This window comes from Hippopotamus amphibius, chromosome 6, assembly GCF_030028045.1.
Source record: "Hippopotamus amphibius kiboko isolate mHipAmp2 chromosome 6, mHipAmp2.hap2, whole genome shotgun sequence".
In the NCBI taxonomy this organism is placed as follows: Eukaryota; Metazoa; Chordata; class Mammalia; order Artiodactyla; family Hippopotamidae; genus Hippopotamus; species Hippopotamus amphibius.
In genome coordinates, this window is record NC_080191.1 from 29,350,576 (window position 1) to 29,638,933 (window position 288,358).

At 35.2% G+C, this 288,358-nt stretch overlaps 2 protein-coding genes across 5 annotated transcripts in view; one reads left to right on the forward strand and one right to left on the reverse strand.

Moving 5' to 3' along the window:
- Window positions 1-16,225: 16,225 nt before the first annotated feature.
- Window positions 16,226-224,908, reverse strand: TBC1D32 (TBC1 domain family member 32). Of its 4 annotated transcripts, none has more exons than XM_057738443.1 (34): window positions 224,748-224,908; window positions 224,414-224,571; window positions 213,836-213,997; window positions 205,445-205,622; window positions 195,328-195,396; window positions 193,339-193,464; window positions 190,568-190,646; window positions 190,335-190,438; window positions 190,178-190,239; window positions 189,469-189,613; window positions 187,091-187,150; window positions 178,515-178,605; window positions 175,200-175,340; window positions 172,645-172,737; window positions 170,397-170,539; window positions 168,537-168,664; window positions 152,035-152,236; window positions 151,401-151,483; window positions 144,125-144,263; window positions 141,484-141,571; window positions 139,108-139,226; window positions 133,382-133,498; window positions 120,793-120,881; window positions 97,334-97,456; window positions 95,687-95,795; window positions 94,848-94,944; window positions 73,785-73,910; window positions 64,093-64,176; window positions 53,883-53,952; window positions 51,635-51,750; window positions 50,679-50,833; window positions 44,463-44,603; window positions 33,434-33,622; window positions 16,226-22,263 (listed from the first exon to the last, which is right to left on the reverse strand). In XM_057738443.1, exons 2-34 carry the CDS (start codon window positions 224,566-224,568, stop codon window positions 22,144-22,146), a joined length of 3,903 nt encoding a protein of 1,300 aa, XP_057594426.1. In that variant the 5' UTR covers window positions 224,569-224,571; window positions 224,748-224,908; the 3' UTR covers window positions 16,226-22,143. The 4 variants fall into 4 exon arrangements, 3 of the variants coding, with proteins under 3 accessions (XP_057594426.1, XP_057594427.1, XP_057594428.1); XM_057738444.1 differs by lacking the exon at window positions 224,748-224,908 and adding an exon at window positions 27,438-27,477 and having other exon boundaries at window positions 224,414-224,592; XM_057738445.1 differs by lacking the exons at window positions 33,434-33,622; window positions 224,748-224,908 and having other exon boundaries at window positions 224,414-224,592.
- A 61,368-nt stretch (window positions 224,909-286,276) lies between these two features.
- The window catches only part of GJA1 (gap junction protein alpha 1), a 12,939-nt gene continuing 10,857 nt past the window's right edge, over window positions 286,277-288,358 (forward strand). Inside the window, exon 1 of the mRNA XM_057739394.1 lies at window positions 286,277-286,479. The gene's annotated coding sequence lies outside the window, so the exon portion shown is untranslated. The remainder of the gene's footprint in view (window positions 286,480-288,358) is intronic.

A 288,358-nucleotide genomic window follows, 5' to 3' on the forward strand; every position in this document is an offset into this window, starting at 1 on the left:
ATATAGAGGATCTATTTTCCTTTTCTCCAGGGTGTATTTTTACTTATGAAGTTAGTATTATGTTCCCCTTAAATTATGGAGTGCGTGCCAAATATAAATGCAAGGCTTTTAGTTCTTGCCAAAATTTAGAAAAGGAGCACTGGGTGCTGGAGCCTTCTGTAAAATCAACCATAGAGAAACCATAAAGGGAAAAAGGGTATCTAGAAATAGGGGATGGGGGGAGATCCATGAAGAACCTTTTGAGAGGAAGGTGGATTGAACTGCTGAGTGTCAGAGTAACCTGGAGTTCGGCTCATGGCACATTGAGAAAATGTCTTTTAAGCTTTATTTTGACCTCTGCCTGCTATTAGTTTGGAATCATGCTTACATTCTTGCTACAGAAATTAAGGAAAATGATCATATATTGATGAAACTGTCCATTAGAATAATATGAAGGCTGTGCAAAAATTCTACTTGGGGAGCTGGCCATTAAAACAACAATTAGAATTGACAATCTGTGTACTCTCTCTTCTGCCCCTCCATCTGTAAACTCCGAGGCTCTTAGATTACAAACTGGAAAGTCAACCTCCTCCAGTTGTCATTTATTCCAAAGAAGAGCTCTCGCCTAAGGAGAGGCTTATTAGAAAGATAAATGGCAAAGATTACCCATTGTCTAGGGGAACTTAGTGCTTGTGTCTTAAGGCTTCTCACCTTTATTCTCAGTTTAACTAAAGGGGAAGCACATTAGGGTCTAGCCTTTGCACTTCCCCAATACATTTCACCATATAAAGAAGCCAGTATCTCCAGGTGATACAGTGCACAGGCCAGAACTGTACTGAGCACAATTATCTCAAATTTTACAATATGAAAAATATACACTATCTGAAATAGAACTAGTAGAAGAGATGGACTCAGTGTCTTAAATCAACTTCCTCAGAAGCAGAACCTGAGATAAAGAGTCTTGTGCAAATGATTCTCAGAAAAAAAAACTGATAAAAGAGTTGGGGAAGTAATAAGGGTGTGGTATTAGGCGAAGCACTATAGACTGTAGCCTCAGTCTGATCCTTTGAAAGTTAGCACACCTCAGAGTCCTCCTGACTCAAGGCAAGGCAGAAGGACCTTTTGTGTTTACATCGTTTATGGGGAAGGAGAGAGAGGGAAAAGGCAATTTGCATCTGTTCTGGCTCTCTATAGGCAATGGACTCCAGTATCTAATAACAGTCCTCTGAAAAACAACTGTGGGTGCTGCCTATTAGAAAAGAAAACTCACCAAATACTAGGGGATCTGAGTGGAGCACTAACGTTATCTGCTTAAATCCTCCTCTTGTACCAGTCAGATACCCTTGCATCTCACATTATGTTTACTCCATCCTGTCATGGATTGAATTATTTTTTTTTAATTTTTATTTTATATTGGAAGATAGTTAACAATGTTTTGTTAGTTTCAGGTGTACAACAAAGTGATTCAGTTATACATAGACGTATATCTGTTCTTTTTCAAGTTCTTTTCCCATTTAGGTTGTTACAGAATACTGAGCAGAGTTCCTTCCTCAGTTCTCCCCAAATTGATCTATCCGTTCATTGCAATGCCAAACACAACCTTATCAGATTTTCATGTTGGGGCTAGGATGGAATTGATAAGCTAATTCTGAAATTTGTATGTAAATGCAAAGAATTAGAAATATCCAAGAAACCCTTGAAGAACAAAGTCAGATACAATTACTTGCTCTACTCCATATCAAACTTATTAAAGTATAATAAGTCAATGTGGTATTGGTGCAAAAATGGGCAAATATGCAAGAAGAAGCAAATAGGGAGCCCAGGAACAGACTTTAAACATACAGAGCACTTGATAATTTATGAAAATGTCACTTTAGAGAAAAATAATTTCTGTAAATCAACAATAAGAAGATAGGCAACCCACTTATAAACCAAAAAAGGGCAAGAGGCTTTAACATACAATTTACAAACAAAAATATACAAACAGCCAGTAAATATGTGAAAAGTTTTCCAACCTCAATAGTAAACAGAGAAATGCAAATTAAAACCATAACATACAAGTCCAGTTTGCGGGTTAAATAAAATAAGCACACTCCACACTGTCTCCCTCAGTGAATACAGCTATGAAACATTGACAGACTGTGTGGAACAGCAAGACCTGCAGAAGAAGATCAAAATTAAAAGTGCTACTGAGTTGTCAGTGAGTTTCACGTTTTGTTCTTCCAATATTCCCTGACCTGAACTCAAAGCACCTATGACCCGAAAAATGGACACCTGTCAGAGAATCCCTTTGGTTCTGGCTCAAGAAGCTGGGAAGAGAACTCCTAATGCTCAGAGAGAGAGGGCACAGCATTGTATTTTTTTTCTCTTTTATCTCAACCATTGTCTGGCATTCCAGCCCCCAGGCATTTCCATGGTGACAGTGTTGGTGGCAGTGACTGGTAAAGAGAATTCACAGGAAACAAAATTTGATAATAGGTAACTTCCTGTCCAGTTGGTGAAGCTAGGGTTCCAAGAAGATGGAGCCAACCCCCATTGTTTTTTTGTCTCCCTCTGTTCTCCCTCCCGTCCATCACTTGGCCCTAGATGTGAACATAGTTGTGAAATTACACAGTGGAGGGGGATTGTTAGCTAAACCCCAGACTTCTAGCCAGAAGACCAAAAACAGTACTTGACTACCAATAGCAAAGTAGTAGCAATGTGGTAAAATGTGTGGCAACATTGCAAGAAGGATGGGAGGAATTGGGAATATATGGCCATAAAATTCATATACCATATGTGAAGAACTACAATATTATTAGAAGGTAGGTTGTGATTAAAGGTAAAAGATACATATAACTACTGTCACATTATATACAGTTACATATAATATAGATATATATACTAATATATATAATAATGTGACTAATAACTAATAATATGTAAATATAATATATACTATAATATGATATATATAACTAATAATATAACTAATATATAACTAATAGTTATATATAACTAATAAAATATATAACTAATATATTTATCTACTGCTATGTAAATAATAATATGAAAATAGTAGAGATAAAATGAAACGTGAAAAATATCAATTAACCAAAAATAGGCAGAAAAATAAGTTAAAACAAAAAACTGAAGTAAGAAATAGAAAAAACTAGCAAGATGGTAGGTTTCCATCTAATTATATCAATAATTACATTAAACATAAAAGATCTGACCACCAACTGAAAGAAAGATTGCCTTGAAAGCAAGACACCTACATGCTGTCTACAAAAAACTCACATTAAATACAAGGACATAGATAGGTTAAAAGTAAAAAAGAGAGAATAAGCTATACCATGCAAAACCAATCAAAAAGGAAGTGGTATTTCTATATTAGTAAAAGACAAGGCAGACTTGAGAACAAAGAATGCTATCAAGGATAAAGTGGGATATTTCATACACATAATGAGGCTAGTTCATCAAAAAGACATTAAAATCCTAAATGTGTATGCATCTAACAACAGAGCTTCAAAAGGCATGAAGCCAGAACTGATAGAATTAAAAGCAGAAATAGGCAATGTACAAGTATAGCTGTAGATTTTATCATTCTAGCTCAGTAATTCATAAAACAAGTAGACAGAAAATCAGTATATAAAGATTTAAACAAGACTATGAACCAACTTGACCTAACTAATATTTATATGGTACTTCATCCAGCAGCATCAGAGTATACAATCTTAAAAATTGTACATGAATTTGCTTCAGTATACAAATAGAGTTTATATTATTCTTACAAACGCTGAAGATTTATATTAAACCATTCAACATCAAGGAATGTCTGTTACTAGCTAAGAGCTTAAACATCTCTGATTTGAGATAGGTCAGGGGTAAACAGGGAAAGGTTAAAGAAAGGAAAGAAAAAGAACAAGTTTAAAAGGAAGGAATTTAATAGAGTATAGAGGATATTAACAACAAACACAGTAACAACAACACACGAGCCAGAAAGCATGTATTGATTCATAGCTTAGTCAAATTATAATTAATTTGCTCTTGTTTGCAATAAGATGCTAAAATAAATATTAGAAGGCCAGGTTTCTATTCCAGTTTTCTTGTTCACTGGCTATGTTATTTTTTAACACATCAGACACATACTTTTAGGTATTGTCTCTTCAGTAGTAAATACTAAGGTTGAAACAAGTAATTTCCAAAGTTAAAGAGTGGTATTAACTATGATAAAGTTTTTGTCTACCTGTGACAAAATTAGAAAAGCAATATACTTTATTTTCAATAAAATTAAATATGTTAAATTTAAGAAGTTGTCTCCAATTATGAAATGCTATCTTCCATATTATATTGAGGTTTATATAATTTAGGAATAGATTGGGCTGCATGTTGTTTGAGATATTTATGAAATATGTAAGTGGAGCTGTCAGTGTGCAGAAGGACACAGGGCTTAGTCATAAATCACATAGCTTTAAATTTCTTGCTCCTATTCAGTCTTCTTTATCCAACCAATGCTCTGAAATGGGCCCATCCCACTGGCTCTTAGACTGCTAAAAAAAATTTTTTTTAAAAATGTACATGAAACAGTCACCAAATAGTCCATATTCTAGGCCTTTAAAAAGGCTTAACAGATTTTAAATGATTAATATAATATAAAAGATGTTCTCTGATCATAATGGAATTAAACGAGACACTAGTAACTAAAATATCTGGAAAATCCCCAAATAATTGGAAACTAAATAGCACAGTTCTAATTAACTCAAGGGTCAAAGAGGAAGACAAATTGAAATTAGATATACTATTTCTTGAGCTGGGTTGTGGTTACATGGAGTTTCACTTTATGAAAACTCATAAGCTGTACATTTTGTTTTGTGCACTTTTCTGTATGTATGTTATATTTCTCAACGAAATGAAATAAAAAATGGGCAAATTCCTAGAAAAATATATTTTAGCAAAACAGAGTCAAGAAGAAATAAAAAGGAAGTTGGAGCAAGACTGCAAGCTGTAGTGGGCAACTTGGTTGGGTAAATTCTAAAGTCCCTGCAGAATCCAAGTAAATAAAATAGCAAAGAAAAAAAATCCACAGACAAAAGGTACGACAAAGTAAATGACTTGTTGTCACCACGGACTCCAAAATCAGGTAGGTGCAGCCAGTCAGTTACAGCAACAAGACAAGTGTGATATTAGTGAAATGCCCAACAAAAAACAAAGGTAAAGGAGAAAGACTTCTAAGAATCCCAGAAACTATAAATTGTCAGCATGTATTCACTTCTAAAACAGAGTCCCAGTAGTGGGATTACTGGATCATATGGTAGTTCTATTTTTAGTTTTTTAAGGAACCTCCAAACTGTTTTCCATAGTGGCTGTACCAACTTACATTCCCACCAACAGTGCAGGAGAGTTCCCTTTTCTCCACACCCTCTCCAACATTTGTTGTTTCTAGATTTTTTGATGATGGCCATTCTGACCAGTATGAGGTGGTACCTCATTGTGGCTTTGACCTGCATTTCTCTGATGATTAGTGATGTTGAGCATCTTTTCATGTGTTTGTTGGCCATGTGTATGTCTTCTTTGGAGAAATGTCTATTTACTACTGGGCATATACCCAGAGAATACCATAATCCAAAAAGAAACATGTACCATAATGTTTATTGCAGCACTGTTTACAACAGCCAGGACATGGAAGCAACCTAAATGCCCATCAACAAATGAATGGATAAAGAAGTTGTGGCGTATATATACAATAGAATATTACTCAGCTATAAAAAGGAATGAAATGGAGCTATATATAATGAGGTGGATAGACCTAGAGTCTGTCATACAGAGTGAAGTAAGCCAGAAAGAGAAAAACAAATATAGTACGCTAACTCATATATATGGAACCAAAAAAAAAAAGGTACTGATGAACCCAGTGACAGGACAAGAATAAGGATGCAGATGCAGAGAATGGACTGGGGGACATGAGGTTGGGGTGGCGGGGGGCAAAGGGGAAGCTGGGACGAAGTGAGAGAGTAGCATAGACATATATATACTACCAACTGTAAAATAGATAGCCAGTGGGAAGTTGCTGTATAACAAAGGGAGATCAACTCGATGATGGATGATGCCATAGAGGGCCGGGACGGGGAGGGTGGGGGGCAGTCGCGGGAGGGAGGGGATATGGGGATATATGTATAAATACAGCTGATTGACTTTCGCCTACCTCAAAAACTGGTACAAGAGTGTAAAGCAATTTTATTCTAATAAAGAGCTTTAAAAAAATAAAAAATAAAACAGAGTCCCTACACCACATGGAAAGCTCAGCTGACCAATCTGAGAGGAGCAGGTAAATCTGCAACAGAGCTCATGGGTAAGAGCCAGGGGAACACAAAATTAAATGCAGATGGTGGAGGGGGTGGTGATATGGCTCACAGGAACTTTTGAAATTAGCCAAGTGAAGCTCTCTTCTAGGAAAAAGCCCTACAAAGAGGAGGGTTTACTTGGAGAATCTAAATTAGCAAGAGAGACAAAATGGCTAAGAAAAAGGATGTTACAGATAAAAACGGGGAAAGAAAGGTCATACTTTTGAACACATCAGAATAACCACAGGAGAGGAAGTCGGAGAGTCGTGAAGGTAGTAGTGTCTCCTTGCCCACACTTCCCTGCTGAGTTCAGGAAAACTGTCTTGCTTGTACTTGAGCAACAGAAAAAGATGACAGGCAAATCCTGAACAGAGCTATGTAACAAAGTTATGTAAAAGTCTCCCTTTTAAGAAGACTAGAAAATTATCAAACCAATGCCTTTATTAAGTGGTAACAATTTGTTATAAGATCCTATGACGTATGAGAGAAAGATGTGTTGTGTGGAGCTTATTAGCATCCGCTGTTCTCAAGTTTTGGCAAAACATAACTACCATAATATACATAAAACTTAGGGAGGTGGAATTTTTGCTTGGTGGTTTCTCATAGTTAACATGCATCACTGGGTCAGTAAAATATCCTAAAACTTTTCATGATAGTAGAGAAGATAGAAGATGTTTGCACAGTGATGGATGACAACATAAACCTAGATCTATTAAATTCAGGAGCTTGCATCATTAATGTCAGTAATTATTTCAAGCAGTGACTGCCCAGAGGAAAAGTGGTCTGAGCCACTGCAGAAAACAACATAGCAATAGCTTTTGGCCATTGTACAGATTTACGATGCTACACACACTCATTAGTTTGGATGTTTCTGTTCTTTCTTCAAACACCTATGGTGAGTATAACAAAATTGGACTAAACAGCCAAAAGAAATAGGCACACACTTGTAGTGGCTGTTATAGGTAGAGTTCAGGTTTTGATTGAATATGAAGCCTTTGAGTATGTTTCCAGCTCAGTCCTAACTGAAATTCCATTTTTCCAGGCTCAGCTTCTGAAATTTTCAGCTTACTTTTTGCTTTCCTCTTAAATTTTATTGGTTGGTGCATCATTATTGAAAAAAAAAGGTATTTCTTTTTGTTAATTGCACGAATATGAGTCTGTCTGGCATGACTGCAGCATTTATGTAACTGCCAAAGACAATCTTGTCAAAATAGATGTTTGAGATAATTATATAAACTCAGATATCAAAAATAAACTTATAATATTTAATATACTAATAAAAGCATAGCATCAGCAGTAACATTTTCAACTGAGGAGGACAGATGATACCGTTTAAAAAATGATAAATCCAATGATAAAAATTCTGAAGTAATGACTCACTGTTAAGGTTTTGGTAAGGTATTAAGTTATTCTTTGTAACTTTTTTTTACTATTTTACTTTTTCCAATTCCAATTTTCCTTTGACATGTTAAAATAAGAACTTCTTATTTCAAATAAAAAACAGAGAAGCAAAATCTTTTGGCTTGGACTGCTAAAGTAGCCTGTTTAATCTCCTCACCTCCACTTCTGCCTCTGCTCCACACTTGACCACTGTCTGTTCCATTACCAGTATAAGATATCTCCCTGTTGTATTTATCATCCCTCCTTCCAAAATCCTATCAAAATAGTAGCAAATGGGTAAAAAAATATTTAGTCTGTAACAGTTTTGTAAACTGGATTTAGGAATATCTGAAAACCAAAGGATCAAGATGATTTCTGCAAGATGGAAAGAAGGGACTATTGGGAGATAAGCCAGGGTTGGAGGTAAATTTTGAATAAATACCGAGAAAGATGGATCCATGGAGAAAGCTCTTCCTGATACAGTCATCAGGTATGGAGGGCAGGTTAGGCAACTGTGGCAGAAGTCAAAGTTGAGTACTTTCTGGGAACATGGAACATTATTCTCAGGAAGAGCTAGGGCTCCTGGGTCAGGGGCCAGGAGTTAATGCATAGTCAGTCTACCTGCTTGGCTCATAGTTTCACAATCCTGGAAGCACTCAGCTCCAGACCCACAGTTAGGGAAATTTCAACCCCACCCATTCCTCAGATGAGACTGGAAAAATCAGAAGGAGAAAATCCTCATCAACAGCCTTTTGCAAGAGTTCACACTACCTCAACCCCCCAAGATCAATTCACTATTGCTCCTAACCTACTCCCCAGCCTCAGCCGTAACTGCAATAGTGGTTTATAACTCCTCTCCAGTTGCTTCTAATTGTTCATTTCTGTAGGCGCTACCATCCTCCAACTCATCCCCTGGGCACCATAGCTCCTTCCACCCCAACAGAGAAATTTCTGTGTGACATTGATTTCAGTCACCTTACAAAATTGGATTTCTAAGTGATGAAACTCTTGTTTCACCCCAAGTAGCTATATTCTTTTAGGAAGTTATGTCACATGCCTCAAGAACCAGGCTTGAGTTGTGTAGAGTACTCTGCCCTGGTCTTGGCCAAACTTTATTACCCAAGACCCTTAATCCTGATATTTGCACACAGGATCTTCAGTTTTAGTCTTTACTGTCTCTTCAGACTGCCTAGTGAATCTAATGCACAGAGACTTCCAGTGGCCTGTTAAGATGGCTCAGATTTCCTGAAATAAATGGTCCCCCTAAGGTAAATTAAATAGTCATCATTACCATTGTCTACTTAAGATGTTTGGAAGTTTTCCATTTGAGTAGCATGCTAACTATATTATTTTCTTAATGACTAGAACTGTTTTATTATCTGATGATAGAAGAAATTTTCACATATTGAGGTATAGGGAAGTTATTCTAGCTTATACATGATTTAACGTAAAATTTATGCTTATTAGAACAGCCTATTTTGTTGCCTATTAAACATGCATTGTATATCTGCTTTACCCATTAAATAAAACAATGCATTTAAAAATCAAAATGGAGTAACTGTGGTTCAGCCATTCAAAATGGATCTGGGTGGCCATTGTGGTTTCAGACACATTCCTGCATCACTGAGAATTTGAATTTTCTGAACTATATCATCTCAAGGACACCACCCGCTGTTCTCAAAACAATATCTGCTAGTAGCTGCCAGCTGTAACCTTATGGCCTCAAGTTCTCCCCTAGTAACTACACAACAATTTCAGACCCTGACCAACTCTTGCTTAACATTCACCCTTAATTCTTGCCAGAACCAGTCTTAATTCTTGACACACAATTTATGTAATTTTGTGATTTTTGCCTTTATAAGCCTCCCCCATTTTGTAATCTGGTGGGACACAATTCAAGTGCTTCTTGAATCTGTGTCTCGAGGGTTATAGTCCTCGGTTTGGCTCAAATAAAACTCTTTTCTGTTCCTATTACAGATTGGTTTATTGATTACTTTCATTGACTTATCAATCACTTTGTTACTCTTGAAAAGCAATTATAGGGCTTCCCTGGTGGCGCAGTGGTTAAGAATCCTCCTATCAATGCAGGGGACATGGGTTTGCTCCCTGGTCCTGGAGGATCCCACATGCTGCAGAGCAACTAAGCCTGTGCACCACAACTACTGAGCCTGTGCTCTAGAGCCCTTGAGCCACAACTACTAAGCCTATGTGCCGCAGCTACTGAAGCCTGCGCGCCTAGAGCCTGTGCTCTGCAACGAGAAGCCACCGCAATGAGAATCCCGTGAACCACAACGAAGAGTAGCCCCCACTCGCCTCAACTAGAGAAAGCCCAGGAACAGCAACAAAGACCCAGTGCAGCCAATAAATAGAAAGAAAGAAAGGAAGGAAGGAAGGAAGGAAGAGAGGAAGAGAAAAAGAAAGAGAAAAAGAAAGAAATAAAGGAAAGCAATTATATGTTATGAATGTAAAATTATTAGTCTGGCTTATTCACTTAAAGATACTGGTTCGCTTTCTTTTTAGTCATATCATGTTATTTTGACCTCAGAAATCTCATTGCCTTCCTTTATCTCACTTATCTTTTTGACTATGTTCCAAAGGTTAAGATTTGTCAAACCAAACTGATTGTGGCTGATAATTCTCAGTGGTTTAACATTGGTCAGTCAAAACAGGAAATTTTATTATAACTTAAAAAGTTGCAAGAATATCTGTGAGAGAAATTTGAGCCGAAAAATGAGTTGATGCTGTGAATTTTTTTTTTATTTTTTTACTCCACTGCTAGAGCCTTTTTTTTTTGCCATTTTTTGTTGTTGTTTTTTTTTCCCTCCCATGCATATCAGAATCCCTTCACCCTCTACCACATTGATGCTAACTACCTAGTTTGTATTTTTCCATATTTTTCTTTGTGCTCATATAACAATTTACACACACACACAGACACGCATACAGGTTTTGTTTAAAAACAGAATAGGCTCATACATATATTTTTGTGTATCTTGTTTTTTGCATTCAAGAATACTTCATGAGAATCCTTTAGGTTAGCTGATAGAGCTCTAAGTCATTCATTTTAATGGTGCAGTGTGTGGATGCACTGTGATTTAGTTAGCCCTTCTCTTGGTGGCATCCACTTTGTTTACAGTTCTTCATCATTAGAAACAATGCTGCCATAAAAATCCTTGCACCAGTGTCTTTCACATGGGTGCCTTCATTTCTGTGAGGATTCCTATGAGAGGAATTGCTGGGTCTATAGGTATATGTATTTCTAATTTTAATAGATGTTGCCAACTATACATAAAAATTATTGCTCGAGATTTTCCTTCTTTCAAAGTATAAAATTTTAAGTTTCTATCACAAACTTAAAATATTCATTTTTTAAAGGATGAATTATTATTGATAATATTGCTTTTCATTAAACAGTTCAATATAAGTTTTATGAATCCAAGCACTATAGTTTCTCAATTTTCCAACCTATCTGCACTGGCAATTTTGCCATCAAATTTAGAAAAACAAAGAAGACTAAACAGATGTTCTTTCCTACTATATTCCTGGGCACTCAGTATCCTTAAAACTCAATTTACTGCTAAAGTTACTCTAATGGTTTAAAATCTTGCCTTGCCGGATTCAAGTAAAGAATTAGCTCCCCTCCCTACCTCTGTGCTAAAAATGACTTTCCTATTGATTAGGGATTTTGTTTAAACTGAAATTAAGGAGAATGGGAATAAGATGAGGCCACAAAATAAAATCTCAGTCATAATGTATTCTCAATATAAGGGATTCTAAAGGCAGAAGTATTTCACTGTTGTCTGTACCCAAGTGCAAACTGTTTTAAGACAGTCTTTTTTGCTTATACTTGGGTATTATTTTTTATATACATCTTTATTGCTTTACAATGTTGTGTTTCTGTTGTACAACATAGTGGATCAGCTATATACATATATCCCATATCCCCTCCTTTTTGAGCCTTCCTCCCAGCCTCCCCATCCCACCCCTCTAGTTCATCACAATGGGTATCATTTTTGAAGTGGCAAATGCACCTTAAGTACTGGTTAATTATGATTATAGACCAGATTCAAAAAGAATTCAGATTTGTTTCACTGATATATCTGTAGAAAAAGAGTAGCTGAGGACCATCGTATTCTCACAAATTATCTTAAAATAATGTTTTATCTAAACTAAAAAAATGTGTATTTATATAATAGGTCACGTTTCCACGACTGACTGCATAAAAAAGATATCCTCTCCATCAGTATATTCTACATTACTTATGACTCTCATCGAATTTGTTTTTGAACGAGAAACAACAAAGGAAATTCATATTTTAGTACCACAACCCTTGCTGTTTTATAATCTCATTTAGTAAGTTTTTTTTTTTTTAAATACCAGTGGAATCTGGGAATGAGATTACTTGAAACTGATCAGCAATCTGTGCCTCACTATGAATTAAGCTTCAGTAACATGGCACAGAATATTACAACCAAAAGTTAGACTAGGATGACCCCAAAAGTCATGTACCCTTGTTCTATACCAGAAGAAAAGAGGTCCACAAACATTCAGGTACTGAGATGACCTGGTTAGTTGTTCATGGTACCAAGACTAGAATACATGCTTACTGACATTCTGTCGTAGTGTTCTTCACTGCACAATGTAATGTGATTAAATATGAAGAGATTAAAGTTAGGTAAAGCTCTGCACTGTGAAATACAGAACAGAGCTGACTTAGAAGGAGAACTGATAGGATCAAATTAGTTGGTTCCCTTAGGAAAATTAATGGCAAATAAAGAGGTGGGAGGGTGATGGATAAGAGGTATTGATAACAAATTTCCTAAGTGACAGCTCTGTCCAGGGCCGATGCTGCAGCATTTTTTTTTTTTTTTTTTTTTGCTGCAGCATTTTAAATCAGCATTAAACCTATTGTCGAGACCCTCACAAAGTAAAAATAGTATGGCTCGTGGCCTTTCAGGATTACATCCTTTCATCTACTCTCTATGGCTGTTTTACAGCAGTCAAGAGGATTCTGTACAGTGCTTTATTTTAGCTTTGCTCTCATTAAGGACTCATAAACTTAATTACTTAATATACCTTAAGAAACACAGCTTGAAATAATTACCTCATTAGAAAAATTTAGCAGTGTTCATTTGGACTCTCGTGAATAGATTTTTGTTCTAGTGTTGTTGAAGCTTTTATTTATCCTTTTGTTCCGAATGCAAACTTCCTAAACTTCACATCGCTTGTAGAATTGCATTTCAAATACCATTTAAGGAGAAATTTTTTAATACCTGCATGAAGTCATTTTGAAGGATGTTTCTTATTAGCATAAACCACAGCTTAAAAAGTTTTAGAGATGTGAACTATTAGTAACTACTTACTATGAGGTATATGGTAAAAGAATAAAGAAAAAAATTGGTTTTAAATAAATATTAAGCATAGCATTTCATTCATAATGGATCACTCTTTAATAAAATTTGTTGAATAAATAAAATACTACATCATGTTACTCTACTGCTGAAAAATCTTCAGTATTACTTACAACCTACAGGAAAAAAATCTGAATTATTTGGCCAATCAAGCTTATCTTCCAGTATTTTTCTGTAAACAAAACCTCCACTGTAGCCAGAGGGCTCTACTGAAACTCCATTGCTCCTTGTAGTCTCACTCAGCTCAGGCCTTTCTCAGTATGCCCTCTGCAGCTCCCCCCTGTAGGCACCCTGCTGTTTTGCTTTATTCATATCTCTTCCAGATGAAAATCCTGCCCCTCCCATGATCAGCTCAAGGTATTGCCTCATCCCTCTGAGTTTTCCTATCACCAGTTGCTCTTGATATTGCTCAGGATTTAAAAAAATAGGAACGTGTACACTTGTCTTTTCTGTTGTATGAGTTTTATCACTCTCAGTCATAAACATGTTGAAGGTAGAGATTAACTGTCTTATATTTGATGTCTGAGAGTAGACTCTCAAATACTCATTAGTTTGAAATTTATTTCATTATCAAACAATCCTATAATATGGAAGTAAATAATTTCCATGTATAGCATGTGTGAGCTTAAATATTGATCATTGCTTATACTGTACTGTTAATAAACAAGGAATTTTAAATGATCTGCACAATATGATCACAATTTTGTCCATATAAAGATTACATTTCACTTTATGAGAAATATTGGAGAGAGAGATGTATATATTACGTTAAGAGAGATTATATTTGGGTGGTGGAGTTGTAAAGGTGAAATATGCATATAGATACATTGAGAACAATAAATCACTATACAAAATTACAGAGTATTTTTGACACTTTTCCTTGGAGGTATTCTGTCTTTTCAGTGATATTAGGTGTATTCTGTATACTCTTCTAGACTTGTCACTTCTATTTCCTCTGGTTTTTTTTTTTTGCATTTAGCTCTCCGGGGAGAAATGGGCTTTCTGAAATCCTGGTGAGCCTACGGCTGGGATGCTGTTCAAGTATGCCTGAGCCTTGATTCAGCTTTTTTCCCAAGGATGGGAATGTAGCCTGGATATGGAGTTTGGGTCAAGGACCAGCAGAAGCAAAGGTTGTAAACATTTCTTTAACCAGAAGAACATGAATAGTTTGAGCAAGCTCTTTCTAAATAATGATACGAGCTCCTAGAATAAAATAATGGTAATGAAAGAAATTGAGCTTTTTGGAATCTTAGACCACATTTTGCAGATTTGCTGGCATATAAGCGTCCCTTGCTATTGACTTGGGGGCCAAAAAAGTAGAATTAGGTTATATATGCTAAAAAAATTACCATATAGAATAATATTCAAAATACCTAACTTCCGGTCACATTTGAGTTCACTGATGAGATTGATACCCTAAATGGCTCTTTAGATGTCCCAGCCTTCATCTATACAAACAAGGCTTCCTTGATAGTACACATATCTGCTAGTCAAATGGTATTTACTATGTCTGCAAAACTGTTTGCTAATTGCTAAAAATATCAATGAAGGGTATGATGAAATGTTTTGAATTGCGTTTGTGCTAGACAATACACATCATTTTCAGTATGAAATCCCATAAAATACTATAAAATTAAGAACATGGCTATCTAGGATCATCAAAAATTATTCCAAAAGGGGAGTAGAAATGGAGAAACTCAAAGAAGCTCTGACAGGGTATTAATGCTAGATAGAATTTTTTTTAAAAAAGTGATTTCAGTCACTTAACGCAAGGTTGACTTTTTCCTCGGGTCACAGTCCAATGTGGGTTGATAGGGAGGTTTTGTTTTTCACAAATTTAAGCATCCACACTCTAGGGGCACCAGGAAAGAGAAAAGAAAGCTCATACAGAAGGCACACCAGCTCTTTATACTTTGGTCAGTCTGCTTAACATTGGTTAAGGTGATTAAATGACCTGTAATTAATTAACCTAGGAAGAGGAAACTGATTGGTGAACACTAACTAGTTTCTGCTGTACCCATCATCCACTCTAATGAATACTTTTTTCAAGTCAATATAATTTGATAGTAAAATGATAGTAAGCAAAATATTAATTTGAAAGATTTTCTCTAAGGAATATAAGAAGAAAATGTAGGCAATTATGGAGATAATTTGGGTTTGGAGCATTTTGGTTTCCATTATCTGATCATTTCCAGTGAAACTGTAGTTAATTATATTTGATGTTGTAAGAGGAATGATTACAGTTTAGAGATGCTCTGAAAAAGATGAGCTTTAGCATTTTAGGAAAAGGCTAAATGTAAAAGTCACTCAATAAAGAACAGCTGACATATATTATGATGATAGCAGATAAATGCTTAAATCCTAGATTAGATGACCAAACCTTAACAGCCAACATTTTAATAACTGTCTCCTCCAATGTATCTCAAAAGCACTCTATTAGCAAACATGACAGTCCAATTATTTCCATGGTGCTTAGTATTTCATGGTGGCCTATTGCCAATGACAGAATATGGGGTGGGAAACGTGCCAAAGAAGTTAACTGTTTTAAAAGCTAAAATACTGCTAGTGCTGAAAATTCAGGGTTTATGTGAGGCTAACTGCCCTGACCCTGTTTAAATTCATCAGATAAGTAAATACATCAGCACCTACTCTCTTTTAATATTCTGCTGAAAAAAACCATAATTCAAAAAGACAGATGCACTCCAACATTCATTGCAGCACTATTTACAATAGCCAGGTCATGGAAGCAACCTAAATGTCCATCAACAGAGGAATAGATAAAGAAGATGTGGTATATGTATACAATGGAATATTACTCAGCCATAAAAAAGGAATCAAATTGGGACATTTGTAGAGACACGGATGGACCAAGAGACTGTCATACAGAGTGAAGTAAGTCAGAAAGAGAAAAATAAATATATTAACGCATATATGCAAAATCTAGAAAAATGGTACAGATCAACCAGTTAGAAAGGCAGAAATAGAGACACAGATGTAGAGAACAAACATATGGACATCAAGGGGGGAAAGCAGGAGGGGGGGTTGGGGTGGGATGAATGGGAGATTGGGATTGCCATATATACATTACCAATAAAAAATATCAAATTGTACACTTTAAATATATGCAGTTTATTGTAATAAATCAATTCAAACAGTCTGCCTTCTGAACTTTCATTTTACCCACTGCATTATATCTCCCTTCTATATGATTTTGGGACTTCCTCGTCACTTTGTGAGTCATAGCTTCATCATTCATGAAGCCAAAAAGGTTATCCTGTCTAAAGTGGTTTTGGAATTAAATGTGTACCTTAGGACTCTAAACCAGAGGTGGCAGAAGTTCCCTGTAAAGGGTTAGTTAATAATAAATATTTTAGGCTTAACAGCCATACAGTCTCTGTCACAACTCTTCAACTCTGCCACTGTAGCACAAAAGCAATAGACAATACATAAACAAATGAGCACTGTGTCCCAACAAAACTTTATTTACAAAAAGAATGCTGTAGTTAGTCTCATGTCTAAAGCATCATATGTAATAAAAGAATAGGAAGGCGAGGTTTAGTAAGAACCTAGCATTGCGCTAGGAGAGATCTTGACATCTCAGATGTTTAAGTCTTCTGCCTTTAGAACTATGCCATTTAGGACATATAACTGTCTGATGGTTTCTAGGAAGAGACTGTACAGATTCAAATACGAAATTCATCTGTCAGTTTTTGTAAATCCAAGATAAGAACACATTTGCACGCATGATGTATTTCAAAAAGGTGTAGTCTGGTTTCCAAATCATGGCTAGATTCTCAGGCTAGGTCTCACAAGCTTATCAGATGCATGTTATAGTCAAGACAATACCCATATGTAATAATAGCCTCACTCACATGCACACACACACAGAAGGAAAACTCTTACACATAATGCATTTTAGTTACAACCTTTGCTAAACAGAATTTAGTGAACTATTATTTCTATTAAATAGAATATTAAATAGAATATTTAAATATTAAATATTTAACTATTAAAAACACATTCCACAGTAAACAGAAAACTTATTTGTACCAAGAACATTGTATGTTATTTCCTCCCTGCCGTACTAATTCAAGGATCTGTGGGGGAAATTTGGTTTAATATCTCTAACTCTGTTCTTTCTGTATCAATGTGATAATTCAAAATAACTTTTATATGTCATTCAGCAAGTAGTCTGATACTCTGCTCTGTGCCTAGCACTAGGTTAGAATTTCTGGGAGACAGGAATTAATCAACTTTGCCTCTGTCTTTAAGAAGCTTATATACTAGATACATGCACCCCTATGTTCACAGCAGCACTATTTACAATAGCCATTTGAAAATGTGGATAAGTCATCATATTAACAAACCAAAAAAAAAAAAGGAAAACTCATATGATTGTTTGATATAAAGTATCTGAGAAAAATCATTTTCCAACAATTTCTATTCCTGAAACTCTCACCAAAATAGTAATAGAATCTTCACCAGCCTGATTAAGAAATCCACAAATAACCTACAGATAACATAATTGGTAATGTTGAAACTCTTCCATTGTGATGGATTTGTCAGTTTCTTATTGTAATATTTATCCTTGCTTGATAAAGTCAGCTTTATTGAGATGAAATTTACATACAATAAAATTCACCCATTTTTATTTCAAAGTATTTTAAAAAATATGGTCACATAGCCATCACTACAATCATGATAGACATCCCCTCTGCCTCTATGTAGAAAATCCCGTCTACACTTCCACCACCAGCTCCAGTCCCTGGAAACCACTCATAGTCACTGTTGATTTTCCTTTTCTAGAATTTCATATATATGGAATTCTACAACACATATTTTGTGCCTGGCTTATTTTACTTAGTATAATGCTTTTCACATTCATCCAAAATTTTGTGTACATCTATGGGTAGCTATTTTTTAATGCTGAGCTGTATTCCACTTTATGGGTGAGTCACATTTGTTTATCCATTCACCAGCTGAGGTTTGGGTTGTTTTCAGTTTGGAGCTATTATGAATAAAGCTGTAATCAGTATTTGTATAAATCTTTGTATGGACATATATTTTATTTAAGGGAAATACCTAGAAAGGGGTATTGCTAAGTCACAAAGTTTGTGTGTTAAACTTAAAAAAAAAAAGTCAAATTTCCAAAAGGACTGTTGCACTTTTATTCGTAAAGAAATGAGGAATAAAGTACAAGTCCCAGTTATTATACCTCCTAGCCAACCCTTATATTTTATTATCTGCTGAGATTTTAATCTGCTTTTTCTAATAACTAATGATGAGCATCTTTTGTGCCTGTCATCTGTATATCTTCTTTAGTGAAGTGTTTGTTAAAATATTTTGCCTGTTACGTTATGTGTTCTCTTACTGAGTGATTACAGATTTTTATAATGTGAACACAGCTCTTGTACTAGATATATATTTTGTAAATCTATTCTCCTAGTGTGTAGCTTATCTTTTCATTTATTTGAGAGTACTTCTAAAGAGCTTTTTTTTCTTTTTTCCTTTTTAAATTTTGAAGAAAATTATCTACAAAATTTATCAATTTTTTCTTTTATGGTTTGTGGTTTTTGTGTAAGAAATGTTTATCTAACCAAAGTTTTCAAAAAATTAGATATTGTTTTATTTACAAATTAGATATATTAAAATAACAATGGTTGTGTACCGTTGTCTTTGATTTCTATTTGATTTTGCCTCTCAGATTTCCACTTATCATTTCTTTTTTTCTAGACTAATCCTTGAGAATTTTAACTTTTGGGTCATTTTCAAGCTATCCAAAACAATTCCTTGTGAAAATGTTGGTAACTTCAACATCCAAAAAGATATTTCTTCCAATACTTTGGAATCTCAGCTCCTGATTCCCTTTCCTTCAGTGATCTCATCCTCCACTCTCTGTTAGCTATCATGGTCATCTTCTTCCAAAATCTCAATTTTAAGCATTTTACTTAACTGCTAATTGTAATGGTCTCACCTTCCTCTCCAGAGAAACTAAAATCAATCGATCTTATCAACTTTTCTCTGTATCTATCATATCCCTCTCCTGTCTCCATTTTCTTTTGATCTAGCTTAATTGCCATGGTCACAATATTATAACAATTCACTTGCATATATCAACTCCCTCGTGCCTCCTTTGCTTTGTCATCATTCTCTTGGCTAAACCAAATCCCTGGTTAAAACCAATTCACAACCTACTGCCTGCCCCTTCACAGTGAAATGTGGCTAGAGAAAAACATACAGCTTTGCTAACTCATCTCATGACCACTGTCACAATTAAGTTTTCCTAGTCTATTTACTCTCCCACTATCCTAAACAACTATTTCACTTACTCTTAATCTCCTAAAACCTATCAGGTTTTACCATCCTCATAGCTGATGACCTTGTTTTCTCAGTGAAATAGGGAACAATAACTTCCAGCAATGTCCACCCTGTGTCTGTGCACATTTAAACTCTCCTCTTCTGTTACTTTGAATGAAGGGTCCATGTTCCAGGCAAAGGCTAATTCCAAAACTTATTAACTAGATACCATTCCCCTACCTTTTATCATGACAGTCACGCCAGCATTTCTCTTTTCAGCATCATCAGTTTTTCCTTCCTTACTGCATCATTTCTGCCCACATATAAACGTTTCCATTTCCCATTTTTAAAAAGTCTGTTGATCCCATGCCTACTCTAGCTACCACATGCATTCTCTTTCCCTGTGACAACAATACTCCTAGAAAGAGCAGTTTCCAAAATCTTTCCTTTCAGCATCATTTAAACCAGCTCCAAACAAACTTTTGCTCTCACTACTCCATCAAAACTACTCTTATCAAGATCAACAAATTCAGAGGTCAGTTCTCATTTATCTTTATAACTGTATTTTCAGTTTTAAAACTATTCACCTTCCCACAAAGACAGTGAACTTTCTGGAGGCGCTGTGTTTCATTTATCCTATCTTGAATATTAAAAATATTTCATTTTACTCACAATATGTCTGTATAATGAATGACCAAAAATATTTCCTTAACATCTTGGAACTGGAAAATCAAACTAGCATACACCATAATTTAATAATCATAAATTTAGGTAGAATCCTGTTAGCAAGTTTAGATGAATTTCTGAGACTTAATTTACTTTCACAGATTCTTTAGATGCCTAAACATGAAGAGGCAAAACTACAAAGATGATATTTTGAAAATAGATATTTGAAGATGTATATATGAACACAAATTTTTCACAAATTTGTTTACATTGTATAAAATATAATTATAAAAAATCCTGTAAAATGTATAAAGTCTCCTTCACAAATTAGAAAGAAGTCCTAATAACTTATACTTTAAATAATTAAAAATAAAACTGAGAGGCAAGAGAGGGCTGTATTTCTACTCTAAACAGTATTCTTAAAATAAAAATAGGTACAAAATAATTCATAATGGTAGCTACAAAACCTACCATACTTGATGTTTCATTTCACCAAATAGCTAAGTCATTGTTCATAAGATATTTAACAAATGAAAACGAAAGCCTTCTGGCTCCAGCTGAAGTCGCTTTTCCAAAATGTAACTATTATCTAAATCTTACTTCAGTTTCCAATCAAAATCACCAATGAATATCATAAAATTAAATTACAGTTCCTTCTCCAGTTGCATTTCCAATTACCATGTAAGAGCTTTTAAAAAGAAATAAAGCTTCAAGTTTCTGAGGACCAATAATAATATCTCAGGAACAGAATGAGAAGAAAGAGAAACATGTATTACAGGTTCTCTGGAACAGCTTTTCAAAATTAAGTTTGAAAGTAGACAAAACTTGGTGTTTTGAGTAACCTGGGGCTTTCTTACTAGCTCATATCCGCCAGAGCTAAAGTGAGCAATATGTCAAATTAACTTGCTCAATTTTCTTTTCTCAACTTTTTCAATGCCCTTTAGGAGCACCATTAATGAGAAGCTTTTGTTGGCATTTACAGCACAAAACCTGATTTTGGAAGGTTGATACTGCAATCTCCTAAATATCACAAAACTGAAAATTGTATGGTACCAGTTATTTCATCATACTAAAAGGAAAAATAGAGTCTGTAGATAAGCCATTTTTGGTTGAAAAGAAAAAAGCCTTCAGAATGGTTTTAATGGTTGATTTATATTTAAATATAAACACTGAATACAAAACAACCTCTACCTATAATTTTAAAAGCTTGTTGAAATTGCTGACTGAAAAATTAATAATATTATTGTGTCTTATCTTTCATATATTAAATGTGACGGTTATAAGAAAATAGACCCTAGCATATTGCATTAATCTCAATGGAGCAGAGCCTTCTATTTAAATAAAACATTGTGTTGGTCATTTAAAATAATTTACAAATCTATTCTCTTTAATGTTTTCAATTTCGGTACAAATCAAATCTATCACTGAGGAAACCACATAACAAATAAGAGTTAAATGCGTATCAGTATGAAATAATCAATCTATCTTTTAAATGAACCATGTAGAGACATTTCACATGAAAAATTATAAATTGATATAGGTATCAAGAGCAATTCCTAGAAAAACAATTATGTCTGATGACCATAATTTTCCTACCACTTGCCATGATAAATATCATTTGTTCCTCCATACGTAAAATAAGCAGTTATGGTTTTGCCTATTTTCCTTTATACGTACAGACATAAAAATGAAGAAAACAATTGTCTTCCTTGTTTCTATGGACCCTCTCTGGCTGGTCAATTATTTACAATATTGCTACTACTTTCCAAACTCACTGGAAAAAATATTTTAATCATCCTGGGAAGAAGGCCATGTAGGTTAAGACTAACTCTTAAACATAAAGAACGTAAGTAAGCTAGGTTTCATTCTAAAACAACCTTAAACAACAACAAACTTACAAAAACGAATTCACTTCAATTGAGCTGATACCTACTTGAATGTATTATTATATTCAAAAAGTCTCACTAGTGATTTACAATATTGTGTATTCATAAAGTGTGTGTTGTTATGGACACAGAAAACAATCAAGTCCCTCTATCTCCTTTAAAAATAAATAAAACATAAAATTAAATTGTGTGTTCCAAGATCTATGTGCTTTGCACTCTAATGTTCCGCATGTCTCTCAGTAGCACTGGTCTGTAGTTTTGCTCCAAAATTTCCATGTATTCAAAGTAATCACTCACTCGAAACCCATGCAGTGCTTCTTCCTGTCAAAAAATACAAACAGACGTTCATTCACTTGAGTAGACACACAATTCTAAGTTAATGAGTTTTAAACACTTGATGTATCATTTATTTTTCAGCTATAGATGGGGGTTTTATGTTCCTAGTAAATGTGTAACTGCTTTTTATTTAGTAGGCTATATATACATAATAACAAAAAATAATGTCCCTATGAAACAAGGTTGTATGTTTCCAAAACCAAAAATGCTTTACAGCTAACAAAAAACATAATGAAATTGTCTTAATATTTTAGATATAAGATTCAACTATAGAATGATTATTCACACCTGTAATTAGTAAATACTCTAAAGCTCATCAAAGGATATTTATCATACTGCAAGAAATATCTGTTCTACAGCTACTGTTCATAAAATCTCCAACAGTCTGCAACTCATAATGTTGGTATGATGCATGTCTGTACTAATTTGGAATTTAATGGTTAGTGTCCCAAATGAAGCATTCAAGAATGAAAAATAGTAGGAGCATCCATTTAGAATCTTAGACACTTGTAAAAAATTTTATGACTATTTCTTTTAGTATCTCCAAATACTAGCTATGCGATGCCTATCCTTCAAAGTAACAACAAAATTCTGCAAAAGAAACATGATCCCTTAAGAAAGAAAGAAAGAAAGAAAGAGAGAGAGAAAGAGAGAAAGAAAGAAAAGAAAAAAGAAACAAACATACATGATCTTTGATTCAATGTAATGTATTATGTCAGAAGTTTTGGAGGTTATAAAACATTCTGGGCAATTCATGCCTTTCTGGAGATAATAGCTTAAAGGCAAAAACTACTAACAATAAACAACAATTCAAAAGAATAAAAGATAATATCACACACCAATTATTGTGTTAGAGACAATCAGTTTGTAGATGAGAGACATCAATGTAGGGTAGTTAGGAAAACATCACAAATTCTCAATAAGAATGGATGTTTTTAAAAAGCCTCAGATGTCACTAGTAACTACTAGATTAGTAACAGTTCACAGCTTGCAAATAACTTGGGAGAAGAGTACCCTTACTTGCCACATATCACCTAAAATCTGGTTAATTTAGGGGAAAAGTAAACTGGTACTTTTAAAAAAAGTTATTACTGATCTACAAGACTGATGTTATAACCAAGAAAACTAAATGATGTTAAGTTATATGCATAAGATTACAGCTTTAAGTCTAGAGCTAATACCTTCAAACATAAAAATTTGAACTCTACTCAATTTTAAAATGCTTCTGATGTTATCCATTTCTTCATATCTTCATTCATTAACCTCATTCATTCCCTTATTATACGTAAGGTTCTTGGTTATAGAGTGAAGACCCAAAGATGAATGAGACAGGTCTCCATCCTAAAACATTAACAGCTGAGGTACATATCATATCTCCAGTTTTATGTATAAGCAACTGAATCAAAAGGAAGATGTTCATCTTATGAATAGCAGAAATACTATGTCTTCATAAATTTCTCTCCTATGAAACATATTTCACTTTGTTCTTTAGGAAAAAAATAGGATTGAAGTAAGACCAATCTTACTATTCAAGAATTCACTTTACCTGAGAACCCAGAGACATGTCAAGAATAAAGATGCAGGTGTAGAGAATGGACTTGAGGACACGGGGTGGGGGGCGAAGGGGAAGCTGGGATGAAGTGAGAGTAGCACTGACATATATACACTACCAAATGTAAAATAGGTAGCTGGTGGGAAGCTGCTGCATAACACAGGGAGATCAACTCCATGATGTGTGATGACTTAGAGGGCTGGGATAGGGAAGGTGGGAAGGAGTCACGGGAGGGAGGAGATATGGGGATATATGTATAAACACAGCTGATTCACTTGTTATACAGCAGAAACTAGCACAACAGTGTAAGGCAATTAAACTCCAATAAAGAGCTGTAAAAAAAAAAAAAGAATTCACTTTAAACGGTTATTGTTGTGGTCATGGAGCTATTTATGAAGTTATCCATTCTCTTCATTCAAATTACGTGTAATTTGACATTAATCACTCCTTCACTAAAGCTATACCTAAGTTGGAAAAGAATTATAGTAATGTGTTATTCTAACCTGAAGGAAAAAAGCCTAATGCCAGAAAAATTGTCTTAGTACATATTCATGATTTTTAAAAGAATGCTTATTGTTTATTAAATGTGAATTACAATAGGAGATGACAGCATTTAAACAATAATTTTTTCTGGGCAAAAATAAGCAAAACCTATTTTAACATCTCTTAATTATTGCTCCACTTTAATTTAAAAATAAAAACTACCTATAGAGAGCCATAGCTATTACTTGGTTTAAAAATACTTTTTCCTTAAAAAATGTTTTTTGAATTATGGCTTCTACTTGGGACATTAATTTTTTTTTAATTTATGTATTTCTTTGTTGGCTGCGTTGAGTCTTCATTGCTGCTGCTCGGGCTTTCTCTAGTTGCGGTGCACAGCCTGCTCATTGTTGTGGCTTCTCTTGTTGCAGAGAATGGGCTCTAGGTGCGTGGGCTTCCGTAGTTGTGGAACATGGGCTCGATAGTTGTGGCTCATGGGCTCTAGAGCACGGGCTCAGTAGTTGTGGTGCACAGGCTTAGCTTCTCTGTGGAATGTGGGATCTTCCCAGACCAGGGATTAAACCCATGTCCCCTGCATTGGCAGGCAGATTCTTAACCACTGCGCCACCAAGGAAGCCCTGGACATTAATTTTAAAATAAAGAGAAAATACTCTGATAACTATACTGAAAAGACACCCATAAAAATGGCAAATAAGGCTATAAAGGTCTTATTTCATAAGAGAAAAATTAAATATTAATTTTAAAAAGAATGTTTTTAAATTAAAATTCACAGGCAATTTTAACTCAATAAAATTTCAGAATCTCTGAATTCAACTTTGTCTTCAAAGTGGGATATTTTTCATTTTATCCTAAATGTTCCCTAATAGCCTTTTGAGTGAATTACTTTTCTTTGTAATTATGACCATTTAGACTGCCAGCTTATCATTCAAGTTATAAAGGACCATTTCCTTGGATGACTGCTGTATTATCATTTCATTTATAGACCTAAGTATATTGGACTCTGTATAAAAATATGAATTCCCTTATTCTTAAATAGGCAGACATATGTAATTATATAAGGTAACATTATCCCATTTTATATAAATACGGCACTATTCAAGTTTTTTTTTTTTTTTTTTTTTAATAAGTCACTTCTGGAGTGGTTTATGTCTTGGTTGGGAAGGTCATTTTGAGTAAATTGCACCTTCTTTTTCTACCTAGTGGCTTTTCAACCAGTGTGCCTTCAATGACTTGCTCTTTTCATTAATGTTGGGTTTCAAATGTTGATTGAAAAAGCATTAAAAATTACCATCTAAAACCACAATGTTGTGTGTATAGTCAATCTTAGACAATATAATATATATACAGCTTCCTCTCCCCTTTGTACATAGAATCTAGTTTCAAGTCTGTATCCAGATTTTCTTTTACTATTGAGAGCATTTAATTAGAAGTTCTATTGAATTTAAGATTTTTTTTAAAGTAAACAGACTAGTCAATGACATACTAGAAAGAGCACAGAATTTGGATTCAGACCAAAAAAGGGTTCAAACTCACCTGTGTTAATTACTAGATGGATGAACCTGGGAAAATTTACAGAGTCTCTAAGCCTTGATTTTAGAGAGGCTAAATAAAGCATAAACTGTGTTGTCTTAACTCCTCACCATGAACTATAAAATAAAGCCTTATGTGATATGATTACTGTCTCACCTCTGACCATTCTTACTCCCTTGCCTCGTGTTGGACACAATGGTCATCTTGACACCTTCTAAGTGGGCCAAGCTCATTCCTACCTCTGAGCCTTTGCACTTGTCTTTCTTCTCATTTAGAAGTCTTTGCATTGCTTTTTTCCTTTGCTTCATTCAGGTCTCTGATTAATTCCTCAGAGTGGCCTTCACTGGACTCTTTATCTAAATAGCACCTAAGAATCTCACTCTCTGACTCCCTTACCATTTTTGATTTCTTTATAATAAGATCTATCAATACCCAAAATATTATATATTTATCCACATTTTATGTTAAGTCAATGGCAGGGCCATGCATGGCCTATCTTGTGACTACAACAATGCCTGGAACACAGATGCTGCACAGTGGTCAATGAATGAATGAGTAATAACTGTTAATCCCTTTGCCCAGTGCCTGGCATTCAATAAGCACTCAGAGTGTTAATGGTGGTCATAATAACACTTTTATTAACCTACTTTCTCTGAAATGGTTGAGCTAGATTTTCTTCATTGCACTGCCAATTCGTAATGTTAAGCATGGATAGGCCCGCTAAGGATTACTGACTCCAGTCTCTGCTCTTCAATCCCTTACCAAAAATTTAAGAGAACAATTCACTTAAAATATTAAGCTATTACTATCCTTTCTTGCAACTTCTCAACAATCTGCCTATTATAGAAAGCAAGCTATACCTATAATTTCAATCATTATTTTCATCGAAGTTTTCAAAAATAGTTTCCAGCAGAAGTGTTTTTAGAGCTACTCCAAGCCCTGTAAATTTGGAATGTAAACTGAAGATAAGGCCTTTCAGGGTGGTAAATAGATAACAAAGCACGAAAAGATGAAGTGTGCTACCATGACATGCCTTAGTTTTAACTATGCAGAACGGTATGGAGGTTCCTTAAACAACTCAAAATAGAACTACCATGTGACCTAACAATCCCACTACTGGGCATATACCCAGAGAAAACCATAATTCAAAAAGACACATGCACTCCAGTGTTCATTGCAGCACTTTACAATAGCAAGGACATGGAAGCAACCTAAATGTCCATCAACAGAGGAATGGATAAAGAAGATATGGTACATATATGCAATGGAATATTACTCAGCCATGAAAAGGAATGAAATTAGTTCATTTGTAGAGACATGAATGGATTTAGAGACTCATGCAAAATGAAGTCAGAAACAGAAAAAACAAATATTGTATATTAACACCTATATGTGGAATCTGAAAAAACTGGTACAGATGATCTTATTTGCAAAGCAGAAATAGAGACACACACATAGAGAACAAATGTATGGATACCAAGGGGGAAGAAGGGGGCTGGGTTGAATTGGGAGATTGGGATTGACATATATACACTATTGACACTATGTATAAAATAGATAACTAATGAGAACTTACTGTATAGCACAGGAAACTCTACTGGATGCTCTGTGGTGTCCTAAGTGAGAGGAAATCCAAAAAAGAGGGGATATATGTATACGTATAGCTGGTTCACTTTGCTGTACAGAAAATCTAACACAACATTGTAAAGCAACTATACTCTAATTAAAAAAAAAGATTTCAGGACTCAGTTTAGGAATTTTTTCATATACCCTTTCCCAATATATAATTATTAATGCATTCAAAATGTGATTTTTTAAAAAGATCAAAGTTCTTTATAGAGTATGGTCGAAAAAATGTGAGATACATCACTCTAGATTAAATTGGAAAAGAGTCAATTCTTATTAATAATCACCAGGAGGCATATAAAGTAAGTTTGCCACAAAAGGTATAGCATTTACTATACACTGAGGTAACTTAACAAAGGATTTGCATTAATGTCATCTCTCACATAGGAAGCACCAAATTATATAGTTATGAGTTATATGAGAGAAGCAGTTTTGTGAACTTAGCTCCGCACTTTACCCTTGCTAGGGATGACCTTTTGTGTGTTATTTCTGAACTGTCATTATGAAAAAGGACCTTCTTTCCTGGTCAAAGTGGTAGAAACACAAACAACCTGTAAGTCATGTTTCATCTAGTTATTTCCCTCCTAGGGTGTTTTGTATAATTAGAAATTCCTGGACTCAATATCTCCCAAACTTCTGAATCCCTCATGTTCAAGATCCAAAGGTAACAATTTTACATATTCTAAAGGTTGCAAGGTACTTGAGATTTTATACTAAAATCTGGCAACGTAAGCCTCTGTCATGAAAATTCTGTTTTAGTAGGTCTGGGGAGGAATCTAGGTATATCAATTTTAATAAGGACCCTAGTCATCTTTAAGATAAGGAAAGTTTAGATAGAAAGTGTGGTTCTGGAGAGAACATGACATGCTTAAGTATTAAGGACACAGTATGCATTCTTAAAGATTTTAACTCAGCTGAGGGGTACATGGCATATGTGCTGACTAAAGAGATGATTCAGTTTTAGCTGGGTAAATGAGGGAATGGGCCTTGATCAGATACAATGTAAGAGAATGTTTCTGACACAGATCTGCAGTACATACCAGGTATTACTATATCATAAAGTACTAAGATGTCTCAGGAGGTGGAGAAGAAAATGGGAGCAAAAGTATACAGTCTAGCAATGGACTCAGGAGAAAATCCTGTTTCCTTTGCTGTGCTGTCTGCACATTTTTTCCTTAAGAAAATAAAAAATAAAAACCAAGGACTTCCTAGGTGGTGCAGTGGTTGGGAATCCACTGCCAATGCAGGGGACATGGGTTCGAGCCCTGCTCTGGGAAGATTCCACATGCCATGGAGCAATTAAGCCCATCTGCCACAACTATTGAGCCTGTGCTCTAGAGCCCATGAGCCACAACTATTGAGGCCATGTGCTGCAACTATTGAAGCCCACGCACCTAGGACCCATGCTCCACAATAAGAGAAGCCACTACAGTGAAGAGCCTGTGCACCACAATGAAGAGTAGCCCCTGCTCGCAGCAACTAGAGAAAGCCCGTGTGCAGCAACGAAGACCCAACGCAGCCAATAAATAAAATAAATAAATTTATAAAAAACAAACAAACAACAACAAAAAAAAAACAAGAGAAGGATGAACAGGGATGTAGAAACTCAAATAAGTGCTTTTTTTTTGAAGCACTTGCAATGTGTCAGATAACATTCTACAAGTATTTTACAGATATCATCTCATTTAATTCCTCAACAACTTGATGTGATAGGTATTACTTCATGCCCAATTAAACAGATGCACAGAGAAAACTGTGGTACAGAGAGGTAAGCAACATGCCCAAGCTTACCCAGGGTGGCAGAATTTAACTTGAGGTGGACTCAAGTGATATAAGGTAAATGCAGAAAACATAACTGAAAACCAGTTGAATAATACTGAGCATGTTGTGTCTGTTCCTTTGGATGGTGAATTATTTTTAATACTGTAAACACTTTTGTCTTTTAAGAACTTAGTATACAATTAGTTTTTTTGTTTTTGCTTTTCAGTCTAATCTCCATTTCTTACCCTGTCAACATGCTTGGATAACCACAGTTGCAATAGTAACAACAAAAAAACCCTCTTGACAATTTACTGATGGACTGAAATTAATCTGATTTTTACATAATTATAAATTGATTTTGCCATAAGATGCAGGATTTAGTTGAAGCATTTTAATTAAGTATTTTGAGTCTTCACAGCCTGATTTTCACTGGAAGGCAGTCTTTTCCTAGCCTGGCATTTCAGTGATGTTTGTCCCCAGGTTGAATTCATAAACTAAAACCAAGATCACTGACAGCCTATTGTCATGCTGAGAGGGATGAAATACAGCCAGTTGGCTAAAGCAGTGGGTCTTCTGACTTACTATTAAAGTAACTGTCCCTAAACTTGTTGCTTGTGTGTGTGGGGGGGGGGGGGGGCGCGAAAGAGAGAGAGAGCAAGAGAGGGAGAGAGAGTGATCTGTTTAAAACAAACCAACCAACCCAACTTTAGACTTTCAAGTCTGAGATATTTGAGAATATTTATTTTGTTGGATGATGTTTTTGTTTCTGGAAGTTTCATGCCTACAGATTTTCTGAACCATCATCTGTCACAGGAAAATGTTAGGTCCAAGGACTAAGCTCTTCAGCACACCTTTAGAAGTTGCCTTCTAGCTCAGCACTAATCTATCAATCACCACAGTGTGGGAATAATGCACTTAGCTGCTCTATTATCCAAACCAAATTTTTTTGTGTCTAAAACAGTACTGTGAAAACCTCAGACAATATCTTGCTGATAAACTTATATCCATGGCATTCATCTAATAATTTAGCGGTTTAGTCAAATGAGGAAACAAGTTTTTTTGCTTGCTTTTTTTTTTTTCCCCAGTAAACCTGGGTTAAGAAATTCTAAGTCATCTTTTCTAATATACTGATCTTGAAGAATTGTTCAGTGGGCTACCAGAAATGCAAGCACTGAATCTAGACTCAATTACCTGATTTAAAATCTTCAGCCTAAACCAAAATGAATACGGAACGGGTTGGTATTTTCTCTATACTACATGCTTCAGACAGATTTTTATTCCTAAAGTAATGCTTCCATCATGCCCCTTTCTGTCAATACATGAAAAACCAGAAAAAGAATTGCATATTTTCAATATTTTGGAATCATCTCATTATCTCAAGTTTCTCATGCTAACTGATAATTCTAGTTAAAAACATGTTTGTGGTTTTTCAGTATTTTGGAAACTAATTCAATTGGGCCTGATTATTTGAACTTATTTACCACAGTCAGATAGATGCTCCTGTCCATTTTTATATAGACTAATATCTTCCTTTTAAAAAGTAGTTTTATTACAAAAGAAGTATGGGCCCATTCTTCAAAAATTAAAAAAAAAAAGAAAAAAGAAAAAAGAAAGAAAAGCAAAGCCCACATAAATATATACAATAAAAAGTAAAAGTCCCCTATTCTACTCTACCTCCTCTTTCCTCTCAGAAGCAGTCATTATTAAATACATAGATTCAGGACATAACATGTAATCTATGTAAGAATATTATTATGGCTGTGGTATGTAGTTATGTGGAGAATTATTGATATTTTTTTTCCTTTTGTACAAGTCTGAGATTTTAGATCAGAAAGTATAAAACAATTTCCAAGGTTTAATCTCCATAACTATAGTTTAATGAGAACTTTTAAAATCATGTATCTTTCTGACTTGGGGATCTTTTGAGGGAAGAAAGAATAAAAATCATTTCCTTAATCAAAATTTCATTATTGGTTAATATGTGAATAAGTGAAAAATACTATATATATGTTTACATACTTCGCAAAGAAGAGATTATAACAGGACTTAATGGAGTAAAGGGGTATGTAAATGCATATTTAAAAATAAACTATATTGGAAATTATCTCACAAGAAAAATAACTGCCCACCAAAAGAGATCAGTGACTGTGAGATCTACCAGCTGAAAATAAAAAAAAAAGTGAAGTCACGGTATTCGAAGGACATTTTTCCTCATACCTCACATGAATGCAAACAGCAGGAGTAAGAAGTAAGGTTAGTTACAGGACAATTGCTAAAATTAATTCTTTGCCAACATGTTCTTAGTTTGGATTTAAACCAATTCAATTAAAATTTTAGTAATTTAAATAGGATTTAGACAGTAAAGATAAGCTTTTACCCTCACTTTAAAATTCTTTACTTCTAAATTGACAGCCTTATGCCCAGAGCACAGCCGAGTTTTGGAAATATTTAAAGAGGTCACTGTTTGTAAACTCTATTATAATTTTTCCTGGCAGTAATCAAGAAAGAGATGAAACTGCAAGAGTCACCAACATCAATCAGATTAAAAGATGATGAGATATAAGGATATTCTTCTGGTGGAAAGGAAGATGTAAGTAATGTTTGTTATCCAATGTGAATAAAACTTAAGTTCATTCATCTCTCCCTTTATATTTACTGGGTTGGCCAAAAAAGTTCGTTCAGGTTTTTCCATAAGGTGTCATGGAAAAACCCGAGCGAACCTTTTGGCTAACCCAATATTTACATTCTTTGTTTACTCTATCAACAAGTATTTACTGAGTACCTGCTATGTGCCAGGTGCTGTTCAAAGCACTGAAAAATACAACAGTAAACTAGACAGACAAAATCACAATCCTTGTGGAGCTTAAACAATATACTGAGGAAGACTGGCAAAAACATATCTAAAATAATTTCAGCCAGTGACAAACACTATAAGAGAAACTAAAGTAGGATAAGAGGTTAGAGAATTATAGGTTAGGAGATAGTCAAATATAAGAATTTGGGGAAATTTCAGACTCTGAAATCCCTATAACCGACCACTGCAATTAATGAAAATGTCCGTTACCAAAAAGAAACCCATATTTCGTCCTCAACATAATTCTCATTTACTTAATCATCCCTGTTCTCCAAATTACCTCTTACAGATAACTTTTTTCTTTTTCTACCTAACTTTTCCTTCTACATGTACAGCCATTGTCTTGTTACACTTTATCTCATTAAGAATGTTTCTAAGATCATAATTCTACTGATATATGTGGGAAGTTTGAGACCTTTTGAATTCAGTATTTATGAAGGAAAAATGCTTGATAGTTTGGCAATCTTAAATGATCAATGACATTTACTTACAAAAAATCATTAAATGAAAAATAACTGACAAGTACCTAATGGTAAAGAATAAAGATAAAATTAATTCACATAGAAATTATTTGCCCCCCAAGAAAAAACCTAGCACATGACAAATGTTGGTTTTGGTGTATGTGTGCACACGCATGCATATGTGAGTCTGAGGGTCGCAGGGGGAGGGACACATACTTTAAATTCAAGGAAAGATTTTTAACTTAAAACACAGAAAGCTGGATTTCTAGCAAGAATCGCACAGAGGGATGTATTTATATATCTCGTAATTTCTAAAGTCCAGAGCTTCAAAATTCATATTATGAGAAAGCAACTATATCTTGTTTTGAAATATTAACTTATATATAGTAGTTACTTTTTAAAAAGTGTTATGATAGAATCTTTCATGGAAACCTTTTGTAAAAATATTTGAAAGTTCAGAAAAATAGAATATGAAGGTATAGGAAATTACATTAAATGTTTTTAAAAAGTATCAAAGCACTGCATTAACACACAGTAACTTGTGACTAAATAAGATATAGGAATAAAAAAAAAAAAACCCTTTTGGCATAGCATACTGGTTAAAAGCAAAATTTGTAGCCAGGCAGCTTAGCTTCATATCCAAGCCCAACCACTCGCTAGCACCACTCACCAGCTGCAAAATCTTGGGCAATTTACTTAACTCGGTGCCTTGGTTTCCTCATCTCTAAAATAAAGCTAATAATACCTACCTTTCAAGGTTATTTTTGGGATAGCATGAGTGCATAGAAAAATATCTGGCATTAGACACCCCTTCAAAGTTGACTATTAACTTTCAGCCAAAAATTTTCCTCTAGAAATAAAGTTACTCACTTTTAGGAAAACCTGCAGATCTTGAGTCTGAGTGTGCTGTAGAATGTCTTGTTGTAGATGTTTGAATATAGCTATACAGATATACACTTGATAATCAGGACCAAGGAAAACACAAGTAGCAATATAATGGCAGATTTCTATCCAATCTAAGTAATTCCAAAAACACTGAGTTATCCATTGCAGGCAAATCTAGGGAAAAAAAACAAAGCTAGTTCATTAGAAAGCTTATAAAGCCATTATTTGACTTCTAAAAAAGTAGTACCCAGTAACTCACACAAAACCAATGAAGAGCTCAGCACTTAATCAAAATAGAAAGACATTCTGCATACAAGAAGCCTAAAAAGGATGCTTTATCTATTTGCCTAATGTGTGAGAAACTTTCATGGCCTTGGGACTCAGAACTTAGGGGTAACTGATGGTGTTCACACTGTTCACATGCTATTGCTAAATGTCTTCTTTAGTCATATTGTCCTCCTTACCTTTGACATCCATCTGCTCTCTGCAGGTAACAAATGCTGAGACTATTTTAATTCAGACATGGGAGCTTTTTCTATCCTACCTATAATCATAGATGTATAATTACACAGATGACAGATTGTTAAATGTTACATTGATACAAATGGACTCTTGCTGAATCAGAAAACAATTAAAACCAACTAGAATCAGGTAACACAAAAACAGAGCTAATGAACAGAATTCAAAAAAGGGACTTTTTACAAAAATCATTTATTTTCTGAATAATATTTTATAGATTATAAAAGCAATACATGCCCATTACAAAAAAAAATAGGAAACTTAAAAAAATATAGTGATTAACATTGCTAATATTTTGGTACATTAATGTTTTGGGTGAAGTTGTATCCCCCCACCAAATATGTCAAAGTCCTAACCTCCAGGACCTATGAATGTGACATTATTTGAAAACAAGGTCTTTACAGAGCTAATTAAGTTAAAATGAGGTCCTTGGGGTTAGCCCTATTCCAATATGACTGGTATCAAGGAAAATGAACAACTTGAACACACACAGAGGGAAAACATTGAAAAGATACACATGGAGAATGTCATGTGAAGACAGAAGATTGGAGTGATGCATCTATAAGCCAAGAAATATCTAGGGCCACCAGAAGCTAGGAGAGAGGCATCAAACAGTTCTTTCCCTAGTGCCTTCAAAGGGAACACAGCCCTGCCAATACTGTTATCCTCCAAAACTGTAAGATGATAAATTTCTGTTGTTTTAAGCTACTCAATTTGTAGTACTTCGATACTTCAGTCCTGGGAAACTAAGACAATTACTTTCCAATATTTTTAAATTTTCATACTTGATTTATAATTTACCATTGAGGAAAGATTTCTTTTATTGAACTTCTCTCTTCCCTACAGTTTTGTTTTTTAGGGGTGGGAAGGAAGGAATGGTAACAGATATGGTGGCTTATCTCAATTTGTCATAGATAAAGACAGACATATACAAATTTGCCTTTTTTGTTCTATTGCTGTGACCTTTAAAAAATATATTCTTGAATAGTTTCTAAAATTTGCTTTTATATCCCTGATTCAATTTGGAGGGGATGCTGATTCTGCTTTTAACTGCCGTTAACATGGTGTATTAGTTTGCTAAGGTTGTTGTAACAAGGTAACCAACTAGGTGACAAACAACAGAAATTTATTTTCTCACAATTCTGGAGAAGTCCAGGATTAAGATATTAGCAGGGTTGGTTTCTCCTGAGTCCACTCTCCTTGGCTTGTAAATGGTGGTCTTCTCCCAAAGTTTTCACATAGTCTTCCCTCTGTACATGTCTGGTGTCCAAATTTCTTCTTAGAAGGACACTGATAATATTGGATTCAGACCCACCGCAGTGACCTCATTTTAACTTAATTACCCCTTTAAAGATTCTCTCTCCAAATACAGTCTCATTCTGAGGTACTGCGGGTTAGGACTTCAACATACGAATTTTGGGGGCAGATACAAATCAGCCCATACCAGAAGATAGCATTAAATTTTTGTTTTCCATACATCATTATTTATGTCAACCATTAACCTTTTAATTTCAGGTATTATATGCATATCTTTTCATCTCATTTTCTGGTCACATTTCTTATTACTGATAATGCCAACTATACATGACCAAATATTTTCTTTTTTTTCTTTAACTGTAATTCAGTTCTCAGGTATCAGATTTTCCTTTACAAGTATTATATTCCCTCCTATTATGCTCCAAAATCTTTTCATAGAGCCTATGGGTTAACCCAATATTGAATTAGAATATATCTGTGAACAACCAGTGTTTGACAACAGGCAGGATATATTTAATTTCCTTTGATCCAAACTTTACTTTTCATTTGGCAGCAACAGGATTCTTCTCCTAGGTCTTAACCTTGAGGGTAGGTTGGCATGCAAAGTTCATTACCAAACTTCCACTGCCCAATCAAGTATCCACACAGTATTGCTCTGCTGCACTGGGGAGGAAATATCTCCTGCTCCTACTTGATTAAGTGGATTGAAAGAGCCAGTGGTTCTTTAACTAGAAGCAAAACTTTTAATTCCCTGATGCACTGCTGCCAGGGTTCTGTCTGTTCTTTGCTATAGATGTTAATACCAATCAACTTAGGGCCATGCTTTGTTAATGAAAATGAGAGACTCTGGATGAATGAGGAAGGAGAAACAATTGAAGAATGAAAATTAATACAAATGATCTGGGTAGCCAGAGAAAGCAGTTCCCATTCAGCTGTCAGCTTCTAGGTGACTAGCAAGTCTACAATGATGAAGCATAATAGTTTCTATCTTCTTTCTAGTTGGCCTATTCTACAGGTTGAATGGTGTGAAACTGTTGATCATCAACTCATTTTCACCTTTAAATCTAGTAATTTTATATGACTCAAACAAAGATATCTGAAGTCAAAATACTTACTTATCCTTAAAGCTTTATCCATATTGGTTAAAAGAAAGTTGCCCCCAAATGTGCAATTACTTATTTATTATACATATTTTCTAACGCAATTGCAATTTTCTGGCATTTACATAACATTCAAACACTGTTTTTAATACACTGTCTATTTTTTTCCATTAAGTGGAGAATACTGGCCTTTTCTACACATGGGAAATTTAGGAGAGGGAAAATGAGAGATTATAACTGAAAGCTCTTTTGAAAGTATATCAAGAGCTATGTAAATGTTACTCTATAACAAAGGTACAGATGTTTATTATTCATTTAACAAATATTTATATACCTAATCTACAAGTATTATAATTCTTAAGTGAACAAAAGACGTTTAGTCCCTGTTCTCATGGAATTTACATGGAGACACACACTTTTTATATTACATGACCTTCACTTGGCAGGAACTGTATCTCCTGTTGCTATTATATGTGCAAGATACTCTAGAATTATTAAATTGTAATAGAATTCTAAAACATTATTTCCCTGGAACAATGTTGAACTGTGAGTTACAGTTTTTAATCCTTAGGCAAGTAATTTCTCTATTTTTATAAAATGAAATGGTCTGTAAATCAGCTGACAGTCTAAGGACTCCAACAGGACAAAAGAAATAGATATTATGCTTGACACAATAATAGATATTATTACACAATATAATAGATATTATAGTGGACACAATAATAAATATGTGTCCAAATAGACATGATGAACTTTTTCCTTTAACATTTTTATTATGGAATTATTCCAAATATACATAAAAGGAAGAAAGCAGTACATGAACCAAAACCATTAAAGCTTCGAAATTTTGACTGGTTGATGTGTCTCGGAAGTCCATTTTCCTGTTTAGGTCTCTCTCTTCAAAAATTTTAAGATAAAACACATCATAAGTTGCTACATTTTATATATGTGCTTGCTTTAAAACAAAATGAACATCTGACTTACCAATGGCATCAAGTTTTTGTTTCATTTACCACACCAGACAAAAATAACAATCCAGAATAATAATACCAAAACGACAACGAGTATTATGATTACTTAAAACAGTAGTGTTTTTGCTGTTTTCTTTGTCATTTAGACAACATATCACTTGGCATGTACAGTCAAATTACTGTGCCTTTTATGGTGTGGAGATAAAGAAACCCTCCTATACAGTTGGTGGGAAAGTAAATTGGTACAGACACTATGGAGAACAGTATGGTTCCGTAAAAACTAAAAATAGAGTTATCACACGATCCAGCAATCCTACTCCTGGGCATATATATATGGAGAAAACTCTAACTTGAAAAGATGAATGCACCTCAATGTTCACTGCAGCACTATTTACAAACGCCAAGACACGGAAGCAACCTAAGTGTCCATCGACAGATGAATGGATAACGAAGATGTGTCATATATACACAATGGAATAGTACTCAGCCATAAATAAGAATGAAATAATGCCATTTGCAGCAACATAGATGGACCTAGAGATTATCATACTAAGTGAAGTCAGTAAGAGAAAGACAACTATCATAAGATATCACTTATATGTGGAATCTAAAAAAATGATATAAATGAACTTATTTACAAAACAGAGACTCACAGACACAGAAAACAAACTTATGGTTACCAGAGGGGAGAGCAGCGGATGCAGGAGATAATTAGGAGTTTGGGATTAACATATACATACTAATATATATAAAATAAAAAACAGAACTACTGTAGAGCACAGGGAACTATATTCAATGTCTTGTAATAACCTGTAATGGAAAAGATTCTGGAGATAACATATATACATACACATATAAGTATGTATAACTGAATCACTTTGTTGTACATCTGAAACTAACACAACATTGTAAAGTAACTGTACTTTAAAAATGGTTTAAAAAAAGTGCCTCTTATAAGGTTATACCATCAAGTGGGTACTGTTAGATTCATTTAATTATATGTATTTATATTATTATATGAACTATTTAAATGACTCCAAATTAAAAAGACAAAGTAAGGTATATTCCCTGAATCTTCAGCTCATTCCTTCCCTATCCCTATAAGCAACCATTTAACAAAAGATGATACATTCTTTCATGTTTTTAATATAGGCACATTTGTACATGTACTTATATCCTCACCCTTTCTCATATAAATAGTAACATACTAAACATTCTTTTTTTTTTTTTTTTTTTGTCTCCACCTTTTTCTCACTTAACAAAAGATCCTGCATATCACTCCATGGCAATATACAGAGGTACTTCTCATTCATTTTTCTAACTGCATAGTGCTACCCTGTGGATAAACCGTAACTTAATCAACAATCCCCTATTTATGGACACTTGCATTATTTCTAGTCTTTTGATACTACATGCTATTTTATATGCTATAAAAACATACTTGTACACATGCTTCTTCAAAATTTTTGTCCGTGTATCTCTGGGATAGATATCTATAAATGAGATTGCTGGATGAAAGGGTAAATGCACATGTGTTTTTGCTAGAAACTGCCAAATCTCCTCTTATAATAAGTCTCAAAAATATACTATATTTTCAAAACCGAGCATCTGAGGCCTCACAGTCATTAAAAAAATATTACTAGTAGTTTATGGAGTAGGTTACAAAGAAAGTGAAACAAACTAATTATGTTTTTATAGTAAACCAATGTGCTTACACTTAATTATAATTTGAAACATTTGAATGTCTTTAGGATAAAAAGGGAGGAACATCACATATAATATGCATTAAAACGTACCATAGCCTTCCTAGAAAAGTTTGCTCCTTAATCATACTTAAGCTTATGCCAAAGGATATTAAGATGCAACACTGAGATAAACATATTATTTTATTTGAGGTAAATTATTCTCACTTTTATCTGGATATAAAAAACAATTTTCAAAAAAATTACTTAATTCTTAAGTAAAAACATTGATTATGGTTAGAACAATTAATTATGGATAGCTGATTAAGTCAAAATAGGTATGCTCTAAAGGATCAATATTACTCAGCCATAAAAAGGAATGAAATGGAGCTATATGTAATGAGGTGGATAGACCTAGAGACAGTCATACAGAACAAAGTAAGCCAGAAAAGAAAAACAAATACTGTATGCTAACTCATATATATGGAATCTAAAAAAAAATGGTACTGATGAACCCAGTAACAGGGCAAGAAAAAGATCCAGATGTAGAGAATGGACTTGAGGACACGGGGTTGGGGCGAGGGTGAAGGGGAAGCTGGGACGAAGTGAGAGAGTAGCATAGATATATATACACTACCAACTGTAAAATAGATAGCTAGTGGGAAGTTGCTGTATAACAAAGGGAGATCAGCTCGATGATGGGTGATGCCTTAGAGGGCCAGGACAGGGAGGGTGGGAGGGAGTCGCAGGAGGGAGGGGATATGGGGATATATGTATAAATACAGCTGACTCACTTTGGTGTACCTCAAAAACTGGTACAAGAGTGTAAAGCAATTAGATTCCAATAAAGAGCTTAAAAAAAAGTTTTATGATACAAAGACACTATTTTTAACAACTCTTCTGGCATTACTTTATTTGTTCATCACAGAAAGAATATTACTAAAGTAAGATGTGGTTTCAAGTGAAGTCTTTGTTGTCAAAGTGATATCAGTAAGTCAATTCAATCACTTCACTGATTCTGAATTTCTCCATCTGTCATATGAAGTTAAAATTTTAAATGAAATAAGATCTGGAAACACTTTTTATACTGCAAAGAATTGTTAATAAATAAAAATATAGTATTTTTGTTGCACTTCTAGACAATCACTGTGTCAGATACTTAAAGGACTTGAAGATAGGTCAGGCATACAACTAGTAAGAAAGAGGTAAACACAAAAATAATGATTCCACAAAGCAAAATATACATTTCTACTAGAAGACTAACATAGAAACTGCATACAAATTCAAAGCAGAAGCATCTACTTGTAGGTGATCCAAGAAGTTTCCATTTGGACAGACATCAAGGATAAATATCTGACAAGTAATGATGGGGCACAAGGAGGGAGAAGGTATCATTTCAAGTAGCAACATCAACAATGTGAGGAAAGGGAAAGCCTGGAGACATGCACATTTATGAATGTGACTCTGAACAAGGGGCATTCCTAGTCTTGAAATTTTGCTCTACATTTGTATAATTTCACATTTTCAAAAAGCATGATGTCACAAAATATGAAATAATAAAAGTTTTCTTTAATTCTGCTTTTATGGCGGGGGAGAAAACAGCAATGAGAAGAACCAAGAGATTTTTCTGGAGTATATTGAGAGGATTATCTATGTTAGCCCACTTGCTGGCAGAGTACAGTGTAATAATCAATGATATGCAGAAGGAATTACAAAAGATACGTCATTAAAGATACTGGGTAATTCTTAAGCCAGGAAAATTACTAAAATAAACTTTTTTTTAACCAAAGAATAAAACTGGTCAAAAAGTTAATTAGACCATATGATTTTCTGTTCATTTAAAAAGAAAGAATATATATTTGAATTTTGATTTTCCTTCCAGTCTCAGTTACTCAAACTGTAATCAACAAACATACATTTCTAACTACAATTAATTTTTTGTATTCGTGTTGAGCTTATTATTTTTACTCTAGAGATCTGTATATTTTATTTAGCAACCTGCTCACAAATTCTTTCATTAATCAACCAATCCCTCAGTGTCTATAAATACGCAGCTTCAAAAAGCACCACTCCTAATTAGATCAGAATGAATAAGCTTTGAAATAACAAAATTTGTATTCAAATAATTACTTAACCACATATACCTCGTTAGTTAAAAGTTGTTTTCATATTTCATAATTAGCAATAAAATGGCAAATAATATCAATAAAGCAATGATACATACTTCTTAAGGCACAAAATGATTAGCTCACATAACAAGCCATTAAAAAGGCATTTTTACATTAGATAATTTAAGAAACATAATAACATTACTACTCAGAAATAATGCAGTAGTTTTTATTAGATAAATTTGCTACATGTACGCAGTTTCAAATTGATAAATATTTATGAAATTGTTAAAGAAATGCCAAAATGATAAAGACGTACCAGATTGATATAGTGGGGACTTAGGTACTGCAAGCTTGTCCCACATTTTTGGTAGTCTATTCTTACAGGTTATATGCTAGCAATTTAACAAATGATTGGAGATATTAGACAACATAAGTCATATTAATCAAGACTAGAATGACACAAGGAACTCTTAGGAACATATTGCTCCCTGGCTTGAATTATTAAAAAAAAAGGAGAATGGATTGTCAGGACTTCCCTGGTGGCAGAGTGGTTAAGAATCCGCCTGCCAATGCAGGGGACATGGGTTCAATCCCTGCTCCACGAGGATCCCACATGCCATGGAGCAACTAAACCTGTGCGCCGCCTGCGCTCTACAGCCCTCGAGCCACAACTGCTGAGTCTGTGTGCCACAACTACTGAAGCTCGAGCATCTAGAGCCTGTGCTCCACCAACAAGAGAAGCCACCACAATGAGAAGTCTGCACACCAAAACAAAGAGTAGTCTCTGCTTGCCGCAACTAGAGAAAGCCCATCTGCAGCAAAAAAGACCCAACACGGCCAATAAATAAATCAATAAATTTATTTTTTAAAAAAAGAATGAATTGTTGAGCTTATAGTAAATATTTAAGTAATTATTTCCAAGCAGAATTAAACATTTTGTAATTCAAAATTCTCAGAGGTGTTTTAGGTACATACACAATAAGAGCTAAAATTGGCCGAGAAAGAATTAGCTTTTCCACTACATGCAATTCGTTATATTTAGACTTCTTATTAAACTTCAGGAAATTTAAAATTCAACAGGCAGAGTAACCTGATGCAAATAAATGTAATAAATGACATTAGGTCTCTTCAAAATAACTATAAAAGCACATATCATAATGTCAACAACTATACTGTCTAGTTAAAAGAAAAAGATCTCCAGTAGGACAAATCCAAAAGGAATGAAAGGATAGTTTACTATTAAAAAATCTATCAACATATCCTATAAACAGGTCAAATAAGTTCCAAGATCAAGATAATCTTAACTATAAAGGAACTTGACAAAATTCAACATTCTCACTTGATTAAAAGAAAGAAAACAAAATTCAATACCTTACACAGACTAGAAAGATTCTTCCATAGCATGACATGGAAAAATTCTCTCCAATAAGAGTTACTTAATAGTGAAATGCTGGATGATCTCCAAAAAATTATTCAAGTCTAAAATAAGTAAGCGCTATTATTTAGAATTATACTGGAAAGTTTTTCAAAAATTTTTGTTGAAGTATAGTTGACTTACAATATTACATAACAGTAATTTGATATTTCTATAGATTATACTCCATATAAAGTTATTCTACAATATTGACTATAGTCCATATGCTGTATATTACATCCTTGTAACTTATTTATTTCATACTTAGTCATGTGCACTTCTTAATCCCCTTCACCTATTTTGCCCCTCCCCTTACCCCCTCCCCTCTGGTAACTACTAGTGTTCTCTGTATCTGTGAGTCTGTTTTTGATTCATTATATGTGCACCCCAATGATCATATTCAGTGCTATATACGATAGCCAAGATATGGAAGCAAAATAAGTGTCCATCAACAGATAAATTGATGTGGTACATATATATACAATGGCATATTATTCAGCCACAAAAAAGAATAAAATTTTGCCATTTGGGACAATATGGATGGACTTGGAGGGTATTATGCTTAATGAAAAATGACATAATTAAACAAGAATGAAGCAGAGATAAAGTACATTAGAAAGTTGGAGGGGAAAATTAACAAAAATCTAGAAAAAAATATAACCAAATTAATATAGAAGAGCTAATGACTTTACTAATTATTAATAATAACCAAAGAGAAAATAAAATTGAAAAAGATTTCAAGTTAAACTAATTAGAACTATCTGTAATGAGAAATGTACTACACCTATTTGGAAAAAGCTAACAATTTTTAGTAAAATATAAAGAAAAACAAGTGGCAAAACTTAGCATGTTCCTAGATATGAAGCTTGAGTACAGTAAGGACATAATTTTTTTTCAAAATAATCTGTAGTTTAACATAATAGCAATCTAAATTTCAAACTCAAATGCCCACTTTGAACTGGGAAAAATCACTTTAAAGTGCACAAGAATTGAAGAGATTTGGATAGTGGGGGTTACTTTTAAAGAATATTTACAAGTCAACAGAAAGCATACTAAGACAGGTGGGCAATTAATAAAAAGATACAACTAGTTAACAAAGCTACAGAATTATAATCTACATTATTAATGTTCAAAAAGCCCCAAAACCACCAAATTTTAAAAATTTAGCAATTCATTTTGAAAAAGCCAAGTACCCAGTCCTGAAGAACAGACAATCTCTTCATTTCTGTTAGAAGAATAAAAATCAAAGCAATTTAATAATAGGCATCAAGAGCCTTAAAAGTGTTCATATCTTTTTGATTAAGTATTTCTACCTTCTGGGACTCTGAACTAAAGATTTAATTCTAAAAACAGAAAAAAAGGTTTAAGTTCTAAAATATTACACTTTAGCTTGATAACACAGTGAAGAAACAATCCACACTCCACCAATGAAGGACTAACTACGCACAGGAGGGAGACATCTGTGGCTACTGCATATGATCACAGGCCCAATTCTAGACCCTCAAAAAATCATTAAATCTTCCCAAACCCCAAAAGCAGAAACAGAGAGCTTACTGTTAGATAAGATACAGTATCCCACACACCAGATACTCAGTGATGATAAGAATTCTTGCCCTCAGTTACCCTACTTAATCCTTACAGAAGCCTTATGAAGAAGATATTATCATCTCCATTAAAAAACCTACATGTCATCGACTTTCAGAATGTATATGTCTTGAATAGTTGAAACAGAACTCAAAATCTGTGAATGTCAGGGATCTACTATAAAGCAAACTTATGTATTATAAAAGACCTTGGGGAAAAAAGCCAGCTCAAAGATTTAAACACATACAGATGTATGACTACTTACAAAAAATGATGTAATTAATTTCAATGTATTTCCTATACTTGATGAGAAGGTAATTTTCTTTAAAGACACTGAGATGTGGGAGTTGAAGAAATACTATTTCCTATGGATTACCTGTGATGGTGCAAAACCACACATGTGAAAAGCTGAAAATACAAGTGGCACCTCCGCTTTCAGTAGCATTTCAATATAGTGAGTGCTGCAAAAATATACAGGATGAATGCCAGATTCTATAGTGTCAATAGGTAGATACCTCTGCATAAAAGAGAAAAATTGAGAAGTAATGAATATGCAGCTAATTTAAAAACAATCAAACTCATCTAAATCTTTTGCTTTAAATTTCTACTTCAAAATTAACATGGTGGCATAACAAGCTACTGCAAATTTTATGTAAGTTAAAAAGTTAGAATGTTAAACACTGTAGAAAGATTAAATCTCAATAAAGGCAGTATGATACACCTTCCTTCACAAGATAAAGGAATAAAACTAACACTTCATAATTTTGACAAAGTCAATCCCTTATGGAATAATGGAGATGAGTACTGCATGAAAGAATAAATATATGAAAGAGTACATGAGTAATAAATGCTTTACATTTATTATTAAGTATATTTCAATATGCTTATAGTATCTTTGGCTTTAGTCAATGATTCTGAAACATCACAAATGTTTAGTTGTCAGCTCTTGGTATTTGCCTAATCCGCTTTTTCTAAGTTAATGTTAAATAACCCAAATCTAAATGTGAGTTACTAATAACTGAAATTGGGAAATCCATAAGAAATTCATATCTAAAACTGTGATGCATTCCCATCAAAGTACTCAGCCTATCTATCTACATATATATAATTTATTTCATATATTTTTATATTTGTTTATATGTCTAGGTATACATTATATATATTATGCACGTACAGATACATATACACATATATTTACAAACTTGTATTACATTTTTCAGCAAGTTCTTCATAAAGTCAGTTATTTTTTCAAATTAGTTCTTGGGTACACTTTATCATCATGAATGCTCTATATTTTAATGAGTGTTACTGTAAACCCAACATCTAACCACAATAAATTTTTTAAACAAATAAACTTGAAGATGTAATTTTGTGTCAAGAAAAACTATTAGATTAGCAATTATATCCTAGAGGCTTATAATAAAAATTGATACTCTCTAGATATGACTTCTAGAGAGCCATTTTACATTTTTACCTTTATAGGGCAACTCTTAAACTTTTTTAATAAAAGAAAGTTAATACTTTAAACTCAAATCAAAGTCATAAAATTACATAAGAGTTAAAATAAGGAGGATTTCTTTCAAGCTTTATTGCTAAACTGTTTTCAAGGATTTAGGTTTGAGTAATATATGAAAATTTCTGAAATCAGTGATTTGATTTATCGGTAGTTTTTGTGTTTTATCATTCATTATGATAAATGATGATTTACTATTTCACATTGTAGAAATATATAGTTCTGGGAACATATAGGTACAAATATATATTTTACAGTAGGTTCTTAGGGAGATATCTCATAGTACACAAAAAATTAATATTAAATATTGACAACTGAAGACATACATAGTACATTCAATGAACATCTTGTAGTCAAAACTTCAGATGGCTGTCCAAAGAAAATTACCTTTTTATTAAGTAGTTAAGAATAATAATATGAACTGAAAGAGAATTAGTATCCTTTTATTTTTCTTTTGTTGAATACACAATGTGTTTCACTAATTACTATTTGTAGAGTAGAATTAATGAATCTAATAAATAAATATATGCAAAAGAAAAAAATCAACTTATGCATGTATAATACTTTAATTTGCAATGCAAACTTGGGTAATAATTTTCTGAATATATATATATAACAGTAGTATAAGAATTGGAAATATTTCTTACACAGTGTTCTCTAATTTGCATTAAAACCAACATATTTAGAATACGTTTGCATAGAGATGGAGACAACAGACTAATTACATTCTCAAAGAAAATAAAACATAATGGATTCCCAAAGATAAGGCAAGAATTCTTCTACTCTTATGAATTACACTCTACTGGAAGAAATTATGCCATAAATTTTGGTAACCAACATAGCTCTGCCCAGAGTAGCTACTCAACAAACTGACTGAATGACAAGATACTAATGACTGCACACTGTAGTCACAGTAAACTCTATATTAAAAGTTTTGTTAATTGGTCTATTTTCACTCCATAACTCTAATTTATGGTAAATGGTATTCACAAAACCAAATCAATAATGACAGCTCTGAGCCACATGAATATAACAAAGAATCTTCTAAATCATCAAATTATAAATTATGTTTGTCATACTTTCAGTGTTTTGATATATTTTGGTTAATCACAACTCTTGGAAAGGATGGTAACTCAATAAAAGGTTATAAGATTATAACCTAATAAAAGAATATAGAATTAAGCAGAACACATGATAGGATCATAGCATTTAATAGATCATCTAAGTAACATATACACTAGGCTAATATGGAAAAAATGATCAGTAAAACCTTCTGGCTTAGGATATACTAGAAGTGGCATAACATGAACCAAAATGTTGAAGTTATGCCACTTCTTAGAGTATTTGACTTGATGATGGGAGATGCCTTAGAGGGCCAGGATAGGGAGGGTGGGAAGGAGTCGCAGGAGGGAGGGGATATGGGGATATGTGTATAAATACAGGTGATTCACTTTGGTGTACCTCAAAAACTGGTACAAGAGTGTGAAGCAATTATATTCCAATAAAGAGCTTAAAAAAAAAAGATATGTGCTTAAAGAAATGAAACACAGTAAGCAGTTTTATTAGACCTTCTTCTTCCACTATAGATAGTTCTGATGAGTCATTTTATTCCTGACACTAAGAAAAATCTATGGAAATTAAATAGAAAGACCCTATGAGAAAGGCAAACTCTCCAAACCAATCCAAACTGATCCAATCCACTCCAGTCTGGTCCTCCACTCTAGGGATCTGTGGGCAGAGGACAGGCCACGTTTTACTGGCAATGCTGCAGTGACTCTATGCAGCATGTGCACCATGCGTATCGTGCAGAGGGGTGAACAGAAAACTTTGGAGGTATCTTTTTAACCTTTGCTTTGATAATTCTAAAAAAACAAATCTTTCTCCTCTCGGAGAAAAAAAAAACACATAGGAAAATGGTATCTTCAAATATGAATAAGATTTAAAGTGACATATGAGAAAGGGAAGGGGTTTTGACACCTGTCCTCTTTCCAGCAAGTGACTACATGACTTACTATTGCTAATGCCCTGCAAATGGGTTACAAGTGTGCCATGACATACTGATGGTTGTAAAATTTAAATCTAAATGAATATTTCAATGCTTTTAGAATTTTTAACTCTAAACTTCCAGTGTTAGCTAATTATTACTTTATTTTATTTTAGGAGGGGGAAGATACAGATATTCACACACACTCTTATTTCATCTATATAAAATAAAATGTATATAAGGTAACTGTTGAACTACACTAGTTCATTTGAATGCCACTTTAGCCTGATTTATCATGCATGGAGTTTTGTTTGTATGTGAATTAAAATACTTCAGTTTTTATTTCAATTTAATTTGTTCTCCTTTTTCATATGATTTTACTAACAGAGAAGGCATACTCGATTGTTACTTTTATTATAATTACTATTTGAGATTTAGGCATTCCTCCATGGAAATAACTAATTTCTTGATTTTTCTTAATCTATATTTATTAACAGCTTTGATGTTAACAATTAGTCAAACTGATTCTTGAGGAGATTCCATAAAGAATGATTATTTTATCATTCAGAAAGGATTTTCTTGAGGACAAATAAAATTGGAAGATAATTTAATTAAGTCAGTACATTAAAGGGTTCTGGTCTAAACAGCTTAAGGACACATTTTTTCAAATTATTTTTATCTCACAATAATAGCAATACTTTATAAAATTTTGAGAACTTCAAATTAATGTTTCATTATTTCCTCTACTGTTTATCCTAGACCAAATTTTTAAATCTTTTTGATGCAGTTTGCTTACAATACTTTTAAGAATGTAGAGGAGCTCTCTTAAATACATTTTCTAAAGTAATAAAAATCTACTGTCCTTTACATATTTCTATTTAAATATTAATTCATACATTCAGCACATTTACTGAATAATTATGATCGGACATAGTTTGGGACATGTCAGCAAACAAAACGCTGCCCTCAGAGAGCTTACATTTAATATATAAATAATAAATAAACACATAAATTTAGGAACATGTTGGGAATTGATGTAGGCTATGGAGCAAAAGGAAAACAGAACAGGGGAATGAGGTAGGGGAATGAGGGACTGAGAGAATAGGTGGAAGCTTTTTTGAGGTTGATTACAAGACTGTAGTATTGTGCTAATATTAATGGCCAAAGCTAAAGTGTCTTTAATATGTCTTGAGGCAACTGCAGATTTGCTTATTTTGTCAGCCTGCATAGAAAATGTCAGTGTAATGTCTGAGACAGATGGAACAAACATAACAGAAAAGAACCACTTTTTAAGTAATATATTAAGTCTACTACTGTATGCACTAACAAGTAAAGTGGCATAGCAAAAACACCAATCCAAAAGACTATTACATCAAGAACATTTAAACTATGGAGTACTTACTATACAGACATTAGTTACTGCACTTAGATAACAGTTCTAGATAGAATCCCTGAAGAGGAATGTTAGCAGAATGTTATTTGTTTTACAAAGAAACAGTAAAACAAACTATGGTAATAAAATATTCAACTTGGTATACTCGTACTTGGAAAGAAAAAAAATGATACTGTAGAAGGCACTGCATGAGTCATCACTGATTATATAGCTTCACCAACAAAAAGGTGTCAAGGCTTTACAACGAGTTCATTCTAAAACCCCTGAGTAATATGTCACTCCATTCCATTCACAGATCTATATTCCATATTAAATGATGCAATCAAAATGGTAAATCTAATAAACTCAAAGCTGCTAGAGTCCTGCCTGATTTCAGTTTTACAGGAAGAAATGCTAGTAGAGCACATCACTCTTAAAGTGTTAAAAACAAAATAATGTGTTAGAAAAAGGTTTATAGAGTCAAAGCAAAACTGCAACTTTATAAAATTATGGTTAAAAACAGTTCTTTGGTGATGGCTGATAGTGTCATAATCTGAATACTAAAGTAGAATACTTAAGACTAGTGGCATGTAGGTACCATTTTAAAATACTTGACATGAACATGTGTGACAGACTTAAAATCCATACTTATTATCAAAAAAGAAATTTTAACATTATTTTTGTAAATGAAAGAGTGAAAAAATCTTTAAGATATTTTAAATCTTCACGTACAATTTAAAGAATTGTTCAAACTCTGGTTAACAGAAGGAAAATAGTTCCACTGATTAGAGAAAAGCTAGTACATACTCGTTTGCCTTTTACTTCCTCCTGTTCACATGAGCAAATTTCTCAAGGTGAAGTATGAGAGGTGGAAAGTCTTATTCAGGAATTGCATATAGCTATTTCAAGCATAAAATTATAAAATTTCAATATTTAATGCATTCCTTGGTGCTTTGTTTTTATTTTCTTTATCACAAATACATATTGCAAAAGCATGTCATAAATGCTTTCATTTACCTTGACATAGATACTGTCTAGTCCCCTTAAGAACTTATCCTTGGGTGCTGTGTGATTCTGTTGTCCAAGTGCAACATGTCACGGAAAAGGTTTGGGAAGCATTAGCATGGCTTATAATAATGGACAATCTCCCCCAGTTGGAGGTCTTAAATACAGTAAGTAAATAAGAAAACAAAATACAGAAACATTAATAAGTTGAGGGATGCACTTACCTCTAAACTTGGAACTAGTAAAATCTTTAAAAATACTCTAAAATACTTTAAACAAAACTCATCACAGATTTCCAAAATGTATATAAAACTAGTGTGCTTTTCCTCTATACAACATGGATACAATTTCAACTTATTATTTTCTTATACTGTAATTTAACCAGAGTCTTTCTAACAAAGCAATAATAAAACTTTCCATTCAATAGTTTTCTTTTTACATATGGAATTTTATAATTTACTGAACAAGTTTAAAATTTAATAATGCACCTATTATCATTAATCTTTCATTCAGTTACCATTAGGTAAGACAGCAAGTATTTTGAGAAAACGCCAAATCTATATCTTCAAAAGGAATCACTCAAAATTACATTCAGATAGAAAATGAATATAGAGTATATAAAGCACTCTACAAACAAGATAATAAATCCCAATGAATTTAAATAGGATTTTCCTCAAGATTTAAAATACTCCTTTAAAAAGAGACTAAAAAGTCTTACAGAAATATGTAGTCTTGGCAACCAAAGGAAAGCAGAAGTCAGAAGCCTGGAGAACTGCTGAAGAAATCGCAATGTTTTGTCTTTGTCCCCCAACATTATTATGAACAAAGAAGATACAAACCAGTCATGGCCAGTGTAACTTCCCTGCAAGCAGATTGAAAAGCACAGTTAAGGAACTTTTATAATATTTTATCTTACAGAGTGAAATATAAGAACTCCATAAATATTCATCTCTAGAATCTCTATTAGGAAAGAGATATTAATGATATTTAGTCCTCATTTTATCTTCAACCAATTTATAAGCTATTGATAAAAAATTAAACTTTATTTATTAAAAAAATTACTTGCGTGGTAACTATTTTAATGTACTATATGCTGACACTCCCAGTGGAGGTCAATAGCAGCAGCGCGACTGGAGGAAAAACTATCTGTTTTGTGGAAACACACTGTTCAAGTCATTAACATGATAGTACCATTCTTTCTCTAGTTTAGGTTATCTGCCAAATTATTAGCATAACGAAGTATTAAAAAAAATCCACACATTTTTAGAATTCACGAATGCTAATGATCTGTACACATTTTTTCTTGTAGTCAAACCCTATTTCTGAAAGATAACCAAATAAAATAAATGCATGTTTTATTCTTATTCTAGATTTACTAAATCTAGAGTATTATTCTGATTTACTAAACCTATTTTTAAAACTTCCTTATATATACCTGAAAATATATTCTAATAACTTTATTCAAGTTTCAACTAATAAAATTGAATTTAATAATTACTACTCAATCTAATAAAGTACATATTTAAAATATAGAATAAAACATTATAAAGATGTCATATCACTAATGTAGGTTAAAATATTATTTTCCTATAAATGTGTTTAAGTTCCCCATCAACGAATTCTGAAAAACATATGAAGAAAGTTTCAGTACTGTCAGTTATTCAAAAAGGATATGAAGAGAAGATTTTACAGAAGTTTGCTGCTGTTTCAGGAATCTCTCACAATGCTTTAAAACCAAGGTAAGATCATTTTCTGCACCATCTTTTAACAGGTTGAGGAACTTGCCATACCTACATTAACAGCCCAGAAAAGATACAAAATGAAAAATGTCAGGCCCTGCATTGTAAATTCATTTTTTAAAATTCATCAAAGTGTAGTTCTCTTGAGGTCTCATGGTTTCAAGTTTTCAGATTTTAACATAACTATATTATGCAGAGCACTTAAGAAAGAATAACACTCAATATATGTACCTGATAATTATGATATATTGGAATTAGCAGTATTCATCTAGTAAATACAATAACTTTAAAGGAAAATGAAATAGAACATGGATACTATAGATGAGTAGCAGAATATAAGCACTATTTCCTGAACTTAATCTAAAGCATGGAATGTTGATAGGCTAGACTGACAGAATGTTAAGTCTAGAAGCAATTTTAGAGCTCATATAGTCCAATGGTTTCCTATGAGGGTGGCACTTCTCCCAGGGGCTACTTTGGAAATTTATGGGACTGTTTTTGATTGTCATAGTGACTGGGGGACTACTGATACTTGCTGAGTAAGAGCCAGGAGGTTAGACATGGGACTGTCAGTCCTGCACAGTAACAACTCGTAAATGTCCCGCCTGCTGTTTGCATAGATGAAAAATCTATTTATAATTATCTGAAACTAATTCTATTTCATATAAAATCATAAAATACTAGTCATATTTTTTATTATACACTGAATGAAACCATGTGTAAGTTAGGGAAAGATAGTTCTTTTGCTTTGCTTGAAGACGTACTAAGACTTGTTCACTGTTTTGCAGTCACTTTGCCAGTGGCAACCCTCTTGTAATATTTGAAGCACCAAAATAAAATCAGTCTCTATTTGTAGCTACCACAACTAAAATGATTCTAAACGGGTGCCAGCTATGTCTCATACTATAGTTGTACACAAACATTTCATTATAAATCACTTTCCATTTATTTCTTAACAATAAGATATGTTGAATTAAAAAAATTGTGACTAGCCTGCTCATATTATCTATGGTTTCCATTTCAGAATGGGAATAGGTCATTACAATATAAAACGCAGGTAGAGGGTCACAAAACATAATCAATGGATTATACATCCTATGTGATATAGGTGGGTGAGCTAGAATTACTGTCATAGTTTTAATTATAATGCTATGGATTTACATAGTCTTTTTTAAAAGCTTTCACATGCATCTTTTTTATACTTGATTCTGAAGAGGACCCAAAGAAGTAGAGAGAATGGGACTATCAAGATTCCCATTTAATAACCAAGAAAAAAGGGAGTTCAAGGACTCAGACCTTAACTCCCAGTCTGTTCAGCTTGTCCATTTCTTTTGAAAATTATAATTTGAGTAAAAAAAAATCAAACTACTATAATTGGTTTATTCATTTTAACTTCTGCATCTATCGTTAAGGTACTTTTGTACACATAACTATAGCCTGACAATAAAAACTAATCATATTTTAGAAAATGATATGATTGTGCTACCAATGTGCTGATTTTTAAAATGTTATTTTTGGAAAAAACCTGATAGTCATAGAGACTTAAATATGTTGTAATTAGCCTCTGAAATAATAATGAACCGTAACTGATTTACCTTCTGGGGTAATTTAATCGTGCCAATATTGTCAAAACAAAGTTGTTATTTTCTGAATGATAAACTCTGCATTTAAAGTATACAAAATAGTTGGCTGTTAAATTAAATACTATTAAGCACATTTTATCTAGGTAAAACAAATTCTAGAAATGCACAAGAGACAACAGATGAATGGATAAAAAAGATGTGGTACATATATACAATGGAATATTACTCAGCTGTAAAAAGCAATGAAACTGGGACATTTGTAGAGACATGGATGGACCTAGAGACTGTCATACAGAGTGAAGTGAGTCAGGAAGAGAAAAACAAATATCGTATACTAACACATACATGCGGAATATAGAAAAATGGTACAAATCCACCAGTTTGCAAGGCAGAAATAGAGACATAGATGTAGAGAACAAACATATGGACACCAAGTGGGGAAAGCGTGGAGGGTTAGGGGGAAATGAATTGGGAGATAGGGATACCAAATTGTACACTCTAAATATATGCAGTTTATTGTCTGTTAACTGTATCTCAATAAACGTTCATAAAAAAAAGAAAAAGAAAAAAAGAGAAATGCACAAGGGAGATATAATATACCTGACAGTCATTTTAATGCCAAGCTGTTGCACAGATGAAAGATTTTCATTCTTCACATTTACATCAGTAGCTAAAAACAATAGAACACAGGGTTATAAAAATGTATAAAAGTCTGCATAATAATCAGATTTTAATTGAAAATTGATGAAAGCAATATTTTTACATATTTTTATGTGCATTTTGAAAACACACTGATGAATCCTATTCTTCTAAGATCTGTCAGTTATATTTTTCAAAGTAACAGGAAACTTTACAAAATAACTTTTCTCCTATAAAAAGCATTTAAAAGTAATATTAAGTACAAAACAAATAATCACAGTTTTAAAGCAATCTACTTTTACTTGGTTCTCTGGACACAAAAGCTGTTAACACAAAAATGGTCTAGAACATTGTACTTTCATCAAGCAATGCATATATAAGATTTTGATAAGTATAATATAGGTAAGTATGTCTGTTTACTTCTTAAGGATTTAAACATGAGTGTTAGGAAGGAATAACTGGTATTAATCTACTTATAATGTACAGCAGTGTACGAGGGTGGACTGAACAAGTTTCTTCCTGCAGGCAGATTTCCTTTGTGAAGTACAAATTGTGATCATCTACCAAAAGCGAAGAATGGATTGTACAGTACAGAGGACTACAGAAGAGGTTGAAAGTTTGGATTAGTTTTGACAACACTGGATGACTAAATTAAGAGTGAACGCTCAAAAGCATCATTAGATAACAAGGAGGGTCTAGCTGAAACTTTCAATTTTGGGCTTTAGAAAGTAGCGTGTGCACATGTATGCGTGTGCACATACCACCCCCCACCCCCACACACACAAATGAGGAAACTGTCCAAAATCACATAGTTACTGAGCGATAGAGAGGGCCATAAGCTAGGTTTTCTGAATTCCGTATCAGCAGTTTTTTTCCTGTTACACACTGGTACATCTCATTAACAATATACCTACTTAACTCATGAATTTATTCATTACTTGTAATAAATCCCTTCTTATAAAGTAAGTGTGGAGCACCATGCTAGAATCTATGAGGGATAAAAGATAAATCATACATCATGCCCTAAAAGATCTTTCATGTATTGTCAGAGATAAAATTGGTATATAGATAACTCTGATAAAGATGTTTTAAAGCACAAAGTGGAACAAGAATGGTACAGCTAAAGAATTACATGAATTCGTAAGAGAAGGAGTGGTATTTAAACTGAACCTTAAAATATGGGGTAGACTTATCTGCAGAGATAAAGAAGAACAAATTAAACATCACTATTATGAAACCTCTACTCTTTGAAGCAGTAATAATTCATCTTCCAGCACTCTTGGTAAAGGTAACCTACTTCTCCTAGTTTGCCTAGGACTTGCATGGTTTCAGCACTTAAAGTCTCATGTCCTAGGAACCCCTCACAGTTCCAGGCAAACCAGAGTGGTTGATCACCTACCTAACCTAGAGGGGTAATTTCTTTAAGAAAAATAATAAAAAATTTAAAAGATAAGTGTCAGTTAATTTCTTGATAAGCTACAAGTGAGTTTTACTTATTTAGGTCAGAATACAATCTTAGCAATATTGCTAAATTTCATTCATAATGATAGCAATTAAGCTATAGTTGATATAGCGTAGAATTCCTTGCTATTTATAACTCTTCCTGTGTTAACAGATATACCTTCTGTCCCTGCAGAAGGATACCAATTCTGCCCCTCTCCTCACAAAAGGCTGAGCAAGGAAGACTGCTCAATGTCTTTTCCAGATTTTTCCAAACTGAAGTGAAGATAGTATTCCCCCACAGTGCCCTCACCATTAATTATAGGGCTATGAGGTACTCTATGTCTCCAGTAGAGAGAAATGAATCCAATAAATTGAGCACAAGGAGAGGGAGAGACGTAGAAAGGAAACAAATTGCTAAGGACAGCTTTACCCTATTATTGAATAATATGAGCCAGTGATTCTGCCTCTTTCTCTGCTTAGACAGAAAAAAAAAAAGGGTCTGATTTGGGTTCTCATCACTTGGTACTAAAAACATATACCACAAATTATAATTGTTCTCACTCACAAAATAATGGTAAATATTTAAACTATTAATCATCAGTCATATGCTCACCATGATTTCAAGTTCTTAGTCTTACCAACAGCATTTTTTTTTTAACCCAGCCATAATTTAAACATGGCTTTTCCAGTGTCCACTACAACACAATCAGATTAAATTCATTTGGGTACTGACCAGGGAGTTCTTTTTGTTTCAGCACCTGAATCTGCTCCTGGTGATTCTACATTTTATGATTTAATTACATTTTAGTTTCCTAAGTTTAAATAATGTAAAACTTTAGTGCTGTAATGTTGGTGACATTGGCTGATTTTGCAAAATTTAAATAGTTTCAATAAAATAACATTGACTTTATATATTCTTATAGCAATGGAACAGACCTATCGACTATCATAATGTGATATAATGACGTGATTTACATAAACTACTACCAGAACAATTTTAAGTTAGATTAGATAACACTCAGATTTCTACTACACATAAAATTAGATTATTAAGCATAAGAAATATCTTCCTTACTATGTAGATTTGTGTGCTTATAATAATATTTATGTTTCCCTTCTGGAAAGTATAATAGAGCCAGATATCTTAACAACAGAGTAGAAGCATGCAGTGAACTAAGACTGCTAAGAATGGGCATTCCCAATGTCACGAATTCTACAGATCAGGGTACCTTCTACCAGAAGACGCTAACCTCCATTACAGTGAAGAATGTAATAAAGTTAAGAATCAAGATGAGAGAATTTGCCCCAAAAGACTGTGACACTGAATATTATATGAAGTTTAGATTCTTAGTTCTTCGGAAAGGAAGAACAGAATCTTTCCAGAGTGGCCTAGCTATCTTTTGGCCCTAGATGACAGATAAATTTCCTGACGTTGTAGGAATAATTTCCCAAGTCTATTTCCTCTAAAAGCTTATGATTCTGTATCTTCAGAGTAAAAACTTAACTCTGCACATTTCAACAGAAAATGGTTTCCAATTACCGCAGTATATCAAAATCCTCTGAGGAGCATCTTAAAAATAAAAATGAATACTTTACTCCAGACTACTGAATGAGATTGCTGAAGGTGACTATCCAGTCATTTGTCTTTTAAAGACCTCTACAGCTTACTTCTTGTGCACTGATGTTGAGATCCACACTTAAAGGAATAAAACTGAACATTAGAGACAGTTACAATTGGACAGTGATACCATGCTACACAAATTTTACTTTAAAGAAGGTACTAGTTAAATCTCCAAAAAGACTTTTAAAGGAGAATATATGAGGTATTAAGTATACCAAAACAAATATCAAATATTCGCTCAAAAAATCACTAATATGATACAGATGTAGGTGACTTTAGAGTGAATAAAATTCCAGTAGAAAAAGAAGAAATGAAAAGTTTCTTGAAGCAGGAATGAAGCCAGAAAATGATTTACAGGTGATATATTAAAAAAGAGGCTTCAGTTTTAAATGTGTATTTGACATACAATATGACAACCTGACAAGTAGAAATGGATTCTGAACTACAAAAGTTCAGTGAAATAAGCTTTGTTACATTTAACCTGGACTAAATACAATTTATGAAACAGGAATTAAAGTCTTCAGAAATAAAATTGATAGAGTAAAATGATTAAGTAATATTCAGTGATAAAGCTGGATGTTTTCAGGGGACTCTGATGCATCACTGGTAATCAGTGATTTACTGAAATGTGCGCAGTAGTGTGTGGGATACATAATAAGTCTTTAAGAAACAATGAGTGAATGAATGAGTAGATGAATGAATATATGAATAAACAAATGTCCAATGAACAACAAAAACTGTGCTTTACATATCAAACTGGAAGCAAGGTAGAGATGGAAATAGATATGAACTTAAAATTTTTTCTGTATATTGAAATCAAGAAACAAAAGGACAATCTATTTCCCATTCCCCAGAGCCACTTTGAAGCATAACAAAATATGTTATGGAATAAAAGTCAACCAAACAATGACACCTATAGCATCAGACTTACCCTACTTACTCAACGATGCCTAATTCAATCTCAGCATTAACTACTTGCAATAACCAATCATTTTAATTATAAATATAATAATCCCAGAACAAAATGAGTTGAAAAAATTCTCTTAATATTGACTGAAATCACTCACTGTAGTAATACATTCTGTTCTATTTTTAATTTGGAAGGCTAGCACATAGAGCAGTGGTAGAAGAAATTAAATTTATTCTGCCTGGCACTTGGCTAATAGTGCGAAACTAAATAACTTTTTTGGAAGAGTAAAGCATATCTTGACTGGAGGACAAATCCAGTATTGGAGAAGCAGTTATAGCTTGGCTGTTTACTGACTCTTCTGAAGACCTGCTATATTGGTGATAAAGTCAGAGAACGCTCACCACACAAAGAAACAAACCAGTCAGTCCATTTAGTCCTACCTTCTTCCTTCCCTGAAGTAAGCCTGAGGGTTCTGTTGCTTCTTTTTTTCAACATATTGTTGTTATCTATCCATTTTATTCAATTTTTACTGCCAAAAAATGTAGTTCCTTATGACCAGTAAACTAGTGTAAGAGTCTCAGCATCCTAACTGATACAGTCAACATTATTTGGAAAACAGCATTATTCTTTTCCACGTCTTTGATTATACAATTGCCCTTGCCTGCAAGACTCTTCCCCTCTCCTATTTCTTTCAGCTGTAATAGCCCAGGAGACAGCATGAGAGCCACTCCTCCTGCTCTATCACTGCTTCCTCCTCTAATTGTCCCTAATGGCCTTAGTCAACACTGATCACTTTTTCCACTGAACACCTGTGGTATGTACCACGACCCCTCATTTGACAAAACCTCAATTCAAACCGCATAAAGGCTCTAATCTAGCACATTGCCTGAAACAAAGTAGCCAGCTGAAAAACATCAGTTTTTCATTTCTTTATTTCCTATTTTACCATACGCTGCAAATTATTTAAGACATCATTTTAGGTATATGCCCTATTTCCCCTCCTTGAGGACAGGGTCATTCATATTATATACCTCCTTGCAATTATTGAGCATACTCACAAACATGCTCCATAAATGTAAAACGGAAAAGAGCATATTTGCTGAATACCCAAAAAAAGTATAATGGATATTTAACTGTATATATTCAGTTTAAAAATATTTTAATAATCAAAAGGTGAAACAATGCAAATTTTTCTGATTTTTTTCCAAACTTTTGATTAACAACATGAAGAGAAAAAGGATAAAATTAAAATATTTACCACTCAAAAGGACTACTTAATTTATCATTTCAAAGAAGCAATTACAGACGGAAAAAGTTTCCAACTCGTTCCAGGGAAAATGAGCTGACAAATGGTTAACGTCTGTAAGGATTTGGAAAGATACCTGTATGGAGTTACAAACTGCAAGTGTGCAGTGCCTGTTCTCCTCTTTCTTTAAGAGGATAAACAGTCAAACTAATTTGATTTTTCCAGATTTGCAAATTTTGTAATGGATTGAAATCCTGAGGGAGCTAACAACAGATGGATGACTGTGTTATTCTAATTTCAGCAACCTTAGGGTTTAGCAAGCTGTCATTTTTAAAAAGCCAATCAATTTCTCATTTCAAGAAACATGAAAAAACATTGAATATATCCATTCAGAGTCTACTTTGAAACATCTTTTATATCAGAACATGGTTTTTGTTTATTCAAAGTAAATAGAGTGAAATTTTATATTAGCAAACCATTGTTCCACCAGCCAAAAAATAAATGATAAAAGATGAGGATAGCTAAAGCCATGGGAAGAAAACAATACTAGCAACAAGCTTACCATATCATAACAATAAATATTAAACAATCAATCAACAGGAGGCCACTTTATTTTCACCTGTACTCTAAAATGCCAGTGGATAGTTGATCAGCTGGCCTTTAAAGAATTTAAATTCACATTCAGGAACAGATAATACATTCAACAAAGCCAACATCTGAGATCTCCCTCAGCATAATTTAGAAATATAACAGAGGGTAGCAAATACATGCACACTGGGCAATCAGCCTTGTTGAGTATTTAGATAACATATACAACATAATGTTAATTTTAGATTATCTACAGAAAACATGACCCAGTGGAACAGTGTGCCAAAGAGAGCTGCAGAATTTGAAAATTATCACACTGAAGACGAAAGATACCCACTCTGGCAATGCAAATCTCCATGATTACCAATTCTTACTTATTTCCTCTTTTACTCACAGATTTGATCATTAATCCCTGTATATTTTCACATACTTTTTCAGGTTTGTTCATAAAGTTGTACTTTTCTTCACAGATGCTTTCTTCGAAATTCTCTTCACAATTTCTGTTTTCTTCCCTCTGAACCTCAGTTTCCTGATTTTAAATGTGATGATTATGCCTACTTCAGAGAGTACAGCTGACCCTTGAACAATGCAAGGGTTGGGGCGCCAACCCTGTGCAGGCCAAAATCCGAGTATAACTTTACAGTTGGCCCTCTGTATCTTCAGTTCTGCATTCATGGATTCAACAAACCACAGGCTGGTAGTACTGTAGTATGTGTTTATTGAAAAAAACCTGCAGGTGAGTGGACTTACACAGTTCAAATCCATGTTGTTCAAGGGTCAACTGTAATCACAAGGTTGAACAACATAGTGTATATCAGGTGCCTCAGCACACTCATTAATTCACAAGCAGTGGTCAATAGTTATCAATTCCCTTCACCTCCCTTAATTTATAATTCTACCTTGTATTTTCCTCTCATTTCTTTGTTTCATTTTCTTATAATCACTTTTATCCCTTTCCCAAATCCGCATTAGATGTCACTATGATTTAATTAGGTATTTGTTCCTATGTATGTTTGTAAATCCCAACAGATTTAGAATTCTTATACGAATGTATTGTATGAATATAGATGCTATGTAACAGTATGTATATTTAATCCAATAAAAAAATGCAAATGCTATATTAAAGATACAAAGGCATTTGAGACCTCATGAAACAATTTAAATTATCCATATACAATATAATATCAAAATGGTAGTTTAGTGAATGCAACAGGAGCACAGAGGAGGGACTTCTGATTGGGAGTAAGGGAAAGTGACATTCTAGCTGCAACTTTACAGTGGAGTTGGACATTTATCATATGTGTGTCATGGGGAGGAAAAATTTTATCCAGAAGGAACAGTAGGAGCAAAGGTTCAATGATATGAATGCACAGGATGTGTTTGGGCAGTGATGAATAATAGAGCTAAAAACACAGGCTGAGGGACTTCTCTGGTGACACAGTGGTTAAGAATCCACCTGCCAGTGCAGGGGACATGGGTTCAAGCCCTGGGCCGGGAAGATCCCACATGCCGCAGAGCAATTAAGCCCGTGAGCCACAATTACTGAGACCACACCACAACTACTGAAGCCCACAAGCCTAGAGCCCATGCTCTGCAACAAGAGAAGCCACCACAATGAGAAGCCTGTGCGCTGCAATGAAGAGTAGCCCCCGCTCTCCGTAACTAGAGAAAATTCCTGTGCAGCAACGAAGACCCAACGCAGCCAAAATTAAATAAATAAATTAATTAATTAATTAAAAAAACAGGCTGAGCCAGACTGAAAATGTATGTTTAAAAATTTTTTCTTTCCATGGAGATTGACACATTGTGTCTAACTTGAAAAAATAACACATATTTGAAGCATGGTTTCTTCAGCAAACAGAAAAGTCACATTACCCTTATGAGGAAGAAGGGCAACATCCCATGATGATCTATTATCATGAGGCTATGCTACCTCTCTGCTTTCTTTGTTTACTGAGCCCCAGGCGCTGGATATTCACCTTTGGGAAATTTTAGTTCCTCACTCTACTTCATCCTTTACACAGTTACTAAATTAATCCTCCTAAGGAACACATGAATCAAGTAAAGCTTCTGCTCAGAAATCTTAAAAGTTTTCACTATAATAGGCACTGGAGTAAACCAACTGGTTGACAAAGTACACAAAGCTCTTATCCTTCGATCCATTTTTTCTCTTATTTGTCAAACACGATTGACATTGTTAGTCTAGGTGCAGAGGTGAGACATGGAAACTACCCTACAGGAGTGTGCTGTCATGTGAAAAATTAGACATTAAGTCAGAATATGAGAAAAACATGACAAAGACATGTGTATTGGCTTTATACACTAAGTTGATGATTCAGTAATTTGTATTTTCCGCCCATACCTTCTCCCTAAATTCCAAATTCAAACAGCAAACATATACAGAGCATGTATACTTAAATGTGACATAAGTACTCATAACATAAAAATAAGCTCCTAATCTCTCTGAAGCCTATTCTTTGCCCATTCTTTATCTCAGTGTTTGATAATCTCATCCTTTCAGTGGCTCAGATCAATAACTTGGGTCTTTGACTCCTCTCTCTCTCACCCCATACTGAATCTGTTACCCAGTTCTGTTGGTCCTATTTTCAAAATATACCTAGAGTCCAAGTACTTCTGACCAACTCCACTGACATCCTCATCCAAGCCATTGCCATTTTTCATCTGTATGTTTTCAACAGCCTCCTAATTTGTCTCCTTGCTTTAGCCCTTTGTTCTTCAGTCTTCTCCTGATACAGCAGCCATAGGGATCTTTTAAAACTGTAAATCAGAATATGTTATTCCTGTGTTCAAGACCCTGCCATGACTTTAAAAACCCTGTCCAGTGGTTAAGATCCATAATTTCATTGCTGAGGGCATGAGTTCGATCCCTGGCCAGGGAACTAAGATCCCACAAGCCACATGGTGTGGCCAAAAAAACAAAAACAAAAACAGAAAAACAAACAAACAAAAATCCCACAAACACACCCTATATAATCCTCTCCTCTCTAACACCAATCCCAACAATTCTTCCCCCTTACTCCTTTTGAGCTATACTAATCTCCTTCCTAGTCACTCGCTGGAATTCTCTCCCTCTGGAAACATCCATGTATCTTATTCCCAACTTCTGCTAGTCTGAACACTATTTAACATTGGAAGCCCCACCCCCAAACTAGCATTCCCTAGACCCCATACCTGCTGTGTATTTCTCACTTACTACCATACCACTTGACACACTGAATCTTTTACTTATTTACTGTCTGTCTTCCAATCAGAAGGTAAACTCCACAAGGCAAGAAATTTCGGCTCTTTGTTCACTCATGTGTCCAAGTGCTTAGAGCAGTTCTATTATATAGTAGAGAAAAATATCCATTTATTGAATAAATGAATGTGTATCTGGAGAAGAGATGGTGAGGTTGGCAATACTGCTAATAGTTTAGTGTCCCTGAGAAACAAATATGAGGCATGAAGAGAAAGAGATGATGCTAGAGAAGAAAGGAGAAGAGTAACATAAGGCCTTGGGTATCATAAGAAGCTTAAACTTATGCAGTGGTCAATGGTAAGCTTCTAGGAGGTAGAGGAATGAGTGGGTCAGATTTACACTTCATAGGTCACTCTGAAAGCAGCGTAAAGAATACCACTGAAAAGAAATGAGACTCCAATTAGAGACATCAGGTAAAGAGAATGTTGTAATAACCTAGGCAAAAAGTAATGGTTGCCTAAACTAATATAAAGAAGAGTAGAGATAGATATAAGTAGATAAATTTGAGATATATTAAGAACACAGAATACGGTTTGGTGACTGGGAGGGAATCTGGCTTAGGTAGACAGATGACTGCACTGCCCACAAAAACAGACAGTGTAGGAGGAGGATGTATCTCAATGAGGTGTGATGAGGTGAGGTCCCTGTTAGGCATTTTGAGCTTGAGGGTTTTTTAACACAACCAGGTGATGTTTACCTATTAAGCATCTGGAAATTTGAGAATGAAGCTTATTGATCTTTGAGTAGAAGAAGTAAATTTAGAAGTCATCAATATATAAGGTGGGTAAAACAGTACAAGCAGATGAGATCACTAGGAGATAGTGGATAAAAACAGAAGAGTGAAAGACACTGCCTTAGGGAAAAACAATTTTTAATGGGTAAACAGAAAAGAAAAAAAAAAAAGCTAGAAAGTTACAAGAAAACCCAGATACTTGCACAGAAGAAACTGAAAGATTTCTGGAATGTGTATGGCACAAAGGGAGAGATTTTTTTAGGATGAAAAGCCTTGTGCATATTTGTATCTAATTGCACTTCTCTATGAAATATTATCTATTTGCGTTGCACATTGAGCACTTTCCAAAATTCAAAACTTTTAAACTGTACCTGTATATTCCACTGAGGGAAAGCAGCATTCAGATGGGCTTTCAGAGAGATGAAGCACAAATTTTTCAAGTAATTCTACTAAAGCTGTAATAAACAAGAGAATAATTAGGATATTAAAGGTCAAGAGTAATATGTGATACTGTATCTCTAAATCACAGACTAGTAGATAAAAGTCATCAGAATTTCACAGTTATGCTCTTAAGGGGGGGGGCTAATGCAAAACATATCAATTTAATATTCATAGCAATGTTTCCAATGTAAATTAAATTTTAATAGCTTCACTGAGAACCTATTGAATGTAAAACTGAAAAAGAATCATCTGTTATCTTTAGATCCTCTAAGGATTACTTCAGAATTTGCTAAATGATTTCAATTCAGAAAAAAAAAATTATCACAAATTACACTATAATATCTTACCATCATTATGCACACATGCGGAAAAAAAATTATGTGAACTCCAAGACCAGAATCAATGCATAGCTCATATCCCTTTCAAAAGCAGCACATATTAAGTGTTTTATATACTTTGCAACAGACAGTACCTGTTCAAGGCAACCAGATCAAAAGTAAGTTTGTCAGGGGTTGGGGAGAGGGAAGGATGAATAGGCAGAGCACAGAATTTTTAGGGCAGTGAAACTCTTTTGTAAGATACTGCAATGGTGGGTATATGGTCTAACAAGCTCCATCTCATGATATAGCTTGAGCTATATCTCAAGATAAAAATGAAATTTTTTATTCATGGAACTCTATTCATATTCTGATTTCAAGCTGAAGTAAATATTTAAAAGTATGAAATGCAACAGTCAAGGATCAGAAGGGACACCAGTATTGTAAATTATTTAAACTTACAGTTGTTTAGATTGGTTCTATCTTCACATACACAGGCATAAATTCTCCCACTCTTAGAGAAATCTTTCAAGTGTTTTCTTTCCCCCCATGAATCTATACGTAAGTAATAGCCCTTAGGTGAGAGCTTTCAATTTCCACGTGTTTGCTTATAAATCACCTAATGCTCTCTCTTGAGATTATAATTTTTCACAAAGAATGTATCAATGAATTTTAGATACAATCATTCCTAATTAAGGTGCGAGATACACATCAGTAACAAAGATTATATAAAAATTTAAATGGAAATGTCCATTTAAAACTCAACTATAATCATTCTCCCTTTAGTACAACTGTATGTTTGCTACATGCTGTGTATTTAAGCGAAGTGGCTGAATTAGTGGGAAGAGTCACAGCACACTGCTAAACAATTAATTGAATCCAATGCCTGAAATCAGGTTTAGCCATCAGACAGACAGTTAAACATATGTCAGTGAAGATAAAACACACATCTTTGAAGGTGCTAAAATACAAAATGATTTGAAACAAGAGTCACTAGACTAACTGCAGACTTTGCAAAGCATACTACTTTCTAGCAAGTACTGATCTTGAAATATGAAATTATGTTATTATATCAATATATTGGAGGCTTATAAAGTAATTCTATGCATCCTATATAAAGAAGACATCACTGAACTACCTAGAGAAGGTTCTGAATTTCTGCTGATTCCAATATATTTGCTTTGCCCAGCAACCCATATGAATAGCACTATGCACTTCCAAATCTTTTGAGGGATAAGCTACAGTCATGCAACAATTTTAAAAACTAATCCATATATATGGCAGTTGAACCCATGGCTACAATTTATTGGGACCACCTCTAATTAACCAAACATAAGTGTAGCTAAACTGCATAATTACTAGAATGGCTATCTCAGTATGACTCAGTATCTCCCTGTCAATTCACTAAAAATTTCATCATATGTGACTCAAGGAAATTAATTCACATAAAACATTTCTTAACTTTAAGAGTAAATTAAGTCTGGGATATTACTGTCCAGAAGGTAAACTACAGAATATTGTTTTAAGTAGATTTTTATTTCAAATGACAGACCTGGAATTTCGATAAAAAATTTTAAATTAGGAGCTGTCTGCTTTTAATTCTTTTTATTCCCTAGGGTTGGACTATGACATTAGTAGACTATAAAGCCAAAGTTTATAATATTTATATAATAAAAGAGGACATGGATTTTACTGCTAAGGAAAAACTGAACGCAGATTGTTCAGGGATGCTTGGATATTGACTCTGTTTTCTCCCTTGGCATTGCCTTCACAACAGCAGCTGGTTCCAAAAAAACCCAATGTTTGTAAACATGAAATATTTCTCCAGCATTCACTCTTTAATTCTTCCATCTTTTATCACTGCTGGCACATCATCAGATCACAAGAAAATTACACTATGCATTCAATTTTTTCCCAATCATCATCCTGCATGTAACCACCAGATGGTTGTTCCTTGAACACTTCCTTATTCAGAACTTACCACAATTCTCATCGCTCTACACTCCAAGAAGTCAGAACTCTAACTAATGCATTTCAAGCACTTTACAATCTCACCACATCCAACTATGTTCACTTTTTATACAAATTATAAGCACAGACTATTTTTCTCAATGTTCTCAAGTAGTTTATATTCATTCCTCTTTTTTAAAAGAAAGTTTGTACAATTATAGATTGACAGGAAGTTGCAGGCATAGGACAGAGGTAAAGAAATTCCTTTTTCCTTCATTTAGGGTACGTCTACTGGTGACAAGTTTTTCATCTGAGAATGTCTTGATTTCCTCAATATTCCTGAAAGCTACTTTCAATAAACACAGAGTTCAGGTTGACAGTTCTTTGCCTTTAGCACTTGAATAATGTCATGCCACTTCCTCTGTCCTCTGTCTTTTCCAGGGAGAAGTCTGCTGTCACTTGCACTGATTTTCCCTTGTAGGTAAGGTCTTGTTTCTCCCTCCCTGCTTTCAAGATTTGTCTTAAATTTTCAGAAGTTTGACTATACAGTTGACCTTTGAACAACCTGGGGGTTGGGATGCCCACCCACTCCTGCACAAAAAATCATGCATAATTTACAGTCCGTTCTCCTTATTCACATTCACAGATTCAACCAACCTCAGATCATCTAGTACTGTATTTACTACTGAAAAAAATTCTGTGTATAAGTAGACTTACACAGTTCAACTCTGTTTTTTAAGGGTTAACTGCATTGTGTCTTGGTGTGGATTTCTTTGAGTTTACCCTTTTTGAGGTTCTTGAATCCACAGGCTTTTTTAGGTCTTTTGCCAAATTTGGGAAGTTTGCAGCCATCATTTTTTCAAATACATTTGTAGTTTCAATCTCTTTCCATGGCTCCAATGATGTACATGTTAGATCCTCTGTTATGGTTCCACAGGTCGTTGGGACTCAATCTTTTTAAAAAATTTTCAGTCTGCTTCCTCTCCTGATATCTTCAAGTTCACTAATTCTTTCCTCTGTCCCCTCTATTTTATCGTTGAGCTCATCCACTGAGGTTTCTTTTCTTTTTAATTAATTAATTTATTTATTTATTGGATTTTCTTTTAATTGCCTCATTGGGTCTTCGTTGCCGCACACGGACTTTCTCTAGTTGTGGCAAGCACGGGCTACTCTACATTGTGGTGTGTGGGCTTCTCATTGTGGTGGCTTCTCTTGTTGCGGAGCACAGGCTCCAGGCACGTGGGCTTCAATAGTTGTGGCACATGGGCTCAACAGCTGTGGCTCACGGGCTCCAGAGCGCAGGTTCAACAGTTGTGGCACACAGGCTTAGTTGCTCCGCGGCATGTGGTATCTTCCTGGGACAGAGCTCAAACCCGTGTCTCCTGCATTGGCAGGCGGATTCTTAACCACTGCACCACCTAGGAAGTCCCCATTGAGCTTTCTATTTTGGGTATGGTATTTTTCAGTTCCAAAATTTCCTTTCGGATTCTCTTCATATATTTCTTTACTGACACTCTGTATTTTTAAATTTGTTTCATATGTGAAACAAATACATGTGTGGAGGGGAAGGAGAGATTGTGGCCTCATTACCACTGGATGATGGTGAAAGTCCTAACTCTCTACCTAGGACTCCTCTGATACTATCCTATCAGGGAGAGGCAGGGATGCCTCATTACTGACAAGTGAGAACAGAAGTCCAGGCTGCACCCCAAGTCTTGTCGGCAAGATCTTCTAAAGTGGTGTTTGTCTGTATTAAAGTGGTCACTTTCTACAAATTTTTTCTTGGTAGACTTTTTCCTGATCCTTTTGTTAGAGAGAGCAGGCTTTTATTGCCCAGCCCTCATTTTTCTTCCTGCATCTGTTGACATTCTTAATCACTCAGCCTAGGATATATGAGGCAAAAAGAAAACCCAAAGAATGTCGCCTCTGAGTTGTTCCTTGAGTACCAAGGTCCCTAGCCAGTCTGCCTTCTCTCCATCTTCCACAGTCGCATGTAAAACATAAGATGGGGCTTCCCTGGTGGTGCAGTGGTTAAGAATCCACCTGCCAGTGCAGGGGACACAGGTTCGATCCCTGCCCCAGGAAGATACCACATGCCGCAAAGCAACTAAGCTCATGTCCCATAACTACTGAGCCTGTGCTCTAGAGCCCACAAGCCACAACTATTGAGCCCACGTGCCATACTACTTGAAGCCTGCGCACCTAGAGCCTGTGCTCCGCAACAAGAGAAGCCACCACAAAGAGAAGCCCGAGCAACGCAATGAAGAGTAGACCCGCTCACCACAATTAGAGAAAGCCTGCGCATAGCAATAAAGACCCAACACAGACAATAAATAAATAAATTTAAAAAACAGACAAAAAGACATAAGATGATGTCCAGAAATCTTAGCTGTACATAGGAGAAGAGAAAAGGGAAACATCATCTACTCCATCTTTCAAAAGTAGAAATCATCTCTGTACTTTTTTTCATTATGAATATTTATACTCAATAAAGGCTGGATGTAAGTTCCATCATGTAAATTAGACAACACATACAAACTTTTTTATTCTTAGCCTATTTGAAATCATTCTTTATTCTTATATTATTCACCATGTGATTAATACTGAGTCAGAGAATTATCTGATTGTATCAAGTACAATTGTTTTTATAGCCATAAGTAGATAGAAGACAGGCCAATTTAAAGACCATGGGTACACAACAACTTTGAGTATGTTGGTATAGCTGAAGCACAGAAGGATTCAGAAGGTGATGGATTAGAAATTGTGCTGAATTCCTCTTTCCCTTGGTTAATCACGCTAAGAAAAGGGTCTATGAAAACAGGAGCTTTGGTAACAGAACCACACGGTGGGCTGATACCATTGGAAGAATGCCACGAATGCGAGACCAATAATGATATATGATGGTGCTCACAAGGTTAAAGTGAGTGGAAAAACAAAGGAATTGTGCTTTTGCTCCTTTAGCATCAGCCATTAAGGATCCTCATTTCAGGGTTCAGGCTTTTGTCATCATAGCACCTATTATGCTTTCTTTCATAAGCCTAAATTTCTCTGTTTCTCTTATACCAATCTGTACTTGATGTTTCGCTTTTTTAAAGTGATTTACTAATGGTTTGATATTATCAGATAATCTAAATTGTTAAAGATTTTGGTCTCCTTAATGTATATTTGAAATAACTGGATAGGATCCCAGCGGGCTCAACTGAGATAAAGGACAGTGTTATAGGAATCAGATCCATAGATAAATGAGTAGACTTTAAAATCACTTCGTATAAGTACATTCACTGATATGGAAAATTCTATACAATACTGTATTGAGTGAAATAGCAAAAAAAAAAATAGTATGATAGATATTAACTCTTTTTGGCTAAAAAATAACTTAGTAATAATCTTATCCTTTAGAGATTATAGGTAAATTTCAGTTTCTTCATTTTGTTTATAATTTCTAGTTTTCCTAAAATGATCATATATTTCACACAATAATTCAGTCACTAAATGGATAATACTTGAAATAAAGTAGTAGCAGAGGACATGAGTGAGAAAGAAAGATAAAAAGTTTTAAGAATAAACTCTAAGACATGGTAACCAAGTACATGAGAGTCAGAGGATAAAGGAAAGAGAAGTCAAGGAGAACTAGGTTGTTCCTTTCAATTACTGTACTAGGTACACGCTAGTGACAGCAATCAGAAAAGAGAATGCAAGAAGAACATACTTTAATACTTTCCATGCCATCTCATACAGATAAAATCTAAATGGTAGGACAAAATGAGAAAACTAGATTAAATGCTCAAAGGAAAATTAAAAACATATATATAGCCAGAAGTAAATCTGAAACAACCAAAAAATGCAGCCCCTCTCCCACTTTTTAAAAAGACTTGCCTCATGTCATCTTATTATCCTAAGTGATTATGTGGAAGCATCTAACGCACATTGTTGCTCAAATTTTGCCCCTAATGCTATTCTCCCCACTAAAAAGAACCAGAATCCCTTGAATTACGTCTAGGAGCTGGAAAAGTGAGTCCCACCAGGGGTCCCCAACCCCGAGACTCATACAGGTCCCTGGTCTGTATCAGGCCACACAGCAGGAGGAGAGTGGCGGGGGAGCAAACAAAGCTTCATCTATATTTACAGCTGCTCCCAATTGGCTCACATTATCGCCTGAGCTCATGCTCCTGTCTGATCAGTGGCTGCATTAGATTCTCATAGAAGCACGAACCCTACTGTGAACTCTTCCTGTGAGGGATCTAGGTTGAGTGCTCCTTATGAGAATCTAATGCCTGATGAGCTGAGGTGGAGCTGAGGTGGTGATGCTAGTGCTGGGGAGTGGCTGCAAATACAGATTATCATTAGCAGAGAGGTTTGATTGCCCAGAGACCCATCCAGTTGCAGGAAAACAAGCTCAGGGCTCTCATTGATTCTACATTATGGTGAGTTGTATAACTATTTCACCACATATTACAATGTAATAATAATAGAAATAAAGTACACAATAAATGTAATGCACTTAAATCATCCCCAAACCATCTCCCAACCCCCCCTCCCCAGTCCGTGGAAAAATTTTCTTCCATAAAACCAGTCCCTGGTGCCAAAAAGGCTGGGGACCACTGGTCTAGATGACTTCATTGCTGTTACCATGCCAGGATTCTTTCAGAGGAAAACAGAAAAAAATAAAATAAAAATTAAAGGACAAAGAGGCCAGCTTAAACAAAAACTCTGAGTCCAAGTTGTGATAACTTGGGCATTTGAAAAATACAGTTATACAAAACATAGTTATAAAGCATACCAGTTTCCAGTACTCTCTATCAGACATGTTGTACACGTTATCTAGTGCCCAACTCAAATTATATGAATCCTACACTAGAATTCTAACTATATTACCAATACTAGAGAACAGAAATAGGAAGAACATACTTGGATCATATTTAAAATTGCATATTTAATTATTAAGTCTCAAATAAAAGATTAGTGGGAAATGAGTAGAAGATAATGTGAAAAATAGATGCTTCTTTTTACAGGGAGACAACTCTAGAAACACAGATATAAGAGTAGAAAAAACTAAACATGCAATTGATGATGGAATCCAATGTTTAGAATGGACAGACAACAAGAGGCTAGGTTAGTACTCGTAAATTCAAGGGAAACTAGAAGTCATTCAGACCTACAGGAACCTTCCTGACAAGAAGAAGAAAAAAAAACTATACAATGATTTGTATTTTAACGAATAAAAAGAGGTAGCCCATGAATACATTTGAAATTCAACTTAATGGAGTAGAGTGTCTAACTATGTTCTCTCCTGAAGCTGAATGAAATAAACACATGAAAAAGAAGCAAATTTATAGAGGTTCAGGGAACATGTCCTAGTTAGTTCTATGTTAGGAAAAAGGTCTCGGATATAGTTGGGGATGGAGTGGAAGATACACACAGACCAAAAACAAGGTCATGAAAAGGAAAAACTGACTTATGTTTTAAAAAAATAACTTGAGCCTGTGAGCTCTAGGTTATATAATTATTGCTTCTCCCAGTGACTCACTACAAGTCAGTGCAGGAATGTCATGCAATTACACATCTACATTGTTTCCCTTGTTCTTCTAGGTGAAAGCCTGGAAGGAAAACTCTGGAAACAGCAGGAGCCCAAGTCAGAGAAAGTTGGACAGTCTCTCTCCTGACAGCTGTTTAGATGGCCTGGGTTCAAACCAATTTGGGAAGCCTACTGATGAACTGTTCTCCCCCTCCTTCCCATAAAGGACAGTAGCTGCCCATGGTGGGGAGCTGAACAGGGAGTCAACAAGTAGGTTCCCAATAAGTTTCTTGTTAAGTGAATTTCCTTTGTCCACCTCCTTTTGGATTCAGACCACTTACTTTATAGAGAAATTAAGACTAATTCATTCACTTATTATAATATGAAAAAAATACTAATGAAGGTACATGGTATTTATTGTGCATGCAGAGCCATGTAGAGATTTTGGGGAGAAACTGCAGCATAGGTAATGATAATTTTAAAATCTTTGGTTCTTGATTACTGTAGATTGCTTATATTTAAAACCCAAGTTGACCCAGATTATAGAGCCAGACTGTACATGTGCATGCATACAGACAAATAAATAAGCATGCATGCCTTACAAAAGTATGTATTTGTTTAGTATTTCTGCATTGAGCATACCCCCAAATTAGTTCATCATAGCTTACAGACAGAAAACAAGCATGCTATGAGACTGCAGATATTAAAAATTTTTATCATCGTCTATTTCAGTCAGTATTATGCTCACCGGGGTTTACTTAATAAATGCTGTTTGCCTCCCACGTGCAAAACATTAGGTGCTAAAGAGAAGGGGCAAAGAGGTAGTACTGCAAACTGATACTGAACATGGGTTTCGGATTCAGATTGCTTGGGTTCACTTCTTGGCTTTGCTACTGTGAACTGAGCTAGTTACCTAAAATTTCCAGGCTTTTGTTTCCTTATCCATAAAATGTAGACTATCTTATAAAGTTTCTGTGAAAAGTAACTGAGTTTTGTAAGATACTAGACCTTGCTGGGCAGAGAGGTCAAGATCTGTTTCTGAAAGTATCTCACAATCTAATTGTGGACACAGTATCAGAGTAATGTATAACTAAGGTCAAGACTTGTGGGAAGTGCCCCAAGATTCCAAATAGGACACGGTTTTAATGGCAATGTTCTACTTGTTTATCTTGTTTCAGTGTCATGGATAGGACTGAACAGGTGATTTCTCTTTTGTCTTACCACCATCCCTGTATGAGAGAAACTCAGAGCATGGCTGATAAAAGAGGACAATTATTTTTAAATTATAGCTTTCAAGAAATCTAGCTTATATTGACATTAGAACTTTTTTCTTAGACTATCTTTATTCAAGATAATGTTAATTAAAACGATGATTTTAGGAAACAAGCACACACATAAATATCTGATCATAAAACAACTTGCTTGATGGGTTAGACAACATAGCTATCCCCCTGCCCCGACTCAAATTTCCTTACAAGTCACTAAATTTATTTGGCTGGATGTGGCAGAATTTCAATATATGTCAAAACATTCAATAAAGTTCCAAAAACTTGGCAGTATGGTATAGCCAGGTGAAAGCTGGTGAAATCAAGCAAGCTGTTACTTAGGCAAAGGTAGATTTAGCTTACCAAGGCCTCTGAAACAGTACAAAAAACAAAGCTGAGTCGTTTTTCCAATTTTAATTTTTGTTCTTCAGGATCACAAATTTCTCAGAAGTCAATGGACTTCTGGAATTAACATTATGTATTTAGATATGCCAATACTAATCTTCAGGAAAACACAGCTTCTGTTTATATACTTTTCAAGCCAAAAAAACCCACAAAAATTAAAACATACTCACCACCTCCACTGATTATATCAGGTTTAGCCTTCATTATTTTGCAAAATTGTCTTTGGCAGTTTTCTAACCACTCAGTTTGTTTATCAGCCATTTTGAAGTGCAATAAAAGTTTGCCAATATCACCATCTAATAAGAAAGATGACATGTTATTTTAGCAAAACATGCTAGATACACTGAAAAATAAGTATTAATGTTAATTATGTAAAACGTTACAAGTTCCAGAAAAAGTACTTTATATGGGTTTCAAAAGAAAACAAACATTTTTCTGTAATTATATCTTATACCATCAAACTGCTACTACCATATTTATTAAAAGCTCATAAAAATAGATTTATTAAAAGCTCATAATATACATTGATTTATAACCATAACTATCTTACACAAACATGACTCATTACTGAGTATCAGACTTAATACACAGTGTGGACCTTAAGATTTCACTACAAAGACTGACAAACATTATACTCATTCTTCATGTACATTCAGGTGCAATTTTATTCATTTTTTTAAAAGCAAAAAAAAAGCATATTATTTATTTCCTCTAGTCAATTATTTATTTCCTCTTCTTGGGGGGAAAAAACTAGGCTGAAAATGAATCATGCTAAAGGAGTATCTATGGCTAAAATATAACTTGTCTTCTTTCTTAATAATTTCATGAATACATGGCAATTTTAATTGTATCTTTTCATTTTCATTTTAATCTTACTCCCATGAGTTTTCCATCTTCCATTTTAATTATATTCCCATCAGATTTTGCATTGATGGGAATATATGGAAGATTTAGGTGTCATTAAAAAAAGATATATAACTATGTGTACCTACAAACATATACACTATTTTCTCACACATATAGGTAAAAATTCAAAGGGAAGAAAAAGAAGCGGATATTCTCTTGTCGTCTAGAAGAGCATGGGGGGAACAGATAATCACACGAACTCATATATTTTACCACTTTCTTTGAAGGAGATTTTGGGGAAAAAGGAACAAGAACTTTTTCAAAGTATAGATTCAAAGGCCTGATTGCTTCTGCCCAAAGATGTGGTTTGGAACACTATAAAATACAGCCACCTAAGCTCTACTTTGAGCTGATGAATTCCACCAGGAAGATATCAGTAGTTAACCTAATACTAGAGAGGGTTTCAACCAACTCTTTATCCTTTAAAATGAATACAAATATAATAAAGCAAGTCCTTATTCTTACAAATTTAAAAAAATTAAACTTTATCATACTGAACTATTTTATTTTTCCATATAATCTTTGTAAAAATACATTCAATCAACATGTATGGAGTTCCTATGTGGCTATAATGGTCTAGACAGACAAGGTCACTTGCCCTCATGAAATGTACATGTCATAAAGCATATGTGTGTATGTATATATATGCATATATAATATATACAAAGATAGGAGTATAATTGAGTATAATCAAGATATACATATTGTTCCTATGATCTAAATTGGTTTCATTTAGCCCTAAAAAACCAGCTACATATCCTCACACAGTTCTCATGGTCATGATATGTAAAGTTAAATGATTAAGTATATAAATCATAATTTATGTAATTATTTCCATATTTGAGTTAGGTCACCAAAAAACCCTTCTCATGGCTGCCAGTGCCCCCGTCTCCTCGGCAAGCCACAGCTGCCCCCCAGCTCTGCAGGCCACCCTCCAACACCAGCAGCCATTGCTGCTTCAACCTGTCTGCACCTGCTTTGACCGTCTTTGCGCAAGCATAACCTGAAAAAACCTCTCTTGGACCTACACAGTGTACCTATCACTTTTCACCCCAGAGCTTCTCCAACACAGTGATGTGGGATCCCTGGAGATTCACCTGGCAGCATGTGGGATCTTAGTTCCCCCACCAGGAATCAAACCCATGCTTCTTACAGTGGAAGCGCAGAGTCCTAACCACTGGATCACCAGGGAATTCCCCAGTTTTCACTTCTTTTAATCATGGGGGGGCTTCCTAGGTGGCACAGTGGTTGAGAATCCGCCTGCCAATGCAGGGGACATGGGTTCGAGTCCTGCCCCAGGAAGATCCCACATGCCATGGAGCAACTAAGCCCGTGCGCCACAACAATTCAGCCTGCGCTTTAGAGCCCGTGAGCCACAACTATTGAGCCCATGTGCTGCAACTACTAAAGCCCATGCACCTAGAGCCTGTGCTCCACAACAAGAGAAGCCACGGCAATGAGCAGCCTGCGCACCACAACGAAGAGTAGCCCCCGCTCACCGCAACTAAAGAAAGCCCGCGCAGAGCCAATAAAATAAATAAATAAAATAAATTAAAAAACAAACAAAAAAAACCCTTCTCATATCAAATCTACATATTCTTTAGTACAAACATCATGAGTATACACATATACCAAACATATGCACACTCATAAATATACACATAAACTAGAAAGAACTGTTTTGTTGGAAGAATATATAATTCTGATATTTAGTACTAATCTGATATATTCTCTTTAAATATCAAGACCAGAATGATTTGGTAATATTCTATAAATGGCCTCAATCAGAAGCAGTATCTAGAGAAAAATGAAACTGATTTAGTCAAAGGAGAAAATTATTATTTTTATAAAGACTCTCAAAACCTTTAAACAAGAAATATCAAAGCTGATACTTTTGCTTAAAATTATATTATTAACAGCAGAGAATTAATGTTAAATGCATCTTGATATAAGTTAGGTCAAAGACAATTGAACAGCATTAAAATGGAATTTTTATAGTTTCCACTTAGAATATCTACATTATTTCCCAAGAACAAATTATCTAGAACTTATTAAGAATCACTAATGGTTTGTACCTCTTAATCCCCTTCGCTGATCTTGCCCCACACCCCACAGGTGTAAAGTAAGGTACAAGGTACAAGGATATAGGTACAGCACAAAGAATGTAGCCAATAAAAACTTTATATAGAGCATAATCTGTAAAAATACAGAATCACTATATTGTACACCTGAAACTAATATAATACTGTAAGAGTCAGTTATACTTCTATAAAAAATCACTAGCAGCACATGACTGGAAAGACAAATGCAGTTTGTTTTTCATCTTTGTTTCCTTCTGCATCATTCTTTCTATCCATGTACAACTCTTTTATAACCACCACCGTCTCCTTCAAATAGAGAATGTCCACACAGCTCTTTTGTAAATTACCTGCTATTTAAAAAATTCTATTATCTTTTCCCTCTTTCCTTCTGCTCTACACCCTCTCCTTGCTCTCCTGTCTCTCTCCTTTCACATTTGTTGTTCTATTTTGCTTCTTCATCTTATTCTAAGGAACAGAGCACTGACACTAGACTGTAAACAGTTCTGAAGCAGCAAATGTGGTATGCATCTAAATGTACCAATTGGTAGAAAGGCTGAAGGGCCCAATTTAGTACCTGGAAATTTGATTTCAGGCAATAAACAAATGCTGAGCTGGAGACAGAATGTCTGCAAGGCTCCTAGAAAGACAACTTCATATCCTCATAACCTCTGGTGATGGTTTCCCCCAGCTCTCATTGGAAGTGTGAGTTCTTCAATATGCATACTTCGCAGTTAAAAATATTTAGTGATTTGATATGTTTACTGAAAATTTGTATCTCTCATGTTACCGAGTTTGAGGGAAACAATTCCTTTATTTCCCCCCTCCAAATCTGGAACCAAAGGAAAAGTAGGCAGGAGTAGATTAACAGAGTTCAAAGTATCAGTGCTAGTATCAAAACATCTAAATTAGGCACCATAACTTAGATCTCCTGCCACATGCACTTACAAATGTCTCCCCTGCACTGAACAAATATATTCAATCACAGACAACCAAAGACCCCTCTTGACTGTCCTTCCTAGGAAAGGTATGAGATTAATCTAAAGATAGGATAACTTAAAAAAATTTTTTAAATAAAAAAATAAAAAGATAGGCTAACTTGGAAATACAGCCTTTAAGTTGGCTAATCTAAGATTTTCCATTCCTTCTCCAAAATTCATCTACCAAACATTTTTTCTTCCTAACTTTGAACAGATTAAGTGAGGAAGTCCAGAGAGAGGCCAGTAATCTCTTTTGCCAAGAGGCAGAAGCCCTTGGGCATGGAGAATGAAGCAAGGGGAAATGGAATCACAGGAATGGTACCATAGGAATACAGTAACTCTAAATCGGTGACTTTGGGAGTAGAACAAACATGACCAATACATAGAATTTAATGTTTACCAAAATTTCTCTGTTTTTAATCACACAAAAAATTAAAAACCAGAGTTTTGCTTCTGGTCATGATGGAGGAATCGGAAACAGACTTGCCTTCCTGCCATAGACAACTGGAAAAATGGGTAAAGTATATCAAAACACTGTTTTCAGACATTGGCCAATAGGCAGTACAGGACTGTCAAGTCTGAGGAAAGGGAAACTAATGAGGTAAGCTTTACAACTGGGCCCTGTTTTTTTCTTGAATCTCTTTCAAGATCACCGTGCAGGAAGGGGAATGCCATGGAGGTCTCACCGAGTTAGAGACAGAAGTCAAATTGCAGAGAGACTGAGAAGACTAAAATCTGTGGATCAGAGTACTGAAGAGGAAGAGCAAAGAAAGAACTCCAGAAATCTGTATAAGACTTTGTCAAGCTGGCTGCAAAGAATCAGCTGTGCAGTTGAAGAGTGAAGCTCCACAAGACTGGGCAAAGAACAGCTGAGAGCTGTAAAATGAACAATTCCTGGAGTATACATAGAGCTAGGAGATGTCCAAGTTCCAAACAGAGTGTGAAGAGTCCTCTTTACCTACCAGAGTGCTCCACAGACCAGAAAAGTCACATCTTAGTAACAGAGTTAAATTAGCCGTAAAGACAATTTTGCACCCACCCTAACAAAAAAATGAAAGCCCTGAATGATCAAACTGATCCATGAGTTTTGACTGCATGACCCCAAACTGTCCACTAGTCTTTAAAGACAACAAAATACAGGACTCAACTATGTAAACTTAATAATATTGAATATTCAACTAAAAATTACTAACATGAGAAAAGGGAAAAAAGGACTCAAAACCAGTAGTTAAATCAATATAAAGTTTCAGAAAGGACAGAGGTGATACAATTAGCAGACATAAACTTTAAAGCAGCTGTTTTTAATTAAGGATTTTAAGAAAATACAAACAGAAAGTGATGTTTAACCAAATTGTAGTTTATCTATACTGGAATCCTACTGAGTAAAATGATACAAACAAGTGGTACAAGTAACAAACTAGATGAATCACAATGGCATTATGCTTGAAGAAACCAAGCACAAAGTACCTTATGTGATTCTATTTGAATGAAGTGCTAGAATGGAGAAACGAATCTATAGCTATAGTTTTCAAATGGACTAAGTTTTGTTCCCCAAATTTCAGTAATGTCTACAGATAATTCTGATTGTCACAACTGGGAGAGGTGGTTGAAGAGAGAAAGTTCTATGGGGCATCTAGTGATCGGAGACCAGGAATGCTGCTAAAAATCCTACAATGCACAGAACAGCTCCCTCTGGCAACAAGCAATTACCCAATCCACTTACTTACTACCACTGAGAAGAAATGGAAAAAAGAAAACATCAAGTTTCAGGTTTACAAAATTCAATTACAGCCGATATTTCACATCTAAACTCTGAAACTCTTTGTTATGGTAAGCACTATAATCTTTTCATACTTGATGATATTGTATAATTTGTTTCTCAAAAGATTATTATATAGAAGGAAAGATTATACTTATTATAGATACTGTAAAAAGAAAAAAAATTTCAAGGGGGAGAAAATGTAAGCTTAGTATAAATGCAAAGAAAATCTATACAGAAACTTTTAGTACTTCTTTCCAAGAATATCAGACATTTTGAATGCCCATTTTATACAGAAAATCATAAACAGCTGCTACAAAAGAAACAAAATAAATGGAAGATTTCATAAACTAACTAAAAATAGATTCCTAGGCTTAATTTGGAAAATCACCCTTCTATTAGACTGAAGCTTATTTGTGAAATATTTGCTTCCATTTTGTATTTCTGCTTATCTTTTCTTTTTCCATGTAGGGTAATACAGCTATGCCAATTTACTCTTAATACAATAAATAAGAAGACTCTGGAGTGGTCTCCAAGAAGCAACTGGAAAGATGCTTAAATTCTCTATATTAGTTCTCCCTACATTTCTAAATTGTGAAAGTATCTAAATTCTTACATCTCTATTTTGTTTGAACTGTGAGTTCTTAAACACCTGACATCTATATTTTATATAGATTACTCCTCACTTTGGAATCATCATATCACTTTTCTTTTTAATATGTGATAATCAAGCATGTACTATAGGAGAAATCAGTGAAGAGTTGTTGTTTTTTTTTAATGAGTTATTACTCTTCCCTTATCACCTGTACCTAAATTATCAGGCGATCTATTTCTGCTGGTTGCCATTAATGTTTGTTTCAAACATGAAAGAAGTACATAAAGAGTTTTACCATTTAAAAGAAAACTCCTATTCTGATTTTTAAAGTAACTATCTCGACAGCTGTAGCTTAAGATTTACTACACTGGTAAGAAACCATAATCTTATATTCCTATTCTCAATTAGCAGAATGATGCCAAATAAAAGCCATTTACCTTTATCTGCAGAAAAAAAATTTTAATTTCAAGGTTAGAAACAATACAGAAAGAAAAAAGAATGAGAAAGTGTCTGCCTTGACATAAAGGCCTAATCTAAATATTTGATAAAAGGAAGAATTCATCACCAAAAATATTTATAGATTGACTATATGTGTAAGACACAATACAAAAAGGTTTTTAAAATCAGACAAACAACAATACCAATCATCATACTGCATTACATTTTCTGTAGTGCCATACATATATTATTTTTCAGAGCACTTTTGGTTTTTCCCATGGGATTCTATTTTTAGTTGATTGGAGGAAAAGTGATAATCCAAAATCTTACATAATTTATCAGACTAGAAATAAAAGCAATCCAGTCTACTCATTTGTTAATTTGGCAATTTCATTCTTTTATTTAAATATAGTTGCCATTGTAGGTCATCTTATTCTCCCTTTTCTCCTCTTCACTACATTTCTACTTACTATACAGATAATATTCCAATTTTAAACCTATACAATTTGGATTATGTGATGATTGTCATCCCATCTGCAAATTAAAAAGACATGAAGATAATTCATAAGGATATGGGTATGGACTTAATGTCTGAAAAGACAGAAATTACCAGTGTCAGCAAGAAGCAGCATCAGTGAATAAAAAATTAAACCCACTATACAATGTTGTACAGCAGATTGCTAGCATTTATTCACCTTGGTTAACTGAAACTTTATGCCTGTTGATTAATAACTGCCCAGTTCTATCTCTCCCCAGCCCCTGGAAACTACCATTCCACTCTTTGATTCTATGAATTTGACTGTTTTAGATCCTTCATGTAAGTGGAATCATGCAGTATTTGCCCAAGACATGTTATAGAACTCTGCACGTTGTACAACGTCCCTCCTTCTGAAGGTTGAATAATATTCTATTGTATGCATATGCTACATTTTCTTTATCCATTCACCCACTAGTTGATAGTTAGGTTGCTTCCACATCTTGGCTGTTGTGAATAGTGCTGTAATGAACATTAGAGTGATAATGTCTCTTCAAGATTCTGATTTCAGTTCTTTTGGGTAAATAAATTTTTTCATTTAAAAAAAAAATTAAACCCACTAAAAGACATAAAAATTTGGTAAAAAAAAATCAATATACACAAATGAAAACTGTCTTTTTAAAATAAGGATATTATTCTTTTTCTTTAATACTTATGTATTTATTTGGCTGTGTTGGGTCTTAGTTGCAGCAAGCGGGCTTCTCTAGTTGTGGCATGTGTGCTCCAGAAAGCACGGGCTCAGTAGTTGCAGCATGCGGGCTTAGTTGCAAGCGGCATGTGGAATCTTAATTCCCTGACCAGGGATCAAATCCATGTCCCCTGCATTGGAAGGCGGATTCTTAACCACTGGACCACCAGGGAAGTCCCAATAAGGATATTATTCTAATGGCAAAATAACAGTACTCAAAGTTGAGAAGGCTAAATTACAACATCTTTTAATGCAAACAATTTAAAATAACAGCATGTCTTGAGAGCTAGAATATGGTGGCATCCTAAGACTGTAACTACAAAATCTGTGAACTTTTATTGCTCATTCACTCAACACTGAGTAACCCTGGAGACACAGAATATGGTATTCTTGTTCTACAGCTCCATCTCTAATTTAGAAACTTTATCTATATATGTTTTCTTGTTTTTTTTTAAAATACTTTTATTGAGATACAGTTAACAGACAATAAACAGCATATATTTAGAGTGAACAATTTGGTATCCCAATCTCCCAATTCATTCCTGCCCAACCCTCCCTGCTTTCCCCACTTGGTGTCCATGTGTTTGTTCTCTATATCTGTGTCTCTATTTCTGCCTTGCATTTCCTCTTTCATAGTTGTTAGCATTTGCCTTATGTACTGAGGTGCTCCCATATTGGGTGCATATATATTTATAATTGTTATCTCCTCTTCTTGGATGGATCTCTTGATTTTTATGTAATGTCCTTTCTTGTCTCTTATAACATTTTTTATTTTAAAGTCTATTTTATCTGATATGACTATTGCTACTCTACCTTTCTTTTGATTTTCATTTGCTTGGAATATCTTTTTCCATCCTCTCACTTTCAGTCTGTGCGTGTCCCTAGGTCTGAAGGGGGTCTCTTTTAGACAACATATATATGGATCTTGTTTTTGTATCCATTCAGCCAGTCTGTGTCTTTTGGTTGGTGCATTTAGTCCATTTACATTCAAGGTAATTATCGATATGCATGTTCCTATTACAATTTTCTTAATTGTTTTGTTTTTGTTTCTGTAGGTCCTTTTCTTCTCTTATGTTTCCCACTTAGAGAAGTTCCTTTAACATTTGTTGTAGGGCTGGTTTGGTGGTGCTGAATTCTCTTAGCTGTTGCTTGTCTGGAAAGCTTTTGATTTCTCCATTGAATCTGAATGAGATCCTTGCTGGGTACAGTATTCTTGGTTGTAGGTTCTTCCCTTTCATCACTTGAAATATATCATGCCACTCCCTTCTGGCTTGCAGAGTTTCTGCTGAGAAATCAGCTGTTAACCTGATGGGGGTTCCCTTGTATGTTATTTGTCATTTTTCCTTCGTGCTTTTAATAACTTTTCTCTGTCTTTAAATTTTGTCAGTTTGACTACTATGTGTCTTGGCATGTTTCTCCTTGAGTTTATCCTGTCTGGGTCTCTGTGTGCTTCCTGGACTTGGGCAGCTATTTCCTTTCCCATGTTAGGGAAGTTTTCGACTATAATCTCTTCCAAGATTTTCTCAGGTCCTTTCTCTCTCTCTTCTCCTTCTGGGACCCCTATAATGCGAATGTTGGTGTGTTTAACATTGTCCCAGAGGTTTCTTAGGCTGTCTTCAGTTCTTCTCATTCTTTTTTCTTTATTCTTTTCCACCTCAGTGATTATCACCATTCTGTCTTCCAGGTCACTTATTTGCCTTTCTGCCTCAGTTAATCTGTTATTGGTTCCTTCTAGTGTATTTTTCATTTCAGTTATTGTGTTGCTTATCTCTGTTTGTTTGTTCCTTAATTATTCTAGTTCTTTGGTAAACTTTTCTTGCAACTTTTCAATCTTTGTATCCAGTCTTTTTTCAAAGTCCTGGATCATCTTCACCATCATTATTCTGAATTCTTTTTCTGGAAGGGTGCCTATCTCCTCTTCACTGAGTTGTTTTTCTGGGGCTTTATCCTGTCCCTTCGTCTCGTAGAAAGTCCTCTGCTTTTTCATTTTCTCTATCTTTGTGTGGCTGTGGTTTTCAGTTCCATAAGACAAAATACTGCTGATACTGCTTGATACTGCTGTCTGCCCTCTTGTGGAAGAAGTTGTCTAGGAGGCTTGTATGTGCTTCCTGATGGGAGGGACTGATGGTGGGTAGGGCTGCATGGGCGGAGCTCAGTAAGACTATAATCCAATTTGGTGGACGGAGCTCAGTAAAACTTTAGTCTGCTCAACTGCCAATGGGTGGGGCTGTGTTCCCACCTTGTTGGTTGTTTGGCCTGAGGCTACCTAGCACTGGAGCTTACAGGCTCTTTAGTGGGGCTAATGGGGGACTCTGGGAAGGTTCATGCCAATGAGCACTTCCCAGAACCTCTGCTGCCAGTGCCCCTGTCTCATCGGTGAGCCACAGCTGCCCCCCACCTCTGCAGGCAACCCTCCAACACCAGCAGGTAGGTCTGGTTCAGTCTCCTATGGGGTCACTGCTCCTTACCCCTGGGTCCTGGTGAGCACACTGTTTGGTGTGCCCTTCAAGCGTGGAGTCTCTGTTTCCACCAGTCCTGGGGAGGTCCTGCAATCAAATCCCGCTGGCTTTCAAAGTCTGATTCTCTGGAGATTGCTCCTCCCGTTGCTGGCCTCCCAGGTTGGGAAGCATAACATGGGGCTCAGAACCCTCACTTTAGTGGGTGGACTTCTGCAGTATAACTGTTCTCCAGCTTATGAGCCACCCACCCAACATTTATGGGACTTGATTTTAACGCGATTGTGCCCCTCCTACCATCTCACTGCAGCTTCTCCTTTGTCTCCGGATGTGGGGTGTCTTTTTTGGTGAGTTCCTTCCAGTGTCTTTCTGTCAATGACTGTTCAGCATTTAGTTGTAATTCCAGTGCTCTTGCAAGAGGGAGTCTCCATATATGTTTTCTTATTGACCAAAATGCATTGCAATGGTTAACTCTTCTATAAACAGTAGTCTGCAACTATGAAATGTTCAAAGTAGACATATATAAAATTACCTAGCAAAAAGCCTTTTCCACCTCCCAACATATTAATACATATTTAATACATAACATATATTAATAAACATTGCCAATGGTTTGAATTTTCACTTGTGCCTTTATAAAGTATCAAATCTATGCAAATGGTACAGATTTAATACTGTGACTTAGATTCCTGATCCTCACCTAAGAACATCACATGGTCTTTGTAGGCATTTGATCAACACATAGAATCTAATGATTCAACATAGATTTTTTACTAAGTTCATTCACAGCTGAAAATTTACAAAGTGTGAAAAGCAAGTTCTAACTGGAATTCGCTTCAATTTTGTATGACCATCTCCCTCTTTTTCTCATTTAATTTGTAGAAAGAAAACCAACTTCATGTTGAGGCAAAAAGAAAAAAAAGATACTATAGTGAGATTTATCTCTCATATATTATGAGATTTAAAATGACCTGTTTTCTCATATATGAATAATGTTATCTAAAAATATCCAAATAAAATATCTGAACAATCTGAGAGTAAAGATTTTAATATTATTTTGTGCTTTCCGTTAAAGGGAATGATTATCACCATGGAACTTACTCTTCTATACAGTACTTGAAAGAGAATCTTTTGCCAGGCAGAAAATTAATTTCCTATCAGATAAGTAGAAATGCAGTAGAGGAAGCAGTACAGTTAAGACACTGAAGCTATAAAAGATTAAATTTGAAGTAATCACAGAATAAAGGTTGTGCATTTTTGGGGGGGTTATTTTTTTCAATCACGAAAAAATGAGATGTAATGCTAACAATGTAAACCTTTCATGTGCTATATAAAGTATTACTTTGTAAATGATAAAAACAGATATAATAAAAGTGACTCCTTCATGAATGATATATGTACAAGTCTAGCTCAAGGAGCTTTCTAACTACAAAGCTATTCATTCTCTAAAAACTGAGTCGGATCAGAGGTTGTTATTCTGGGTATGAATTAAAATTTCTGAACTTACTTCAGATTATCCTGGAAGGAATTCCCAGTGTCTGACAAAGATTAGGAAGATAGAGTTTGATGATTAGAAAAATAAAGGGAGAAGAACTCCAATATTAATTCCTCCACTCATTCAATAAATATTTATCATTGCCTACTACTTTAGACAAAAATGTTCATGGAGGTGACACTCTAGAGTAGCAACTGGCCTATACTACCCAAAGCAATCTACAGACTCAATGCAATCCCTATCAAATTACCAATGGCACTTTTTACAGAACTAGAACAAAAATTCCTAAAATTTGTATGGAGATACAAAAGACCCTGAATAGCCAAAGCAATCTTGAGGGGAAAAAATGGAGCTGGGGGAATCCAACTCCCTGACTTCACACTATACTACAAAGCTACAGTAATCAAGACAATGTGGTACTGGCACAAAACAAAAATATAGATCAATGGAACAGGACAGAGAGCCCAGAGATAAACTATGGTCAACTAATCTATGACAAACGAGGCCAGGATATACAATGGAGAAAAAACAACCTCTCCAATAAGTGGTGCTGGGAAAACTGGACAGCTACATGTAAAATAATGAAATTAGAACACTTCCTAACACCATACACAAAAATAAACTCAAAATGGATTAAAGACCTAAATGTAAGGCCAGGCACTTTAAAACTCCTAGAGGAAAACATAAGAACACTCTCTGACATAAATCACAGCAAGATCTTTTTTGACCCACATCCTAGAGTAATGGAAATAAAAACAAAAATAAACAAGTGGGGCCTAATGAAATTTAAAAGCTTCTACACAGCAAAGGAAATTATAAACAAGACAAAAAGACAACCCTCAGAATGGGAGAAAATATTTGCAAACGAATCAACAAAGGATTCATCTCCAAAATACATAAACAGTTCATGCAACTCAATATCAAAAAAACAAACAACGCAATCAAAAAATAGGCAGAAGACCTAAATAGGCATTTCTCCAAAGAGGACAAACAGATGGCCACGAGGCACATGAAAAGCTGCTCAACATCACTCATTATCAGAGAAATGCAAATCAAAACTACACTGAGGTATCACTTCACACTGGTTAGAAATGGGTATCATCAGAAAATCTACAAACAATAAATTCTGGAGAGGGTGTGGAGAAAAGGGTAGCCTCTTGCACTGTTGATGGGAATGTAAATTGATACAGCCATTATGGAGAACAGTATGGAGGTTCCTTAAAAAACTAAAAATGGAATTACCATATGACCCAGTGATCCCACTACTGGGCACATACTCAGGGAAAACCATAATTCAAAAAGACACATGCACTCCCATGCTCATTGCAGCACTATTTACAATAGCCAGGTCATGGAAGCAACCTGAATGTCCATCAACAGATGAGTGGATAAGGAAGATGTGGTACATATATACAATGGAATATTACTCAGCCATAAAAAGGAATGAAATTGCGACATTTATAGAGACATGGATGGACCCAGAGGCTGTCATACTGTCAGAGTGAAGTCAGAGAAAAATAAATATCGTGTATTAACACACGTATGTGGAATCTAGAAAAATGGTATAGATCAACCAATCTGCAAGGCAGAAAGAGAGACACAGATGTAGAGAACAAACATATGGACACCAAAGGGGGAAATGGTGGGGGGTAGGGTTAGGGTGGGATGAATCAGGAGATTGGGACTGCCATATACACATTACTAATAAGAAAAAAATATCAAATTGTACACTTTAAATATAGGCAGTTTATTGTATGTCAATTATATCTCAATAGAAGTCCTTTAAAAATAAATAAATAAATAACGTGCTTTACAGTAGCAGCTGGTAAAAAATATATAAGCTCATAGTAATGTATAAGTGCTGCTAGAGAAATAAATAGGGAGCCAAAGAGAGAGAAGCAAGGGAAGAAGTCTCTTTTATGTAAGGCAGAGATTACTTCTATGAAGAAGTAACATTCAGACTAAGCTTCAAAAGGTTTAGAAGAAATTACCCAAATGAAGAATAGGAATTAGTATGCCAGGAAAAGGGAATATCAAGAGCAGAGGCCCAGAAGCATAAACAATGTATTTTCAGATGTGAAAGAAGTTTCTAAATCATATATTTGACAAGGGACTTATACTGAGAATATATAAAAAATACAATAATAAAAAGACAAATAACCCAACTGAAAAATGGGCAAAGGATCTGCATAGTCATTATCTGCAGTCTTCTCCAAGGAAGACATAAACATGGCCAATAAGAACATGAGAGTATCACTTATACATGGAATCTAAAAAACATAACAAACTAGTAAATATAACAAAAAAGAAATTCACGGATATAGAAAAAAACTAGTGATTACCAGTGGGGAGAAGGGGAGAGGGAATCGGAGAGGGGGATAGGAGATTAAGAGATACAAACTACTATGTATAAAATAAATAAACTACAAAGATACACTGTAAAGCACAGGGACTATAGCCAATATTTTATAATAACTATAAATAGGAGTATAATCTTTAAAAATTGTGAATCACTATGTTGCACGCCTAAAATTCACATAATTTATAAATCAACTATACCTCAACTAAAAAAAAAATGAGGAGATGCTCAACATTATTAGTCATCAGGCAAATGCAAATCAAACCTTAATGAAATAGCACTTCACATCTGCTAGGATGGCTAGAATCAAAAAATCAGGTAACAAATGAAGATGTGGAAAAAAATCAACTCTCATACACTGCTGATGGGAATGTAAAATGGTTCAGCTGCTTTAGAAAACAGTGAGGCAGTTTCTCAAACTATCAGAGTTCACATATAATTCAGCGATTGCACTCTTAGGTATAACAGTCTAGAGAAATGAAAACATGTCCATGCAGAAACTTGTACCTGTAGTTCCCTGATGGTCTGGTGGCTAGGATTCAGCACTTTCAGAAACTTGTACTGGAATGTTTATAGCAGCATTATTACACTAGTCAAAGGTGGAAACAATCCAAGTGTCCATGAGCAGACAAATGTATAAACAAATTGTGGTATACCCATATAATAGAATATTATTTGACCATAAAAAGGAATGAAGTACTTAAACACGCTGCAACATGGACAAACCTTATTGAACCTTGAAAACATCATGCTAAAGGGGAAAGAAGCCACTCACAAAATAACGCATACCATATTATTCCATTCATATGAAAGTCCAGACTAGAGACTAGAGACAGAAAGATCAGTAGTTGCTCAGAGCTGGGTGAGGAAAGAGGGGAAGCAAGGATACTAGGTTTCTTTTTGAGGTGATGAAAATGTTCTGAAATTTGTGGTGATGGCTGCACATATCTGAATATAATAAAAAGCACTGAATTGTACACTTTATATGGGTGAATTATATGGTATGTTAATTATATCTCAATGAAGATGTTTTAAAAATTTTCTGAAAGACCTATAGGATTGATGCAGAATATACAGGATAATTACCATAAGAAAGAGAAAAGACAAGAGATGAAATAAAAGACAAGCAAGATGAAAGAATGGGAGAGTAATACATTTATTATTAGCTATCACTCTGTTTACTTCTTAGGCAGCACAAAGGAGGTCAACTTTCAGGAAGGGCCTCCAGCAGAATATATGGGTAAAGAGTGACTATTGAGGAGTTCTTAGGAACATTCAGAAGTTTACTTGCATCAGGAGTTATTAATATTTTTGAGGCTTTCAATGAAGTAGCCATTTGCATTTCTAAGATCAAAGAAAAGCAATCATTGCCAAGTGGGTTTGCTGTCAGTGACCCTGTGAGTCAATGCTGTGCTTCTGCTACTCTGTTGGCCCTGTTAGGAATACTAGAAACATTCAGGCAATGACCAAAAAAAAAAAAAAAAAAAAAAGAACACCAAACCCACAAAACAAAACAAACCAATGACAACAACTTACACTCCACTTTGAAGATACCAGCCCCAATAAAGTAAATATATTTCCAAATGGTTTCTTGATGAAGATGGAAATTCTACAGTAGTAAGGTATATAGGATACAGGCATAATCTAGACTGCTGATTTTTATAATTCAGCCTGAATAAACATCATAAAATAAAAAAATAAAGTGAATGGAAGATGCTAGAAAGGGAAGTAAGAAGACCTTACTTCTCATTTTATTAAGATATTTCTCTCTAATGCTTTCAATAATCAGAGTACTCTATCCAATTCCTCAAGCCATTTTTATTTCTCAGTATGGAAGTACTGAATTTCCCTTCCTCCTCAGAGAAAGAAGTCCCCATCCTGAACACACAAAAATGGAGTGCAGAAGAGCATACTAGCTGATTAGGGATGTAATAACTCCTGGGAGACCTAATTTTAGCTTAGGAAAACAAAACAGATTGCTATCTCACAATCCTCCTGTTTCATACAGGAAAGGAATTATGAATTAATCTCTAGTTGTTCACTGACATGCTAGCCTGTACTTGGTTTTAACCACTGTACAACTCTTCTTTCTCTGACTCCCCTTCCCTCTTTCTTATCTTCTGCACAGGAACAATAAGTTACTGTACTAACACATTTCTTCCTACTTTTCTCAACTCTCAGATAACAAAGAGATGATATTTTGGAAGAAAATTTTTCATGTAAGATGATTTATGTATGTTAGCATATGTGACATAGGTACATAAATAATATTAATCAGCTTTTAAAGGGCTTTTACATTTTAATACGGTGACCCTAAAAATGTGTACAAAGAAAAATAACTGAACCAAATGATGTCTCAAGATTCTTCTTTACAGATGAAGATAGATCATCTAATAGATAACAGTGATGCCAAAGCACTAACAAGAGGCAATTTAACAGATGAGGAAATGCTAACCGTAGCAAGGAGGATAAATCTAGAAGCTGGGAAACAAATTAGGTGAATGTCACCATGTGCACACAACAAAAGTGATTTTTTTCCCACAACAATAAAATGATATCACAAAATACTGCAGTGCAAATGACTGAAATAACACCTTTCAGAACCAGTGAATTACCACCTCCAAATCAAGAAAGCAAAATGGCAAGTATATGAACTCTTGCCTTTAAAATAGCTATTTATATCTTAAAGTATTACTAGCTTAAATAGTATTTTTAAATGCATAATTAATGTTTAACTTATTGAACAGCATTTAACCAGGAACACTACTTTCAATTTAGCTTTGTATATGCTAAAAATACATTTGGTTCCATTATTCTCACTGAGGTTTTTGAGACATCATCACTGTACTCTCTTAGGTACTATGGAAAGTCAGACATGCTGCTGATTTCCTCACCCACTTTCTGCCATTCTTCTATGAGTATACAGTCAGTGATACATCAGCAATATCAGAATGACATATATTTGATTCATATTTGACTCAGAATGTATCTATGTAAAATCTCCTCCTAAGGTACTTCTGGTGCCTAGATCATACTCTCCTACTTAACAAGAACCACCAGGAACATCAGAACCACTATTAGGAGGAAGTATTAGGTACTGCTATTAAATTGAGAATAATGTCTTATCCAAACACTTGTCTTTTAGGTACAAACAGAAAGACAACCAGAAGCTGCTGTCCAATATGGTGGGAAAATATGAAATTAAAGAGACTTGAAATTGTACTAAATTAAAACAGAACACGTGACAGAAAGGAAGTCACAAATGAGTTGGGCCTTGTAGGCTATAGGGAAGTCATTAGAGGGTTTCAATTAAAGGAATAAAATGATCCAACCCACATTCCAATAGCATTACTCTGGCTGCTGTGTTAAGAACAAACTGAACAGGTTACTACAATAATACAGGTGAGAGATGAAGGTGGTAGATGAGCAAAAGTGGTTTTATTTCAGGTAAGAAGAATCAAGAGCATTTGCTGACAGATTAGATATGGGGTTATGAAGACAGAATGAGACAAAGAAAGCCTTCAGGTTTACTGCCTAAATAACTGGAAGCACGAAGTTGTCATTTCTGAAATGAGGAAGAATACCAAAGGAATATATTTTGAAAGAGCATCAGAAGTTTCAGACTTGTTAAATTTGATGTTTATAAATTGTCCTAGTCAAGCTGCCAAGTAACCAGATATGAGTACAGAGTCAAGTATATATAGGTTAAAGATATAAATCTGAGTATACTGGACAGTATTTTAGTCATGAGATTAGATGAAATCCCTAAAAGAATAAGTAGAGCATGGTTAAAAAAAAAAGAAGACAACTGAGAACTGAGCCCTGGGGCACTCCAAAGTCTAGAGGCTGGAGAGATGCGAAAGATCCAATAAAGGAGATGAAGAATTTGCCAGAAATACAGGAGGGGAAAAAAAATCAGATAATGTATTTTCTGAAAGCCAAATAAGAAAATGTTTCAAAAAAGAGAGGCATCAAACATGTTAAGTGATAATGCTAGATGTTGTAGGATGAGGACTGAGATCTGACCCGTCGATTTAATCATGGTAGAATGGTAAGGGTGAAAGCCAGATTAGCTTCCAAGTGAATTCAAGAGAGCATAGAAAGAGAATAACTACAATGTTAAGATTAGACAACTCCTTCAAGGAATTTTGCAGTAGAAGGACAGAAATGGGATTGTAGAGAGGGGAATGTAAGTTCAAAAGAAGATATTTTAAACATGGAAAAATTAACAGCATGCTTATTGGCTTATGGAAAAGCTACCGTGGAGATCCCACCCTCCATGCCCCATGCCCCAACTCCCACAAAAAAAAAAAAAAAATAATGAAAAAGGGAGAACTGTTAGAAGCAGTATCTTTGCTAAGATAGAGGATGGAATGTAGTGCACACATGAAGACACTGGACTTTGTAAGTAACATCTGGAGTTTTATTCATAGTAACACAAAACCTGAATTGGTCCAGATGCAGCTGAGTGAGCTGATGCGTATCAGGAGTGTAGGGAAGCCTACTGTTTCTATTTCCTCAGGAAAAAAAAAAAAAAAGGAAACAAAGTTACATCTGACAAGACAGAGGGGAAGAGGTGAGGAAGGTTTGATGAAATAGAAGATGTGAAAATAGTCATCTAGAAGACTAGGAGAGTAAATAGACCTGGGGACACACTGTATGACTGCCTGGCAGCATTATGGGCTCACTAGAGGTTAATAACCATTCTGCAGTTGTCTTCTGGGCTAGACAGAGAAGCTATTATTACTCTTTTTTCTAAATGACTTAGAAGAGTAAAGCAGGGAATAAAATTATACTCCTCTGAGCACCAATTCCTAGGAATTCACTTTTTATTTTTCCTTCTCAGGGAGCTATCCATTTAATATTACTTTTTGATTTGTCTGCCTTAGTCAGTTTAAAATAAAGCATTTTTTAATCAAACTATTATACTTTGAAGAAACAAATTATTTAATATGGCAGTCACAAAATAAGACTGATAATGAATGGATTTGCTGTTCAAAAGAAAAGATATATTTGTTTCCAAATGAAACTTAGCAAAGATAACAATGCTATATGGTAATAAAGAAAAGGGTTGAAGGGTTGAGGCACAGAGAACAGACTACACTGTATCTCCTTAGTAAAGTACCTGAAAATCAGCGCTCAAGAAACATGTTGAATAAAAAAATGAGAGGGTGAATAAATAATGAAACCTAAAGATAGAATGACAGAATATAAAGACTGATTTAAAAGACTGAAAATAGGAGAGGAAAACATAAAGAGTAAAATATTGGCTTCACTGAAAGATGCAAGTTGGTGGCAAGAGTCCAAAATTATATTCTTTCAAGACTCTCTTCTTGAAAAATACTTAATATCACTCCCACAAGAGCAAAACACAAAGGCAAAATTTTAAAAGTGTATTAAAAAGACAAATATTAAAAACTTTTAAAACTCCCTCATGTTCTCTTTCCCTAACCTCTAGGTAGACAGAAAAAAAAAAAAAAATAGATTTTTTGTCTCTATGCAATTGTGAGATACAAAAACACTGGATAGAAATAAAAACATTTATGAATTGATGGCCTCTATTGATTGATCGCCTCAAGTAAACATAGAGAAAGGTAAATGGCTTATAAAGTCTCACATAGAAGAAAAATTTCTTATTTTTCAACAATCACTGTGTGGAATCTAACTTATGTGAAATGAATTATATATGTTTTTTCTTTCCAATGCAAGTTTGATGGTCTCACAAAGGAGATCACATTGATATTAAGATTTAACTTCTCAAATTAATGGTTTAATATCTTTATATTTCATCTTAGAATTCTCAAATCTAAAAACTGCTTAAATTTTTATTGCTCTTATGATAAAGTGTAAACACCTGAACTTGAGGTACCCTGGCCTTACAGCTAAACTTGGCTTACCTGTCTAAGTCTTATCTCTGGTCACGCTTGTCCTCACATTCCATATTTCATACATCCTTGAACTACTAATGGTTCTTAATACAATTTGCTCCTTTTAGTCTCACTGCTGTTTCCTCCGTCAAAAGTGCTCTTTTAATACCCAAAAAATACCCACTTCATATCTCACCTAAAACTTAACATTCTTTGGGGGCTTCCTAGGTGGCGCAGTGGTTAAGAATCTGTCTGCCAATACAGGGGACACAGGTTCAATCCCTGCTCCAGGAAGATCCCACATACCGTGGAGCAACTAAGCCCGTGTGCCACAACTATTGAACCTGTGCTTTAGAGCCCGTGAGCCACAACTATTGAGCCCACGTGCTGCAACTACTGAACGCTACATGCCTAAAGCCCGTGCTCCGCAACAAGAGAAGCCACGGCAATGAGAAGCCCGGGCACTGCAAAGAAGAGCAGCCCCAGCTCTCTGCAACTAGAGAAAGCCCATGTGCAGCAACGAAGACCCAACACAGCCAATAAATAAACAAACAAACAAATAAATAAATAACTTATTCTTTGGAACAGCATCTGCTTATGTGCTACCCTAGCAGGCTACACATTTTTAGTTCCTATCACCCTGTACTACCATACAATTGTCTAATTATTTGAATGCATTCTCTAAAATGTCATGAATACCTGAGAATTTTTGTTTTCTTATATTTATATAACATTTATATTTTAAGTCTTGAGCACACTGGACTTATGTATGGCACACAGATATTAAAAAATATTAATCTGTTAAAGTTCTAGGTATCTAGAATTAATTCACAGAAAATCACTAATTCCCTTTTTTAAAACAAAAAAAAAGTTCTGATAAGAATTATTTGGCATCATACAAATATTAATTTAGTAAGGAACATGTGAAATAATGAAAACTTACAAAGAAACAGACATAAATGTATTCACATAAAGCTGAATGATAAATAGTATTAATCTCCCTTCATAATACTTTATCTTTTTTCAAATTATAACAAAAAAACACTAAAACATGGCACTTGATGGTAAATATTTTACCTTGTTTTAGATCAGCATTTCTTGTAATACAGTCTGACAAATAGCAGCTTGGTAAAGGGTATGATGAAAACATTGGCCAAGGGTACGGATCATCACCCTAAAAAAGAAGCAAGACAGATGACTTTAGGAAGTAGTTTAATATTAAATTTTAAGACTTTCTGAAATACCATTTAAATTGGTTTTTGTTTCATAATTCCAGAGTTGTAGCATAACTAACCAAAAGCTATCTGATATTAAAATTCAATACCCTAATAGATACTAACTAAAATGAAATATAGAAACAACATTAAGTACTAAAGAAAAATATAATTTGTAGCAACTAGATTGCTCACAAAACTATTTCTCTTATGCTGTCAATCATCTCTATCTCACCATTCTTGGAGTGAAGAGTCAAAACAAATGTACTCAATATAACAACAAACAACAATAACAACAGAAAATCCCTTCAAGGGAAAACCAAACTCTACAGATACTAATGGAAGGAGAGGTACTCAATATTGCCAATGAAATACAACAAGAATTAGTCATCTAATAAAAATTAGTTATCATGGAGGGAAAAGATATTAAAAGTGAAAAAAATTCAAAAACACACAAGGAATATGACAAATTTTTAATAAAAGAATATCCTACTCTGCAACACAAACTACCATTCATGACACCTTGCCACAAAGAATACTATTTTCATTATAAAGTGTTTACTTGCATCCTAAAGCTTTTCTAATAACAAAAGTTCAGTTCTGTGACGTAGATATTTGCAAGTTGTTTATTGTCACTTGAGTTGGCTACTTTGCTTCAAAATATGTTAGAAAAGCATCCCCCCTCCTCTTTACCCCACTTACCTTCTCTAGTATCCTTGGAGGCAAAATCCGTTCCATTGGCCCACCAATAAGATTTATTCTAACAAGAATATGATTTCTCTCTACTGATAAGCTATCAATTATAAAATCTCTGAAAAATAAAGATATCAATTGTTAATGTCTTAATTGAATATGATTTAATTTTTAGATCATGTCACTGGAATGTAGAGGAAAGAAAGCAATACAATTTCTATAGAAAAGTCTGAAAAGTACATTCACTTTTTATCTTATAGCTTTCTTAGCCAGAGAGCAAAGAATTGGAGATACAATTGATATGAGATGAATGAGATTAAGAAGATTTCCTTGACAAACATTACATGTTAAAAAGAAATGAGATTAAGATGCGCATTATTCCCACAACAACTCTGTCACATTTTTAGTCAATGTTCCCTTAAATTCTAGACCAGGTGTCTTAATTCAAATTCTAAACTTTGTATCCTCCACACTTTCTGCAGCTGTTAACACTATCCTTCTATATCAAACCTAGAGTATTCAGTAATGTGGCCTGGTGTTCTATACTACTTTTCCAAGGCCTAGCTAGGGTGGAGGCACACTTTTTTTTATTTTTTTAACTTATAGACACAAAAACAATGCCAGCTATTGAACGTGTATTCAATATATGTCAACCAAATCAAGGTATGACATATTAATAGAGAAAAGTTTACAAGATATTACCATAACCTTGTTTTACAATAACCAGAATTTGTGACTCTAACATAATTAAGAGAATGAAGTAAAAATTGCCTCTACAAGGAACACAAAAATCAAACGTTTAGTTTAATGGGTCATCTTTCACATGCAGCCTGAATTTAAAGGTAATACAACAATAAAGTTAGGACTTAAGTAGAAAAAGAAAAAAAAAAAAAAAACTAAACAGAAACTTAGAAGGTAGTACTCTGCAAGCCGTCTCCAAGAACATCGTTCATAACCTTTTCAACTGTGACATTTATGCTTTAATTGCTTTTTTACTCTTATTTAAATCTATCGAGTAATGTCCCCTTGTATATATTACTCAGCCAAAAAAAGCAACAAAATTGAGTTATTTGTAGTGAGGTGGATGAACCTAGAGTTGGTCATGCAAAGTGAAGTTAAGTCAGAAAGAGAAAAAACAAATACCATATGCTAACGCATATATATGGAATCTAGAAAAATGGTACTGATGAACCTAGTGGCAGGGCAGGAACAAAGACACAGACATAGAGAACAGACTTGAGGATACAGGCAGAGAAATGGAAGCTGGGACAAAGTGAGAGAGTAGCACTGACATATATACACTACCAAATGTAAAAAGGATGGCTAGTGGGAAGCTGCTGCATAGCACAGGGAGATCAACTCGATGCCTTGTGAGGGCCTAGAGCAGTGGGATACGGAGGGTGGGAGGGAGGCTCAAGAGGAAAGGGATATGGGGATATATGTATACATATAGCTGATCCACTTTGTCATATAGCAGAAACTAACACAACATTGTAAAGCAATTATACTCCAATAAAGATGTGAAAAAAAATTTCCATTTCCATTATCTACTGGATTCAGATAATGGAAAAACACTAAACAAACTGTACAGAAAATTACTGTCTTAACAGAACATCTGTAAAGAAAGCTGTTATTATGCATTAATTTTTTTTTTACCTGTGACCATCAGAAGTCTCTAAGGTATTTTCTTCTTGAGCATTTAGTAACATTTCAGATACTTGATACTGAGCCTCCAACAGGAGAAGAGTGTCTAGATCACAGCATACCACACTTAATAACCTATATAAAAAGGAACAATAAAAGTAGATTTTCTAAAATATATCCTAAAAGTTTAGAAACTTTCTTGGTGTCTCAAACACCTACACCTATAAATACAAATTTTGTAAGAAAAATCAGGTAGTTATTTCAGACATTTTTAATCATTTTGAATAACTGACTTCAAAAGTTTTTCTTATTGAAATATTATTTAAAGACCATGGGCTATTTCTAATCTAGTTAGAAAAATGTATCTAAATCTAGGAATAGTAAATTTTCTTCTCAACTGATAATTAGTTTAAAAGTTAGGGAACATTAGCAAATCTATAAAAACTACAAGTTGCCGTAACTTTATACTCAATTAAATACAGAAGAAATGACATAATCATTTTGCTACCAACCCAGGAAATGTTTATTAGGTGAAATAGCAATGGCTAACGTTATAATTGTCAGATAAAGCTGAGAACACCTAAACACACTGATCTATCTTAACATTACTAAAAGTAGAAATCATGTGGCTCCTATTGTGATGCAAGAGAATGTACAGCACAGCATCTACAAAATATTCGTGCGAAGAAAAGTGAACCTGAAACTAACCAATCTTAGATATCTCAGTATCAGTTTATAGGAAATACAAGGCTCAGAGATATATGTAAAAAGACACAAGGGGGAAACAGTCAACCTGAAAACCAGAATTTACAGAATTCTACATATTATATATTTCTTCAAGAAAAAAAAATGGTTCATAAAAAAAAGAGGGGATAAAGGAAGTTATAATTTAAAAGAAAAATAAAACAAATGTGAACATTTTGTTTTGATCATGATTCAACCAAAAACTGTGAAAGTACATTTTTGAGTCACACAGGAATCCAAGGTATGTTAAGAAAAAAAGGAAAGGCACAAAATGTGTATAGTGGTAGCATTTGAACAAAAATGGAGAAACATTTGAATATATATGTAAATACATATTTGTTTTTACATAGAATCTCTCTCCAATGACAAAAAAGAAACTGGTAAGAACTGTTAGCTCGGGGATGGTGAGGGAGGAGGCAGGGAATCTGACAGACTGAAGGGAATATACTTCTCACACTATATCTTTAATAGTTTTTGAATTTTGGTGCAATCACATGTTTTACCTATTCAACAGCATCCGTAAAAACAGGAAAATGTTTGGTGGATACATTTAAGAGTCAAAAAAGGCAATTCAATATCACTCCCAAGAACGTGACTAAAATAACCAAATGCACATAAAACTAAGGGGAAAATCTACTATCATGAATTTAGAGAAATATTCCATACTTAAAAGTTTATAAAAGTAAAAACATTTCTGGTACCAACAGTGCAGGAGAGTTCCCTTTTCTCCACACCCTTTCCAACATTTATTGTTTCTAGATTTTTTGATGATGGCCATTCTGAACGGTGTGAGGTGATACCTCACTGCGGCTTTGACTTGCATTTCTCTAATGATTAGTGATGTTGAGCATCTTTTCATATGTTTTTTGGACATCTGTATGTCTTCTTTGGAGAAATGTCTATTTAGGTCTTCCGCCCATTTGTAGACTGGGTTATTTGCTTTTTTGCTATTAAGCTGCATAAGCTGCTTGTATGTTTTGGAGATTAATCCCTTGTCCGTTGCTTTGTTGGCGAGTATTTTCTCCCATTCTGAGGGTTGTCTTCTTGGCTTGTTTATGGTTTCTTTCGCTGTGCAAAAGCTTTTAAGTTTCATTAGGTCCCATTTGTTTATTCTTGACTTTATTTCCATAATTCTAGGAGGTGGGTCAAAAAGGATCTTGCTTTGATGTATATCGTAGTGTTCTGCCTATGTTTTCCTCTAGGAGTTTTATAGTGTCTGGCCTTACATTTAGGTCTTTAATCCATTTTTGAGGTAGACAGACCTAGAGTCTGTCATACATAGTGAAGTAAGCCAGAAAAAGAAAAACAAATACTGTATGCTAACTCATATATATGGAATCTAAAAAAAAAAAAAAATAGTACGATAAACCCAGTGACAGGCAAGAATAAGGATGCAGATGCAGAGAATAGACTGGAGGACACAGGGTTGGTGGGGTGGGGGGCAAAGGGGAATCTGGGACGAAGTGAGAGAGTAGCACAGACATATATATACTACCAACTGTAAAACAGATAGCTAGTGCAAAGCTGCTGTATAACAAAGGGAGATCAACTTGATGATGGGTGATGCCTTAGAGGGCCACGACGGGGAGAGTGGGTGGGAGGGGGTATGGGGATATATGTATAAATACAGCTGACTGACTCTGGTGTACCTCAAAAGCTGGTACAAGAGTGTAAAGCAATAATATTCCAATAAAGAGCTTAATAAAAAAAAAATCTGTGGTAGATAAAATGAAAAGAATACTTAGACTTCTAGTTTAAAGATGATAGTGTAAGTTGGTATTTCCCTTTTCTCAGCCTAGAAATAACCCTGAGGATTGAGAAAGAAGGAAAAGATAAAAAATGTTTAGCCACAAAATGAGTTGAAGGACAGTCAAGGGCAGTCAAAATTGGGCAAAGACCGCTATGGGAAGGAAAGAAATTGAGAAAGAATGTCACGGCTGCCCATGAAAAACAACAAAATTAATTTCTATAAAAAATTCATAAAAACAAAATTTTCAAAAATGAGTATACTCAGATGAAAAACCTAATCCTCTGTTTCCAACAGTGGAAACAGAATACATGAGACAGAAGCAGGAAGATCCCTGGTCCTATTATGGTTCCTAGTAATAGAAAGAACAAGGTAGAACATGGAGTAACAGACAAATCAACTATTTATTATAGGTTATAGAGACAATTATTTTTTTTATTTTTTTTATTTTTTGGGGGTACACCAGGTTCAATCAACTGTTTTTATACACATATCCCCGTATTCCCTCCCTTCCTTGACGCCCCCCCCTCGAGTCCCCCCCACCCTCCCTGCCCCAGTCCTCTAAGGCATCTTCCATCCTCGAGTTGGACTCCCTTTGTTATACAACAACTTCCCACTGACTATTTTACAGTTGGTAGTATATATATGTCTGTGCTACTCTCTCGCTTCTTCTCAGTTTCCCCTTCACCCCCCGCCCCCTCCCATTAGAGACAATTATTAATAATTAAAACTGACTACATCCATAGTGAGATTGGCAGGGACAACACAAAAACATACACAAACCGAAAACTTGGGCCCAAAGAAAAAGTCCAACTAACTGGGAACTTGACCATAACTTGTCTTCAACATAAGCCTCCTATGAACAGCTGATGACGAAAAAACTCGCATCCCTCCAAAAAGAAATACCACAGGATGCATACAAAGGTGCTCCAAGAAAAAGAAGGAAATAACAGGATGAGGAGATGGCAAATACAACAACACACACACACCCAGCTGCCATTATACACTTGAAAAACTGTGACCAAATAATTGTCCATGAATCTTAAGTTATATCAATGTATCAAATCAACAGGGTGTATAGCCGACAGAAAGTTATATGTCAATTATCTCTCCATTTAAAAAGTTTAATAAAGCAATAGTCTCCAATAAGCTCTTTGCATGAAGTAGAGCTGTATAAGCACAGGGAAGAAACAGCAAAACAACCAGAAAAGATAAAACATGAACTGGCAGAGCTAAGGAAAGAGGTAAAAGAATAAAAGTGTCATAGAAATTAAAGCACAATTAGAAACAGCAAAAAAGAACAGATACTGCTAAAAGTACAATAAATGATAAAGGAACAGAATGAGAGCATTAAAAACATAATGAAAATAAAAAGTCTAAATTATTGCTTTCTTGAAGAGAAAACAGAAATAACCTAACAGGATACACCTTTAGAGATACTTGCCAAATTCTTTCCAAGAGAAAAGCAACCATGACAGCATGTCCCAGGGTAAACTGAAACAAAAGAGTCAAAACTGAGACAGCGCCTGGTAAAGACATTAGACTTGGAGAAAGAAACAACCATTACGGTATCCAGGGAAAAAGATAAGTCACTAAGAGAGTTGGGACTGGGGGGAAGGGAATCAAGCTGTTCTCAGTCATACCCACAGCAACATTCAATACCAGCAGGACAATGAAAGAACACTGGAGGGAGGCTAACTCCAGATATTAACACACATTACAAGCTGTGATAATTTTAAAAGTGTAGTAATGACATGAATAAACAAAAGCAAATTCAAACAGATGCAAATATACAGAGGAATTTAAAATATGGCAAGAGCAGATAGAATTCCCTGATGGACTGAATATGTGGAACAAAATTAAAAAAGATACCAAGGGTGACTCTGTACGTTTTGTTAGAAAAATAAGAGGGTCAAGTTTTCACCAACTAAGTAATAAGGCTTTAAGTTATAAAGGTTTAGGGAGAACCTATTAACTTTTCTACTTTCTTTACGTTACTAAATCAGTGAACAGGTAATGAAAATAACCTCAACATCCTCTAGTTTATGATTTGAAAGGAGGAGCCTATAGAATCTAGATGGACAGTGAGATGATCCAAGGTGAATTAGAGTATCTCTGAAAGCAAATACATGCCTGGACTGAATTCTCATTAGAGAATGAGTAAATAGAAACTTTAACAAATGATGTAAGACTTTTAAAATCTTACAAATACTAGGAATAATGTAAAACTTAACAAATTTCATCCAGCAGTAAATTAAAAGAATAGCATACTGTGATCAAGCACAGTTCATTCCAGGAAGAAAAGGATATTTTAATATTAAAACATCCCCTGATGTAATTCATGACATTTATATGTGACAGAAAATAACCATATAATCATCTGACCAGATGTTTAAAAGCTATTTGATTTAAGATTCAATATCCACTCTATTTTAAAAAGGTTACTTCTTTAAAAAAAAAAAAAAATCAAGTTCATCTCAATGCAAGAGCTGACAGCCTAAAGGGGAAAAGCGTTACCATTAAGGTCATGAGAAAAGCAAAACTGTCCATTATGTAGCATTGTTTTAGAAGTTTAACCCAATGCAAAATAGATGAGAAAAAGAGGAAAGCTCTCTGAAAGGAAATGACGTTCATTATCAGAAGATGATAAAACTGCTTCTTTCACAACTACCCCTCCCCATACATAAAATTCAATTTACTTAATTTTAAGAAATACTGACAATACCTACTAAGTGTCTACTAATGTTTTAAGTGCCAAGGATACCTCATTGAACACACATGCACAAAAATCCCAGTCCTTATGGAATGCCAAATACTAGAGGAGGGTAACATTGAACAAAATACAAAGTCAAAACAAAACACAGCATGCACACAACTAAAGCAGGGAAGTGCATAAGGAGTTGCAACAAGAGGGCAGTGGGGATAGATCACTGCATGCAATTTTAAATAAGGTAGTTAAGGAAAGACCTCATCAAGAAGGTGTTACTTGGGTAAAGACCTAAAAGAAATGAAGAAACAAGCCATGGAGATACATGAGGGAAAAATGTTCCAAGGCCGAGCAAACAGCTTGAGCAAGGGACCGCAGGTGAGAGCACGACTGGCATGCTGGAAGAACAGTAAGGGGGCCAATGTAGCTGAAGTGGAATAAGCAAGGGAGAAGTATTAAGAGATGAGGTCAAAGTAACATTAGGGGTCAAGATCATACAGGACTCTAAGGCCACTGTAATAACTCTGGACTTTTCTTTGATGACGTGTGAAAACAGTGAAGTATGGTTTCATCCTGGATAATATGAGGCACTTGGTAAGTAATGAAGTGAGATTATCTAATTTGTGTTTTAGAGGGATCACTCTGACTGTGATGTACAGAACAGGCTGAAATTAGGCAGGGACATAAGCAGATATACCTGTTTAGAAAAAGATATAGCAATAATTTAGATAAGGCAGTGGCTTAAAATAGAATATTGTCAGTAGAGGATCTATAGATTGAAAAAATGTCTCTGTGGTGGATAGGCTCTTAGGGTGGTCTGCATGATCCCACCCTCCTGGTACTTATGTTTTTGTGTGATTCCCTTCTCTTGAGTATAAGCAGGATCTGTGCCTTGCTTCTAATCAGAGTATGTTAAAGGTGATAGGATGGATGGAACTACCTGAAATGTAATTACATGGTTACGTAAGACTATGCCATTCTTGCTAGAGTCTCTCTCCTCTGCTGGCTTTGAAGAAGCAAGCGGCCATACTGGGGACAGCCATGTGGCAAGGAACTACAGATGGCCTTTAAGAACTGAGGGCAGACTTCAACTGACAAGCTGCAAGGGCCTCTAGCCTCAAAGTAGCAAGAAAACATGATCCTCAGTCCTAAAAACCATGAGGAACTACATTCTGCCAACACTCTGTGAGCTCTGAAACAGATTCTTTCCTAACTGAGCTTCAAAAGAGATCACAGCCCCATCTGACATCTTGATTGTAGCCTTGTGAGACTATGAACAAAGGACTGATAGAAGGTGTACCTAGATGGAAACTGAGATGTGTACTGTTTTAAGTCACAAAGTTTGTGGTAAGAGTTCAACAAAATGCCTCCACTAACAACCTAAAAGCATTTAAAAGAGAATAATTAAATGAATTAATAATTTGTATAGCTATACAACTTCAGACATTTATCGGGTGCATATCATGTTCTAAATTTAAGTGATATATTTAGTCTCACAATAACTCCAAGAAAGGTATAGTTACTGTCTCCATTTCACATATGAGGAAATGGAGGCATAGAGAGGCTACAAATCTTGTCTAAAATCACTCTGGCAATGTGGTTCCAGAGTCCATGCTCTTAAACCACCGTACTGCCACATACGGCAGTATATACTGGGGCACATAAGGCTACAAATATTAAATTAACAAAAGACATATAAGACCTATGGAAAAAACCCCAATGTTCTAATGAGAATAATTAAAAAATACTTAAATAAAATGGAGATATACACAACGTTTACAGATTGGAAAATTCAGTATTATAAAGATGTCGGTTCACTCACTATTGATCTATAGATAGAATCCAATGATAACTGAAATCCCAGTAGGCTGGTTTGTGTGACAAGATGATTCTAAAATTTATGTGGAAAGAAAAGAACTAAAAGTAGCCAAGATATTTTTGGAAAAAGAACCAAGTGGGAAGAATCACCTTATCAGTTACTGTAACATTATAAAGCTATAGTACTTAAAACAATGTAATATTTGTACAAGGATGAACAAAAATCCAACTGAATAGAACAGAAAGTTCAGAAACATACCTTTGAATATTTAGATACCTTTTCTGTAACATACAAAAGAATTATGAATATGTATGCACACAGAGATATGTAGCTAATGCTCCACATGTAGTAGAGCTGTGTAGTAGAGTTGTTTATAATAGCCAAAATTGGAGAATGCAAATATCTCAAATGTCTGCTAGTAGCATAATATAGAAACAAAACACAGAATACTCATGCTATGGAATATTACATAGCAATGAACAATGGCCTTAGAAACATAATGCTACATATAAAAGGTCAGATGCGACAGAATATGCAGTCTATGCTACCACTAAAATAAAGCTCAAAAAGCAACAAAATTAAAATGTACTTTTTGGAAATATATAACTAAGTAGTAAAAATAAAAAATAAAGTAGTAAATAACATAAAAGTCATAATAGTGGTTACCCATTAGGGAGACGCCAGGCAGTCACAATCAACAAATGCCTAGTACTAGTGAGTTCTCTCTGTTTACTTGACTGGGGATTTTATGTAGACGTTTATCTTACAAAACTTTGTTAAGCTTATGTTTATATTTTATGCAGTATTTATATTTTTAATATTTCATAAAAACTTGTGTTATGCTAGGGTGGATAATAGGAGAAAGTATAGAAATACATTCATAAGAACTATAAACATGTAATGCAATAAATGAACAAATCAAAAACATGAACAAAAGAATGCATACTTTAATAATTATGCATAAAGCCTTGACAAGTGCCATTTACTACTCAATCATGTAATCATCTAATAAACAGATCTTAATGGTTCATTAATTATACCAGCATATTTGTATAAGCTAGCAGCTAGGGTAAACATAGAAGAAAAAGCTACTTGAGTAAGACCATCTTTTTAGCCTAACCACAACATTACGACGGGGTTTACGAAGTGAACTGGAGTGTGCAGATTTTATATCCATTAATTTTTAAAAAGCGATCAGAAAAATATGTCTCAAAACTTACATATTATTAGGCGTATAAATAACAAATTGTGAAGTTTAATTTTTGTTGGCCCCCAACCCAAATTTCCCAAAGTTAAGAAAAAAATCTGCTACTTATTTCACACATAAAGTTGGTTATATCAATAAGTATTCCAGGGCTTCCTAGGTGGCTCAGTGGTCGAGAATCCGCCTGCCAATGCAAAGGACACAGGTTTGAGCCTTGCTCCAGGAAGATCCCACATGCCATGGAGCAACTAAGCCTGTGTGCCACAATTATTGAGCCTGTGCTTTAGAACCCATAAGCCACAACTATTGAGCCCATGTGCTGCAACTACTGAAGCCCATGCACCTAGAGCTCATGCTCTGCAACAAGAGAAACCACGGCAAGGAGGAGCCCGCACACCACAATGAAGAGTAGCCCCCACTCACCGCAACTAAAAAGAAAGCTCATGCACAGGAAGAAAAAAAATACCCAACACAGCCAATAAAATAATAAATAAATAAATTTATTAAAAAAACAAAAAGAATAAGTATTCCAAAGAAAATCAACAATTATCCAAGATGAATCCAAATTCATAACTGGATAAGTGTTTTGTGTGTGTTTGTTTTTGTTGTTTTTGTTTTTTTGGTTGTGCCCAGTCTTAGTTGCAGCAGATGAGGTCCTTAGTTGCAGCATGTGTGTGGGATCTGGTTCCCTGACTAGGGATCGAACCTGGGCCCCCGGCATGGGGAGTGCACAGTCTTATCCACTGTACCACCAGTGAAGTCCCTGGATTAAGTGTTTTAATTGTATATTTTCAGTTTTTCATAGACAGATAAAGAATTAAAAATAACTTAAAGTTTATGTAAAGATATCAATAGTAAGATTCACAGAAGAAATTTCAGAACTGTTTGTATATATGTATGTGTATCCCTCTCAGAATACAGTTAGAAGTAGATTGATTCTACCTATTCCAGACACAAACCCTCTGAAGTTGTTAGGTGTTATAGGTTACTTTTATCAAAATAAGAGAAGTTTCTGTATGCCAAAAGACAGTAATCACAGACCTTAGTTGTTCCTTCATTCTCTATTTCATACAATGCTAAGCAATGTGCAAATATTACCTACACTATTTATAATCTTACGGTTCCCAGGAACCCAAATAGTCTAGCACCGCAGTGATATGATGTCGCTGTTTGAAGGTGGTGAAGACATAAGAGTTTGTTGCCTACAGCAAAGCTTTTGGAGGCACGACGTGACTATTTAAAGTGGGGAAGGATCCAGGGCCCTGCAGTAACTCCATGAAAGCATTTGTATACCTGTGGTGATATCAATCAAATCAAGCCTTATCTGAGTCAGGTTTATTGATGACATCTAATTAACAGCTTTCTCATCTCACCTCAGGCACTGAAGGCTAAGTCCCTATCTCTATTAGACATTTCATGCTTCATTGCTCATTCTGTAGATGTCTCCTGCCCTAGTGTTCTCTGTTCATTATATGTAACAGGACATAATTAGGATGAAGTCTTCTTTACAAGAGTGAATTAAAGCCTCTAACTGGTAAGATACTGCTAATCTGGCCAATGTGAATACTAAGAGCAGTCTGCTTTTACCCAACATGGACAGTAATACATCTTTCATTTTATCAAAATTTAGTCCAGGGCAGCCTTAATTGTCCTATCATCCTCAGATCATCATGAAAAACAACTCTACTAATAATATGTTAACTGGACCTAGATGAAAAGGAAGTAGCTAGCATTCTACATGTTTTAGTTAAAAAATAGGTGTGCCAGAGAGTGAGAGATCCAAAAAACTAGGACATTTCATTGCCATCTCAGTGAAGTTTCTGTGTTCTAGTGGCCTAGAATGTCAAGATATCACATGTAATATACATGATGTATTACTAAATCTCATACTACTTACCACCAAGGTAATGACATAATGCATGATTTTAGCCTCTGTGAACTTTAGAAACAACACTTACAGTATTTGGGTATGCTTCTCTGATTTATATCAAGTAACGCCTAACCATTAAGTTTATGTGACCTAGAGGCTAAAATAAGATCTGAGGCAGACTCCAAATCTAGAACTTCTATCACTTGAGCCTTTAATCCAGCAGATTCAATGTTGGTCAAACTTTTAATGGCTGATTATATACTATATGGAGCTTCTGGCAATATAAGATTCACACATGTTCTCCTAACATTTTGGAGTAAATCCATGTTCTCTTTGTTAAATAAATATTCTTGTTTTATGATCCTCATTTGATAAATAATCTCTAGCCCCTGCCACCATGGCCACCTTGCTCATAAGCCCAGCTAAGTAAGCACTGGGATAGCTAAGGAAAGAAAAAGGATGACCCAAACAAAAGGGATTATTTTACCTCCTTTGCAGGAGAAGAGATCAGAGCATTGACATGAGTCAAAAATATCCTCTCAAACTGGGTGTATTTTCAGAGGATCATCTATATACCTCTTCCACCAATCTTCTTAAATCAATCCTCCAAGTGCTTAGAATAACACTTGACACACAGTAAGCACTGTTGTATTTGACATTATTATTACTATGCCTTCATAGAAAAAATCTTGAGATATATTACTGGTAGATATATAGGGAAAAACTAAACAGATGGAAAAATAATGCCTTATTAATGCTAAGAAAAATAAATTGGGAGAGGAAAGGAAATCGAATAAGACATTTCTTGAACTAACAGATAATAATACTTAATCTTTATCAACACAATACCCCTTCCCTTAGCTGCACGTGTCTCCGATTCATGATTTCCAGAAAGTAAACCTCCAATGTAATGCCGAAATTAGGAAGAACTGTCACCTAGGCTGAGTGGGTAAGAATGGAGAGAATATGAGGGCATACCTAAATCTTATAATTTGAACTCATCCTATTATTGCAAATCTTAGACTTTCACACCTAATCCTCTATTTTCATTTCCAGTTTCAGTGGGGTCTCTAATTCCTAGTATATCTAGAATACTGTGATAAAAGTTTGCTTCTGGGAATTCCCTGTCAATTTACTTCAGCCTTCCTGACCTACTAAATCAGCTATAATTTATCCATTTGTTTTGGGGCTCCTAACCCTTGTATTGTGTATCTCTCCATCCCACAATCCTTTCTGAAAAAGTGTCTCCATCAAAATAACGGAGTGTGGGAAGACATTCAGGAGCCTTTCTGAAACCTTGAAAATGTTAAAGTATGTGGGCCGAGCGATGGGATTCAGAATGTCCTGCTTGAGCAGTGGAAGAACTGAGGGTGTGGGGCGTGGAGACTAATATCACCCTGTTTGGCCCTGGAGGATGACTGGTTAGCCAGAGACGGGTAAGATTCCTCAAGGGAGGAACAACCTAAGACAGGCACAGTCGCAGAGGGGCCAACACGGGTGGGGCACAGACCCCCAATATCTGAGAGAGGTCTCCTGCCCCCAGGGCTGTTTTGCTCTCCACACCCAGCTCAAATCCACACCTGCTCAGCTCGGACCCAGGAGGCAAACAAGGATCATTGCCCCAGTCATGTGAGGCCTTTGATTGTTTATGAGTGTAACCTGAGAATGTTAGCCCACGAACTCCCACGAACTCCCACGAACTCAATAAAAGCAACCTGGGATGAGTCAGCAGGGCTCTTGATCCGAGAGGTCTTGAGCCCCCCGGTCCCACTTTTCTCTTCAGTCTGTGTCTGTGTCTTCTTCAAGCTTGCGGCACCCGTCACTCACCTCGAGTCGCCGAGCTGGTCTCGGCAACGGAGTAAAACCAAGAAACAGGAAATTAAATCCCAGGTAAAACAGAATCCAACTCAGAGGAGAAGCAATTTGCAGGATGATGGTGAAGAGAAATCCCAGGAAGGCTGATATATAAGGCTAAAAGATCCTCCAGTATAAACACATGTTATATATTAAAAAAAAGATAAAATGTTACCTGATGTCCTTTAGTTTATTAAGAGCTTATGTTTTCACAAGTATGAATACAACATAGTCCCTGACCCCAAGAAAGTAAAAACCTGAGACTATAAAATATAATTGGACAGAATAGTTATAAGGCCCGCGACATTTATGTTGTAAAACAAGGCAGTGTATGGGTCAGGCATTATATTCTCTGGAATCAGACTATCTGGGTTCTAATACCAGCTTCAGTAATTACTAGGTGTGTCATCTTAAAAGGCTTAACTTCTGTGGCTCAGGTGAGTCATTTAAAAAAATGAAGCTAGTAAGAGTACCTATTTGATAGGATGGTTCTAAACTTATGAGATCTACATATGAAACTAATACCAGTACCTGGGACATAATGAGCACTATACGAGTGTTATGTAGCAGCAGAGGTAGTGTATTTTTTTTTTTTTTTTAGGACTGTCTGGAAATACATTAGTAGAATACAGAAAATGAAGCAAATGGGAAGAGTCATGCAATTGTTAACTTCAGGAAAATTAAAGGAAAAAAAATAGAGTATACTACTCAGCCTATAAATGAAGAATATTTATATGGACACAATAACGTAAACTTTCAATCATGATTTAATCAAGATTGTAATGAAAGCATATAGCAAGGAGAGAGGGAGAGTTGAGGAAATCTAAGTCCTAAGATTTGAAATCCTTTAAGACAAGACATCAGGGACTTCCCTGGTGGTCCAGTGGTTAAGACTCCATGATCCCAATGCAAGGGGCCTGGGCTCAATCCTGGTGAGGGAACTAGATCCCACATGCTGCAACTAAAGATCCCTCATTCTGCACCTAAAGATCTCACATGCTGCAACTAAGACTCAATGCAGCCAAATAAGTAAATAAATATATATATATATTTTAAGTATTAAAAAAAGACAAGAGAGCACATCTAAATTTCAAAAATCAAGATAGTATAAGCATGTTATTTAAAAAATCTAGAAGTGATTACCAGAAGAAACAATTCAAGGAGTTGAAAGTGGCAGCCTCTGAGGAGTGGGAGAAGAATAAGTAGAGGATTACTTATTCTGCATTCTCAGAACCTTTCCCATAGTATCTGGCTTTTTAAACTATATACATTTATTGTCTTAAATAAACAAAAAATAGTGTGTGGAAGATGTAAGGCCATGAACAATCTTCTCTAGCTGCTCTGCCAAAAAAAGATAAACATAGACTGTGCTGGAATTGGAAAGTAAATTTAAACTGCACAGAATCTGGGCTTTACTCAGTCTTTTGCTTTTGCTCAAATAATGAAAACAAATATTTGTTTTCTAAGCTTTAAGTCATCTTTCTGAGAAAGTTATTTTCATCTTGCTAAATTTTATCTCTAATGTAATGTAACTGAATCAATATGATTTAATTCTTGTCATAAAGAAATGTTTCAGGTAAAGAAGTTATGAAAATTTTAAATGCCAATTTAACACTCCTAATGAGTTTGTTTACATTAGAAAACCTGAAGTAAAATTCTTCCTGAGTAAAGGATTTAGGTTTAAACATAGGAAACTAGCATTACTGACCTACAAAAATGTAAGTATTATGGAGCGAAAAAAACCCCAAAAAACCCAAAGTATATTCATTCAGAACTCCAGGGCAAAGAATGGTTAACCATAATTACCAGAATCCTAAACCTTGTAAGACTGCATGCTAAACATTAAGACTATAATTGGTTACTGCTCTTAATAGATAACAGTATGTTGTCATATACATATTAAGAATATAACATTTACTTTACATAGACCCTGTAAATTTTGAGATATTCTTATGTTTTATGTAATGTTATAAAATATAAATACACTAATTAAAGGATTCTTATGCACTGGGGAAAAAGGCTCTTAATATGCTTCCTTCTATAACCCCCAATAAATTACAGACATCCAATTTATCACTATATCATTACGCTCAGCTGCATAAAGTGCTGATGCTCACCAGGACACATCAATATACCCTTGAATATGTACCAATAAGCTTAACTAGCATAATCTAGTTATAATCAAAGATAACTAGGCCAGATTGTTTTTGTTATCAATGTGATCAAGCTATAAGGTAAACCAGCTCCCACTAACCATACTGTGAGCCTCTGTGAGGTTCCCTGTGAGAGCTGACTTGAGGAGAGCCATTTGCCCTAAATGAGTCAGGATGCTGAGAGTTCTGCAGCTGAGCCATAGGCCCCACTATGAACAAGGAAGATACAGACATTGTTTTGCCTCAGATACAAAGGCAGCCTCCCAATCTAGCGTGGAAATGGGCATTTTACATCATTGCAAAGCTGGATTTTCAAATACCATACACTATATAATTTCTCTTTCCCCTACCTCTCCCTCCCTTAACCCTCAGTGACTTAAAAATTGCAAAGCCATGATATAAAGGTCTATAATTCCTTATCCGTAAACATTAGGACCAAGAATTTAAATTTTTATTCATTTAACAACAAAATCCAGTGTACACAGAGTCCAGGGCAATACCTCATAATCAAGCATATTAATATTCCTTTGGCAAAATATACTGACATGCAAATTGGGCAGGCTAAATAAAGACTACAAAAAATCTCATCAATTCAGGTAATATTAGATGCAGATAGCAAATAAGTGCTGAGAATTTTACAATTTCAAATCAGAAATTGTAGCACTTGAGGCAGGATAATGCCAAGTTAATACGCATTATAATATTCATAAGTTTAAAAGAATTTGTATCTATAATGCATGGTATATAGAAACTTATTTTTAAAATTCAACCAAATGGGGGCTTCCCTGGTGGAACAGTGGTTAAGAATCCACCTGCCAATGCAGGGGACACGGGTTCGAGCCCTGGTCCAGGAAGATCACACACACTGCACAGCAACCAAGCCCATGCCACAACTACTGAGCCCGAATGCCACAACAAGGGAAGCCCGAGTGCCTAGAGCCAGTACTCTGTAACAAGAGAAGCCACTGCACTGAGCAGCCCGTGCACCGCAACCAAGAGTAGCCCCCACTCACCACAACTAGAGAAAGCCCGTGAGCATCAATGAAGACCAACGCAACCAAAAATTAATTAATTAATTAAATTAAAAACAAATCCAAACAAACCATCTTTGAATTTCAATTCATTTCTGGATGTGAAAATCAGTGTCTCCCTAATATGAATGTTCATGTGAACTGCTTCAAGAAACAAAACAATCTCTGAAATTTGGGCCTAATCTTTTGACTCGGTTTGGAATGTGTCTTGAATATGGTAGATCCCCCATCAGTTTGTTAATAACCCAAATCAAATCTCACCACCAGAAGAATAATTCTCTGTTCTTAATTACTGTATTCTTTGTATGTCACTTTTTAATAATCATCATTATATCATTCATGTCAGCAGATGAGCACTAGTCCAGGGTACCAGAATGGTTCTGTGCAGTTTACTCTTAGCTATCATCTCTACTTGAATGAAGTCCAAGAATGTTCTTTGTTTACCTCATGCTTGCAGTCACAAGCCTCTTCTCTTCACCCTGCCACTTTTTCCTAGCATTTCTTCCTTGAATACACTGAAACAACACATTTCTAATAGCATTTTAATTACTTCCACGTATGCATTACCATAAATTCCAAAGTTATACTTTCATAAACTTTAATCAAATACATTGTGTATGTATATTTTACTTAAACAAACAATACAAAAATCCAAAAGATTTCCTTCTGATTAGTACACACCAATTAGTAAGTAAAAATGCAATACCCAACTACCTGCACGCTGATCAAATCAAGAATGAGACATGAATTACATAGACACTAACCACACCTCCAAATGTGGAGCTTAAAGTTGCTGATATACCTATAACCTTATCTGAAGAGTAGACAAGGGGAACAGGGTCAGTTTGCCAATAAAACTCTATGTGAGCATCAAAGAGTGAGCAGGGGCTAGCTATGGAGAGCCTGCTCACTAGCACTATGTATCAAATTCATGTCTCAGTTTCAGAAACTGCTCTGGAATCTCCCAAAGCTGGAAGTTATTTCAGATTTCTGTAAGCACAAACAGAGTATAGTTTTTGAACATAAGTTTGCTCAACTAGTGTGGTCAGCATATCCAAATGTTCAATAAAATTTGGACATATGATCAAGAGAAACCTTAGGGACAGATGCACAGATACAGGGGTAGCCAGTAAAGAAGTGAAAATTAAAGCCACTGTAGGAAAAGAAAAAAAAAAAGGAAAAAGGACTAAAGACATACTCTAGAATTCAGTTGGAAAGGTAGGTAGTAGAAGACGTAAAGTCAGCAAAAATGAAAGATGAAGGATTCCAGAAATAAAGAGATCAAAGTCATAGAATCCTCCCCAACAGACCACATATAGCAGTGTAGCACTCAGTAGGAACTCAGCAACTATTTTCTCAATGAATGAACCAAATGAAATGAAAAAGTGTCAAAGTTGGGTAGAATATAAAATGGCACAGAGAGATCAAGTAAAGTGAGTCATAGAAAGAGGACAGATAGAAATACATTAGGTTTGAAAATATGCCTACACTTGAACTAAGCAAGCACATTTCTAAAAATTAGTTTTAAAGAAATAGTTATGGAGAGAGAGATTTATAAAGATGTATAATTAAAAAATTTAAAATAAACTACCTGTACAAAAAACAGAAAGTTGAGATTTATCCATGTATTGGAATATTATTCAGTCCTCTAAAATTATGATATAGATGACTATTCATAGGTATGCAAGAATAATTTAAAATAATTAGGTAAAAAAGGCAGTTTAAAAACAATAAGCCTATTTTTCAAAAAGTATTTTCAGCCAAAGGAAATATAGGCATGAAGAGGCTAGCAGTGGTTATCTTTAAGAGGTATGAGTTTCCCCTTAAGAGGATAAGTATTGTCTTCTTTTGTTTTCATTATATTCTAATTATTCTATATAAACAGGAATTTTTTGATTAAGAATTTTGAATCAGTTACTGACATCTTCAATTAGTAACAGATCATTTGATTATTTTCTTTAAATTAACTTAATAGAATAAATTAAATATTGGGTATATGTGTATGTATATCCAAAATCCAAAGTGTGGATAGTTTTGTAGTCACATTATTTCTAATTTCTGATGTTAAAAAAAAAAAAAAGACTACAAGAGTTAGCACTGGAAATAAATAATTCGGTGATTTGTTGTGATGGAATATTAACACTTGCCTATGTTCAATATGACCAGGCTGTTTCTAAACTGAAAAACAAATATGTATTTTTCACTTTTCCTTTTAAAGTTATCTTACAAGTCAAACTTTTTACAAAGAAGTTAGTTATACATAAAAACTGTGCATTATACTATACTGTGTATAATATTTACTGTTCATTGATAAATATAAAATAACTGAAACAGAAAATGATTAATTTTAAAGGCTGTTCTTTAAGTATAAATTCCTGAGTTTTCTTTTAAAGAAAATTAACAAATAGGCCATATTAATGTTTCAAATGAAGAAGTAATAGGTCTTAGGAGAAGTAATATTTATTTTTTTATTTTTTTTATTTTTTGGGGGGTACACCAAGTTCAATCATCTGTTTTTATACACATATCCCCGTATTCCCTCCCTTCCTTGACTCCCCCCCCTCGAGTCCCCCCCCCACCCTCCCCGCCCCAGTCCTCTAAGGCATCTTCCATCCTCGAGTTGGAATATTTTTAACCATATTAAATTTTAACATATATAATTAAGAATGACTACCTAAGATTTAAGATATTAAAAATAAGCAATTCTACAGTCTATAACTAAAACTTAATTTATAATTTGATATAAAGAAAACTAATATTAAATAATGATGTAATTCTTTCTCTGTAAGATGTACAGTTTTCATATTGAAATAAAATATTCCAGGGAAGAGTATAACATTCCTCTAAGAATTTTCCTTTAAGAAAATCTTAAACTGCTAAGCCTTGGGCAACATCGATAGTTTCCAGGGGATCTGACAACAAAAAGGAAAGGAAACAAGAGCAAAAATAAACATGTGGGATTACATGAAACTAAAGAACTTCTGCACAACAAAGGAAACCAACAGAATGAAAAGGCAACCTACATAATGGGAGAGAAAAAGTTGCAAATCATATATCTGATGAGGGGTTAATATCCAAAATATATAAAGAACTCATAGAACTCAACAGCAAAGAAGAAAAATCTGATTTAAAAATGGGTAGAGAGTCTAAATAAACATTCTTCCAAAGACAACTAACAAGTATGTGAAAAGATGCTCAACATTCCTATTCATCAGGGTAACGCAAATCAAAACCACAATGAGATCACCTCACTAGTTAGAATGGCTATTATCAGAGACACCAAGAAATAATGTTACTAAGGATGTGCAGAAAGGGAACTCTTGTGCACTGTTGGTGGGAATATAAACTGGTACAGCCATCAAGGAAAACAGTTCAGATGTTCCTCAAAAAATTAAAAATAGAACTACCATATCATCCAGCAATTCCACCTCTAGGTATTTACAGAAAGAAAATGAAAACACTAATTTGAAAAGATATATGCACCCCCATGTTCAAAGCAGAGTTATTTATAGTAGCCAAGACATGAAACAAATTTCCATTGATGCATAAATGGACAGAGAAAATATGGTATATATACAATGAGATTATTCAGCCATAAAAAAACAAAATCTTGCCATTTGCAACAATGTGGATGGACCTTGAGGGCATTATAGTAAGTGAAATAAGTCAAAGACAAATACTGTATGGTCACTTACATGTGGAATTAAAAAGAAAATAGCTCACAGATACAGAGAACAGACTGATGATTGCCAAAGGTGGTGGTGGGGTGGGCGATGAAATGGGTGAAAAGTATATTCCACATTGGAAAGTAAATCTTAAAAGTTCTCACCATAAGAAAAAAAAAAGATTCCTGTAACTATGTATGGTGATGATCTTAACTAGACTTCTGTGGTGACCATTTCACAATATATACAAGTATTCATTAATGTTATGTCAATTATACCTCAAATTATCAAGGATAAAAACCTCATTATGCCTTAATTAGTGCCCTTAAAAGACAGGTGTTCAAGAAAATAATCTGCACCCAGAATATAATAAATGTACAACTTTCTTTAAAAAAGTTTTCAAGCAACTGTTTTAATCAACAGATTTAGCAAATGAATGTTAACCAAATAACTAAAAAGTACTTGGCAATGTGATGGACATGAAAGTAAAAGAAAATGATACTCTCTCAGGAAGTTTAAGTTTTAGTCAGAAAGAGAAATAAAATTGTCTGTGTGAATGCCCCAAAAGGCAAAGGACATCCAAGAAAATTATCAGAGTGTACTTAATTCATAAAGCAAGCTTTGCCTTGAAGGATGATCCAAATTTGTACAAAGACAGCAAAAATGAAGACAGTATTCAAGACAAACAGGTATAGAGGCAATAATAAACACTGTGTTTGAGGGAGATAAGTCTAACTACTCAGAGCATTAGTTCAGGCTCAGGAAGGTGGAAAATAATATACACAGGAAAGGTGGAGATACTATGGAGCTCCTTGAAAGCCACTTAACAGAGTTTGGAAGTGCCAGTTATTTAAAATGGGAAGATGGAGAGCTTTAAAAGATGCTATTCTCTTCTGCACTAATTACCTCACATTTTTCATCATCTTAATATCCATTTCCTCACTAGGTAGCCAGGTTAAAGAGAATAAGAATCACACCATATTTACACATTATTACATCCCCTACACATAGCACAGAGCATAACAAGTGCTCAAAAATACTGATTGAGTAAATAAAGTAGAGAAGACTAAAAATTTAAAAATCTTACTCTGTAGTCATATGTAAAAAGTACTACACATCTTACTACATGAAGAAACCCAGGTTAGTTTAATTTTCTTCCTGGGTAGAGAGGAAAATAGAGTCTGTGACTCATGAAGGTAGGTTAGGAAATGACAAGAGTACATCCTTCTAACACAGGTGGATACAAGGAACGTGGGAGGCCAGTGAGAGCATTAGTGTCCTCCTCTTTTATAGTAGAGAGTCAATCAATACTGTCTAAAAGTGAAATACAATGCTCAAACCACTCGAAGTGTTTTATATAATCTCTTTTCTTAACCTCTGAGGAAATTCTGGGGAAATAGTTACCTCTGAAGTGAAAAAACAGCGATTTGAAACACAGCAATTCCTTCTGTCTCACTAGGGTTGCTTTACAATTTAAAATGGAAACTGTATTATGATTCCATTTGTATAAAATATTTCCATATATCTATTCTTCTATCTGTATATGCACAGAAGGACATCTAGAATGATTTTTCTCAATGTTAATAATGTCACTTAAGGGGTTAGGAGGAATTTCATTTAATTTACTATATTTAATTTCCTGCATTGGTTAATTTCTTTATAATAAAGACAAATCATTGTTTGAAATGCAAAGAAAGAAAGTTAAGATGGCTCAAGATTGAACAACTAAATAGATGGTTGGGCCACTTATTGAGATGGGAATGAAAGATTTGTTTTGTTTTTGTGGGAGGAGACTCAAGAGTTCACTTTTAGACAAGTTTGTGATATCTAAGAAATGTATGAATTGAGATGTCAGGATGCAGTCATATATATGAGTCTGGTAGCTCAGAATGACGGTTTAGATTTGGAATATAAATTGGGGCATCCATTGGCATACAGATGATACTTTAAGGCAAAGATGTAAGTGGATGAACTAGGGGCAGAGTGTAAAGAAAAAAAGTGGACCCAGGACCAAGCCCTGAGTATTCTAACGTTCAGAGGTTGCCTAGAGAATGAAAAGGAGGAGAAACTACAGCCACAGGAGTATGCGGTATCACAGAAGCTACAAGAACTTTTCACATAGAAAAAAATGGCCCATTATGTCAAATGCTACTTACAGTAAACTGAAAATCAAGACAAGAATCCACTAGATTCATTAGCATAGAAGTTATAAGTGACCTTGAGATGAGCAGGATGTGCAGGCCTGACAGAGCTATAAAATCAATGCCAAATCTAAATGGGCTGAGGAGTAAGCAGAGGTGAGAAAGTAGGGACAATGTGTAGAGATATGTTTTGCTGCAAGAGGAAGAATAATATGACAGTGACTGAAGAGAGATGTGATATCAAGAGAAATTTCTTTGTGCATGTGTTTTGTTTCATTTCACTGTAAAATGGGATATGTGAAGGCATGTCTGCACACTGATACCAGCAGTATAAAAGGGTAGGTTGGAAGTGGAAACAAAGAGGATAGGAGGGCTAACCGAAGGAGCAATCTTCTTGTATATTAGTCATTTACAGTATAAAATTTGTAAGATCTTGGCAAATAAAAATTCAGAAACTTAAATAGAATGTGATGCTATTGAAAGTGAAAATCCACATTTCCCTAAGCCCCAAATTAGCCTCATCTAAGTGCTGTGGTAAACCTAAAGAAACTGCATCAAACTTACCATTAAGCTAGTCTAGATTTTTGAAGCAAGGGGAAAAAATAATAAAGTGAATGGAACAAAGCAATGCTAAATGTAGAAACAAACACATGAATGAGATGATCTGCTAAAGGGAATGCTACAATTAGAAATGAACAAAAACACTGTGGAAGAAAATGATACAGGCAAAAATCCAAAACACACAGAAATGCAAGATGTATATAATACTAAGCTATGATTTAAATTATCACCATTGGACCTCAGTGACCAATGCTAGACTGAAACAGTAGAAAACTGAAAGTAAATTAACTTGAGATGCAAAACTTAAAAATACAACTGAGTATTATAAGAATGGACTTCAAAATACAATGAAATAAATTCCTTGTCAAAGAGAGATTTGTTAAAAGGCACATAAAATTAAAATACAAACTTGTCCTCAAAAAGTGGTTTTATCATTTTCTTTTGTCTGAATGCTGATGTTGTAAACAAGCACATTTCTTGGCAGCATGTGGAATACTGAGATACTGAAAAAATGAAGTCAAAATGTATTTCCTAAGTAAAACTCAAAAACAGTATAGAGCAAGTAGATAGATATAAACACTTGAAGTACTGCTACTTTATATCTATTACTAACATTTTTATAGTGCTTGCTGTATGCCAAGCACTGCTATAAGCCCTTCTAATTTTTCACATGTAAGTCTCATGGTAACTCTATGAGGAAAATTATATAATTATCCTCCATTTTACAGATTGGTAACTGAGATCTCACTTCACACAACTAGTAAACAGCAGGCAGCCTGATGCCAGACTCGATGTTACTAACCACTATACTGCATGGCTATTATATGTATCAACAATGGGATGGCACATTTTTTAGTGTAGAATAGAATGACTCCATTTAGACATTATGAGAAAGCACATACTATGCAAATTAATATACTTTATTCCCAGGACCATTTTACTTCTTCGATTGCTTTTTACATGACTTAAAATCCTACTGTTAAATATTTTGCCAGAAGAACACCAAAGGGAAATATTACCCTATAAAAGAAAATATACAGGAAAAAAAAGAAATTCACTCAGTGCATTAATAATAAGAGGCCAAAATCTATGTTCTATAATTAGAAAACTCAGAAACATACTTGCTATGCAAAAGGAGGCTCTACTGATAGATTTTCCCCAGAATTCCTCCTCACTGCTTGCTATATGATTATCTGATGCTATTCACAGAAAGTTAAAATTTAATGTGAAAATACATTTTGAGATAAAGAGCATACCATCCAAAGAACTATAATAGCTGCAGCTCTTTTTTCTACCTTCTTTCACTAGAAAGTCCAAAAATGAAGCTCAGCTATTAATGAATGTTAATAAAAAAAAAGTTTAAGACATATACTACCATTAGAGAACTCTAATTTTAGAAAAGTAATTGCTTTATTTCTTAGGTAGAACATTCTCACTGACCTCCTCCCCCTCATACTTGAAAAAGTTAGTAGAAAGGAAATTATGAACCTATGAAAATGAAAAATTTCTTTAATTCACCTGCTTTTAAATAATAAGGGATATAAATTCAACCAGAAAATATTTAAACCTTGGGTTAAAGAGTATGATTAACACTGACGAGCAAAATTTGAGCAAGATAAATCACCCATTTCTAGGCCTCTTTCAAGATGACATTATGGCAGGAGTCCAAACCAATAGCAATCCAGGGAAGCCCCACCTGACTCCTGAGTAAACTGAATAGTCCACAAAATGCCTCTTATAATAAACCGAGCAAAAGTGAAAGACACTGTAATAATACAGAAACTAAACGTAACAAAGGCTTCAACGTAAAAATCTAATGACTATAATTTATTTTGTAATATTACAGGAAGACAAATTACCTTTAAATATGCTTTAAAAACTAGCTTATTTTAAATGCTTTTTGCAAGTATATAGAACATGTGCTTAACTGTTTTTGAAACACAGAAAACATCTCAAGTGAAATTCAGCATCCTACCTTAGACCAAAGATGTGTGATTGTTCATAGCTGAATAAAGAACGAATCTTGGCTTCAGAATTCAAAATTACGAGCCTGTCAATAATATCCTGTAAAAAAGACTTAAGAGTTAGACTGTTCCTGGCTGAAACCATTTAAAAAAAATCAAATCAATAAATATTTATTTAGATTTGTGGTTCTCAAACTCGTCTTTACATTTAAGTGTAGGGAGCTGTTTAAAAAAATTTTTTTAATGCCTGAGTCTCACCCCTAGAGAGCCTGAATTAACTGGTCTGGGTGTGGTATGAGAATTGAGACTTGTAAACATTCCTAAAATGAATCAAATGTTTAGCCAAAGTGGAGAATCATTAATTTATACACAACTTTGGTACCGTGTGAGCAGCTTATTTCGGCCAGTTAAATACTGTTTAAACTGCTAAAAATGTAAACTACTTCGAAAAACAAATATGAACTCTATAGATGTGAAGCATGAACAGTGGATTTAAATTGTTTTATCTAGGAACTATCTGAAATTTTGTTAATAGATATTCTCTGCCCATGTAAATCAGTGGTTTCCAACCCTGAACAAACACTGCAATCACCTAGGGAACTTAAAAAGTAAATATAATAGCTGCTCAGGATCTATCCCAAAGCAATTAAATCACTATCCCTCGGGGTATGATTTTGGCATTAATATCCTTGTCAAAGCTTCCCAAAGTTGTTGGAAGGGTAACCAGGCTTAAAAATGCAAGTACAGAGGCTTCCTAGGTGGCGCAGTGGTTAAGAATCCGCCTGCCAATGCAGGGGACATGGGTTTGAGCCCTGCTCCAGGAAGATCCCACATGCTGCAGAGCAACTAAGCCCATGCGCCACAACTACTGAGCCTGCACTTTAAAGCCCATGAGCCACAACTGTTGAGCCCATGCGCTGCAACTACTGAAGCCCATGCACCTAGAGCCCGTGCTCTGCAACAAGAGAAGCCACGGCAATGAGGAGCCCATGCACTACAACGAACAGTAGCCCCCACTCACCACAACTAGAGAAAGCCTGCGCACAGCAAAAAGAGACCCAACACAGCCAATAAAATGAATGAATGAATGAATAAATAAATAAATAAATTTATAAAAAAAAGAAAATGCAAGTACAGAGAGAACCTGATGCCCTGGTGCCATCAGTTGTCCCAAGCACTGACAATTTAAGCCCATCACAAAATTCTGAGCATTCTCTAAAAGGCTTTCTTTCTATAATACCTGGTTTTGTGCATATCTTTGGGTTCAGGCCTAGGAATTTAATTCACAGACAAATACTTGTCTCTCCTATTGCTCATTTTCCTGACCAAGAAACTTGTTACTTTCCATGAGTTTAAATTCAAGATATCTCTGTAACCGGCAAGAGCACCGGAATTACAACTAACTGCTGAACAATCATCGGCAGAAAGACACTGGAACTCACTAAAGAAGACACCCACATCCAGGGACAAAGGAGGAGCCGCAATGAGACGGTAGGAGGAGCACAATCGCGTTAAAATCAAATCCCATAAATGCTGGGTGGGTGACTCACAGGCTGGAGAACAGTTATACTGCAGAAGTCCACCCATGTCAGGCTTCCCAACCTGGGAGTCCAGCAACGGGAGGAGGAATCCCCAGAGAATCAGACTTGGAAAGCCAGCGGGATTTGATTGCAGGACCTCCACAGGACTGGAGGAAACAGAGACTCCACACTTGGAGGGCACACAAAACAGTGTGCTCACCAGGACCCAGGGGGAAAGAGCAGTGACCCCATAGGAGACTGAACCAGACCTATCTGCTGGGGTTGGAGGGATGTCTGTAGAGGTGGGGGGCAGCTGTGGCTCACCGAGGAGACAGGGGCACTGGCAGCAGGGGTTCTAGGAAGTGCTCATTGGCGTGAGCCCTCCCAGAGTCCACCATTAGCCCCACCAAAGAGCCTGTAAGCTCCAGTGCTAGGCAGCCTCAGGCCAAACAACCAACAAGGTGGGAACACAGCCCCACCTATTGGCAGACAAGCAGATTAAAGTTTTACTGAGCTCTCCACCGAATCGGATTATAGTCTTACTGAGCTCCGCCCACCCAGCCCTACCCACCATCAGTCCCTCCCATCAGGAAGCACACAGGAGCCTCCTTGATAGCTTCCTCCACAAGAGGGCAGACAGCAGTATCAAGCAGTATCAGCAGTATTTCATCTTGTGGAACTAAAAACCACAGCCGCAGAAAGACAGAGAAAACGAAAAGGCAAGAGACTTTCCACCAGATGAAGGGACAGGATAAAACCCCAGGAAAACAACTCAATGATGAGGAGCTAGGCACCCTTCCAGAAAAAGAATTCAGAATAATGATGGTGAAGATGATCCAGGACTTTGAAAAAAGACTGGATGCAAAGACTGAAAAGTTTACCAAAGACCTAGAAGAATTAAAGAGCAAACAAACAGAGATATGCAACACAATCACTGAAATGAAAAATACACTAGAAGGAACCAATAGCAGATTAACTGAAGCAGAAGGGCGAATAAGTGACCTGGAAGACAGAATGGTGATAATCACTGATGCAGAAAAGAATAAGGAGAAAAGAATTGAAGACAGCCTAAGAGACCTCTGGGACAATGTTAAACACACCAACATTCGCATTATAGGGGTCCCAGAAGGAGAAGAGAGAGAGAAAGGACCTGAGAAAATCTTGGAAGAGATTATAGTCGAAAACTTCCCTAACATGGGAAAGGAAATAGCTACCCAAGTCCAGGAAGCACAGAGAGTCTCAGGCAGGATAAACCCACAGAGAAACATGCCAAGACATGTAGTAGTCAAACTGACAAAAATTAAAGACAGAGAAAAGTTATTAAAAGCACGAAGGAAAAACGACAAATAACATACAAGGGAACTCCCATCAGGTTAACAGCTGATTTCTCAGCAGAAACTCTGCAAGCCAGAAGGGAGTGGCATGATATATTTCAAGTGATGAAAGGGAAGAACCTACAACCAAGAATACTCTACCCAGCAAGGATCTCATTCATATTCGACGGAGAAATCAAAAGCTCTACAGACAAGCAACAGCTTAGAGAATTCAGCACCACCAAACCAGCCCTACAACAAATGCTAAAGGAACTTCTCTAAGTGGGAAACATAAGAGAAGAAAAGGACCTACAAAAACAAACACAAAACAATTAAGAAAATTGTAATAGGAACATGCATATCGATAATTACCTTGAATGTAAATGGACTAAATGCACCAACCAAAAGACACAGACTGGCTGAATGGATACAAAAGCAAGATCCATATATATGCTGTCTACAAGAGACCCCCTTAAGACCTAGGGACACGCACAGACTGAAAGTGAGGGGATGGAAGATGATATTCCAAGCAAATGGAAATCAAAAGAAAGCTGGAGTAGCAATAGTCGTATCAGATAAAATAGACTTTAAAATAAAAAATGTTACAAGAGACAAGAAAGGACATTACATAAAGATCAAGGGACCAATCCAAGAAGAGGAGATAACAATTATAAATATATATGCACACAATATAGGAGCACCTCAATACATAAGGCAAATGCTAACAACTATGAAAGAGGAAATGCAAGGCAGAAATAGAGACACAGATGTAGAGAACAAACATATGGACACCAAATGGGAAAAGCAGGGAGGGTTGGGGGGAATGAATTGGGAGATTGGGATACCAAATTGTTCACTCTAAATATATGCTGTTTATTGTCTGTTAACTGTATCTCAATAAAAGCTCTTAAAAAAAAAGATATCTCTGTAATCAATACAGCAAAAGAAGGAAGGTTAAGCTAAGGAACAAAGCCACATGATATTTACTGAGGCCTATGTAGATGATAGTACAAACATATCAAATAAGTAAGAGGCCAGGAAATAAGTCTGTAAGGAGGAGAAAATAATGGATCTAAAAATCACATCTGAAATACTAAACAAGACATAGTAGAAACTGGATTTTGTATAAACTTATCAAGTGAAAGTTTACATGGAACACTTAGGAATGCATTTACCATTCTACAAATATCTTGTAGAAATGTGTAAATAATATTAGCACAAGAGCTTACAATCAGCAAATATTAAACTGTCAAGCAATGAAGAATGAAAGGACTGCTATCTTAACCTGTCCTTGTTGTCTGCTGCTTAGCTGGACACTCCTTGTTCCAAAACAGTACGTGACACCTGTGACTCTAAAGTTCTAGTTCTGAATCTAAGTACTAGATACTGTAAGAATACAACATAGAGAATGTATTACCAACAAGCTAACTGCAGCAATCTATTAATGATAAAGCATTTTCAGAGAACAAGCTTTATAGTAAACAAATTCTTCTGCAAAAAGGATTACATTGATGAGTCACCACTTAGGGAAGAAAAGGAAATTCCTGGGAAGCCTGCCTTATGGAGAAATTCAGTTTCTAAGCACTACAATGCGTGTCAATAGGGAATCAATTTCCTAAATTAAGCAGCAGCTTCCCAGTAACAAGTTAGTGCAAGTAAGGCTTGGGACTCTCAAAAAGGAGTCTGAAACTCTGTGCTTTTTTAAAGCATGTTGTCTAGCTTGAGAACATATTCAATAATTTAGTAAGCCAGAATGAAACCAAGACAGGAAAAACAAAGAATATGCATTCTCTGTAAATCAATATATGTTTGAGTGCCTATTCTGTTCACAGCTGTCCCAGTGGCTATGTTTGTGCTATCTGATCCCTTTCACTTAAGAAAGGGCCAAAGTGAAGGGTGAGGAATAGGTCAACTATAATGCCAACATTCCCATTCCTGCCCTACTAGGAGTGGCTTGTGATTGGTTAGTCCATGAACATCCATAAACAAAACTCAATCTAATAAGGTCCTTCCCTGGGATTTTTCAAAGTGGAGAGTGTCTTAGTCCATTCTGGATGCTATAATAGAATACCATAGACTGGGTGGCTTATAAACAACAGAAAGTTTATTTCTCACAGTTCTGGAGGCTGGTGACTTCAAGATCAAGTTGCCAGAAGATTTTGTGTGGTGAGGACCTACTTTCTAGTTCACAGACAGTTGTCTTTTTGCTGTGTCCTCAGGTGGCAGAAGGGGTGAGAGGTTTCTCTAGGATCTTTTTTTTTTTAAATAAGGCACTAGTCACCCGGTAAAGACCCCGCCTCCAAATATTATCACACTGGGAATGAGGTTTCAACCTAAGAATTTGGGGGGTATACAAACATTCAGTCTAAAGATAGGAAGTAAAGGAAAATGCCACTCTGTTGGTATAGTGAGTTGAATGGTGACTCCCCCTAAAAAAGATATGTCTGTGTTCTAATCTCCAGAACCCATGATTGTTACCCTGTTTGGGAAAAGGGTCTTTGCAGAGGTAATTAAGGATCTTGAGATAAGATCATCCTGGATTAGGCAAGTGGGCCCTAAATCTAATGACAAATGTTCTGTAAGAGAAAGACAAAGGAAGATTTAAGACAGAAGAGGGTAAGGCCATGTGAAGATGGAGGCAGAAATTGGAGTTATACAGCAACAAGTCACAAAATGCCTGAAACCACCAGAAACTAGAAGAGACGAGGAAAGATTTGCCCCTGGAAACTTTGCAGAGAATGTGGTCCTACTGACATCTTGATTTTAGACTTCTGGCCTCCAGAACTGAGGGAAGATAAATGTGTTGTTTTAACCAACCCAGTTTGTGGTAATTTGTTATGGTAGCCCTAGGAAACTAATACAAGAGGAGATGGTGAACATGTCAGTATGGAATGACAGGTAGTCCTGTGTATTCTCCTATAGAGTCATCATCTGGAGAAGAACATACTAATAACAATTACAGAAAACAGTTATATAGCACTTATCTGCCAGGCAGTGATTTAAACTTTTATATTTAATTTAATTCAATTAATTTAATTCTTATAATAACCCTGAGATAGAAACAGTATTGTCCTCTTTTTAACAGAGGAGAAAACTGGGGTCAAACTTGTCCAAGGTAACACAGCTTATAAGAGGTAGAACCACGAATCTAATCCAGGCAGTCTGGCTTCAGAATATAAACTCTTAACCACTATACTATGTATAGGCCTTACAATAAAGTCAAAATGGAAGGCAGTAATAGGAAAGGGGGTGGGGGAACCAAGAGAGACAGATGCGGACCTGATTGCATTCAAAGTTCTATTTCCACTTGTCCCTGATTTTACCACAAAATGGTAAGTCAATTCCTTTTTTGCCTAAACTAATTCAAACTGAGTTTCTCCAATAACTAAATGGGTCCAACCCAATATACAACATATATAAATTGACAGAAAAGAAATCGAAAAGCAATTGAAAAATATGTCTGTCAAAGGAAAAGAATATTTTTTGTCATTCATCTTTAATATACAAAAGTACAACTTGAGCGTTATTCCAGGGCTTAGAATTTTGGTAGATATTCAACAGGAAACCAAGAAAAGTTAAGGCCAAATATTCTTAAAGTATGAAAAATTCCTAAAATTGAGAAAAAGAACACAAATAGAAAAACAGCAAAAATAAGTTGAAAGACCACTATGAGAAGAAATGTCAATGGACATTAAACACATGAAAAGATGTTCTGCTCATAATGAGAAAAATATAAATTAACATTTCTTTGCTCTCAGACAGATATCTAAACCACTGACCACATTATCGTCTATAAACCTGCCAAGAAACAGGCACTATAATATCTTACTGATGGCAATTCAGAAGGATTATTCCCTGTGACTGGAAATCTAGCAATACATACCAAAATTACATATGAGTTTACCTTTCAACCAGTGACCCCACTTTTAGAAATCCAGCCCAAAGATACTGTAGTAGGCAGAATTCTAAGATGGCCCAAGATTCTCAAGCCTTAAACACCAACATATTGGGTTGGCCAAAAGGTTCATTTGCCTTTTTCTGTAAGATGATTCTAGTAGCACTTGCTTATTATCTTTAACTTCATTCCAAACAATTTTGTTAGACTGTATTGTGACAGCTATCATGTCAGCACACATTTAAAAATCAAAATTAGTGAATCTTTGTTAGCCATTTTAATACTGAAGATGGAAGGAAAAAAGCAATATTTTTAGCATATTATGCTTTATTATTTCAAGGAAACAACTGAAATGCAAGAAAAGATTTGTGTAGTGTATGGAAAAGGTGCTGTGACTGATCAAACGTGTCAAACGTGGTTTGCGAAGTTTTGTGCTGGAGACTTCTCGCTGGACAATGCTCCACGGGAAGGTAGGCCAGTTGAAATTGATAGCGAACAAATCAAGACATTAATTGAGAATAATCAAAGTCATACCATGCAGGAGATAGCCGACATACTCAAAACATCCAAATGAAGCACTGATGATCATTTGCACCAGCTTGGTTAACGTTAATCGCTTTGAGGTTTAGGTTCCACATAAATGAAAAAAAACAAAACAAAACCTTCTTGACCGTATTTCTGCATGCTATTCTCTACTGAAACGTAATGAAAATGTTCCATCTTTAAAACAAATTGTGAGAAATGATGAAAAGTGGATACTCTACAATAATGTGGAATGGACGAGATTGTGAGGCAAGTGAAATGAACAGCCACCAACCACACCAAAAAGCTCGTCTTCATCCTAAGAAGGTGATGTTGTGTATACGGTGGGATCAGAAGGGAGTCCTCTGTCATGAGCTCCCTTCGGAAAATGAAACGATTAATTCCAACAAGTACTAATCCCTATTAGACCAACTGAAAGCAGCACTTGATGAAAAGCATTCAGAGTTAGTCAACAGACAACACATAATCCTCCATCAGGATAATGCAAGACCGCATGTTCCTTTGATGACCAGGTAAAAACTATTTCAGCTTGGCTGGGAAGTTCTGATTCATCCGCCGTATTCACCAGATATTGCACCTTTGGATTTCCATTTATTTCACTCTTTACAAAATTCTCTTAATGGAAAAAAATTCAGTTCCCTGCAAAACTGTAAAAGGCACCTGGAACAGTTCTTTGCTCAAAAAGAAAAAGTTTTGAGAAGATGGAATTATGAAGTTGCCTGAAAAATACTATAAGGTAGCGGAACAAAATGGTGAATACATTGTTCAATAAAGTTCTTGGTGAAAATGAAAAAGGTGTCTTTTATTTTTACTTAAAAACTGAAGGAACCTTTTGGCCAACCCAATAGGTAGTGCTGTGAAGAGATTTTGCAGATGTAATTAAAGCCCTTAATTATTTGATTTTAAGAGGATATTACCAGGGTGGCTCTGTTGCCATCAGATGAGACACTTAAAAGCAGAGCTTTCTCTCACTGGTCACAGAAGAGGAAGTCAGAGAGACTCAAAGCATGAGTGAAATTCTTCGTTGCTGACATGGAGGGAACAATCAGACAAAGCCCTGAAAGCAGCCCTCAGCTGACAGCCCGCAGGAAATCAGGCACTTCAATCCCACAACTGTAACAAACTGACTTCTGCCAGTAACAAGAATGAATTTGGATGTGGATTTTTCCCCAGAGCCTCCAGACAAGCACTCAGTCTGGCCAACATTTTGATTTCAGCCTTGTTAATACTCTGAGCAGAAAAGCCAGGCACACAGTACTTGACTTGTGACCTATAATAAGTGAGTGTTTTAATTTGCTAAGATGGTAGCAATTTGTTATGCAGCAATAGAAAAAAAATTACAGACATACTGGTAAACACAAGACATGCCAAAGCTATTAATTTCGGCATAACTGATAATAGCAAAAGACTTAAAGAAACCAAGGGACCACCAATGGACAACCAGATGAATAAACTCTAGTACATTCACACAATAGGGCACTATGTAACTGTAAAAAAGCATGAATAAGAGCTCTACATACCACTAAGGAGTAATTACAAAGACAGAGGATTAAAAGAAAAACGCAAAGAGCAGGATGGTGTTTGTAGCACACCATCTTTTGCTTAGGAAATCTCGGGTGGGGAGAGAAAGAAAATATATATATATATATATATTCTTTTTTAAAGGGAAAGATAAACCAACAACTAACGATTGTCAGCTACAGAGCAGTACTATAGGATAGAATTTTCTGCAATGATGGAAATGTTCTCTGTGTTGTCCAATGTTGTAGTTATTAATCACATACAACTTCTGGGCACTTGAAAACTTGAAATGTGGGTAGTACTTAAAGGAAATTGATTTCTATTTTATTGTAATTAATTTAAGTTTTAATAGCTACATGTGGCTAGTAGCTATTATATTGAAGATCAAAATCTGCAAGGGGAGAGAGCAAAGTGGGGAATAACATGTAAGCACATTCTGTGAATAAATCTTATTATATATTGGACTCAATATTTTTCTGTAATTTAAAAGAAAAAATTAAAACAAAAATAAAACAACTTCTCTAAATTTAAAACATTCTGAAACAAACCTATCTATCAAGATAGTGGCAGAGCTAGGCAGAGTACACATTTACTTACTTCAAGTGACTTTAAACAGTTATTTTGACTGTAAATCCCCAGTAGCATATATTCTAAGGACAAAACTAAAAGAAATGTCCATGTACATTCACTAACATTATTTTGAAACAATTTACATGTACATTGTAAAATAAAGCAAATAAGTAATTTTTTTCATGTCATTAGAAACCAAACTTTTCTCTGTGAAAAAGAAATAAGTATATAAACAAGTAAGAAGAAGTACCAATATTGGCTCATGACTAATTTTTCTCTCCTACAAAAAGCAAAAACAAAAAAACTACTTCTTCCCCTTGGCTGTCCACTCACTGAAAGGACAGTGAAGGGAATTAGAAATAATGACAAACCTGAATAGTGAACATTCTTAGCACTCAGGTTATAGTTTCTGTACACCATTTCCTACTAAAAGGAACAAGTACTCTTTGAAGATTCCAGGCCTGAACCAGAAAACGTATACAATGAGCCTGAAATATCCTATAAAAGAAATCAAGAAAGAAAAACATCGAACAGCAAAAGGACTCAGTAGCCAAAGAAATAATATCTTGACCATCAAAAGCAATAATGACTGCATTGAATTGAAACATATATGCAAAATCTAAAGTTCATAATGATAATAACAATTATAAAACCTCCCTTTGGGAGATTACTAGAACACCAATTAATTACTCTGCAAATTAAAAAACAGAACCAAGCATTTATTCTGCCATTCCTAAAAGAACTGTATTTCAGGATTCCCTTTATTAAATAATTCCAGTTAAATACAAAAAAGAATGACAGAACTAGAAGCACCATTTCACACCTCTGAACCAAACAATCAGTACAACTCATGACAAATAACCTAGTTTCTCCAATAACTTAATTGCATGGAAACAAAAGGGAAGAATAAGACTTGAAAGTACATAATGACTGAATGCAACATGTGGACCTTGTTTGGATCATGACTTGACCAATTATAAGAAAGACATCTTTGAGACAACAAGGGAAACTTCTATATAGACTGCATTAGATATATCAGATACTATGAAAGAACATGGACTATGTATGGAGACAAAGGGAAATCAGCAAATATTTTAAACAACAGAATGATGGCATCTGGTTTTCACTTTTTAAAGGATCATCTTGAGGATAAATCCTGAGTTGAGACTGGAAGAAAAGGCAGTTATGATCTCACCGGAGCAATCTAGACAAGAATTGAGGGTCTAAACTAAGGTGGTCTTAATAGAAATAGAAAAAGTAAACAAGATGAAGTCATTAAAGAGAGAAAAATCTATAAAAAGTGAAAAATTACCATAAACAGGAGTCAACAATGACTTCTAGGTTTCTAGCTCATTCAACTTTGTGAATAATGGTGCCATATGCTGAGACAGAAAAATAAGAAATGGAATTGACTTAAGATAGAAAAAACATTATATTCAGTTGCAGACATGATAAGACTAAGAATCCTATGAGTTTTCCTGATATCAATTAGCTGGTAGAAATCTGGGTATAGACCTCGCAGTCAAGCAAGTAGTATAGGTCAGAGAGTTGTCAGTGTACCAGTGAAGCCACGGAACTGGATGAGATGAACCTAAAGGACATAAGACAGAGAAAGGCAAGTCCACAGAGGAGACCAAAGGAGCTGTATGAGAACCAGAAGTAGTGCCATAGTCAGAAGAGAGTGACAATGAGGAGGAATGGATCAACTGCACTAAACGCCACAAGGTGGTAAATTAGGTTAAATGAAGGGGGAGGTTTCATCGGATTAGGGAATTACATATTTATTAGTGACTTTTGACAGAAAAGTTTCAGTAGTTGGTTAAGCAAGGCACCAGATTAAGTGGCTTCTAGAGTTGATACAAGAGAAAGAAGCTGAGACTTCAAGTATAGGCAATTTTTTCAAGACGCTTTTTGGCAAGCAAACAAAAAAGAAAACTATACTGTGAGAGCTAAAAGATGACATAGATCAAGGGAGTTTTTTTTTTTAATAAGGAGAGTGTATACATGTTTAAATGATGATAGGAAGCAGTAATTCTTCTACTTAAAATGTAGTGTCATTGAGAAATATGGACTAACAAAACTATTGAATATTTGCAGTTAAGTGTTTTAAGACTAAATAAAAGACCAATCCCTACATAAGTGGAAAGATATTTTTGACTACGCACTGTAGAACATACACAAAAACTTGAAAACAAACATCCAAGCCATTGCTTTAGATTAAATAACAACTCATTTGTACGTGTGTTCCATAATAGATTTCAATAAAGGCAATAACATTAGAAATATTTTCAAACACCATTCACTGGGTATCTACTATGTTCTACATGTAAATACGACTAAGATATCCTATTTTCTCTCAGGCACTCATAGTGTAGTAGGGAAGACAAGAACATAAATGGCTAATTATAAAACTACTTAAGGAGTGCCAAGATAGAAGTAAGGATAAGATAAAATTGGAACACTTCAAGAATATAATAGCTTAATGATAAAAATACCTATCTTTATATCTTCATATAAATTATCAAAAGTTTCCCAAAGGAGGGAAAATTTAAAAAAATAAAATGTTTAGGGTCAACAAGAATTAGAAGAATTCAAAATGTCAAAACCATATTAAAAAAGACAACACACAGGACAAAGTGACCAGAAAATAAAAGTAATGATTAACAGAATTTCAGAACTAAATAATTCTTTTACTAATGCATATATACACATATTTATGTGTGTTCAATTCATAAACTTACCCAAAGATGAGGAACTAAATACCTTTGAATGATTAAAACAAGTTACCCATCTTGGGAGTATGAATATAAAATAAGTCTCAAATTAAATAAATATGTATATACTGCCCTTATGGGGCAGTAATACATAGTTGATTTTAAATATAAGCAGAAAATGTACTGGACTCCTTGGATACAATTTATTCCTAATTATCTTAGCCAATGAAGGGGCAGTACTGGTGTGACTAAAAATAATTCATACACATACTTCTATATATGCCAAATCTCCTTCCTAGTTGGGAAGCCTCAACTTTGTTATTTCAATAGGTGCCACCACTGTTAGACAGTCTAGATCAAAGACTCCATTTATAGATAATTCCGAATCTAACATTCTATAATAGGTAAATAAATCAGTCTTTAAATGTGATTTAGTATACCTTTTTTTCTGTTAAATTGCATTTTTACTACAAATCTTAAAAAGTAACACTATAAAAGTGAAAGATTAAAAGAAAATGACTTACGATAATACTTGTTGGGACTTCACGAAGAGAATATTCTGCTTTATTAGGAAGACTTTGATTGCCTACCAGCTCATAAACAGCAGGATAAGATAAAAGGTTCACCAGTGCTAGAAAAGACTAGAGGGAGAAAAAAAACAATCATTCAAATGGTGTATTTTTTTTTTTCAACCACATCCACAGAGGGCAATGCGAAGGGCAGTTTTTAAAATAAGCCTAATCAATCCATACAACTGAAATATATGCATCTATGATAAGCACAAAATTGTTAACATCAACAATAATCTATGTGCTAACAAGGCATAATAACTGTAACAAAACATAAATGAGAGTTGGAAAATACTTTAAAATATCACATAACTCTTGAAAGTTTGGTTCTAACAAAAAAATGAAAGGAGCCATCTTTTTCATTCTTCCCATTGTTGTATCTGATGTGTAAGAAAATATAAGAAAAATACTTTGGGGCTCTGGAGCAAGATAATAATAAATTCTATACATTATAGCACTTAGGTCACAAGGCTATCTTTATCCTTTAATTACATTCACTGGAAATCCAAATAAGCTAATTATAGTTATTAGAAAAAGCCATGGCTGTTCCTATCAAAACCAGCTCATTTTCTGGTGCAATCTTACCAAGTTAATCTCTCCATGAAATTTTTAAGCTCCTGCTCTTGTCTTATTGACAAGAATCTGAATATTTTTCTCCGGCACGGTTCATTCTTTGGATCCCCTGTGCGAAATCATTTAGTGGTTGCCCATTACTAAACATCAGATCTAAACTCATTAGCATGACTTTCAAAGTACTTTACTAATTGACACCCTTCTTCTCTTCACAGTCTCAAAAGCCTCAATTCCCATTAAGTTTCTTCAGCTTGAAGTCACCACTGCAGTCAATCAAATCTGCCTGTGGTCTCCTTCAAGTGACTGCCACATACACAAGCTTCTCTTATACTACTAACCAGCTCCCTCTTGCCCTCCCACTGACTCATTATCCTACTTCATAAGCTTTCCAATTAAGTTTATCCACCTCTGGAAGGCCTATATTCTGCCAGTACTTGTATATTTAGTTTGTATTGTATTAACTGCACTTATTTGTAACAATTAATTTTCTGCTTGTCATTTTAAAATGTTCACTGGACTCAGAAATTTTGAGGATCAAATACATTAAGAACTTTCCCTAAAATCAGAACAGAGATAATTAAAAGAATAGTTAATTCAATCTCTCATTTAATAGATGAGAAAATTTGAGGACCAGAGACGTGAAATGACTTGGCCAAAGACATATAATCAAAAAACTGATAGAACTAATTGTACTTTCTTATTTCCAGGCTAAGATTACTCATTACAAAACAGATAATCTTCAGACACTATTTAACAGTATCACCCTTGCCCCACAGTCCTGGCTGTTCAACAAAATGTTCTGTGGTGACAGAAATGCTATGTTCTGAACTGTACAATATGAACAGTCACTAGCTACATGTGACTACTGATGAGCATTTAAGATATGATTAGTGTAACTGAGACTGAATTTTTAACTTTAGTTTTAAATTTACATAGCTACGTGGGGCTATTGTCTATCATATTGTATAGAGAGAAGGAGAGAGGAACTGGACTGAAACTTTTAAATGTACCTTATTATATACTGAAGTTACATCATTGTTTCCTAAAATTTAAACCACAATATAATTAAACCCCAAAAGAAAACAGAATCCCCAGGGAAGAATAATATCTAGAACTGCAAGCTGGGCACTAAGACTGTTTGCCAAAGTGAGTTATTTCTAGATCTTTCAGCACATTGCTTAGGGGATTATACAATTTTTTTAAGGAGAAAAGTTAATTATTAGTTTATACTGACATTTCTAATTCAAAGTCAAAGAAGTTAAATAAAATCCCTGTAACCCTAAATTTGAGTTAGAAATATTTCTTAGGGATTAAGAATTAGCACTGTATCACTTTATGTACCCATATAGATTTGTATAACATTTTATAATTTGCTTGTCCTATATGATATAGCTGTCATATGTTACCTTTAAGCAGAAAATAAATCCAACTATATATCAGTTTTCCTTTAAAGAGTCACATGTACTTACAAGAAACTGAGAAAAACAACAGGTGAATGAGTAAACAACTATTTGAAATTTCTTCTTTTAATCCTAAAAACTCAAATACGTATCAGGTATTTTCCTTCAACCTAAAAACATTCCTTTAGTTTTATCTGAAATGCAGGTCTGCTGTAAAATATTTTCTCAGCTTTTATTTTAAATTTATTTCGTTTTCATTATTGAAGAGTACTTTTGCTGGATATAGAAATCTAGGTGGACTTTTGCTCTCCCTTCCCAGCACATTAAAGTTGTTTCGTTGACTTCTGGCATGCGCTATTTCTCATGAGATGTTAGCAAAGTTTTCTGCCGTTCCCCTGTATGTAATGTGTGATTTTCTATGGCTTCTTTCAAGATTTCCTCTTTAGCTTTAGTTTTCAGCAGCTTATGTGTCTACAATGAGCCTTTCCGTGGTTTCTTCATATTTTTACTTTCCATCTTTGCATACTCTTCCTTGGATTTACTAAGTTTTTTGATCTACAAATTTATACCTTCCAGTAAAGTTGGAAATTTTCAGCTATTATTTATTCAAAAAACTTTCTGCCCCATTCTCTCATATTTCTGGTATTCCAATCACACATACCTTAATCCTTTTGATAAGGTCTCAGAAAAGACAACTTTTTCCTAATCTTTTTCTCTGCTTTTTGGACTCTAATTTCTGTCAATTTATCCCAAGTTCACTGAATTGAGACGACATTTTTTCTTTTGTTTCTTTAAACCTTATGTCAAGCTCACCTAGAAAATTATCTCAGATAACTGTAGTTCTAGAATGTTAGTCTGGTTCTTACAATAGTTTCTGTTTCTTTACTAAGATTTTTAATTTGCTCATTCATTACAAGCATATTTTCCTTTACATGCTATTTATGATAACTGCTCTAAAATTCTTAGCAACTAATTCCAACTTCTACATTTCAGTCAACCTCTATCAGTTGCCTCTTCCCAGAAACATTTTTTTATTCTTCACATGTCTAGTAATTTTGGGTTATATTCCATGTGTTGTAAGGATATATTATAGGGATGCAGATTTTGTTATATTCCCTCCAAGGAGTGCTGATTTTATTTTAGTAGTTAACATGACTGAACTCAAACTCTAAATTCTGACCCCTGTGGTGGGTGAGATCTGTTAAGTTCAAGTATATGGTTGGAGGGACAGTCACATATTTGGACAGAGTATACACACAGTTTGGAGGGCCTGATATATGCCTCTCTTTCCAGGCCCTCCTTCCATATTCCAGTTGTCATGTAGCCCTAACCTTTGTTCTGTGGTTTTTCAAGCTTGTTACAGTATGGATTTCTGTCTGTGGAGCACCAACTGGTTCTTGCCCTCAGGTGAAAATATGTTAAATCCAGAATCTCTAGCAGTAACATTCTCTTCATCCACATATTGACTTCTCTCCATTCTTTGCCTATTTTCAGATATTCCAGTGCTGTTAACCAGTTGGCTTATTTTTTCCTGAGTTTAAGTGTTTTCTCCTGGAGGAAACTAGTCTACTATTACAGAAAGCAGAAATTCTGATTTTCTAAAACTTTTATGACATCCTTTGAATGAAAATTAAGCTACCATAAAGTCAAAGTCAGGAAGCATCATTTAATTTCAATGAAAACTGGTGAACATGTTAAATATATAAAATCCATTAAATTATAATAGACCATAGAGTGCCTATGAATTTTTTTTTCCATATTACTATACACTACAGCATCTTCTGCCCATCCCCTTCTTCAAATAATCATGACAATTTTCTATTAGATTCAAGTCCAAGTGTAAAAGGCTTCCTTTGTTTTGGTTGGTTGGTTTTGGCTTTAGCTTTGTTTTTTACTTCCAGTTTTATTGATATAATTGATATATAACACTGCATAGGTTTATGGTGTACAGCAGAATGATTTGACTTACATACATCAGGAAATAATTTCCATAAGTTTAGTGAACATCTAACATCTCATATAGATACAACATTAAATAGAAAAAAATTTTTTTCCTTGTGATGAGAATTCTTAGGATTCACTCTCAACAATTTTCATATAACATAAAGCGGTGGTAATTACATTAATTTATGTTTTACAATACATCCTTACTACTTATTTATAACTGAAAGTTTGTACGTTTTGACCACTTTTACCACCATAAAGATATTACATTATTATTGACTATATTCACCACTCTATACATTTCATCACATTGACTCATTTACTTTGTACTAAATGTCTGTATCTCTTAATTTCCATCACCTATTTCACTCATTCCCCCACCCCATTTCCCTCTGGCAACCACCTGCCTATTCTGAATCTATGACTGTTACATTTGTTCATTTGCTTCATTTTTTAGATTCCACATATAAGTGAAATTATATGGTATTTGTCTTTCTCCTTCTGACATTTCACTTAGCATAACACCTTCTCAGTCCATCCATGTTGTCGTAAATGGCAAGATTTCTTTCATTCTATTCCATGGCTGGGTAATATTTCATTCTATACCTATACCACACCTTCTTTATCCATTCACACATCAATGAATGTTGAGAGTTTCATAAATGAATGTTGAATTTTGTTAAAAGATTTTTCTGCATCTATTGAGATGATCATATGATTTTTATTCTCCAATTGTTAATGTGGTATATCACAACTGATTTGCAGATACTGAACCACCCTTGTATCCCTGGGATAAATCCACTTGATCATGGTATATGATCCTTTTCACATATGGTTGAATTTGATTTGCTAGTATTTTATTGAGGATTTTTGCAACTAAGTTCAGTGATATTGGCCTGTATTTTTTTTCATAGTCTTTTGTTTTGGAATCAGGGTGATGCTGGCCACATAGATTGAATTCTGAAGCATTCCTTTCTCTCAAACTTGGAATAGTCTGAGAAGGAGAAGCATTAGCTCTTTAAATGTTTGGTATAATTTACCTGTGAAGCCATCTGATCCTGTACTTTTGTTTGTTGGGAGTTTTCTAAAACTTACTGATTCACTTTCATTATTGGTCATCTGTTTATATTTTGCATTTCTTCCTGATTCAGTCTTAGGAGATGGATAAATTCCTAGAAATGTACAATTTCTTCTAGGTTGTCTGCTTTATTGGCATAAAATTGTTCACAGTAATATGATTTCTGTGGTATTGGTTGTAATTTCTTTTTCATTTCCATTTTATTTGGAGCCTTTCTTTTCTTAAGAAGTCTGGCTAAAGGTTTGTTAATTTTATCTTTTCAAAAAAAACAGCTCTTAGTTTCACTGATCTTTTGTATTTGTTTTTTAGACTCTATTTCTGCTTTGATTTTTATTATTTCTTTCCTTCTATTAAATTTGGGTTTGTTTGTTCTTTTTCTACTTCAAGTCAGCATTTGTTGTTTTGCTTTTTTAATATGTCTGGTATGTATTATGTTTATTAATTGAGAAAAATTAGAGTAAGAATATCCTAAAAGAAAAATGCCTTTCCACAACAATTCCCAGGGAACACTGGTATTTCTGTCTTTTACTAAGTTTATTTTAAAAATAAAAATTTAGAAATCAAAGAAAGGAGGGAAAAAAATTTAGGAAAGGCTGCTGATTGTAACAATATGGATTACGGTCCGGATAAAGTAATTTGAGAGAGATACTTAAAATCTATACATTATTAGTTAAATCATTTCTTACCTTTTGACAGCTTCGGTCAATAGAGTCTACTGGAGTAGATCTGGGATGGGTTACTCTAACGTCATCTCTTCCACATTCCAGACTGGCCCATAATTCAGTTAGAAGTGCATTAATAAATCCTAAGAAGAATTTTACATCATATTTACATTACCTCTTTTGGATTATGGAGGAAGACAGTTATCCTTCTGAAAAGACTGGTCCACAATGACAAAAGACATACTTGTACCCTGTACAAGAAATAACTTCTGGACTTCTCTGGTGGCGCAATGGTTAAGAATCCACCTGCCAATGCAGGGGACACGGGTTCAATCCCTTGTCTGGGAAGATCCCACATGCCACGGAGCAACTAAGCCCGTGAGCCACAACTACTGAGCCCATGTGCTGCAACTACTGAAACCCACACACCTAGAGCCCGTGCTCTGCAACAAGAGAAACCACCACAATGGAAACTCGGGCACCACAATGAAGAGTAGCCCCTGTTCACCACAACTAAAGAAAGCCCACAGGCAGCAACAAAGACCCAATAACAAAAAACAAACAAACAAAAAACAAACAAAAAAGAAAGAACTTCTAGCCTTGGTAGAAATTATATCTGCTATTGTTAATATACATTTATGATGCCTCATTATCATATAACTAGTTAACGACTAAACTCTCAGAGACTATTTCCCTAAAGGACTGAATTTTGAGTCCCAGTTTTTATCCTTTAGTCAATAACCTCTCTGAGCATGTTTTCCTGAAAAAAAAAATAAGTAAATAAGGTTTCCATGTTACTCTGCAAATGAGCCAATAATGAAATGCAGCCTGAAAGCTGGGCTGTATGTGTATAAGGAAGGAGATATCCAGGAGGCATAGTAGGCAACCGAAGAGTGTAAGTGTGTTCCCTTTCTCTAATGTAACTATTTTTTTTGTATTTCCATATGCTTAGAACAATTCTCCATTTCATACAACTTTTGACTCTATACAGTCTTTAAATTCTCCTGAGTCAGATACTATAAATCTAAATGAAAGTGATTATTAAGCCTGATTATCAAAGTCTTTTATGAGGAATCAAAGAATACAGGAAAGTGTAAAACAGAACACCTAATCATAAAATCAGTAAGTTCGTAATAACACATTAGAGCAGAAATGGTACTCTGCTATAACAGAAAATATATAGGCTCTGAAATCGAAAATATCAGGGTTCAAATTACAAATCTGCCAGCTTATTAGTTATATGTCCTAGAATCTTTTGACTTCGAAGAGCATCAGTTCCCAATTTGAAAACTGAAAAAGTGCTGCGTTTGAGGGTTTCCATAAAGTATAAATGGGATATACATTCTCTGATATACACAGAGTTCCTAATACAGTACCAAAGACATCATAGGAACTCAAGCAGTGTTAATCCTCCTTCCTTTGTCTTGTGAAAACCTGTATTTAATCCTCTTAAGAAAGGTTGGATACTATGAGGTTCAGAAGCTTAATGACTAAACCAACAGGGAAATCTGGGATTGAATCCAGTCTTCAAATGGTTCCATTAATGCGCCCCTGAGTACTATAAGTATATTGGATTTTATTCTAAGTAAAAGAGTAAGTGGCTCAGCTTAGGACAGCTTCTGCCAAGAAATGTGTTTCATAATATAAGTAGTTGAAATTTAGTTCAGCCAAAAAATATTTAAGCTACACTATAGAAAAATGTTTTCATCTGAGGAGAGAATCAATAGTAACCACTGATGTTATGATTCTTCACTTCTAAGACTTAAATATAATCACAGCATCTCTATTAGAGATTACATTTTGTCTCTGGTTCAGGGTTCAGATAATCTTAATATACAATATATTAAATCGCCAATGTTTGAATGTCTTAAAAATCGAATCTGCAGTAGACAAGATTCAATACATGCCAACTGCAAACTCCAAAAACAATGGTGAAAATTCAGTGGGTGAGAGAGAATCTTTCAAGAAAGGAAGAGAAAAGGGAATAAGAAAATGGCATGTATGTGTGATAACTATTATGACTGTAAATCTTGATTCATATATAATTCACTGAAACTGAGCATTAAATCCTATCAGATGCAATTATACCAAGACAGTATGACAAATTTTTGATTTATAAGAGTGAGGCTTCTTAAAGCCATCAAGTATATCTCAGTTTAGGTAATTATGCATCATTTTCTGAGGGAAAAAAAGAAGGTATATATATTTTGCAGAGAAAAAACTTCCCAGTGGGATTTCATGGAAGAGAAAAGATAAAAAAGAAGTCCCAATACATTCTTTTACCTAAGGCCTAACTTGGGAAAAAGAACTTTAGAGTGAAATACCTGATACTTGATCATGGCAGTTAAACTTTATATTCACTCACTCATTTTATTTAAATTATAATTCTAAAGAACTTACCTGAACTTTGTAGTGCTTTTGCACCTGCTGCTGTTGATGCCACTTGTGTAACCAAAACTCCATAGCCAAACTTTTTATGCCTGCTGATCTAACACAAATAAGGAATAATGAGAAGCAGGAAAGCAGAGCAGGCTAATATTTTATTTACATGTTACATGTAGAGTTACTGATTTCTTTATTAAAACGTTACCTTCCAAGTAAAGATAACAAGAGCAGAAAAAACTCAAACTATAACAATCAGTGAGTTAATATTAATGTAATATTTTTGATAATCTTATTTCTAGATCTAGGTTCTGGTACCAGCCCTGAAACTAAGTTGCTTCATGACCTTAAACAAGTCATTATGTCTCTAAATCTCTTTATATATAAAATAGGGGACTTTGGACCAGATGAAGAGAGATTCCTTCAAACTCTAATTTCTGTTATCCTACTATTTTACTCTTTAGGTTGGTTCTTCAATAATAAATTCTCATTAATTAATCTGTATTGACTGCCAGTTTTTTAACTGGGCTTTCAGATATACAACTTTAAAAAGGACAATGGTATCTTCTTAAAAATGACAATTATAGAGGCAATGTGACTTTTTTTTCCTAAATAAGGAAGTTATACACATGCACACACACACAATCCTCATTTAACATACAGGTTTCTAAACAGCACTGTAGAAAACCTTAAATAATTTATTTCACAAAGAATATCATACATGTATTCATAGTAAAGTTCAGAAGGATTTCTTAGCAGAAATCAGAATAAGGCAATAACAAAGACATTATAAAATATTTCTCCTTCCTCAGACTTTATAGGTCAGTCTGATCCTAGGCTAAGTGTTTGACTTCTAAACAGAGCTAACTATTTAGATTTGCATTTTTTAACATTTCATTAAAAAGATAAGGATATGTTTTTATCAAATTTTTAAAATATAAACTATACATTCTGTTTTAAGGGCAAAAAACAAAGGTGGGGGAGGAGTAAAAGACCATGGGAAAGAATTAGGTTTATTTCTTAAATTTTTTTGCTGCTCATCTCTATAAATTTGCCTTCCTTTTCCATTTTTATTACTCTTATTTTCCATTTTCCTTAATTTATCATCCATTAGTTCTGGAGTGAGATAACACAGAAGTACAGCAAGATAAATGTCAATCCTTTTCCCACTTGCCTTCTTCCACAATAATGTAAAAAATACCTTACTCATCAGTCACCCCAATGACCCTGCTGATTCAGATATTAGCCATAGGGGTCTCCCAGATCAACACTAAATACTAAAAAGGAAGAGGCAGACAAAACCTTTAGAGAAGTTAGAGGGGCTTCACTAAACAAGACTTAGATTTCATGGACACTGTTAAGACTAATCTGAGTTCTAGTATTACAGCCATCAATAACTAGAACACAATCAGATCATTTATAACCAGCCCAGATCTCCACTTTCTCTTCAGCAAAATCAAGGAAAGTCTAGTTGCTTTCTTATAACTGAGAATCTAAATTTTAAAAAGATGTCTTGAATGGTATAAATCAACATTAAAGTACTGTACTAAATTATATAGCTGTAAGTTACTGAGGTCCAGGGAACAATGTCTTCTATTACAACAGTGTATTACAAAGGAAGACCAGATTGTTTTAAAATTTATGAATATAAAAAAATGACATCTAGTCCTAGGTGTATTATCACAGTAGTAAAAAGCTATGTCTGCATGGCCTCAAGAATCTGAATGACAAAGAAAAATGTCTTTGAGTTGCTTGAATGTTTTCAAAAATGGAAAAAAAAAAAAAAAAAAAGGAAACCCAAATGGTTAACCGGTACACAAGGAGAAATTCAAACTCACCAGCAGACCAAAACACAATTTATGTAAATAAACTTTAAAAGCCTGAAAAACTTCTATATTTGCTATAATCTGAATGTGTGTCTTGCCAAAATTCCTATGTTGAAATCCTAAGCCCCAGAGGTGATGGTAGGAAGTGGAGCCTTTGGAAGGCTATTAGGTGTGAAGGTAGAGAGTACTCATGAATGGGATTAGTGCTCTTATAAAAAAAAGATCCCAAGAGGCCCTAGCCCCTTCTGCTAGCTACAATAAGAAGTCTGAACCATCAAGAAATGATAGCTTTGAGAGATAAAAGAAATCCTTTTAAAAGCATACCTATGATCCTAAGAAGCCCTGATGTCTAGAAATATTTACTGTAACAGCAAAAAGATAAATATACCTCAATGAATCTCTGACAAATAAAATTTATAATAAATTTAGCCCTTTAACAGTAGCAATAATAAAACCCTCTACAAATATATGTCTTTTAAAATGTGACCCCTAAACTCCCATGACACATACATTTAGACCCAAAAGATTTTTCTCCTGGAATTCTACCGAGTTTTAGTACAGCCAGATGTTTGATGTCATATTTATAAAACATCTGGATGATTAACTGAGTTTTTCAATTTCATCCAGTTGTTTTAGCCTGTAAAATACTCATAGATACCAACGTCAACTCTTTAATGCTTTCCTGAAAAAAAATCAAGTTAAATATTACAATGCTATATGGCTTTTTAATTGAGGTTTAATAATCTCTTCTCACAAAGAAAACAGAACAATGTTCTTAATGGCTTTTACAGAAACAAAAGTTCCTTTTGCCTGTGGCAGATGGTAATTCGCACCTGTAATTTTTTTGCGTATCGACTGAACATAAATGTCACACATTCACTGAGGGCACCTGTTCTTTGAAGAAGTTGTAGTCCTTTGGGAGTGGCAGCAAAATTTAGTAAATCACCTAACAAATTCTCTTCCCAAGCCATACTGAAAGAGGTAAAAAGAAAGGTATGAACGTCTTTATTATATTCAAAACTGAAAAAAAAATCTCAGCGTAATACTAAATAACAATTAAATTTATAGAGTATATGTTGGCTGCAAAGTACTCAAATGTTTAAAAATAAGGCAAACATCATGGTTTCCCTGACAGTGAGTTGTTTTTCTTATTTCTTCTATCCAATAATTTTCCTTCACTAAAGGAGTCAAATATTAACCACAAATGTCAGCATTTTCATTACACCTAGATTCCCTCAACCAGGCCTTGATTTCATTCTGTTTTCCTACTATAATTCTGCTGTGCCTGGATTCCCCAAGCCCCAACTCTCCACTAAACTTTCTTTTCATTAACGAGTATCTGTCTTCTGACTTTCTAAAGCATATCAGTCATTTTATCTTTATTTTCATCGGTTCCTAGTTTTACTTTTGGAGAATAACATTTTTTCTCAGATTTATTCTGAAAGGCCAGTAACATTCTCCAGAGAAAAAGAAAACAAAAACAACTTGAGACATTCAGAAAACACATAGTACACAGGAGAGTCAGAGCTAGAAATTTCGAAACACAGGAGGGGATATCAGCACTTCATCCAAAGTACCAGAAGTAAGAGAAAATTTTCTACCCACCCTACTGAATATTCCTACTTGCCTACAAAGAAAACTAGGTATTAAAATAGGTCAAAATCAAATGTTTATATGTACAGTGAAACAGAGCATGGAAAAGTGTGCCTGTTTTTGCCCAAGGAAGTTTCAGAAGCATGTTTTGAAACTGGTAAGAGATTTGAAACCTAGAACTTTTCTGATCAAAAAAGGAACAACCAGCACATGTTGACACATACCCACCTCTGCTGGTCACAAAGCAATGGTCAAATATATAACTATGTTCTAACACCAAATACATATCCCTTGGACAAAAAAGGAGGACTAGTTCTGAGGCAAATGTAGGCAATGGAAACCAAATTTGACTCCAATAAGATATAAAGGACTCAAAGAGTTACATACAAGATGTATGACCAGTGGTAGGCTCACTGCTTAAGACTCATGACTGGGTAAGACTACGAAAAATAGTATATGTTTTAACTAAAATTAAAATATATAATTTATATAAAGAAAATATATAAACAAAATACTTATATATGTATAGAACTCGGGCTTTTGACAAGTCATAAGCCTAGGGAGATATGAGGATACAGAGAAAGCTTCATTTCTAGAAATGAGCAGATAATCAATTCATCGTCTAACTTTTAACAGTATATGCAATATCCTCATCATCACCAACAGGAGCCTCAAAATGCTAATTAATATAATCTTAATTTAAAACATGGAGGTGAAAAAAAAAACATAAAACTTCTGGACAGGGAAGAAAGAACATAGAAATAGAAAGGAAAAATGAGGGAGGAAAGCAGTGAAGGAAAAAAAGACTCATTTTAAAATGAACTTGCAATCAAACTTCAAAAGACATCTAAAGCTAAGAGCCAGCAGAATCAATGTTCATTAAATGAATCCATTCCGGCTGAAATAAAGTCATTATTTCTAAATTATTTATGATGCTTAAAGGAAATTTTTTAATCTTCCATTAAAACTGAAGCAAAAAGCACAAATGAAAAAGATACTAAAAAAAAAACTGGAAATCTTGAAAGTATTTAAGGAAAAAAAAAACTGAAAAAGCAAATGGAAAAAAAAAAGTAAAAAAAAAAAGCAAATGGGAAATCTCTCAGCCACAAATAATTATTGAATTGAATGGTAGCTAGATAAGAAATAAACATTTGAGAAAACAGATGAGACAGAATATACTAAAAGGTATAAATACATCTAGTGAAAGCTCCAAAAGAATAGAAGAAATATTTGAAAAACACTACAAATTTTTTAGATTTGAAGAAAGATACCAGTCCAGGCTATTGATCAAAAGAACCTTCAAGGTACCAAGTAGGAGTTAATCAATTATACTCTAATATAAAATAAAAATTTAAAAAAAAAGTAAGCAGGATAAACTTAAATCACACAGAAATAGCAAACATCCCAAAAAAGAAATTAAAGGCTATGAGAGGGGAAAGCTATGATGCATAAAATAAAAGTGATTATACCAACAGATTTATCAGTTACTACTTGTTCTAGAAGACAGTAGAATAAAGCCTCAAATACTAATAAGAAATGATTGTCTATCAAAACTTTTATACCCAGATAAACTACCATTTAGAGAAAAGAAAATGTGACACCTCAAAAGCTGTGGACAGGGGGTGAAAGTGCTTTGTGTGGGCTGGAAGGAGAATAGCTATTATCAGACATAGAGAGATAAGGACAGTTTACTACCCTCAAATCCTTAAGAACAATTAAAGGATAAATATATTTAGAAACTTAAAAACATACTTCATTAGGAAAAAAAGTGAGCCTATCAGAAAGAATGGCCTACAAGTCTCAAAAAATGGTGTAAAATAATAAATGTGTCAACAAATTTAATATCTGTGTAAAGAAATAAATCAGCTGGTTAAAAAACATAAAACCAAAATTCTAGATAACTATAACAAGACAGAGTCATGGAGTATTTAGAGGAACACTAACTGGTCAAAGTATGCTAAACTCTATATTGCTTTTCAAAGCATGATATAAATACCAATTACTTTATACTTTCTTAGAAAAATATACAGTTAAATATATATTGAGAATTTAGGAACAACTACTTAAAAAGAGAAACAGAACAGTGACTTATAAAGTCAAAACCAAGGGAAAAACAGGATAAAATTTACTGATCTAAGATAAGGCAATAAAGGGGGAAAAGCCAAGAAAATGGAATAAAAATAGAAAATACAAAATAAGAAAAATAAGCCCCAAATATCAGCATTGCAAAAATGTAAAAAACTTAAACTCATCTAATAAAAAATAGAGATTGTCAGATGGCATAAAAATTCAAAGTTTACTGCTCTGAATAACAGGAAATAAGGAGATGAAAAAAATACTTTGTGTTAACAGGCTGACCTAATCTCCATCTAAACTCCTTTTTCATCAACTCCCATCCAGCAAGAAGTGGCCATACAGCAAATCCAGTGAGATGTTCACAAAAAATATTAATGAAAAGAGATACCTCCCCTAAACAAAAGACAAAGCATCATATTAAGAAGTCATTTGTCTCTACAACCATTTTCCTCTTTGAAAGTAGCTGAGAGATCTAGAGGTTAGCCATTGTACAAACTTGAGGGCAAAAAACAGACATTAGTGATGAATAGAAAAAGAAGGATGGGTCTCAAACAGCATCAATAAGTCAATGCCTGGATAGTATTCCATAAGACTTCTTGCTTTATGAGAAAAAAAAAAAAAAAGGTGTTACTGAGCTATCTGCAAACAGATACATTCTTAACTAATGTACTCTGCAAATACTAACTAAAGCAAAGTATATTTAGCAATATTAGTAACATACAATATAAAACAAGGCAAAGCAGTAATGAAATACTACATAATAAAAAGTTCCCAAGAAACTGAATTATGTTCATAATAACTTAAAATATGTGTAAAACAAAACCCCAGAATTACAAAGAGAAATGGACTAATCAACTTTTATAGTGAATGACTATACATAAACAGACAAAATATTGGTGGAAATATTAAAAATTTAGAATATCTCTATCTACTTACAATAAAGAACATAAAAGCACAGATTTTTGTTTTAACTGACCCTGTACTACAACAGAAAATCTCAACCAGCCTAAAAGGATACATATCATGCAATCCATGTTTTCTGAAAAGAATAAAAATGAATTCGAAATCATCAGTAAAATATAGTAGTAATAAAAAGAAAAGTATGTTTGAAAACTTAAATGTATTCCAAATATTTCATGGATTTAAAGAGTAAAATCAAGATAGAAATTTCTTAATGTTTATAAAAGCTTAATAAAGAAAGTGCTACATATCAAAATATATTCAAGTTGGAATGGCTGATGCAGATTCCTTCTTTTAATATCCATTCTCAATCCCCTTTTCACTTGCTTTCCTGTACTACTAAAGCAAGGGAAGAAGAGAAGATAGACAGGAAAAGAGAACATTAGTGAAATCAAAATCTGGTCTTTGAATAAACTAATGCAAATAAATTGGTGAGAGGTTGGGGAGAGGCGGCAAAAAATACTAAGAATCAAAAAAGGAGAAATAATTACAGCTAAAGAATTCTTTTAACATCACAAGAATACTTTGAACAAATTAACACCAAAAAAGCAAATATTCAGATTTAAAAAAAGGTTTTTTTTAAATATACAGTCAAAAGTCACTCAAGCAGAAGTAAAAACTTGAATGAACTATTAACCATTAAAGAAACTGTGTTTTTAAAAAGTTTACCCCAACTCTCCACAAGCAAAACCATAGGCAAAAAACTTGCAGGTTGTATCACATAATTTTGAGAAAGAATTAATATGCTTTAGCTTATCATTTCTGCTATTAACTTAGCATTTAATTCTCCCTTCAAATTATAGTGAAAACACTCAACGTTTCAAAACAGAAGGAACATCTAAACTACTGAATTTGTTTATCATTCTTGGAGAACCCTCCACCTAGGACAATAGGTAATGATCACACTGCCTTATGAGACTCCATTTTTTGAATGATTAGATATTATAGAGGGTTAAACACTCTGATGACAATTAAGCTTGATCTTTGGGATCATAGGCTGTTTGCTGCAGATCAAAGATCCCCCGTTATTTCACCCTCTAGTTTTACCAAAGGCCCCTTGGTGATTGGTTGGGGCAGGTTGGGCATCTTTGGTTTTTCTGTAATTACATTCTTCTCTATAGTCACCCTATGGATGGGCCCTAAGTAATTTGCAGTCACTGCAATAATTGATATCAAATGAGCCTTGTAGAAATTTCATTTGGGGTTGCATTTCAAAGTCTAGATTTAAGACATCACCTATGATGACTACACAGCAGCTTCTATCTTCTCTATAGTATTGTATGCGCCAATAAATGAAAAGGATGGAGAGGAAATCTCCAACAGACAGTGTCAGAAAATAAGATCAAATGCCTAACATTAGCCTGTCAAAGGCTCAAAAATACAGATTTTTTAGCACCTTACTCTTCATTTTACCTTACTCGGTTAAGACTAAGATCTCAGTCTTATTATCAGTGTCCTTATTTAGAAACTAGTGGCTGGTGGTAGAAGTGTTACTCATTCTTTCACTGATTCAACCAAGCTATTAAGCACCTGCTACATACTGGAGACAGGCTAGTCTGCTTAACTGGCCAAAATTGTTTTACACTCAAGTTTTACCAAACTACAGTGGAACAAATAATGCCCATCTCATATCAACTTTTCAATTAACGCAAAAGATACTCAACTCCATGAGGTGAATTGATTTTGATGACAAAAATGAAAACAGTTCTATTTTATCAAAAACTATTAAACATTTGTTTCTAAGACATTAACAGATGTTGAAGGAACTTCTTTTTCCTCTGGCATCAGGTTTACATATGGAACACATTCCCCAGTTTAACACTCTTGCCTCTCTCCACCTAATCACTAACTCCTCCCCACTGAAAAGGGACTCAGGAGACTCGTAAGATGACCTAAACATGCTTGGCGAGGCAATGCCTCTCCGCCAGTCCACCACTTCCTTGTGACCCAGCTACCTATAGGAAGCACAGTCTGCTCCATTCCACTACACAGTTAAGTTTGATCTTTGTAAGCGCTGCCTCTGAGCGTGAGGAAAGCCTATGGCTGTCCACTGCTGATTGTGACAGAAGGGTAAATCTAATTCTTCTGATCTTTGGGAAGTCTATGTTATTGAGTGTTTTGATTTCCCTGACTTCTTTATCTCTATTAATTGGTTTACAACACAGGAGAGAAGGAGTGACATACAATTTATTAATTCCCTCACACTCTAACACCAGAATCCAAACTATTACTGTCAGTAAAATGTGTTAAATACTTGATTATGTTCCCTCTCACTTCTAGCCTGTTGACCACACTCTCTCTCCTACCCGAAATAATGTTTTCCCCTTTTTATCCAGTTAATATCCATGTATTCATTTTAACTTAGTTTAATGACAACCTCTTCTGGAAAGATTTCCCAAGTGAGCTCCCAAGGGACCCTGAATGAGCCCTATCATAAATTTAGCATGCTATATTGCCACACTGTATTTACTTATTTGTATTTTACACTGCACAATAAATTCTCTAAGGTACACAGATATATTCAGAACTCAGCAAAGCACTTGGTCCAATAAACAGCTGAATGAATGAGTAGAAGATGAACGCATGAATGAAATGATAAATCATAGATCGAAGAAAACAGATCTAGAAATTACCTAAAAAATGAATTGCAGCAACTTTTACTCACCCCCTCATGCAAAGAAAAAGATGGCAGTTGATTTAAGTCTCACAACTATATCAGAAAAAAAAGAAAACTACAACTGATTTTTAGAAAATTAACTATTTGTTGAACCATTACACCATTAAGGAAATGCAAAAGGCTTTGTGGTTTTTTTTTTTTTGAGTTAAACTATGTCTACCTAAAGAGAAATGTTGATTTTTTAATTTTCTCTTAACTGAACATCACTTAAAGTTCTAATTACCTTTGTAGATTATGCCAACACTCAGTTAAAAAGAGATTCCAGGAATATATCACAATTTTAAAATATATATATATTCCTCATTAATCTGATTCCATATCCTACTGATATTTGTGGAAAAAAACATGAAAACATCTAAATTTAAAAATTAGTATAAATACTGATTTAAATAATTCTCCAATGCCAAAATCTAATTAAAATGTACCCCACACATTTTGAAAAGTTATAGTTTAAATGTAGATGGACTTCACTGGCATTTGAAAACATTCTACTTCTACCGAATTTCCAATTTTAGTATTTCATAATTTTCCAGGTTTTCTGGAAATACAATGTCACATTTCCTAACCCAAAATGTAAATACAGGTTGAAGTATAATAAATATTGCTATTTTTTCTTCTTTTAAAAGGTACAAGTATATATGATCTCTAGAGTTCCTCCTAGGTGTACTTTTCCTTGATCCTATATATTATATATACACATCTAGCTTCCTGTGTTTCTGCCACAGTATTCTATTACATTTCTCATTTTGAAATTATTCCAGCAAGTGTGAAAAAACAGATGCGCCTAAGTCAATTGTACTTACATGTTCTGGGATTCCTGGTTTACTGAAGAAACGGAATCAGAACCCTCTACTGGAGTAGGAATTCTTTCTGATAGCAAACTTGTCTAAAATATAACAAATTTACATTTTTTTTTACTGATAGCTTTATTCATAAGCTCTCAGGCAACATTAATTAAAAATTAAATTACGGGCAAATTTTAAGTTATTTGATTGTTAAATATCATGTAAAGTATTTCATAAATAAAGCATATAAAGGGGTGGGGGGAAGATACTGACATATACAATATTTGACTATTGCTACATTATGATCTCCGGTGTCTATAACAAAAACCCAGCTGCTATACATAAAAATTGCTCAGAAATAATTTCCAAAGGGTCAGTCTATGCAGAGACAATTTATTTAAAGCCTCTCCTTTCAGAAGAAAAGACTTTGTAGTGCCCAGTTAGGTCGTAGAGCTTTGTCCTACAGGGAGAGGATGTACTGAAGTCATCTTGTGCCAAATAAGAAAGCATTATGTCCCCTTGAAGTACTGTGGTGCTAAAGAAGTCATATTTGCTGCAGTAAAATATTTTAACTGTAGTATGATATTACAATAGTGACCATATTAGAAATAAAGATTTGCAGGGAAGAAAAATGAAGCTTGAAAATACTTACCTTCTTCCATGCCTTTGCCATAGATTCATGCAAACTATAAGGAATTAACACCTGCAAGCCTTCACATGTACCATATATTTGACGACACACAGAAGTAAAAGCTCCCTTAATCACAGGAAACATTTCCGATCCAGAAAAAACAGAAATATCTTCATCAAGAAGTTTTTTTGAAAACTGGGCAATTATATGAGCACCTGTGGGACTAAAAGATAATACTTAAAGTAATGTATTTCAAGTGACCTAACCTCATTAAACTGCTTTTCTCTGCATGGGTATGTCACTAACTTGACTGTTTGGTAGTTAAGCTCACTTATTTCCATTTGTTTGAATTTTTTTTAATTCTATTTTTTAACTTTAACATTTAGTATATAAAACAGATACATGATTCCAAAGTCAAATCTAGGTACAATCAAGGAATAATCCCAGGTGTTTTATACCTATACCCCCCAATCCACATATTCTTTCCCTTCCTCTAAAATTATTACTTTTCAGCTTATTCTTTTATCATTCCCCTTTGAGGAAAAAAAAACAAACATAATGGTATTTATTCACATTCCCTTCTACTATACAAAAGGTATGCATTTTATAAACATTCTTCTGTTATGTTTTCCCACTTTATATATCCTGATGATAACTCTATAGCAGTATACAAAAAATTCCTCATCCCCTTTTTACAGCTGCTCAGTACTGCTTTGTATAAACATAATTCAATCAACTAGCCTCTTGTTATTGGACATCTGAGATGTATCCAGTCTTTCACTAATAAAGTTAGAAACTCTTAACCACTGCACAATGAGGATTCAGAAGAAATTCTAACATTTTATGTTTTATCTGTTCAACTTCAATGTAAGGGAGATGCTTTTAAAAAAGAAAAAACACACCTAGAAATCATAAGGATAATGACTGGGGAAAACTTGACTACATACAATTAAATGATGTCTATACAGCAGGAAAAAAAAAATAGAGAAGAAATGGACAATAAAAAGAAACCTTAACGAATAACAAAGGGTTAGTCTTCCTAATTTTAAAATAATTGTTATATATGAATAAGAAAAAGACTTCCAGGTTAAATATGTTAGGTTGAACACATACATTCACATCTGCTCCCTCCTGAAAAATTAAAATGCAAAACTAAACAAAATTTTCAGGAGGCTCTTGCAGCCATCAAGGACAAGGAGGAAAAAAATGATATGATAGTAACAAAGTTTTGGAACCTAGAAAAAACGAGTAATTCAGGGCCTAGAAAAACCGAATGATCAGCCACAGTGTAGAAAAGAGAATCAACATGATTTCATAGAACCTCTCAAAAAACTCAAATTGGTGGCACCAAAAATCTCTGTTATCGGGGGTACAAGTGGGACTTAAAATAGAGACGCCTGAAAGTCAGTTTAAGAAGAAATTTGACCTCCAGATTCCTTTCCACATTCCACTGTAGATGCCCCTGTACCTCTTGGAAGGTAGGAAGAGATTAAAAATGATAGCAAGCACCACAGGATTAAATCACGTTTTATACACTAAAGCTTGAGACCCATCACCTTTTCCATTCAACCATCTTCTCCCACGAGGCTTATACTCTCTTCAGGCAGCTAACTATAACAGCCTTCTTTATGGACTCTAATCAGAACAAAGACAAGACTAAAGATACTGACATTAGAGATTCCCCAAATAATACCACAGCAAGGTTCCCCTACAGCAAAGGCCACAAGCGACAAGTCCAATTCCCTGCATGATTTTCAAGCAGCTTTTTACTAAGTTTAATATATTTGAAGAAATCTAATTTAAAAAGTCAGAGATCAAGATAACAAATACAAAAGTCTATCTGAAAAGAAAAATAAAATAACAAATGAAAACTTCATTACCTTCACAGAGGTAAGAACTTACACTCATGCAACAAGAATAGGATGCTAGAGAGAACATTCTTGGACATAAAATCATAACAATATATTTTTGATCCATCTCCTAAAATATATAAAAGCAAAAATAAACAAATGGGACCTACGAGGGTCAGTCAAAAATTATCCACACTCTGGATGTAGAATTTACTTTAACTTTTAAAGACAAATACATCATTTTTCAACATAATCTCCTTGCTTTTCAATACACTCTGTCCATTTGTCAACAAGCTTTCGTATTCCCTCATTAAAAATGTTTTAGGCTGAGCTGAGAGCCACAAATGCACCACTGTCTTCACTTCTTCATCAGAAGTGAAGCTTCATCCTCCTAGGGCTGTTTTCAGGGGACCAAACAGGTGAAAGTCCAATGGAGCAAGATCAGGACTATAGGGAGGATGTTTTAACACCTTAAAATGAAGTTTTTGCAGAGTGTCAACAGTGTGGGCAGAAGGATGCAGATAGAGTGAGGAAAAGATGGCGGCGAAGTAGAGAGACATGGAGTGCATCCCTCTCCACAGATGCATTAGGAATGCACGGAAGGATGCAGTAATTCCCACAGAGAGCCAGCTGAACACCAGCAGACGGCCTCGGACACCAGAAAGGACTGCGGGGAGCCCAACATAGCCGGTAGGGAGGCATCTACGAAGGCTCAAAGAGGGTGGAGCGGCGGAGCTGTGGCAGACGGGAGGGAGGGAGAAACATACGGAGGGTCCGCAGCGCAGCTCAGCGTTCCCGGACCGAGACATCGATCCGCAGCTGAACGGCAGATCCGGGAGCGGGAGCGTGGGAACCGGAGAGCTGATTCAGGGTGAGAAACATTGTTGCCGGTAGGGTGACGGACTGAGAAGACAGGAGGGAGGAGGTCCACGGAGAGGAGTGCCCGTCCCTGAGAGCTGCCCGGCCATGATGGCGGCTGGAGGCTGCAGGCTCCCGGGCGGGGGGGGGGGGGGGGGGGGAGGACCCGCACGAGTAGCCTCTCTCTCTCTTTCAGCGCCTCTGCAACAGGCAGTGGAGAGACGCCCATGGGCCACCTAAGGCGCTCAGGGATAACAAGCACCCTCAGGTGCTCGGGTGGGGCTACATTAAAACCCTTTGCAATGCCAGCAGCAGGGAGGCTGCCAAGAGAAAAAAAAAACAACAACAACAACAACAACAGCAACAACAACAAAAACCCGAGAGAGGCCCAACTCTAAGACTTTCTGTTTACGCCTGAGCCACCAGCGTCCCTCTGCAACAGGCACCTCCAAGCCTGACTGAAACAACAGTGCGCCACTGCTCACTCACTCCCAGGAGAAGGAGCCACTATTGTACTCTCTCCCTCCCCACATACGGACGCTTACAGACGAACAATAAAGGAACCACTGCTGGTCACAGAATAATGCAAAAAAACCCAAGGCGAGGAGAAGGACACTTACAGCTGAGACGCTAAGGAAACAGAAATAATAGTATCAATACCTATGGAATTGGTCCATTCTGGGATCAGTTCTGGATTTTTTTTTTTTTCTCTTTTTCTCTCTCTCTTTTTTTTTTTTTCTTTATTAAATGCGATCTTAGCCCTAAGGGATCTACAAGTTTTATAACATAATTTTTTAATGATATTTTTTATTCTTTTTTTTTTTTTTTTTGCCTTTTTATATACTTCTATATCCAGCTAAGTTTTTGGTAGTACGGACAATATATCTCTCATACTTTCCTTTCATCCCTATCTTTTATACATTTCTATTCCTTTCTTTTTATTGGCATATTTCCAACCACATTACGCTCTTCTGTTCCCCTTTCTTCCAGCCTTTTTAAGTTTCTTTTATCTTAACATACTTATAAGCAACACTATCGGTCTGCTCAGACACCTTGCTCTACTCTCCAGATGACGCACTGCCTTGGTATTTAATATTAGGCTTTTGTCTGTATCTAAGTTCTTAGTACAGTTGTCTAATTACATTCTGAGAATCTCCATTCTCTCTGGTGGTACTCTGGCTCTTTTCTATATTTGATCCTAGCTTACAAAATCTCCCTGGATTAATGATTGTATGTGTAGGATGTTATTTGTTTGTTTGTTTGCTTTTGCTTTTGTCTCTGATTTGTTCTGTTTCAGTTGTCAATTTCTGTTGGGTTTCTCTTTGAATATCTGATAGCACACTGGGGTTCTGTCAGGTCTTTCTAGAGCCTTATGTCCTAACGGATTCAGTAATTGTGTGTCTTATACATGTATGTGTTTCCTAGACTTAATATTCATTTAATCCAATACTTGGACATTAGTGTGAGGCTTGGAAAGTCTTCTATAAACACCTCTATCGCCAGGACAAGCAACCCCAAAAGTTTGGACAACCATGAGGAAACAAAGAAACACCATGCAGGCAAAGGAGCAGGAAAAAAACCCACAAGACCAAATAAATGAGGAGGAAATAGGAAAAATGCCTGAAAAAGAATTTAGAGTAATGATAGTAAAAATGATACAAAATCTCGATAATAAAATAGACAAAGTACAAGAAACAGTTCATAAGAACTCAGAAAAACAAACAGCAATGGATAACAAAATAACTGAAATTAAAAATATTCTACATGCTATAACCAGCAGAATGACTGAGGCAGAAGAACGAATAAGTGAGTTGGAAGATAGAATGGGGGAAATAAATGCCACAGAGCAGGAAAAAGAAAAAAGAATAAAAAGATTAGAAGACAGTCTCAGAAACCTCAGTGATAACATTAAGCGTACCAACATTCGAACTATAGGCATCCCAGAAGAAGAAGAAAACAAGAAAGGGTCTGAGAAAATATTTGAAGAGGTTATAGTGGAAAACTTCCCCAACATGGGAAAGGAAATAATTCACCAAGTCCAAGAAGCACAGAGAGTCCCATACAGAATAAACCCAAAGAGAAATACACCAAGGCACATATGAATCAAACTAACAAAAATTAAACACAAAGAAAAAATATTAAAAGCAGCAAGAGAAAAGCAACAAACAACATATAAGGGAAAACCCATCAGGATAACAGCTGACCTTTCTACAGAAACTCTGCAGGCCAGAAGGGAATGGCAGGATATACTGAAAGTCCTGAAAGAGAGAAACCTACAGCCAAGAATACTCTACCCAGCAAGAATCTCATTCAGATTTGAGGGAGAAATCAAAAGCTTTCCAGACAAGCAAAAGTGAAGAGAATTCAGCACCACCAAACCAGCCTTACAACAAGTGCTAAAGGAACTTCTCTAAGTAGGACACACAAGAAAAGGAAAACACCTACAAATACAAACCCAAAACAATTCAGAAAATGGTCATTGGAACACACATGTCAATAATCACTTTAAATGTAAATGGATTAAATGCTCCAACCAAAAGACACAGACTGGCTGAATGGATACAAAAACAAGACCCTTCTATATGCTGCCTACAAGAAACCCACTTCAGACCAAGGGATACATATAGACTGAAAGTAAAGGGATGGAAAAAGATATTCCATGCAAATGGAAGTCAAAAGAAAGCTCGAGTAGCAATACTCATATCAGACAAATTAGACTTTAAAGTAGACTATTAAAAGAGACAAGGAAGGACACTACATAATGATCAAGGGATCCATTCAGGAAGAATATATCACAATGGTAAATATCTATGCCCCCAATATAGAAGCACCTCAATACAGAAGGCAAATGCTAACAGCCCTAAAAGGGGGCATCGACAGTAACACAATAATAGTGGGAGACTTGAACACCCCACGTACATCAACGGACAGATCATCCAAACAGAAAATAAATAAAGACACACAAGCTTTAAATGACACATTAGACCATCTCGACTTCATTGATATTTATAGGACATTCCATCCAAAAACGACAGACTACATTTTCTTCTCAAGTTCACACGGAACATTTTCCAGGATAGATCACATCTTGGGCCACAAATCAAACCTCGGCAAATTCAAGAAAATTGAAATCCTATCAAGCATCTTCTCAGACCACAACGCCATGAGACTAGATATCAATTACAGGAAAAAAACTGCAAAAAATACAAACACATGGAGGCTAAACAATTCACTCCTAAACAACCAAGGAATCACTAAAGAAATCAAAGAGGAAATCAAAAAAATCTAGAAACAAATGACAACAAAAACACAACAACCCAAAACCTATGGGATGCAGCAAAAGCAGTTCTAAGAGGGAAGTTTATAGCAATACAGTCCTACCTTAAGAAACAAGAAAATGATCGAATAAACAACCTAACCTTACACCTAAAACAACTAGAGAAAGAAGAACAAAGAAACCCCAAAATGAGCAGAAGGAAAGAAATCATAAAGATCAGAGCAGAAATAAATGAAAAAGAAAGGAAAGAAACCATAAGAAAAATAAATAAAACTAAAAGCTGGTTCTTTGAGAAGATTAACAAAATTGATAAACCATTAGCCACACTCATCAAGAAAAAAAGGGAGAAGATGCAAATCAACACAATTAGAAATGAAAAAGGAGAAGTAACAGTGGACACCTCAGAAATACAAAACATCATGAGAGACTACTACAAGCAACTATATGCCAATCAATTGGATAACCTGGAAGAAATGGATAAATTCTTAGAAAAATACAATCTTCCAAGACTGAACCAGGAAGAAATAGAAACCATGAACAGACCAATCACAAGTACGGAAATTGAGGCAGTGATTAAAAATCTCCCAACACACAAAAGCCCAGGACCAGATGGGTTCACGGGCGAATTCTATCAAACATTTCAAGAAGAGTTAACACCTATCCTTCTCAAACTCTTCCAAAATACTGCAGAAGGCGGAACACTCCCAAACTCATTCTACAAGGCTACCATCACCCTGATACCAGAACCAGGCAAAGATGTCACAAAAAAAGAAAATTACAGACCAATATCACTGATGAATATAGATGGAAAAATCCTCAACAAAATACTAGCTAACAGACTGCAACAGCACATTAAAAAAAATCATCCACCATGATCAAGTGGGGTTTATCCCTGGGATGCAAGGATTCTTCAATATACGCAAATCAATCAATGTGATACATCATATCAACAACTTGAAGGATAAAAACCATGTGATCATCTCAATAGATGCAGGAAAAGCTTTTGACAAAGTTCAACATCCATTTATGATCAAAACTCTCCAGAAAATGGGCATAGAAGGAAATTACCTCAACATAATAAAAGCCATAGATGAAAAACCAAAAGCCAACATAGTTCTCAATGGAGAAAAACTGGAAGAATTCCCTCTAAGAACCAGAACAAGACAATGGTGTCCACTCTCACCACTATTATTCAACATAGTTTTGGAAGTTTTAGCTACAGCAATCAGAGAAGAAAAAGAAATAAAAGGAATCCAAATTGGAAAAGAAGAAGTAAAATTGTCACTCTTTGCAGAAGACATGATATTATATATAGAAAACCCTAAAGACTCTACTAGAAAACTGCTAGCACTAATTGATCAGTTTAGTAAAGTAGCAGGATACAAAATTAATGCACAGAAATCTCTTGCATTCCTATACACTAACAACGGAAGAGCAGAAAGAGAAATTAAGGAAACTCTCCCATTCACCATTGCAACAAAAAAAATAAAATACCTAGGAATAAACCTGCCTAAGGAGGCAAAAGAGCTGTATGCAGAAAACTTTAAGACATTGATGAAAGAAATCAAAGACGACACAAACAGATGGAGGGACATACCATGTTCCTGGATTGGAAGAATCAACATCGTGAAAATGACTGTACTACCCAAAGCAATTTACAGATTCAATGCAATCCCGATCAAATTACCAATGGCATTTTTCACAGAACTAGAGCAAGAAATCTTACGATTTGTATGGAAACGCAAAAGACCCCGAAGAGCCAAAGCAATCTTGAGAAGGAAAAATGGTGTTGGTGGAATCAGGCTTCCTGACTTCAAACTATACTACAAGGCCATAGGGATCAAGACAGTATGGTACTGGCACAAAAATAGAAGGGAAGATCAATGGAATAGAATAAAGACCTCAGAAGGAAGCCCAAACACATATGGGCATCTTATCTTTGACAAAGGAGGCACGAGTATACAATGGAAAAAAGACAGCCTCTTCAATAAGTGGTGCTGGGAAAATTGGACAGCAACATGTAAAAGAATGACATTAGAACACTTCCTAACACCATACACAAAAATAAACTCCAAATGGATTAAAGACCTACATGTAAGGCCAGACACTATAAAACTCCTAGAGGAAAACATAGGCAGAACACTCTATGACATCAAAGCAACATCCTTTTTGACCCACCTCCTAGAATCATGGAAATAAAATCAAGAATAAACAAATGGGACCTCATGAAACTTCAAAGCTTTTGCACAGCAAAAGAAACCATAAACAAGACTAAAAGGCAACCCTCAGAATGGGAAAAAATAATTGCCTATGAAACAACGGACAAAGGATTGACCTCCAAAATATACAAACAGCTCATGAAGCTTAATACCAAAAAAGCAAATAACCCAATCCACAAATGGGCAGAAGACCTAAATAGACATTTCTCCAAAGAAGACATACAGATGGCCAACACACACATGAAAAGATGCTCAACATCACTCATCATCAGAGAAATGCAAGTCAAAGCCACAATGAGGTATCACCTCACACCGATCAGAATGGCCATCATCACAAAATCTGGAAACCACAAATGTTGGAGAGGGTGTGGAGAAAAGGGAACTCTCCTGCACTGTTGGTGGGACTGTAAGTTGGTACAGCCACTATGGAAAACAATTTGGAGGTTCCTTAAAAAACTACAAATAGAATTACCATATGATCCAGTAATCCCACTGCTGGGCATATACCCAAAGAAAACCATAATCCCAAAAGAAACCTGTACCATAATGTTTATTGCAGCAGTATTTACAATAGCCAGGACATGGAAGCAACCTAAATGCCCATCAACAGATGAATGGATAAAGAAGATGTGGCATATATATACAATGGAATATTACTCAGCTATAAAAAGGGATGAGATGGAGCTATATGTAATGAGGTGGAGAGAACTACAATCTGTCATACAGAGTGAAGTAAGTCAGAAAGAGAAGGACAAATATTGTATGCTAACTCACATATACGGAATCTAAAAATGGTACTGATGAACTCAGTGACAAGAACAAGGATGCAGATACAGAGAATGGATTGGAGAACTCGAGGTATGGGAGGGGGCGGGGGGTGAAGGGGAAACTAAGACGAAGCGAGAGAGTAGCACAGACATATATATACTACCAACTGTAAAATAGTCAGTGGGAAGTTGCTGTATAACAAAGGGAGTCCAACTCAAGGATGGAAGATGCCTTACAGGACTGGGGCGGGGAGGGTGGGGGGGGACTCGATGTGGGGGGAGTCAAGGAAGGGAGGGAATACGAGGATATATGTATAAAAACAGATGATTGAACCTGGTGTACCCCCAAAAAATAATAAAAAAATAAAAATAAAAAAATAAAAAAATAAAAAAAAGAAGTATGCAGATATACACACCCTCAGACCACAAAAAAAACGAGTCACTGCACACTGCTGTTCTTTCACGCAAATCACAAGTGGGGCATCCATTTTTGCTCACACCCCAGTTACAAATGAACTGATGTAACACATTCACACCTGCACAGTAGTGACTGGGCAGAGAGTAGCCTTGAACGGAAAGTGCTGATAAGACAGCGTGGCCAACAGAAGTTTTAGTTAACCACAGTGAGGATAATTTTTGACTCACCCTCATAATGAAACTTAAAAGATTTTTGCACAGCAAAGGAAACCACCGGCAAAATGAAAAGACAACATACTGAATGGGAGAAGATATTTGCAAATGCTATGACCAATAAGGGGTTAATATCCAACATATATAAACAGCTTATACAACTCAACATGCAAAAAAAAAAAAAAGATTAAAAAATGGGTAGAAGAACCAAACAGACATTTTTCCAAAGAGGAAATGCAGATGGCCAATAGGCACATGAAAAGATGCTCAACATTACTAATCATCAGGGAAAGGCAAATCAAGACCACAACGAGACTTCACCTCACACCTGTCAGGATAGCTATCATCAAAAAGAACACAAATAACAAATGTTGGTGAGAATGTGGAGAAAAAGGAACCCTCCTACACTGTTGTGGAAAATGTAAAAATTGGTGCAACCACTATGGAAAACAATACAGAGTTTCTCAAAAAAATTAAAAATAAAACTACCATATAACCCAGCAGTTCTACTCCTGAATATATGTCCAAAAGAAACAAAAACACTAATTCTAAAAGATATATGCACCCCAGTGTTCACAGAAGCATTATTTACAATGGAAGTAGCCTAAGTGTCCATCAACAGATGTATGGATAAAGAAGATGTGGTATACATACACACACACACACAAAGTGGAATACTACTCAATCATAAAAACAAATGAAATTTTGCCATCTGCAGCAACACGGATGGACTTGGAGGGCATTAGGCTAAGTGAAATAAGTCCAACAGAGAAAGACAAATACTGTACGATATCACCCATATGTGGAATCTAAAAAATACAACAAACTAGTGAATATAACAGAAAAGAAGCAGACTCAGATATAGAGAACAAACTAGTGGTTACCAGTGAGGAGCTAGGAAGGGCAATATAGGGGTGGGAGAGTGGGAGGTACACACTACTGGGTGTAAGATAGGCTCAAGGATGTATTGTACAACATGGGGAATACAGCCAAGATTTTGTAGTAACTGTAAATGTATAGTAACCTTTAAAATTTGTATAAAATAAATTTTAAAAAATAATAGGGTGATAGATTAAGAATATACTCTTAAAACAGAACTAGAAACAAACTGAATTTCAGTAGAAGTGACTGAAAATAAAGCAAGCTGAGGAAATTTCCTAGAAAGTTAAATAAAAAAAAAAGCCATAGAACAGATAGGGAAGTCTAAATACCAATGAGAGTTTAAGAGAAAATCAGAAGATCATTGCCTCAACTTTCAGTCCCCAGCAACCAGAAATTCACTTGGTTGCTACGAATTTGTCTATTTTGGACATTTCATATGCATAAAGTCATATTATGTAAAAAAAAAAAAAAAGAGAGAGAGAGAGAGAAAAAAGAAATGAAATCCAACTATTTTTCTTAAATTGAAAGACATAAATCTTTGGATTAAGAAGTCCATCAAGTAGGTTAAGAATAGAACTTCATCAAGAAATAACATAAAATTTCAAAAATACTAATAGTCAACAGAAGACTGAAAAGCTTCCAGAAAGAGGTGGGGGAAAAGCTATCTTATAATGATAAAGGCTGTTACAAGGATAAAAGCTATGCACCAGAAGAAGCCACCAACTAGTCTGAATAAAGTAGATTAGAAGGCTAAAGAAGTCTTTGATAAAAATTGATAGAATTTGTCTAGTATTTGACTATACTGAGAGAAGATATAATTAGTTGGGAAGTTAAGTACACTGAAAATCAATGCCAACAAAAGAAATAAAATTAACTCCAAAGAAAAGTTGTGAAAGTAATCATATGGCTGCGCTGTGAAGATTGCTCATGGTAAGGCAGACACAGTATGATTCCAACCAAGGATATTGGTTCAACTATACTGCATTGATAGGGGGAAGGAAGAGACTAGGTGTGTACATGCAGGCGGGCTGGGGGAGATAAGGAGAGAGGTAAGTCACTGTAATAAGTCAATGAATAATACCTTAAACTGAAATGGGAAAGTATTAGAAGCACATTATTTAATGATCTAGATGTAAGCTCTAAAGGAAAACATCTAAAGCAGCCAAAAGCAGCTGCCTCTGGAGAACAAGGAAGGAACTTTTGATAATAAGCCTTGCATGTTTATTGGGTGCATATGTAACTTAGAGTCAATGAAAAGAAATATTTTAAAAAATGGGCTGAAAATATGAAAAGGAATATTAGTATCAGGAAATGGAAATAACCAAAATCCATATCTCCATAGGAGCAATGAGATGCTCAAACACAAGAGTTAGGTCATTATGATTCAAAACAAGGTCTTTCATCCATTAGGTTGCCAAAATATAGTCAAACTGATTATGTAATCTTGACGAGAAAATAGAAAGAAGGGCACTCCTCGTGTTTCTCATACGCTGCCAGCAAGAAGGTAAAACCCTACAATACTGGAAAATCATATGGCAGTATCTATGAAATGTAAACTATACATGCCACTGTGACCGAGCAATATCATTTTTAGGGCAATCTACTTTGAAATTTAAAAAAGGCTATTTCACAGAGAACACAACATTTTCTGTATTGACCTACTAGATAAGTTTGTTCAGAATAATAATTACAAATAAGTATTTGATGATTTAACTATGGTAAAGTGAAGTGACTGACGGCAGTATTATCAGCGACAGGAGGAGCTGGCAGTGTTCTTACAGGGTCCCTGCAGTGCCTGCTAAGTGGTATACTGTTATCTGAAAGATTTAATACCATTAATTACAACCAATTCAGTTGTAAATACGTATTACAAACTTAAAGGTAACCACTAAAAAGAGTGGAAAAGAGCAGTATAACTGATATGCTAGGAAAGGAGAAGACTGAATCATAAAATGCTCAGCTCAATTAAAACCGAAGAAGTTAGACACAGGTGTCCCTGCACATATGCCTCTGACTGCTCATGAGAACCTAGTAAAATAAGAGTACAGTTGTATAAAAGGGAAAACACCTGAACAGTGGCAAGAACGGGAAGAGGAAGGGTTTAAAGACTTCTGGGAGAAGGCAGACAGGGAGGGAGCAACTCCAGATCACAGACGCGGAGAAAACCACAGTGTAAAAGCCCTGCCTGGAATGCAGAGGAGGAGAGCCCATGATGGAGTTTTCAGGTCAGAATCAGCAAATGTAGCAGGGCCCAAAGTGGGGAGGAGTCTGATCTGTCACTAGCCCACACTCACCTCAGAAGCATAAGCAGCTTTTATTCCAAGGAAAAATCCACTCACTAGCCATATGTTAAATACTCAACAGCCGTAAGTGTCTAGTGGTAACCTTACTAGATGGTTCAGATCTAGAACATTCCATCATCTCATAAAGCTTTACCAGACGAAGTGGCTTTGGAGAAGGTAAGCCTAAGAGGCTCAGAGCTGGAAGCCAGGCATAGCTGAAGACAGCCATGAGGTGTCCAACTAGATAGGGAGTTCGAGAAGGGCTGAAGTCAGCATTCTGGGCCAGGAGGGCCCCTCCCCCACTGGACTACAGGATCTGGAAGCCAGGCATGTGCTTCCCAGGCAGGAAAATCTGGCCCATTTGACAAGCTTGAAAAATATCAAACCAAGTGTTCTTAGAAAGTAAAAATGACTGTCAAAATAAATCCAAGAACATCTTCTACATAACAAAAAAGATCAAAAAGACAGGACTATGATGGAAAAGCTAAGGGACCCAGGGGATCACACCTGGAAATTTAACATTCAATTCACAGGAGCACCAGAAAGAGAAAACAGAAGTAGAGAAAGTGATCCAACCCACAACAGAAGCAAAGTCCCCTGTGCCAAAGGATGCCAAGTCCTTTCCCTAAAATTGTCCAGCTATTCCCTAAGGGAAAAAGGCCCAGAGTAAGTCACACCCTCAAGAAACATCAGGTCCTGGATAGTTTCAGAAGCAAAAAAGGCTCCTGAAAAAGAAACTCAGACATGGAACTTGGTAGCAGTGGATACAGGAAGGCAATGTAACAATGTTTCCAGTCTCCCCACCCAGCCAAGCTATCAACAAACTATGAAAATGTATTTATTCTGCTCAAAGGTGGGGAGTTCAGAAAGCTTACCTTCTACAAAACTTGTTAGGTACTTGAAGAAACACCACCCCAGACACCAGCCCACTTTTTATAAGGCATATGTGTGCACACTAAAAGCTAACCCTTAGTGCCTCACATGTAGTAATGTGTTTGAAGTTTCAACTCACACTACCCTGTGAGTCAGGTAGTGCTGATTGTCCCTAATTCACAGGTGAGGAATGACTGAGTGGTGGAGCTAGGATGTGAACCCAAGTGCAGAACGCATGCGCCTAACCCTCACTCAATGGTGCCTTTCAACTTAGTGACTAATGCTCCGTTCCTTCTTTCCAAGTTCACTGCCAGGCCTATGTGTTATTTTTGTGTAGCAGAAAAAAGAAATTTTTCATCAGTGCAAAATAGGTCAAAAATAAAACAATTAAGAAACAAAAAGAAAAAAAATCACACTTCTACTAAATCAAAGTTATGGCAATCCAAGCTTCAATGTCTCCATCTATATAATGGACATGACCACAAAGGACCCCTACTTAGCTGCTGTGAGGATGAAATGGTGACCCATGTGAAGACCTTGGTCCTGTGTGACTATTAGCAGAAAGACAATATGTTCCCAGATGTAAATGGATTAAAACACACAATGGAAAAAAAAAATAACAGATGGCAGGAAAAGTGTGGAACACACACAGAAAAAGACAAGAACAAAGGCAAAGTAGAAAACAGTAACAAATATGGTAGGCATTAATCTAATCATATCAATCTAAATGATTTATCAATCTAAATCACTTTAAATGATGAGTCAGTTAAAACAAAGACTGTCAGAGTAGATAAAAAACAACACCCAGTTATGTGGTATCTATAGAAGCTCATTTTAAATATAAATGACAAACATAAAATGACAATCAAGAGAAAGCTGGAGTAGCTATATTAATTTCAGACTTCACAGCAAGGAAAATTACCCAAAAGGCACATTACATAATAAAGGGGGTCAATTTTCCAAAAATACACAATAATCCTTAATGTGTATGCACCCAATAGTGTCAAAATATGAAGCCAAAACTAACAGAACTGCAAGGAGAGACGAATTCACTATGAAATTTCAACACCCCTCTGTCAGTAACTCACAAATCCAGCATGAAGCTAGTATGAACACGGCTGAACTGAACACCACCAATTACCAACAGTATATAACTAATTTCTATAGAATACTTCAATAGCAGAACACACATTTTTCTCAAGCTCACAAAGAACATTCACTAAGAGAGACAACATTCTAGGCCATAAAACACATTTTAACAAATTAGAAATATAAATCATACAAAATATGCTCTCAGACCCATAAATAACTCATGGGTCAGAGAAGTCTCCAGAGAAGTTTTAAAATATTTTGAACTAATGAAAATGAAAACACAACTTATTTGTTGGATGTAGCAAAAGGAGTGCTTAGAGGGAAATTTATATCATTGAATGCGCACATTAGCAAAAAGATCTAAAATTCAATAATCTAAGTATTCACCATAGAAAACAAAACCAAATCCAAAAGGAAGCAGAAAATAAAAACTAGAACACAAATCAGTGAAAATAAAAACAGGAAATGAATAGAGGGTGGAAAAGCTAGTCCTTTAAAAAGATGAGTAAAACTGAAAAGCCTCTAGCCAGGTTAGAGCAAAGAAAAAGTAGACACAGCTTAATATCAGAAATAAGAGGGGCCATCTTTACTAATCCCATAAACTTTAAAAGGGTAATAGAGGAATACCGTTAAAAAAAAAAGTCTATGCCCACAAATTTAAAACTTAGATAAGTGGACCAATTCCTTGAAAGACAACCTGCCAAAAAGCTAACAATCTGAGTATCTATTAAAGAAATAGAATAAATGATAATCTTCCTAAACAGAAAACACCACGCCCAAGTAGATACACTGGTGAATTCTAACAAACATTTAAGAAATTATGCCAAATCTCTTTCAGAAGGTAGAAGCTGAATACTTCCTAACTCACGAGACCAGCATTACAATAAGGCAGACAAAGATCACAAAAAATATAGACCAGTCTCTCTCACAAACACAGACAAAAATCCTCAACAAATACCAACAAATCAAATCTAACAATGTATAAAAAGAATTATTCTAAAAAAAAAAAAAGAATTATTCTAGGTATGCAAGGCTGGTTCAATATTCAAAAAGTTAATTAACGTAATCTACCACAACAACAGGATAAAAGAACATTCACTGTGGTGTTATTTATGCAGGCAAAATCCTAGACATGACTTGATATTTAATAATGGAGAGAAGTTTGCATAAATTATGGTAAAGCCATACAAAAAAGTATTCAAGAGCTACTAAAAATACTTCATTCTGTATTCACCTAGGAAGATGCTTTGTTTACACACAAACTGCAGATTAATGTATACGCCATTTTTGAAAAGAGAAAGCATTCTATGAATATGAACATATATATTTGATGCATCATTATAGGTGCAGAGAAAGTCTAGAAGCATAACCAAAATGTTATCATTGGCTAAGCCAGGAGATGGAATTGAGTAAGGGTTACAGAAGGAAGATGGGGAAGTAGTTAGCAGTTCCTTTGTGTGGTTTAACTTGGAATCAAACATGTGTGGCTTTACAAGTTGAAAAAGTACAGTCCAAGGAAGCAAAAAAGATCCCATGTAGAGTGAATCCTCCTTTTCTTATTCTGAAGTTACAGACATCAAGACCTACTCTGCCTGTATAATCCATAATAATCCTGGTTACTCCTTCAACTTTCTGATGATCTAATATGTCAGTAGCTGATCAGGAAACCTAACTTTATCTAGAATAGTTATCCTGATTTTCATTAATATATGACAAGATTTTTTGGAAACTTTACATCAGATTTGAGAAAATACACTAAAAAATTCCACAAATTATTCAAAACAGAAACATACCTTTTTTCTTCAGAAGAGTTCATATTTTCTCCATAAAGTAGTAGGATAAGTCCTTCTTCTACAGATGCAATTCTCGCCAAAATATCAGCTATATGAATTAAAGCTGTTTCAGAGCAATTTGGAGCGGCCTGTACATTAAAGATATCATATAATTTTATGACATGCTAACATGTCACAGACTAACATTCAAGGGTGGTGGTATAGTCTAATAAAGTTATATTACCACAACAAAAAAGTTAATCATTGTTTGGCTGTGAAATAATATGTCTGAATTAAATGTGTTATTAGATCATATTCTCATACCAGCACAGTTAATAAGGCAAATACATACATACTTTCTACCCAAATCAATTATTGTTTATTAAGACAGTTGAAAGAACTGCTGCTATTACAGTTTTCTATGTATATAATTCTAGTTGACAAATGCAGTTGCTCTTCTTTGCCCTTTACTTCTCACTCACTGGGTTCCTATATATTCAATCTAATTTTATTACACATGGTATCTAACATACTACCATCTTTTCTAAGGGATATCATCCCTTCTTACACCTGGTTGGGTCATGAGTTGTAGGTGTGACTAAAGACAGCCAATTCATGGGCTGGCCAATAGCCAATGATGGCATCTAATGAGAAAACATAGGTTGGACCAATCATACTTCCCCACTTTTGATTTTTAAAAGCACTAAAACTAGCTTTACCAGTATATACTGGTAAAGAACTACTGGTAAAGAACTACTGGTAAAGAAATACTGGTAAAGAAATACTGGTAAAGAAATACTGGTAAAGAAATACTGGTAAAGAAAGACGCCAAAAGAAAACAAAGTTGAAGATAAATATATGAAAACAAGGAAGCAAACAATAGTTATGGTTCAAGATTCAGGAGTACATTTCTCAGCTCTGGTATATGGTTTACGTTTCACAATTTATGTTGTGGCATTCTATAATATTAAGTTGTGTATTATGATCTATTTGTTTCTTCTCTGCTCATATTGTCTCCCTGAGGTTGACTAAGGTCAAAATATTTTCATTGTATCCACTTACTTTCCCACAATTCCATACTTTGTACCACATTTACATAAACGCTTAATGTTTTCTAAATGAGCAATAAATAATGAACATGTGAATGGGCGAGCAGTTGCCCAGCCCGTTGAGAGGTGGGCAAAGGGAGACAAAACCAATAAAAACACTACTAAACACAGACATGAAAAGGTGAAAACTTTTAGCCTATTGATAAAGCTTTAAGTGATTCCCCAGAAATTTAAGTCACAGAAGTGGAGAGATATATTAGACAGACTGCACTAGTGGTAGTGGTACCAATTCTCCCACCTGTTAAATGTCTGACTTTAAGCAATTTGCTTCTTTCAGTCTCAGCTGTGAAGATTAAATTATATAATGTAGGGGAATATACCGTACAAACTGTAAAGAGACATACATATGTTCAGAACTGGGATATTTGTAAGTTTTTCTAATGTAATACTTGTTCTTCATATAAAACAAAGCTGGCTCTTCAGGAAAATATTTCCAAAGGCTATACAGTTGCCATTAAAACAAACAAAACATTCACAAGACTTATTAGATTTGCAAAACAAATAGCTTAATATAATAACGTTAGTCCTCACAATCTAATCAAAGCCTGACCAAAAAGAATTTAAGGTGCTATATGCACTTTTCCCCCTAACTAAAATTTAAGGTGTTATATGCACTTTTCCCCCAACTGTCATAACTAAAAATCAACTGATTGTATAAACTAAGATTTAAAATACATTTATAGGGAAAATGGTATAATACTTCAAATTATCAAATTCAGAAGTCCCATTGAATATTCACTAATACCCAATTACGAGACTCTTCAATACCAACCTTAATTCCTTTCATTAAGTTATGAATAGGCTGAAGAAGTGTGTCAATCACAGTGCTGTTATATAAGCATTCAACTGCACATTCTTTTTGATCACAGAGTATACATAAAACTTCAGTTACCATACTTGCAGGAGAGTAATTCTCTGGTAAAGAAAAAGCATTTTTTTGAAAATTAAAACTTAAGACCTTACTTACATCTTTATTTCTGTGTTAACTATTGCTGTTCCGAAAAGCTCATCAAGGTTAAAGAGTTTAAAAATCGCACAACTGAATGCCCAAAGGATGATTTATTACCAAATTATGACCTGAAACTTAAGAGACTATTAGCTTAATGTATCTTCAAGTTAATAAAAGTGAGTAAATGACAGTATAAATACAAAAACACATCATAAGATCATTTGTTGCTTGATATTAAAGCTCTGCTTGAGATTTCCCTGGTGGCACAGTGGATAAGAACCTGCGTTCCCAATGCAGGGTGTCCAGGTTCAATCCCTGGGCAGGGAACTATATCCCAAATGCATGCTGAATCTAAGAGTTAGCATGTCACAACTAAGGACCCCGCATGCTGCAACTAAGACCTGGCATAGCCAAATAAATAAATAAATATTTTTTTTAAAAAAAGGTTCTCTTTGATAGTGAAGATGTAGCTTGAAGTAAATTCACAACTTCACAACTTCCCTCCTGGCAAACACCTTACTTATTGTATTCACTTTTCTTCTTTTTCTTAAGGGAAGAAAGTGTATTCAGGTGTCAAGTCTGGTAGAAGATTAGAATCATTAAGACAAAACACAGCCAAAAAGAAGGCAGAAGAGAAATTTTAATGGAGACTAGTATACTTCTTGTGTTACCATAAAATCAATGAAATGAATGAGAATTTTTAAGACTTTGTTTTAAAATATACATAGGAAGACACAGATACAAATAAATATGGGGAACAGTCCCTAAAATAAGTGTGGTATTTTTAGTTTCATAAACTAACATTTCCAGATATTTGACCTCCCAATATACTGAACAAAATAGTGTTTTACATGAAGAAATAAAGGAACAAAAAGTTAAGTATTTTAAGGTTGTCCTAGTAAGAAACAAGACTAAAACTAAAAGTTCTTAATTTATACTACAATGTTCCATACTCCATAAATACAGTAAGCAAATACTTAACAGAAAGAGAAAATGGAAAAGTTCAGTGATTTTTTAACCAGCTCCAGATGACAAACCCTGTTTATAGTGAGAAAGACTACTGATGAGCATCTGACCATTATTCATTCATTCATCCAACTTTCTGCTATTTGGAGTACTATGTAGATAGAGAAGTAAGACAAACGGTCCAAAAGATGGTAAACCAAGACACTATCCATTATAACAAAGGATGATTTTTTTTTTTATAAAGAAGCACAGTATGTTATAGGAGCATATAACAGGGATACCTAACCTAATACTTTGCACATGTAAATATCAATATCTTAAAGGCAGAAAAAGTATGAGAAACATTGTGTAGGACTAACAGGCTGTTATAATTGCATGGATAAAACCTACCAATTGATAGACTTATTACAGCGTAATATATGACCCAAATAACTTTTTTCTGTGATTCACTTGAGTTCCTCCCGGAATTTTTACCAGCATTTCTAAGGTAACCTCCATATTTAGAACATGAGTCTATAAATCAGGCTTGGGGTGGGGGGGTATGTTATTAAGTGTTTTACTTTGAAAACAAACTTTTTCCTTTGAATACCAATACAAGTCATTGTTTAAATGTTAATATTTAAAAAAAAAACTTTTATAAGTCAGTCAGCAGTTATAAGACTAAAAGGTATTTTTCTGAAAAACAAAGGTTTTCTTTTGCTTTATTCTTCATTAAAAGATGACCTTGAAAATAAGTTTTGGATGTGAGCTGAAACAAGCAAGCTGATCAAAACATCCAGGAAAGTATGAAGGATAAAAAATAGCAATAAAGAACACATTAGTACCTATCAAACTTACCTTAATATCATTTAAGAACATCTTGATCTTAATAAACATCAGAATTCTCAGAATTGGTTCTAAATAAAAATGTACACCTTAAATACCAATGAAAAAAATTAAATTTCATGGTTTACTTCCAGGACCAATGTAATTTCTTATGAATAATGCTGCATCTTAGTGAAACCTCTTTACTAAGCTAGGTCCATCACTCAAAACATCCAGAAAATAGAATTTTTTTAGATGCTTTCTATTTCTCTATTTATAATATTGATAGAAGCAGAATTACCTAAATGACCAGGTGATGTCATCTTTCGACAACTTGGTGAGTAATAGATAAGTTGGGTAAACAGAACCAGCATATCTGTAAGGGATACTGAATCTTCAAAAAGGAGAAAAAAAAAAAACGTTATTTTCTAGCATATGTTTACAATTTAGAAAAATTTTAACTAAGCCTCCTAATCTGAGTTTCCATAGACACTGTGGTACAATTAGGGAGAAAAGGGGCTATAATCCAAGATTATATCCAGAAGAATAAATTAGACATAGTAAATTAAAAGAGGGCAAGGGCAAATGCTGCAATAGGTGCTATGTGAAGGTGTGGTTTTACTACTTATGTTGAACCCATCATTTAATAAACCTACCACAGGAAGATCTATGAATCTGATCAGGCTGTTTGAGTTTATTCAATTACATGCAGTAAAATTCAGCTTAATATGTTGGTCTAGCTAACTTATCTATATAGCACTGTAGAACAGAGGTCAGTAAACTTTTTATTGACCAGATAGTGAACAGTGTAGGCTTTGTGGCCAGTCTGTCACAAATACTCAACCCTGCTCTTGATGCACTAAAGTAGCCATAGACAGTTTGCAAATGAATGAGCGTGACTATTTTCCAATAAAAATTTATGTTGAAATTTGAATTTTATATATTTTTCACATCGCTTATTAAGTTTTCCCAATAATTTAAGAATATACAAGCTAATCTTAGCTCAAAGCCATGCAGAACAGTGTACCAGATTTGGTCTATGGGCTGTAGTTTACCAACACCTGCTATAGAAGTTTACATACAAAATTTCTAGTGAAAGCACATGTGAAACTTAAAAGTGAATGCTGATCTAACTAAATACAATAGGATAGATCTCTCAAAATTGAGTTTTGAGATGATCTGTGACATCTGATGGGCCAAAATGTGGCTGTCAAAAGTCAATTAAAGTGCTATGTAAGTTAGATGATAGACAAACATAAATTTACGCTGAACACCTGAAACATCACAAGTATACATTAATCTTTCTATTTCTGTAAAGCTCACAATATCCTATACAATGGCAGCTTTTTTTTGAAAGTCATTTCTCTGTAAGCCCATTATACACAGGATTATGTGGCAGTACTACATAAAAGTACATAAAACACTTTTTCTTAAGGAGCTCACTTAAAGGAGAAAAGCCTTAAGTAAAACAACGGAAAATGTTCAAAATAAAGATACTTTATAACAGGATTAGGAAATTATAACCATTATATCCTAATTTTGTAAGGACTGCAAACTAAGAACAATTTTTCCATTTTTAAAAGGTGTGTAAAGCATTGTCAGGGTTCTCAAAACCATTCCCAGATTCACTGATTCACTAAAACTTACAAAATTCAACATACAGTAATACTCCCAGCTAAGATTTATTATAACAAAAGGATACAAAGTAAAAATCAAAGGGAAAAGGCACATAGGGTGAAGTCCAGAGCAAACCAGGTGCAACTGTCCACGAATCCTCTCCCAGAGGAATCACACAGAATACACTTAATTCTTCCAACAAATTGTGACAACACATGTGAAATGCTGTCTACCAAGGAAGCTCATTAGAGACTCAATGTGCAAAGTTTTTACTGGAGACTGATCATATAAGTACTCTCTGCCCAGTACATACCAGGATTCCAGACTCCCAGATGGAAAGCAGATTTTCAGCATAAAACACATTGTTTGTATTAAGAGTGGCTCACTGTGCCTAAAATGTTATTAATTCTGGGAACAGTGAAAAATCCAAGTTCCCTGATGCCAGCCAAAGTCCAACCTTGCAAGCAGTGCTTTCTAAGGATAGTAGTCTCTGGCTAATGCACTTTTTTGCACACATGCACATGCATGCGTGTGCATATATACACACACACAGAATATGCAACAGAGATGGTATGTGGCCCAAAAAGTTCCAAATATTCACTATCTCGCTTTACAGGCAAAGTTGGCTGATATCTCCTCTATACTATATTCCTAATATAGACAAAAGTTTTAAGGAAAGTAAGGAAGGTAACTAACAGCATGTGAACTCTGAAGGAAAAAACTTTACAAATGGGACTTATGGTAACAATAATATAGTAATATATCATACGGTACAGGGCTTTGCAGTTTATAAAACACTATTTCCAAACCTCTTCTCTGTGATCATCTCAAAAATTCCGAGCCCAGCACTGATATTCTATTTTTTTCCTACAGATAAAGAAACAAATAGTTCAGTGATTTGCCCAAAGATCACAGCTAGTTTTTAGGGGAACCACAACTTAAACAAGGACTTCTATTTCTGGATCCAGATTTGGATCATCCAATATATCTAGGATTTTGAAAGGCAGAGAAAAAATAAGGAAAACATTAAAGGCAGGGAAAATAGAATTATACATGTAGGAAGAAATACATACTGGAAAAAAAAATAGTAACACGTCAAGGTATGTAAGCCTGTCAGCAGACCAAAAGGTATACTGCTCAGTACCCTAGGAGAGACCAAACCAAATCTCTAAATTTTAAAAATCCATAGCACAAATCTTACCATACCTGAACATATTCACATCTTCTAACTGCACTTACCTTTTCTATTCTTCAGCTTTATAGGAAATAGCTTTCTGCCTTGTGTATAGATCAATAATCTTCCTAAAAGGCACAGTGAGTGAACGAAATAAATATATTGTAATTCTTTTCCTGAGTAGTAGAAAGTTTTCTGCTCATTCCCTTAAAAGAAAAACAATTACATTTGTTTTAATGCGATTGTATTTTATAGTACCTATTTTCATTCCCCTCTGAACAATAAACATGGTTGCAGTCTATAATGGAGATATTTGGTATAATTTTTTTTAATTCTTTATTGTTTCCCAAGATACTTTAACACACCTAAATCTGAAGAAAAGCATTCATTATAAAATTTACCAAACCTCAGAAAAGTATAATATGCATACAGTGTTCATTCTAAAACAAATACCATAAGATTGTTAGTTTTCTGTCATTATAGAGAGACTTCAGGTTAAGGAAGAAAGGAAGTCAATATAAAACATTACCTATTGTTTAATTCTACCAATTAAAAGCCAGAACTACAAATGATCATATTTATAACCATGTTTGCAAATGAAATTACAATCTCTAAAATATAGGTTCCTTCCAACATATATCATGTATTCACACATTCATCCATACATTCAAGATCTATTGAGTACCTCTTTGACATAAGACCCTGAACTATTTGCTGGTGTCAGAAACCAAGAAGAAGTATGAAACTGGGCTTCTAATTCAAAGATACGGCAAACAGCTTGATATGAACAGAGCATGGGGAGGACAAGTAGGAGAAACAAAAGCCTAGAGGGTAGCAGCAGCAGATCACAGAGGACTTAGCTGCAGAAAGAGTATGGGCTTTATTATAGAGGCAATTGTGATTATATTAAAGGGGTTCAAGCAGGAAAGTAATCAAACATGCATGTGGAAATCCGACTCTGGTGGCAAAGTGGAAAGATGAATGGAAGATGGTCAAGGCTTAAAGTAAGATTCATATGGAAAATCACGAACAAAAGCACCTATCAGAAAAAAGAATGGAGAATAACAGACATAAAAATAAATGTTTATGGAAATGAAATCAGTATGCGTTCACCAGAACTACGTGTAGACCATGAAAAGATAAAAAAAATTCTCAAGTTCCTAACTCAAATATCTGTGTATGTAGTAAATTCTTCTTCTATTTAATTCTGAAGAAAAAAATGTTTAGAAAGAGAATAGTAATCTGTTCTTGATACTTTAATATTGAAGTTCCCATAGATCTCCCAGATAGAATACAAAGTATAATATGAGTACATTGATCTGGAATTCATGAAAGGAATGTAGACTTAAATATTTCAGTCATCATTTATATATATATAAATACGTAATATTTGAAACAATGAGAGTGAATGGACTCCCTCAAGAGAGAACAGATAGACTAAGCTGAAAAAAAGCAAAGGGCAAAACTTTTTTGAGTACAGACATAAAAGAAAAGAGCCTTTCAAGTGACTAAGAAAAACTTGTAGGATGAGAATGAAGAAATCAAAGAATGGTACCAGGAAGATGAGGAAAAGGGTCAAGCGAAGCAAATGCTATAAAATGAGGGCAAGAAAGAAGAGAAAATTAATAATGGGAAGATCACTGAGCAGTAGAAATAAAAGCCTCATTTCCATGGTTGAGAAGTGAATAGGTAGTAAAGAAATAGGGCCTGAGGGTATACTGAATATTCGGAAGGTCTTTTCTCTTAAGGGAAGCAGAGAGAAGTAAGGTACATGTAAACTTGCTCAGTTTTTTACATGAAAGATATGAGTAGGTTTAGAGAATGAAAGGAAAGGTACCAATAGAAAGGGAGACACAACAGCAAATGAAGCAATGTTCTGGTTCATAAAAAAACAAACACAACACCAGATGGAAACAGAATCAAGAACAAATACATCAATCTGGAACAGAAGGATTACCTCTTCATTGTAGCGTGGAGAAAGGGAATACTGATAAGGGCATAAAAATATGCATCTGTATGCACAGATGCAGGACATTTGGGTATTTCATATCTAAAAAGTTCCATTTTTCTCAGTGAAGTAGGATGCAAGGCTTCCTCTTGAGAGAAAACTGGGCAAGGGCAAGGCAGGGGGTTTGATGAGAATGGTGGAACACTGAAGAAAGAACATCTAAGATGATTCCAAAGCAACACAAAGAGCTGCTGAAGCTAGAGAAATGCATCAGTACACCTTCAATTTAATGTTACAATTTCCTGAGGGCCAGAGATGATCTAAAGTTGAGTAACTGCAGGCAGGAAACTCTGAAAGAGAAGAAAGCAAGAATTTTGAAAGAAATGTTAAAAGAATGCAGTGAAGCACCCCAAGGTCTTCACTAGATAGGGAAAAAACCAAAGCCATGAAGGGCTGGGAGAGTGGTAGGAGGAAAAAAGCTAGATACAACATTTTATTAGACATAATATTAGACTGGAAAAATTTACAAATTTACAGATGACATAATATATATACAAACATATATCTTTTTTTTTCTCTCAAAGTTCTGGCTTCTGTACTTTCTCCTCTACTACAAAACACTTATCTTTTGAAACTTATCAATAATTGATCTTTAACCATTTTTCTTGAGTTAAGAATATATTCAGGGATAAAATTATAAGATATCTTCATATTCTCAAAGAACTTAACATTTGCTTAGAGAAGTGACATAGAATGATAAAAGATATCAAATTCACATTGCAAGTTGCCTGATGTAAGCAAAAGAGCAATAAAAATTTACACAAGGCAAAGGAGCCTTCTTGAAAACCAAAGTTTGTTCTTTCACGGTAAGATTTATATCAGCAGAGAGGATTATGGGTAGTGGCAGCAGGAGTAGGAATAACAAAGGTATACAGGCACTGGTATGCCTTCTAAGAGAAGATTCACTTTAATCAGTAACTAGATATGAGATTTGCTCCATATATTAGGGCCAGATTATGAAACACCTAGGATATTTTACCTCAGATGGAGGACAAGTAGAGAAGAATCACAGAGTGGGGTGAAGTGTCCAATAATTAAACAGTATTTTATAGAAATTTTCCTCCCACTAAAATGCATAAATGACTGATATACTTTCATTCTTTCTTCTTCTAGCATATTATTGTGGTATAACTCACTAGGACATACACCCTGATATGAATTGAAGAAGTGCAGATGATAAGAATCACAATGATAAGTTCAAATGTAAGTCTGCTATAAAAAGTCATCATTATAGTATATCTTAAATTTGTGGAAAGCATTTTGTATTAGCAAAAGCAATCTAATTTATCATGATTTTAAAAAATAAATTACTAAGCTATTTTTTATTAATAAAATTTACCATTTTTAAAATTTAACAAAATATAATACTTACCACAAGGCTTTGAATGTCCCAAAACCTCATCGGCTTTCATGGTTTCACACAACTCAAAGTACTGAACACACTGCTGAACTGCTGTAGATATCTAATAAAGTAATAGCTTATTAATTCCAGAAGTTTAAACCCACAAGTCCATGTATTAAAAGAAGTTAGTCAAGGCTGTAAAATATGCTGGGAGAATATTTAAGAAAAATATTCAGAAAATTTAGAATAGCATCTTTCCAGGCCATTGAAGCTAAGTCTCCCCAGTTACATTTTAACTATGGCATCATTCTGGGAAACACAGAAAATATTTGTTGACCAACAAATATAATATTGTTATAATGTTGGTATCAAGACAAAAACAGAGATGTACTTTACATTTTATAGTGAAAGATGCAAAAATTCTGGCCATGACTTTAAAAATTATCTCGCCAATATCCCAGTTCCCCGGCCTTACTCTTTTCTTCCTACTTAGCCAACAAAACGTGAACTGGAGCTAGCCTTCTTTCCCATCTTAGATATCACAATTGCTAACAACTGATAAAAGAAAATTTTCAATCCAAAGAACAATCATAAAAAATGATCTCCAACTTCCATACCCAGCGATTCTCTGATAGTCTTTATTCTACCTCCTTCTCTCATTCTCTTCAAGAAGAGATTTCAAATCTTCTCGCTTTCCTTTGCACCTACGTATTTCCTGTAGACACCCTCTCATTCTAACTCTCAAAATAGAGGCCACCAGTGAGATGAGGAGTGGTAACTGTTAGATCAAGTAATAAGGAGGTTTTTGGTGACCTTGAAAAGATCAGTTTCAGGGGAGTTTGGGGAATAAAACTATGAGGAAAAGGAATAGGAACTAAAAAAGTAAAGGCAGCTAGTATAATTTTCATTTTCAAGAAGGCTGGCTATAAAAGAAAAAGAAAAGCATAAAACACAGTGGTGGGGTCTTGGAATCAAGAATGAATTCTTCAGGTTGGAAGGATACGATCATGCTTAAGTAAACAGAAAGGAAGTTTGACTATGCAGGAGAGAAAGGATAATTGATAGAAAAGTGTCTAAGAGCAGGAGCAGCCAGGACCTAAGGGGAAGGAAGGGTTAAGCTTTAGATGGGAAAAAGATGGAGGCTGTATGGATAGAAGTGAGTTCATAATCACAGAATCAAGGAATTGATAGATTTCCTAGTCTCATTCACTCTTATGGCCTCAGTTTCATGCAGAAGAGTTAACATGCCAGGATTTCTATCATTAGAAAGGCCTGCTTACAAGATTGGACCTTGACCAGCATCTGGGAACTTGGATTTCAGGAGGTTCCCCCCCTCCCCATTCTAAGAATTGTACCTAAACTGAACAAACAATGTGGTTTATGCTGAATGTCTCTTTTTCTTCTGGGAGTGTGGAATCCCTGGTGTGTAGTAGGCAGAGGTGCCAGTGTGATTAACTCCCAATTTAAAAAGAAAATGGGCACTCAGTCTCTAATGAGCTTCTCTGGTAAACATCATTTCACATGAGCTGTTACAACTTGACACTGGAGAAACTAAGTGGAGTCCTGCATGACTCCACTGGGAAAAAACACTCTTGGAGGCTTATGCTTGGTATCCTCCAGACTTTACCCAAAGCGCCTCTTTCCTGCACCAGTTTTGCTTTGTATCTTCTTTTCTGTAAGAAATCGTATCTGGGAGTACAACTATATGCTGAGTCCTATAAGTTCTCCCAGCAAACCATCAAATCTGGAGGTAGGCTTGAGGAACCCCCTCCCATATTTATGTCTTATCTAAACCAAACTTTAGGATCCAGATCAATAAAATGAAATTTCCACCCCTCTGGAAATCTAGATCTCAAACTCAATATGACCAAATCTAAAGTCATAACCTTTTCCAACTTTCCTACTTTCTTCCTACTGTGCTTATCTCAATGAATGATAGACATTCAAATGAGTAAGTCCTCACCCAACCCCCTTTCAAAAAGTCAAGTGCTCTAAAACCCACATTCTATATATAGTCCTCCTGAGTCCATCCGTTAATCCCAGTTCACAGTCATAGCCTTAATTCATGTTTCCATCATCCTTTGCTTGTATTATTGCAAAGCCTCTTAGGGGAGAAGTACTGAAGTAAAAACTATCTTCACCTAGCACCTTCAGCCCATTTTCCAAATTTTCCAAAGCCCTAATATGATCATGTTACTTCAGCACGTGAAAATCTATCAGTGGCTCACTAAACCTCCAGAATAAAGGCCAATCTCCTAAATTTGACAATAAGAACTTTTTAATGATCTAACATTAGTCTTATTCCTCTTATCCTCCAGATGTCCCCCACCCCAGCCACACACACATACACACACACACACATACAAATACATCTACCTGTGTAAAAGTCCGTCACCAAAAGCCAATTCAACATGTGACCAGTCAAATGACCAATTCACTAAAAGCATATCCACTAGAAAAATCTCACCACTATATACCAATTAAATCTGAAACACATTCAAAACTGAAACTAACAACAAACTCATTTCTATCTGCAAAAGGGAAAAGGTTGAAGATTTCCCTTTTCACTTTTAATGGACATACGCCTTTTTTATTTTTAATGGAATTATGAGGCCTATTCTGCCTCATTCATGAATGAAACAAACTGAGGTCAACTGGTACAGACCCAATTAAAGCATTTAAGAATTTTTCAAAAAAAACATCATCCACTTAATATTAGTTTCCAGGGAACTGATTTTCAGGAAATTTCTCTAATACTAATTCACATTTTTCTTAGCAATCTATGTCCAGCCATATGAGATATGTGCAGTTTCCAAGTGTACTATGTGTTTTCCAATCCCTAAAGCTTTTAAACATGCTATTCCATGGCCCTGAAATATTCTCCCACCACTACCTTAACAACCTCCCCTCTTTTCCAGAATAACACCAATTCATTAATAGAAATTTTCCCACAATCCTTGAAAATGAGCGATTATTCTATAGATAAAAACCAGAACCATATTTCTATATAATCATGGTTAACAGGTATCTAGAACAAGTTTAAAATCTTGTAAATCATTATATGCCAACAGATTTCAATGAACATACTTCTGAAAGCAGTCCTTTGCTTCTAAAAATCAGCCAACAAAAGACACGCTCCAGGAAATCTACAGTTGGCATGAACTCACTTTTACTTCTGAAAGCCCATCAATCCGAGTTCCAAGTTTTCCCCCAAAATTCTATATTAAAATCTGCTTTGCCTAATTAAGTAAGCAATAAAACTCAGTTTTATGCATTATTTCAGATATTGAACAGTGGTCTCAACCTTCAACAATTCTGGCGCTTCCATTGAGATTACCTTGAGGACTCTCACTGGCATCATTCCATAGGGTTCTCAAAGAAGAGTGTTCACTGGGCCCCCAAGTCCCAATCTGATAATCCTTCAGATCTGCCACCACGTGAGTCTGTCTCAACAATGATCTAAGCTTCAACTGGCTTCATTGAGCTCTCATTGCTAGATTTTATTATCCTTGGATTTGTAATGAAATAGGTCTTTGTACAAAGTAGTCTTTTGTTTTGCAGAAGGACTATTCTGTCAATAGTTCTACTATTAACCTGCTTATTCTTCTGCGCTCATTTTGCTTTTGTCGTTATTTGCAGACTCTGGACTCCTGTTTTGTTTTGGTTTAGCTCGCATCTACTGAATACTTAAATGCGTGTTCATAGGAAACAGAAGGAGGCATAGTTCAAGAAGTCTCTAATCCAGTTAATCCAATCCAAGCCAGCCCTGAGATGAATGACTACCAGCAACAAATTCATGCAAAGGCAACTGGTCAGACTGCCTTGGGACCTCTACAAAAATTTCATGAGGACACTCCCTGATTTGTCAATTCTTGAAAGAGGATAATCAATGATTATCATGTCACCAATCACACAGCCCCTCCCTAGCTCCTGCTTAGTCAGAACCTGAGACACCATTCATAGCACACACTTTTGACCAAAAGTATAGTGATCTATTTCATGCTTGTCATCAGTTTGTCTAAAGTGCAACCTCCTCGATAGAACTACTTCCTAAATGAACTTACTCTTAAAATCCTAAATCTTACACATACCTTGGTAAATAGCAACAAAAAATGACTTTGAAAAACTGACATTACGTGGAACTTTTGATGTGACAAATATACTTAAGAGAGACTCAAAAGAATTAGAAGACAAAAGAACAAATAGCTTCTCTGAGAACTCAAAGTGCTATCTCCAAGATAATCTCTCTCAGACCTTCAAAAAACCATTCTTCCTTGTACTCATTTCTACTCACCTTTATTTTCACTACCCACTTAAACCTACTTCTGTTCCTTCTACTCCTTCCCCTCACTTCTTATAGGTGCTATCTTTTATTTGAGAAGGGGTAACAATCACAGAAATAGGTACATCTCATAAGAGGAACAATCACATGATATAATATCCCCTTTAAATTGCAGGAGCAAAAAGCAGATTTACAGTAGCTAAATTTAAATACTAAGGAGTCAAGTTGAGGGTATAAAAAGTGATTATCCTAAACCTTAGGAAAGACAAATTTGCTATAAAATTCAAGATTTTATTTGATACTTATTCTCCTGCACTAGGGAATATGTACCAGCCAGTTCACTTAACTGTTAACCTCTAAGACTGGCGCAGGATGGGGGCGGGGCAATGGGGTAGTGTAGAAAATAGTAAGATAGGAAAAACCAAGAGAGAATTTAAATAACTTAGCTGTCAATATTTTTTTCAAGCTCAATATCAAAAAAACAAACAACCCAATCAAAAAATGGGCAGAAGACCTAAATAGGCATTTCTCCAAAGAAGACATACAGATGGCCAAGAGGCACATGAAAAGCTGCTCAGTATCACTAATTATTAGAGAAATGCAAATCAAAACGACAATGAGGTATCACCTCACACCGGTCAGAATGGACATCATCAAAAAATCTACAAACAGTAAATGCTGGAGAGGTTGTGGAGAAAAGGGAACGCTCTTACACTGTTGGTGGGAATGTAAACTGATACAGCCACTAAGGAGAACAGTATGGAGGTTCCTTGCAAAACTAAACCATATGACCCAGCAATCCCACTGCTGGGCATATACCCAGAGAACACCATAATTCAAAAAGACACATGCACTCCAATGTTCATTGCAGCACTATTTACAATAGCCAGGACATGGAAGCAACCTAAATGTCCATCAACAGAAGAATGGATAAAAAAGATGTGGTACATATATACAATGGAATATTACTCAGTTGTAAAAAGCAATGAAACTGGGACATTTTTAGAGACATGGATGGATCTAGAGACTGTTATACAGAGTGAAGTGAGTCAGAAAGAGAAAAACAAATATCATATATTAATACATATATGCGGACTATAGAAAAATGGTACAGATCAACCAGTTTGCAAGGCAGAAACAGAGACACAGATGTAGAGAACAAACATATGGATACCCAGTGGGGAAAGTGGGGAGGGCTGGGGGGGAATGAATTGGGAGACTGGGATACCAAGTAGTACACTCTAAATATATGCAGTTTATTATTGTATGTTAAAAATATATATATACATACATACATACATTTTTTTCTCAAATGACTTGAAGAGGGCAAGAAAAATAGGAAATGTACTACATAAGCCATTTCAGAGCCATTCCCTTAAGGGTAAACTGAGCAAAAGATTTAAATTGTTAAAAATAAAAGATTAAATACTTATGCTGATAGCCAAAATGCTTTTCAACTAGTTCATCATTCTTTAATACTATAAAAACAAAGCTCTCAACTTCCTCAGATATCACTTTAAAAAACTGATAGCACATACACGAATTATTTGTCTCCCAATGCTACCTATTGAAAGGTGTCACAGAGAGAACAAATTGCAGAGTAGTCACTAGCACATATTAGTTTTAAATTTAAATTAATTAAAATTAAAGAATCAATTTAGTCTCTTAGTTTCCCTAATCACATTAAGTTTTCAGTAGATACATATAGCTAATGGCTACCCTATTGGACAATGCAGATGTTTCACTGTTGTAGAAAATGTTATCAAGTAGCACTGATGAGAAGCTAGAGGAAATGCTTTAGCAGATACTCATGTTAAACAAGCTGCTATGACTGAAGTCTTTTTGTAAGGATCTCTTATAAAACAAAAGACAAATCCATGGAGTGGTCCAAAGTTTCCACTGCAGATGCACAAAATTTGATCTTCCATTCTGAAAGGAAAATGGGAACAAATACAGATAGCATCCATTTTCCCTAATGTTTCTTTTCAAAAGTTGGGTTTCCTTTTTTTTTTTTTTCTTAGATGTTCCAAGATGTTTATTTTGAAAAAGAAGGCTTTTTTTTTTTAAAGCTCTTTCTTGGAATATAATTGCTTTACATTCCTGTATCAGCTTTTGAGGTACACCAAAGTGAATCAGCTGTATGTATACATATATCCCCAAGCCACTCCCTCCCGTGACTCCCTCCCACCATCCCTGTCCTGGCCCTCTAAGGCATCACCCAGCACCGAGCTGATCTCCCTTTGTTATACAGCAACTTCCCAGTAGCTATCTATTTTACATTTGGTAGTGTTTCTATGTCTATGCTACTCTCTCACTTCGTCCCAGCTTCCCCTTCGCCCTCCCACCCCCAACCCTGTGTCCTCCAGTCCATTCTCTGCATCTGCATCCCTATTCTTGCCCTGTCACTGGGTTCATCAGTATCATTTTTTTTTTTTTAGATTCCATATATATGAGTTAGTATTCAGTATTTGTTTTTCTCTTTCTGGCTTACTTCACTCTGTATGACAGACTCTAGGTCTATCCACGTCATTACATATAGTCCATTTCATTCCTTTTTATGGCTGAGTAATATTCCATTGTAGTTTTACTTTTTATACACACACACACATGTGCGCACACACCATTAAAAAAAAATCTCTTGATATTTTGGTAAATGTAGGAAAGCTTTAAGAGAAAACAAGGTTTAAGATAAAATCTCATGCAAGTTTGACTCATATGAAATAAAATATTTGAACAAGTTTATAGAATACTGAAGTTGATAATAAAGTAACCATTTGTAGGCTAAGAATTGATTATAGTATAATTCACTTTTCAAATAAGGAACAGATTTTATGAGTTAATCTATAAAAAAAACATCTGAAATACTTCCACCAGGGCCTCTGTAAAAGCAACAGTGAGTTATCTGTACGCCAAACCATGCAAGGAAAAAAACTGTTCTTGGTTTTTCCTCCTTTCTCTATTCTAGCGAGATCATTCTATGCTCATATGGCAGCAACAAATTTCCATTTAATGTGGATAGACCTAGAGTCTGTCATACAGAGCGAAGTAAGCCAGAAAGAGAAAAACAAATACCATATGCTAACTCATATACACGGAATCCACAAAAAATGTTACTGATGAACCCAGTGACAGGGCAAGAATAAAGATGCAGATGTAGAGAACTGACTTGTGGACACAGGGTGGGGGGTGAAGGGGAAGCTGGGACGAAGTAAAAGAGTAGCATTGACATATATACACTACCAAATGTAAAATAGATAGCTCGTGGGAAGTTCCTGCATAACATAGGGAGATCAACTCGATGGTGGGTGATGCCTTACAGGGCCAGGACAGGGATGGTGGGAGGGAGTCGAGGGAGGGAGGGGATATATGTATAAATACAGCTGATTCACTTTGGTGTACCTCAAAAGTTGGCACAACAGTGTAAAGCAATTATATTCCAATAAAGAGCTTTAAAAAATAATAAAATAAAATAAAATAAAATGGGAATGAGAGAAATGTGGAAAGACTTTCAGTTCCTCTAAGGATTTTTAAATACCTATTGTCTCTACAAATAAACTTCCATCCTAATATTCAATATCTCCCTCTTCTCCTTTCTGAAGCCCTATTCTCTTAATTCTCAAACACAAAACAATTATTTTTCTCCTTTCTTCAATTTATGTTCTATTGCAGTCTTCCTAAAATTCACAATTCTAGGAATCTTTCCCTTCACCTCACTTCTCAAGATTCTACCTAACTACATAAACCATATTTATTATCTCAAAGTCATATTAGTATAACTTTAATTTCACAATTTCCATGTTTGTCAATTATCTGCTAGACTTGCTGATTTCAGTTCCTTTCAGTGTCCTAAAACGTTGTTCTACTAATAGCAGTAAATGCAGGAAATTTTACTAATATATTTTACACTATTAGTTTTACGTAGTGTAACTTGAATCAGTTTTTGCAACTACAAAAGCATTTACCATTCAGAGTTTTTTCATGCAACTTTCAGTCAAAAGCATGGGTAAATTTTATAGAACAAACTCCCCTACAAACACCTGATCTGAATTAAGCTATATGATATACTTAATATGGCTTATTGCAAACTAGCTAGTTAGCAGCCCAATTTACTATGAAGTTATATATTTCCTGTTATTCTGACTGTATTTTAAGTCTCTACTTTTCCTTTTATGCTTCATATAATGGTAGTTTAAAAGGCACATAAAAGGGGAACTTTTTCATTATCCAATATTAATTATCACTCAACTTTGCACATTCAAGTTATTATATCACATATCTTTTTGTGATATTATTTCTCAAGATAAGAACAGAAATATAGACTTACCAGAGATTTATACTTCTTTTCAAGAAGTCTTAGTACTGCAGTTCTGCTATAACATGCATGCTAAAATTAGAAGGAAAATGGTATTTAATATTCAAGCCATACTCTTCAAAATCTATTTTTCCTGCATCATTTCTTCCCAATAACATAAATTACACAATAACTTAGTTTAAATTATTGCAATCAGAATAAAACAGGTTTTTCTAAGTACAATGGATTATGAGCCTAGCAACCACAAGAATGCAAATTATATTAAAAACGGAAGCATTTACTGACAGACAAGTAGAAAACATCCTGTCCCTCAGGTGTGTCCAGTTGCCATGCTAAGTTATTTTAAAACCAAAAAACATGTCTGACTACCAACGTCTGACAGAGTCTAAAAGAAAGATAAAGTAAAAGTCAGGGCGAGGCAGGGTGGGGGGTAGAATCACAACTCTCACAGTGAAGAGGGTACTGTACTGTTCACACATGCAGAAATCTGCCAAGGCTGTAATGCTCCAAAGGGACAGTATCGTAATCATTCTCTACCAACCATACTTCAAAAATGATTCTAAGTGCCAAAAAAACCTCTCTCCTTATAACTAAACACAGATGAGATTAAAATATGCTTTTTATGCATTGTACAAAGGGAAAATTAATGTTTGATATCATTAGCCTTCGATGTAGTTTATTTTACTTAAAAAAATTAAATAATATTCTATAAAAACTATCAAAATTCTGGGGAATAGAATTTAATTAAATGGGGTTTGGATTAATTGAGGGTTAATCAAAACCCTGTGTGTTTTAACCCTTGTAACTTAAAATGTTTTACATAACCATTAATCCTTTGTTCAGGTTTAGTAAGAGAAACATGTGGACTTACAATTAAACTATTGATCATGTTCTGAAATGAAAGCCTCATAGTACATCCCTTAGACCAACCCTCAGGCCAAATTCAGCTGCTCCTTGATCTGGTAAACAATGTTTTATTGTAACAGTCACATCCATTCATTTATATATTATCTATGGATGCTTCTGGGCTACAACAGAGAATTGAGTAGTTGCAACAGAGACAGGACAGTCCACAAAGCCAGAAATATTTACTGCCTGACCCTTTACATAAAGTTTGACAACTTCTGCCTTAGATGAGTGGAGGAGAATGTGATCAATTTTAACAATACTAGAACACACCTGGGGAGCTGATTTAATAACTTTCTATTGGTTAGTTTTCCTGTGATGTGCCTCATTCTCTTAAGAATTGAGTGCTGACAATAAAAATGTTAAGTAAAAAAAGTTAATTATAAACACTTAGAATATGATTTGTTAAAATTCATCTGTTAGGTCTTTTTTAAAGCATACAACTACATAAAACAAAATCTTAATAGCTGTTATCCTTGTATTACAGAATTAGAGAAATTTAATTAAGTGCTTTTACATATTTTGTATGTTTTCTACAATAGTGGTGTAATTTGATAATCAAAAAGAAAAAGGTCAAATGTCAGATGTGAGGAACAAAGGGTTCAGGTTAAATTAAGTTGAGCAAGCATTTATCAAACATATACTATATGTAGGCCAGGTAAGTGCTAAACACCAAACAGAACTGTGTTTTGGTTAATTCGGCATTATTATACAGTTTAGATAAAAGGGAAAAAAAGAAAGAGGGTCATCAGCTAGATAACATCCAAATCCTGCTAAGCAGTACATGACCATGTTGCTGTTTTGCATGGTTTGCATGGCAAGTCATGACCCCATTCCCATCCTTCCCCCTGCAACAAATACAGGTTGAGAGGGACAAAGATATAAGAACACAAGCCGATACAGCTATAACCACTGCCAGACAAGACCACTCATTCAACAGCAGATGAGGGAGGTAACAGTGTACGCATCTTTTAATATTAGTTTCAGTTCTAAGACAGTGGCCAACTCCACAGGAAATCACCAGCATTCAGACATTAAACACATTTTCCAAACTGCAGGCTCAGGAAGTGGAAAATGAAGAGATGTTTTCAGACATCTAAGCCAGAGAAAAGTGAACATTGAACCCTTATATTCTATCATATCTGCTTAAAAAAATCATAGCTTTTAAACTAAGATATCATTTTGGATAGGTCATTCAGTTTAATAGATTCAAATGAATTACCATTAAAATCCTATTCTGACTCTGTCACCTACTAGGTAAACAATCTTGAGCAAGTTATTTCTCTATGCCTCAGTTGCTGCATCTATAAAATGGGGTAATAATACCACCACCTATGCCATACACTGTTATAAGAATTAAGTGAGTTAACACAGGTAAAAGTGATTAAAACTCTTGGCACAAAGTAAACACTCAAACAGCAGCTATTCTTTGACACAATAGGGCAAAACAAAGAAAGGTAGTAAAACATTCCGTATTGCCTTACCATCCACTTTTTGAACCACACAGCCTTGGTATCAACCAATGCAAGAAAGTATATAGGATCCAAAATCTTTTGTGAGACAAGATGGCTTTGATCATGTTTAAATGATAATAAAGACAAAGTACTCTTCACAATTTCTTCCATATACCTTAAGGTTTGGGAAAGAAGAGATTTTTTAGAAAAAAACAAATGCTATTATATATGTAATAGTGACATTTTATGCTTATGGAATAATAAAGTAATAGGTAATCTTTAGAAACATCATTTTTTAATATTTCAGTAAATGGCAGAGGTGAAATTCACCCCCAACTTTCTCTGCTCTAAAAACTTACTTTCTACTTGAACACTGGTTGTCCAAATTTAACTTTCCTTTTTAGACACATAGTTACTCTTACAACCTTATTAAAAATCTTAGAACTAAAAAGGGAAAAGTTTAAAGAACATTCAAGGAACTTGACCATAAGTAGTGAAGGTCAGTAATGAAACAACCTACAACCCCCCTCTTTTTACCTTGTTTTGATAATTAAATGGTATAAAATGGTACCTGCATAGAGCCATTCACATAGCTAAGAACAAAACATGAAAAGCTAAAAAATAAACTAGCAATCCTTTCCCAACCACATAAATCAGTTAAGACTGTCTCTACTTGCTCTAAAATGTATGTAGACAGTAACATTCTTAATTTTACATTGGCATAAATTAGGGGGCTTACTTTTCTGGATGTCGAATCCAGAAAGACGGAGCCTCTTTCTGATATTCATTTAGAAGACGAACCTATAAAACAGTGCATAACCATTCTCAAGAAGTTAGAATTCTTAAATATAGAATTACTTAAATAGAAATAAAAGCAAATTATAGAAAATGAATACCTTTTTAAGTAAACGGATCACATTAGGATTAGTTATATCTACGCCAGTTGAAAGAGTAGGAATATGATTTTCTCTAGAAAGAAAGTATAACTCCAAATATTTAGCTAAAAAAGAAAAAGTAAAAATAAGGCTATTATTCCACTCATTTACAGTGCTTTCTGAAACAGTTATTTCCTATCCATTTTCTTAAGTACAAACTTTCAAAAGCTTTAAAAATGATATAATAAACATACCTAAGCTTGTATAAATTTCCTTGGTCATATGTAACGGTGAAAGTGTAAATGTCTGTGCATAGAATTTTAAAATCCGGTCCTATGGAAATAAAACAAGATTTGTATCCAAGATTCTTTCATCATCTATTTTTGTAAGAATCACTTTTCACATAAAAAACTTAATAAACACAAGACCATTCAAAAACTTCAGCATAAATGTAACTAAATGGCACCTGCTTGCATTGGTTGGCAAAAAGTAAAGTCAACCCACACAGAGTCAATCAGATACAACAGTATATTGTAAAATATGGTAATGGTAGACACTGAAATAGGGAGATGGGGTGAGGTTCACTAAAGAAAGGAAACAATACCATCTGTTACAATTTGACACAATATAAAGCAGTCAAATAAGGAAACAGTAAAAATACTAAATGTAGAAAAAACAAACCAAAAAACCCCCACTCCTTTCCAAATCCAACAGCTGTTTTTGTTTTCATTGCTTACATAGTAAGTTTAATTAGACTTTTTGGACTTCAATAATTTTGCCTATTCCCAAGAAAAATACTATATTCCAAAATTTACATTATTAAAATGTAAAGTAGAAACTATCACCTGTAAATGAATTAAATTAGATAAAAGATGTAGTCAGTACCTGACACTCATAGGTACTTAGAAAGGACAGCTTCTTTTAATTATACCAACTTTGATGGGACTGATGCAACAGTGAAATTCAGTTTCCCATTAAAAATAAATAAAATAAAATTCCTTCAAATGTTCTACTCTGAGGAAAAAACCAATAACCTTGCCTATATCAAATATTAGATTAATACGCTTACAAAAAATGGTTACCCAAGTGACTAAAAATATATTCCAATAACCCAAGAGGTCTTACTGAACACAGTTGCAGCAATTGGTTAGTATTTGTCATACTTTTCAAGCATTATAGACTTCACTCAGTTACATGTAAGAGTCCATTAGAGTAGAAAATGAAGAAACAGAATCAAACTACCATTTCCTCTCTATAACAACTTCTTCCAGTTTTATTGTGTTAAGTATGAACACTGACTCCTGCTGCATATAACAGCCAAATCAAGCCACTTTACATTGACCCCGTAAGATCTCTACTGTGTTTATAAAAGGAATAAAGGAAACCTATGAGACCACTATTCTGTCTTTAAGAGGGAAATTTACAATTGTATTTCCTGTCAGAATGTCTTGAAATGTTAAAAAAGGTAACCCTGAAATAGATCTTCCCCCCTTGAAGTTCTTGAATCCTTGAGCATTTTTAGAGAAGTCTGCATCACCCTCTGCTGTTGGTATGGTTGAACTGCATCCAGGTACTGGGTAAATACTATTTTCCCCTTTATAAAAATAACAAACCACTTGTTTCCAAACCACTTCTGTTTACCAGTATATTTCTATTTTCATTGATGGAAGAGTAATTTAAGTAGTAAAAAGGTATTGAATTTTTTTTTTATTATTAACTGTTTACTGTCTGTCTCCTCTTCTAGAATGTAAGTTCTATGAAGGCAAAGGCTTGTCTTGCTCCATGTTCCCAGCACCTGAACTAGAATGTATTGTACGTATTCAATGCACATTTGTTGAAGAGTTGGCAAAATTTATCTTTTTTACTAATGCCCTAAAACATTCTGTATAAAAAAAAACCTTATCAATTTTAAAGTCAATTTTTTTCTTCACTGACACATCAATTATGAAGAAAAGGACACTTAAAAAAACCTAGTTTGTAGTTAAATGTGATGCTGATTTTTTTAATCCCATATAATTACTGTATTTTTAATATAATCTTACTTTTCATTATATAGTTTCTGAAAAGTCATATGTGAATCATTTTTTACAAAAAATAACTATCTCTACTGACTTTGTAACAACAGTTTTGGGAATTTTCTATATTTGCTTTATAATTCATCTCAATTAGAGACTTCCCTGGTGGTACAGTGGTTAAGAATCCACCTGCCAATGCAGGGGACACAGTTTCAAGCCCTGGTCCAGGAAGATCCCACATGCCTCAGAGCAACTAAGCCTGTGCAACACAACTACTGAGCCTGTGCTCTAGAGACCATGTGCTACAATTACTGAGCCCACATGCCGCCACGGCGCAACTACTGAAGCCTGCACCCTACAGCCCATGCTCCACAGCAAGAGAAACCACCACAACGAGAAGATCATGCACTGCAACAAAGAGTAACCCCCGCTCGCCACAACCAGAGAAAGCCCAAGTGTAGCAGTGAAGACCCAACACAGCCAAGAGTAAATAAATAAATAAATTTAAAAAAATAATAATTCATCTCAATTATCTTCTAAAGTCTTAGCTTTACAATTTTGTAACTCCTCTTTTTAAGCAGTTAAACAATCTCTAACACTTAAATGCATAAGGAAAATGCTTATTAACCTTTAGAATAAATTATAATCATTGTAAGTTCGTTTTCATACATCATGAATTCTTTCAAAAACACATTCTTTCTTTTAAAATATTTTTCTTAATTCAAAAACAATGATACAGATACTCAGATATCCCTTGATAAGACAGAACAAAATGTATAAGCTAACATAGTCTATTATTTGGCAACGAAGTGTGATACTGACCAACCGTGCTTTGAATCTAATCATGACATAGTTAATTCCTTTAAAAAAAATCTTGACAATGCAAAAGCTGGAGCTGAAATTCCATAAATATATAAGCTACTATTAAGGAAACTTATATTCCATTTGCTTCTAGAATGGTAGGGGAAAAAAAACAGGAATTTTTAATATTTCTGTAAGCATTTCCTTACACTGAATACAGGATCAGGATCTGAAAGACACACTGTCAGTTTCTCACAGAGAGTGGTCCAGTTTTCACAGTTCAGTACATCAGATGGAGGAGCCAAACATAATGTTTGCAAGGCTTCATATCTCACCTACAATTTTTTAAAAGAATTTTTATTAATACCCAGCCATCAAAATAATAGCAATTCTCCAAATATTTAACAAACATTGAAAGGCAGAGTCTGGATAATTGCTTTAAAGAGCCAACTGAGAATCAGATGCCCTTTTATAAAGCGATTCTTGATAATTCATTTTTTAAACTGTTAAGCAGAGAAACTAAATAGGTTATTTTATGTAAAGCAAAAATTAAAACACTAAGTATATTAGGAAATTCTAGGTCACATGTCAAAGGGGAAGAGAAGAACAGATGGTGGCCAAATCTGAATCACCAGAACAAGGTATTCAGTGTCTGCTCCCATAGACTTTCCTCACTAGAACAGGCCCCCATAGACTGTCCTACAGTTTGAGGACTCTAATTCTAAAACATTGCCCAGATATGTCCCTGGTGAAGCATTCCCATTCCAGGACATATGAACAATTCTCACTAAACAATTAATTTGAACTTGTTTTTGCTGCTACACCATATTTTCTGAACTTTCAACCACTGAAGCAGGGGGAAAAAAGTCATTTAGCAATGTGATGCAAAACTGAATTTCTGAATTTTCACAGAAATCTTATTTCTTAATCATTCTTCTCAAAATCCAATCAGAATTCACTTGAGACAGTATGACCCAAGGGAGAGCAGTGACAAACAGCTCTGTTCCAATCATAAGTGGAGTAAAGCTTCTTCCCCACTCACTCTCCAACTAGTGAGTGATAACACACTGATTCCAACCTGTTCCTCAAAATCTGGTTATTTCTCAGCTGAAATAACTGAAGCCTAGTGAGGGGAAAACAAAAAACGAAGAGTCAAAGAGTTAAGACCTTAGGAAACCAGGCACTCCGAATCAGGGTGTCAAGTTTCAGGTGAAATAGACAGAATACATGTGTTTAAAAATGTCTATATATTCATATGAAAGATTCCTAAATATAATTTTATTTTGGATAGGGAGTAGGGGGACTATGGAGAGAGTTTAAAAACATTAAGTTCTCCCTTTCCATTAATTTTTAGGACAAAACTCCATTAACAAGTTACTACTAGCAGGGATATCAGAACAAAGGTTTCTGAACAAGTATAGATTTCCAAATAATCCACTTAAACTAAAGACAATAATATTGTTATCATATAAAGTCAGGTCCCGTTGTCAATCTGTTGAAACATTTACTAAAAACCTAAAAAATAAATCAGAATGTGAAATGCTGAGAGGGGAAAAAAAAAATCAATGGGCGTAAATCATAGATATTCATTTAGTTTAAAATGAAAAGGTGAAGAAAAACAATGTATTTCAAAAACAGACCAGGAGGCAAGATACAACAGATATTTGAGGTACTTAAAAATCCTATCATTTTCTACTTCAAGTGAAACAGACTGACTTTCAAATGAAATAAAACTTCATAAACAGTAATTTATACAATTATTATAATATAAAGAGGCACAATTCAATAAAATTGCTTTTTTAAAATCTTTTCTAATAAACGAACATGTGTCAAAGTTGCTCACATTTTCCAGAAGTGGGAAGAGCATTAAATGAAGATTTTTTTCTTCACAGAAATTGCTAAAATATCACATACAAAGTGACAGTGAAAAAACAGTTTGGGGGAAACTGCTCATAACTTCATCCCTTGAAAACTGAAAGTGGAAATAAATATGTCCCCTTACAAACTGTGACAACTCTCTAAGGAGAGCCTCTCTTACTCTATGACTTCTCATTTCAAGACTAAAAGGTCTAGCAGGGATACCAGTCTAGAACTGCCGTGAAATTAAAGGACTATCTTCAAGAGAAATAATCCGCTGCTACTGACTATAATCTCTTATATATATATGACTGAACTTGACAAATATCCTTTAAACTTACCTCTTTAGGTTGCCCAGGATCCAACTGGTCTAAAATCAACTGTAATTTTCCTTGACAAAATTTGTAACTCTGTAACACAATTAACAGAATCATTCATTCCTTCATTCATTTAGTAGATTTTTAAAAGTAGTTATAAATGATTTTTAATGTAATTCCAAGCACAAAACGCATTCTAAACAAGAGAAAGGAATGATCCATTTTGATTTGACTGCAAACGTAGACTTTTTGTATCCCAAGGCATTTAAATGAGAACTTAATGTCCCAGTACGTCAGTGTACTTTCATGTCTATGACGGTTATCATTTGCTGCGCAACTGCAACAGGTAGAAACATTATAAGACTCAAAAGACATAAGGCTAAAAATGTTTCCTACCCAGGATTCTGAGATGTATGAAATAAAGATAAAACAAATAAGAAGGCACTAATAGTACCCTAAGCATAGCTACGACCCAGCTTGAACTTTTTTGTTTCTTTTCTTTCCTGTACTTCTTAACCTTTCTCCATGTCTCGCCTTAGGTGAAGAATTCCTGAAGTAAAAACTTCCAATCTATAAAAACATTTATAGTAGACAATAAGCTGTTTTTGAAAAGGAAAGAATCTTTTTCTTGTCAAAGCAATTTAAATACTAAAATAACCACCTGAAAATAAAAGCTGCCATTATTATTTAACAACCCTCATACTATCTCAATTCACAATGACTCTGAAGTATGAGAAATATGGAAACCAAGTCACCCAGCTATCAGAACTCAGATTCCCATCCTCATTAGACACCCTCTTCTCTTCACTGTCTATACTCTCCTGAAGTGTTCTCATCTAGTTCTTAAATACATCACAATGACTTAAATTTCTTAGTCACTTCATCTCCAAGGTAACATATATAATTATCCTTTCAACATTTCCCTGGATGTTTAATAAGCACCTTGAACTTAACATATCCAAAATAAAATACTTGATTTTTTTTTTATTCCAAACCTGCTCCTTCCTCAAACTTCCCCATCTTGGTAAATAGTTCTACCATCCATCCATATTTTGTCTTAAGTCAAAAATAGGAGTCAATCTTGACTCCTTGCTTCCTCTCATTTCCTACATCTAATGTCATGACAACCCCCAAGTTTCACATATCACAACTCCAACTACCCATTGCCACCTCACTGCTAAAACCTTAGGCCAAGACACCATTATAACTCTAGACTACTTAAATTCATCCTAACTGGTCTCCCTGCTTCTGCTCTTAATCTCATCCTACTCTACCCCATCATTCATTCTCTAGCAATAGACAAACCTTCTCAAAATTAGAAATCAAGACTCTTTATCTTTACTTCAACCCCACAAAAAGACTTCCCACTTTACTCAGAATAAAATATAAAAGTCTGACTTACAATCTGGCCCCTGTCTATCTAACTTTCTCTCATACCATTCTGCCTCCTGCCATGCAGGTTTCAGTCATGCTGGCCTTTCTCCACCCTTCCCGGAAGATGCCATGCTCACTCTAGCCTAAGAACCTTTGCCATTGCCATTCCTCCTGCCTGGTAAAGCTCTTCCTCTAGAACTTTGCATGGCTGCCCTCCTATCACTTAGAATTTGGTCCTTTTCACTACAGTATCCTCAATACCTGCAACAGTGCTGGATACAGAGTAGGCACTCAATATACATTTGTTTAATATAAGAATGACTCCAAAGCTAGTTTTCCCACCATGTCACATTGTCTCTAACAATACAGGGTACATATTGCCACTTAATAACACCCAAAACAGCGTGATATTTCATATCCTTAAACATAAGTTTTCTTAAAAGGCCTTAAAAATGTCCTGAGTTTTACTCCTTTCTAAAAGTATACAGTTCAACTGCCGAAGTCTGTACATACTACTTTTTAAAATAAGAAGTACTATATATTAAATAATAGAGCTTTAATTTCAAGTTCTCCTTGTACAACAATTATATACTAAAATGTACGAGTGGTAACTACTAACAATAAAATGTAAGTATATATGAATGCAGCTTGTCTTGCCTAACAGGAAAAAAGTATACAGACACAGACAACATAGGATATCTTACATAGAATATATATACACATATAAAGACATATGTTGTATACGTAGAAGTATATATGTCCATATTTGTATATAGTATGTGTGTATACAAGCATATATGTATATATACACACTCATTCTATTCTGCTAATTAGACAAGCTCTTTTCTTCAGCCTGGCCCTTCTGCCTCTTGTAAAGTTGATTTCTTCTGGTCTTCCCACTTCCACCATCATGACTTTTATCAGATTGTCATCTATGTCTAAAATGTCCTGCCATCCAACTCATTAGCAAATAAGGATGATATCAAAAACATGCATTTTAATCAGATGGAAGATTAAGTCAGGTTTTAAAACTCTAACTAGCTATGTGACCCAGGAATCTTTAACCCCACCCTCAGTTTGCACATCCACTTCCCAGCATCACTGTAAGAATCAAATGGTAAAAATGTAAAGTCTTGCTTTATTATTATTAAAATTTAGAAATTTAGAGTAAATCTCAAATTTATTTCAATCAGGAAATTTTCTCTCTGAAAATATAAAACTGACTCCCTCTACCAAACGGCCTATTCAAGATCTATAAATATAATTCATTGATTTCCATAGATTTCCATTCAGCTTCTTTTCTAAAAAGAGGAGTCATGTGCTACAACAGCCCTGATAAATGTAGAGTCACACATTGTTTGTACAGTCTCAACGACAGAAGCTCATATTTGGTGAAACAACCAATATTATGTCAAGCGGCAATCAAAAAAGAGAATAGTTAGATCTTAAATTCATTTGCTTAAATGTCCCCATGACAAAGACTTCATTTTCTTATCTCTTTATGATCAATACCCCAGGCAAGCAACCCTTACTATGAAACTGTATTTGCTTTTTATTTCACAAAAATGATCAAGGCTAATCAACATGATAATCCCTCAACTTCCCTCCTCTTACCCTCAACATTATTCTGTGGTGAACGGCTAACCACCAAATCCAAAGATCTTTTCTTAGTCCTCATCTTCTTTTACTTCCCTCTAGCCTTCATTAAGCTAATTAACTATCATTCCTGCCTTAAAATTCATCCCCCCTTAACCTCCTACCCAGTGCAATACGGTTTGGTATCTTTTCTAACCCATTCTTCCATTTCTACCTGCCCTCTGAAATGTGTTTCCTAAAGTCTCTCTTACTTAGGTGGCTTAAGCAGCAACATCTCTGCACAGATGACTGACATTATGTTTATCCCCAACATTTCTACCAACTGAATCCTGCATGTTCAACTACCTGCTACCCCATTGCGATACCTTATTGGTGTCTCAAATTGAATATGTATATCCAACCAAGAAAGACAGAAAGAAAGACAGACAGACAGACAGAAAGAAAAGGATAAAAGAAGAACCCACCACATTCTTCTCCACATCTAATTCCTCCCTAATTCCAGACTTGGTTCATAACATCATAGTCTTCCAGCCACTTTGGCTTAACCATAACTAGACCTTGACTTCTACTTCCACTTTGCACTACTCCCTCCAAAACACCTCAGAAATTGAGTTTAATAATCCTACTTCTGCAACAATTCCACATCAGTCTCTATTCCTACAAAGGCTCCTCAGTTCAGGCCCTCACTACGTTTTACTTAACTACTGTGACAGCATTCTAACTTATCTCCCTACATCCACTTTCTCCCCATCCCATGCTCTTCTGCATCCAACTGTTAGGTAAGTCTGACAGACACTTTTCTGTTAAAAAACTAAAATGATATCTCTTAAACTACAAAAAAATTCTATTTTGCTTTTGAATTCATTCATTTAGTCCTCAAATACTTATTCAGCATCTACTATGTATCAGACATCTGCTATGTTACCAGGCACTATGACTTTATAGCTAGAAACAATAAATAATGATTGATATAATCCTTAATATAATCCTCCTAATCGGCCCTTAATCTAACCTTCCAATGTACTCCCTGCAAACTCTGTTCTAATACTTTACATAAACTACTCAAAAGTTCCCAGATATGTCACATGCTTTGTTGATTCAGATATTTTGAACTTCCCCTTATCTGAAATACTTTCCTCTATAGCTCTTTGATATTCTTGATCATAAGGACTCCTCTTCGGATTCCCATGACACATTATTTCCACTTGTAACTTGGTCATTTATGTACATATCCTATCTCTTTACTCTCAAATAGGCTCCTTAAAAATGCATATCTGATTAATCTTTGCAATTCTGTAGTGCCTAGAAAAAGATATGATACATAGTATATGCCCAATATATATTTGTTGGTTGAATATGTATCCATAGAGTTGAAGTCCCTTAATTCTACCATGTTTGCCTTTCCTCTCAGGTAATAATGCATATTAGAAAAGCACAGCCTTTAGTAGTTACCTGATTGGAGTAGCCTCATTAACATGCTTACTACCCTACAAGAGTCCTTTAATTGTCTTAAACAGTGCAAATTACTCATGCTACTTAAACAATGAAATAACATATTACACTAGAAATCAGAATAAGTCTAATACCCACCTTAAAGGTTACCTATATTTTTTTAACACTTCTTTTTGTGTTATTGTGCATCAGTGGATAGACAAATTTCCATTGCAACTAACTGTAACAATCTATTGATACTTACCTAGAGCATGTAGATAATGTTTCATTGAATACAGATTTGTTAGAAATAGTTAGAACAGCTTAAAATGTTAGATTAAAAATTCCTGAGGGGAGCAGGATGTGCAAACATGATTGGTAAAGTGGCACAAAATAGACCTGTTGGTGATATCAATACAGGTAGATAATTTCAAAAGGAAAAAAATTTTAAGACATATTTATGTGTGTGAAAGTATAAACCCAACAATTTCTGAGCAAACGCTACAGGGAAACGAGCAAGAAGCAGAACAGGTTGATAGTCTACAATGGATTTTGGTCCTACTGAATGATCATAAGGATTCTAATTAAAGGTCTTTAGATGCTAAAATAAGATTTGTATACATTTCAGTCAAATGCAGTATGCCTAAAGACAGTGAACATAAGACGTATTCTGTAATTTTCGTTGTTTTAGAGATATACTCACTTTATTACAACATATATTGAAGATATTCACATTAGCCAATAACTACCCTTTAAGTTCAAAAATCATACCACCCTCAAAATTAATTACCCTAGAAATCTCTATTTTAAAATGTTTGGTTTATAAACTGTATAAACCATTGAAATACAGTTAGTCAAAGAAAGACAACTACTACTGTTGTTCAAATAGCTATGGGAAATAAAATATATAAATATTAAACCTAATGACTCTTCAGGCTTTAATATGTATAACTGTACAATGATTTCTTTCCTATTCTTACAAAAGGAAAAGAAAAAGAACCAGCACCCAGTGATGATGCCAATAACAGCAAACACTTATATAAGAGCTTAATATGAGCCAAGTACCATTCAAAATGCTTTACATCCATTAAATCTGCAAGGCAACCTTATAAGGGTAAATCCTACTACTATCTCCTCTATAACAGTTAAGAAAATTGAGGCACTGAAAGAGGTTAAGAAGCCAAAGTCCACAGCTCATCAATGGCAGAGTCAGAGTTTGACTTGTCTCCAAGATTCAAAATGAATTAGCTTCATGTAGAATAGCTTTTTAAAACTGTAGTATATCTAAAACTTCTTAAAATTATGCACCCACCTTTCATTAAGCCTTAAATGCAGAACAAAGTTATGAACTCAAAACAAAAACAAGGTTTTAAAAATATTTTCAAATAAACTTCTTAATTTCATAGTCATTTAAATTATGTTTAAATAAAAAAAAAAATTTTGCACTTTTTTTAAAAGTGCTACCATTGAGAAACAACAAAAATCTATTAATATTTAAAAGTATAAAGAAACAAGTATTCATAAAGATATTAATATTGTTAATCAAATAAATTAGTTTTTCTGGTGTCAAATTATCTCAAGACATTACTATTAAATAAGCAGGCAAAAAAGCTCACACCTACCCAATTCTTCTTCCAAACACTCCACCTGCCTCAAGCTTAACTCTAGGCAGCTGCACTATCAACACTACCGTGTTCTTTTTTTTCTACTCTCAGCTGCCTTTCCCTTTCCCTTCCTCATTTTTAGGATTTTAGGTTCATATCTTTTTCTGTTGATAAGACAAATATAATAATAAAAGTCTTATCACAATTGAGGGTAGCTAGAGATGGAGGAACTTCTGGAGAGTAGTTTGGGCTGTGGCTCTCTTACTGTTCTGGCCAGGGCTGCTGAACAAGAGTTGAGAATCTTGTAATTCCTCAGCAGTAGTATGACATCCTCAAAAGCAGAATTCCTCACCAAAAAAAAAGCACTGTAAAAACTTTAAAGATTTTAGGAGAGGCCAGAAAAGGGGTTGAACTCAAAATATTCTAAGATTTGAGAAGTTAGGGCAAAATGTAAATTAGCATGGTTGAAAACAGCACATTCAGAGACAAGGGAAAGGCGTCACACCCAATAAAAAAAAAAGCTACTCAAGAAAAGTCTTCCTAGAAGAATTCAAAACCTAGCAACAAGATGAAGTTCAAATTGTGCCCAGGAGGCAGTTCAAACACAAAGTTCAAGTAACAGTAGTTTCTTTTCCAGGAAGTAAAAAACAGAAAAGACAAGCCTGGCCTTCAGATGCACAAGTAAGGACAATGGAAACATATCAGTTTCCTCATTGCTACTGTAAGAAGTTACCATAAACTTAGCGACTTCAGAAAACACAAATTTATTATCTTACAGTCCTAGAGGTCAGAATCCATCAGCAGAACTGTGTTCCTTCTGGCTCCTCTGGAGAAACTATTTCCTTGCCTTTTCCAGCTTCTAAGGACTGCCTGAATCCCTTGGCTCATGGGCCACTTTCCATCTTCAAAGCCAACAATCACATCACACTGACATACACTTCAGCCTGCACAACACCTTCTCTGCCTCTGACCCTCCTGAGCTCTCTTATAAGCATGCTTGTGATTACACTTGGCTCACCTGGATAATCCAGAATAACCTCCCCCTCTGTAGATCCTTAATTTAATCACATTAACAAAGTCCCTTGGGCCATGTAAGGTAACAGGTTCTGGAGATTAAATCATGGATGTCTTTGAAAGGGCTGTTATTCTGCCTGCCATAGGTAGCAAAGGATGCTTCAAGAAGTTACCATGAAAGCAAAGAAACAGTAAATTCCTTAAATAGGTTCACATCACGAAAGAACAACAGGTGATTGTTATCCTAAACTCACTTTCTCCATACAAAGTGTACATCTTGGTGTTCCCTTAGAACATAATAAAATATCGATAGTTTGCACACTACAAAAAAGCATAATGCCCGTGTTATACTACAACTGATAATGTCCAGGAAGAGAAAGAAAAGCTGCAAGAGGAAAGGATATTAATTTTTGAAAACTTAACGTATAGTAGAGGTAATCCTCTAATCCTCCAGCAGTATAAAATGAAGCTCAGTTACAAACCATACAGGATGAGAGCTGGGAAATTTTCTATTTGAGTATGTCTCTGAATGGCATCCATTTCAACATACCCTTCAAGATATATAAAAGCTAACATGTACAGAGCAGCAGCAATTATTCTAAGGACCTGATATACATTAACTCAGTTAATCTTCTCAACAGCACAATGAGGTAAGTGTTATTACCATTCCCATTTTAAAATGAAAGACACTACAGCAGGGAAGTTAAGACATTTGTCCAAGGTCACATAGCTATTAAGTGGTAGAACAAAGATTTGAACCCAAGAAGTCTCTAGGTAGTGCAGCACAGAACAAAGAACGGACTATCAGGGGAAAGGGACCAGGTTTAAACTCACAGTGCAATCCTAAGCAGCAACGCGAGTTTTGGCAAATAATTTACCTATTATTATAAGCCTCACTTTTTTTCTGTAAAGTAGGCTGGCAGCACCTATAGTGAGTATAAAGCCAAGCAAAGGGAACAATATATGGCAGAAATCTCAATAACAGATACCTAATATTATTATTTCTCTTTCCAGCCTTATTTTGCAGAGAGTTTTTCCAGGTTTAATCACAGTACCAAATCCACTCAGTGAATGCTCACAACTTTAGTAAAAATCAGACAATTTTATTCTTTAATATGCTCAAACTTACACAAATAGTCTCCAATGCAGTAGTCTCCAAAGTTTTTCAATAGGTCAGAAATCCATATACAATAAGGATGCAGTGTTTAAAATAACAATGAAATAAAGCCTATTCTATTAACAAAATACAAGTGTTCTACTAATAACAAAACAGCAGCATCAAAATTGTTTACTGAATGCTATTCATAGAACAATTCAGTTTTTTTAAAGACCAATGCAAGTAACATCAACTTTGAAGGCATCAATAATAACATCAACAATTAATGGAATGCATGATATATTTTCAGAGACCCTTTCAATTCTGAACATATTAATTCAGCCTCTCTTTGGTCAGTTACATGCAAGAGTCTCTTTTCACTACACAAAAGCATTCCCAAATCTCTCTTAGAGTCTGGCCACACTGAAAGAGCTTTCAGGACAGTTCTGGCATTCATGTGTTTTTTCCAAAGGCCCAGGGATCCCGCCCCTTATTGGTGGGCATAGTTCACTTTCAATTCAATTAGTTCCTTCTGACACAAAGTAATATTCATAAGGTAGGCACTTGAAAATACCCTGTGGACATTCCAAAGGAAGCCATATAAACTTAAAGCATGATTTTTCTCAAGAACCAAAACAAAATAAAAAACAAGAATATCTTCTGAAAGTATGACTCCATTTCTATCAAAGCTTTGAATTTCTTCAAAAATCTATGATTCTACGACTGGAAATAACTTGGCATTTGAGATTAGCACTGCTTGACTGCCAGCTACTCAATCTTATTTAGATCTGAATACTTATACTTCTTAGAACAAATTAACAATGCTCCACTTTTTTCTCTTGTGGTTCAATTTCAGTATATACACATGGTTCATCAAATAACTAAGAAAATATAATATTATGAGCCCTCAGAGTCCTAAAGTTGGGTTTTTCTGCATCTTTCATTTCCAGAAAGTCCTTGATCTGAAGAAGCAGTTCAGTAAACCTATTGAATATGCCATCTGATTGCATTAAGTTGAACTAAAATCTCTATAGCCCAGCTTCTTCCAAAGAGTACATTAACAAGGGATGATTAAGAGCCACAACATGAAGAACATTCACAATCTCTGTCACTTCCTTCCTCACATCAGATAATTAACCTGACTTGTAAAATTTAAAACTCAGCACACTATCTCCTGCTAAACGATGCAGTGATAACTTTTACATTCTGCTTTGGCTAATTCCAAAGCCATTTTTCCTCCAAAAGTGCAGTCTCAACTGTGACTAATATATACACTTATTTCATGTTTCACCCGAACTCCTCAAATCCCTTTTTACTATATGTTTAGTATCTACATTATAGTTATGTCCCTATGTTAGAACTAAGTAGGTGAAAATGTTTCACTAAAAATACCACATGAGATTCACACGAAGGTCAAACAGACTCCATTTGGTATGAAAGTTTCTGTGTGGAAGTTCACGGTGCATACATGGGTTCTACTCTAACTAGTTTCCTTTGTCTTCTATTAGTACTAATCTAGACATTGGCCTTTCTCTTAGCCAAATGACAAGGATTCCAATAAGCTGGAAAAAAAGAATATAAAACCTCAAATCTATTGACCAAAAAAAAAAAAGCTTAATGTTTTAAAACTAACAATTCACAGCAACCTTCATCTCCAGAAGATAAATAAGGGAAATGTTTTATCTCCATATTTCATCTATAATGCAGTTAAAATCTGATTAATAAGGATTAATTGGGAATAAGATCTTTTAACTAAAACTTAAGCAGATTTGTTTCAAGTGTTATTTTTTAATCCAAAATTCACTAGTTTACTTCCTTACCTCATTAATAATTGTTTAGATACAATTCACTGAACATAATACTAGAAGATGTTATTTCATGGACTAAATATTAGATTATGTGATTATTTATTATTCTTCTGAATCTTAAAACTAGAAAGCAGAAAAAAGTCTGGCTAATAAAGAATGTATTGAAGCTAATGATTATTAAACACCATTTCAAGACATAAATGCAAAACTAAACACACCTGATTGAATGACGAATCACTATCAGAGCAATTGTCTGTGCAGTAACTACTGCTTTTCTCCTTTTGGATTTTCTTCTGCCTCTCTTGACTTCGTATTTCATCTTCTTCAAACTTGTTGATCATCGATTCCACCACTATCATCATGATGTTCTTCAGGGAATGCATCATTTCCTTGTATCTTTAAATTCAAAGCAATCTTTGTAAGAGAAAGGCTATTAGCACAAATTAAAACATTCAACTAAATTAAATTACCTGATTTTTTTTTTGTAAAGTCCCTTTAAGAACATAATTCTAAAGAGAAAAGTCAGTTTTTCGGAAAGAACAAATGGCACAACAGAATTCACAGAACAGGAAAAAAAAAATTATAGGGAAACTAAAATGTGTTATTTCCCAAGTTTTTCCATCTGGTTTCATGAACCAAGGCAGTAAAATTAACAGAATCAAAGGCAAGATGTTTCAACAGCATAGATTCCAGTAATTAGCAACAAAGTCAACTTACAATATCAAAGTACCAAAACCCATCCTACTTTACACGTCATTTTTATTCCTTTTTAAAATTTCTCTTCCTCTATCTTCTCTTCCTCTGTTTTCTTTGCTTCCCTTTTCTCTTGCCTATTATTTATATCTACAGGCATCCATCACTACAACTGAGACCTAAATAAGAATTAAGACATCAGTGGGTCCTTTCAAACAGAGGTAGAGAACCCACTGTCAGAGATGTTAGGAAAAGGATTCCTGAAATTCATAGAAGTTTGAACTGGATAATTTCTAAGATCCCTTTCAGCTCTACAGGTCTCAAAATAAATATTTTTTAAAAACTAATAATAAATTTCTCCATTTATTAAGTGCAAACTGTCAAGCGTTCATACTAACATTAGGCTGAGATCCTCCAAAACCTTACACATAGAATTTTAGAGCTAGATGGAAAGATAAAAATAATCTAGTCTACACTTTATTTTACAAATGAGGAATATAGGATGTGAACTATTGAAATTTCTATATTTAAAACAAAAAGGCATAAAGATTTAAATAAGTATAGTGAATAAAGTACTAAATTTGGAATCAGAAAACCTGTATTAGAATCCTGACTACTTTACCTACAAGCTCTGTCATTATAATAAGTCTCTTTTCCTCAACTGTATATGAGATAAGAATACAATCTAGCAGCACTTTTCTATTTACTAGATAGGATGCTGTCCAATTCATGAATCATTGAATAAAGCCACTTAGATCTTCAAATTTAAAAAAAAAATACAATCTAGCTGACCTAGGTCACATGGCCATAGCAAGAAATAAATGAGAATACATATCTGAAAGTTCTTTGTAAGTATAAAGCATGATAATACATATGTTTATTGTTTATCATTATAATACTGGAACTACATTAGAAAATAAGCATAGAAACTTCTCTTTATATTTCTGGTTAATGGGTCATATTAATTACATAAATAAAGAAAGAACAGGTAAGGTACTCTCTCTCTCTCATAGCAGTAATACAATCATGCTGGGGGATTTGGATAAAAATAGTAGACTGAGGTTTTAAAATTCAAAGAAATTTGGGGGGCTTCCTTGGTGGTTCAGCAGTTAAGACTCCGCGCTCCCAATGCGGGGGGCCGGGTTCGATCCCTGGTCGAGGAACTAAGATCCCACATACCGCAACTAAGCCTGCGCACTGAAACCAGAGAAGCCCACATGTTGCAACAAAGACCCAGCAGAGCCAAAATAAATAAATAAATAAATTTTTAAAAAATAAAAATAAAATAGTTTAGAGAAATTTTTGAATATATTTTAAATTATATATTATATACATTATATATTATTAAGTATATGTAATTTCTGTGTAATTTAAAATACATTACATATTTAATATTTAACAATATATAATCGATGTACTATATAATAATAAATAAATTGAATATAATGCATATAGCTATACATGTATATATTTTTAAAGTCCCAGAAATTATGAGAAAACACAAAAATTTCAAAAGAAAATGAGAACAGATTAGGAATAATACTGAGGGAAAACACATACAGACAAGAACTGCTACAGAGGTGAGAAAACAGTCCAGGGAAAATTCAAGTTTAAAGTAAAGGGATATAAAGAGCAAGAAGGGCAACACAACATTGTTAATCAACTATACTCCAGTATAAAATAAAAATTAAATTTAAAAAAAAGCAAGAAGGAATTGAATTCTAAGACACTCATTAGACTAACTGGCAAAGACCACATAGGAACCGAGTTAGGAGGCTCCAGCTTCCTCCTCCTCACATTCTGAACACCAAGAAACAGGGAAGTATAACCATGCCCTGGTAGCAATCAACAGCTATCCACCAGAGCTGATCTTCCCTTCCACAGTAATTGGATTATAGCTGGGAACAGAACTAAAGTACACTCCCCAGACTCTGTTCCAGTTAGGTATAATCACATAAACAATGTAAACTCCTGTGCCGGGATTCCCTGGTGGTACAGTGGTTGGGAATCCGCCTGCCAACGTAGGACACATGGATTCAAGCCCTGGTCCGGAAGGATCCCACATGCCAAGGAGCAACTAAGCCCGTGTACCACAACTACTGAGCCTGCGCTCTAGAGCCCATGAGCAACAGCTACTGAGGCCCACATGCCTAGAGCCCATGCTCAGCAATGAGAAGCCGCCACAATAGGAAGCCTAGGCACTGCAACAAAGAGTAGCCCGCACTCCCTGCAACTAGAGAAAGCCTGCTCACGGCAACGAAGACCCAATGCAGCCAATAAATAAATTAATTAGTTAAAAAAAAAAAAAAAACTCCTGTCCCCTTAAAACTTACAAAATAACTTATAGTGATTTAATAAAGAAATAAAAAAGTAAATCTCAGGGAAAAGGGTGGGGGAAGGAATAGTTCGGGAGTTTGGGATTCACATGTACACAATGCTATATTTAAAACGAATAACCAACTAAGACCTGAATAACCAACTGAGACCTACGGTATAGCACAGGGAACTCTGTTCAATATTATATAACAACCTAAATGGGAAAAGAATTTGAAAAATAGATACATGTATATGTATAACTGAATCACTTTGCTGTACACCTGAAACTATCACAACATTGTTAAACAACTATACTCCAATATAAAATAAAAAGTTAAAAAAAAGTAAATCTCAATGATTTACAGGATAAGAGTAAGGGTAATTAAAATCCACAGAAAATCTGTTAAGTTTCATTTTAGACATATTTCCTCCAGAAAACATAAATTTCTTGAAACCACAAACATGAATTCTTCTGCAAGAAATATCAGCAAACTACCTAAAGGTAGATAAAAGAATAATGATTAAAAAAAAAAAAAGCCAGGGATAGAAATATGGACACCATTGAGAAGATTCCTTCATACTTCAAGAAGTTAAAATAAGAAAAAGCTCATCAATTTTTTGAGCTAAGAGGTAGTGAAAAAAACCACATCAATTAACGATGAAAATACACATTGTGAGTACTTCCACTTACATGTACGAGAATATACGACAGATCCTAAAAATGAATTGTTTCCTATGCAAACCTCTATTTAAAAAATAAATATCAAAATGTTTAATTAGGGTTGGGTGGGAATGAATTGGGAGATTGGGACTGCCATATATACATTACTAATAAGAAAAAAAATACCAAATTGTAAACTCTAAATATATGCAGTTTATTGTATGTTAACTGTATCTCAATAAAAGTTCTTAAAAAAATTAAATAAAAAAATTTCAAAAAATAGAAAAAAATGTTTAATTAGGAAAGTAATTTGAATTATTACAGTAAAAATGTTTCTAATAAATGTACTGTTGCCACATTAGCCCTAAGTAGTTTCTAAAGAATCTCAAAAAAAAAATAATAATAATAATAATACTCTGTACAACTTACAATCTTTCATTCCATGATTCACAAAGCAGAAGACATTCATTAAGACATTTAAAATCTTTGTGAGGTAATTATTATTGTATTAATTTTTACACATGAATGAACTAAAACACAAGAAAATTAAATGACTTACCGAGAGACAAAAAGTAATTTCCTAACAATTCCCATGTAAAACTTTGTTTTTTGCATTAAAAAGCTTTCATTTTCTAACTAATGAAGTGTTTTAGTCCTCCTTTTAGAATAAGATTAATGATATTGCCAGAAATAGACTACTAGGAATTATAATAAAGTAGTCCCTCCTTATCTGTGGTTTTGCTTTCCACAGTTTCACCCACAGTCAGCCACAGTCTGAAAATACTAAATGGAAAATTCCAGAAATAATTCATAAGTTTTAAATTGTCTGCTGTTCTGAGTAGGTGATGAAATCTCCAGCCATCAAGCTCAGTTCCTGCCCAGTGTGTGAATCATCCCTTTATTTAGTCCTGCCTGTTAGTCATTTAGTAGCCATCTGACTTATCAGATCTACTGGTCAAGGTATCCCACTGTTTGTGGTCAAGTCATCCTTATTTTACTTAAAAGTGGCCCCAAGTCACAAGAGTAGTGATGTTAGCAATTTAGATATATTCTTACTATGCCTAATTTATAAATTAAACTTTACCATAGTTAAGTATGTATGTACAGAAAAACACAAAGTTTAGTACTATCCATGGTTTTAAGTATCCCCGGGGGGTCTTAGAATGTATTCCCCTTGGAGGAAAGCAGGGATATGTATTATCCAAAGATGGAAGTGGCTCTAGTTTTGTTTTTTTCATCAAATCAGGAAATAAGAAATCTTGATCTCCATGGCTTTTACTCCTTAATATACATTGTGGTTTGAACTCGCCAAATTTATTAATAGCTGCACACTGTCACTTTGTTCATAACATATTTAAACAATCAGTTGTCACAAAGGGAAAGAGATCCCATCCAACATCATAAAGAAATGTTTAACAATTTCAAAATAAATGAAATATAATTTTTTAAAATATGATAGGTAATATAAGCTCAGGTATATATTTCAATTTTTCTGCTGTCTGAAAGAAGGGCTATATCTCAAGCTTCAACACCTGCCTTCAAACTGCAATAGGAAACAACCATGATGGTCCAGCATGGAGAGAAACCAGATGCCAAAGGCACTTTAATATATCACATAAATCCAAGTCCACAGACTAGAATTAACATAGTAAATGTCATGTGTCCAAATCATCACCAAAAATAAATTTTGAAGATCCAAATTTTAAAAGTTTTACTGTGCATAAAAATTACATGAAATTTTTATCAGAATAAAAAACCATTGTAATATAGCTTCAGAAAACAATTTTTAACATTAGATAACATTAATATGCTAGCTACCCTAAGAATTAGAAGCTAAACAGAGCTACACTAATAAGTATGAATTAAGGAGAAACTAGAAATTTATGTTCCCTACCTGCCCATTCTGCCCTTTATAGCCCTAAAGTGTTGTTATGTTGCATTTCATGCCGGGGAGGTGGGGAAGGGAACCAGACCTTTAATCATCAATCAAATGCCAGTGTGGAAAGATAATTAAAATGGGAAATACCCAGGTAGCTTAGCTTAAACATGAAAAGGAAATCTCAAACCTTCTTTCATCTCAATTACTGCTCTGTATTAAATTATCTTCTGAGTGAGAGTTACACATTTTGTTATGCTATCTCACTGCTCAAGAACTCAGAACAGCTGAGACCTAAAAAGAGTGAAGGAGCACTAGGAACAAGACAAGGGTGTCCTCCTCTGCCCATTGATTTTCAACATCCTACTGGAAGTCCTACCTAATGCACTAAGACAAGAAGAGGAAATAAAAGGCAAACAGATAGTGAAAGAAGAATACACTGTTCGCAGAAGACATAATCATCTATGTAGAAAATCTGAAAGAATTAACCAAAAAACTCCTGGACAAATAAGTGATTACAGCAAGGTTTCAGGAGACAAGCTTTAAATACAGAAGTCAATCATTCTCCCACATACCAGCAATGAACAAGTGGAATTTGGAATTAAAAACATAATACCATTTACATCAGCACCCCCCAAAATTAAATACTTAGGTATAAATCTAACAAATATGCACAAGATCTATATAAGGAAAACTATAAAACTCTATTGAAAGAAACCAAAGAACTAAATAAATAGTCCATGTTCAAGGATTAAGAAGACTCAATTCTGCTCAACTTGAGCTATAGATTCAACACAATCCAAATCAAAATCTCAGAAAGCTATTTTCTAGATATCAACAAAATGATTCTAAAATTTATATGAAGAGACAAAAAAAAAACAATAACCAGCACAGTACTGCAGGAGAAGAACAAAGTTAGAGGACTGACACTACCCAGCTTCAAGACTTACTATAAACCTACGGTAATCTGGACAATGTGATATCAGCCAAAAAACAGACAAACAGATCTGTGGAACAGAATAGAGAGCCCAGAAATACCGTTAAATATAGTCAACTGATCTTTGACAAAGAAGCAAAGGCAATATAATGGAACAAAGATAGTCTTTTCAACAAATGGTGCTGGAACAACTGGACATCCACATGCAAAAAAATGAATTTAGATATGCACCTTATATCCTGCACAAAAATTAACTCAGACTGGATCACAGACCTTAATACAAAATGCAAAACTGTATTTATCCTAGAAAATAATATAGGAGAAAATCTAGATGACCTCGGATTTGGTGGTGACATTTTAGATATGACACGAAAGGTACTTCACTAAAATTAAAAATTTCTGATCTGCAAAAGACACTGTCAAGAGAATGAAAAGCCACAGACTGGGAGAAAATACTTGCAAAAGACATACCTGACAAAGGACTGTTATCTAAAACATACAAAAACTCTTAAAACTCAACGATAAGGAAACAACACGATTAAAAAATGATCCAAAGACCTTAATAGATAACCTCACCAAAGAAGATATACAGATGACAAACAAGCATATGAAAAGATGCTCCATATCATATGTCATTAGGGAAATGCAAACTAAAACAATGATATACCACTACACACCTATCAGAATAGCCAAAATCTGGAACATTGACAACATCAAATGCTGACAAGTAAGTGGAACAACGAGAACTTCCACACGTTGTTGATGGAAATGCAAAATGGTACAGCCACTTTGGAAGACAATTTGGCAATTTCTAACAAAACTAAACATAACCTTACAGTGCGACCCAGTCAATCATGCTCCTTGATATTTATCCAAAGGAGCTAAAAACATACGTCCACACAAAAACCTGCACACAATGTTTACAGCAATTTTATTCATAATTGCCAAAACTTGGAAGCAACCAAGATGTCTGACGCATCCAAACAATCGAATTCATTCAGTGTTAAAAAGAAATGAGCTATCACACCATAAAGTTTCCATGGAGGAAACTTAAATGTATTTTAATTTTAACTAAAGTATAGTTGATTTATGTTTCAGGTATACAGCAAAGTGATTCAGTTATACATATGTATGCACATACATATATTCTTTTTCAGTTCTTCTCCATTATAGGTTATTATAAGACATTGAATATAATTTGCTGTGCCACTTAAATGCATTTTATTAAGTAAAAGAACCCAATCTGAAATGCTACATACTGTATGGTATGTATGACATATATCATACTGTATGACATTCTGGAAAAGGCAAAACTATGGAGACAGTAAAAAGATCAGTGATTGCCAGAGGTAGAGAGAGAGAATGTGAACAGGCAGAGCACAGAGGATTTTTAGGGCAGTGAAACTACTCTGGATGATATTATAATGGTGAATACATGTCATTATAAATTTTTCCAAACCCACAGAATGCACAACATCAAGAGTGCGCCCTAACGTAAACTATGGACTCTGGGTAATAAAGATGTGTCAATGTAGGTTCCTTAATTGAAACAAATGTCCCACAAGCCAAGCAGAGTGGCTCCCCCCCACCCCCAGAAAAACATGTACCACTCTGGTGGGGAGTATTGATAATAAGGAAGTCTATATATATGTAGTAGCAGGATGTTTATGGGAAATCTCTGTACCTTCTGCTCAATTTTGCTGTGAACCAAAAATTGCTCTAAAATTAAAGTCTATTAAAAAAAGTGAAAAGTGAAGGAGTAAGTGACACAAATATTTAGGGAAAGGACATTCTAAGTAGCAGAAGCAACGTAACTACAAATATCCCTGAGGGAGGGCTTTCCTTGGCTTGTTTGAGAAAGAACAAGACCAGTGTGACTGGAGCAGTGGAAGAGGGAAAAGGATAAGAAATCAGGTAGGAGAGGGAGCAGAAGGCTCATGGTGGGCCTTGTAGGCTACAGAAGAAACTCTGGATCTTATTCTGAATGAGATGAGAAGCCTTCAGATAGTGTTGAGTGGAAGAGTGGCATGAGGGAAATAGATTGTATGAGACAGGGGTTAAGGGTGCTTTCAAGGAAACCTGCTGAGAGAAAAATTACTTTAAAATATTACTGTGGGCATACTCACTCTTTAGATTCCTGAGTTCTTTTAGTAACATGCTGTACAACTGTGTCATAGCCAAATTCCTCACTCTGATTCTGATCAGATGTCCATTTTTCCATTTCTTCTTCAATCATAGATCCCAAAGTGTTGCATATATACTGTTTAAGGTATTTCACAAATTCATAGCTGAAACAAATATTTAAAAAATAAATGCAGTAAATATCATAAACTCACTTATCAACCACACCCAGAAAAATGTTAGCACAGAAAGATTTGTAACAGAATCAGATTTCTTACCTTAAACTAGGAATAAATTAGTTATTCATCCCAAATCATACAGCTAATCTAGAATTTTGTTGTTGTTTTTTCTGAGACACTTGGCAAAAATCACATTTAAAGATGACGATGACGGCAGATAGCAAATTTCCAGACCAACGCAAACTTTAGTGGATTAGGAGTCTTTCCACACTTTTTTTTATGCTCATATCTTTTACATGTGATGCTTAAGGGTAGGGAAAGCAGTTCTTAAAGAGTTTCACAATTGTTCAAGCTGATGATGAAAACCACACTAGATAACTAATTATAAAAAAATAAATAACAGGTTAAGCTCCAATTATTAGAAGTTTTTTGTACATTTGGAAATTGTGTCCATTTTGAACTGACCTAAATTCCACCTAATAAGCTTTTTGTCTGACTCTGTTCACAAGAAGTATCTCAGACAATTCAATATATTGGACATTTTTCTTCATTCTGCTAGGCTGATGCTAACATTAAAACCCATTTGCAAACTCAGACAATATAGCAAATATGAGAGGGCAAGAGTTCCAAAAGTGGTTAATTTTATGAAACATGTTTACTGAAAATAATGAACAATGATTATAATATCATGATTTAGAAAGATTTAAAAAGTTTTTGTGGTCTCTTAAATGACAAAGATAATTTAGGAAGGGCCATTTTTGTAAATGCCACTATGTTCAAGACTTATAGTTTGAATGTATCACTGTATAAGAGCCTTGCATATATGCAGTACAGGAGATCAAGGAGAGCCTGAATAATTTTCTTCACATAATTATAAGTCCATCACGGTATCCAGCATATAGCCTTCAGTTTAATATTTATTACATGATTGTATGTCCTCTAAAGAACATCCACCTTTCCCAGGTAACCAAAGGATTTCATTTTGAAGTTTAACTGCTTTTGATTGAGATTTCCTGCCCTGCCCGTTTCCTCTCAACTCTGAACACACTGCTGCTTCCTGGAATCTCCATGGCTGCTTCAGTAACGTAAGTGGCAGGCTTGCCATAGACAGTGGAGGATCCAAAAGTGAAGTAGAGATATTTGACATGAAACATGTAGCATTACAGTGAAAGTACCGACTCTGAGTCAAAACAGCCTGAATGCCTCCTCCAGCTCTACCACTCTAGCTGGAATGGCCTAGGACAAGTCGGTTTTCTCATCTATAACTTGGAAACAATCATGTCTACCTCATTCTGCTATTTTAAATTAAGGAGGCAATAGAAAAACTTAATCATTATAAACAACAAAATTAAAAAGAAGGATATTCTCCACTCCCATAGTGTCAACTTCCGATTCAACACAAACAGGTAATTTCTTTAGCTCTTTCTTCAGCCAAAACATCTCCCCAGAGCTATACAGGTATACCTCATTTTATGGCACTTTATTGCACAGATACTGGAGTTTTTAACAAACTGAAGGTTTGTGGCAACCTTGCACCAGAGCAAGTCAGCACCAATAGCATTTCTCACTTTGTGTGTCTGTGTCACATTTTGGTAATTCTCACAATATTTCAAACTTTTTCATTATTATTATATTTGTTACGGTAATCTGTGATCAGTGATCTTTGATGTTACTACTACAATTTGCTGAACACAGATGACAGCATTTTTAGCAATAAAGTATTTTTTAATTAAGGTAAGCACTTCTTTTTCACATAATGCTATTGCACTTAATAGACTACAGTATGATGTAAACATAGCTTTTATATGCACTAGGTAAACCCCCTCAAAAATGATGAACTCAGTGACAAGAACAAGGACGCAGATACAGAGAATGGACTGGAGAACTCGAGGTATGGGAGGGGGCGGGGGGTAAAGGGGAAGCTGAGATGGAGCGAGAGAGTAGCACAGACATATATATATTACCAATTGTAAAATAGATAGTCAGTGGGAAGTTGTATAACAAAGGGAGTCCAACTCGAGGATGGAAGATGCCTTAGAGGACTGGGGCGGGGAGGGTGGGGGGGACTCGAGGACGGGGGGAGTCAAGGAAGGGAGGGAATACGGGGATATGTGTATAAAAACAGATGATTGAACTTGGTGTACCCCAAAAAAAATAATAAATAAAAAAATTTAAAAAAAATCATGTGACTCACTTTATTGTAATATTTGCTTCATTTCAGTGGTCTGGAACCAAACATACAATATTTCCCTGGTATGCCTGCATATTAACTGCCTACTGGACAAGGCTATTTATGTTTCTTCACCATATCAATCATCACAACCAATACCAAATTTATCATCCTACCCACCCGCTCACAAACCACCTTCTCTTCTGACATACATCTTTGTTAATGGTACAATCCTTCAATCAGATACCTGTGCACGGCCTCAAACAATCTTCTCCATTACATCTCAGATCTAATTAGTTAGCAAGCTCTAAAATTCTGTAAATTCTTCCTCCACAACTTCACTTTCCTTTCTCACTGCCACCAGATTAATGTTCACATCTTCGTAATTTTAGGAAACAACTGCAAGGTCATCCTCTAAATCAGTGGTTCTTAAAGTATAACATGGATAAGAATCACCAGAAGGGCTTATTAAAACAGATTGCTGTGCCCCATTCTCAGAGAATCACTGATCTAAAGAGATTCTGTATTCAGTTAGCTTTTAAACCAGCCTAAGTTTCTTGGAACTCCAATCAGCATATTCCTACAATGTTGTGTTAGTTTCTGATACACTGCGAAGTGATTCAGTTATACATATACAGGTATATTCTTTTTCATAATATTATCCATTATAGTTTATACACTATAGTTTACTAGGGCCATCCATTTTTTTTTTTTTTTTTTTTTTTTTTTGGCACACGGGCTTAGTTGCTCCGTGGCATGTGGGATCTTCCTGGAGCTGGGATCGAACCTGTGACCTCTGCATTGTCAGGCAGATTCTTAACCACTGCGCCACCTAGGAAGCCCCGGGCCATCCATTTTAAATGCTGACTTTTTTGTTTAAGATATTTCTAATTATAAACCAAATATTTGCATATTTTATACAAAATGGTGAAAACTTACACAGGCAAGATACCAAAAGGTATCACTGCTTTCTTTGAAATGGCTTTGAAAATGAAAAGGATCCAAATAATCTTTTCAGTCCAGTGTGATCTCACATCCAGTCCCTTACTAATACTGGGAAAGAGAAGAGAACAGTGAATGTGGAAGAAGGTGAAGAGAGAGATGAAAAGTCCCTAAAAATAATTTTGATCCTCTTCACATCCTGCCCAAGACTGGCCAATCAGATACATCAGTTTTCTCCCACATCTCTGAGATATTCAGTGGAAAATGGAAGGTGGGGCAAGCCAGAGTTATTTCCTTGAAACCGAAAGAAGAGACTTTCTGAGGATGAATTCTACATCCCACCATCAGCACCTACTATGGAATGGCGGAATTATCCTAGTCCCTTAGTTTCATCAGCCCTATCTCTTTGCCACAAATCAGGCAATTAGGAGAAATGAATATTTAACTGAGAAATATAACTTTTGTGTTTGCTTTGTTTAAAGCCCAACCTGTAAGTAACAAAAAATGATATTTTCGTAACAAAGGCAGTAAGGAAATATAGTGCAGGCTCATTAACAAAATGTATTCAAGAAAGACAATATCATTCTAAAATAAAATAAAACACATACCTTTAAAACCCCCACTATTTAGCATTAGATGCAAATAACAAATATGATGGAAAAAATTTTAAATCTCTTTTTTGAGAACTAAAATAACCACATACTTTTTTTTAATGACATCACTTTGACCTATGACCACAATATGGTCGTCTTCCTGACGACCCCATTCAAAATACTTCAAAGTTTTGGTTCATTTGCCAAATTAAATTAACCCAAGGACCCCAAATCTGATTCTTGCCTTAATGGGTTATTGCTCTTTTCAAATGAATCTTTTAAGAAAAAAAGATCTCTTGAGAGATCAGGTCCTCTATCATGGGAGGACTACCAAGCTGCCTATGACCTTAGGATGCTCTACTGACTCACTGATCATTGGAAAACTCTGAGAGCCTCCAATCCCAAATTAGTGAAAAGAGTCATTTCTTCAAGTGGGCCCTTCTACTTCGTGGGTAAGAGTAATCCACATCTTGACATTTCCATCTGACAATTCATTTTGTGTTGGTTATTTTACCATCTGAATTCATGGCAATACCCGCATAAAATCCCAGAAGTAATGCTGTTCTTCTATAATGATGTCCCAGGATAGAAAACTTTTGTTACTATGGACTGGGAGAAATACTTGAATAAAATTATGTAGTGTGTTGCCTTCTTTGTAATCCTGATAGTATTGATGCCACTCACTTGTTCTTATGAAATCTACAATTAATCCAAAAGATCAGTAACTACAGATTTTTAAATCAACCCATTGCACCATTTTTAGAAATTATTCTAGAGGTAGAGTTATAGTCTTAATCTGTGTAAAGTAAAATTCCTGGATGCCTAAGAGAGACTTTCATAAGGTCCTATACTTATCCTGGGGATTGCAAACACAGATGTTACCAGGGTGGACAGGTAGTGATGCAAGTCATGTGTAAGACAGAAAAGGATATGGGCAGTGGTGAACTAAAAGGATATGCCCCAGTTAAAATGAAGGGCTTCCACATAGCTCTAGCCACTTGCCAGTTAGGAATATGAACCTGGTGTTACTCTTTCAATGTTTTAAGAAAAGCCAGAAAATTGATTTTTTTGTTTGCTATCTCCCAATTTTTAAACGTTGCTTTTTTTTTTTTTTTTCCTTTTAAACTAAGCCAAAGAAACACATTCACAAACCAATTACAGCCTGCAGGATACCAATCTGACTTTTTAACACCCTCTCATGCCAAGAATTACAAAAACTCTAGCCGCTAAGGATACTGGTGAATCTCCTCTGTTTAAAATTTCTATTTAAGAAATACAAAACTTACCCCCAAAATCTATACAATCCTCAATAACTTATTTTAGAAGATCCTTACTAGGTTTAACTTAATTCCACTACAATTCAGGTCCTTTTTTTTCAGATTTATTTTAGCAGACTCTGCAGTGTTAATATTGTCAGGCTTAACATATTTTAATTGTGCTGGAAAGAGCAACACTATGAGGAATACATCTTTGACTATCACAGACTACAATAAGTACAATTTCCATTTATTTCTATTTTAAGTGAAGTCTATTAATATTTATTGTTCATTTTAAATTGTTCTAATAACAGTTTGTTATAATTTTTTCAAAGATATGATCTATAAAATGAGTAAACAGGATTGTAATTGTTATACTTTTAGAAATCTATGAATCCATTTGCTTTGGGTTTGAGTTCTAAATCTTACACTGAACAATCTTGCAATCTTAGACAAAACACCTGACCTTGCTAAATTTCAATTTCCTACTACTTAATAGTGATTATTCTAAGCGGAAAACTGTTATTACATATAGTATTTTCATATTCTTTGAAAATTTTCTCTTCAAACATACTAAACACATATTTAACTAACCTTATTTGTTAACTTAAAGGTAATTTAGTGAGAAAAAAATTTTGTTTAAATGACACTATTACCAAATTAATGCAAAATATCTTTTTCCAAATATTCCTCAAAGAGGGACTTTATTTTTTTTTTAAGCTCTTTATTGGAATATAATTGCTTTACACTCTTGTAGCAGTTTTTCAGGTAGACCAAAGTCAATCAGCTGTATTTATACACATATCCCCATATTCCCTCCCTCCTGCGACTCCCCCCTACCCTCCCCGTCCCAGCCCTCTAAGGCATCACCCATCTTATGTTTTAAAGACCCAAGAGGGACTTTAAAACCTAAGAGAACAGCTGTTTCTACTAAGGAAAAACCTGTTAACCTCACCACATTTCAGAAGCAGCTTGACTAAAATACACAGCAATGCAGCAATGTGCCTGATCATTGTGCTTTACTTCTGACAAATATGATATTTTTCATATTTATATAGGAAAATTTTACGAAGTTGAGTAAAAGAACATTCACTATTTTCCATTCTTCTTTCTTCACTTTTATTACCTAGGAAAATTTAATGATTTTTTTCCCATGATGAACTTCCGACATGTTCAAATGTTTACATCAAAATATACACAGAGAGTACTATCACAGCAATAAGGACATAAAAAATCTAGTACAAGTTTATTTCAGGAAATCATCCTCTTAGCCATTTAAACAAGGACTTTTTCAATCATATATAGAAAATTATCAGTAATGATATGTTTTAAAAAGATAACATTGTTATGAATTATAATGCTGACATTTGGAATCCTTAAAATGGAATATATTCCAGAATTATAGGATTTATATATGACAAACAACTTGATATATCATATTAGTGTATAAAAGGCTATGTTAAAAAAAATAATGAGTATTTTATACTACCTACAATCTTTTAGGTCAAAGAATAAGCCTCTGAATCATGATAAACAGTTACTAAATGCATTAATTAACTATGGAAGCATACATATAATTCTTAGCAATTTCTTCTATGCAGGGATAACACTTTACATAATGGATGTTTTCTTGAAGTTACCACTTAAACATACTAGAGTTCACTAATTTAAGAAATCACTGGTAGGACTTCCCTGGTGGCACAGTGGTTAAGAATCCGCCTGCCAATGCAGGAGACACCAGTTCAATCCCTGGTCTTGGAAGATCCCATGCCGAGGAGCAACTAAGCCTATGTGCCACAACTACTGAGCCTGTGCTTTAGAGCCGGCGAACCGCAACTACTGAGCCCGGAACCACAACTACTGAGCCTGCGCTCTACAACAAGTGAAGCCACTGCAACAAAGAGTAGCCCCCAGCTGCCACAACTAGAGGAACTTCATGAGCAGCAACAAAGACCCAATGCAGCCAAAAAAAAAAAAAAAAAGTCACTGGTAGATACTTCTATAAAACAAAAAATAAACCCAATTCAATAAATATAATTGTGTTTCTTCTATATCAAACCAAAAATATATTAGACAAAGATAAGCCTCTGCATTAGAGACTATTACAATCATAAGGGTTTCTAAGTATTTATACACATACAAATTTATTTATACACAACTATTTATACACATATAAATACTTAGCAACCCTAATGATATATACATATAGCAATTCTCATTGAAATGCAAGTAAATACGCTCTAACTTTGTGGTTCTCAACCCTGGCTGCATATTAGAATCACCGAGAGAGCTTTTTTGAAAATACCAAGGCCCAGTCTCTACCACTTCCCCTCTGCCAAGCCCCACAAGAAATCTGGATTCATTTATGGTTAGGGTTCATCATCAGTATTTTTTTAAATGAACTCCAATCAATCCTACTGTAACCAAGACTGAAAACCAGGCCTGTTTTTTTTGTTTGTTTTGTTTTTAAATAGGAGGCCAGTCTAAGTGTAAAAATTTATACAATACATACACACATAATGAAAGCAATATCTTCTTCCCTACCTCTCTCCCCTCCCGCAAGCCTCAAATCCTAACTGCCACTTTCAAAGAAAAGAAAGAAAGCTTGGATCTTTTAGAGAAGGTGTACGGTTTAGGGTAAAAATAAATAAATACAATAAAAGAGGCTATGGAAAGGAGAGAGAGGTTAGGGCAGCTGCACTGTGGGGCAAATCTCCAGATAGGGCAAATCCCCAAACAGGGCTATTCTGCCTACACTATAGTTTCTCCCAAACTGACTGCATTTTCCCCCCACTTTATTATACTACCTGAAGTTCCATCATTCATGGACTCAATTCTTTTAACAACTATCTTTTTACAAAAATGCCGATAGCCTAGAGATACCAGTTTCCCCTAAAAATCTATTTAGTAAGATATTTTTCTTGCTAATACACTAGAGCAACATCAGGTGGATTTAAGGAACCAATGTTCTGATAGTGGAGATGGGATGACAGACAATTCTGATATATGAAACAGTTTGGGAAGCATATACCTAGACGACTCAAGAACATCTGGTGTTCAAGGAGAATTAGCTCAATGAATAGAAAGACAAATGAAACTATGAGTACCTGGACAGGATCTCATCAAACTCTGAGATTGTAAGATACTATGAAAATACCAAACATACGCATCTCCTCCTCTTTCCTTCTTTATAAGGAGTTCCTTCCTCCTAAGACACAGATCTCAGGCTAGTGCAGCAAACACATGAATTTTATTATCTATACTTTTAAGAGTACAAACTACTCAAACTACTTTTAGAATTATAAATCTTACTTTTAAGACCACAAACTTGTTATAATTTGAATGTGTCTGGGCTTTTTTAGGTAGGCCACAAGTAAATCTCTTTATTAAATCATAGATATTAACTATTAATCAGCAGGCATTTAATCTAATAAACTGTTGAAGAAGAGTTGATATTATTACAAGTCATTACACTGCTGAGAGGAAACAGAATGATCCAACTTTAACTTGAAAAGCATTTAAAAACTGACACAACTAAAGCAGTATTTATAGGCAAATGTGTAGTCTTAAATGTTTACATTAAAAAAAAAAGAAGAAAAGCTGCAAATAAATGAGCTAAACATTCATCACAAATTTTAAAAAGTGTCCCAGGAAGGGAAAAAAGAAGAGCAGAAATTTGAAAAACCATAAAATAAATACCTAATAGAAAGGAAAATCAAAGCTAATAGCTATTTTTTTGAAAAGACTAATAAAACTGATAAACCTCTAACAGAAAAGATGGAGAACAAAAGAGGAAAGGCACAAATTTTTAAAAAACATAATAAAAAGGGGGACAACTATAGATACCGGGAATATTTTTAAAATGTAACAGGATATTAACAAAAATCTTTATACAAATAAATTTGAAAATCTAGATTAAATGGACAAATTCCCAGAATATGATCCTAGCAAAAACTCATTAATTTACAAATATTTTAAACAAGTATTTGCATGTGAAATAAAAACCAGAAATAAAACCCCAAATTTAGTGCTTGATATGAATTTGAGATAAATTAGTATTACATGAGTATAATAAACCTTAATGACCAAACCTGAATTTAAGAAAGTTGCAGTTTTTCTATATTCCTGTTTAAGTAATAAGTCAATAGCTAACCAATAAAAGTTGGTCTCTGTTATCTCCAAATTAAAGCATATTATCACGCAATATCAGCTATTAGTAGTGGACTTAATGAAGAAATAAACAAAATCATGGAAAATACAAAAGAAACTATATATATAACCAGAAATACTAATTAACAAAAAATTCCTTTCACACTTTTTAAAACTCCCTTGAGAATCTGGTGAAAACTGTAATGCTTCCCCCCATAAAACTGCAAGTAAACACAATCTTTTGTGCATAATATTAAAGGGCTCGGGCTTCCTAGGTGGCGCAGTGGTTAAGAATCCGCCTGCCAATGCAGAGGACATGGGTTCGATCCCTGCTCCAGGAAGATCCCACATGCCATGGAGCAACTAAGCCCGTGTGCCAAAAAAAAAAAAAAAAAAAAAAAAATAAAGGGCTCAAGGATCCCCTGATGCCAACATATCAGGGGAATGTGGGCAGAACCTGAAGCGGGTAGGAATTCCAGATAAGAACTTCAGGGCACACAAAAGTCAGCAAAGATAACATAACGAAAAATGTTAAATGTCACCTGTGAGATCAAAATGAATGGCAAACAGTTCAAAATATCATACTACTCATAATAAATTGAGGCATCTGGAGGTAAACTTTTCATGGAGAGGCTTAATTTACACATATGAACCAAATTAAAAGAAAAACATACGTCTCTAAAGAAACACACCCTTCAAGATCTACCTCAAACGGTACCTCTCTCAAACTTCCTATCTACTGCTCCCAAACCCAGAGCACTCTGTACTTCTTCTATAGTCTTCTTATATTCCCAACATGTATCAAAGACATTTGAATATGCGCCTCATCCCTTTGTAGGAACTTAAGCTGTTCCACAGGAAGTTAATCTCACTTGAGTATTCCTGCAGTGCTCAAAATGCATAATTGGTGCAGTCACTGAAATATGAGATCAGCAAAGGAACAGGAATCTTGGGAACTCAATGCTTTTGAAGTATAGTGACAGAAATCCCTTGAGACAATAGAATTATTCTTAAATGAACAAGAACAATTTACAACTAATGTTACTATGTTGCCCTGGAGGGAAAAAAAATATAATTAGGATGTCTGTCGTGTCAGTAAATCACAGTGGAAGCAGAAGGTTTGGAAGTAAAGAATAAAAAAATAAATTCGGTATCTGAGTAAATAATCGAAAAAATGAACCTTCAACTTGGGCGTTACTTTGACAACAATCAAATGAACATTCTTTATCCAGCTACATTTTGACCTTTTCTGGATCAGCTGGTTTGTTTGCTTAAGACATAAAAGAAATTTTACTTGTGAAAATTTTCATCAGTTTCCTCCAGATGTAAGAGGATCTCCTCGGCGCACTCCAAGGAGGGAGCACCCGTGATTTTCTCCTTCACGCTCTGGAACAACTGCCTCAGCATCGCCTGCAGCATCGCTTCGTCCTCAGCGGAGAAATGGGCCATTCTCTGTCAGAATCCAACGCCCACGCCCGTTACTGAGGGTCCGAGCAAACGCCGCGCCCCGCGCACGCGCGTCCCCACCCAGCCCCCGCCGGCGCAGAGCGCCGTTTCCCGGGAGACCGCGGCAAGCGCTTGGGGGCGGGCCCGCGGCGGCCTGCGCGTCGTTCAGGAACACAAGTTACCTTGCGTTGGGCAGGCCAGAATCCTCGAGGTCCCGCCTTTGGAACTCGTCGCTGCCGTTCTTCCGTGCCAACAGAATTCAGGCTGCCCCGGCTAACGGCAAAAAAGAGATCCCAAAGACTCTGCGGGTGGATCTGGCGGCGGGACGTCAGCGCTGCGCGTGACATCAGCACGTCGACGTGACTTCCTAGGCGGGAGGGAGTGCCGCCTGACAGCCTGCTCGGGCGCCTAGAGGAAGTTTCAGGTGCGCCAGCTGAAAGGGTTGTAGGTGGGAGGAAAGAAAGGGTGCGAGGAGAAAGAGGTCAATAAAAGAAAGATAACAGAAGTGAAACTGAAAGCAGCTTGAAAAGTTTTAACTGAGTGAATGGTGGTGCACTGTTGCAGTCCTCTTGCCTTCAAACAGCTGATATCTACTGACTCTTACCCCTTACCAACCACCTTGCTAGGAACTATGAAAAAGAGGACGCTCTCAGAATCTAACAGACAAGAAGTCAACGATTTTACAACACAGTGCAATTAAGTGTTATGATAGAGAAATGTGCCAGGTAGGAAACCTAGAATGACCTTTCAACCCAATAGAAGAGTCAAGGAAAGAAGTGAAGAGAAAACAAACTGAACGTGCAAAGGATAGGGACCTGAGAGAGTGTACCTTATTAAGGTACTTGAATTTGTAGGATTAGAAAGAGAAGGTGAGGGGTCTAGAGAAGTAAATGGACCACATCAGAAAGGGTCATATTTGGCACTTTTAAGGGGTTAGAGGTTTATCTTGAAAGTAGTAGAACACAGTGGGATTCCAGAACTAAATCATGAGATATCGTATATAAAGATCACTCTGCAGGAAGTCGCAATGAGCAATCATGGTCCTTCGTACAGTTTCCAATCTAGGTAAATCCCCAGACCATGGTCATGTCCACGCGACAAGCAGTGTACTAGGATCAGATTCTGGTGTCTACAGAATAGTGAATCCCAAGCCACTGATCTGTGGTTCAATATCAATAAATTCTCCCTTATCCAGCTTTATATTTTATGCCCCTAGTCAAACAACGTCAGATTTACTTTACGTGTTAGCCAGGATCAATGACTTCTTTGTGCTATTACTTCCAGGAGCAAAAGTATGATATATCTTTGCCAGCTCTATCGTCATGTTTCTTCGTGAAATATATGCTTAATTTCGATTGTCTCATTACCACAGTAAGAAAAAAACAGAGTAGGCATACTTATGCCTTTATTTGTGGGCGAAGATACAAAAGCCAATACATGTAAGTGTGTAGAATCACCATCATGTGACAACTACATTTTGAGACTAACATAGGTGAGTCATATTGGCAACTCAGACACCAGGATTAATATAGCCATTAGTGATGTCGTTTTTTGAAATGGTAAACTATTATTGGTAATATTCAGAAAATAGTTTTTGCGTTCCTGGGAAAGTCAGTGTATTAAAACTGTGCCAAATATTATTTTTATATAAGTGGAATTAGTTCATGGACTCAGATACTTATCAAGAGCTTTTTAATCTACATGAATGTCCAGCAGGACTGTTGAAAGTCCTGTGGGAACCAGAACAACTCTTTTGTGTGGGAGAGTGTCCTGTGTATTTCAAGATATTTAGCATCCCTAGCTCACACTACAAATACCAGTAAATGCCATCAAATTATGGTGATGACAGAGTGTCCCCCACATATTTATGAAATACTTTCTTGGGGACAGTGTGGGGGTGGGGGTAAGGTTTGCACTGCACAGATTGAAAACCACTGTTCTAAAGGATATACCTTAGGAAGAAGGAAAAATCTTAAAAGAATACCTGATATTCAAGAAGGTAAGTTAGCCAGAAAGGGGGTGAGAGGAATAATGTGTTTAAGTAAACCTCAATAAATATTGTCTGTATTAAAAAGTAATTTATAGGGCTTCCTAGGTGGCACAGTGGTTGAGAATCTGCCTGCCAATGCAGGGGACATGGGTTCGATCCCTGCTCCAGGAAGATCCCCCATGCCGCGGAGGAACTAAGCCTGTGAGCCACAACTATTGAGTCCATGTGCTGCAACTACTGAAGCCCATGCGCCTAGAGCCTGTGCTCCGCAACAAGCGAAGCCACCACAAGGAGCCCGCACAACACAACAAAGAGTAGCCCCCGCTATCTGCAACTAGAGAAAGCCCGCGTGCAGCAATGAAGACCCAACACAGCCAATAAAATGAATAAATAAATAAATTTATTTTTTTAAAAATAATTTAATTTGTGAAGGTAAAAATGCTTAGTATTAAAATACTGTTAACAACCCTGTGTAAGTAGGAAGTGTAATGATAAGTTGAAGTGTTCTATGATCCTTGAATTTTTCAAAAGGGAGTTTAAGATATTAAACTTGGTCGGGTAGGCATGGTGAAATTTCATATGTAACCATTAAAAGATTATATACAGAGAAATTAAATTCAAAAAATGGAGGAAAAATGATATAAGGAGAGAAAAACAAGAAGACCCTATCAATTTGAAAAAGTCAAGTAAGAAAACAGAAGCATAAAAAATCGGGAAACATTTAAAATGTACAAAATTACATGATAGAAAAAGTCCAAAACACTGATAAATTTAAATGAACTCAACCTTCCCCTTAAAAGAACTGTCAGATTAAATTTTGAAATAGCCACTATATGCTGTTTATATAAACCCTAAAAACATAGAAAAGTTAACATTAAGAAGGTTAGGAACAATAAACCAGGTGAATATTATCCAAGAAAAAGTTGTTGAGGCCATATTTATGTTATCAAAAGTTAAATAAAAAACAGATGTTAGGGATATGGCATATCACTTCATAATTTTAAAATATTGTTTAATTCATTGGGAAGATGTAACAATTTTAAACATTAAGTAAGCAAAACTTTCAGGCTCTGCAAAAGTCTTTAATATTTCCCAGAAAAGGTTTCTGCACATGTTCTTATAAAATATACTTGAATAAGATGCCTTTAAAAGTTGAATAAGATCAATTTTTTTTTTAGATTTGCTTGTTTGGATTGCGAGAAACAGGTAAAAAAAATACAGTTCCCTCAGCAATACGCGGTTAGCATTTACGAAGATCTGAAATATCATTTATCATTGTTAAAGTTACAAATGCGCTCCAAATATCCAAAAACTATTGTACCAACCCAATTACCTTGTTATTCAGACTGTAATAACCCTACCATTTTTGTGACTCAGCTTGTCTCTTTCTTTATCATCTGTGTTTCTACTGCTTCTGACCATCTTTTCTCAATGTCTCCTGCATTCAAAACTCCTCAAGACTCTGTAGAGGAGTCCACGGCACACAATAGTCATGCAGCTAATTTTTACTTCACTGTGAACTTTCAATAAGTTTGCTAATCCTTAAAATTGCTTTGCTTTCAGATTTTTTTTGAATGTAAAGACTAGCCAATAATGCTAAAACAGGGAAGTATAAAATATTCCTTTGAAGTATTAAAAAATTTAAATTGGTGATATAGCCAAATATTTAACTGGAGAAATTAAAATCTTATGTAATAATGAATAATAGACATGAGAAAATCTTCAGCCACACTGGTTACAAAAAGAAAATGTAAGCTAAAACAAGGTAACTGTTTTAAATTTACAGAATTAGAGTTTTAGAGCATATATATGTTTAGGGTTGAACAATATGCAATGAAGTGATTACTCTTTTATTGTGTTATTAGGAGTACATATAAGCAAAATCTTGGAAATGAAACCAGCAATATATATCAAGAACTTTTGACTCAGTAATTTTATTTCTAAGAGTCTATTCCAGGGATCAGAGATGCAGTTGATACATTTATTATGATGATGTTTACAGACAGGTTATTTGTGACTTTAAAAAACTGGAAAACCTCCTAAGTATTTCATAATACGTTGAAGGTTAAATAAATTATGGCACAGGCATATGCTGTTAACATCAGCCGTTTAAAAAAAAAATGTTTCCTATGAATGTTTAACAACAGGGGAATTATGCACATTTTAAATGGAAAAGTTGGAACCTAAAATTGTATACATTCACTGTACTGAGTGTCTGTAATGTGCACTGCATGATTACATATTAGGCAATACACACATATCTTACAATTATGGATGAAAATGTCTTCTACCATAATTGTGATATTAGTATATATAATGCTAGAGCTAACAAATTCTTAGTCCAGGGATGGACTAAGTGCACTAAATCCTCCTGCACTATAAAAGAAAGCCAGTCGATTATGTCTAAAGTTGATAAGTTGGTAAATAATGTCATGGTTGTATTATATTGAATTAATGAGAAAACTGTCAAGACAATTAAAAACAAACATTTGAATATGGTTGCCCCTGAGAGCTTAAAACTGTAATGTGGTTGGGGCAGCAGTGAGGCAGAGGCACTTGGTTTTCGTTATAAATCCTATTACACTATTTGACTTTTATTAATGCATATTTATACTTTCATTTTATAAACAGAATGCCCTTTTAGAGTTGGTTGTACATGGGGGCACAATAAATAGCACTCCTCTTTCCCACCCAAGGTCATAACTAACAGAGAGGCAAACATAGGAGTCCAACAGCTGGCAAGATAAAATACCAACTTCATTAAAACTTTAATTGAAAGTGTGACTTATGTTTGTGGCACAACAGGCTTGCTAATATTTCACCACTAAATTAGCCTTTACCCACCCAGCCACCTGTATAGCTATAAGATAGCAGGCCTCCCCCACAGAGGCAGACATACAGCAGAGCAGGATGTGTGTATCCTGCACATAGGCTGAAGCTAAAAATCAAAAAAGAGAAAGGAGTCGAGCAGACATACCCAGTTTCTTTTTCCAGAGTCTCTGATCATCTCCATCACTCACTAGCTATCTCCTAATCAGACACACACAAAGATATCTGCCACGTCCTGGGTACTTTGCTGTATGTTAAGCTAGGATGAGTGCACAATAAGTAAGACAAGTCTGCTGTCCTCAATAGCTCATAGTCTGGTGAGATAGACATGTAGCATGTAAGGGAGACGTGTTTATAAATAATAAGACAAGATGCTACATATTATCTTGAATGACTCCCTCCAGTTCTAAGAATCTGCATTTGGAGAGTGTTCAGTTTTTTGTCCATAGTAGTTCTGGTGATTTTTCTTTTAATCTTGGCATATAATACTTGCATTATCGAAGGGAAGCTATAATAGTCTAATTCGAATTCTTCAGCTGCCTGTGTTTATCCCATTATTACTTTTGAAACTTTTTTTGTTTTCCAGGCCAGTTTTTTCATATACAGATTTAAAGTAGCCTTTGTATTCTGTAATATTTAATATTTTTAGTGGCAGTTTCAAATTTATTTATATATGTCTCTCAACAATAAAATTAAGCATATGCTTTCTTTTCTCAGGTACTTTTCCTGTTTATACTAACCATCAACATTAGGATAACACATTTTAAAGATAGAAAGGCACTAAAATAACATTTGGGTTGGAAGAAGAATCAATTTAATAGAATTTGGTAATGCAGTTTTCTGTAAAAACAGAGTTATCCTTTTTCTAATACAGATATAAAAAAATTACTAACAAAACTCCATAATACAATATTCAGTGAATTACAAAATTAAAGTAAAATGTCACAAGTACTTAGACTACCAGCAGTTATCACTAATTTTTAAAGACTTTTTAAAAAATCACTTTAAGAAACATTTTGCTATTAAGCAAGGTTGTCTGTACAATATACATTTGTTATAACTAGAAACACCCTATAAGAAACGTTTTACTGGATTTTTATGATTTAAAAATGATTTAACCTGTTAAATATGGAAACTTGAACATATGCATTTATTCCTGCTCTATCCAGAAAGCCCACTAAAATGAGGATAAAGAAATACAAAAGACATAAACCCACAAGGACGAAGAGAATGTTGAGAAGAGACAACAGAGAATTTGGTTTATTCTGTGCAGAGACTATAGGTGAGGGTTTACTTACTCAGACATAGGCTGAAAGTTCTGGAATGAATCTTTAGAAGTTGTGGGTGAAATTTAGCTTGAAGTTTCACCTTTTCCTATGCAAGAAGGCATAATTTAGGAAGAATACTTATAGTTTATGTAGATGGGAATTTTACATAAGTTGAGCTACATCATAAAAGAAGACAGAGTTGGGTGGAGGCCTGATGTGTATTCTAAGTGGGCAAGGGTTTATTGATAGCTCAAGCTTCATTATACGCCAAGAAACAGTCAAAGGAGGAGTTTATGTGTCCTCTGAGTGTGAATGAAGTTTTATCCTGAAATCAGACCTCATAAGACATAGGCAGATATACTCAGAGGAAAAGCCTGTGGTGTGCAAGGAATACAGGCATGAGTTTACTGAGATGTCAAGGGGAAACTAACTCAAGAGAGAAACCTTATTGGTTTGAAAAGAGTGAAATGAGTCGGAAGACATAGGTTACCAAACTCAGGCAACTACACTCTACAAAGACTTAATGATCCATGACTTTAAAATACCAAGTATACCATGATGATGCCCTCATTTTTATCTCCAGCCCTAACATTTCACATTTACTGTAGATTCTTATATACATCTGCCTATTTGACATTTCTATCTGGATAAATGATAGGACTCTTACAATTTAACATTTCCAAATCCAACTTTTGAAAAATACTCTTCCCCATAAATAAATAAATAAATAAATTTTAAAAAGAAAGAAAAGGGACTTCCTAGGTGGCGCAGTGGTTAAGAATTCACCTGCCAGTGCAGGGGACACGGGTTCGAGCCCTGCTCCGAGAAGATCACACATGCTGTGGAGCAACTAAGCCCGTGTGCCACAAATACTGAGCCCGTGTGTTGCAGCTACTGAAGCCCATGTGCCTAGAGCCCGTGCTCCTCAGCAAGAGAAGCCACCACAATGAACAGCCCACACACCGCAATGAAGAGTAGCCCTCACTTGCTGCAACTAGAGAAAGCCTTGTGCAGCAACGAAGACCCAAAGCAGCCAATAAATAAATAAATAAATAAATGTATTTTTAAAAACAATAAAATAAAAATAAATAAATAAAAAGAAAGAAAATACTCTTCCTTCTCTCACTTTCCAAGTCTCTCCCATCTCAGTAAATGACCCACCCTCATTTCCAGTTAGCCTAAATTTTTAAAATTATCCTTGACTCCTCTCTTTCACTCATATACTATACCCAGGCTTTCAGGAAATTCTGCCAGCTCCACTCTCCAGCATGTCCAGAATCTGTCTGTATTTTACAACATCCAGTAATACCACCCCAAGTCAAGACATCATCTGCTCCCTCTCCGATTTCACTTGCTTCTAATCTTCCACCTTCCCCTAGCCACTTTGATGCTTGCAAGCTTTCTTGCTATTCCTAAAATACATTAAGCATTCTCTTACCTCAAGGCCTTTGATATTTTTCTCTCTGGCTGGAATGCTCTTACTTTCAGATATTCATATAGCTGAGCTTTTTACTTTCTTTAGGTCTCTGCCAAATATCAATAAAGCAAATAGAGTTCAGTGAAGAGAGATCTTTACTACCTTATATTAAAACAAAAAACAAAAACTAAATACTCTTTTCTAATCATTCTTCACAAAGTTCTCTCCAGTTGTCACACTGTCTGATTATTCCCTGAACAGGTAAAGAATCTTGCAAAAACTTTTCATCTCTCTCCTTTGAAAATTTTAATATTGATCTTTTATTTCATTTTGGAATTTCATATCTTTCGTACCTTAGTGACTCAGTAGAAACTTCTATTTTTTCATCCTACTATATTCCTGTTATGCTTCTCTTACTACAATTTTTCCTCTATGGAAGCAGGGACTTCATCTTTTTTCATTGATATAACTCCAGTATCCATAATACTGCCTGGTACATAGCTTTCTAGAATATTTGTTGAATGAATGAATGAATGAATACAGAAGAGGACTAAGGGAATGATCTGGATGATGGCAAAGAGAAATATCAGAATGGCAGACATGATAGAGTGGAGTGAGGACTTCCCTTCCCTCCCCCCCCCCCCCCTCAGCAATCCACAAATCAAAAGAGCTCTAGGAGAGCTCTGGAGTCCAACTTTAGCAACACAGGGAAACAAGAAAACAAGCAAACAAACAAAAACCCTGGGAATAACTGTACAAGAAGAGAAAGAAGATAGATTCATTTTGCCCGCATCATCCCATCCTCCAAGCTGTTATTGCTTAGCAACAAGAGGGAGCATCCCAGCTAGAAAGAGTTCCCCTTGCCAGGAAAGGAAAAGTGGGATGAGCAACCAGCCTTTGAGGTACCACATGAAGGTCACCTTTCAATTTCACCCCATCCAGACTCAGCAAAGCTGAGACACATATAGAAACAATAAAGATGGCTAGGGACAAAGAAGAAAAGTAGAGGTTACCAATTGCAGCCATGCAGGGGAGAGACTGTTGTTTATAGCAACCTGCTCTGCAAACAAACACAGCAGATTTTACTACTGAAAATAAAAAGTAGCACAGCTGCTGTAGGCCTCCCTGCAGTGCAACTATACCGCAAGATGACAGCCTAGCTCCCCACAGCTGACTCCTACCACCATATGCACACTTGGGGCTAGTCCCTCCAGCTGTGCACTTGCACACTGCCAGCCTGATACTTGTCATCAACATCCACTGCAGTGCACATGCCTGGGAGGAGACTGTGCAGACATGGGAGAGCATTCCAATAGCCAGGGCCCCACAACTGCTTGTGGGCCTGGATTAGGCTTTGTTGTCTGTGACTGGCCTGCACAACTGGTCTGAGACTAGGCCTGCTCCAGTGCCTAGTCTCACCACTCCTATTCAACATAGTACTGGAAATCCTAACCAGAGCAATCAGGCAAGAAAAAGAAATAGAAGGCATCCAAATTGGAAAGGAAAAAGTGAAATTGTCTTTATTTACAGATAATATGATCTTATGTATAGAAACTCCTAAAGATTCCACCAAAAAAACTGTTAGAATTAATAAATTCAGTGAAGCTGCAGGATACAAAATCAACATACAGAATTAGTTGTGTTTCTATACTCTAACAGTAAACTATCTGAAAAAGAAATTAAAAAAATAAACAATCTCATTCACAATAGCATCAGAAACAATAAAATACTTAGAAATAAATTCAGCCAAAGAAGTGAATGATCTATACACTGAAAATTGTAAGATTCCAATGAAAGAAATTGAAGAATACACAAGCAAATGGAAAGATATCCCATGTTCATGGATCAGAAAAATTAATATTGTTAAAATGTTCATACTACTCAAAGCCATCTATAGATTCACTACAAAATCCCAATGCATTTTTCACAGAAATAGGAAAACAATTCTAAAATTTATATGGAACCATAAAAGACCCTGAATAACCAAAAAGCAGTCCTGAGAAAAAAGAACAAAGCTGGAGGTATCACCCTCCTGATTTCAAACCATACTACAAAGCTATACTAATCAAAAAAAAATATGGTACTGACATAAAAATAGTAGACCAGTGGAAAAGAATCTAGAGCCCAGAAATAAGCCCTCACAGTATGGTCAACTAATATTTAACAAAAGAGCCATGAACAGGCTCTTCAATAAATTGTGTTGGGAAATGGATAATCACATTCAAAAGAATAAAACTGGACCCTTATACCACTCACAAAAATTAACTCAGAATGGATTAAAGACTTAAACCTAAGAACTGAAACCATAAAACTCTTAGAAGAAAATATAGGTGGAAAGTTTGATAAAATCGTGGCAAAGATTAATTTTTGTATATTACACCAAAAGCAAACACAAATAAGTGGGACTACATCAAGCTAAAAATCTCTGTGCAGCAAAATAAATAGTCAAGAAAAAGTCAACCAACAGAATGAGAGAAAATATTTGCAAATTATATCTGATAAGGGGTTAATATCCAAAATACGTAAAGAATTCCTAAAACTCAATAGCAAACCATCCAATTAAAAAATGGCCAGAGTAACTGAATACATATTTTTCCAATGAAGACATACAAGTGGCCAACAGATACATGAAACGGTGATCAACATCACTGATCATTATGTAAATGCAAATCAGAACCACGATGAGATATTATCTCATATGTATTTAACATGGCAATCATCAAAAGACCAGAGATAATAAGTGTTGGTGAAGTTGTGGAGAAAAGAGAACCCATGTGCACTGCTGATGGCAAAGTAAATTGGTACATCCACTATAGAAAATAGTATGGAGATTCCTCAAAAAATCAAAAATAGAACTACCATATGATTCATCAATCCCACTTCTGTGTATTATCCAAAGGAATTGAAAGATTCTTAAAGAGAGCTGCACTCTCATTTTCATTGCAGCATTATTCACAATAACCAAGATATGGAAACAACCTAAAAGTGTCTGTCAGTGGATGAATGGAAAAAGAAAGTATGGTGGATATATACAATGGAATATTATTGAGCCATTAGTAAAGATGAAATCTTGCCACTTGCAACAACATGGATGAACCCTGAGGGCATTATGCTAAGTGAAGTAAGTCAGAGAAAGATAAATACTGTATGGTATCACTTACATGTGGAATCTAAAAAATCTGAACTCAGAAATATTAGAGAGGTGGTTATCAGGTGCTGGGGGATGGGGAAAATGGGGAGATACGGACAGAGTACAAACTTCAGCATGGTGATTATAGTTAATAGTACTGTATTATATACTTGAAAGTTGCTAAGAGAGTAATGTTCTCACAACAAAAGAAAACATGGTAATTATGTGATGTGATGGAGGTGTTAGCTACCATTATGGTATTAGTCATTTTTCAATAAAATAAGTGTATTAAATGAACACCTTCAACTTAAACAATGTTGTATGTCAATTGTATCTGAATAAGGCTGGGATGGCGGAGGGAGAATGGCAGTCCTAAAGAGCAGCTAAATTATAATTGAAGGCAAAGTGGTCCTGGAATGATTTCTACAAAACAAAATTGGGAATGAGAAATTAACTGAAGTGTTTTGATCACATTGAGATATCTTGTTTGCAATGATCTTGGAGAGTGTGGAGAGAATTAGTGATAGGAATATAGAAAAATAAACCCAACAACAACCACAGCCACAATAATAACAACAAATAAGGCAACAATTGACTCCTGGAAAAACAAAGCATTGTACAGAAAAGTAATTATAATCATAGCATACTACCTGGCTTGCTATTGAACATTATTTCCATGTCACAAATATAGACATAATGGATACAAATTTTACTAAAAATTGTGATATAACTGTACAAGCAGATGAACTAGCGAATATAAATATATCATAGTGCTACATCTTTGTTTTCCATATTAGGAAGTCAATATATGCTTTAAATTGGAAAAAAAAAACCCAAGAAATGACAGTATAAATGTTGTATTTAAATATGGATGTAAATAAGAGAATGAAAAAATTAAGTATTGAAATTGCTTACCTCTCAAGGAAATCATGTATTGAGGTTGGGTGGAGATAGGGCTGAGCATTAGTGCTTGTTGATTAGAAGTCTTGTACTATTTGCTCTTTTAAATTGTATAGATGTATTACTTTTAAACATAAAAGTTATAGTAAAAATGTACATTTTAAATTGTACAATGACTACATGTAAGGGTATAAAAAGATAACATGTAAAATACAGCTCTATAGGACCAGAATCTACAACATGTTTATCTAAGATAAAATTCTCAGAGCCCTTTCAGTGACATTCAGTGCCAAATTGAAGTTCAGAATTTCTCCAACCAAAGCCATGTTTACTATCTCTACTTTTGTGATAATCATGCTCTCACTTTTCTTTATCTTTGTACCATCAAAGGTTTTATCCCTAACCTACATCCTGTCTTTTACTTTATCTAAATGAACCCTACTGCATATAGTATGGTATAACTTGCACCATTTTCTCATACACATATTTGTGAGATTGACCCAAGAAAGTGTGTTGCTGCCAATAATTTTTTGCTGCTGTATACTTTTTTTTGCCTATGTCACATTTTTTGTTCAAACTACTCGACATTTGAGTTGTTTCCATTATTTTTGCCATTGCAAACAAAACTATCAAATCATATAGAATTGCATTTGCTTTATGCATATTAATTTTGTATCCAGCAACTTTACTAAAATCTCTTCTTAATTCTAGTAATTTATCTCTAAATTTTTTTACTATTCTATGTCTATTTACAAAATCCACGAATACTGACATCTTTGTTTCTTTTTTCCAATCCACATCTCTTTTGTTTTTCTTTCTTACTAATACTGGACCTCTAGTACATATTGAGCCTGCTTATCAGATTGTGATTCAAATTCTCAGTTACAGCTTTTTACCCTTCTCAGAAAAGCACATATGTTCAAGAAAGTTGATTTTCCTTGTTATCTTCTGTGGTGTGAGAGGGAGGGAAGGTTTAATCGTGGCTCACCATTATACATTTAGCCATTTGATGTCCTAGTTTTATGGCGGAGACGTGTCTTCCTATTAGAATCCTTATCTTGAACAAGTCTTGGGCTTTGTTTCCTGTTGCAATATCCTGTGGGACCATGGAGAAACATGGTTAGGGAATAAGCCAGTTCCATTTTTCAACTTACCTTTCTGAGCTCTTGACTAACTTAGATAATTGACCTGAAATTTTCTTACCTTCTTATAAGTTCACTGATGCATTTAAGAAAATTTTATTAAATATATTTTATGAGAAATGTTTAGTTGTTTTTATTGGCAAGTCAGTCCAGGCACCCAGCCTGCCACGTTAGCAGATAAACAAACAAACAAAAAACAGATGAGTTGAAGAACTATAAAAACAAACTAGGTTGCTGATTCTTCAGTCAGGATGCAAGAACTAGCTTAAGCGTACCCCTTGAAGTAAGGCCAGTTTTCTAAACAATTTTGAAACCCTTTCTCGAAAAGTAATGACAATGCCAAGATTTTTTTCCATTTCTAGTAAAAGCCATGTACTACATATCTGACAGTAGGTAAAAATATCAGAAGAAAACAATGTATTCATTGCAGCCTGATGTCATTTCTCTTGGTAAAAACACTATTACATTTTTTTCCAGAAAAATTAACTCCATGCCAACACATATTATGCCAGTTACACATCAAGTTTGAACTCCAGACACCTAAACAAAGTTCTTCATGATTGGCTCTCACTTCTCAGAAATAACACAGTAATGTTCCAGCATTCATGAGAGATCACAGTATTCTTTTACAGTCCGTTTGATGTATTGGGTTGGCCAAAAGTTTTGTTTGTTTTTTCCTGTAAGATGGTTCTAGTAGCGTTTAGTTGTCTTTAACTTCATTTGAAACAATTTTGTTAGATTGTATTGTGACAGCTGTCATATCAGTGTGCATTTGAAAACAAAACTTACCAAAATTGGTGAATTTTTGTGTAGCCATTTTAATATTGAAGATGGAAGCAAAAGCAACATTTTCAGCATATTATGCTTTATTATTTCAAGAAAGGTAAAAACACAACTGAAACACACAAAAAAGATTTGTGCAGTGTATGGAGAAGCTGCTGTGACTGATCAAACATGTCAAAAGTGGTTTGCGAAGTTTTGTGCTGGAGATTTCTTGCTGGACAATGCTCCACAGTCAGGTAGACCAGTTGAAGTTGATAGAGAGCAAGTTGAGACATTAATTGAGAACAGTCAATGTAATACCATGAGGGAGATAGCCAGCATACTCAAAATATCCAAATCAAGTGTTGAAAACCGTTTTCACCAGCTTGGTTATGTGAATCACTTTGATGTTTGGGTTCCATATAAATTAAGTGAAAAAAACCTTCTTTACCATATTTCTGCATGTGATTCTCCACTGAAATGTAATGAAAATGTTCCATTTTTAAAACAAATTGTGACAAGCAATGAAAAGTGAATACTGTACAGTAATGTGGAATGAAAGAGATTGTGGAACAAGCAAAATGAACCACCACCAACCATACCAAAGGCCAGTCTTCATCCAAAGAAGGTAATGTGTATATGATGGGATTGGAAAGGAGTCCTCTGTTATGAGCTCCTTCCAGAAAACCAAACAATTAATTCCAGCAAGTACTGCTCCCAATTAGATGAACTGAAAGCAGCACTCAATGAAAAGTGTCCAGAATTAGGCAACAGAAAACTCATAATCTTCCATCAAGATAACACAAGACCACATGTTTCTTTGATGACCAGGCAAAAAATGTTACAGCTTGGCTGGAAGGTTCTGATTTATCCGCCGTATTCACCAGACATTGCACCTTCGAATTTCCATTTATTTCAGTCTTTACAAAATTCTCTTAATGGAAAAAATTTCAATTCCATGGAAGGCTGTAAAAAGCACCTGGAGCAGTTCTTTGCTCAAAAAGATAAAAAATTTTGGGAAGATGGAATTATGAAGTTGCCTGAAAAATGGCAGAAGGTAGTGGAACAAAAGGGTAAATATATCATTCAATAAAGTTCTTAGTGAAAATGAAAATTGTGCCTTATATTTATACTTAAAAAGCAAAGGAACTTTTTGGCCAACCCAATATGTTTGCAAAATGCCAGACAGAAACCCATAATGCCTTCAGAATTTGTGCCAAGTACACATAGCTGAGATTACTCAGATAAATTAATGTTAATCTTAAAGACATTTGCTACATTTTTTAGAATAACAAAAGGGCATTCATAAAATTTTATGCCTAATTTACTTTGTTTACTCTATGGGTGTAACCCTTAATTGTTTCTTTTGATATTTAATTCAATGTTTGCCGAACAAAATGAGAGGAATTCTGAGTCCCACTTTACTGCATCCAGCATAATTGAAGTTATCAGACTGGACTCATGTTCAGAAGAGGAAAACAGTCACTAAAATAAGGAGGCAAGAACTCCTTTTTGTAAATATAATGTCTAGTAATACCCCTGGCATGTGGGAGAAGCTAAATATTTATGAAAGGAATAATCATGTTGAGGGATATTAAATAAATTCCCCACTTGTATCAGGAAGAATATGACAGAGAAGGAAGATAGGCTCTGGAGTTCGATAGATCTGGGTTTGTATTTCAGCAACGATGCTCATTAACTTCCTGACACTAGCAAGTGAACATCAGTTTCCTAATCTGTAAGGAAGGGTATAATGCCTAATATCAGGGCTGTTGTGGGGATTAAGTGAGATGGCATGTAAGGAACTAGTATAGTTCCTAACACAAAGTTGTTATGTGGTAAGTTATTTTCCTACTCTCGACCCACATTTTCAAACACTATTTAAAAATTCTCTCTTTTATGATTTGGTATTGAATATGTTGCCTGTATCCATTTCCATCATGGTACTTCTTCTTTATAGTAGCACTTCTCTTACAGTGCATTATGCCTTGTCTAGTTTCTGGCCAAATGGCAAAGGATTATTTTTAAAAAGAAGGAGCACTGTGCACAGAACTCCCATTTTTTCCCACTGATTTCATCCCTGATCATGGCTTCTTCAATGAACAGTGTGCACAATTTTCAAACTATTTCATGTCTGTGTCCCTTGGTTCAAATTCTAAACACTGAGATTGAATGATTAGGTCTATACACAGATTGTGTACCCATCATGGAATCACACAGTACAAACGGGACCACCCAAACCCATCACTTCAACAAGGTCTCTGAGAAGGGTACAATTTCAAAGCAGTGGCTGCTGTTGGAAAGTTATATAGACATACCTAGCTCACCTGTTCTGATTCCATGCTCACCAAGTTATCATTTATTAATTTGGTTTGCCTTGAAGCTTGCCTATGGAGGAAATATGCACTGGCATTTGGGAGTTATATTTTTCTTTGTAAACTAATAATTTGAATTCAACAACATAAGCAAAAGGAGAGAAGATAAGCATAGAGGATCAATCTACAAAAGGAAAATAGAAAAAAATACTTAAGGGGAAGTAAGGAAAAGGGAGAACTAGAAAATTACTTGACTTTCTGTTCCTGAAGTTTGGCTTCTCGTTCTGAATTTTTTCCATGAGATTCCCCTGTAGCCTGCAAATATATCACATTTTTGTTTAATCTGCTTTGAGTGAGCTTTTGGTTTTTCAGCTGTGGCACACTGACAAAAATACTTAAAAGCTTAAAAACGTGAAACACTGTGTCACACCCTATTGTCACACTGTAGTAAATTCTCCAAGGTAGTGCTGTCCTGTGAGGTTTCTTGGCAGTCAGCCAACTTTAGCTAACCTTCCTTGACTCAATAATATTTATAGATTTGCTTATTTGAATAAATTATCTCTAAGAAAATGTCTACAGTAATATATTTACTTGTACAAAGAAAATCACATAAGCCCTGAAGATTTTAATTAGCAGTAAAATATGAAATATTGTAACTAAGTTTTGCTTCTTCAACCAATTTTTTTTAATCCAAGAAGTGATAGCAAGAAGGGCATGAAAGTGGTGTGAATAAAACTATAAACATAGTACTTTTACATTTTACAGATTACAAAGTTAGTGATAGAATCCAAAATCTCAATATCTTTAATATATGTAATAGGTGTCACATTGGTTTCCTGTGTAGTTTTGTCTGAGTCATGTTTAGGCCTTATTGCAACTCTCAAGACATTAAATACAACAATAATGGTCATTGAGACTTATCACCACTTCCATTGCTTGCAGTAGACATAAGAAAAAGACTAGTATAGTATTGTAAGTACTTACATTCAAGTAGCTGCAAGCCATGGCATGTGGATAGAAAAAAGTGCTTTTAAGACACATAAATACAATGTTATTCACTTACTAACTGAAGAATCAAGAACCCCAGCAAGGCTGTTTAAAAAAAAAATAACTGAACTGGCTGGGTTAAAATGTTAGAATAAAAGAAGAAAAGTAAAGAAGAAAAGAATAAGGTAAAAGAAAATTTGTTCTCTCAAATTTAATCATAGTAAATGCAAACTTACACTGTTCTACCTAATGTCACATAATTAATTTATTCTATCAATACTTCATTATCTTTCTTAGCTTGACAGGTTAGGGAAGGATGTTAAAATAATTCATAAAATCTTTGATAATGTCTCTACCTCGTCCAATAGCCATTGATCTGGAGACATTACTTTCCAAGTTAGTAAACCAATGAAAAAAAGCAGATTTTATATGTTCTTTTGTTGCTTGCTAATTAGCCTATGCCTACCAAATATCTGGTCCTACATTTTGATAACAAGACAGAGCTTCCTCAGGGCAAACTTGTTAGGTCTAGTGATTTCTTCTTCCGTAGCACTAGATAGACTTAAAGGAAGGATTAGAATCCCAGGGAAGGAAAATCCCTGCCATTAGCTACTTCACATTTCAGAGCAGAGCAGACAACCTCAGGGACCTGGGGTAAACAGTAAGTGATAACCAAAATTCTGCCTGGTATTAATTCAGTATCTTGCTGTTTGGTTTTCAGCAGAAACAAAACACATAATTAGTCTTGGCAGTTGAGAACCTACAATTGCCTCTCTCTACCTTATGTCGAACGCTTTGCTTCCCTTTGCTTTAAATACTACAAAAGAATAATTTCATATGGGTGTAAAAAGCAGCCAATAGAAGAGAAGCATAAAAATGACCATTGGTTTGTATCCTGTGTATTGTCACTCCTGTGGTAATGACCATAATTTATGACACTTTATACTCTGCATATATCTTCAGAAGTTACTAAATGTGACTAACAGGAATTAAGAATAGCCCTGTGGAATAAGTTTTAAAACATTACCTGACAACTTGGCTAAGGGTGACAGAGTTTCTCTAAATAGCTCAGATTTTGTAATAGTACTTAAAGAAGAACTTATTTTTTAATGCAGCAACAGTTTTGTTTTCTGGGCTAACTTTTCTCGTAGTAAATATAAAGCACTACTTATACTCACTATGAAAAACTGTTAATATACAGTTGTGGTGAGACAATAAGTTATACAGGGAAGAAGTGAATGATTTATTTTTTCGCAAAGGTCTAATCCTTAGATCTACTTTAAACTGTTCTGTAAGGCAAAAATTCAAGACAAATAATTCTTTTTGATACCTGGCTGGTCACGCTTTGAATAAAAGTGTGATAATCTGCAGCAAATAGTCAGATATTAGGCTGAGGTTCAGAAACTCTTGCTATTGATTGCGTTCATTTTTATTTTAGAGAATCAATGTGTTTCAGAAAAATGCCTCCTTGTGGTAGAGAATAACAGCATAGCTAATAACTTTCTTCTAAATATTCAAAGGAATGCTCAGAGAAAGCTATATTTGATCCTTCAATAAGTTGTTGGTAAACATGAACCAAAAGAAGTGTCAGTCTCATCCCTAGGGTGAAATCCCTAGCTTTTTTACATGTAGAATATTTTCAACTATTTATCGTCATTTAAATCTCAAACATGGTATTATTACAGTTACAGTCTGTAACATAATACCTCAAAACTTATTCCTAATCTAAAAACTCATTTGGGGATGTGTTTAGGCAGTAACATAAAGCAATCAAACATTTTATCACTCAGTAATAACATTATATCAAATTATCCACTCCTGATTCTACTTTCTCATGATGAAATGACGTATCAGCAATAAGCTGTGTCAGAGAAACTGGAAAGTAAATAAGATTTACTGAACTGCGTATTCTCATTATTGCTGTTCTGACCCTCCCTTTCTGTTTCATGTTCCAATAAAATGTTTCAAAGTAGCAGAAATTTTTTCTTACTGAATTTAAAAAATCATCTGACTGATAAGAATTTCTCCATTCTCTCATTTTTGTTTAAATAAAATAAGGAATAAAATGATCAGAGATTCAAAAAATGATTCAGAGATTCAAAAAGAGTAGCTCATCTAAATACTCTGATGAAAGATTTTAATATTATTTTTGTCAACTTTTGGAAATAAAGGACACTATCCAAAATACATGCTTAATTATACTTACCACTAATATGTAACTACTCTAAGGTGTAAAATATCTTTTTTTAAAAAAAAGAGGCATTCACTCTTTTAAAAAAAAACTTATTTGGTTTCTCTGGGTCTTAGTTGCAACAGGTGGACTCCTTAGTTGAGGCACGCAGGCCCCTTAGTTGTGGCATGCAAACTCTTAGTTACAGCACGCATGTGGGATCTAGTTCCCTGACCAGGAATTGAACCCAGGCCTCCTGCATTGGCAGCACAGAGTCTTAACCACTACACCACTAAGGAAGTCCTTTAAGATGTCATTATTTTTTTACTAGAATGAATTGATCTTCATTTTCTTTCTAAAAGTAGACCTAAGTCTTACTAAGCCTGCCGTATATCTAAAGAAGCCACAATTTGTAATTATGGTTGTTTTTTCGTATTTATTTTGCCAGTTAAATGTTAGCATAATTGAGTACTGAATAATAAATATTAAATATTTATGTTAGTATATGTCTATATTAATTATCATATATTCTGGGTTTTTTCCTGTTTTATAACTCCATTTGATGCAGAAAAAAAAATAGTAAGATATTTTCATACCCTCTTTCTTTCTCTGCCCACTAAAAATATTTCTCTTTTGCCTCTTAAGCTCCTGGGTCTTATGCAGTCAGGTTACCAGGCAAGGGAAGAGTTGAAAGCAGTTTGAGCCAGTTGGATTGCTTTAAAATGGAGATGACAAAGAGTGGCAAAAGAAAATTATGGAAAAGAAGAAAAAATAAAGGAAAGGAGGGCAAGTAAGGAAAAGATCAATCCACTGGCTTTAGGGGATGTTTGAAGCATTGGGGATTAGAGTTTAAAATGATCTGCTCTACCATGTGGAGCAGGACTCTTAGGAAGGTAGGTGAAAAAGAGGATTCAAAGAATTTTGTTGTATGTTATGACTGAAACTCCTCTTTGGTGTTTTTTTGCGGGGGAATACATTGGTAAATTAAGTTGCTGTTTAAATTTTTGGGAATGTTGTATTATGTTTTTCATTTGTGCGTTTGTGTTCCAATTACATACCATGTTCAGATTGATTTCCAGAGTGAGAACAGTGAGGTCCAGCTTTATATGGATGATAATATAGACTGTGGATTATTGTTGCATGAGGTGGTAGATATTTAATTTATAATTTCAAAGAAAATTAGTCTTATTTTTCAATTTTTTCCAATATTTATTGTAAGCTATAACATAATAATCCAGATGATTAAGAAACTGATATATTCAGTAGCTTCCATTTGGTTACAAGTACTAAATAGTTCACACAAATTAAAACGAATTGTGGCATTATAAGACCACAATAATGCATAACTAACATTTATTGAATGCTTATTCCGTGCCTGGCTTTATTCTAAGCATCTCACATGCATTAATTAATTTCATCTGCTTACTACAACTCCATAATGTAGAACCAGGTTTTCCCCTATATTTCCAAAGAGGAAACTGAGGCAGGAAAAAGATAAATAACATACTCAAGGTCACACAATACCAGCTGGTAGATACTGGTGCTGTATTCAAAACCATATAGTCTAGTTTCAGAGCCTATCTTCTTAAACTCTAGATTTTGCCATCTCTTTAACAAAGCTTATATTTAATCTCTAAACTATAAAACATTATATTACTGGTAATTGCCCAAATAGAAAAACATATAAAGACATTTAATAATTAATAACAAAGCATATATAAGGAAATCAATTTTCACAGTATGAATTTTTAAACAATCCTATTTTCAATAAGACAAATAATATATTTGTACTGTATTTTGTTTATGTTCTACCTAATCCATCTACTCGCTTTCTGGATAGAGCTGTCATTATTGCAACTACTGAGTAATTCACACATAAATCTTGGTGCACTTTATTTGAGAAAAAACAGCAAAGTCACTTCTTTTTACATTTTCTCTTAAGGGAAGAAAAATATAGTGTGTCAGGCTGTTTCAGGCTTATAGAGGGAAAATTTGACTAAGGGCATCTAAGAACACATAATTTCTACTCATGAATGTACAGAAGAATGGAGGCTGTTTGCATAGAGTAATGATAGATCGATAGAGAGATAATTATATATTGTATACTGTAAATTACTTAATACATACCATATATATTTGGCAACACTAACAGATATGTCATATTATTGAGTCAGATTGATAGATAATTATGTTATATACTGTGATTTATTCAATATACAATATGTATCTGGCAAAACTAATAGATATAAATCCTATTGTTGAATCTGGTTGCTTCCTGAGAAAGTTTTATCAGATTTATCTGTTGTTGCTCTAGGGGCATAATAGGGCTGATGGGTGTGAACTCCTGGGACACAGACAAATCCATTAAAATTCACGGTCACCTTAACAAGTAATGCATGTAACAGAAATGTGGAAATGGTCCCAGCAAGGCACTAAAAGGTTCAATCTATCAACAAATATACCCAATGATCACCATGTAACAACAGTGATAGGGTAGCTATGGAGAAACATTTCCTTCACCATCTCAACAGATAATTCTCCTGAGGATGACCTATACTGAGTTTTAACAGGATCATCTCTGTAGTTGAAAGAAAATTGCCACTTCCACAGGAAATTGCCTAGAAAATGACTTCCTCACAGAACAACAACCTAAGTCACTTCAAAATGTAGTCCTTAAGGGACTGTTTTGAGAATGGTGAGAGCGTTAGTAGCATTCTAAGAGGGTGTTCCCAGAATCACTTAGACTGGACTGATTTCCAAACACCCTATTGTGTTGTTCCAAAGGACTCCCTAAATGTGGAAATTAAAACCCAAGAACTTTTCAATGTGTGGATGAGTTCATCCACAAAGTTTTTTAGCTGACTCTGAAAATATTTTGTGATTGTGTGTGTGTGTGTGTGTTTGAGTGATCTTTTTAGTGCAAAGAGATGAATGTCTTATAGGAGACCCTCAGAAAAATCTCATTTGGGAAACTTGAAATATCTGCCACTACCATGTATGATTTTTTCCCTCTACATGGGAAGCAGGTGAAATTAAGGGACCATGATTTTTGTCTATTGTTCTTACTCAGAGAAGTATCAAGATCCATGGCCTTTCCTAGAAAAGAGGCTGCTATCTCTGCTAAGAAAGAGAATGTTTTGCAGTGTGTAAATCCTCAGCTCATCTCAGTTTCGTTTAGGTATCAGTCTTGTTTTCTGTTTCTGTGAAGGGAAAGGAGAAACTTGCCCTCAGTGCCCCAAATGAAGTGTGAGGATTATGAGTGGGACTAACCATGGACCCACAATATCCTCCCTGAGGAAAGTAATAAAAGGGGTTGGAACACCTTCACGCCTTCTGATATTAACCCAGTCTTGCTGGTAGAAGCTCTGCTGTGGCTGTTCAGAAAGTCATTTGCCATTCACGTTCACCTCTGGGACTCCAAACCATTGGGAAAATGAAAGAATCTGACTTCAAGCAGAGGGCAGGAACAGTACAGTTGATATCAGGATATTGCTTGTCACTGTGCTTGAGATAGAATAAAGGGACAATGAAACTTTTTTGGCTTATGTGTATATCTTGAGGACTTATTATTTTTCTCTTCATGATATAACAATTTGGACAGTCCCAAATGGGAAGTATCTCTATTTTTGACAAGCCCTAGAATTATACAGAAACCATCCAATTTTTGACTGAAATTTTCCCAATATGGATCCCATGTATGTGCAGGTCTGAAACAATGTGAAAAACAAAAATTAAAAATTTTTAGAAGTAAAAATTGAGGATAAGGGGAAAATGTGCTAACTTTGGAAGTATGTGGAGTTTGTAAGACTAAAGGCAGAAAAAAAAAAAAACAACTGTACATAAGCACTTTACTCTAGTTGATAAAATTTTTTTCTCCACAGTGGTATAGGTTAACAATTTTAATATTTCTATTCATGTTTGTTGGAATTGAAAAATTAAGTAAATAGATGGCAGGTGGTGGGAGCTGGATGTCTCACTGTTGGAGTGAGAGTTTACAGATAAACAAATAGAGGAGGCGAGAATGATCCATGTAGCAGTGGGTTAAAGTTGGAGATATCAGTATGAGCTCATGTTTAGCTTAATATAGATACAGACGGTTACATATCAAAATATTTATTAGATATGTGTATATTTAGAGGTCAGTATACACATAGGTATTTCCTTGCTCTATCAGCTGGGAGGGCCTGGAAGCAATGATACCTCAAAAGCAAAGAGCACAACTAGGGCTCAGATCTGGTTTCTAAGATCCTTCTCCAGTAAAAGGAACAAGAGATTTTTGGATAAATGGCTGCTTCTAGGACTGGCTCAGGCAATAGACAACATGTACTGGATTATTTTGTAGTGTCAGAAAGTAAAGAAGAGCTCAAAAATAAAACAAAATCCTTTTCTCCGCACCTGCTCCAGCATTTATTGTTTCTAGATTTTTGGTGATGGCCATTCTGACTGGTGTGAGGTGATACCTCATTGTGGCTTTGACTTGAATTTCTCTAATTAGTGATGTTGAGCATTTTTTCATGTGTTTGTTAGCCATCTGCATGTCTTCTTTGGAGAAATGTCTATTTAGGTCTTCCGCCCATTTGCGGATTGGGTTATTTGCTTTTTTGGTATTAAGCTGCATGAGCTGCTTGTATATTTTGGAGATTAATCCTTGGTCTGTTGCTTCATTGGCAAATATTTTCTCCCATCCTGAGGGTTGTCTTCTTGTCTTGTTTATGGTTTCTTTTGCTGTGCAAAAGTTTCGCTTTTAAGTTTCATGAGGTCCCATTTGTTTATTTTTGATTTTATTTCCATTATTCTAGGAGGTAGGTCAAAAGGATCTTGCTTTGATTTATGTCATAGAATGTTCTGCCTCTGTTTTCCTCTAGGAGTTTTATAGTGTCTGGCCTTACATTTAGGTCTTTAATCCAGTTTATTTTTGTGTATGGTGTTAGGAAGTGTTCTAATTTCATTCTTTTACATGTTAGTGTTGAATTTTCCCAGCACCACTTATTAAAGAGGCTGTCTTTTTTCCATTGTATATTCGTGCCTCCTTTGTCAAAGATAAGGTGTCCATATGTGCATGAGTTTATCTCTGGACTCCCTATTCTGTTCCATTGATCTATATTTCTGTTTTTGTGCCAGTACCATACTCTCTTGATCACTGTAGCCTTGTAGTATAGTTTGAAGTTAGGAAGCCTGATTCCACCAATCTGTCTTTCCCTCTCAAGATTGCTTTGGCTATTTGGGGTCTTTTGCGTTTCGATACAAATCGTGAAATTTCTTGTTCTAGTTCTGTGAATGTAAATTGGTAGTTACTATGGAAAATAGTATGGAGGTTCCTTAAAAAACTAAAAATGGAACTACCATATGACCCAGCAATCCCACTACTGGGTACATACCCAGAGAAAACCATAATCCAAAAAGAAACACTTACCACAATGTTTATTGCAGCACTATTTACAATAGCCAGAGCATGGAAGCAACCTAAATGTCCATCAACAGATGAATGGATAAAGAAGATGTGGCACATATATACAATGGAATATTACTCAGCCATAAAAAGGAATGAAATTGAGTTATTTGTAGTGAGGTGGATGGACCTAGAGACTGTCATACAGAGCAAAGTAAACCAGAAAGAGAAAAACAAATACCATATGCTAACTCATATATATGGAATCTAAAAAAAAAAAAAAAAAATGGTACTGATGAACCCAATGAGGGAGGGAGGGAGGGCATATGGGGATACATGTATAAATACAGCTGATTTACTTTGGTGAGCAGGAAAAAGCTGGCACAACAGTGTAAAGCAATTATATTCCAATAAAGAGCTTAAAAAAAAACCCTGCAATGATGGCAATATGTCAAAGGGACACAGAAGCCAACTAAAAGAGATCCCAGTGGCCAAAACTGGCACAATTGAAGCAACAAAATAAAATAGTGATGGATTATAACCCAATGTAAAAGGAATGCCTGTGGGTTCATAATGAACTGAAGATTGAATAAATAAAGTGGGGGAGAAGAGACAAATCTCTCATACAGAAGAATTCCAAATAATTTATAGAGATACTCTGCCCTCAAGGAGGGAGAACATGACTCTCATGCAAGTGTGGGCTGTGCATAGTGACATCCTTCCAAAAATTATAGTATGGAAAGAGAAAAAGAAAAGAGTAACTTTCCTGTGGAGAAACTTGACAGATAGTGTTTCAGCCAGGTAATCAAGGTCAACATCAGTAGTTTAAGTCATATTGATGGTATGTACCCTTGATACAATGCGATGAAAACAGCACTTTGTGTAGTCTTCCTCTCAAAACCCATAATACCAGTCTAATAGTAACAAAAATACCAGAAAAACCATAATTGAGGGACATTCTACAAAATATCTAAATAGTACTCTTTAAAACTGTCAGGGTCATCAAAAACAAGTCTGAGAAACTGTCACAGCCAAGAAGAGCTTAAGAATATGTGACAAATAAATATAATGTGGTATCCTGGAACAGTAAAAAGACAATTCGTAAAACTGAAGAAAATCTGAATGAAGACTTTACATATATATAAACTTTCGTTAATAATATCAGTATTGGTTCATTAATTGTAATAATTGTACCATACTAATGTAAGATGTTAATAATAGGGGAAACTGTGTGAAGAGTATATGGTAGTTCTATGTACTACCTTTGCAATCTTTTTGTAATTCTAAAACTCTTCTGAAAAATAAAGTTTATTAATCCAGCAATTCCACTCCTGAATATATATTCAAAAAAACCCCCACTAATTTGGAAATATACATGCACCCCAGTGTTTATAGCAGCATTATTTATAATTGCCAAGATATGGAAGCAACTTAAGTGTCCATTAACAGAAGAATGGATAAAGAAGATAGTGTGTGTGTGAGTGTGTGTGTGTATGTGTATGTGTTTGTGTGCACAAGCACACGTGTGCACACAATGGAATATTATTCAGTCATAAAAAAGAATGAAATGTTGCCATTTGCAACAACATGGATGGGCTTGGAGGGTATTATGCTAAGTGAAATGTCAGACAGAGAAAAACAAATACCATATGATATCACTTATATGTGGAATCTAAAACACGAAACTAGCGAATATAACAAAAAAGAAACAGACTCACAGATATAGAGAACAAATTAGTAGTTCCCAGTGGGAAGAGGGAGTGGGGGAGGGACAAGATAAGGGTAGGGGATTCTTATCTCTTAGGTACAAACTATTATTTATAAAATAAATAAGCTACAAGGATGTATCATACAACACAGGGAATATAACCAGTATTTTGTAGTAACTATAAATAGAATATAACTTTTAAAAATTGTGAATCACCATGTTGCATGCCTGTAACTTATGTAAGATTGTACATCAACCATACTTCAATTTCAGTGAAAGTGCAAAAAATTTTATTAGAAAAAAAGTACACATCTCACTGTGTGTCTTTTTGAATTTACGGGGGTCTTTTTTGTTGGCAGCTTTCTCTGACTTAACATACTTTTAAGTGCTCTTAACCAAAATAACACAAAATGTTAAATAATTTTAATATAATATGTGACTAATAATGAAAGAATCACATGCTCATTATGACTGGTGAACTAACACAGAGATATACAAAGTTAATTATCACACTGCTCCTCTGTTCTGCATTACTATCAGTCAAGTGTGTGTGCCCTTCAGACCATTCTTCATATCATAAAAGCACATATATAGGTTTTTTATAATGAATCACATGATATGCATTACTCTGGAGTTTGAATTTATCACTTTGTGTCACATCACACATTAACATTCTCTCACATAAATATACAGTGTCAACTCTCTATATAATGTCACAAAATTCCATGTTATGGGAATATTAGAGTTTATTCAGCCATAACTTTATGGATCCTATTCAGGTTGTTTCCAGTTTTTACCCTCTCTATAATTTAATGACTAGCTCGTACAGATTTTCTGCTATACTCATGCTTTTATTTCTACAGAGTAGTTTCTCTGTGGTATAGAGGTATTGCTAATTAAAATAAATTTTCCAAGTTTACATTCCAAAAAATAGAGAATTTGCATTCCAACTAGCAGTGTATATTAACTCTTTCCTTATACCCTCACCAAGCTATATGTCTCCCTTTTAGAGTTTTACCAATTTGATGAATGAAAAATGCCATCTTGATGCTTTAATTTCCATTTCCTTGACTAACAGTGAGACTGAGTATCTTTTCATATATTTATTTATCACTTGATTTTCCTCTCAGTGGTTTTCCCATTCATCATCTGTGCCCATTCTTCTTTTTCTATTGGAATATCTGTATTTTTTCTAAACAAGTTTGGAGATACTTTATTTAGGAGTATTATCCCTCTATGTCATATACAGCATGGGGTTAGTCACATGGCTACTGCAAAGCGTTATTGTGAGAATTAAATGATTTAATATATGTAAAGAACTTAGAACAGTGCCTGGTTCATGGCAAATGCTAGTTAACTGTTAGTTGCTATTATAATTACTGCTATTTTTCCCCAAAACATACTTCATCTTTTAAACTTATTTGGGATATCATTTACTGTAAAACATTTTGAATGAAAAAAATGTCTACTGTTTCTTTTCATTGTGCTTAGAAGTATCCTCCTGGCCACTTTATATAAAGTTTTTCTATAATTTTTCCTAATATTTTTATTGTCTTTGTTTTAACATTTAGAACTTTAATCAATCTTGAATTTTGTTTTATATAGGAGGTGAGAGGGAAATCCTGTTTTTTTTTCAGATGGATATAACCCATTATGATAACATCATTTATTAAATAATCCTTTACACAACTAATTGATATACCGCTATTATAGTATGTTAATTTTCTGTATATCCTGTATCTATTTCCAAATTTTTTATCTGTTACATATACTAGTTATTTCTTCTTATGCCAGTATCTACTGATTTGATTGCAGTGGCTTTATAGGAAGCTTTAATATCTAGGAAAGCAATTTCTCCATCATTGTTCTTTTTCATATTTTTATTGTTTACTCCTGGTTATTTATTCTTCCATTTGAGTTTTAAATAAAACCATTATTTTCATGTGGAGAATTGTGGGGGAGGGAAGGGTGCTTTCTGCATGACTTTTAGGAGACTTTGGTGGACTTGAGTCCCACAACTCACAACAGCAATCATAATCATATACCTTATTTTCTATAGTCCAGTCTTCTTTCACTGTCTCTCTCACTCTCCACCGTGCCACACTCCTACTTTATGCTAAATAAATGCTTGGCCACTAAGACCTTGTCTTAGGCTCTGCTTTTGGAAGAACATGAACTAAGATGCTTTTTTTAAAAATAAGAATAAAAATATTTCATAACTTTAATTTACTCCCGTTAGAGCAGATTTAGCTGATCCCCAGGGGCTTGGTAAGAAGTGTATTCTCTTTCTATAATTTCTATATAATTGGTGATTGGTAATTTGGGTTCCTTTTTTGTCAAATGGATATTTTGGAGATTTCCATTGATTTAAAGGTAACTAAGTTTTTTACAATTGTAATTAGAGAACATGGTCTATAAAAATCTCTACTTTTTGAATATATTTTATCTTCTTTTTTGATGAACGATATGATCAATTTTTATAAATTTTCCATGTTATAAGAATGCGTAGTCCCTGTTGAGACTAAGGTTCTATGTATAAATTTATTAACATGAGCTTTTTATTTATATTATTTAAATAGTCTATATCCATCTTCTGTGAAATAACTCAACTTTAAAAATTAAATTCTTATTATTTCTAGATTTTGCTCTTTAAATTTCACTGATATTATTACTTACTGCATGCATTTTTGTTAGCTTTATCACTATACAGTTTAATCTTTTGGCCTAAAATTTTCATTTGGTCTTGTTTTAATTTTGTCACATATGCTTTCTTTTAGTTTTTCATTTGCCTGGTATAATTTTGCACACAAGTTCTTTATTTTTAACTTTCCCCCTCCACTTGTTTGAAATATATTCAGCTAGACTTTTTTTTTCACCCAAGCTGACAATTCCCTGTCTTTTAATTGTGAAAACCAATAGTTCACGTAAGTTTCAAGTGATCATTTTTTATTACTTTGCCTTATTTTTTGTTCATTATTTAACTGTTTTCCCCTAATTTCCTTTCCTTTAACTGACATAGACAATTTTTCTTAACTGATAAAGCCAATTACACTTACGAGTTCTACTACTTTTTACCTTCCTATTCCTAACAAAAATAATTGAACTATATTTCTCCATTATTATTTTAAAATAAAATATCAGTTATCTCTTCTACAAAGTTTCTTACTTGGCTACTTCCTCCATAACAAGATGAAAATTTTAGAATTATTTTATATTCACTCAACTCAGCCATCCCTCTGAATGAAACCTTTAGCATATTTTATTCCCTCACTCATCATCCCACTTCATCCACAATTTTTTCTTTAAGACAATTTAAACTTTTGGTTCTAGGCTATCACTGGCGTTTCTCTTACAGTTTGTCTCTTCTGTTTCAAAAATCTTTACTTCATGATTCTATTACAGATTCCTAAACAATAATACTAATTCCTTAAAATTTGTAACTCTCTATATAAGATTCATTGCTCCCCACTCTTTTCTCTCCTCTTTTCTTTCCCTGCTTTGAAAACTCTCCTACAATTCAATGATCATTTTCTAGAATATTTCCTAAAGTATTTTTGTTGGTCAGGGTATATATTAGTTGTCCTTTCTGAGTCCTTACAAGCTCCAAATGCCCTTCATTTGTTCCCACAGGTGAATAAATAACCTGGGGGATGACTTCAGGGATGCTCCTTTCCTTTCAAAAGATTGCTGTCATTACTGTGCTGCATGCTAGTTTCTGATATCATAGATGAGAAGTTCAATACTAGTTGTTAGTCTGTTCTTCTCTTTCTGGAAAGAGATTACTTAATGCAGAAATATCACCATATCATGCCCTTTTTAATGAATCCTGTATGAGACACAGTAAGCCTTGTAAACCTGTAGTCTTTCATCAGCAGAGGAAATTTTATTTTCTGTTTGTTGCTTCATTGTTTTCTTTTTAAAGGATGAGTCTGCCTCTTTTATCACTTTTAGTCCAATGACAGTCATCAGGTTTTAGCTTGAGCTTCACTTTTCTGGTTACAGAATCTGCTTAAGTGATTGGCACTTCTCCTTTGCTCATGTCTGATCTCCCTTGGCTGTTCAGTCAACCTGTTAGGCTCCTTCAAATGGAGACAAACTGGCAAGTGATGGGAGGTACAGCACTTGTTTGTTTATTCATCTTTTCTCTTTTGTTTTTGTTTTTTGCTACCTCTCTTCTGAGACAGAGGAAAGGGTACCTTTGCTCTCTGATCTTACCAGAAGCAAACAACAGCCCTCTTCCAACCACAGAGACAGGGAACAAATCAGCTCAGTGGTTCATTTCCCGGATTGCTGCGTTTAGCTTTCTTCTAGGTCCATAGCCCGCTGGAAAGCACAACCCTCCTCAAAGGAATTCACAGACTTGCTTGAGCTGCCTCCTGAAATACTGGACTTCACACCGAGCCTTGAAGAGACAGGGGCCATCTCTTCTGCTGTCGCTTTCTCAGGTCTTGCCTGGCACATAGGAAAATGAGTTCCTCTACCTGAACTCTCATGCTCTGGGCAATCCTGCTTCTCCGAGAGGATGGGTGCTACTGAGGAAGAAGCTAACGTGACTGCCAGTGATCCTATTAAGAAACTTCTCCCATCAAACCCACCAGCAGTCACAGCTTCATCAGTGTAATTTAGCTGAGAGGCTCTTTGGACAATCTTACCTCCGCATGATCTACAGCCCTGACTCATCTGCTTGGAGCTCTCTTTCTCCATTTCCCTTACTTTCTTCAGGTTTCCGATCAAATATGACTGCCCAGAAAGACCTTCGCTGTTCACTCCATGTAAAATAGCAAAAGCCCATTGCTCTGTCCTCTTAACTTACTTTATTTTTCTCTGTAGCAATCACTTTATTTTCTTATAATCTATCTCCTTCTACTAAATATAAACTCTGTAAGAGCTGAGATTTTTCTACTTGTTATTGCTGTATCCTCACCACCCAAAACAGTGCCTGAAATGTTATAGTTGCTCAAAATATACTTGTTGAATAAAGAAATAGATGAGATTCTGGTACAAACTGTGGCCTCAGATGTATCTTCTTGACTTGGTCAACTTGTAGATCTAGTTGTTTTATTATTCCATAGGCAGAGTAGGGAGTGAGATAAAATCCAGGATATGTGCTCAAGCCCCTTTCTACCTGAATGCTTCCACTATGGGCCATGTGAATTTTTTTAATCCAATCACCTTTATTTCCAAATGGATAAAATAAATTTGTGTGAACTCCAAGTCAAAGACGGCACATTGAACACATGCATCTATTTCTGTTCCCTCTTTAAATCACACTAAAATGATAATAAAAGATTTTTAAGAGCATAGACTCACAAAAGGGAGAATATGTACAAAGATAACAGCTATAAAATTGTATAAGTTGAAAAAGCAAATAGATAAGCAGGAAATGACTCCGCAGAAATGAGAAAAGGTAATCTTAAACTAGCAGAGTGGGGAAGCCAAGAGCCAAGAGAGGGAACCTTGTTTAAGTCACAGAATTGCCCAAATGCTCAGGAATTGTCAATAACAGATACCACTAGAAATGGAGATGATCCCCATTTACAGCTTGGGGGATAACTAGGGATATATTCTCTGAAGAAGTAAACAGAGGACTCTAGGCTTGGAAACCAGTGTTGTAACATGAAATCACACTCAGAGCAAAGATACAACATGAATATTGTCATACTCAAGGATGGAATGTCACCAACAGAGGAGATTTTCTTGGGCCTTGTCCTCCTAAAGGAAAGAATTCAACTGAGAGACATTCAGCAATTTTAAGTAGCAAGAGTTTTATTAAGCAAAGCAAAAGTACGCTCCTGAGAAAGGATGTGAGAGGACTGTCTGGAAACCAGAAGCAGCCCTGCAGTGGGCGTAGGGTTGGTTTTTCAGAGTGGTGCAAAGTCCTTCCCTGTGTCCAACGTCATTTGACTGATAAGTTGGTTGGCAGCTTTAGATTATATGACTTTTCTCTTTGTGTGTTTTGCTTAATAAAACTCTTGCCTTTGTTGTACAGTAGAAACTAGCACAACAGCATAAAGCAATTATACTCCAATAAAGAGCTAACCTCCCCCCCAAAAAAGAACCCTCTTGCACCTGCTCCAAACTGTGCTGGTGGTTTTGTCTTGCTTGGTCCTGATAAGGCTGGAAACTTAGTGGTCCTTGACCACAAAAGGGAGGATCTCTGGGCGTGTTCTGATCACCAGTGTCCAGGAGCCGGGTGGGGGGTGAGAGAAAGATGATCCGGTCCAGGACCTGCTCATGTCTGACTAACTACCTAACAAGAAGACCCCTTTAGCTTCCTCCTCCCTTAGCAATCAGGTACAGACAGCTAGGAAGTCACCCTCTGTGCCAGAAATAGGTAGAATCTTCTCTAGGAACTGGACCAGACCAAAAAGAGAGACCAAACTTCTCAGACAGATCACCTTATAATTATACTCATAGTCCTTATGCTATACTGTTCTTTTGCAACTTGGCTAAGTTGGGAGCCACATTTCTCCTTTTCTGTATGGTTCCAAGAGAAAAATTTGCATCGGATTTACAGATGAAAGTTAAGCAGTGGTCACGATTCTCTAAAAATTCCCACAGTTAAATGTCATGCTGGGAAGTGCTGAGTTCCTGGTTTCTTCCAGCTTGTCTCTTCCACTTCTCAACTCCATGTCCAGCACTTCTTCCCAACTCTAGGCCCTGATAATAAACAGTATTCAAAGGCCCACTTGGAAGTAAACCTACAGAGACAGTAAAGAGGTAGTAGTAGTTTCCCACAAGCCCCTCACTGAGTTCCTGTTTATAGTTCCACTCCAGTGGCTAGACATGTTTAGTTTCCTAGATTCCTCTCAAAATCCCAACTTGTTCATCCACCTTAGTGCCCAGTGGAGAACTTGCTAGTGAATTTCTCTCCGATCCACCAGTCTTTCATTTCTAGAACCCCTTGCAGTCCACTTCTGTAACTCTCTAATCCCTAGGAAAAATCTCTTAACATTTAGAGACTATCAAGTCACAAGCCCTGTTAATGTGCTCAGAGTTTCCAATCAGCTTTTTAGTCCCCCACTCTTTATTTACCCTACCCAATCATCTGGGGAAAGCCTCTAATAGGAAAGACCTAAAACAAATGAACAAAAAACCCCACTTTATACCAAACAGAGGAAAAAAACAAATGTCTTCCCAAAAATGCTGTCATAATTCTCCTCTGAGAGAAAAGAGACAATATTGTGGACACAAAACAAGTTAGGATTCTCTTATAAACAAATAGACAACAAAAAGTTCTCTAAGAATTGGAAATATAATAGTGAATATGAAAAATTTATCAGAAAAACTGAAATATGACACTGAAGCCATCCCCAGAAAGCAGAATTTAAAAAATAGATGAAAAAGACAAAAGATTTTTTAAAAAATAAAAGAGTAGCAAATTCCCTGGTGGTCCAGTGGTTAAACTCCATGCTTTCACTGCTAGGGGCCTGGGTTCCATGCCTGGTTTAGGAACTAAGATCCCCCAAGCTGCGTGGCACATCCAAATAAATAAATTTTTAAAAAAGTAAATAAATAGAAAGGAAAGATTAATCCAGGGGATCCTGAAAACACAGGAGTTTGAGAAACTGAGAAAAGAGGAAGCAGAAAAGAAATAAACAAAGAAATAATTTAAGAAAAGTTCCCAGAACTGAAGAGTTTTTAGATTAAAAGGGATCATACACTGTTCAACAGAATGGATGAACAGAGACCCACATCAAGCTACATCACTTGAAATTATACAATACTGGATAAAAGAGAAGATCCCAACAGCTTCTAAAGAATTAAATCTGGTAACATACAAAGGATTAAAAGTAATGATGGGTTTAGACTTCTAAAAAATCAATAGTGGAGCAATGTCTTTAAATTTTGAAGGAAAATCCTTTCCTATATACAAGCTCTTCCCTTCTCACGTGGGTGAGAAGAAAGTAGAGTAGAAAGAAAAGGGAGAAAGGAAGTGCCCAAAGTAAAACCTGTGGATCTAATCTACCATCTCCAATCTTCTTTCCAGAGAAGACAAGTAACTTGGGAAACTCTAAATACAAGAAATTGGCCCTCCTCTACTTTGGAACTTTAAAAGGAGACCCACCTCTCAGAACCAGAGACAGAACCATGTCAAGTATACTTGACAGCAGCTCTAAATTCTAGCTGGGAGATTGCTTGTCAAGGGTGGCTGCTGTAGTAAGAATAAGGGTTATTGGAGCTGGAGATTAAAGAACAGAACACTCTGGCCTGGGTTCAGAAGTTTAGACGGCACCAGGGAGTGCCAAGGTGGGGGTGAGTTAATGCAGAGAGAACACTAAGTCCTCACTGAGCTGAGGGTCAAGAGAGAATGAGCTCATTGCCACAATTTTCAGCAATGGATTTCATCAATGGACACAGCCCAGAAATTAAATAAACCAGCCAGTGCTCTCCTAAGCACCAGGTTGAAGGCAAGGAGGTCCTGATTCCCTCAGTTCTTGCAATGTCCTAAGGTCCAGTAACCCCCGTCCCTCTCCCGAAAGATGCCATCTTGGGAGGAACCCAGAAGAGAAGCAGAATCCCAAAAGAACCTGAGTAATGCAAGGTAAACTGAGTTACCCAAAAAGAAAAATTAAATTATTGGACCCTACTGCTTCAAGCTGATTTAAGTTAAAATTGGTTTACATATATTTTTTTCCACTACTTAGAAAACTTAAAGACACATTTTCTTTGCACTTCTGTGTTGTAGTGTAGTCAGTCTGCCTCCTCACAATACAGAGCTTTAGCTACAAAGTGAAGATTTTATCCAACAGAAGGCTGAAGCACAGACAGCTAAAATATCCTTGCCAAGGTTAGCGTGAAAAAAGAAGGGCAATTTTAACTACACTAGACTTTCGTAGAAAGATGGCCTTCTTTACCAAACACAAGTATCTTGATTCCTCAGTAAGGGCTCTCATCTGTATCTGACTGTCCAGTTACCACCTTTCTTTTCCCATCCCAACTCCCCAACTTCTAGATAATGATGCAGTTCTTTATTCTTCTCAGGACCATGTGTATGATGTTTGTTACAGATACAGTTAGCTAAAAAAAAAAAAAGAGTTACAGTTGCAGATAGTGATTTTACAGCCGGTCACCTATGAGAACAAATCAGGGAGAAACCTAAAGTAACTGATATACTCTGAACGGATGTCTTGGGCAAGAGGGAAATGAAGGAAGGAGAAGATTCCAAACCACCATCCCACTTTGAGAGTTCTTAATGATATTGGTATAGCTTTCTCAGTTTAACATTTATAACAACCATAAAACTCTGGTGAAAATACAAGTGGAGAATATATCATCTGACAAGAGAGTATTTTCAACAAGAATGATCACTCAGACTTCTGACAAGTGCTTGAACGTGCAGATGATCAGGAGGGTGGGAAGGAGTCTTGGGAGGGAGGGGATATGGGGATGTGTATACATACAGCTGATTCCCTTTGGTGTACAGGAGAAACTGGCACAACAGTGTAAAGCAATTATACTCCAGTAAGGAGCTTGAAACAACAACAGCAAAGAGTAGCTATTAGAAGTATGAGGATTCTGGACATGAGGCCTTCTACCCACTGACCCCTTCACTTCCTTTCACAATTTGAGGTGCTCCCAGGCATCAAAACCTAATTATTTTAATCATTACTCTTTCTGTGTGTTTTCAAGTAATTTAAATCCTACTCAGTGCAGGCCCTCAACAAAACTGCAGGGTCTTGTTATAATACTCTGAAGTTTATAACCTGTTAGATATATTCTTTCCTTACCATTCTCACAATAATCTGTGTGATAGATGATACAGATGAGAAACTGGTTCAGAGAATTAAAGCGATTTCTCCAAGATCATGTAACTGGGGCATGAGGAGCTGGGATTCAGAACTGAGTCTTCCAACTGAAAATCCCTTTCCACATGTATTCCTTCCCAAATTTATCAGATTTCCAACAGAGCAATGACTCCCTAACCTTAACTCTGCCCTAGCAAATTATTCATACATCTTCTCTATCATCAGAAAGTAGTTTGTCAAGAATTGTTGTCAAAAATTCTTAATCTGGTAAACTGTATTGCCCTCCTAAATTTAACTCTGCACCAGATTATGCACAGACAGAGATCCCTTGGCCTGCAAGCCTGAGATTCTGAAATTTTCTGTAGTGCCTAATAGATCTTTTTGATTCATCACATTTAGTTACATCAATCATATCACCTCAAAGAACACAATGTAAAGAAAATAATGTAGTGTGATTGATGTGAACAGATGTGACATGGGACAATTAAGTTTCAGTTTAAGGACCCAAGGAGAAAGACACCTGATGCTCTGTAAGCTTGAATAAACAGACTCCATTGCTAACAGAATAGAGACAATTTACAGGCTTCGTTTTCCCAAGTGGGAGACAGAAGAAATACAATATATGTAAATAATATAGTATGTGTTTATCCACTATGTGTGGGCAGAAAGTTTCCTCCGAGTGTCTGAAATCTAATATTTCCCATTGCATTCCAGAGCCAAGTCTAACTTAGCAATGCTAATCCACAGGGGAAAACATAATGTGTTTTAGGAAGTAAATTATTTATTATTATTATTATACATATGGATGAGAGCATTTCAAAATAATTCAATATATTACTTTCAGAAAAATAAAGAATTTTAATAGCTTTGAAATGTAAGTGATATTTCATTGGGAATATTCTTACAGCATTTTAGATGGCGAATTCTTAAAAGGTATTTACATTGTTAGCAAAAGTTTTGATCATTCCTTTCAAGGTCATATTTTTGTTGAGTTTATATATGTGTGTGTGTGTATTTTTTTTTTTACCACTCCACAGCATGTGGGATCCTAATTCCCTGGCCAGGGATCAAACCAGTGCCCCCTGCAGTGGAAGTGTGGAGTCTTAACCACTGGACCGCAAGGGAAGTCCTAACTTTTACTGTATAATTTAAGGCTATGTAAAACAAAGATCAAAATATATATATACATATGTGTGTGTGTGTGTGTGTATATATATATATATATATATATATATATATATATATATATATATATATATATTTAAACTACCAAATGTTTTCCTCAGAGATTCTTTTCTTCATTATGTATTGAGAGATGTAACATTTGTATATTTAAGTATACAAATATATATACTTATATGTGGTTGAGAGAATAATACTTTAAAATCAACCCAATGCTTTTTTTTTTTTTTTTTTTTAGTTTTCAGTGTTTTTTTTTTTTGGGGGGGTACACCAGGTTCAATCAACTGTTTTTATACACATATCCCCATATTCCCTCCCTTCCTTGACGCCCCCCCCTCGAGTCCCCCCCACCCTCCCTGCCCCAGTCCTCTAAGGCATCTTCCATCCTCGAGTTGGACTCCCTTTGTTATACAACAACTTCCCACTGACTATTTTACAGTTGGTAGTATATATATGTCTGTGCTACTCTCTCGCTTCGTCTCAGTTTCCCCTTCACCCCCCGCCCCCTCCCATACCTCGAGTTCTCCAGTCCATTCTCTGTATCTGCTTCCTTGTTCTTTTCACTGAGTTCATCAGTACCATTTTTAGATTCCGTATATGTGAGTTAGCATACAATATTTGTCCTTCTCTTTCTGACTTACTTCACTATGTATGACAGACTGTAGTTCTATCCACCTCATTACATATAGCTCCATCTCATCCCTTTTTATAGCTGAGTAATATTCCATTGTATATATATGCCACATCTTCTGTATCCATTCATTTGTTGATGGGCATTTAGGTTGCTTCCATGTCCTGGCTATTGTAAAGAGTGCTGCAATAAACATTATGGTACAAGTTTCTTTTGGGATTATGGTTTTCTTTGGGTATATGCCCAGGAGTGGGATGACTGGATCATATGGTAGTTCTATTTGTAGTTTTTTAAGGAACCTCCAAATTGTTTTCCATAGTGGCTGTACCAACTTACAGTCCCACCAACAGTGCAGGAGAGTTCCCTTTTCTCCACACCCTCTCCAACATTTGTTGTTTCCAGACTTTGTGATGATGGCCATTCTGATTGGTGTGAGGTGATACCTCATTGTGGCTTTGACTTGCATTTCTCTGATGATGAGTGATGTTGAGCATCTTTTCATGTGTTTGTTGGCCATCTGTATATCTTCTTTGGAGAAATGTCTATTTAGGTCTTCTGCCCATTTGTGGATTAACCCAATGCTTTTAAAGCATATCTTTACAGTCCCTGTATAAGAGAAAAGGGAAGCTTTGATTTGTTAGTAGTTAACACCCGGAGACCCTGTAGGATGGGTGCTTCAGCTAACAAAAGGAATCTAGGCAAGTACCAACACCATCCTCTGATTAAAATTCCTTTACTTCCCAGAGCAGAAGCAAGTACTCAAAAAAGGAGAAGTGTTTCCATGTTTGAGGAAAAATATTAATACTAGAATATTCTAAGTTCTTAGTGTAGCCATGCATGTACCGATTCATTTCTTTATATAATCAATTAATAAACATACACTGAGTCCTGCTTACTATGACCAGCTCCAGCAAACAGCACAACTATGTTCAAGTCAGATGCTCTTGAATGTGCCAGACTAATGGCTTTTAGTGATTTGATATGAGAGTCTGTTTTTTGTTGTTGTTGTTGTTTTGGGGTTTTTTGGTTTTTGTTTGTTTGTTTGTTTTGGTCTTGAGACTTGTGGGATCTTAGTTCCCCAACCAGGGATTGAACCTGTGCCCTTTGTGGTTAAAGGACGGAGTCCTAACCACTGGACCACCAGTAAATTCCCAAGAAACTGTATTTTTTTAGCAAAAGTGTTCATCACTGGATGGGATGGATCCTTACGCTATCCTTTCTGCAAAGGGCCTCTGGAGCGCTGAATGGATAGCTTAGACTGAGCTGTCTACCAAAGGCTGGACCTGAACCTACCAGGAGCACCAACCCACTGACCTGTTGGTGTCAAGACCCAGGAGCTATGAACATTACCTTTGATTAAAACAGAACTCTTGGTAACACAAGAACCTCTATATGACACTGAAGAACACGTGGTTTTGAATTCATTTGCTCTACAAGTCATATATTATCAGTTCGGTTTTGTCCTCTGGCATAATTTGTGTTTTTTTCTTCTTGATTAAACTTGTTTTGAGTTATTTGTGGCCAGTGTGCTTGCAAGTAAGGAAGTTGTTGCCAGCCTGCTGGGATGTGCAGAGTGTCCACTACAACCCTCACTGTAAGCTAGGTCCTATGGGTGAAGAATGTCTCTAATAGATAAGGAAACATATTTAAATCACTTCCTTCCTGAAGAGAGTGACTGCAAAGAATGACTCCAAGGTTTCTAGCATAACGAGAACAGTACTGGCAAGTGACACAGAAAATACTGGAAGAGGAACCTTGCAAGACAAGCATTTGAATTGGCTCAGAGAACGTAATCCTTTCCCATGTGTGCAGATGTGTCTTAAGAGCTCTCCCCTTGGGGAAGGCTTTTGCTGCTTGAGCCTGATAACTCCTTCTTGCCTCACACAATCTCTATCATCCCTTTGGATTCAGTTCTTACTTTTTTCTCCCTAATTGCAAAATTTCAAGCTGTTTCTTGCTTCCTTAGCCACTTTGACTAGTGTTACAATATGTGTTGCTCTTTATCCATACTTCATGTATGGACTGGGACTCACCTCATTTTTCCATGCATAGCCTTGAATTGAGGAATACCAGACCAAGAAGAGCTCTAGATTCCCCAGTCACCAGGGAGCGGAAATATTTTATTTATCCTCGAGGCCTCAAGTCTTCAGGAGATTTTGGATCTCTAAGACAGTGGTTCTCAATCACGGGCAAGGACATCTGGCAACGTCTGCAGATATTTTTGATTTTCACAGAAGGCAAGAGAGTGCCACTGGTGCCTCGTCGGTAGAGGCCAGGAATGCTGCTAAACCTCTTACAATGCACAGGACAACCCCCAGGAACAAAGAATTATCTGGTCTAAAATGCCAATAGTGCTAAAGATCAAATCTAGGATACCAAGCAGATTAGCCTATCTCACTTCAAGTTTCCACAGCTTGGCTCCGCTCCTTACTGGAGTTGCAAAATCATCTCTTCCAGATAACAAGAAGACACCTGTTTTTACTAACTAAGGGCTCCCCAGTTTTTGCTCAGGCTTCTTACAGCTGCTAATGCATGATTGACCAAGGAGTTCCTTAGTGGACTTGCTGCGGCTCTCCATGGTCTGATCCCTCCCTCTAGTGGTAAGCATTGCAAATGCAGCTGGAAGGACAGAATTCCCCATTCGCTGGCATCAATACAAGGAGGGTGGTATTGGGAACTGCATTATGATATTTAACAGAATATGCCCCATGCCCTCAACTTCCAAGAACAAAGATATTTTAAAATACACTAGAACTTTAAAAAAATACACAAGGTAAGCTTGAAAGAAATTTCATTTATTCAGTTTCAGTGTAAAAATTATGCATTTTTTATGAAAACAAAAAATGAAAATCTGACACCATCAAGTATAACTCATCTGTGTCCCTTCAGCATTTTGGACACCACCCCTGGTATTCAGAGCATGAATTTAAGCTCAGATATTTACTAACTGTGTGATCTTGGTCAAGTAACTTTTCAAAGCCTCCTTCGCTTCATTTGTTAAAAAAAAAAAAGTTCCTTCATCTGTATAATAGTACCTATCCTACCTACCCTATAGGGTTTAGTGAGGAGTAAGTAAGTGAACTGTTGTGTGTGAAACACTAAGAACAGTGTTTGGCATTCGATAAATGGCAGGTATAATGAGCATTAAGTTATCTGGACCTTCTAAGCTCTTTGTTTAGACAGGCAGCATTCGTCACCTTCTTGCTTTGCTTTAGGTGGGGAAAATAAGAAGTGTGCAGTGCCTCTCCTCTAGCCTGCTCAAAAACTACCTCAAGCCATTGCAGCACAAAGCTATGTGCTTTGTGACAGTCCGTAGAAACATTCTCCCACCCCTACCACTGACAACTCCATCAGAGGTTTCAACCTGGAAACCTCTGCCTACATCTCTTTCTTGTGAGAGTTAGCCACAGCAGTCTCCTTGGAGGTTTGGGTGCACTGCCTCCCCAAATAATGTCCCACCAGAAGATCCCTTGGTCAGAAAACTTTGTAACCTTTTGTTCCACTTGAGCCAGCAGATGGAATGAAAACTATTCATAAATAAATGTGTAGAAAATAAATTCTCAATATATTTAATGTAATATAGTGCCTATATACATTAATGATATATTTAAACATTAATAATAGGGCACAATAATTCCAAAATCTTACAGAGAGACCGTTTATATAATAAATGACTTTTACAATTGCAATTGAGCACTACTACACATGAGCGTAATCTCTTCACACACAATGGCTTTGACATAATTGCTGACATTCATGTAACTCTTCACTTACTTAAAGCAAAGAATAATTAACATATTCTAATCACAGCAAAACCCTGTTCACTGACCTATGATAATTTAAAAGCTTTCTTACCTTTCCAATTTTAGGAAACTTCTTTAGAGGTTATTTTTTAATCCCTCCAACAATTCATAGGTGGTGGTTGGATGAATGAACAGATGAATCACTTTGTCAATCAACAGTTTTATTTATGGCTCCTATAGAAGAAAAATACACTCTTGGAGCAAGCAGAGCTGACAACTGATTTCATAAGGGATACACTGAATGAGACAATGCACCTGAAAGCACCTTAGAATGACGTTTGGAACATAAGAAGGATTTAAGTACGGTTATTAGAATTTCAATCTAAATGTAATGCATCTCCCAGTTGCTTACTGTAACATAAGTAAAAATATGGAAATTACAGAGAATAATATTCTGAATAAAAATTCCTACCATAAAATAAGCATTCCAAAAATATTTTTATAAGTGAATTCCAACAGTTCTCAGAGCTAATTATTATTTTAATAGATTTTTCCCCATTTTTTTCTGCACATTTTTTACAGAGGTGAGATCATACTCTGTCTCATATTCTGCCATTATGGTTTTCTATTATAAAATGTTCTTTCCTTATAAGCACTAAAACCATTTGAAAATATAATTTTAATGGTTCCCTAAAACACTTTATGTTCCTTAATTTACAATTTCCCTGTTGTTGGACAATAGGATTGTTTAAATTTTTTTATTTTCTGTTTTTTAGCATTATAACTAAAGCTGTAATAAACTGATGTAAATCTGCATCTATTATTTCTAACATTGATTCACAGAGTGTTATTAAAAGGTAAAATTGTGTGGTAAGTATCTATTGATTTTCCTGACTGGCCTTCATTTCCCCTTCTTTTGGTGACAGCACCTCACTTTGTATCCCAAGAGGTTTGGGTACAGTCGACTCCATTTCTCCTGGCTGCAGTTACTCACTCAGGACTGAATGAGAGACCCAATACGGGCGCCGAGACTCAGTCCTGGTTTTTCTAAGAACTACTGTGGGAGAGTCATTCCCTTTCACTAGGGATTGCTAATGTGATCTGATACAAGCACAATTTTCCAGTGACCACCGGAGAGAGCCTGCCTTGGTATGAGGCTAACACAAAGGAGAGGCAGAAGCTGGAGATGAAAAAAGGCAGATTCCTAATAACATAATTTCAGTAGCAGATTCTATTCTAAAACTAGGATATAATAATTTCTTTTTTGATTTAAGCAGGTGTAAGGTGAGAGTTTCTACAACTTTCAGTCCGCAGAGACCAGACTAATTAAAAGAGTATAGCATGTTTAAGATTGATGCTTTACTGCTACTTTCAAGAAATTGTAATTTATATACACAGTACCATTTAATGACGGTATCATCATATTCTTATCAGTGTTTCATATTGCTATTTTTAAATCTCTACTAATTTTATAAGGGAAATGCTATTTTATTTTAATCCATATCTCAAACTAGTGGTGGTAATTTTTTAGATGTGCTAACCATTTTGATTTGTTTGTTAATCTACTTTTCCCATTTATCTATGATGGTTATTGAAGCTTTTTTATGCAATCTGAATTAGTTTTATACAAGGTTTTCTAGCTTTTATTTTTCATATGTGTTACATTTTTTTAAATCTATTGCTTAACTTTTAGATATGTAAGATCTATCTTTTTCCCCTAGTGAAATTTCTGCAATTCAAACTTGAGAAAGAGAGACCTGATAAGAAACGCATGTTCAAGTTATATTCCTATTTAATTTACTTCGTAGATAACATAAGTTTCAGTTTATAGAACAATAAGTGTGCCATCTCTTGACTGGCTCTTTTTTAATAGTATTAGTGCTATTTCTAATAAAGTAAACTTTGATATTGTGTATATTTATGATCATCTAAACATTTTTCACCTTCCTTCCCAATTCCCTTTTATAAGGGAATATTTATAATACTCTTTTATAAGGAATTTATCGAAAGCAATAGTGGAATTCTCCAGGGAAGAGAGTTGAAATGACGAAAAGGCTATTAACACCAAATTTATTGTCTTTAAAATTACAGCAGCAAAGATTATAAAACCTCTTCTAAAAGTCAAAGACAGTGTGTGCCATCAGACTAAAGGAAGCTTAATTTAAATCGCTTAGCTCATTTTATCTAAACAACTCTCACAGCAACAAGTTCTCCAAAAACACAAACTTGTCTAGTATGTATACACCACACTACTCAAGAAGAGAGATAAAACTATGTAACAGAAATTATTATCGTCTTTGTAGAAGCTGATGAAGTGAATTTTCACCAGACTCTTGTGGCCTTCTTTATAAAAGCAGCTGCTTAATGCTTCACTAGTATATCTTCTGACATAAATTTTGATATAAATTCTATGGTGATGCCAATATGACACTGCAAACTGTTGAAAAGAGCCATTATTTCTCTCCTTTGCTGAGTATTTGAGTGAGAACAATACACTGCATTAGGAAGAACAAAGATCCCAGATGTGCACCCAAAGCATTGTTAATTTATTTTCTTGGTGAAGTGATTGTACTTCAAAGCGAAAACTATAGGAATATTGAGTTGGTTTTTTTGGTCTTTATCTTCCACTGGGATCTAAGTCTCTTGCGGTCAGAGACCCCATAGCATTCAGCATTGTATCCTCACTGCAGTGCGGTGCCAGGGCCCAGGCAGGCCACGATGATTACTTATTGTAATAAACAGATAAATGAATGAGAAAATGAATAAGGCCAGCTCTTTCTTGGTTTTGTAGGGGAAATAGTATGTTTATTATATATTCCATTACACAGTAAGTCCCCAACATATAAACCTTCAAGTTGTGAACTTTCAAAGATGTAAATGTGCGTTCATGTGTCTGGCATACATTGTCACATGTGTGCATCCTCTACAAGTGGTTGTCCTTTATGTACTTTACTGTAGAGTACCCTATAGAGTATAGTAGTACAGTATCTTTATTTCAATTCTAGGATGTCCAGAAGCAAGTGTAAAAACAGCGGTGATATGGCTGATACTATTGTACTTTTCAAGGTACTGTACTGTAATATTAAAAATGTTTTCTTTATTTTTTGTGCTTCCTTGTTTTTATGTATTACTTGTGTGAAAAGTATTATAAACCTATTACAGTACAGTACTATATAGCCGATTGTGTTAGTTGTTAGACTAGTTAGAAAAGTTAGCTAGACTAACTTTGTTGGACTTACTAACAAATTGGACTTGCAAACCCACTCTCAGAACAGAACTTGTTCATTTGTAGGGGACTTAATGTAGTTCTATGTCATTTTGGTATCAGTGCTAACGATAATTATAATGATAATAAAATCCAAAAAATTAACTTTTACTGGGTTCTTATTATGTGCCAGGCACTATATTAAACACTTCATCTGCATGATTTTATTTCTTACAATTCCAACGTGGATACTATTATCACCCCCATTTTACAGATGAGAAAACTAAAGAAATTGAACAACTATGGAGAAAGGCAAGAACTTTCAATATGAGCCTTTCCTCTGTGCTTTTTGTTTGTGTTTGTGTTTTTGCTACTTAAGTGACTTGTCTAAGGCCACACTGCAGTTTAACAAGACAACCAGGATTAGAACCCAGTTTTCCAGATTATCAGATTAAAACTGTTCCTCATTTTCAGAGACTTTGGTGTGCTTCAGAATTACCTGCAGATCTTTTTAAAAATGTTAATTCCTAAATGCTCCCCCATCTCAAAATTCAGATTCAGCATACCTCTGGTAGATCCCCAGTCACCTGCATTTAAGATAAATTCACCAATTGAATAGCAAATGCAGATTCAGTACCACTATCCCAAAGCCTACCAAAAAGATAGATGGGTTCCTATGATATAAGTAAAAGCCTTTGTGAATAATGTTTAGACAAGATTTTGATGGTAAAAATGCTTCTCATTGTGCAGCAAGATCTGCTGACCCAACACCAAGATCTGTGCCAATAGATGGAAGGTTTAACATATATACACAAATAAAACTGTAGGCTTGATGTCTTCTGTCCATATCCCAATTTGGTTTTTAGAAGGAATCAATGTTAAGAATAAGACCTTACACTTTATTTTTATTATTTATCTTTTGGCTGCATTCGGTCTTCATTGCCCAGGCTTTCTCTAGTTGTGGCAAGCGGGGGCTTCTCAGTGTGGTGGCTTCTCTTGTTGTGGAGCATGGGCTCTAGGCGCATGGGCTTCAGTAGTTGTGGTGGGCAGGCTCAGTAGTTGTGGCACATGGGCTTAGTTGCTCCATGGCATGTGCAATCTTCCTGGACCAGGGATCAAACCCATGCCCCTTGCATTGGCAGGCAGATTCCTTTTTTTTTTTTAATTTTAATTTTTTAAATTTATTTTTTATTGGCTGTGCTGGGTCTTTGTTACTGTGCACGGGCTTTCTCTAGTTGCCAAGAGCAGGGGCTACTCTTCATTGCAGTGCCCAGGCTTCTCAATACGGTGGCTTCTCTTGTTGTGGAGCATGGGTTCTAGGCACATGGGCTTCAGTAGTTGTGGCATGTGGGCTCAATAGTTGTGACTTGCAGGCTCAAGAACACAAGCTCAGTAGTTGTGGCGCATGGGCTTAGTAGCTCTGCAGCAGGTGGGATCTTCCTAGACCAGGGCTCGAACCTGTGTCCCCTGCACTGGCAGGCAGATTCTTAACCACTGCACCACCAGGGAAGTCCCAAGACCTTGTACTTTAGAAACATAAAGGGCAAATTCATGCACATACTACATTAGAAAGACAGCTGCTGTAGCAGTATTTTTCTTCTAAAATACATGATTGTTAACTTTCTGAAATGTTTTACTATCATTCTTAAAGCTTTGGAAATTAGCATGATACCGAGCAAACTCCTTTAGACAGGTCAATTATATACAATGGAAAATTCCAGTAACTATGAAGCTCAAGTAACTTAAGAAAAGCAGGCATAAAGTGAACAAACTGTTTCTACTCACCAACATTGGTCTTCTAATTGATAACCTGACGTGTTCTGTGTTATTTGGGTGAAAATGTAACCATTCAGAACAGGTTGTTTTGCACTTTGATTTTGTGTTTGTGAACCTGATGGAAATATTTTTCTAGTTTATAAACCTAATTCATCATGTGGGAAATGATGACTTAGAGAAAGACTGGAACAAAATCTACTCAAAGTCTCAGGTCTTTCTATAAACATGAACCCTGGAGGGTGGGAGGAGGGAGGGGAGACTTAAATTCAAAGCGCTAAGTAGAGAAATAAGAGACCTGGGTTCTAGTCCTAGATATAAAATTAACGTATTTCTTAGGCCTCTCTGGATCTCAAGTGCCTTATTAATATGATGGGAAGATGGAGGGTAGGAGAGAAAGCAAAATGAGAGAATCTCAAGAATTCTTTGAGAGTAGGGAGTTGGCAAATTTTCTCTAAGAGTCAGAGAGTGAATATTTTAGTTGTGGCTGATACAGTGAATCAAGTACTCATCTCTGCCATTATAGCACAAAAGCAGCCACAGACAATACGTACACAAATGATCATGACTGCATTCCAATAAAATAAGATAAAATAGAAAAAAATTTCATTTACAAAAGTAGATGGTGGGCAGGATTTGACCTGTGGATCATAGTTTACCAACCTGTTTTACAGGTCTTTCCTACAATACTGTAAAATATATTTAGGCTTCCAGATGTACTATAAGACATAATTACTTTAAGTATACTAAATAAAATTGAAAAATTATGGTTAAAAATAAACTTGTTTATATTCCTTATACAAAATATATTAATTTCCTAATAAATTTAATACCAGTACACACAAGAAACTTTACAGAGTTAACATTTACAGGTTCATGTTTCTTCAGTAATGCTCTTTGCCCCTCTGCCAGGAATATCATTTACTAAAAATATACTAAAAGCATACTTAAACACACATATCCTTCTAAACACCAACTAACTCACAGTAGTTAATCATGTAGTATATATAATTAAGAGCTCAGACTTAGGAATCAAATAACTAGGTTTTATCATTTAGTACTGTGACTTCAGCCACGATACTTAAATTCCCAGAATATCTGTTTGATCATCTCTTAAATAGATATATAATGCTTACCTAATTGAATCAGTATGAGGATTAAATGAGATAACATATTAACGTGGTGAAAAGGAAGACGGAATTATATTCATGTGTTACACAGCAGTCATTCCTTCTAGATTTCATTGACATCTACCTGTCATTGTTCAATAATGCCTGGACTGTAGTGAGAGAGTCAAACACATCAACAGATCACTCAGTTACAACCAAAAGCCACTGATGAAGCTTTGTGGGGGGTGAGAGGAAAAATTTATTTATTTTTTTGTTAAAAATAATTTTCTGACCATCCTGGTCTTAAAAAAAAATGGATTCATGATTATTCTTAAGAGGAGACAGCCTCCCCTTTAAATGCTCTAGTTCTAAAATTCTATTCGCTTAAGATTGGTAAATAGATTTTGTGTGCCAAGCAAAATAAGATAACGTTTTTTTTTTTTTTTTGCCTTTTTTTTTTTCATTTTAAAACACCCTTTATGGAAAAAGCAATATTTTAAAAAAATCTCATGGAAGCAGTTCCACTTCTAATGACAATGCAATAAGATGAAACCAGACTGAATCCTCCGCAGAAAGCAACCATAAAATCTGGACCTAGTACAAATAGCAGCTACCTGAAACACTGGAAAGTTAACAGAAAAAAATTGGCTATGGTGTCTAGAAAAGTGGAGTTCCTATTTTTTGAAACTTTCAGCCTGAGACCAAGTGCAAATGGTGCTGAAGGCAGGGGGGGATGCGATGGAAAATGGCCTGGTAAGCAAGCAAACTGAAGCTCAGAAAACTGTGGTCATGGAAGAGAATAGGTAAACTTTGGAAAGAAAAAAAATCAGAAAGAGGGTTCTCAAAATCTTCCTACCCATATCTTTGACCCATTAACCACACAAGCATGAGACAGATGGAAGGCATCTTGGCCAATAGTAATCGATCTGAAAGGAGACTAAAGCTGCCACCCAAGAAACAAAGTTTGCAATTCAATGTTGCATAGATTGATAAAAAGGATTTACTAGACTTCGCAGAGCACACAGTTGGCCCCCTATATCTATGGGCTCCATATCTGTGGAATCAACCAATCATGGATAGAAAATATTCAGAAAAAAAGAAATTCCAGCAAGTTCCAAATAGCAAAATTTGAATTTGTCTTGTACAGGCAACTATTTCCATAGCATTTACACTGTATTTATAACTACTTACATAGCATTTACATTGTATTAGGTATTAGAAGTAATGTACAAATGATTTAAGGTATATCAGAGGATATGGGTAGGCTATATGCAAAAACTATGTCATTTTATATAAGGTACTTGAGTATCAGTGAATTTTGGTATCTGCTGGGTGTTCTAGAACCAATCCCCCATGGATACGGAGGGATGACTGTACTCTGTAAGACTTTTATTAAAGGCAGAGGATATGGTACAGCAAGAGGAAAAAATAGTTAAAAAAGAAAAAGAAAAAGAAAAAAAGCACTGAGGGTGCTTGAAACCCCCTCGTACAGCTCCCCAAGGTCTGTTATGTTCACAAAATGAATATGTATTTCATCTTGGGATTGAATTGCCAAGATTTCTCTGATAAGTCTTCGTTTCAGGAGAGCCGCCCAAAAGTTTCCAGCAGGCTCTTTTATGCTCTTCTGGGTATAAAAGCCAAGCCCAAAAGTTTAACTGGCCATGCCAGGTGTAATTCATCAATAAACAAGCCAGTCTTGGGTGCCTGCAGGGAAGTTTTGAACTTAAAACAGAATATTATAAATCATCAGTTAGCTGAATAACCTTTTCTTGGCCAAGATAAGGTGCCAGACTTCTAGACGTCCCTGGAGGTAAACATAGAGCTATTCTAGTCCAGGTTTAAAATAATCTTATCCTACACAAATTCCAATAAGATAATTGCTTATTAAAACAAAAGAAATGACACACATCATGGAAAAATAATACAATCCAGAATCTCAACAACTTAACATTTACAATTCCTGGGGTATAATTAAAAATTTCCTGACAGGGCTTCCCTGGTGGCACAGTGGTTAAGAATGTGCCTGCCAATGCAGCGGACAGGGGTTCGATTCCTCAGCTGGGAAGATCCCACATGCCGTGGAGCAACTAAGCCTGTGAGCCACAACTATTGAGTCCATTCTCTGCAACTACTGAAGCCTACGTGCCTAGAGCCTGTGTTCTGCAACAAGAAAAGCCAGCACAATAAGAAGCCCGCGCACCACAATGAAGAGTAGCCCCCGCCCACCACAACTAGAGAAAGCCCTTATGCAGCAACAAAGACCCAATGCAGCCAATAAAAATAAAGTAGTTAATTTAAAAAAAATTGCCTGACATATGAGAAATGATAAATGGAACATATTGCCAGAAGAAAAGAAAACCAATTAAGAGCAACTCTGAGATGACACAAGTGTTGGTACTAGAAATTGAAGGTTTTAAAGTGGCTATTTTAATTTGCCTCAATGAAGTAAAACAAAATATATTCACAATTGAATAAAAAGCTGGGAACTCTCAACAGAGAAACAAAAAATGGTAAAAGAAAAACCAAATGGAAATTCTAGAACCAAAAAATATAATATGTTAAAAAAATCACAAACGATTGGGCTTAGAGGAATGGAGATGACAGCAGAAAAAGCAAATGAATTTGAAGATAGAGCAAAAGAAATCAACCAATATGAAGAGGAAATAAAAAAACAGAGAGCCTCGGAGATCTGTCAGATGATAGCAAATGGTTCTATATGCATAATGGTTCAAAAAGGATATGAGAATGAGACTATAATAGAAAAAAATTAATTGAAGATATAATGGCCAAAATTTCCCAAATCTGATTAAACACAGAAATTTTCAGTTACAGTAGCTGCACTATTGTAAATGAAAGATAAAGAGCAAATAGTGGAGAAGCAAGAGAAAAATGACATTTTACATATAAAAGTATAACAATCCAGTTAAACAGCTCACTTCTCATAAATTATGAGGCCAGAAAAGAGTGGAACATTATGCATGAAAATACTTGAAGAAAAAAACTGTCAACCCCAGATTCTATATCCAGTAAAAACATCCTTGAAAATAAAGGCAAAATAAAGAATAAAAATCTACAGAATCATCCTAATGCCATCTCAATCAAAATCCCAACAGTTCTTTTTTCCTTGTTTATCTTTTTTTAAAATTTTATTTATTTATTTATTTATTTATTTATTTATTTATTTATTTTACTGGCTGTGTTGGGTCTTCATTGCTGTGTGTAGGCTTTCTCTAGTTGTGGAGAGCAGGGGCTACTCCGTTTTGGTGGCTTCTCTTGTTGCGGAGCATGGGCTGTAGGCACGCAGGCTTCAGTAGTTGTGGCATGTGGGCTCAATAGTTGTGGCTTGCAGGCTCTTGAGTGTAGGCTCTATAGTTGTGGTGCATGGCCTTAGTAGCTCCATGGCATGTGGGATCTTCCCCTTGTTTATCTTTTAAATATTTTGTGTCTATGTGAAAACTGAGAAGATGGTTTTAAAAAATCATATGGATAGGACTTCCCTGGTGGCGCAGTGGTTAGGAATCTGCCTGCCAATGCAGGGAACACAGGTTCAGTCCCTGGTCCCAGAAGATCCCACATGCCTCGGAGCAGCTAAGCCCATGTGCCAGTACTGAGCCTGCACTCTAGAGCCCAAGAGCGACAACTACTGAGCCCACGTGCCACAACTACTGAAGCCCATGTGCCTAGAGCCGGTGCTGCACAAGAGGAGAGGCCACTACAATGAGAGGCCCGCGTACCACCAGGAAGCGTAGCCCTCACTCACAGCAAGTAGAGAAAGCCCGTGTGCAGCAATGAAGACCCAACTCACCCAACAAATTACTTATTAATTTTTAAAAATTATATGGAAACGTCAGCCAAGTACATCCAACACAATCTTGAAGAAAAATGAAGCTAGAGTACTTCTAGCTAGTATCCTATCATATATCAAGACCTATCATAAAAGTATAATAATTAAAGGAACATGTTATTGGTGCAAAGATACAATAGAACAAAATACAGAGTTATTGGTGCAAAGATACAATAGAACAGAATACAGAGTTCAGAAACAGACCCAGACATGTATGGTCACCTGATTTACAACCAGATAATACTGCAGTACAATGGGAAAAGGATGGTCTTTTTAATAAATGATGCTGAATAAATGGAATTTCTATAGCAAGAAAAATGTATTCTGACCCCTACTTTATACTATACACAAAATCAAATTCACAAATATTGTAGATCTAAATGTGAAAGATAAAACAGTAAAACTTTTAGAGGGAAACATGAGACAATATCTTTTTTTCCCAATATTATTTATTTATTTGGCTGCACCAGGTCTTAGTTGTGGCACACGGGATCTTCATTGCCTCATGCGGGATCTTTAGTTGTGGCATGCGGGCTCTTGTAGTTGTGGAATGTGGGCTCTTAGTTGCAGCATGTGGGATCTAGTTCCCTGACCAGGGATGGAACCCGGGCCCCCTGTATTGGGAGTGCAGAGTCACTGGACCACCAGGGAAGTCCTGAGAGAATATCTTCTTGATTTTTGTTGGAGTAGGCAAACATTTATTTAAAAGTTTCTAAAAAGTACTAATTATAGAGAAAAAAATCAAGAATTTAGACTGTATTACATGTACACTTAAGCAAGTAAAAAGGCAATTCAAAGAAAGAAAAGCTATTCACAATACACTTACCTGACAAAGGACACAGACAGAATAAATAAAGAACTCCTACAAAATGACAGACAACTCAAAAGATCTGTACTAGAATGTTCAGAGGATTTTTATTTGTAAAATCCTCAAATTGTAAATTACCCAAAATCCTATTAACAGTAGAAAAGATAAATAAATTGTGATATAGTCACGCAAGGTGATATTATATGTCAATAATAATGATCTATGACTTCCTGCAAGAATATGGATGAAGATGAAAGATGCCAGACGCACAAATAAGTTAAGACATTAGCATTGTTTTAATAATCATAATAAAGTTTTTGCTGATCCAAAAAAAGTAAAAAGACAGACACACAAAAAAGTACATTCTTTAAGATTCAACTTTAAAAAAAAGAGGGGGAGAAACAGGAAACAATGAATAGTGATTACTCTTATGGGGGAAGTATTAATGAAAGGAAGGGCCTTCAAGGAAAGCTAGAGGGATGCTATTGATGTAATTTTCCATTTCTTGATATGATTGCTGGTTAAACAGGTATATTAGATTTGCAAAAATCCTCTAAACTTTACATTTAGGATATCTTCCCTCTTCTTTAAGTATGTTATACATCAAAAAGCTGGTATAAAACAAAAGAGAGACAGAGAAAATTCTCCAAAGCAAAATTAACTAGCAAGTCAGTGGCAAAGGAGGAGTTCTAACTTCTAGCCTGGAATCCAGATCCTCTCACTCAGAGGCTGGGGACAGAGTGGTGGCTGGACAAAAAGGCCATTATCAGAAGGTCCATTTAGCCTGGGCCTCCTATTCAGGAAGGGCCTCAAATGTGAAGTTTTTATATCACTTCCAAATAAGATTATACATATAGTTAGGAGATTAACATTTTGAAGAGTATGTTCATCAAAAATCTTTAAACATTACCAGCTTATCCTACCTCATGATAAACTATTAAGCAATTGTATATTGTTTTAGTAGATCCTGTAATTTATGATATGAATAGCAAAGTTATATATCTTTGTGGGAGCTTATATTAAAGTTATTAACTAGTTAATTTAAATTTTAAAGTATATCAAACATTTTATAATATGGTTTTGGCATGTCTTCATTTTTAAGGATACTGGAGGCCCCTCCAAATGAATCTGACTTATTACAATTGCCCGTACATAAAACCACAAAAATACTAAAGAAATAATAGAGTTTCCATAAATGTTTCTGGAATCTGGACCCAAAATTGCAGTTTTCATTGCCTAATTAAGGTCTAAAATAAAGATTGATTTTATGTCCTATCTGCTTTAGCAGTCAATTTATTAAAAATGTCTATTAAAGCTGGCTATATTTTAGAATTTAGTCTAAACACACCATATGCTATCTTTTTATGGATGGGTATAATCAAAAAGTCTGGTCCACAACCCTGTAGTCTTTTCCCCCAATGGATAAACTGTTTCATAAAAAGCCAAGAAAGTTACTGAAACTCTTTATATAGGAATCCATAAAAGGAGAATCACATCACTGAGCTATATCCATTGCCTCTATTAATGCTTTGGAATTTGAAACAAAAACAAACACAAACTTCTATTATCTATAATAATCATAACTTGATTTCTTTCACTTTCCACATGTTAATATTTTGAGTTTTAATATTTAAAATCCATCCATACTTTATTCAAGAATGAAAATAAAAGAACTACTAAAATTATTGAGGGGAAATCGGTTATTGGAATGAATCCCATCCAGTATCACATGAATCTCCAATAGATTTAAAAAGTCATCTGAACTTTCCAAACATATTAAGTTTGCTGTTTTGACTTGAAATTTTATAAATCAGAATTGCCAGGAGAATACTGAACACCAGCTGTTGCTGCTGCTTGCAAGATCAGAAGTTGGGTGATAACAACCTCCTACCAGTATTTAAACATGAGTGGCCCAGGGCCAGGAGAATGACAGAAGTACCGGGGTGGGCTGAAGAGGGTCAGTGTGAAACATAAAGGAAAACCCACTGCATACAAATAAATCTGAACTTCACATGGTGTAGGATTCAAGTTACTTACGAAGCAAATATTTAGAAAGCATTATGATGCATTAAGAACACATATTAACTTTAAACAAAAAGCATTTAAAACATCCATGCCATTTTTAGGGGTAGATACATAGCTTCTTGAGATGGGGCCATTCAAATGTAAAATTGTTAAAATATCCCTGTATGTTCGTAAGATGCTCCAGTTCTTCTGGCATCTCCTTTCAACTCATGGCTTTTGCTTCCATCTCTTAACATCAGGAATCCAGGAGCTAATTCCATTTTCCAATGTACTAAGTTGCACTATATAAGCAGTACACAGTTTCCTTGTTTTATGATGTCTATAATATGCTTTTAAAAACTTCAGCGAAGATTCAGTACTATAAACATGTGTGTTGGTTGGTTGCATATAGAGTCAGTTACATATAGAGTATGGATACTTAAGAATTCATGGTTTGGCATGGGTGGCAAATATACATCCAAAAGGCCACCACAGAGAGGACTACAAGTGCTTCTGTATTCATGTTTTTGAGATATACCAGATATTTGCTAATTAGCATCCTGAATGTCAGATATGGATTTTTACTGATGAAATTAGTGATCTGTTAATTAGCATAATAAATGGTAGAAATAGGCTCTCCTTGGTGAAATGAGTGGTATTCAACTTACGTAGATTGCCTATAATTTAGACACCTTTGCGTTAACAGAATTTAAGAAACTAGTTACTTGACCCCCAAATGGCTGTATCGAGTCATTGGTTAGGAGGATATCTGGTGGCTGAGTCTTTCTATTACAATCAAGTGCTGTTTCTGGACTAGTGTCACTACTTCTGCTTTAAAAGAACTTTTCACGCAAGGTGGAGGTCTCAGCACCTAAAAAGAACAGAGTCAGGACTCTGTATTCTCTGTAGAGAATACAAAGCAACTTGTATGAAATGTTTAGGGTCTGCTTACTGATAAGTGTTTATTAAATAAGTATCTAAATGTGAAGCCAAACTTGGTCTAAGGCTTGTTTTATTTTGAGCTGGTACTAGTGTCATGAGGGAGATGCTTTAATACACCTCAGTCTTTTGTGATAGCCACTAATATGTGCCAAAAAGAACTAAAGGCTTCCCTGGTGGTGCAGTGGTTAAGAATCTGCCTGCCAATGCAGGGGACACGGATTCGATCCCTGGTCTGGGAAAATCCCACATGCGGCAGAGCAACTAAGCCTGTGTGCTACAACCACTAAGCCTGCGACCTGGGACCCACGAGGCACAACTACTGAGCCCACGTGCCGCAACTACTGAAGCCTGCACGCCTAGAGCCCATGCTCCACATCAAGAAAAGCCACTGCAATAAGAAGCCTGCACACTGCAACGAAGAGTAGCTCCCGCTACTCTTCTACCAAAACTAGAGAAAGCCCGCACAGCAACAAAGACCCAATGCAGCCAATAATAAATAAACAAATGAATAAATTTTAAAAAAAAGAACTAAAAGTCAGTTTGATCAGATTTGGTGGGTTTACAGGCCTCTTGATTTATTTCTTCTTATTCCCATAAGAATTTATATGCTCAGTCTTTTAAAACTGTCTTTGTAAGTCAAAATGGTAAACTAATTTTTGTTAATTTTTCTTTTACCCTTTCCAAGAATATACTTTCATCTCCATTTTCACCTTCTTAAAAACTCCAGTGTCTTAATCCAAAGGTGGAACTTAATGATGGAAAATCTAGCCTCCATAGGGAATGAGTAGGTCAGATGGTTTTGATCTGAAAGAGCTTTGCATGTCCTTAAGGTATACTTCATTGGGTGCTAATATTCTGACTTTATATTGGGCTGACCTTGGCCTCTAGTGTTTTGTTGTAGGTGACCACATGAATCTCCAAGAATTAAAAAAGTCACCTAAACCTTCCAAACATATTGTCTGCTATGATAGATGTGGACCTTTTTGTTACATCAGTAACCACTTGACACTAACATACTACTCATTTCCAGTAGCAAATAATTAATTATTAAGAAAACTAGAGGGACTTCCCTGGTGGCTCAGTGGTTAAGAATCTGCGTGCCAGTGCAGGGGACACGGGTTTGATCCCTGGTCCGGGAAGATCCCACATGCCTTGGAGCAACTAAGCCTGAGAGCCACAACTACTGAGCCCATGCAACACAACTACTGAAGCCCTTGCACCTTATAGCCCATGCTCTGCAACAAGAGAAGCCACACACTGAGAAGCCTGCACACCACAATGAAAAGTAGCCCCCGCTCGCTGCAACTAAAGTCTGCTCACAGCAACGAAGACCCAAAACAGCCAAAAAAATAAAATAAACAAATAAAATAATAATAATATTAATAAAAAAAAGAAAACTGGAGACTCCCTTAAAGGTCAATTGGGTTTTTTAAATTTTGTCATTCTTAGAGCTATGAGGGCTATACTATTTTTTAATAGATATGACATTATAGTTACTATGATGCCTGACTTCTCAGAGATAATTGTATTGTTTCATGCTATCCTAAATGAAAATTCTGTGAAATTTGGTGATGGCCATAAAGGAGATGTATAAAGCTGTCCATAGGTACCCTTTCCTGTGCACCAAGCAGACTTAGACATACAACAGAAAGGCATTTTAACGACTTTGGTAAGTGGTACTATAACCAAGCATATAAATATTTTTTTTATCTGGGAATTTTTATCTCAGCTGCCTTTGGAAGCAATGCTAAGTCTTTTCTTTCTCTCTGGCATCAACAAGTATGTATGTTCCTACATTTGCTGTTATCATTGTATGTTTGTTCATGTTCTCGATTGTTCCTGATTAACAGAATGCTTAAAAGTAGCAACCCCCGGCAAATCATAGAGAAAAATAACACATTCTCAAAGAGAAAGAGCCCCAAACTAGTATTATTTGTCTCACCATCACGCGCTTACTTTTTCAAAATTCAGTTAAAGTCAAAGCCTAAAGCTGAATAAGGTTCAACCTGATACTGTTTTTGCCTTTCCTGCATAACTAAAAAATCCTCACCAGCACAGTTCCTGTGACATAAATATTTGCTCGATGAATTCATGTAAACATTCACAAATGATCATAAAAATTAACCATGCTTAATAAAAAAAGGTGACAAAATTTAAAGTGAAAGTATTAAATAAATGATTTACCAGTTACTCCTTCTGACTCTGATTTTCACTCTGTACAGAAGGTGGAGCCAAAGACATATTTATCTACTAGCTAAGAGTCTTTCCCATTAAACAGAACAAAGCAAATAATTCTTCCCTTGACAAATACCTTTTTGTGTGTGTGTAGCCCCACAGTAAGATTCACTTGAAAATTGCTGTAGGCTAGAGAATAAATTCAGATTTACCCAGGTTGAGACAACCTTTCATCCTCAAACCCCTCTCAGGGATGATAGAATGATAAATAAATGGCAAGCAAGGTTAAGTTCCGAAGTAACTTGTCAGACCTCAGAAATATATCTATTGAAAAAAGATTCTAGCACAAATCGGTAATATGTTGGGAAATCTACACGATTCCAAAGGAAATATGGTTGACCAACAGTCAGTTTAAGAACACATTTTCTGACTGGTTTTACCAATCTGGGTAAACTCAGAATATTTCTGAATTTGCATACTTTAGAGGTTGCAAATTAACTTTTTCTCCTTTCTTACCATAAATATTAGATAAAATGGAAATTTGGTGACTGGATAGAATTATTCTGATGTTAATGAAAGGAAATCCATAAAACAATGCTATCTTAATCCAATACAAAATGATCCCAGACTCTCCCAGTTTTAGATAATCCTTTTATTCTTCTACAGCTGCCTTTGGATTCCCCCAGAGGTACTGCAATCTTCAACTCGGATCAACTCGTTCTAATCTGAGAGTCAGGTGATAACCTCATCTACTTTGAGAAGTTACCTTTAAACCCTAGCTTTCTAAAGCACATGTTCTCCGTGGGGAAAGCGGGGGTGGGGGGAGGGGTTGGGGTGGGATGAACGGGGAGAGTGGGATTGTCATAGATACATTACTAATAAGAAAAAAATATCAAATTGTACACTTTAAATATATGCAGTTTATTGTATGTCAATAGTATCTCAATAAAAGTTCTTAAAGAAGAAAATAGAATACACGTGTAGACTTAAAAAAAAGTAAAGCACATAACTCTCCACTTTAAAACATATTTTTTCCATTGTGGTCTGCATTCACTCTTGTTTTAAAGGAGTAACTGCCCTTTTTTTCAAAGTTAAGACTCCCCCAAGTACCAGGATGATATTTTCCTTACAAATAAACCCACCTCCCTTTACCTATGCCTCTTTTTTCATTCTTTTTCTTTGCCTGTTTTAAATGAGGAAATCTACTGAGGCTGTGTGTGTGCTGTCTTTTTGACACACTGCCTACGTCCTATCTCTTAGTTATATTATCTGTACCTGTGGTTTCAAATATCAATTCTATGAGTATAATCCCAAATCTTATAACAATTTTAAACTGAACTCCACAGCCCATGTTTTAAACTGCCAGTTGGACAGCTTCACCAAGATGTTTCAATTCTTCATACCAAATTTTCCAAATTGAAATCATTAAATATCTTTCAACAAATCAGTTCCTCCTCCAGACTTCCTTTTTTGTGTTGGTAACATTTTCCCAATCAAAACTCCAAAATCAGTTTCCATACTCCTCTCCCTTGTCCTCCCCATTCAATCTGTCATCAAGTTCTGGTAAATCTACCTTCTTATCCTTTCTTACTCCTAGTTCCCTAGCTCAGGTTCTTGTAACTCACTCCTCTATCATTACAATATTCTCCTTACTAATCTTCAATCTTTAGCCATCAATTATTTTTTAACATTCATGCTATGGATTGAAGTGAGTGTGATCCATCAAAGTTTGTGGGATAAGCGCTCAAAATCCTTAAAAATTAATCCATTCATCTCTTAAAATTTCAAAAATTGCTATTTTGAAACAGGTAAAAATAAAAAAATGCAGTTGGTTTTCACATTAAGAAATAATTCTTACGGTGCTGAAAAATAGTCTACTCTTCACTGTGCCAATAACGTGTGTTTCTCAATACACAGAGCAACATGGATAAAACAGAGTCCAAGGCCTGGCTTATGGTGGCGCCTAAAGAAACTCTGCACAGGACAGAACTCTCAGTGACGGTCCCACATCCCTCAAAGAGCATTGTTGCCTAGTATATAGGCCACATCCATTTCTTCTGCATAGACAAGGCCTGGCAATCAGAGAATATACAGTTCTGAAAAGTCAGTGTTTATATTAATGAAATGGCATTGGCACTTTTGAGAATATGAGAAAAACACATTTAAAAAAACGTATCCCACAATTTTTGCAAAAGATTCCAATGGAGATAAGCTTCTAAGTTCAGATAAATGGGATATTTTAAATATATATATATTATTGGTCAAACTATAACTCACCAGCACTACTATAGTATAAAGTATAATAGGAGAAACTTCGAGGTGTCCATGAAAGACAACTGTTGTCAATGTTCCACAGGGAAGCCATTCAGTGGCCCAGCTCTTCTTGAGCACTATTACTGATAGGATCAAATCTTGGTGGCATTATTCCGAAAGAAGAGAAGGTCACAGAATGTCTTCATCTTTATGAATGATTTTGTGGAAACCACTTTAGAAATGAAAGATATAGTACAGTCCATATGTTAAAAGAACTTAGTATTTAATTACTAGCTAGTGCTGTGACTAATCTCTTTGGCTTAGAAAATGGTTCAAGCGATTTCCATGGGTAACTTATTTTGGTATAAAGAAGTTCTTTCTTTCTCTTTCCAGTTGGTCACATAAGCAGTAGACTAAAAAGAAAAGGCACCATAATACTTAGATAACAATTTCCTTTTATACACCTAACAAGCAGAATTGGAAACAAACACAACTTTTTATTAAAAAAACAAAAAAAAACCTTGTTATAGAATAGCCAATTGCAACTTTTCTTTCATGTAACTAATTCTGAATTAGCATTTTAGGAAATTTTTAAAAATAAAATGGATGATTTCAGTAATAACTGTACCTGATAAATCTTTTTACAAAAGTAAACCAAATATTTTCGTAAATTAAATGAAGCATGACTTTTTTTTTTAAGGAGGAGAGAGAGCAGATTTTCTTAAAATAAGAAGAATAAATTATATTTTCATGAATGTGTTCTGAATCAAAGGAAGTAATTTTTAGTTAGGACAAAAGAATAAATTCATTTGAAGGAAAGGACAATATAAATACAAGACCAAAACAATATTTATGGATTGCTGAACCTGAAGGCTTGAAAGTCGGATTATAATTTCTATTTCTTTTTTCCCCTTCTTTAACAAAAAGAAAAATGTACGCTTAGAAATAGCATAGCCAGCAAATAAGAGAGCAAACCTGTGTCTTAGCACTACAACGTTTCAAAAGGTGTTTTATTAATCATTTCAATGAAATGAAATTTAGGGAAAGGTATCTATCAGAAAACATTTGCCATCCTCTTCTCATATTTGTATTACTGAGAAAAGAGTAAAGAGTATTAAGGCTGGATAAGTTTGCTTTGTTTCCAGAGAATAATAATCAAGAGATTTCCCTACCCATTTCCCTGAAGCATCACTGAAGCCATTTTATGGGAACTGTGCTACCACAGCCCTCTAGTATGGCATCTGGAGAGTCCTCAAAGGCTCGACCCACTCTGAGATTGAGGCCACATGACTCAGGCTATTATAAACCTGAATTTATAATGCATAGTGCTGAAGAGGGAGGACCATGGAAGTGGTGGAAAAGCACATTAAAATTATATGTAGAGCTCTGCTGTCATCAGGCAGAAAACTACCCAGTGGGTTTTAGAGAGAGAGACGGTCTCAAGGAAGGCTGATAGTTTCAGGACCCACTTAGCGCCAACTTAACATATGAGTATTTCATAAAAAATATCCTGACATTTCACTACAAAAGAGATTTCATTTTTAGTCAGTTGGCATGAATGGGGCTGAGATATAAATTTTCAGTTCCCTGGAGATCTGGTAGAGGTCAGATACCAAGATTTTCACAGTCAAAATGTATTACATATAATACAATTACAACTATCGTTATACAAACCTGTATTGTTTTTGCCAAACTTCAGTAAAGAATAAAAATCAAAGCAGTCGAGGGGATGTACCATCCCAAATACCATGTCCATTTTTGAAATTTCTCTCTCCCATCTCCATTTCCTTTGTTTATTGTCCCTACTTCAACTAAGAGAAAAGGAACTAGCTCATCAAAAAACTCACTCACACCCACCTTTAACTTCACACACCTTGGCAACAGGAAACAAGTTGTCCTGGCTATACTCTTTTCCAGTATTAATTTACTGTAATAGTCCAGTAAGTAAAATTTTAGAAAAGGTTGTAATATTCTAAAATACACTGCTTTTTATTATCCCTGGACTTTTGGTGGAAAAAGCACTAATTAAAACCCGTAATTATTACTGCAAGAGTAACTACAGGTAGTGACACTCACGTACCTAATGATATTTCATTTCTCTCGTCAGCAAATTTAAAGTACAACTTCATCAGGACCTGGCTACTCCTCTTTGCCTTTTCTCCCCCACCCGTCCACATTCGCCGGCCTCCTCTCCACCCTCCTGCCCGCCTTTCCTTTTCCCCTCCCCTTTCTTCTAGCCCCTCCTCCTTGTTGAGTCAGTGGCTTGAAACTTTTAAAAGCTCTGTGCTCCAAGTAAGAAAAAAGCTTTTACGAGGTATCAGCACTTTTCTTTCATTAGGGGGAAGGAGTGAGGAAAGTACCAAACAGCAGCAGACTTTTAAACTTTAAATAGACAGGTCTGAGTGCCTGGACTTGCTTTTTCATTTTACTTCATCCTCTGAAGTGTTCAATTACTTGGCGTGCCTACTTCACTTCTTTTAAGAGAAAGAGTAAGTTTTTTAAAAGAACTTTATCTATTCCTTTCTTTTTCTACAAGCAAAACTTTTCTAAAGTTTTTAAATGTGTTACATGTAACTTTCATATGATACTGTACAGGGAATGATGAGCTTGAAAGTGTCTATAAAGTTAAAATTGAACTTACGGTATTTACTTTTTGATTGTTAAAAAGTTTTCTTTCCATAATGCAACAGGTAAATAAGATTCAGATCTTTCTGATTAGAATAAAGAACTAATTTACTGGATATTTGACTCTCCATTTTAGATTATAATTCTACTTTTTTGGGTAATCAGTAATAGTCTAGGTGCTTTGTAACTTTTGGGGGGGGTGGGGCCTAGGTAGGGGGTTTGACTGACAACAGCACAAAAATCAAAGTGCAGATTTGCCTAGAGTGCTTGCTATAGAATTGTACTCTTTGTGCTTTTTCATATGGAAATCATGATGGATGTTCTGTAGCCTTGCAAAGCAAACTTCTTAACAAAGTGCTTTGTTAAGACCTTGCGGTTACTTGACTTCCACGTGGTCCCTTCCTAGAATTTTACACAGTAAACAAAAAGGTATAAAAATCAGATCTGTAATATTGAGGTTCTTAAAGCAACAGTAAAGGGTTACTTTGTGTTAGCAACCACTGTGGAAAAATCTTGAGACCCTCCGGAGAGCCACCATTGATTAGACCACGCTGGCAATTCAGGAGGTGAAATCCCTTGAATGGGTGGTGGTTACTTAAAAAGCATTAACAGAGGGAGAACGGACGTTTAGAAAGAGGGTCTGCCAGGGTGCATTCCCAACACGGTCTCTTAAGACAGGGACTCCTAGAAAGAATATGAAGCAAAATTTCTTACAACAGCGCCTTAGAGGGAGCTACCCTCCCCCCGCCGCCTCCCGCCACCACCACCTTCCGCTTGTCCGAACCTGTAACAGACTTTAGAGCTCACGGGCAACTTTTTTGAGTTTGAGCCGCAGGGTGCTGCCAGTAGGCAAAGATAACGCTGATTTGTTATTTAAAAGGGCTCAATTTCTTACATGCTCTTATGGGTAACACACATTCTGTTAGCCAGAAATGCAACCGTGCATGTTCGTGTCCAGTAAGAATTTTGTCTGTTCTAACTCCACAGACTAGTTAGTTTAAATTCTTGGTGTGGCCCTGCAGATTGAAGTACTTGCACCAGAGAATGCTGAAAAGCAAATAAAAATGAAAGCTTTGCGGAAGGAGGACGGGGGCCTGGGGCCGGGCGGGCGCGGGGCGCCTCCTGCCATCTTAGCATCCGCCCGGCTCGCCCGGGGCTCCCGCGCTGCCTGAGCCTGCGGGTTTTGGAGAGGTTTGCTGAGATGTTTCCCTCAAATCCTCACTAGTCAAACCCAGCGCAGGTCCGAGTTCCGCCACTGGAAAGGAAGGGGGAGGGGGAGAACGGCGGGGGAAAATGGACTGTGTGCCAAATGGTAAAAGAAGAGCGAATGATTAATTGAATTAAATGTGTCAATCTAATTTCCCTTCCATCACCCCTGCCCGCAAGGTCCTTTTTTTTTTTTTTTCCTTTTGTACTTGTAGAATCCTACTGTGTATAAACCATAAGGAAATCTGAGTACCTTGAAATACCGTGCCTGAATGGCACTTGTAACTCCTCTGCAAGTTCTCGAAACTTCCCAAGAATAGGGTGGGGTGGGGAGAACCGAGGAAGCCCCATAATGAAATGAGCAAAGAGCTAATGACGTGTCCAGAGGCAAATCAGCACAGAATTCGGAAACTCAAATCGTAGCAGCGGCGCGCCCACCCTATCCTCTTGGCTAGCCATCCAAATGTTTACAGAGCATCTCTGATAAAGCTTATCAAAAGCTCTCCTTGACCAACCTCATCCTCAGCCTAGGGCGTG

Bases quoted from the DNA above. Each gene is read 5' to 3' on its own strand.
- TBC1D32 (XM_057738443.1), bottom strand. From the start codon at position 224,568: ATGGCCCATTTCTCCGCTGAGGACGAAGCGATGCTGCAGGCGATGCTG. The intron at 190,647-193,338 runs GTAAGGAAATGC...TTATTTCCATAG, and splicing joins ATCCTGATCCTGTATTCAGT to GACCGGATTTTAAAATTCTA. The intron at 139,227-141,483 runs GTAAGTTCTTTA...AATTCTTCTTAG, and splicing joins AAAAGCACTACAAAGTTCAG to GATTTATTAATGCACTTCTA.